General features: G+C 39.5%; 15 protein-coding genes and 4 long non-coding RNA genes across 30 annotated transcripts; 7 read left to right on the forward strand and 12 right to left on the reverse strand.

The window, feature by feature from the left end:
- Positions 1–231: 231 nt before the first annotated feature.
- LOC119728427 (CUB and sushi domain-containing protein 1-like) lies at positions 232–12,788 on the reverse strand. 4 transcript variants are annotated; one of them, XM_038200657.1, is made up of 6 exons: positions 12,432–12,788; positions 12,091–12,198; positions 11,368–11,480; positions 5,195–5,348; positions 4,877–4,957; positions 3,835–3,874 (listed from the first exon to the last, which is right to left on the reverse strand). In XM_038200657.1, the coding sequence occupies exons 1-4, from the start codon at positions 12,745–12,747 to the stop codon at positions 5,259–5,261; spliced, it is 627 nt and encodes a 208-aa protein (XP_038056585.1). In that variant the 5' UTR covers positions 12,748–12,788; the 3' UTR covers positions 3,835–3,874; positions 4,877–4,957; positions 5,195–5,258. The 4 variants fall into 4 exon arrangements, with proteins under 4 accessions (XP_038056587.1, XP_038056588.1, XP_038056584.1 ...); XM_038200659.1 differs by lacking the exons at positions 3,835–3,874; positions 4,877–4,957; positions 5,195–5,348 and adding exons at positions 232–379; positions 1,912–1,980; XM_038200660.1 differs by lacking the exons at positions 3,835–3,874; positions 4,877–4,957; positions 5,195–5,348 and adding exons at positions 817–959; positions 1,912–1,980.
- Positions 12,789–13,417: 629 nt separating this feature from the next.
- LOC119727958 (fibropellin-1-like) lies at positions 13,418–32,652 on the reverse strand. The gene is made up of 12 exons (XM_038200039.1): positions 32,643–32,652; positions 31,485–31,622; positions 31,013–31,135; positions 28,251–28,367; positions 27,662–27,781; positions 26,779–26,892; positions 25,767–25,895; positions 25,072–25,200; positions 20,185–20,298; positions 19,662–19,769; positions 14,322–14,560; positions 13,418–13,528 (listed from the first exon to the last, which is right to left on the reverse strand). The coding sequence occupies exons 1-11, from the start codon at positions 32,650–32,652 to the stop codon at positions 14,358–14,360; spliced, it is 1,305 nt and encodes a 434-aa protein (XP_038055967.1). The 3' UTR covers positions 13,418–13,528; positions 14,322–14,357.
- On the forward strand, positions 17,921–18,943 carry LOC119729093 (P-selectin-like). The gene has a single exon (XM_038201601.1). The coding sequence runs from the start codon at positions 18,039–18,041 to the stop codon at positions 18,846–18,848; it is 810 nt and encodes a 269-aa protein (XP_038057529.1). The 5' UTR covers positions 17,921–18,038; the 3' UTR covers positions 18,849–18,943.
- A 6,343-nt stretch (positions 32,653–38,995) lies between the features above and the next one.
- On the reverse strand, positions 38,996–40,669 carry LOC119727235. Its single transcript, XR_005270924.1, has 3 exons — positions 40,574–40,669; positions 39,848–39,997; positions 38,996–39,348 (listed from the first exon to the last, which is right to left on the reverse strand). It is a non-coding gene; the product is annotated as an uncharacterized LOC119727235 (long non-coding RNA).
- Positions 40,670–40,720: 51 nt separating this feature from the next.
- LOC119727236 lies at positions 40,721–42,644 on the reverse strand. The gene is made up of 3 exons (XR_005270925.1): positions 41,893–42,644; positions 41,331–41,408; positions 40,721–40,781 (listed from the first exon to the last, which is right to left on the reverse strand). It is a non-coding gene; the product is annotated as an uncharacterized LOC119727236 (long non-coding RNA).
- Positions 42,645–56,193: 13,549 nt separating this feature from the next.
- LOC119728771 (tigger transposable element-derived protein 6-like) lies at positions 56,194–57,253 on the forward strand. The gene has a single exon (XM_038201150.1). It carries the CDS (start codon positions 56,241–56,243, stop codon positions 56,952–56,954), a length of 714 nt encoding a protein of 237 aa, XP_038057078.1. The 5' UTR covers positions 56,194–56,240; the 3' UTR covers positions 56,955–57,253.
- Positions 57,254–76,790: 19,537 nt separating this feature from the next.
- LOC119728429 (cytochrome c oxidase subunit 5B, mitochondrial-like) lies at positions 76,791–80,234 on the forward strand. The gene is made up of 4 exons (XM_038200661.1): positions 76,791–76,951; positions 77,374–77,447; positions 77,843–77,942; positions 78,430–80,234. The coding sequence occupies exons 1-4, from the start codon at positions 76,861–76,863 to the stop codon at positions 78,534–78,536; spliced, it is 372 nt and encodes a 123-aa protein (XP_038056589.1). The 5' UTR covers positions 76,791–76,860; the 3' UTR covers positions 78,537–80,234.
- An 848-nt stretch (positions 80,235–81,082) lies between these two features.
- LOC119728577 (acyl-coenzyme A thioesterase 13-like) lies at positions 81,083–85,419 on the reverse strand. Its single transcript, XM_038200868.1, has 3 exons — positions 85,289–85,419; positions 83,256–83,437; positions 81,083–82,485 (listed from the first exon to the last, which is right to left on the reverse strand). The coding sequence occupies exons 1-3, from the start codon at positions 85,382–85,384 to the stop codon at positions 82,293–82,295; spliced, it is 471 nt and encodes a 156-aa protein (XP_038056796.1). The 5' UTR covers positions 85,385–85,419; the 3' UTR covers positions 81,083–82,292.
- A 368-nt stretch (positions 85,420–85,787) lies between these two features.
- Positions 85,788–89,739, reverse strand: LOC119728578 (acyl-coenzyme A thioesterase 13-like). Its single transcript, XM_038200869.1, has 3 exons — positions 89,555–89,739; positions 87,293–87,474; positions 85,788–86,381 (listed from the first exon to the last, which is right to left on the reverse strand). Exons 1-3 carry the CDS (start codon positions 89,642–89,644, stop codon positions 86,213–86,215), a joined length of 441 nt encoding a protein of 146 aa, XP_038056797.1. The 5' UTR covers positions 89,645–89,739; the 3' UTR covers positions 85,788–86,212.
- LOC119728579 lies at positions 87,907–88,058 on the forward strand. The gene is made up of 2 exons (XR_005271079.1): positions 87,907–87,944; positions 87,978–88,058. It is a non-coding gene; the product is annotated as an uncharacterized LOC119728579 (long non-coding RNA).
- Positions 89,740–91,932: 2,193 nt separating the features above from the next.
- On the reverse strand, positions 91,933–96,995 carry LOC119728431 (acyl-coenzyme A thioesterase 13-like). The gene is made up of 3 exons (XM_038200663.1): positions 96,835–96,995; positions 93,628–93,812; positions 91,933–92,393 (listed from the first exon to the last, which is right to left on the reverse strand). The coding sequence occupies exons 1-3, from the start codon at positions 96,919–96,921 to the stop codon at positions 92,189–92,191; spliced, it is 477 nt and encodes a 158-aa protein (XP_038056591.1). The 5' UTR covers positions 96,922–96,995; the 3' UTR covers positions 91,933–92,188.
- Positions 96,996–98,892: 1,897 nt separating this feature from the next.
- Positions 98,893–101,983, forward strand: LOC119728430 (lectin BRA-3-like). The gene is made up of 3 exons (XM_038200662.1): positions 98,893–99,058; positions 100,223–100,420; positions 101,241–101,983. The coding sequence occupies exons 1-3, from the start codon at positions 98,964–98,966 to the stop codon at positions 101,434–101,436; spliced, it is 489 nt and encodes a 162-aa protein (XP_038056590.1). The 5' UTR covers positions 98,893–98,963; the 3' UTR covers positions 101,437–101,983.
- A 37-nt stretch (positions 101,984–102,020) lies between these two features.
- On the reverse strand, positions 102,021–105,353 carry LOC119728432 (acyl-coenzyme A thioesterase 13-like). The gene is made up of 3 exons (XM_038200664.1): positions 105,234–105,353; positions 104,707–104,891; positions 102,021–103,851 (listed from the first exon to the last, which is right to left on the reverse strand). Exons 1-3 carry the CDS (start codon positions 105,321–105,323, stop codon positions 103,662–103,664), a joined length of 465 nt encoding a protein of 154 aa, XP_038056592.1. The 5' UTR covers positions 105,324–105,353; the 3' UTR covers positions 102,021–103,661.
- Positions 105,354–106,239: 886 nt separating this feature from the next.
- Positions 106,240–107,872, reverse strand: LOC119727959 (C-type lection lectoxin-Enh3-like). Its single transcript, XM_038200040.1, has 3 exons — positions 107,784–107,872; positions 107,064–107,264; positions 106,240–106,435 (listed from the first exon to the last, which is right to left on the reverse strand). Exons 1-3 carry the CDS (start codon positions 107,870–107,872, stop codon positions 106,240–106,242), a joined length of 486 nt encoding a protein of 161 aa, XP_038055968.1.
- Positions 107,873–112,171: 4,299 nt separating this feature from the next.
- On the forward strand, positions 112,172–113,331 carry LOC119728436 (lactose-binding lectin l-2-like). The gene is made up of 2 exons (XM_038200676.1): positions 112,172–112,528; positions 112,806–113,331. The coding sequence occupies exons 1-2, from the start codon at positions 112,225–112,227 to the stop codon at positions 112,991–112,993; spliced, it is 492 nt and encodes a 163-aa protein (XP_038056604.1). The 5' UTR covers positions 112,172–112,224; the 3' UTR covers positions 112,994–113,331.
- Positions 113,332–113,757: 426 nt separating this feature from the next.
- On the reverse strand, positions 113,758–204,132 carry LOC119728435 (otoferlin-like). 9 transcript variants are annotated; one of them, XM_038200667.1, is made up of 49 exons: positions 203,925–204,132; positions 194,847–194,905; positions 193,385–193,473; positions 191,154–191,253; positions 189,919–190,109; positions 189,620–189,741; positions 188,420–188,568; positions 187,319–187,450; positions 186,996–187,058; positions 186,627–186,711; positions 185,795–185,951; positions 184,840–185,026; positions 183,842–184,028; positions 182,893–183,110; positions 180,822–180,930; positions 179,715–179,986; positions 178,466–178,566; positions 177,729–177,816; positions 175,596–175,718; positions 174,093–174,185; positions 172,009–172,137; positions 170,182–170,334; positions 168,729–168,924; positions 167,850–167,974; positions 166,532–166,666; positions 165,656–165,673; positions 162,959–162,964; positions 161,673–161,834; positions 160,169–160,309; positions 159,386–159,547; positions 158,168–158,336; positions 156,608–157,020; positions 154,267–154,386; positions 153,467–153,578; positions 152,187–152,353; positions 149,772–149,783; positions 146,861–146,887; positions 146,225–146,356; positions 145,199–145,375; positions 143,692–143,783; positions 142,494–142,664; positions 142,225–142,385; positions 134,075–134,217; positions 133,283–133,470; positions 132,350–132,591; positions 131,210–131,388; positions 129,847–129,947; positions 117,326–117,520; positions 113,758–114,623 (listed from the first exon to the last, which is right to left on the reverse strand). In XM_038200667.1, exons 1-48 carry the CDS (start codon positions 204,001–204,003, stop codon positions 117,340–117,342), a joined length of 6,618 nt encoding a protein of 2,205 aa, XP_038056595.1. In that variant the 5' UTR covers positions 204,004–204,132; the 3' UTR covers positions 113,758–114,623; positions 117,326–117,339. The 9 variants fall into 9 exon arrangements, with proteins under 9 accessions (XP_038056595.1, XP_038056601.1, XP_038056594.1 ...); XM_038200673.1 differs by lacking the exons at positions 113,758–114,623; positions 117,326–117,520; positions 174,093–174,185 and adding exons at positions 118,874–120,136; positions 172,902–172,970; XM_038200666.1 differs by lacking the exons at positions 113,758–114,623; positions 117,326–117,520 and adding an exon at positions 118,874–120,136.
- Positions 204,133–205,713: 1,581 nt separating this feature from the next.
- Positions 205,714–211,206, forward strand: LOC119728437 (fatty acid hydroxylase domain-containing protein 2-like). The gene is made up of 7 exons (XM_038200677.1): positions 205,714–205,801; positions 206,686–206,770; positions 208,279–208,483; positions 208,678–208,799; positions 209,351–209,556; positions 210,160–210,432; positions 211,012–211,206. Exons 2-7 carry the CDS (start codon positions 206,714–206,716, stop codon positions 211,157–211,159), a joined length of 1,011 nt encoding a protein of 336 aa, XP_038056605.1. The 5' UTR covers positions 205,714–205,801; positions 206,686–206,713; the 3' UTR covers positions 211,160–211,206.
- Positions 211,207–216,242: 5,036 nt separating this feature from the next.
- On the reverse strand, positions 216,243–241,941 carry LOC119728438. Its single transcript, XM_038200678.1, has 10 exons — positions 241,687–241,941; positions 241,372–241,566; positions 225,752–225,934; positions 224,298–224,375; positions 221,772–221,876; positions 221,024–221,194; positions 220,722–220,805; positions 218,857–218,907; positions 217,120–217,167; positions 216,243–216,474 (listed from the first exon to the last, which is right to left on the reverse strand). Exons 1-10 carry the CDS (start codon positions 241,744–241,746, stop codon positions 216,331–216,333), a joined length of 1,119 nt encoding a protein of 372 aa, XP_038056606.1. The 5' UTR covers positions 241,747–241,941; the 3' UTR covers positions 216,243–216,330.
- On the reverse strand, positions 222,380–223,461 carry LOC119728439. Its single transcript, XR_005271057.1, has 2 exons — positions 223,263–223,461; positions 222,380–222,762 (listed from the first exon to the last, which is right to left on the reverse strand). It is a non-coding gene; the product is annotated as an uncharacterized LOC119728439 (long non-coding RNA).
- Positions 241,942–288,358: the final 46,417 nt, after the last annotated feature.

The raw sequence follows: 288,358 nt of genomic DNA on the forward strand, positions 1-288,358 counted from the left end.
AATTTTCGGACTACATGTAGGTATGAACCAAATAGGCTACTCCTCAATTCCAACTAGGATAACTGAGATTACAACTTGAAATAAAAAGGAATCGAACCTAAAAAGAAACAAGCATTAGGATCTGAACCAAAGACTTTTCAATTCATTCAAGGATAACTAAGGCTACACCTTGGAACAGAAGAGGAATTGAACCAAGGTCAAGCCCATACAGGACTCAAACTTGCTACTTACTTTATCATCAATGGTGTCAATCTTAGTCACCACAGCTCCGTCAATCAGTAGAGGTTGATCCATGTCTCAATGGTGTGCCTGGTCCACTACTTCATTACCACCCAAATAACTCCCCAACCAAGAGAACTGTTTGGTTGATTTTTATCAGCTGTTTGAGCAAAAATAACAGTAATCATAAGAAAATGAGACATTTTCTGTCTTTGTGCAGTTCGCTCTTGAAGGCATTATGTTCAAAAATTACCAAAATTCAAAAAGGTGTCATTACATTGAGAGAAGTCTGCTTAAGGTTGACAACATCATTTTTTAGAAATAAAAAAATCCTTGATTCTAATTTGATCGAAACAAAACAGGGGCCCTACACTATACACGATTGCCAAAATGATGATACTGATAGACGACATAAATCTGGGACTGCATGCACTGAGAATTAACATTCCCAATTGTGTTAGGAAAAATAACTCAGCAATTTTTCTTGACTCTCATTCATGTCCATAGACTTTATACACACACACCCACACACCCACACACTATCGAAGAAGTGGCATCAGCCATCAGGTTGCAACATTTGTTTCCAGTGAGGCAAACACTGACATTTCATTGTTAACTACTTGCATTGGGAGAGTTGGTTGACTTCCCCCTGCACCACCGTCATGACATTGGCTCAACCAACAACAGAAGATAATCAAGCCCACGTGAAGGTTTGCTGGCGATCGTGAATTGTAGACCCCCTGTTTTGTTTTTATCAAATAAGAGTCAAAATGTTTTTTATTGCGCAAAAATCACCTTTATCAAAAGCAGACGATCGCCAGTTTGCTAGACATGCCAGAAGTCAACCATGTCAACACGAGTCATCTAGATCTACATCTAGGCCCTACATGTACGCAGGTACTCAGCAAAGTCCACTTGATGTTAACGCTGAATATAAGTGATTGTCATGACTACGCCTGCGAACAGCCAAGTAATGTTGACAATGATAATGCAAGTGACTTTTTGAAATTATATCACCGCACCCACAGATTCTGTGTTTTTCAGTGGCCGAGAGTGTGCATCACATAGTATTTGCTATTTTCTGTCTACATGTACATGGCTAAAAGGACTATGGCACCTTCCATTTTAATACTGACTACATTGAGTGGCATAATCAAACTAGCCTCCTAGACCTGTTTTATAATGCCACTCGAAGCAGTCAATATGCAAGACTACAAATTATAAGCATAGCTTGTAAAGTACTCTGATAGTAAAACAGATCTAAGATGGTAGAATCAAGTTAAGGGGTTACGGGTAAAGTGCTTTCTGTCAATTTTTTTTTGATCATTTCATTTTTGCATATTTACCATAATAAATGAACTTGGATAAGTGTATTAAGTATAATCTATTGCAGTACCCTTTAAAATAACTTCCTGTGATATGGCACGTTTGGCTTAACCAGTTCACATCAGACAACGTGTTATACACGCAAGGTTTTGCGGTAATCGGAATGGATGATGGATAAACACGCAACAAGCGAGGCCCGAAATGTCTGTCAGTGGCCCGCTTGCAGCGAGCTACCCGTAGATGACAGCCTGAAGCCGTCTGGCATCCAGATTCATGAAAACAATCCCAAGTCTTGGTCTGGTCAATGTCAAAATAGTCCAGCACGAACTGGTTAAAACAATCTGCTGGGTCATATGAAATATTTACCTTTTAGACGTCATAGTTGGAAATGATGGCGTTGAACAGCGTGTACAAGGCATTCAACAAGTTAACAACCTGGAAAGTTAAGCGCAAGATGTAAAGGGTAACTCTGGTGACACTATTGGTTTGCAATTATTTTTGGTGCTACTGTAATTGGCGATTTGGCCCCTGTTGGATCCGGTTGAAATAAATAAATAAATAAATAATCTGAGTAGACAATTTGATCAAATTTGAGTGCATTTTACGTTTTGAACTTAAGCCACCTTTGAGAATATGATTGAAAAGTACTAGGCCCTACATGCCCTAGGTGCATGTATATCTAGGCTGATTATAAAGATTACGTGCACAAACAGTAGATTGTCCCTTTTTGACAACTTTTGAGAGCCCTAGTTGGAGAGACGCACTGCGTGAATGTACTGGTACGTGCCCTTTCGTGTAATTATGTCATCATGCCAATGTTTGTGTTGGACATTCCTCACTAAATATTTGCATAATTTATATAACTGTAGCAAAATGCTTCCGTCTTCAAGTTAAATTTATTATCATTGCACTTCCGGTTACACTGGAAGTAAAGGTCAAATGGAAAGTATTCACTTTCTTAGAGTTTAGGCACTCTCCTGAAGACGGTCAGAGCATACTGACCGGAACGTCGAGTTTATACCTCTGGTTCTTTTCAGAACCATTCTCTTAGTTGAGAAATTATTCGCACATGGTGTTTCCGCAAACCTTTCATTATTTAAAGGTCAAATGGTATGCGCCCTGGAACAAAATATATTGCCAGTGGCAATGTCTGAAACAACAAAAAATGAGAATACTACTCTGTTCCGTTATAAAGTTATAGCCTAATTAAAAGTAAGCTCTCAAATGTTCATGTTAACCCGCTTGTAATTTGATACCAGGTGATGTCATGATGACATCACAATTTCTTTTACATCTTCGGACCAGGGTTCAAATTCCATCTTGGTTTTATCGTCATCACGTGAACAGTTTGGAAAATATGTGGTTCGTTTTGATTTTGAGGCTTCTGTCTGTAATTTAAATTCACCCAACTTTGACCTTCCAGTAGACCCGGAAGTAAAGGCCAAGCGAGTTTACGAACGTTTAGGAGAAAACCCACGGAGAAATATTGCCCAGAAAAAAAAACCCAAAGAATAATTCTTACCATTTTAAAAAGGTGATCGGGTCATACCCGATCAAAAAGTCCCCAAAAAATTTCAATGTGATGAATTCCTGCTTTTGACAGATTTTCCACCTTTTTCTGTTTTAGTTTTATTGTGCTCAGCATAAAAATTGGGCAAGAAAGATCTTTTGCTGTTAATCCCTCAACCGTTTTAAAGTAAAGTATGATTTTCTCTTCAAATATAAAAAAGTCTTACTTTGCAGTACTTCGAGTCTGTTCCATCCCTGTGAAGCACCAGCAAGGTAGTGATCGATGTACAAGGGAGCTCTGGTCTGAGTCTGTTCCATCCCTGTGAAGCACCAGCAAGGCGGTGAAGTACTTAGTGTGGTCCTTCTCTTGGGCCGCATAGTGCTTCTCAAGAGAGCTCTGGTCTGAGTCCGTACCATCCCTGTGAAGTATCAGCAAGGTATACATGCAGTGATGTACTTGGTGCGGTCCTTCTCCAGGGCTGTATAGTGCTTCTCAAGGGAGCTCTGGTCTGAGTCTGTTCCATCCCTGTGAAGCACCAGCAAGGTAGTGATGTACTTGGTGCGGTCCTTCTCCTGGGCCGTATAGTGCTTCTCAAGGGAGCTCTGGTCTGAGTCTGTTCCATCCCTGTGAAGCATCAGCAAGGTAGTATTGTACTTGGTGCGGTCCTTCTCCTGGGCCGTACAGTGCTTCTCAAGAGAGCTCTGGTCTGAGTCTGTTCTAGCCGTGAGAAGCAGTCCTTCTCCTGGGCCTTATAGTGCTTCTATAGTGCTTCTCAAGAGAGCTCTCTGATGTGAAGTGAGCTGGTAGATCTGCCATCACCTGGTCAAGAAATTTGAATATTGTCAATTTGGGAAAAAATGTTTGATACTGATTGAGCGATTAACTTGTATTCATTATTAGCTATCCTGCAAATTCGAGTGGAACAAGGTAAAAAAAAAAATAGGTTAACCAGTTTGCATCGGATAACGTGTATACAAACAAAGATTTTGCGGTATTCGTAGCGGATGCCAGATGAACAAGAATGATAGCTGAGTCCTATAAATACAGATGTCAAATTGGTTCAGAGAACTCTTGGAGTTTTTAAGAATAAATTATTGTTTCACTGAAGAAGAAGTGTCTTTGCTCCCTTATTAGTCCCATCCTTGTAGATAGGATAGGATGCCTGGTTATATATCTTTGATACAAACGAATCCGGGAAATATAAATTTATAGTGACTTGGCATCATTACATCTTGCAAGGTGACAAAAGAAAGTCCTGAATAGCGCCCTCTACGCCACCTCACCCGGCCGCAGCATTACATGACAAAAACAATGAAAAAAGCCCATTGGTTTTACTTTAAACATGCCTTAGACCTTACTCCATATTTTTTATACAATTTCCTTAAAAAAAGTTAAAACATAAGTAGTAACTATCAAAGGTTATTAATATCACTCAATCTGAAAATAAAAAGAAAACAAAAATCCCCCACTTACATTATTGTCCATTCAGCCATAAAAAATCGTTGCGCGTCAATTTTGATCTGTTAAGTCAATTTCTTTTTTTCTTTAAAATTTTCTGTAGCTACAACAGTGCCCTTTAGTGCTGCACCACCTCAAATATTTAGCACTAAGGAGCACAAGGGCACCAAGGCAAATGATAAGGGAACCAAGTCAAATTATGTAACACCATATGAGAACTCAAACAAACAAAGCAGTACCACTTTGCTATTTTTTCCCAAGCTTGGATGGTACAGACAAAGAATATTTTCTTAAACGCATCACTGGTTTGAATACAATTTAATACCAAATTAGTGACTCTCAACAGTATAGTTATGAACTCACAGTCTGTTTGTTTGATGACGGAATTTTTGTTACAACTTCCACATGGTAGTAGATTAAAAGGCGACTACAAAATACTTCAGTCTTTGTTAAAAAAAAAAAAAATAGGTGACTTGATCAAAGTTAGTTATTGTACAAGTGTGATGAGGCCTAAACCTTTTTTTTCCTGAATCTTTTTCTTAAAGTTGCTAAATGAAAGCTGTAATCGCGAACAACAAATCTGTTGGTGAACACACAATTGTGTGTTAATTTGAATTTGTTGTTAGGTTTTTCAAATAGACCTACAAACGCTGTAGTATAATAGCTGATTATGCTTTTTACCTCTTTACAAAAAATTGCTGATCCAAATGCGTTGCAGATAATGTTGGGATAATATTCTGGTTGTTTACAAGTTTTGTTTGGGTGGCTTGATTTGGTCGATCTTGTAGCTTGGATCATGTCCCTCGAGCCAGTACGTCAGGCTTTCACCTTTGCCCTGAAATAAAAGAAAGAAAATAGATAAGAGATTGATTGAAACAGTTATCTCATGTTTCCTTTGAAATATGATGGACTTAAGAATTTGCAGCAGTGAAAATTGAAGGAAGGGTAGATCATTTGTCATTTGTGATTTTTTTTCCATTTAAAGCAACAAAAGTGCTCAAAATCTAAAGATGGGTGCTTAACAACTACCCCAAATGAAGTTAAAGATATGTGAATGCTGTGTTTTCAGAGGAAACAATATTCTAGGATCTCAATTTCTATTCAAAAGTTGCCGAGCCACGTTTGTTCTCATTCAGCTGATTGAAGCTTTGCAATGTTGCACACTAAACCGCTGAATGAGTCATGTCAACACTTGTGCACACCCATTCACAGATTAGTCCGATCACAAACCAACTACTAACACTATTTAGAAATGGCCTTCTTTTATTGTGTTCTTCACAATGACAGCATGTAATGCCAGAGAGAATAATTTCACAGGCAGTCCGACTAGCTGTACTAAGGGTTGTTTTTTATTTTTATTGTAATTTTTGTACTTGGGTATCGATCCTTTGCAGCTGGACTCTGATGTTCTCATAGAGCTATATTAAAGTACAATACTTGTGATGTACTTGTGACTAGACTTGTGATGTACTTGTGACTAGACTTGTGATGTACTTGTGACTAGACTTGTGAAATACTTGTGACTGGACTTGTGATGTACTTGTGACTAGACTTGTGATTTACTTGTGACTGGACTTGTGATATACTTGTGACTGGACTTGTGATTCACTTGTGACTGGACTTGTGATGTACTTGTGACTGGACTTGTGATGTACTTGCCACCAGACTTGTGATGAACTTGTGACTGGACTTGTGATATACTTGTGACTGGACTTGTGATTCACTTGTGACTGGACTTGTGATGTACTTGTGACTGGACTTGTGATGTACTTGCCGCCAGACTTGTGATGAACTTGTGACTGGACTTGTGATATACTTGTGACTGGACTTGTGATTTACTTGTGACTAAACTTGTGATGTACTTGGACTCGACTTGTGATGTACCTGTGACTGGACTTGTGATGTACCTGTGACTGGACTTGTGATGTACTTGTGACTATAGACTTGTAATATACTTGTGGCTGGACTTGTGATGTACTTGTGACTGGACTTGTGATGTACTTGTGACTGGACTTGTGATGTATTTGCCACCAGACTTGCGATGTACTTGTGAACAGACTAGTGATGTTCTTGTGACTGGGCTTATGATGCACTTGTGACTAAACTTGTGACGTTCTTGTGACTGGACTTGTGATGTACCTGTGACTGGACTTGTGATGTACCTGTGACTGGACTTGTGATGTACTTGTGACTAGACTTGTGATGTACCTGTGACTATAGACTTGTAATATACTTGTGGCTGGACTTGTGATGTACCTGTGACTACACTTGTGACGTACTTGTGACTAGACTTGTGATGTTCTTGTGACTGGACTTGTGATGTACCTGTGACTGGACTTGTGATGTACCTATGACTAGAGTTGTAATGTACTTGTGACTAGACTTGTAATATACTTGTGGCTGGACTTGTGATGTACTTGTGACTGGACTTGTGATGTACTTGTGACTGGACTTGTGATGTATTTGCCACCAGACTTGTGATGTACCTGTGACTATAGACTTGTAATATACTTGTGGCTGGACTTGTGATGTACCTGTGACTACACTTGTGACGTACTTGTGACTAGACTTGTGATGTTCTTGTGACTGGACTTGTGATGTACCTGTGACTGGACTTGTGATGTACTTGTGACTAGACTTGTGATGTACCTGTGACTATAGACTTGTAATATACTTGTGGCTGGACTTGTGATGTACCTGTGACTACACTTGTGACGTACTTGTGACTAGACTTGTGATGTTCTTGTGACTGGACTTGTGATGTACCTGTGACTGGACTTGTGATGTACCTATGACTAGAGTTGTAATGTACTTGTGACTAGACTTGTAATGTACTTGTGGCTGGACTTGTGATGTACTTGTGACTGGACTGGTGATGTACTTGTGACTGGGCTTATGATGCATGTGTGACTAGACTTTTGATGTACTTGTGACTAGACTTATGATGTACTTGTGAATGGACTTGTGATGTACTTGTGACTAGACTTGTGTTATACTTGTGACTGGACTTGTGACTGGATTTGTGACTGGACTTGTGACTGGACATGTGACTGGACTTGTAATGTACTTGTGACTGAAATTGTAATGTGCTTGTGACTAGACTAATGATGTACTTGTGACTGGACTTGTAATGTACTTGTGAAGTACCTTTGACTGGACTTGTGATGTGACTTGTGATGTACTTGTGGCAGCACCTTCTCGTTTTTGCTCTGCGAAAATTCCATTTTTTTGCGTGTTACGTCTCGTTTTGTCGTATTGTGCCTTTGTCATATGTTGTGAGATAATTAGTGAGTTTTTAAGACATTGCAATACAGCAAACTGTTGGAAGTTTTGGATGTGACTGTGTCGACATTTGAGCAAGTCACGTTGCACCACCATGATACGCTACACCGCACAACAGTTACTCAGCATTGGAACCATATGATGAAACAGACTGGAGCAGTAGGCAGATTACCAGCGAAAGTGTGGTCTACGCTGAAGTTGCATGGTCTATGCAATAAATATATCAAGCGGGGTACCAGGGCTGGAATTACTCGCCAACGCCCCATCAGAGTCGTGGTTAACTGTAGAAATATGCGGCCTCGAAAGCAACAGGCGGCTGTCTGCGTGAGTAACTTGGTGGCAATTAAAACCAATAAACTTAATATACCTACCCTGATGAATGCGAACGCCAGAACTTTGATTCCAAAACTTGATGAGTTAAGTGTAACACTAACTGAACATAAAGTCGATGTGTGTTGCATAACAGAATCATGGTGTCCTAACAGTGTTCCTGATAGCGTCCTGTTGTTAGATCACTATCACCCCCCCCCCCCCCCCAATAAGACATAACAGAGACCATACATCAGGTGGAGGGATTGTGTGCTATGTACATGCCAACATTCCATTCTCGGTGCTCAGGAATTTAGCTGAGGAGAACGTCGAGTCTGTCTGGCTTAAATTGCAGCCCCAACGTCTTCCGCGGCAGTTTAATGCCATTGTGTTTGGAGCTATTTATCAGCCCCATAACGTCAAAGACAAGCATAATCATATATATATGCTGGAGCACATATACACCTCGCTATAGACAGTGTTATGAGCTTGCACCCATCTGCGGGAATTATTTTAACAGGTGACTTTAACCGAATGCCAGATGCTATCCTCAAACGCAACTACAAATTGAAGCAAATCGTTAAAGGGGCAACACGAAACAATGCGCGCCTGGACCTGATATACACTAACATGAGTGATGTGTACTATGAACCAACAATTGAACCAGCGCTTGGTCTGTCTGATCATCAAGTGGTGGTTTGTCAATCCAAGCCGTCGTTTGCAATGCAACCTGCCAAAAAACATTCACGGGTTATTAGACGCTTTCTCCGACGTGCAAAAGCAGCATTCAAAGATGAGTTGCAGGAGGTGGACTGGACTCCATTGTACCAGTGTATCCCTTGCTCAGATAAATATGACCAGTTTGAAACAACCATCGTATCCCTTGTAGACCGGCACTTCCAGTGGAAGCAAGTCACCAGAGTAGAAAGTGAAAAACCTTGGGTCACAGATCGTTTTAGGGATTTGATAAAAAAGAGACAGCGTGCTTGGCACGGAGGACACCAGCCCCAGTATAGGTACTACAGAAACAAAGTGAACAGGTTGAGGAAGTCGATTCGGAAACAGTACTTTCAGGCAAAAGTTGATCTTCTGGACCTTAAACAAAGCAGAAATTGGTGGAACGAAGTAAATTCACTCAAAGGTGAGAAACACGACTATAACCATTGAAAAACCTTGTCGACAATGTTGCGCATGGTGATCAGGAAATTTGCTGAATTGGTGAATTCTTTCTTTGCATCCATCTCATCCGATCTAAGCACCAGAGTCTCACAGTGAAGATTTAATTCCTACCAAGTACGTCCTCACAAGTTCGGCGGTTGAGAAAGCACTGAAGTCGGTGAGAACACACAAGGCACCTGGTCCTGATCAGATTCCCAATTGGATCTTGAAAGATCACGCATCCATGTTGGCAAGACCCGTCTGCTCCATCTTTAATGCTTTGGTGGCCCAAGCAACTCTACCAAGCATCTGGAAGGCTGCTGATGTTATCGCCATCTCAAAAACAACTCCACCTGCCTCAGTAGAGAATGACTTGCGTCCAATCTCCCTAACCCCCGTGCTAGTGAAGATTCTTGAGGGATTCGTGTTTAAATGGCTATGGGAGCAGTACCAGCCGCAGTTAGATCCAGTCCAATTTGGTAACGTCCCGGGCTCATCAACTACTTGCGCTCTCATTGACCTGTTGCACAACTGGTACTCTGCCACAGATCAAGCCAAGAACATGGTGCGTGTCCTTTTCCTCGACTACAGCAAGGCATTTCATAGGATCAACCATGTGATTCTCATCGATAAACTGAAATCTCTTCATGTTGATCAAGTCATCGTCAACTGGGTTACAGAGTTTCTGCGACACAGAATGCAACGTGTTAAGATCGGCACCTGTAAATCGCAGTGGACTGTCATCAATGGTGGAGTCCCACAGGGAACAAAACTTGGGCCATTGCTTTTCATCATGATGATTGGAGATCTTCAACCCTCCCTGCCCACAGTCAAATATGCTGATGATACAACACTGTGTGAAATAGTAACATCGCCAGATGAATCCAAAATGCAGGAGTCGGTACAGGAGGTGATTGATTGGTCCTCACATAATGACATGCGGATTAATCCAAATAAAACTAAAGAAATGGTTATCAGTTTCCGTAAACATGTGCCGTTAATTCCAAGCATAAACATTGATGATCATAACATTGATCGTGTGAAACAAATGAAACTGTTAGGGTTGAACATCAGTGATGATTTACGATGGGAAACTCATGTTAATGCTGTGTATACGAAAGCTGCTCAGAGACTTTATTTGTTAGTGCAACTTCGTAGGGCAGGTCTTAACCAGCTGGACCTCTGCAAATACTATTTTGCTTGTATTAGATCCATACTTGATTATGCATGCCAGGTTTACCATAGCAGCTTAACTAAGGAACAGTCCAATTTGTTGGAATCCATTCAACGAAGAGCTTTGAGAATTATTATCCCTGGTAAGTCTTATGCAAAGGCAATGGAGCAGGTAGATATTCAAAGTCTATATGCCCGCGCAGGAAGTCACTGTGTGAGCAGTTATTCGCTGACATGTCAAATCCTAACCATAAGCTGAATCATTTGCTCGAAAAACACCAGCCTGTATCGTATGCATTAAGGAACCAAAGACAGTTCAGCCTGCCTTTCTGTAAAACGAACAGACTAAAGAATAGTTGCATTCCCTGGTGTCTTTATAATTTACAGTCCTAATTGTTAGTCACTTTTTAGCAATGTTAAGTTGATGCTGATGTTGATATTAATGACTATTTTAGGTTGAAGTGTTTTTATATCGTTTGAAGTTACCTGTGAATGCATGTGTGTCTAAATGATTTAAGTATGTATTATAACTGAAATGTTTTGTTTTTAAATTTAAATACTTGTCATGACCGGTGGAGCTCTGTTAGTCATGTTCTAGGTTTGTGAAAGTATGTTTCCAGTAACTTGGTTACTTTTAGGAGCTTTTAATGTTTATAATGTGCATTGCTATTTAAAAGGTTTAATATTTCAAACTCAAATGTAATTTAAATAGCTTTCAAAATGTTTTTAATCCAACCATTTTAGATGCTTTGGTTGCTAATAATAATAATAATAATAATAATGTACTTGTGACTGGACTTATGATGCACTTGTGACTAGACTTGTGATGTACTTGTGACTGGACTTGTGATGTACTTGTGACTGGACTTGTGATGTATTTGTGATTTATCAATCTTAAGTATCTCGGCCACAAGCAAAGACAATGATCTTACCTGAGTGAATACCGATGCGGAGTTTGAGTTTCTCATCTTGTCAGTTTGTGTGGCATGATCAACTATTAACGCCCTCCAGTAACCATTAGCGCAAACACACGTGTAGCCAGACCCTTGGGGGAAGCATATTATTGTTTTTCTAGTTATTGACTCGGTTACAAAGCTAGAGCTTGTAGGGACTCAAACACATTGCTGTGGTATGGCTGACTGTCATGTGAAGACACAACAGTTTCAAGGCATATAGGATCATTTGCATTTACCCCAAAGTAACCTACTGAATTATAACCAAAAAGCTGACGTGGATTAAAGATTGTACTGGTACTAAACACCCTGTGAAATTATTCCATCTGGCTCGCTGTCATTTAGAAGAAATCAACAAATGTAGGTGATTTCTAATGATCAGTCAAGTGACTGATCTCGGGATATAACTGAAGAGTACTTTTAATGAAATCATGTTTCTTGATTAAAGGTTGTGTATTTTTTTATGTTTTGCTTAAACTGTAATATCCACTGAGCTGAAACTTCAACCTGTTAGGTTTTAAAAACTCTTCTTTGGATTTTGAGTGGTGTTATTATTGGAAACGAACAAAATGCATGAAAAGCAAATGATCCTATTTGCCTTTAATGCATAACCAGAATAAACTAAGTCATGCATACTAGAAAAACAAAATTTGTCCCTTGGTTAAAAAAAATAAATACCATCTCAAATCTGGTGATATTTACCTGTTTTACAGCGAGGTCCGTAGTATCCTACAACACACATACAGGAATAACCACTGCCTGCTACTGAACATGCTCCATCATTGTAGCATGGGTTGGGAGAACACGGATCTGGTGAAACAAAAGGGACAAACAAAATCTGAAGTATTAGTACGGCCTCAATCAAAAATACGTTCAAGTTCTGAATAATAATCTAAGACATGGACAAACTGGGGAACCGTGAATATTGGGATGGGTAGCTCAGTTGGTAGAGCACTGGAATGGTTATCCGCAGGTCGCAGGTTCAAACCCCTCTCCAGTCAATTTCTTTCTTCAACTTTCTTCAAACAAAATGGACTACGTACCTTCTCCGCCACCAATCTCCATCAGCAAAACATCAAAACCTCCCAGCGTCACTTTCTCATTAGTCACAAACTGCATCGTCATTCCGTTGCCATCCGCCTCCACGTCCTCTGGGACCACGCCCCCAGAGTGGGCCAACACCCTCGCATCGGCGGTCGTGGTGTGTCCCTCGAAGATGCTCAAGACATCGTTGGGGGCTTCGGTGGAAAAGGTCAAGAAGTGGGCTCGGATGGTTGTGTTTGGGGCTGAGGTGATGGACCATGTTGTGATGAGGTTGTCTGGGTAGTTGGAGGGGTGGTAGGGGGACTTGAGAGACATGGTGCCCCCCGATGGAATGGTCACTTCACCACCCCACGTCGCTTCTGGTATCAAAAAAATAAACCGAAAATTGAAATAAGATTTAAGCTAACAACACAGTAACCACTTGATACTTTTGACATTTTCCAAGATTTGTCTCATTGTCCTCATAAAAGATTACTTTGCTGCTGTTACATCTCTTGTACCTCCAGCTTTCTCCCCACCATAGTTATCACCATATTCGTCACTATAGTTGGCATTGCTGACAGATTCTGTATCTTTCAACCTTGACTCTCTACCTCACCGTCTGTATCACCCTATTTGTCACTGCATACCTCTGTACCACTGGCATCAATGACCCGCAATGGATGGTGTACAAACAATGAAAGTTTATGAGTGCAATGGTAAGAATAATTTCATTCGATGACAGACAGAATGTTCCATTCCATGAGGTGAATTTGTTTATACAACGCTGCGCCACTGAGAGTGACTGTGTAATGGAACTTCTATTTTTGCTGTGCGGCCGGGCCGTGCACTAGGACAAATAATTCAATGTCATGTGATCAGCGTCCTACCAATCAGATGACAGGGATTTATTCAGGTGTTGTTTAACACGTCCTGTATCTGTTTCAACTTTCCCTCTGCCCAACTATGTAGTTTACCCTATTTGGCAATTGGTACCTACCTAATTCACGTGTGCCGCTGAATGCAGACAGACACTTGCAGAAAAACTCAAACATTTGTTGCTGGCACGTTCCACCGTTCTGACACGGATCGCTGCTACACAGATCCTCAATAATAGCTGTCAAACACAAACAAATATTTACAATTATACATCAGGTAGAATATTCACTGATGCAAAACTTCAAATGGTGCTTAATAAAAGTCCACTGTATATATTTTGTAATATTTCTAAAATAAGCTTATTGTGACATTTTGTTGCAAAAGAGAGAAGTTAGTGTTTGATAATTTGTGAGGTGTTCTGGCAAAATGAGACAGAACTGGGCAGAGGTTGAAATGAGGGTTTGCAGGTATTAGGAAAGAGAATAAAAAGCTCCTTACAATACTGTTATTTGCACTTCAAACGGACATTCTGTTGACAGTTTTTGAAATAGATATTTTATCTTCATCTTAGTTTTTGCTGTAACATTTCAACGAATTCATTTAAATATGTGATTAATTTCTAAACATGATCATTTTCGTTTTCTTGGAGCCAGCAATAAAGTGATGATGAGTAAACAAGGCATATACAGTGGCGCACCCAGGATTTGGTGGGGGGGGGGGCTCACAGTTTCTGTTTTTTTGAAATTAAATTTTTTCAAAAAATTTTGCCCAAAATTTTGGGCCGCAGAAACAAAATTGGTGTTTTTTTGTGTGGGAACTGACTATTTTGACGTTGGTGGCGCCACTTACACCTCTATTATACTACTCGAAAATAGGCCACATACATATCACCAAGGTCAAATCGAGGAACTAAAAAAAAAATTACCAGAAAAAAAAATGGGACAACCTCTGGGGGGGCTCAAGCCCCCCGAGCGCCTCCCCCCCCCCCCCCCATTGGGTGCGCCACTGGGCATATATCTTTTATGACAAACCTTCCAGATCGTTACAGTCGATCCAAAACCAGATGCTTAGGTTCTCCCGAAGGAATTCAGTTTCCTCCTGAGACTGTGGCATGACCAACACGCTTCCCATCTTGATGCACTCCTGTTTTGCCTCAGCCCATGGTAGATTCTCGCTGAGTTGCTTGTAGCATGTGTCACCCCACTGGCTCCAAGCAGGAGGACACGCCCCTCTAATGGAGGCCCCACACCTCTCATTACCACCAGTGCATCTGATCATAAGAAAAAGGCTTATCAAGCCACAGGTGTAACGTTTAGGCAACATCATTTAAACTGTTACCAGACTGGTTCCGAGTGTAGACCCATCCTCCCACACCCTCAATTGCCCCTAAGATGCCAATATCCCAATTAGTCAGCTGGCTTAGACCCAATTTTGGACAAGATCGTGACCGACTGGTCCAAAGCACCAAACTTGGCAGATATATTGTTATAGCCTAAGAGAAGATATTTAGAAGGGGTGATACCTGAACTTCTTTTGGGAAGGGTGCCTTATTTGCATAAATCGTTAATCCCTACCGTGTAATATATTTACTCCCATATTTGACTATTTTTTTTTTTTGAAAAGTATATTTTGGTGATTCCACTTACACATCCTTTCTTCAATAACATTTTCTAAAGCATTTTAGACTGACTGGATAATTATGAGGACACAGTAACGATCCAAAAGGCTTCTATTATACTCTAAAGTTGCGCACATTAACCTTGTCTCCAGATATCATCAAGTAATCTTGCCAAACTTTAGAATTGATGAGCTTCAAATTCACCAAGTTGCTTACTGGCACAGTTACTCGATTAAAACGTCAAATCATGTGAACAATGATAACATTGTGATATTTAGCCCAGAAAACAAAAACTGGGAACTTGATCAAGTCCCTCACGTTAGGCAGGCTTCGCCTAATGTTTAGCCCAATTTACGGACGCCTCATTTTTGTTTCTGTGGGCTAAATATCAAGATGATATTATTTTTCACATAATTTCCCATTTATTTTTGTTAGGGTAACTGTGTCTGTAGGTATCTTTGTGAATTTGAAGCTCATCAATACTGAGGTTTGGCAAGACTACTTGATGGTACTGTATGTGAGGGAAAAGGAAATGCGCGCAACTTTAGGGTATAATGGTAGCCATTTTGGAACTTTATTACGTCCTCATAATCTTTAAGTCTCAGATATGCTTTAGAAAATGTTATTTAAGTAAGGATATGTAAGTCGAATGCCCAAAATATACTTTTCAAAAAATAAAAAAATAAAGATCTACCCAAATATGGATATAAATATATTACACGGAAGGGATTAACGCTTTATGCAAATTAGGCACCCTATCCAAACGAATTTCAGTTGTCACCCCTTCTAATTATCTTCTCTAGGACCATAAGAATCTATCTGCCAAGTTTGGTGCTTTGGACCAGTCGGTCACGATTCCAACTGTATGCCACCTGACTAAATTGTCTTCACCGCTATGGTCATAGCCTCGTGGTATATATATTAAACGCTGCATCACAAAAAAGAATTTCGTACTCGGCGAGTATAATGCAGCTCATTTCTTAATAGCTTTTCCCGAGTTGCCTATTATTTCTGGCCTTCACAAGCGCCATCCATGCGTAGCTTAAATTTTCATCAAATTTGTATTTACCGTAGTTATCATGACAACGATCTGTGTACAGTTGCCAAAAAAAAAATAAATTAAACCAGGAGGTAGATGATTTATTGGCAAATTCTGTAATTGACTGCAGTCCTGTGGCTTCTATGAATAGAGTACGCAGCTTCACAAAACAGATTCTGTTTATCGTGTGGTTTTTTTTCTTTTAGGGCAGTGAGCATGTTTTCCGGAACGTAGTCGGTTGTTACCCTATGTGTTATTTTGTAAAGTTTGTTGAACATGAATTTTTAAGATTTTGTCCGCGATTTGGTGGGCAAATTGGCACTAGGTGGCGGAGTTTTGAGTTGGAGAATGTGGACTTATTGATTTGCCCGCGATTTGGGCTTCAAATTGGCTGTAGCTGGCGGAGTTTTTAATTAGTTCAAGAATGTGTTTTTATAATTTTGTCCGTGATTTTGGGGGACAAATTGGCACTAGCTGGCGGAGTTTTGATTTGAAGAACGGGTGGATTTCTAGATTTCTAGTTGGTAAAGTGTGCGGGTAAGATGCCCAAACAAAATAGTAAAACAGACGAACTTCAAATTCATTAAAACGGGTATTTCTTCCTATGCAAAGGGAATGTGTTGCTTTTATTCCAGAAACATTGACTTTCATTCGGATTGTATTTGTCGTGTGTGAAAGACTTTATTGTTTCGGTCAATTTTTTTTATATTAGTTGATGATTTCTCATGAAATTAAATTTCAAAATATAAAATATTATGAGAAATCACCTGGTATTTCTCGGGTTACTGCTAGATAATTTTTTCCCAATTGTTTTAATGCCCGAGTGTTTTATTTTTCAATGAACGTTGACTTTCATTCGGATTGTATTTTTCGGCGTAAACATCGTATCTCCCAAAGTTACAGCAGATTGACAATCTAGAAATGGATAAATAGCTCAAATTCCCCCAGACTATCAATGTGTATTCCAAGTAGGTCATGTTGCATTGCATTTCAATGAAGGATTTTAAAACAGTTGCCGAACTAAAGTTTTTCCATGCAGTACTCACTAGACGCCCCAGCATCGCATTCAATGTCAGACTTTTTATTTTCACTTTTCCATCCGTGGCGTTTTCTGAGCTGAAATTGCATCTATTTGGAAGGAATTATTACATTATAAGGCTATTCGTGAATTGTCTTTTGCACGGGACCAGCTTTTCCCATAAAAAAAAGAGGAATTGGAGGCAGATACGAACATGAAAAAAAGCTCCTCCATGCAGACATTTCTCGGCGGTTGTGCACTGTACCCCGACTTGTTTACGTGAAAAACGATACTGGCCTTCGGGACGCCCGTCTGTTACAACTGATAATGTAATAACCAACGGATAACGTATCAACAGCCGATAATGTCACATGTTATACATGCATGAGTAGGAATTTTGTCACCAACAAAACCGAGGGTTTGTGCCAATGATTACCAAAAAGACACAGAAGGCCATAGACAGGGATCCAATTAGTTAATAATTGGTGGGATAATAAAGTAGCAATTACGAGCAAAGTATGCAATTACTCCAAGGTTCCACTCTTTGTTAAGTAATTTGGTATGTGCTCGGCGAGGTGTTTATCATTTATAATAAAATGGTGGCTAATTCCTTTCGATGGGAAACTGTTTAACATTGCATTAGTGTAGACTTGATGACAAGTCGTTACATAGTACGGTGTTAAACAATGAAGACGTATTAAAGGGCCACTAAGTCCTGAAATCCCCGACAATTTCTTGTTATGAATTGTTTACTTATCCTATTTCATTGCAAACATCTGGTTGAAAGGAAACCAACCTTAAATGTTCTATCCAGCAAAACGTATTATTGAATTCAGTCGTCGTTTGTATTTGGTGTGGCTATGGCAACGATGATTACTGTAGCCATGGTAACGGACTGAAACACTGTTGACAAGTGCAACACGTTGCTCATATTGCTGTTCCATAGCGCGGAGTTGTCATTTCGAGCCAGCCAGTGATTCTCGCCGTTTCACAGCCAAGTCCGGTCGCAGAAATATTGACACTTTGTAAACTTGAGTGACTGAAAAGCGAACGTTTCGAATTGTCCGCTCATCATGGCGTTTATGTCCGGATTGTTTGCCATTGAGGTTGCCATTTTATCGATGAGGGCTCTCTCTGAGTCAGATTTCTGCCCCTCTCGATCCCCTGTCAAATCCTCTTGCCCGCCAGAGTGGCAATTGTGGGGGAGTGCGTGCTATCACCTCACTTCCTCAAAGTATAATTGGGATGATGCCAAGACAGCTTGCCAAGACGTGGGAGGCAAGATGGCCGCTCCTCGCTCGCTCGAGGAACTGAACTTCATGGCAGAACTGGCACGAAAGGTGGACAGTCAATACAGGGTCTGGATTGCTTGCAATGACAAAGAGGTTGAAGGAACTTGGGAGTGTGACGGTCAGGAAGGAGGCGAGCCCTTCTTGGTATGGGGTGATGGGCAACCAAATAGTTGGAGAGGCAATCAAGATTGTGCTCAAATAACCGCACATTATAATGACAGGATGGATGATACATACTGTTCGAAACTGTTCAGGGCTTTTTGTGTTCGCCATGCAGCTTGTGCTCATCTCTCAACCCAACCCCGTCAATACTGCGTCTCTACCGACACTCACGGCCGCATTCTCAACTCAACCTGCCTCCTCGACCACAGCATCCGGGAGTTTATCACCAAGGGCGTGGTCGACTGTGGCTCGGCCTGCGCCACGGAGCCCGGATGTCGCTCCTTCAACATCAAGAAAACCGAAGACGGGAAGAAAATATGCCAGCTGAATAACAGCACAAGCTCCGAAGATAAGGACAAGTTTCAGAAGACTGATTATTTCTGTACTATGTACGGAGAAGAAATGTGCTCTGGCTTGTCATTTCAATAATAGAACAATTTCAGAGATGCACTCTACGAACTTGTGAATTCGGATTTGGTCGCGAGACACTTGTCCTTAATATTTAAATCACGTGGCAACTATTTCATTTTCTTTCGTTCTGAAGAGAAACAAAAGCTTTGGATGTACTTTGAAGTAAAGAAGATGAATATTTTGCTCTTTTGCGAACAAGAAAAGGATTATATTAAAAACATTTTGAACTGATGAAAATCGTTTGATTTTTTTCACAGATTGCATAACAATTTGAAACGCTAATGCATTGTACATTCGCAAGTAGTGCTAGTTTTTGCAATGTTTGTATTTGTCAAAACAGCAACAAAAATATAAGATCGATTTTATCGCCAATTTAATATATCTTAAATTATTACCGTCGTCATTTTCTTCACTTACAAAAAAAGTAATTTGAAATCACTTACGTGTGTCATAAAACAGTCCTTTCAATTGTGGCTGCCCCTATGTTTTTAAATACTGAATTTCATCGGTTTTGGAGCGAATTAGAATTTCTCAAGTTGTTCGATATGTACAAATCACATTTTTTTCGAAAATTTCAAATCGTTGGCATGATAACATGAACACATTTACTTCATTAGATTTCACATTAGTTTGCGCTAAGAAGAATCTGCACCCTCCTGCTTTGTAAGAATCTACTTTTTTCGAATAAATTAATTATTGGTGTTGTAGGTAAAGGACAAATAACTCTCATCAATTCTTGATCTTTGTGATAGATTTATTGGTATTTTATAGCAACTTTTAATAAGCAACCCAACTTGATACAATGGAGCTTGAAAATATTGCAAAACGTACCGATTTCACAGAGGTCGCCAGTCCAGTCTGATGTACACTGGCAACGACGTTGGGTACCAGACAAAAAGCACAGGCCATTATTCATGCACAGGTTCTCATTACAAGGTGCTGGAAAAGGTGTAAGAAACATTTAGATTCATTTGAGCCAAAAGCAATTCTTTGCAATTTTGGACAGGAATTCTTATACAGATTTTCAATTTATTTGGATATTGTAAATAAAGCTAATCATCGAAAGAGTAAAGCATTTGCGACATTCTATAGACCTTTATCATGCTGCCACCATTTCAGTCATGTTCCCTGTATCCAATAACAGTACTGAATGATAATGCTTTTTTTGTGCAAAAAGGAACCAGACTATTTTTCCTTCCAGCCTCGCTCTGGTTACGGTGATTTGAACAAAATCTTGATGGCCGCAACATGATAATAGCCTAAAAACATTGCTTTGAGAATGTAATTCACTTGGAAATTAAAAGACGTTGTACTTCAGAAAGTTTAGGAATTAGCATCAAATTCAATTACTTACATGTCTCGCAGTTGAGACCTGACCAGTCTTCTTCACAGTTACACAGGTAGCTAGTGAACCGGTTAACACAGGTACCAGCGACGCCACAAGGGTTACTCAAACACGGATCAAGCTCTGTGATACGGACATAAAAAAGAGAATTGATGAAACAAATCTGCCATTTTGTACATTAGAAAAAATGACAATTTTTGAGTTTGAACAGGAACATCATAAATGCACACTGAGTGGAAATAAATGTTTGTGAAATAAAAAATTGAGATTGAGAATTCTATACAGTACAGCGCAATTGAAAGTTAACCCTGAAAGGGGAAACATTTTCACACTTTTTCCCCTCTCAAGAACTGAATATTCATTACACAAAATGTGAAAACTTATCCCCTTAGTGTGAAAAAAATTTCGCACCTTTTTCACAAAAGTGGGAAAAATTTTCACACCTTTTTCACACAAGTGGGAAAAATTTTCACACCTTTTTCACACAAGTGGGAAACATTTTCACACCTTTTTCACACAAGTGGGAAACATTTTCACACCTTTTTCACACATGTGGGGAATTTTTTTCACACCTTTTTCACAGTGGGAAACATTTTCACACCTTTTTCACATTGGGAAAAATTTTCACACCTTTTTCACACAAGTGGGAAACATTTTTCACACCTTTAAAAACTGAAATTACATGTGCATGGATATGTTCTCATGGTCCTCAAAATGCGTATCTCCCAGTATGGAAAACAGGGGATCGTCAATCTAAAACAGAAATATATTCTTTCGTTTGCTGAAATTCGAAGGAGATTGCTAGAGGAAGACGGCATAAAAATTTCAGGGCATCCATTTCTAGGTTTTGGCGAAAATATGAGGTAACTGGTCAATTCGAGTCTGGCTATGGTGGCGGTCGGTAACCAGCATTGAACGCAGAACAGCTAAATTTCTTGATTCCAAAATTGTTATTTTCCTTAATATGACGTGAAAGATACCAAAAGTTGTAAATCTGATGAAGAAACACTGATTTAGGAGGGGAAAAAATACAAGACTTTTTCTGTCTTTGTACAGCAGGGCTGCGGTGGCGTCCGTACGTGGACTTGTTTGCCGAACTTGAAAGTCGCGTCGTTGTACATTTTTATCTGTTGACGACTTATAATGGTGTTTAAACTTTAACTTTCAAAACTAGTGTCCAAACGCTGGCACTTAGCTGCCGCTTCAGCCATTTCTTCTTTGTGCTTTTTTTAAACTCTCTTGTTGGACGGCATGATGATGTATCGATATTACATGTACATGTATATCACTGACTGTTTGATGGTAAACGATATCTGAATTTGAAAATTTGAAATAGTGGGAACACTGCAGTGAAAATTTTTTTCACGACACGTGTATGATTAATCAGGGCTCGAATTTCATGAAAAAAAAACACTAGACAGCAGGTCTAGTAACCGAAAAATCTTACTGGACCTGAACTATTTTTACAAGACCTGTGTCATAAACAAGTTAAAAAAAAACCAACATTTTGCACTACATGTATTTGACAGGAAGACAAATTTACGAGTCGCCCGTTTTGTGTGTGCACTTGGCTAGTTCTTTGGAAAATTAGTCTAATTCTCTTGCAGGGGAACAGCAGTCCTTCATGTTAAGAAAATCCAGGAGAGCTATAAATGCTTTTTTTTCAAATCTTTGAGGAGAGCAAATGGATTAAAATCCATGGATAAACGACGGTAAACATTGTTTTTGTTTTGTTTTGAATATAAGGATTTATTCAAGGGGCTGCTATTATTATTAGCTTTTGCATAATATCCTCAAGTGGCTTAACTTCTTTCGTTTTTGTAACTGTAAGACAAGGTAAAATTTATAATAAAAAAAATATCTAAATGGAGATTAATAAAAGGTTTGAATCCTGCTACGCTTTCATTTTTCAATACAGTTGTCAGTTGGTTCATCAATTAATTAATCTTGGAAAATGGAGTAAATAAACGGCACATAAACATGATAAAGCAACTGAATACTTGTTTTCAGATCCATTAAAAATTATATGAAAATGTTCAGCCGGAACTGTTTCCATTGCACTACCAAAGCTATACAAAAAGGGCCTCAAAAAGTGTTAACGAAAATATCTGCCGTTGATAATCTTAAAAATAATGGAAAATGCAGGTCATTTATACCATGTGCACAATGCTAGTTAGGACGAGAAACTGGCTAACAATGTCAGAACTTCGCTTGGTACGAATGTGCGATGATGCACTGTGTGTTGTGGACCGGCAGTGGGCCGGCATTGAGCTTCGTTTATCGGTATGTGATTTCGGTGAAACTCGCTGCATCGTTTCACTTCATACACCAGTAGTATTTCCTCAAAATAGATTCACGAACACGGGAAATACATACACCGACAAGAGAGATCAAGTTCTGTGAGTATAAGCTTGCAAAGATCATCTTTCTCCAACGATGTTTTCTTGGCATTTTTACGATGTCTATTCCGCGCCCTCCGGCCTGCATGCAACTGTACTGCAGTGTACATGCACGTACCGCGCGCGACTACTGCATTGACTGGTTACCGCATTTCCATCTTGCCAGTGCGTGGTGCAGTGGGAACCAGTCACTGCTGCAATAGCACGTACAGGCCCCCGTGTTTTCATACATCAAGCAGCTCTGTATGTACGTACTGTATACGTGCAATACACCACGAGGTAGGTACCGGCAGCTACATGTACTTTCATCACATCAATTTCGTAACGTGTTTGCGTCCCCTTCCGCACAATTTTCGCACATTTTTCGCACATTGATTTTGTACTCACCAATTTTTCCCTCGGCTTTCACAATTTTTTTCAGACCGCGTTCGCAGTTTTTTTCGCAACTTGTTCGCAAAGTATTCGCACCGTTTTGGCAAAACATCCGCATTCGCAAATTTTTCGCACCGCATTCGCGCCGTTTTCGCACTGCATTCGCACATTTTCACTGCGAATTCGCAAGGGGTAAAAGTCACGCTCAAAATGCGAAATCATACTGCGAATGCGAATGCGAATTTTTTTTCACAAATTTTCCCATTCCATTTCGCAGTGTTAGGTTTCAATTGCACTGTACTGTACTTACTGATTTCACAGAACTTTCCTGCATACATGGGACTGGAAAATTGGCACACGAAGCCCCCGTTGGACGTTGACAAACACACAGCGCCATTTTGACATGGCGTGCTTACACAAGCAGTTTCTATGGAATCAAACAAAAAAAAATTGATTTAGAGGTCTGATTTGGAGATTTGATTTGAAGTGTTGATTTGGAGATGTGATTTGGAGATTTGAGTTGAGAAATCGAGTTGAAGATTAGAATAAACAATTTAAAATCATGTGATTTATTCCAAGGAGATTGTATCATTTGTTTGACATTTCTGGTAAAAGTTTTCTTCTTTTTGGTTTAATTTGATTTGTTCCTTGATATTTTGTTTAATCCAACTTAGTTGTTTATTTGTTTACATTTCATTTAACATTTTGATTGATTAATTTTGTTGTTTATTTGGTTTAACTGTTTAATTTAATTACATTTTCTTTTGAATTCTATTCCTTAGATTTTCAGTGTTTTCTTCTTAGTATTTTCGCTTGTTGGGGTGACGAACGGTTTTGCTGTAGTCTTTTATAGTGGGCGTCACAACCAGTCCAACACAAGTCAATCACAAGTCAATCAACGTCAATCACACATCAATCACAAGTCCATCACAAGTCCATCACAAGTCCATCACAAGTCCATCACAAGTCCATCACAAGTCCATCACAAGTCCATCACAAGTCCATCACAAGTCCATCACAAGTCCATCACAAGTCCATCACAAGTCCATTACAAGTCCATCACAAGTCAATCACAAGTCCATCACAAGTCCAGAAGCACATACACCACCAAACAAACATGGTATACAAAAATCGCTTGCAGACTGCTGTTCCCTTTTTGTAAGTGTGAGCTGTTTTAAAATTGATCAGCTGTACAGTACAAAATATCTATGCAAATACTTGCAGAGAGAAGAAAGACAATTTTCAGATGATTTTATGAATCTTTTTATAAAATTATTTTTCTGTTTCTTACCAATTTCACAATGGGCTCCGGCGTAACCATTAGCGCAAACACACGTGTAGCCAGGCCCTTGGGGGAAGCATACGCCTCCATTATGACAAGGGTCGCTCTGACATGGAATAACTGGCGCGACATCTGTACCAGAAAAATATAAATAAATAAAAACCAGAAAATGAGGTTTCGTAAGAAGAGAATGAAACAGGTATTTTGAATATTTATTGAAAGATTCACTGTAGATGCAATTTTTGAGTTTCACTTTAAAAAACTCTAAATAATTTTGTAAAATTGCTATTTTCTTGCAAAACAATAGTTTTTCACTTTCGAATGAGACATCGAACAAAAAAATGGTCCAAGTTAATATGAAATAACTACGTAACAAATTTCAAATTATTTACGGCCTGACAAGAATTCAGTCCTCCCAAAATTTTGAAAATTCATGATGAAGACGAACAAATTTGAACTTATTCAAGAGCTCAGATAGTACATCTTAAAAAAAAAAAAAAAAAAAGGAGTAGAAAGTCACAAATTTTAAGAATTTGGATTACAAGTTCATAAAATTATCTAAGAGTTAATTCTCCAATAATTAATAGTCTCTTACAAGTTTCACAGTTGGTACCAACGTAGTTGTCTGGACAATCGCAGAGATGGCCAGCACTGCCTTGTGGGTAACAGACTCCTCCATTCTGGCAGGGGGAGGGTTCACATGGATCTGGAGGGGTAGGTGCTGTTGAAAACAATAGATCAAGATTATCATAAATTATAAGTTCCTCCATTCAGTTTAAAATATAGAATTAACCAAACAATTTTGAAAACACAAAAGCCTGAAACAAATTATTACTTATTTACCGTTTTCACAATGAACTCCAGTGAAGTCATTCACACAGGAAGAAACGTAGCTCTCTCGAACGCTGCTACGGAAACAGACTCCCCCATTCTGGCACGGGGAACTGTCACAGGGATTTTGAAGGACAAGACCTATTGATTAAAAGAGGTAATGAAAGTGTTTTTAAGAACACTTCTTGCAAAAAAAGGATTGGTATTTTTTTAAATTTTACATCTCTGGAGGTATCAAAGATAGTGTGCTGATTTAACCCTAAAGGGGACGGGTTATTTTGACCATCTCATAGCCGCCCCCCCCCCCCCCCTTCAGATCTCTGCCATCAAAAGACGAAAAATTATGAAACTTTGTACATGCATAGAATAACTTAATATAGCCATACCCAAGAAATTTTATGACTATAGGTTTAAGGGTTTTGGAATTATGACTAATTATTTATTCATATGCACCAATGGTACTTCTGCTTTATGTACACTACAAAAAGTTTCGAAGCGCAGCAAGAAACGGTTGGAATTTTATGTTTTTGGTATCGAAAGATGTGCAAGTCTCGAGGCTAACAAGTCAGGAAGCTCTGGTGGGGAACTTTTTTTGCAAGGGTATTGCGGAAAAATATAAGGGGAGGGGGCGGATTCCATGCCCCCTCCCTCGCCCCTTGGCCCTTTCAGGGTTTGATAGGCAAAGTGTTTGAAGTTGTTTGACTTACTTATTTCGCAGTGCGTTCCAGCGTAATTCTGACTGCAGAAGCATCGGTACTCCCTGTTCAGATCGTACACCTGACAAAAACCATTGTTGTGGCACGGCTGGGTGAGACACGGGTCAGCTGGAATAGAAACTGCAAAGTAAACAACAACAAAATTTTATAAACAAAAAACAAATCAGCTACTGAGCTTCTAACCACAGAATGTTGCTTAGCAAGGTTATGTGATAAGCAAAAATCTGATGGGTACCTGTCAATGTCATAAAACCATCCTGATGGGTTTTAGTCAGTCAAACCACAGTCACATATTCACAGTTGGATCTACGAATATCCATTCACAAAGAATCAATCAACCATGATGAACCGTCGAGATATGTGGAGAAGTCGACTTTCTAAGAATGCACTTCGGTTTCAGGACGGATAGCTACGACTGTCCTAAGGTTTCTCTACCAATACACCACAGTTTGTCAAGAATATGGACAGATTGGTGAAGAATATCGACGGTATTACTAAGAATAATGACTTTAAAGCCACGGTTGTCTGCAATTGAGCCACGGACTACCAAGGTTCTCCTACGAATAAAGCATACATATTCGTAGTACAACCTAAGCAGAAGCATACCTGGACATATTCGTAGAACATTCGTAGCAAATTTGTAGAGATTTCTGCCATAAATGAACTACGAATCTCCAAGAAAATGTACGAATAGCCACGAAGAGCCAGGAATAACACTACAAATTAGTACAGTTGTCCTACAGATGTCCCACGGTTGCACTACGGATTGATTCTCATGACGATTCACCACGGAAGTTTGGAACAGTTTTAAACTTCTGTGGCCTCTCCACAAATACCCAAGAAAGATGACAGATAACCACGGAGGTATTAAGGATGAATAAAGTACTCCCACGGTTTATGATGAATTTTACCATAAAACCGTGGATATCCGTAGCTCCAAACAGTGAATGTGTGACGAGGGTTTAATAACGCATTTTGCTAAGGAAATATCGTTGAAGCTTACCAAATTGGCAGTTGTCACTGGAAAAACCTTGCAGGCAGCTACAGTGATAGGCACTGCCCAGGTTGAGGCATTCAGCTTGATTCAGGCAAGGGTTGCTGAAACACGGGTCTGAAACTGCAAGGAAAAGAAACAACTTCTGGGCTAATAACAGACTATTTCATTGGACAAGGGAAATATATCAGGGGTGCTGATTGGCTGCCCGAGAAAAAGGAATCATGCTGATTGGAGAATGTTGCAAGAAAAGGGTTAGATATCTACTAAACTGGCCAATAGAAACAAGTATAATTGGTTGGACCGGCTCTATTATCAGCTTGTTCCCAATTGTCAAAGACCTAGGCAATAGAGTAAAAGACAGATTTTGGATATGGCTAGTACTTTTAGACAAGAGATTTTGGACATGGCCAATTTAGCGTTAGACAAGAGATTTTGGACATGGCCAATTTGGCTTTAGACAAGAGATTTTGGATATGGCCAATAGCTTTAGACAAGAGCTTAATTTTGACAAGAGATTTTGGACATGGCTAATAGCTTTAGACAAGGGATTTTGGACATGGTCAATTTAGCTCTAGACAAGAGATTTTGGACATGGTCAATTTAGCTCTAGACAAGAGATTTTGGACATGGCCAATTTACCCTTTAGACAAGAGATTTTGGACATGACAAATAACTTTAGACAAAAGATGTTGTACATGGCCAGCTGGGTGGTCAAAACGTGTACCAAGAAGGTAAGGGTTCAAAGTAAAAATGTGGGGACTTTGATTGGTTGATAAAGAATGCTATTTTGCTTGTATGCGGAAGATGGTGATTGGTTGAGATAAAGGTTTAAAATTTCTGATTGGTGGAGCTAAAAGTACGTACTATCCTGATTGGTTGAGAGTTTTACCTGTTTGGCAGTTGGTGCCACCGTATCCTGCTGTACACTGACACACGTACTCAGTGACTGTGTTGGTTAGACAACGACCACCGTTCTGACATGGGTAACTGGAACAAGGGTTCACAACAGCTGAAAAAAAATTACATAATAATAATAATTATAATAATGTTGTGTTCAAATAAGCGCTTTATACCAAAGGTCTCAAAGCACTTCACAATTATTACCCCTGTTTATCAGGCCGTGAGACTATTTTGTGCAGCAGCTCGATATCAACACATTCTGGTCTCTACTCTCACAGGTACCCATTTATACTCCTGGGTGGAGAGAGGCAATTTTAGTAAAGTGTCTTGCCCAAGAGCACAAGCATTCGTGCAATCTGGTCTCTACTCTCACAGGTACCCATTTATACTCCTGGGTGGAGAGAGGCAATTGAAGTAAAGTGTCTTGCCAAAGGGCACAAGCACCATGTTCCCAAGTGTTTTGATCCACACTCCGCATTTCTCCGTTACTAAATAATATGAATACTTGTGATTTGACAATTCATTGCAAGAAAACTTTGGTTGAAGTTTGTGGATAAAATACTCTTGCTTGTACTTACCCGTTTCACAACGCAGTCCTTGCCAACCTAAGGGACAGTTACAAGCGTAATCACTGGTCGCTGGGAAACAGGTACCACCGTTGAGACAAGGGTTGCTACCACATGGGTTGGCAAGATCTGATAATAATAATAATAATAATGACAAAGGGATAATACAGTGCCATACTCCCTTTAAGGCATAGGCCTATCGGATCATTTGCAAAAATAAAAAACAAAACCGCCAAAAGATCATGAATATCGTGCCTAATGGAGTACCGAAGTGTGATGTCATTTAGAACCATAAAATGTAGTGCATGTTGGTTCTCAGGCTGAATCACGGGACACTAGGTCCTGGAACAGCCCAATTGGGCTACAAAACTTTGAACAAGACGTTTATCCACACAACTATCCTTTCAAAACTGGGCGTTTTTGTGTTATTCCTGTATTATGCATACATTTGTACGAGAACAAATTTCGGGGTCCACTTTTGCGACCCCATAAATTCGAGCTGTTTGGATACTAGTTGTGATTTCATTCGTAAATGTTCGCCTTTTGCGGACGTTGAAGAAACCACTTTTTTTTGCATTGGTGATTGGTCACCATGTGCTATAGCGCTGTTCCCGAGACACACAACGTGTATCGTACACTGAGAACGACACGAAAAATGTATTCGTGCTACGTCATGTCCGATGTAAACAAGCAGGGTTTCTTCGTCTTTTCTCGGGAGGGGTAAGACATTAGGTTGGTTTCCTTTCAACCAGATGTTTAACATGGACTAAGTAAACAATCCAAAACAAAACATTTTCGGGGATTTCAGGACCTAGTGCCCCTTTAATGTTTTTTACACACATTTTGTGTGCGTGACGTATTCACATTGGTACTCCATAGGGCTCGTTCAATGAAAGCCATCTTTGTAGGAGAACTGCAATCTCGTATTTTTCGCAATCTAGCACGCATTGCGCAGTGTTGAAAATGTTTCAAACAAGCGCGCTTTTTGCTCGAAATGTGTTCAAAATATGACGCAGCCGATGCGCGTTATGCAATTTGAAGCTCAAAATGCTGATACATGTGGATGGTCTGTAGGAAATGATGTCATTTGAACGAGACCTACGGTATTGTAGAAAAATATTAGCATCTTGCAAAATCGTTGCGCCTAATTTGCTGTCATTTTTGAAAAAAATAAACAAATAATTTCCTCACCATGGTTCGGACCAAACCATCGAAAAATGAAGATGCATGGTCACAACTTTCTCAAAAAAGTGTGATTTCCACTGAGCTGAAACTTCAACAGGTTGGGTTTTGAAATTCTTCTTTGGATTTTGAGCAGTGCTATTATTGGAAACAAATAAAATGCATAAAAAGCAAATGATCAAATATGCCTTTAAAATTATGCTCATGGCACTTCATGGTGATTAAAAAACTGAACCTTAAAGCTACAGTCCATCATTTGCAACTATCCAAAAAGTAACCGACGTGATTACCACTGAAAAACATACTTGGTTGAAAGATAGTAAGGGGACTAAACTCCCTGTGAAATTATTCTTTCTGGCGAGCTGTCATTTTGAAGAAATCAACGAAAGAAGGCCTTTCCAACTGCGTCTAAACGCACCGTTGAAAATTTTTGAAAAGTAGTTCATGCTTTTTATTCGGGGAAGTGCACGCAAGCGTGGTTGCTATAATTCGTCGGATCGGTGCGCGACATCGTGTAGCTGCTATCGGCTCAGTGAGAACGTGTCTCCGACGCTGAATGCAGGCCCAATTCATAACATAATTCAGCAAAAATTGATTTGAAATATACAGCATTCACTGAGCTGAAGCTTCATCAGGTTAGTTGTTCAGCACCCTTCTTTAGATTTTGAGCACTTTTTTTTTACTTCAAACAAACAAAATGCACAAATTACAAATGACGGATAGTACCTTTAAAACAAATAACAAGAACCCTAAGGCCCCAAAAAAGTCTTCAGTTTCTGGTGTGGAGGTTGCCCCAAAAGTGGTCAGCGACGCGGCTTTTTTTCCCAGCTAATGACTGCATATGGTGCCCAACTAAATTTAATGCAAAATGTATGGGAGCCAAGAGAGGCCACATAAAACTTATACTCGATTGTAACCCCATCTAAAACACGTTAAAATTGTGCAGCAGCAGGATTCCAGTCAAACCAGTGAGTTTGGCAGTTTTGAGACATCATCTTACATTGAATTTTTTTTTAAAAATTTTGCCAACGCGCATGGCTACGGCGACGCGAGCACATACCAAAAACTGGAGCCTTTTTTTGGGGGCTCAACAGTCCTGAATCCTCCAAGCCAATTTTGATATGAATTTGCACACCCGTAGGGAATAAAAAATGCAAAGTCAAGTAGCATGACATCATTTCCTACAGACCAGCCACGTGCATCGGCATTTTGAGCGTCAACTTGCATAATGCCCAATCGGCTGCATGGTATTTCGAATACATGTTAAGCAAGAAGCACGTGTTTGGAACATTTTCAACACTGCTCAATGCGTGCTTAATTGCGTAAAATACGCGTTTACAGTTCTCCTACAGGAATGGCCATTTTTGAGAGAGACCTATCATAAAGATATAAGACAAACAGGCGTCTATAAACTAGTTATTGATCTGTGGAGATGTAAATTGGCTGCAACATTCTTGCAGGAAAAGCAAGTGGGGGACAAAAAAGCTGAAATTCAAAACAAAAAAGCTGAAATCAGCTTTAAAAGCTGAGATTTCACACCCCTGATTTAAAAAGAAAAGAGGAAATTTGTAAACTTTGCAAGAAAAACTCACCAATTTGGCAGTTGTTGCCACTGTAGCCAGTGGGGCACGTGCAGATGTAAGCCTGGGTGTTGGTAATGACTGAACAGAATCCTCCGTTGATACAAGGGTTTGTCAGACACGGGGTGGCCAAATCTGGAGACACAAAAAATCACATGATACCGCTGTGACAGGCAGAATTCTGGACCCCAAAAAGAGGTGGAGGTTGTGCAATATTTGCAAAATGTGACCTTGCCTTCAAGTATGTTCTGGGCTCCAACACTCCTGCGATTGAATACCAGATAGGCAAATTTTATGATAATCACAGAAATAAAATCAACATCATCAATAATCCCTGTAATACCTTGGATGAAAATTCACTGAAAGGAATTGTAGACAAAACAGATAAACCTTGTATTATATGTGGTGATCTCAACAGTCATGACCCCCTGTTGGGGAGCGCGAAATTAGATCATAACAGTCAAATTATTGATGATTTTCTCACTGACACCAACATGGTTTGTATTAACTCCGGAGACGGTACAAGGGTCAACACCTCCGAAGCTACACTCTCCTCCATAGACGTTACCTTCGTTTCGCCAGGCATAGCTACAAAATGCAACTGGAGAGTTCTGGACGACACCTGGAGAAGCGACCACTGCCCCGTTATAGTCAAAGTAAATCAACCTATCCGTACAAATCCTATCAACTTCACCCCAAAGTGGTCTCTTAAAAAAGCCGAGTGGACAAAATTCGAAACTGCATGTAATTGATACATCACTGAGCCCAGCGAGTTAGACAACATAAAATGAAGCTTACGAAAATTTCCCTTATAAAACCCCTTCTCCTGGTGCAATGAGGAATGTAAACAAGCTATTGCAGATAAGAAGAAAGCCTTGGAAATTCTCAGAAAATTCCGTCTTCCCTTCAACCTCCTACTATATAAGAGGGCTTGTGCTATAGACAGAAAAACAATTAAAAGCGCTAAAAGAAAAGACTAGGAGAACTTTTGTTCTGAAATAAATCCTAAAATGAACACAAAACTCATCTGGAATAAGATTAAACGAATTGAAAAAACTCGGAACACAAATAGTTTCCCTGTCCTGAATCAGAACGATACAGATGCCATCACTGACAAAGATAAGGCTGAAGCTCTTGCTGACAGTTTTACTCAAGTTAGCAGTACAAACAATTACTACCCCTCCTCTTTTGCCATCAAAAAAAGATACTGAAAACCATTTCTCCGTCAATGATAACAACGACAGTGGTATTAACTAATTAATTAATAAAGAAAGGTTTGTGGAAACACCATGTGCCAATAATTTCTCAACTAAGAGAATGGTTTTGAAAAGAACCAGAGGTATAAACTCGACGTTCCGGTCAGTATGCTCTGACCGTCTTCAGGAGAGTGTTATTAACGAACCTTTCAATACAGAAGAATTAAACCTGGCGATCGACTCCTCTAAATGTACCACCCCTGGAAAGGACGGCATCAGTAATGCCGTAATAAAACACCTCCCCATGAAAAGCCGCGATTACCTGCTCACCACCTTCAACAGAAACTGGCAAACATCTCAATGCCCAAAACAATGGAAAGAAGCCATTCTCATCCCACTCTTTTTCCCACCTTAGAGCTAAGCCACAGAGACTTTTCACTCATTACCGAACCCCATGTGTAAAAGAAATGTTGTATTCCTACGCGCAGAAGCACACACAAAGTATATCGGAGCTACACAGTGACGTTAATGGTGCAAAGGGCACACGAGTGCTGTAGGCACCAGTCTAACTTACATCAACAACAAACCAATGTCCAAACTTACCGAATAGTTGGTACTTTGCAGTTGGTGCTGGCGTACAGTATGTGGAACATCTACTGGTATAGATGATTCCAATCCACGATTGACACACGTCCCGCCATTAACACACGGTACACTCAGACAAGGGTTACATGTAATTAGCTAGGTAAATAACAAATAATTCACAAGTTACTGACAAATTTACAGTCTACAGTATAGTCTTAATTACATTCATATTTTTCTTGACAATTTTCCCCCTTTTTTTCTGGTGTATGTCATATAAGGCCTACTAAAAAGGATGTTATTTGGGGTTGTTTTTTATGGGGCGCTGTTTGTCAAATAATTATTTAGCCAACTTTAGGCATGTTTTTTTTACCATGGTTTAGCTCAATTATTAGTGCATATGGCTACAGCTGAAAAAATTTCAAAGTGACTAACTTCGAATTCCAAGTCTGCGGTTCGGCCATTGCAATGATTTCCATTTAGAAAATACATGTCCCTAGCCTGCACATAAAGTAGAAACAAATGACAACACTTACGGCACAAGTGCCAAACAAAATGGAGGGACAAAAATCAGTCTCTCTTTTAAAATGTACTTTCACTTTAGCTTTGAGAATTAGATGTGCCTATCTCAGCATGGAGCTAGCTGCTCTCAGTAATCCAAACTTTTTTTCTATAGGGCTCCCGGTTTCGAATAGGCCTATACTTTTCGCTCAGCACATGCATGAACTCTCATTTCAAGGACCTTCCTGCTCTTGTTTACCTTGCCCCATATGTTATGTCGTAAACTGCTGGCCAGTGTGTATTCCCCCTGGCACTCTCCATTGTTGCTTGACACACCCTTCGGACTTGGAAGACATCTGGTTTACCACTTAAATTACACTGGGGTCGCAGGATGGCGCTATTTAAAAAGAGTTCATACTCGTGGGTTCTGTTCGAACAGAACCCACGATCGTGGGCCTTTAAAGTTTAAGCAGCGCTGCTAAATAATTATTCGACAAATTTAGCCAATTTAAAGCATGATGTACTTACCTTGGTTTTAGCTCAATTATACGTAATCTATAGATTTGTATTCAAAACTGTTGTTTTGTTTACAACCATTACGACATAATTTTCCACTTTTCTATGGTTTACAAATAAAAAACGACGTTGTTCCATGCATGTCATGCATGTGTTCAGAACTCGCGGCCATCCTGAAAATAGCGCCACCATGTGGCCTACATGTACTAGCAGTCGAGGGAACATAGCGCCACCATGTGGTCAAATAATAAGAACAGTCGAAACTAGGGGAACACATCATGCCCGGTCACAACATGAAACGCTATGGTTTTGTAAATAATACAACACGGTGCAGGTTGATCAATGCTCAATCAAAAAAAGGTTTAGGATCAGTTACTAAAAACATTAAGCAAGGAATGCTGGTGAAAGTCCAAAGGCTCTCACATGATATGACAACTGAAGTTTTACTTTCCCATCATATAAACTCCAGTTAGGCTACTGAACTCCCAATAAAAACTCTCCGAGTAAAGATTTTGGGTCGGGTTCTCCTGTAGTGACTCAGCCGATGTCACTCAAATGGATTATTAGCAGAGAAAATTAATGGTCGCCCCTAGATGTTATCTGTACTGCTACAGGCGACTATTAATATCGCCCCTAAGAATATTGTGCTGGAATCCGCCCCCATCATCAGTAACTCTACGGACGACTGTTAATGGTAGCCCCTAGATGTCATCTGTACCTACGGGCAACTATAATGGTCGCCCCTACAGGTACACATGTTGAATTGTCATCAGTATACTTCTAGTCACCCTATAGAGGTATGGGTGTTGGAATCGTCATCTGTAGCCCCCCCCCCCCCCCCCTACCTAAGTTTATACGACATCATGTATATCTTAGAATATCTTTAGTTCTTTATATGAAGCTTTGGTGGCGGTAGAATTCTCGCCTCGCCTGCCACGCGGGACCCTGGTTCGATTCCCGGCCGATGCATGATAATATATTTTGTTATTTTTTTTTAAATTCAGGTTTGGATCGGTTTTACATTCATGTTCTTTTTTCGTTTGATTTTTTTTATCTGAAAAAAAAATATCTATGGAACCATACAAGACTAAAGAGTTTCGACCAAATAATGACTTTAAATGTATTCATATTAATGATATTCAAATTGGCCGGGTGATTTTCAGATTGATTTCAACATAAAGCTTTTGAAGATATGGAAGGGGGGAATATTAACCAGGTTTTATAGTACATGCTATTACAAAGGGGGGGGGGGAATACGCAATTAAGTTGAACCACACAAACTCAGTCAAAACATTCTGAAATTTTAATAACTTAACAGCCAACGCTGTGTTGACATAGGAACTACATCATTTTTGTACATAAATATTTATAGAATTAAATAATTTATGGTAATTACGAATACATATAATTAGAAATATATTACAATATTTACAATACAGAAGTAAATAGACATAACTTGAGAACAGAATATGCAAATTACGCAAAATGTTCCCAGTTACTAGTCAATAACATGTACTTTATCCCTGTGCCATTTTATGAAATAGAGCGAGCAGAGTATTATTTTCCTTTTAATTCGGTCACATAAACGCACACTGTAGGTCATTACAAAATGTTAAAATCAAAGATTGACAACGGAGAAAGATTTTAATTAACAGCGATAGGAACGCTTAAAATGAATTTTACAAATGAAGATGTTTCTAGATTTTCCCGGGTTATTTTAAAACATGTTGCATCGGGGAATTACAAGGTCAGGGAACCAGTCTAGAAGGCTTGTACCTGTTCATAGATGTGTCGATTACAAACAAAATGCGAACTAACTAAATATGGTAAATTCGGGGCAGTTTTTTCCAACGCTTTTTTTCCAATTGCGTAAATTGATACAAAAATAGCACTTTCCCTAAAAATGTCAGCACAGCAGATGTCATGATGTTACAGGATTATTTTTTTCCCTAACAGTCCATTAAGGTATTTCATAATAATTTGGTATTTTTGTTTTTTGATGTTTACAAAATTGTATATTCCCTTTAAGCTGTTGCCGAATGGCAACATTCCGGATATAAAAAATCTGATACGAGCCACCTTATTAAAATATAGGCCTATGTGAAGGCAATTATTTATTAGCTGGTGTGTGCTTGAGCATTTTAAGTCTTATGGAATTGTTTGAATTTTTCTTTGAAAGGAAACGTGCAGTGGAAATTCAGCTCATCTTGTTTTCATGCACATTACTATGTGTTGCAACAATACATTCAAGATCTTAATACTCGTTTTTATTGGAAGTGACAAGAAAGTGATATTTTTTCCAATTATTAGCAAATCCTAGCTTTCATCAATACATGTAAGAGGGCGCTATTTTGCTTTTGTCACACGAGGTACGTCAAAAGTGCATATGAACACTACAAAGATTCGTCACTCAAAATTACCAACAAAAAAGTTTTGAAGAAATATTGGCCTATACCAAACAAGTTGTTTAATATGATAAACAAGTAAAAATTGGAACTTACTCCAAGAAAATGAAGACAATTTTTTATATTTGTACACAAAGCTATGGAAGACACTACTGTTCCGCCTTGAATGACATCAAACATTGGCTCATTAATATGGAAATTCTCGTTGGCAGAAAAAGTAAAATGTTGAAATGTCTCCCTTTTACAGCTACAAAGGATGTGGAAATTCATAGTTACATGGCAGGAAAGCTGTTTTAAATGTATTTAAGTCATGAAAAATCCTATGAAATGTTCCCTTTAACTGAATTTGGGATTGTCTAACCATAGAGAAAGGACACAGGAGTCAACTCTAGTACTTCAAAGTGTAGTAGGATCATCGCCGCGCTCGAAAGCAACAATAGAAAGCATCTGGCGGCCGCGCGTCCATCTTACTCAGTTGCTCCCTCAGCTAATTTCTAAAATAGATATCCGCGCTCACCAGAAGAAAGAGCTTGCATTGATATATGGATAGCACCATGGTAATAAGCATGCACAGTTGTCATACATCACCAAAAATGAATGTTTTTGAAAGTGTTTGTTTGGAGTTGGCTAATTAATGTGGTCAACATAACCGAATTTTCATGACGAACAAAATGCTCTTTAACCTTCAGCGAGAAAACTTCGGAAATTTCCCACAATATCATATTTCATAATTGCTGGTTTGCTACCTAAAATTTTCGAAAGACATGATAACTTATCAGGGGAAAAAAATCAATTCATCTTCAAATAACAAGAACATATAGCGCTTTCAAGGACCAACAACTACACATCGATTACTTGAATTTATAACTCACATCTAACAACTGCGCATTTGTTTAAACCTATCTTGCCGTAAATAGGTTTTTTTTCCTTCAAAAAACAGGAAACAACGTGACCTGACTTAGTATGCAGCATATAGGCACGGATCCTACTCACAAGGATAAACGACATGTTCTGAGCTCTAGTCCAAAATGCACTGAGCGGACTTGCTTATAAGTACGATTTTTTTTGCATGACATCTAAAACGGAAATATTCATAAAACTGTAAGCAAAACTACTCCTTATGTGAGATATAATTGTTTCAAAATTGTTAACAAATAAATACTTCACGACAGATGGTATTGTGCAGTTTTGGTCGTCATAATTATGAGGTTTTCCCGGGAAACGTCAAATTTCGAGGAGAACACCGAACCCAAATTTCGTTTGTAACAGACTTTCATTAAAATGTTTTTAAGAGATGTGGTCCCGAACCGATGAACAAAAGCTACATTTCATAGTTCATTTTAAAGTTTAAGATTTTGTGCTCGGCGTTAAAAACTCATCAATACCAGGTGAAAATTAGGCGGCAAATCCATGTCACTTCGTGAAAATTAATTCTTCATATTTCATGCGCGCGAACAGCAACCCATCCAGATAGGTCACTCCGAGAAACGCAAAACTTTAATTTCTCTGTGGCTGAGAGTGACCTATATGTCGTGTTCGCATGCGCGCGGACCACTTCGCCTATTTATCTTTAGCGATTAATAAGCTCTTAAAGTAAAACACTGCAATAGCTGAAGGAAGTGAGAAATCGATTCCCATACGGGGTGCATACAAACTTGTTGAATAATTTTATAATTGTTGAACAAATTCCTTGTAAAGGTGTATTTGTTTTACATTGCTTTTCATTCTTATCTTTTGAAACAAATCGAGAAACAAAATTCTTGGACAAAACAGTTGTTTAATTCTTGCAAACAAGACTCCATGGATGAGATTGTCAATTGAAAAAATGGCTGAAAGTTTACGAAATGTCTGAAAATGCTTAATCATTTATACTAGTTATCTTCCTTTCAAATAAAAAAGTCTGACTTCAGACAAAAATCTGAAATGCATCATACCTGCACGACTCATAAGTTCAATTACACTGAATTACAGAATAGATGTGCACGTGAACTCTCATAATTTTCAAATCTTTTTGTATTTTTTTTATTCTTCAAACTTTACTTACTCCTTATTTTAGGCTATTACTCCTCAAAAAGAGCAATTTTCTGCAGATACTTTGTATAAGCCTTGCTCCAAAAAATAATTACATATCTCAATGACATACATTTTTTAAAAACATCTGCTGTACATGTATTTTCATTACCAATGCTCAAAACTAAATATAAATAGGGTGTTTAGTTGCATTATACAGGGTGTATAATAAAAAATGCAAACAAAATTCAACAGAATACCAGACGTAGAATGTGTAACCAATAAAATAATATTTGTATGGTTTGAAAGATACACCTGTCCACTTACAAACGAGACGTAAAATGTCCAAATCTGATCATTTTTGACAGATTATGAGTAAATTTCCAATAGAGGTCAAATTGACCATGGGACCAAGTTTTCAATTTTAGGCATAAGGACAAAGGTATATAGCCTAATTAATTGCCTCTGTGTGGATATTTGCCTCGTCTACAGGAAAGTGTGTTTAGCAAGTAAACACAATTCTAAACACTTTCTCGTACATTTTGTAAACATGTTTACATGCTAAACTGCTCCTAATTGTTCATATGTAGTGATTCTGCATTTTCTTTGCAACTGATTACACACTTGTGAAGGGGTACAAGTCTGCTAGACTGATTCTCTGACCTTACAATTCCCAAAATTCTAAAATTGCTCCATTTCATCTTAAGTGGGGTCAGGGAACCAGACTACAAGACATGATTGGTTTTCTTGGTTTTTCCAGCATCTACAAGCCCAAAAGTGACACAAATCAGTTGAACAATATTTGCTATTACATACACTAATCCTCCAAATACATTTATATCTGAAAATTGCAGCAAAAGCAAATGTTGTACATTCCCTTTAAAACTAAGGGCTTTTTAATTACTTGAAACATTGTTAGCAATGAATTTCCTTTATTTGTTCTTTATTTCTGTTTATTTGTTTTTAGTTTTACTTCAAATTATAGGTGTATAAATAAACTTAGTGCAAGAGCTGAAAATACCAGAGTTATCTCTTTTCATGATAAGTCTGGCATGAGTGGAGGCTGTAGATCAAAGTTGCGAACAGTGACGGCTAGGAAACACTAGCTCGATTGTGGAGTTACCCTCGCATCAATAATCTGGGGAAATCCACACACAAAAAAAGAAAAGAAAAAATTTAATCCACATTTATCAGCTATTGTTTCCTCAGTAGTGACCCATATACATAATCAGGTCATGGCTTGTGTTGAGTTACTTTTTAAATTATCTTTGTTGTAAGGTTGATCGTTTTCCCCTTACATTCCAAGGCAGACTGTGGCAGGTGGTTCATGCATTCAGTAATCAATACCTTTTCCATTAAATTTAATTTAGACGCATTGGTGGAAAGGCATTTCTTTCGAAAGGCCTTATATTTCACAGGGAGTTTAGTTCCCCTACTATCTTTCAACCAAGATATGCTTTTCAACAATAATTACATCAGTTCCTTTTTGGATTGCTGCAAATGATGGACTGTAGCTTTAACACACAGCTACCAGTAGGTAAACACTGCTGTTAAACTGATCGATCATGAGAAAATAACCTGCACACTGTAAACATGGTAAACGAAAACATTACTTATTTTAGAAGTGGGCTCCTGACCTGATGGAATTGCGTGTACATTGATTTATTCACTCAGAATTCCACTAGTACTTTTCTCTGGAGCAGTAACAGTTGTCCTGGTTTCTGCTCGTGAATATAAGTGGGACGCCATCATAAGGTACCACAGCTTCTTCAGCTGCCAGGTCCAGGCTAGCAATGAAATCAATTTGAGGAAAATGTTACTAAAAGCATTTTAAATATTGTATATCGACAATCAAGTAAAAAAAATTAAAAGCAGGAGACAAAACTTTAATTTGCAAATCTACTGGTCATGGCACTTGAGTGTGTGATCCCTAGTCTTGGGGCTATAGACGCTGTTCTTGTTTGCTACGCCGATAACCCGCCACCGCGTAACCACGGCCACCGCGAGAGGGCGCTATCACGACCAACCAATATCACCCACGAACCTGTCAGAACAACGTCTAGGGTACTTGCTATTGGTTGTGTAATGCGCACGCATCTGCCTTGCCTAATGTATGTTCAAATCAATTGCATCTGCGGAGAATGACGTCCACCCTCGCAAGTTTCCATCGATACAATTCCAAAGTTCTGACTCCATGACTATGCTTGCACAGGGGTGCACTGTGCTTATATAGCATGTTTTGTTTCATTATTTACTTCCTCTGGGGGTGGGGTTGCATTTTTTTCAGACCAGTTTCATAGGGTGATCAGGGTTATGATGTCCAGGTATAAAACTCTTTCCGTCACCTTTACTAGGAAGCTTACCTCTGTAGCTGGACTAATCCCATCTGGGATGAAATAGGTCTTATCTTTATGAATGTTATATTTCATCCCAGCAGTCCTCTCGAAACAGTGCTTGATCTCCAGCGCGTGTGGTGTACTGTGTCCAACCCCTATTCGCATCGACTGCGTTCCATAATTCCGACTCCATGGTTGTGCATACACGCGGCGCACTGTGCTTATATAGCATGTTCTGTATCATTAAAAACACAAGCAAATTTGATTCAATCAGTCAGAATGTGACCAGGAAATGCCCCAAATTGCACTTCAGGGCAGTTTGATGCTAATTCAGACCAGGCGGTCACAATTTGGTAAAACAATATCAGATTTAATAAGCAACCTGACTAATCCAGTGTTGTCGGACTGGACGTCACAATTTTGAGGATGACCACAATGGCGATATCGATTGGTTAGTCTGGTTTGGGTTGATTGCATTCTCTTATTAATATTGAGGCAGAAACAAGGTTATTCTCAGAGACCCGTGAGCATTGGTAGGGTAAAAAAAAACACAAAATGTCAGAACGGCAAAGTTTACTTAAAATAAAACTTAGGCGATTTTTGCAGAATTACACCAAAAAAAAGGTATTTATGAATGGAAAAGCTATTGCTGTGCCGAATCAGGAAAGCTTCCAACCAGGAGTTACTATAATATCATGAAGTGGAAACGAGGTTGAAAAAAAGTAAGCCTTGGGGACAAGGTTGAAAGAGTACAATGCAATGTGATAGAACACCTTTTAATCACCTTGTTCTCGATGAATTGAATGACCTCCTTCATGATAATAGCGGCTGAACATCCCTTCTTCCCTGATTGGAGATCACCCTATGGACCAATCAATAAAAACACTAAGCGATTAGCAATCAAATCAACAAATCAACCATTTTCCTGGTTCAATGACGTAAAAATGCCCACATACGTATATTACATCGTAGTTTAATTTGAGGTTGAGAGTTTAAAAGTGCTTGCCCGGCCCTGTGATCGTCAAAACAATGGAATGTTTTTTTCTCAAAACAAATCTTCAATTTTTTGTTGTTGCTCAAAGTCCCTTCTCATGTCAAGTGTGGCGTCTGGAAACAATACCCAATCTCTCAGTCTGCTCTGTGTAATGGGCTTCGACGACGCCATTATTATTTTTGGGCAAGCTCCATACCAGGAACCGGAATCTTTTCTGTTTTTGTCCTGAAGTAAGTAGGGTTAAGTTCATGTAAAAACGTGGGTTCTTCTTTTTGAACCAGCCTGTATAGGTTTGAAGGAAAGGTTAATTCAATACAGTTTCACAACTTAATCATGATCCTAGTCATCTTACCGTGCAGTTGTGGGATTGTGCTCCGAGTTACTGGGAAATGGATTGCATATATCCATTTATGCATATCCTCTTTTCCCACTTTGGCAGCACACCCGTTTTGGAGACCTCCCGAATCTCCCTGCTAACTCTCCGTTGCTGAATGGGACAGCGTCGACATCCTGTATCAACCTTTTTTCCATAATGAGACAGATAAAAAAACTGGTTATTTACTCCCAAAAAGCCAAGATGAATACACAATGATAGTCAGGAGACAAAGATGTACCTAATATCTATTAATGACGAGGCCGGCCTTTTTGATAAATGTTGTAGGAGTTTAGGATTTTTTAAATGCAATTGCTTGATTGTCACTACTTTGAAAGAGTGTTCACAACGTAGGTAAAAGTATTAGGTTCCCACTTGCCTCTCTCCAACTAAAATGTATGGGTGGGGACCAATATAATTATGTTATATTGGAGGGAATGGGGAGGGGCAAGTAAGAGGGTTTCCATTCTCTTAATATAAGAATTATTTTTCACTGGATATTTGCACAAACATAAGTCAACATTATATTTTTAATAAATCATACTTCCATTTGTGTGAGTGAATATTAGACTTAGTTCTCGGTATCTTTGCATTTTGAGTTTATGCTGGTTTCGTCTTTTCTCATAGGGCGTCTTGTGGCGCACCTTATTTTTCTTCTTTTTCTCGGCTGTCATGCTGAAATGACACAGAATACTTGTTTTTACAACTTTCAACAACTGTAGTACACAATATCTTCAATGACAATTCACGCACACAACATGATTTATATTTAAACAAGTCAGGTGTGTTTACAAACACAAATGCCCCGCAACGGTGACAGTTCCCATGACATAACACCACTCTTTTAACATCAACTTACATGTACCTTGGTCACATGGAACATTCATTGACAGCATTAGTGTCTTCTGTAGGTTTTATATGAATTAATCCCTAATCCCTATAATCTCAGAATAAATACATGATTTCTATTGTTTTAGCCACTGTGAACTTGACCCTTAGGCCTTTTGGCCCCAAATGCAATAGGCTTCTTAGGATTGCCAAGAACAATCCACAAACCAAATTTGAAGTTCACATGTAAAGTATTTTTCAAGTTATCGCGCTGACAAGATTTCTATTGTTTTAGCCACTGTGAACTTGACCTTAGGCCTTTTGGCCCCAAATGCAAAAGGCTTCTTAGGATTGCCAAAAACAATCCACAAACCAAATTTGAAGTTCATATGTTAAGTATTTCTCAAGTTATCGCGCTGACAAGATTTCTATTGTTTTAGCCACTGTGAACTTGACCTTTGGCCTTTTGGCCCCAAATGCAAAAGGCTTCTTAGGATTACCAAGAACAATCCACAAACCAAATTTGAAGTTCATATGTTAAGTATTTCTCAAGTTATCGCGCTGACAAGATTTGTCCGGACACACACACACACCCACCCACCCACACACCCACCCATACTTGTTTCACATGACTAGTGTGGACTTTCCATTGCTTTCGTGTAGTTAAGAAAAACCAGTGAAAAAAACTCATTTTTCTCAAACTGTGAAAACTCTTTCAACCCAATTTTTTTTCTATGATTCCCTTTAGTGTTTCTCTTCATTCTGCTACAGATAAACCTAACCCAAAAATGCCTCTAAACCTGTTTTCCAGAAATGGGGAAACACTGTGTGGACGTGGGGTAAGTCCACACAACGTCGGTGCTACCTACATTATGTGGACGTCTTTTGTTCGGAAGTCCACACTGCGTATGTAAGACAAACTCACCCACACACCCACCCACACACCCACCCACACACCCACCCACGGAAGGACAAGGCGGAAACAGTATGCCCCTTCGGCTTCGCCGCGGGGCATAAAAAAAACACTTTTGAATTATAAATAATGGGCCTTTAAAATGGTTAGTTTGTTTTCTTCTCTTTTTTTGGCTTCTTTGGCCTCTTTCCCTTCTTTAGAGGCATAGTCATTGTGTTCTGACTGTTACGAGAAACAAGGAAATGACACAACATACTTGTTTTTACATAAGTCATGAATAATTCAGAATACTTCCATTTGTGTGAGCGAATAGATATGAAGAATAGTATACTTACTTCCCTATACCGCCACACGGCTAGTTTGTTTTCTCTTTTTTGTTTCGTAGGGCTTCCTCTTCCTCTTTCTCCTCTCCTTCCAAACTCCAGATGGAGACATTTTGCTGTTTCGTCCATGGTTATGCATGATGCCTGTACACAGGCAGATCCGTCAGATTTAGTAATCCGTCAGATTACTGGGAAGTTTACCTCTTCTAGCTGGATTAATCCCATCCATCCGATTCCACAGTTCTGACTCCATGGCTCAGTCCAGGCGATCTCTTTCACTCGGACCTACTAGGAAACAAAAAAGGCGAAAAGGCATGAAAATCTTGCATTAACGATTGTGCGTTTTGAGCCTGGCCGCCATGATCCCAAGCGAAAATGATATGAGCTGAAAATTGACCAAAATAAGTTTTGCTATTTGTTAATTTGGCCAATTTGCAGCATACATGTGACTTTCACGAGAGACCGAGGCAAAGGCTAATATGAACAATCATTTCATGCAAGGCTTTCATGCAAGGCGGCCAGAGTTTATTGTGTACGCTCACTTGTTTGAATTAATGCTGACTTTGTCAGGCGAAGGATAAATCTCAGTGACTGATATCTCATATGTTGTGTCCACAACAAAGACACTGTCTAAGACTGCAGACATCAGACAGAGGAAAAGATAATTTGGGGTCTTTGGGGAACATGTTTAATACGTAAATTTGATAAGCAGCATTTAAGGGAAAGGCTACTTTAACAAACTTCAGTTAAAAGTTTAGTTTGTTCTGGCCGGATATTCAGATCATGGTTCAGTCCTTCCCGAGTTGTGGTCATGGAACTTGGGTGTGTCCTCCCGCGAGTGATGGTCATTTACTTTGTCTTTCATCCACAAAATGAACTCAATGATGCATACCACTAGCATATATTCTAGGCGACTATTGAATAATACATATATGTTCATGTCCTACACCATTCACTGCGTGCTACATATGCATTTACATGTACAATGTCTCAACAAGATCAGTCCATACTTAACTCAGTATATTTGATAAACGGCAAGGGAAATGCATCTTTGCAAAGCCTAACAAACTTAGGCAAAACAAGCTATATTTGATTGGTTTGTCCAGTCGAACTCAACAGAATGTAAGGCCTTATTGTTTGTTTTAGGGAAAAAAAATAAACAAAATTGACTTTTTCTGCTGAGAATGTTTTCATGTCTACCATGTCTTCGGCTCGGGTCATTATCAGCCCCTAGCTGGTTTTAAACGTAGCCTACTTATTTAAAACTGGCCAATCACATATTTATTTCCCATTCATAAATACCTCAGACAGTTTAGCTATTCCTATTGGTCGAGAGCCCGTCACGTGGCCGGTATTAAACGGATGATAAAGACATGGCTAGCTGGTCTTAAACACTTTTCCAGTGTCACAATAAAATGTGGACTCCTAAAAATCCAGTGCCTCTTACCGTTTCATTGGTTGAACGTTCACAATCCTCACGTAGGCATGCGCAACACTACAAGCGAGTCAGAATTTTATAGTTCTAAATTCAAAACGCAACGCCCCAGGTGCGTTCTGCGTGACATCGCGCAGAACATGTTACGCGCGCGTCAATCTCCATAAAAGGGTTGTTTACATCTTACTCGCCAGCTGAACACTCCATTATTTTGCTAGAGGGATGTTTCAAAAAGCATGAAGTGAACTTGTTGAACAAAATCGGGATTTTTTGAACGAATTATTTGATATTTTTTTACAGATAAGGTATTTATGAATGGGAATAAATATGTGCTCGGTCGGTATTTATCACTCTGTTTAATACCGCTTAGAGTCTGGGTGCTGATAATTACCCTCGCCTCCGGCTCGGGTAATTATCAGCACCCAGACTCTAAGCGGTATTAAACAGAGTGATAAAAACCTCCGGAGCACACATTTATTCCCTTATTCATAAATACCTTTTTTGTGTAATTCAGCAAAAATCGCCAAAGACATTTTATTGATGATTTTATTTTTGTTGATGTGATCTTGCTAAATGTGTCCAGGCGACACACTTGACACAAAAAAGGGACTTTGAGCAGTACCTCTATTGAGAGGTATGCATGTTTGTGTGGTCATAAATCATCCAAAGAGAATCAACGTATAAAAAAATAAAATGAGGAAAGGAAAGGAAATAAAATTCAGTACACACAGAAAAGAGATATTTCACTCCAGCATATGGAGTGAGTCCTGCAAGGAGAGGTAAGCTACTTAAGTTCAACTTTTTCATAATAGCAAGCAGAAGCTATCGGCCAATGTCCGTGCCTGTACTTTTTCAAGATCATGGCTGCCTGTAGCTTGCAAGGATGGGTCTGCTGTATGTAAAGGAATAACTGCACCAATTCCAAGCGTAGCAGTTTGCTGAAAAGGGATCAGACCTTTGAAGATTTAAGATTGATGTATTTAACCATGATTTTTTATAGAAATGGAAAATTAATTGAAATTTAAATTTGAACAATAATTTTGCTTTTGGATTTGAGTGATTGCATCTGTTTATTAAATAGCTTAGTGAATCTGATGGCAAGAGTTACATACCTGGACATCGCTAACCCTGTTCACCCTATGAAACTGGTCTGAAAAAATGCAATCCCGCTCCACGAAGAAGTAATTAATGATACAGAACATGCTATATAAGCACAGTGCGCCGCGTGTACGCATAACCATGGAGTCGGAATTGTGGAACCCAGTAAATGATAATAGTGGATGGACACTGTACACCGGGGACGCACTGGAAATCAAGAACTGTTTCGAGAGGACTGCTGGGATGAAATATAACATTCATAAGGATAAGACCTATTTCATCCCAGATGGGATTAGTCCAGCTACAAGAGGTAAGCTTCCTATTAAAGCTGACGGAAAGAGTTTTATACCTGGACATCATAACCCTGATCACCCTATGAAACTGGTCTGAAATAAATGCAACCCCACCCCCAGAGGAAGTAGTTAATGATACAAAACATGCTATATAAGCACAGTGCACCCCTGTGCAAGCATAGTCATGGAGTCGGAACTTTGGAATTGTATCGATGGAAACTTGCGAGGGTGGACGTCATTCTCCGCAGATGCAATTGATTTGAAAAACGATTTTGAGAGGAGAACGGGAATCAAGTTTTATAGACACAAGGAAAAGGTGTATTTTACCCCAAATGGGGTTAGCCCAGCTACAAGAGGTAAGCTTCCTAGTAAATCCGACAGAAAGAGTTACATACCTGGACATCACTAACCCTGTTCACCCTATGAAAGTGGTCTGAAAAATTATTGTACAACTTTAATTTTGATGTTGTAATGTGAATTATGTGATGTGTGTATAACTAATTTCATGGAGTTTGATTGTTTGGAACTGTGGAAATGGTGAATGAATAGAAATTGAGTAGATTTGCAAATTAAAGTTTTGTCGTCTGCTTTTAATTTATTTTGCTTGATTCAGAAGTCAGAACTTTTGAATATGTCGATGCAAATAGATTGTAAGGGTGGACGTCTTTCACGACCGATGCTCTAGATATCAAAAAAGATTTCAAGAGAAGAGGTGGAATAAAATTTCATGTAGAGAAGGAAAAGATTTATTTTACCCCAGATGGGATTATAGTCCAGCTACTGTACAAGAGGTTGATGCAAATACACCATGCAGTCAGAATTATGGAACGCAGTCGATGCGAATAGGGGTTGGACAGAGTATACGAGCGACGCACTGGACATCTTGGACATATTGAGCTGCAATAAAATCTTATATACACAAAGAAAAGATGTATTTTACCCCAGATGGGATTAGCCCCGGTACTAGAGGTAAGCTTCCTAGTAAAACTGACGGAAAGAGTTCTATACCTGAACATCACTAACCCTGTTCACCGTATGAAACTGGTCTGAAAAATTTATAAGTTTATTTTTGATGTTGTTATGTGAATTATGCAATGTGTGTTGAATAATTTCATGTAGTTTGATTGAATGGAATTGTGGGGATAGTGAATGAATAGAAATTGAGTAGGGCTGTTGATGCCGGAATCAAGAAGGCTGATGTTGCGTATCAGTACGGGATTGTTTCAAGTACCCTGGCAACCATCCTGAAGAACCGAGAAAGCATCATGTCAAACTTGAGTCTTCAAAGTTTGAACCCTCATGAAAGAGATTTTGCACTGCTAATTATAAAGAAGTTGAGGAGGCCCTTTGGCAGGACACTCTATTGCGACGTTTGCTGTATCTCCTTGCTGTATCTCCGCCTGCTGTGTCTCACTTCGCTATCATCCTGTGTCAACCTTTTACCATAATGAGACATAAAAACAGAAGCAAACTTGAATAGTTTCAATAGGATCAGGAATTCCTGGATACAGTTGCTTGTTATATTTTGTAAGAATGTTCACAGCGCTGGTAATATTAGAAGGTTGCCCGCCATTCCCAATAGGGAGCAATCCATTTCCAAGTTTCTCTCGTATGTCTAAGCTGACAAGACCTTGTTGGTACCGACTCCACCTTCATCTTAATCTCTTTGCTCCTAGACTTTAAAAACTGGTTTCATTTTCTCCTTTACCGTGAAGTTGCGTTATATATCAGCGAAGTGGAAAAGGAGGGGTTGATGCCCACGCCCCCTCCGCACTTTTTTCGCCGCTCTTTAGTCTGATCTAAAATCGCTCTTAAAGTATATCTCTATTGATATCTAAAAGTGCTTAGCTATCAAACAAAACAGCTTTCATTCTTGTTCTGAACATTATGAAACATTTTGTGGCGTGTTTTGTACCAATGTTTATAATGCTTTCATCGGCCCAAATGTGTCCACATTTTTTGAATCTGAATCTTTAAGAGAAAACTGGCGGGGGGGGGGCAAGTAACTTTGGGGGAAATGCTCGGCCATGCCCCCCCCCCACCCCCCCCCCCCCCCCCCCCCCCCACCGTAGCGCCACCACTGGTTTGTTCACTCGGAAATCAGCACTTGATGTGCTTCTTGGATGTCGCGGATTCGGTGTCGGTTTTTGAAGTTATTGCGAATGATCTATCTAGTTTCCCGGAAAACTCAAACTGGGCTATGTTGCCGGGTTTAGTAAGTTCTATTACCTCTAGCTTGTTCCTTAGCTCCTTTAAGACAGTGTCATCTTGGGACTTCGAAATGTCCCTGAATTTCAAATCGAAATAACCTTTAAATTTCTCGAGCAGAGATGCGGGATCAAACTTGGTTTAATCTGATTTCGACTTAGGCACGTAAAGGTGGATATTGACAAGGCAAATAATGGGCAATCGTCAGTGACACTCGTGCGCAGCGACCTGAAGTGGCGGTAGACACGTGATGGCATGAGACTTCACACCTGAGTGATTAGGAATATCATCGGAGCATCTTTGGATTGTCACGAGAGTTGAGGGGTACTATGTTACACCTGAATGATTAGTACAATGATGCCATCTGAGAATCTTAGGAATGTCATGAGAGGCGTGAACTACCGTGTCGAACAAGGGACTATTGTTTGCCAAGGGGGGCGCTCTAGCCCGAGAGGTTTAAAGGAGCAAACTAGTCCCGCAGCCAACAAAACTGCAACACAAACATGCATCCTCTCAATAGAGGTACTAAAGACAAAAAGATACATCCCTTTAAGGGCGACCATAATTATTGCAACAATGTCGCGTCTTCCTATAGAGGTACTGATGACGACACAAACATGCATGCAACCCCGAGGAACCAATAACGATGCAGAGCATGCTATATAAGCAGAGTGAAGGTCAGCTGCACCCCACATAGTCAAACATGATGGAGAATTACAGAGCAATGGAGAACTACTGGCATGCAATTGGGAGCGATAGAGGGTGGGTGGGTACCATAAATGAAATATGGGAAGTAATAAGGGGGTTTGAAAGGCACACTGGGAATCAATTTCATATACATAAAACAAAAGTCTACTTCAATCCGGATGGGGTAAACGCCCACAGAAGAGGTAAGCTTCCTAGTCAATTTGACGGAAAGAATTCCATACCTGGACATCACTTTTCACCCTGTGCACAAAACCCTATGAGACTGGTCTGAAAAAAGTGTTTTCTCAGTAAATATTTCATTATTTTCCCTGCTAAATTTGACCTTTTTATAGGACGTTATCGTTTCTGGTGGCTGGTAGGTCACTGCAGGGATAAACTGTGATGTATGGAATGCTATATTTGCGTTTTGGGTCTACTGATGAGTTGCTGTTCTGTGAAGGATTTGTTCAGGGAAAATACCATAATGTCCACTTTCCTAAATTGGAACTAAGCGAACTCTGGAAAAGAAATGAAAAATTCGGGGCCCCTTCAGCAGGCCCCGAACCCCATGACGTAAATTTTGCACCCCTTTTTTCCGGGGATAATTGCTTTGTCACCCCCCCCACCCCCCCCCCCCCCCCCCCCCCGGCCAAAAAAAATGCGTTCTGGATCTGCCCTTGCTATTGAGACTTCAAACCTGGCTAGTGAAATACTGAGGACCTTGTCTTTGCCTCATGAAATTTGTGGAGGATTTCGTCAGCCAAAGAGTAAGTAAAGTTGGCCTGATTTCGTTTTGCATGGTTTTTAGTACTCAAGGCCCTGTCTGCATCTTTGCCCAGTGTTAATACGTCACATTTTCCTTGATTCCATTTCTAGCTCTCAGAAGCAGGATCAGGTTCAGCGATGTGGGCGACGTGGTGCCTCCTTCCCAGGTACCCTTCATCATTGCCAGCAGACGGCAATTCAACTGCCGTCTCGGCAGAAGGAGAGAGGTAAGATACTACACAGGGTGAGTAAAAAAAAACCCAAATGTTTGGACCATTGTTTTAGTGAAGTTCTCTGTAACACTTTCAAAATCTAGGATATGAAAGCCTTATTCATAAGCTTTCTTTTAGTACAAGAATCATTCAAATTACCCATGTACTTTTCAAGTTACAGAATATCAAACACAACCACCGTTTTAAAGTTCCGTCCACTCATCACAAAAAGGTTCAGCAAAATTAAAACAAATCACACAGTGATATGTTTGTGAATTGTTTTCGTTTTGCTGAAAGAACGAACACCTTTTTTTTGATCGGTGGAAAGAACTTTAAAACGGTGGTTACGTTTAAAATTCCGTAACTTGATAAGTACCCGAGTAGGAGAGGTAGGCTTCTTAGTTCAACTTTCTCCTAATAGCAAGCAGAAGCTATCGGCCAATGTCCGTGCCTGTACTTTTTCAAGATCATGGCTGCCTGTAGCTTGCAAGGATGGGTCTGCTGTATGTAAAGGAATAACTGCACCAATTCCAAGCGTAGCAGTTTGCTGAAAAGGGATCAGACCTTTGAAGATTGAATATTGATGTATTTAACCATAATTTTTTATAGAAATGGAAAATTAATTAAAATTTAAATTTAAGATTGAACAATTAGTTTACTTTTGGATTTGAGTGATTGCATCTGTTTATTAAATACCTTACTAGTAAATCTGATGGCAAGAGTTACATACCTGGACATCGCTAACCCTGTTCACCCTATGAAACTGGTCTGAAAAAATGCGCATAACCATGGAGTCGGAATTGTGGAACCCAGTAGATGCGAATAGGGGATGGACACTGTACACCGGGGATGCACTGGAGATCAAGAACTGTTTCGAGAGGAATGCTGGGATGAACTTTAACATTCATAAGGATAAGACCTATTTCATCCCAGATGGGATTAGCCCCGGTACTCGAGGTAAGCTTCCTATTAAAGCTGACGGCAAGAGTTACATACCTGGACATCATAACCCTGATCACCCTATGAAAGTGGTCTGAAAAATTATTGTACATGTATAATTTTGATGTTGTAATGTGAATTATGTGATGTGTGTATAACTCATTTCATGGAGTTTGATTGATTGGAATTGTGGAAATGGTGAATGAGTAGAAATTGAGTACATTTGCAAATTAAAGTTTTGTCTTTTGCTTTTAATTTATTTTGCTTGATTCAGAAGTCAGAACTTTTGAATATGTTGATGCAAATAGATTGTAAGGGTGGACGTCTTTCACGACCGATGCTCTAGATATCAAAAAAAGACTTCGAGAGAAGAGGTGGAATAAAATTTCATATAGAGAAGGAGAAGACTTATTTTACCCCAGATGGGATTAGTCCAGCTACCGTACAAGAGGTTGATGCAAATACACAATGCAGTCAGAATTATGGAACGCAGTCGATGCGAATAGGAGGTTGGACAAAGTAAACGAGCGACGCGCTGGACATCCAAAAAGATTTCGAGAGAAGAGCTGCAATAAAATCTTATATACACAAAGAAAAGACGTATTTTATCCCAGATGGGATTAGCCCCGGTACTAGAGGTAAGCTTCCTAGTAAAACTGACAGAAAGAGTTCTATACCTGGACATCACTAACCCTGTTCACCGTATGAAACTGGTCTGACAAATTTATAAGTTAAATTTTGATATTGTTATGTGAATTATGTAATGTGTGTATAAATAATTTCATGGAGTTTGATTGATTGGAATTGTGGAAATGGTGAATGAATAGAAATTGAGTAGGGCTGTTGATGCCGGACTCAAGAAGGCTGATGTTGCGCATCAGTACGGGATTGTTTCAAGTACCCTGGCAACCATCCTGAAGAACCGAGAAAGCATCATGTCAAACTTGAGTCCAAGCCCTTGGACGATGATTTGGATCTCGTGGGTATTCTTTACCCCATAGCACCGGGCGAGGTTGCTATTGCCCTGAGCAAGATGAAGAAGAGTGGAGCCGCTGGCCCCGATAGGATTCATTAAGGACGTTAACAGAGTCGACCCGAGCGATCTAGCTGCTCTGTTTAGCATCCTCATCCCAAAAGGAGGGGTAGACCCGTCGAATATCTCGAAATGGCGGCCGATCACTATAGGGTCCTACCTCCTGAGGTTGTACGCTCGTGTTCTCAATACTAGACTCACGGACGCTACTAATCTCAACCGTAGACAGAAAGCGTTCATCCCCCTCGATGGTTGTCTCGAGAATATCTCCATGCTCGAGCAGCTTATATCTAAGTACAGGCATGATAATAAATCGTACTACGTAATGCTCCTTGACTTATCGAAAGCTTTCGACTCGGTTCATCACAGCTCGATTACTAGATTCTTCAATAGGCACAATATTCCGGACCATTTTACTTCGGTCATCGACAACCTTTACTCGGATGTCAGTACTCGTATCACCTCCCACATTCACTCACACAAATAAAAGTATTCTGAATTATGCATGATTTATTAAAAAATATCATGTTGACTAATGTTTGTGGAAATATCCAGTGAAAAATAATTCTTATGTTAAGAGAATGGAAACCCTCTTACTTGCCCCTCCCCATTCCCTCCTAAATGGCATAATTATATTGGTCCCCACCTATATTTTTTAGTTAGAGAGAGGCCAGTGAGGAACCTAATACTTTTACCTACGTTGTGAACACTCTTTCAATGTAGTGACGATCGAGCAATTGCATTTAAAAAATCCTTAACTCCTACACCATTTAACAAAAAGGCCGGCCTCATAATTAATAGATATTAGGCCAAAAAAAAAATAAGTTGGTCTCTGGTCAGCGCGCGCGTCGATTTTAAGCATGCTCGTCGATCTTTTTTTTTTCCAAAATGTTCCGCGGTAGCTCGAACAGCGCCCTCTATTTCCGCACCTCCTAAATTTTTTTTTACCAAAGAACACCAAGGAATGGGAAATTGCACCAAGGCAAATGATCAAAAGCACCAAGGCAAATTATGGAGGACACCAATGTACATGAGGACACCAAAAAAGCAAAATAGTACCCCACCTTGTCTGTACAATCCAAGCTTGAAGAAAAAAAAAAAAGCCGCGTGGCCGCGTCCATTTCAGAACCTTGGTCTGACCAGAGACCGAATATTTTTTTTTTTGGCCTTAGGTACATCTTTGTCTCCTGACCCTATCGTTGTGTATTCATCTTGGCTTTTTGGGAATAAATAACTAGTTTTTTGGAAAAAAGGTTGATACAGGACGACAACGCTGTCCCATTCAACAACAGAGGGTTAGTAGGGAGATTCAGGAGGTCTCCAAAACAGGTGTGTTGCCAAAATGGGAGAAGAGGATATACATCCGATTTCCCAGTAACTCGGAGCACAATCCCACAGCTGCACAGTAAGATGGGTAGGATCATGATTAAGTCGTGAAACTGTATTGAATTAACCTTTCATTCAAACCTATACAGGGTGGTTCAAAAAGAAGAAACCCACGTTTTTACATGCATTTAAACCTACTTACTTCAGCCCCCTCCCCCCTCCAAGGCTCTGGTTCCTGGTATGGAACTTGCCCCAAAATAATAATGGCATCATGGACACCCATTACACAGAGCAGACTGAGAGGTTGGGTGTTGTTTCCAGATGACACACTTGACATGAAAAGGGACTTTGAGCAACAACAAAAAATTGAAGATTTGTTTTGAGAAAAAAACATTGCATTGTTTTGATGATCACAGGGTAAAAGGTTGACCCCAGAGCCTGAAGACGGGAAACAAGCCAGCGCCACGTCAGCCAGAACATCAAGGCAACAATGGCAAACGGGGTGCTCCCCAGATGGGAACGAGCAACGCGACGAGCACAATCATGGACACAGCATGCAGGTAGGGTCATGATTGAATCAAACAGGTCTGTTAAAGTTAGCATGGACTTGGCCCAAGATGCTAGTGATCAAAAGCGCCTTGGGAATTCTAAACGCTTTAGAAAATGTTAATCAAGTAAAGATATGTCAGTAGGATCCCAAAAGTAATATACCCAAATATGGAAACAAATATGTAAATACAGCAGACTAAAAGAATTTCAGGTGTCACCCCTTCATATCTTCTCTAGGGCCATAAGGATGGTGCTTCGGACCAGTCAGTCACAATCTTGTTGGACCAGACATCAATATTTTGAGTATGACCAATGGCAATATTGTTTGGACAGTCTGGTTTGGGTTGTTTGCATTCTCTTACTAATGTTGAGGCAGAAACAAGGTCATTCTACCATGGCCCGTCAACATGGGTAGGAAAAAACACAAAATGTTAGAACGACTGAGTTTTCTACAAAAAACGTTGGCAATTTTGGCAAGTGATTGGCCGGTTTTAAACAAGTAGGCTCATGGGCGTCGCGAGGGGGGGGGCAAGGGGGGGCACTTGCCCCCCCCCCCCTGGAAAAGCAAAAAAAAAAAAAAAAAAAAAAAAAAAAGGAAGAAAAATAAAAGAAAAAAAAAGAAAAGAAAAAGAGGCGCGAAGACAAAGTGGTGTAAATTTAATGAGTTGGGAGGGGGCAAAATGTCCCTGCCCCCCTCTAAAATTGATAAATCGAGAATGTGTTGAGAAATACAAGCATTTTTTGGCAAATTTTTTTTTTGCCCCCCTCTAGAAAAAATTCTGGCGACGCCCATGAGTAGGCTACGTTTGGAACTGGCCGGGGCTGATAATGGCCCAAGCCGAAGGCATGGTAGACATGAAAAACATTCTAAGCAGAAAAAGTAAATTTTGTTAATCATTTTTGTTTTCTTTCTAAAACCACAGGTGATTGAAAGGCGAGCTTCGCCGCGGCGGAGATCATTGCTAGATCTAATTTGTTAGCTACATCTTACCTCAGAGAAAGGACACAGGAGTCACACCTCATCTCCGCCTTTTTAGTAAAATATTCTCCAATGTCATGATATACAAATGGACGCGGAACACGCAAAATCTGAGACTTAGTGTACAAAAACTCCATAGGGTTGTCTAAGGGGCGTGGCTTACTTGCAAACGGCGATAGGTCAATTTTACGAATACTTGTCAACAAAGACCCCTGCGCGCGGCGGCTTTTAGATTTGCAGGGCTCTGCGCCCGATCTGGTGTCGAAGTCTGTCAAGCCAGCTATTTTTTTAAATATTTATGATCCTACGTTTTTTTTTTAATATTCATGATCCTACGTTGTTGGCCTTTATTATTGAATTCTGATATTAAAGTGAGAGCTACACGTTATAACCATGTAGTAAACATGGGTATGAAATAAACACATAATGTCAGAACGGCAAAGTTTTCTACAAAAAAGTTTGGCAATTTTTGCTGAATTATTCAAAAAAGGTATATGAATGAGAAATAAATATGCTTTGAACAAGTAGGCTCTCTTTAAAACTGGCGAGGGGCCGATAATGGCACAAGCCGAAGGTATGGTAGACATGAAAAACATTCGTAGCAGAAACATTTAATTTTGTTGATCATTTTTGTTACTGGAAGGCGGGCGTTGCCAAGACAAAGATCTTTGTTGGACTGAGGGACATCTTCAACGCCGATGAGACTGGCCTGTTTTATCGACTCACCCCCGATAAAACTATGGCTTTCAGGGGAGAGCAATGCCATGGCGGTAAGCAGAGCAAGGAGCGCATCACCGTCACGCTTTGTGCTAACATGGATGGCACAGAGAAGCTGAAACCCCTCCTCATCGGAAAATTCAAGAAACCTCGCTGCTTCAAGAACGTGATATATCTACCAGTCAGCTACCGTGCCAACCGCAAGGCGTGGATGGTACATGTATCTGATCTATTCACTGAGTGGGTTCGCCGTCTAGACAAGAAGTTCACCAGGCAGAAACGGAAAGTTCTTCTTTTCGTAGACAACTGCGCAGCGCATCCTAAAGTCCCCCACCTGAACTCCATCACTCTTCAGTTCCTGCCACCGAACACTACATCACAGCTCCAGCCTATGGACCAAGGTGTGATAATGAACATGAAGGTTCATTACCGTCGCAAGCTGCTACAGAGTCTTCTCAATGCCTACGACGCCGGGGAAACACCTCAGCCCATCAACGTCTTGCAGGCCATCAATATGGTTCACACAGCGTGGGGAGCCGTCAAGCAAGATTGTATCGCCAACTGCTTTCGTAAAGCAGGTTTCGAGCCAGTTCAAGCACCACAACCACAAGTTCAAGATCAAGACGAAGCCCAAGATCCAGCCCACACTCAAGACCAAGATCCAGCCCAAGACCAAGATCGCCCAGATAATATCTGGGAACGTCTGGCTCTCTTTTTAGCGAGGTTCCTGCTATAACGACAGTATTGTGAAAGTCCATCGGACCTCGTTATAACGGGAGTCGACTGTAACTTCAAATATCTTTAAGGTAATTTCCAGTTGATACCATTTCTTACCTAAACATTATTTATATTAATTATATTAATTATATTGTATTGAACAGAAATTATTATAGTTCTACAAAGAGAGGATTCGAGGGCGATACCTGAAGGGCCTAGAATGCCAAGAAGGCAGGAATAATATTTTATTGAACATTAATTAACCAGATTAAGCCCCTAGGTTTCCATAAAAAAAATAACAAAACTTATAGCGAAATTAGGCTAAAAGGTTGACCCCAGAGCCTGAAGACGGGAAACAAGCCAGCGCTGCGTGAGCACGGACATTAGGACAAACATTGGTGAAAGAGGTGCTCCCCACCCAGATGGGAACGTCGTTACTACATTTGTTTACCAAGCAACGATGAGCACAATCATGGACACAGCATGCAGGTAGGCTCATGATTGAGTCGAACAGGTCCATTAAAGTTAGCATGGGCTTGGCCCAAGATGCTAGTGATCAATAGCGCCTTGGGAATTCTAAATGCTTTAGAAAATGTTAATCAAGTAAAGATATGTCAGTAGGATCCCAACATTACACTTTAAAAAAAAAGTAATATATAAATATACCCAAATATGGAAACAAATAAGTAAATACAGCAGACATTTATGATATATGCAAATTAGGAAAAAGAATTTCAGGTGTCACCCCTTCATATCTTCTCTAGGACCATAAGGATGGTGCTTCGGACCAGTCGGTCACAATCTTGTAAAACATCGGGATCTAAGAAACTATAAATCATATGTCTGTTGGACCAGACATCAAAATTTTGAGTATGACCAATGGCAATATTGTTTGGACAGTCTGGTTTGGGTTGTTTGCATTCTCTTACTAATGTTGAGGCAGAAACAAGGTAATTCTACCGTGGCCTGTCAACATGGGTAGGAAAAAAACACAAAATGTCAGAACGACAAAGTTTTCTACAAAAAATGTTGGCAATTTTGGCAAGTGATTGGCCGGTCTTAAACAAGTAGGCTACGTTTGAAACCAGCCGGGGCCGATAATGACCCAAGTCGAAGGCATGGTAGACATGAAAAACATTCTAAGCAGAAAAAGTAAATTTGGTTAATCATTTTTTTTTCTTTCTAAAACCACAGGTGACTGAAAGGCGAGCTTCGCCGCGGCGGAGAAGATCATTGCTAGATATTTGTTAGATCATAGAACTATGGTTACATCTTACCTCAGAGAAAGGACACAGGAGTCACGACTCATCGCCGCCTTTTTAGTAAAACATTCTCCAATTTCATGATATACAAATGGACGCGGAACACGCAAAATCTGAGACTTAGTGTACAAAAACTGCATAGGGTGGACTAAGGGGCGTGGCTAACTCGCAAACGGCGATAGGTCAATTCTACGAATACTTGTCAACAAAGACCCCTGCGGGCGGCGGCTTTCAGATTTGCAGGGCTCTGCGCCCGATCTGGTGTTGAAGTCTGTCAAGCCAGCAATTTTTTTAAATATTTATGATCCTACTTTTTTTTTTAATATTCATGATCCTACGTTGTTGGCCTTTATTATTGAATTCTGATAAGTGAGAGCTACATGTTATAACCATGTAGTAAACATGGGTATGAAACAACCACAAAATGTCAGAACGGCAAAGTTTTCTACAAAAAAGTTTGGCAATTTTTGCTGAATTATTCAAAAAAGGTATATGAATGGGAAATAAATATGTGATTGGCTGGCTTTGAACAAGTAAGCTGAACAAGTTTAAAACTGGCGAGGGGCCGATAATGGCCCAAGCCGAAGGTATGGTAGACATGGAATACATTCTAAGCAGAAACATTTAATTTTGTTTATCATTTTTGTTACTGGAAGGCGGGCGTTGCCAAGACAAAGATCTTTGTTGGATCGTCTTTTGTCAGACAATCACAAATCTAGTTAAAGCAAATTCAAGCAATGAGTTCAAATGGGATGGTGGGTCTACATAGCAAAGACATGGGCTTTTCCCTTGCATTAAGCAGAAAAGTCCATCGCAGACAAAGAGTTATTTTTCACTTTTGATTTTTGGTTCTTAAACCGCAGGTGACTGGGCCTATGAAATGCATCCATAGCAATTTATCTGAAATTATAACTGATTTGGTGAGCCAGGGTATTGTTCAAACTCAGCTGGCTTATCTGGCAGCGACACAGAGTATTCCAGGGCAATACTTGAAGGGCCTAGAGGGTCAAAAAGACAGGAAATTTCTCCAGACTCAGTTAATACCCGAAATTCTGATAGACTTTACCAGCGTGCACAAACCAGCTCTGGGCCGATTCCTCATCTTAGAAGAACAGATACAATTATCAGATACTTCATGCAACACAATAAGAAGGCATTCATTTATTGTCCAACCAGTTGATACCAGTGTTGGTTAAGCTGCTTTATAGAAGAATGGAGCTGGTTTTTCAAGAATAGCCTTGACTAAGAACTTTGGTCTTTATCAATATGCCATACAGGGAAGATAGTGCTAATGCAAGATTTACATACCTGCCAAAGATCCAGGAAATGTGCTTTGGACTGAATGTATTAAAGTTAAAAATTTGCGTCTCACCCGCCATAATTCCTCTTTTTTCTTATTTTAGCAGCGTTTCGTGAAAGATGTTTACTACAGAGCTCTCGCTGTGCACGTTTTCTCAGTCTTTCCGCAGCCTATTTTAAAGCCAAGTTCATTAAGTTGTATTTATCTATTCCTCTTCTAGTATTTTTTCCACACTACCGGTAGTTGCATAATACTCTTTGAGTAAAGCGCAGTAGAATATTGTATTGAACAGAAAATATTATCAGGTAACACATATTCCAGGGTGATACCTGAAAGGCCTAGAAGGCCAAGAAGATGAGAAATTATATTTGATTGAACAGAAATTATTATAGTGTTACACAGAGATGATCCCAGGGCGATACCTGAAGGGCCTAGAGGGCCAAGAAGATAGGAATAGGAATTCTATTGTATTGTATTGAACAGAAATTATTATGGTGTAAAACAGAGAGTATTCCAGGGCAATACCTGAAGGGCCTAGAGGGCCAAGAAGAGTGGAATTATATTGTATTGAACAGATATTATTATGATGTTACACAGAGAGGATTGCAGGGCGATACCTGAAGGGCCTAGATGGCAAGGAAGGCAGGAATTGTATTGGGTTTTTTTAAACAGAAATTATTATGATGTAACACTGAGTGGATTCTGGGGTGATACCCGGAATTGTCAAAAAACACTGAGGCAATGCACTGACAGCATTATTGTTTCATCACACTTGTATAGTTATCAAGGGTCATAACAGTCTTGCTATGAGGAAATGTGCAATAGTGCATAGGTCTCATGAGGAAAATGTAAGGAGAAATAAGATAAATTGTTATCTTAAATGGTGGGCAAAAGCAGTATTTTTTCACACCAAAGATTTGCCAATGTGTTATGATCAAAAAGAGGATGGGATGCAAACAAAATCAGATGGTAGGAGGTTTACAAATAGCGTGTTTGATTCCTGCGCAGCGTTCGATTTTTTTTCTCGCGTGACTTTACGCGCTTACTTGAGTCTGGCCCAAGTAACCGACTCGCCGAGCCGGTTACTTGGGTAAGTATCCCATGAGGCCATGCTTAAACATGGCTGCCAATGTGAATTCGGCGATGCGCCAGCGGTAGGAAATTCCAAAAGGAAACTATACGTCCAGATAACTCTGGATGATGGACGTAAATTTGACACACAATTCAATAGATTTGACACAAGTGCGTATAAAGCTACATGGCTTCAGTTAAGTATGTCAACTTCATTTAAAACCAATCCACTTAAAAACGGGACAGCAGTATTTCTTTCTGTCTGTCTATTCCCCCATTATGTTCATTGTGATTGTGCATTATTGTTATTTGTTTCAGGCATGGTTATGCTAGCACAGTCCACCATGGCCTTCTCAAGTCACTTCACGCAAGTTGCGGGCGGGCGCTTATAGTGTCAAAGTTTAACTTTTCAGCTCTTGCACGAAACTTAACCCGAAACCGTTCGTTTATTTAGTTCAACCGCGCATGTCTGTCATCACGCGAGGAGTAGGTGCGAGTATGCTGGGGGAGCTAATTGAATGCACTATTTATGACGTCCGAAAGATGTCACGTACAATCAACTACTGAGCTCGTAGGGAAATTAAATGTAGAGAATAAGGCTGTGAAGCATTGCGATGAGATTCGAAGTCGATAATTTGACATTTTAAGGGTCAATTAGCGTAATGTAATCAAAGAGAATAGCAACCGTAAGCTGATTTGATGTTAAAGTGACATCACTTTGATTATTTGCAGAAATGCTACAATTGAATCATTTGATTGACATGACTGTTTAAGAGGAATGCAAAACTGTCATTTTTGCAGTTGTGCGACTACTTCAATTTGGTCTTTATCACATTCTATAATTTGTTTGGACAATTATCTATATGTAAGACATTATAACATTCTTATTACGCGTCATTTGTTTTGAAATTATAACTGAAACAACGTAATTAACCAGCAGAACTATAAGGCCTACATGAACATGTTCATGACGTCATCTATCATTTTCTTGTGATGCGCAACCACCAAATTAAAATATCAGTCACCTTTGTAAAGTGCAAGACATGGCACAGTTGTTCGTTTCTGAGCATGTGGAGGTCAGTTCCCAGTTTTAACCTTCGTGAGGTTGGGATATCATGGCTCAATTAAGTTGCTCTTAGTGTTGGCTAGGCTGGTGTTCCTTATTACGAGTGTGACACGAGGACACCAGACGGCTTATGTGGTCATTTATTTTTGGCAAGAAAACAGAAAGCTGTGCCTTGCGTCAATTGTTTTCTCAATGTCTAGGTGACCAGTGTGGATGTTGTTGAGAATACCATTGGGCATAGATTCTGGTATCAGGACTTGTCACCCTTTGAAGATGATGCTGCATTAGAGTCTGAGTTCTTGGGTCCTAGGTCACGAGGGAGATCTTTGATATAGTCTTGACAACCAGAGTAGATGACTCTTCGAAGCTCTGACAGTATTGGGTCCCTGTCATCTTGTGCTGCAGCATGTGGTGTCAGGCATGACCAAATTGGACAAGACCAATCTGTTGGACAGTAAGGTGGCCATCCGAGTGTATCTCAGTTACAGATTCATCAAGTGGTACAGCATCGAGCTTGGAGGGGTTGGGCAATCTGCCGAGTGCATCTGCAATCACCATAATACATGTAGTACAAAGTTTGTAGACATTGTCGAGGTCGTATCTTTGTAGCTTGATGTGTGAAGCTGCAAAGGGGGTGGTACACTGCGCCAGATTATGCCCAACGGTTTATTGTCGGTGAAAACGGTGAACTTGCAGCCAAACTTGTACGAAACTTCATGATGCCAAACAAGAGTACCAGATCTTCTCTTTCATTATTTGAGTGGTTGTTCATTGGGAGGATGGTCTCTTTCGGGCATGTGATGGCTTTACCTTCTGCTTCAAGGATGGTTTCTACCTGTGGGTCGTAGAACAGTTGGCAGGACGAAGGTGAGATGGAGTATTTAAGGGCTTTTCGAGGAAGATCTCTCAAGGGAGCAGCTTTGACTGGGCAATTTGGATTGCAGGGTGAGACAAAGTTGACAATGCTTAACAGTTGGCCATCCTCCTTGTCCTGTGGTGAGGACATGGAATGAATGTCTTCAGCCCGGTCTGGGTCTCTGGACGGAATACTGTCTGAGCAGATAGAACCAAAGAAGTGTACTTGCTTGACTTTGATTTCACATTTTGCGCTGTTGAATATATGAGACGATTCCAACACAGCGATTCCATCAGTGATTCCAACGCATCCGATCACCTGGCTTATGATGTGATCCATTTGGTTTTTAGAATATATCCTGGCTTACTGATAAGCTGAAGGCAAAGAAGCATTTGCGGCCAAATGGAGTTCTGAATGTTGTCAGCTCTTGAGCGAGACAGACAGACCAATTTCCTTTGGCTTCTTCTTTGGTGAAGACCTTTGACCTGATCTCTGCAAGAGTAGGCCAGAGGGGATCATTTGAGGACACACCCTTTTTGAGCAATTTTTTTTTAACAGTTATTGTGATCCAGCTGCTTGAAGTTTGCAGTTTACGTGAACGCTGACACCTTCATGGAGGCCAGTTCTGTGTGGGGCTTGAGTATCTGGCTTGAGGTGTAGGCGGTTGGGTGTCTTAAAGATGTCCCAGTTATCAAACTGCATTCGGTACCGGTTCTTCAGGTCTTGTTTTATGTATGTCTCTCATCGGAGTGTGTAGGGGCAGCCTTTTGGTTCTTGTGGGGATCCTGAAGGTGCATTACGCTGTGGGATCTGTGTGACAGTGTGGAACTGATGTGGATTGTCACCAAGTGCAGGGTACGGCTCCTGGTAGTCTAGTAGTAGGTGGTATAGCTGCACCTACCACATAGAACTTCTCACGTTGCCAGTCATTCTCCTTGTATATCTGCATATTAATGGCCGATGATTTCAGATCCAATGTATGCCTTCAGTCTGATCTGGATCGGGGAAGGTTGGTTTCTGCACTTGTCTCCATATGTTTGGCGCACCGTGCGAACTGTAAGGTATCTGTGCTGGCCCCATGTGTATCGGCATTACCAAGACAATCTGGACAGATCACATCCAGTGTGGTGAAGGCCTTGTCTTGCCCTCAGCGGTGCTCAGCTGTTGTGCACATTGTGTCCGATACCGATAAGGTAGGGGAGTTGAATTTACCAGGTGGCTCAACAACTGTGAATTGATCTCTAAACTAAAGTTAATCTTATTCCTCCTTGCAGCGCGCTAGGTCACTGTTTGTGGAACCACTGCGTTTATACGAAGCGCTGCGATTGCTAGCCTTTCTAAATGTGCTTGATGGCCATAGGCCTGTCTGCCCGATGGTTATTACATTGTTTCACTTATACCCAAAAATAAGTCTTTTCAAGTTTGGGCCTTCACCGCGTTATATAGGGCACTCTCCATGTCGGTGCTGACTACATCATGTAATCAGTCCAATTTGTGTGAAATATTTGAGTTTATTTTTGGTAATGTAGTTTACATCATAAGTCGTTTGTAGATATAGTCTTAGGACAAAAATTTACAACTGCATCGATTTCCTTGACCTCAGAAAATATTGCAAGGTCAAAATACGCTCCAATTACTTACTCTTAACTAACTCCGTATGTCTGCATAATAATTAGCTGATGAGGTTATAATAATGTTATACATTGCCCTAATTCCCATAATTCAATTATTTGCAACCTACTTTTTTTTTAATTTAAGGTATAGACATGCTTTGGTGAAAAAACGGTGCTTTTGTCCACCACATAACAATTTTTTTCACTAAGGTATATATGTACACGTACATGTATGTATGTATGTAAATGTACCTCACTATCTGTTGTCTGTTATGTAGAGATTGAGCATTGATAACACAGAACTTAGCTAAAGGTACATGTAAAGTTGCAATGTGGGGCTTGGAAAATGAGCCTGTTTCGTTGCTTGTGTCACCATGGAGTTTCAGTGAAATTAACTCACTGTATGCCACCACGACGACTTAGCAGGTGCAGTACCCCAATGCCACTGGATGGAATAGAAGATGTACCACAGCTATGTCTCATAGACAGTAACTCAGTACTGATGTACACATGCCAATTACACCTGACAGCAGGCTTCATCTGTTCAATGCAGCAAGATTTTGGCCGACAATGTCGGTAGTTAATTGGCAGGCCCCTGCAACCCTTTGTTGCTATGGCTGCACAAAGACAACAGAAGGAGCTTGTGTACTGGATGTAAGGAGAGACGGTTACTGTCTGGGATTCAAAACCAGGAGAGTCACAAGAAGGAGAATCATGCATTCACCGCATTGAAGGCAATGTGTGATGAAAAATCAGAGCTCCAAGATGAATGGCACACAATGAAAACAAAAACAAGAATAATTTGATGCCTGGAACAAAGTTGTTTGGAGGCAAGAGGACTCCGACAATTTTAGTTCAAAATCTTTCCGTATTAATCGGACGGGCACACTCGGTCCACACCAGATGTGGTCCGTCTCTATCATACTCACAGATTCTATATCTTGACAGGTAGAAAAGCTAGTTGCATGTAATTTGCTTGGTTTGTTTTTGAACTATAGAAAAACACCTGTCGTTTGCACTCAACTGCTGCAGAGACAGATACAAAAGGCTTTTAGGTACCCTTAGCCGGCCGCCCGGATACAACCTTCGCACACTGTTTACTTTTTTTGTACAACACAAGAAAGCACAGAGGAAGACTGCCAGTGACCGACTCATGGGATGACCACATGCAGTACCTCCAAGAACGCACAGCGTTGAGGGAGTTGTCGTCATCGTCAGCTGAGAAATCGTCACAACCAGCCGCTATCATTTTGAGTGAGGCAATGGAGTGGCATCATCTTGCTGTAAAGGGTCGCAAGAAGGACATGACAACAGGGTGATTTGTCTCCAAAACCACGGATGGCCTGTCCTTCATCAACTGGATGCTGAAGAATTGTCCTCACAACAGTACAGTTCTTTGTAGTTGTCAGAAGAAAATGGGTTCTGCACACCCAGTGGATAACCACATCAAGCGAACTCACACGTCTCGTCAAACTTTCACACTGTATTTAGTACAGTAGCCAGGTTTCCTGAAAACCATATCGGCTCTTTTCTTAGCCAACAAATCTTCCAAAAAGAGATTGATCATAGTAATGTTGTTCCCGATTTAATTCAAAGACCTTTATTTATTTTTTAAATACAAATAGCAAAACACCATGACGTTAACGTGAATCTGTTTCAGATTAAATTTCTTTATTAGTGACAAGCATGGTTTTGATTTTTGACAGCGGAGGCATTGTTGCTGCAAGGGATGGCGCTGGACATAGGCCTATTACAAAAGTTTCACTCACCAGCAAAAGTAGGTTTCAGTGTATTATCGATCAAGTGGTAAAGGTTTTTCCCCGGCAGTGGAGTATTCGCGAGAGTGTTAACGCCAATAGCTGGAAGCAATTAAAAAGCATGTCTTAGGTGTCCCAACGCAAGCAAATTTCCGAAATCATTTAATAAACCATTTCTGTCCACAGTATTACTATTTTTATATAGGTATCACATATTTTGTAAAGTGATATCGAGAAGTAAGAACTTGAACCTCTGTTTGAACCTTGAAAAGAGTCATTACATCGTGTTTTAAGACACGATTTTAATCTTACGTCAAATGAGTCATTTGATGACACCATGTGATGACACTCCTGCCAAATGCCGGGTTTTTTCGTATGAATGATGGACAACAATGTGCAGCACACTACAACTCTATACGTAGCTTCTGCCCTTATATTATTATTAAAGTACGTGCACCATAACTACTTGTAATACTTTTGTTTATTCCACATGCAAACTTTCTCTATGGTATCAATAAACTATGCACCTGTTAAGTCCAGTACCAGTGTAACCAGGTTGGTTTTTCGTTTTACCCGACAGGTTCCTTACTCCAGCATTCATTTCATGACTTTTGTACATGTAACTTCGTAGTTGTGTCATTTCACACGCATGACATGTGAGCAGCCATTGCGATCATGCTTTTTGCATAGCGCCCTCTCGCAGCCAACTAAACTTTTTTTTGCACACCGCGCGCCGCCTAGAATTTTGCTCAACTATGCAAAGGGAGTAGCTAGCAGGCGAGTTTAACATTCCTTGCGCTTTGTTCAAATTAGATAGCTGACATTCCGGGCGTTTTGGTTAGTTTTCTTGTAAGGCTAGCTGCGAAATAACTTTTATTTCGATCCAACACCTTGTTGCGTTCAGACCATCACTTTGCGAGCTCTTACACTCTCCACTTTTATCTGCAAATTTTGAGTGAGGCTCCCTGATAGCAGTAAAATATTTTCGTCTATTTTAACTGCTGATCTTCGATTTTGACATCGGACATGCAGAAGGCATGAACGTAGACCATCCCAAGTGATACTATCCTTGGAGTGACAGTTCACTAGCCTATTTTCCCTTTTTGACTGTCGTTTTATATACCCAACAAAGTTCCGTTTTATATACCCAACAAAGTTCCGTTCTACATACCCAAAGTTCCTACTATATTCTTTTTGTAAACACCTGATCATTTGTATATATTGTCTCGTATTTGTCTTGTAAATAAAATATTTTGATATTATTGACGAACAACAGAAAATTTCGCTCCGCCAAGTTATTTTTATAAGTGGAACCACTCGGTTGTAGGAGAGTGAACCATAGTAAAACAATTTATTTAGCTCTCCCCGGTTACACCTGTTTCATGAATGCAATAAGAATAATAAAAGTAAAATTGAAAAAAATAGCAAAAGCTGTTTTGCCATGTAACAGCTAATAAATTTTTCTGATGATTACTTGGAGTATTTCTTATTCCTATTACTAGCGCCATCATCATGCCTTCAATCACTGTTTCCTGGTTGACACCTGCAAGATATGCAGGAGCTGAAGAGGGTGTCTGCAGAAGCAGAATCAAGGCCAAGGGTGATTTGGTGATTGGGGAAATTGTACCAATCTCGTACAAATCGGGTGTTTATCGGGCGAAGATTATCAACTTGAATCGTGAGTACTTTGTTTTTTTCTTGAAGACAACTTTGATTACTAATTAATAGTATGTATATATGGCATATCGCCAGAAAATAATGCAGTTGAGAGAAACGTATGCTCTCAGAGCTGGAAGATTTCCGACAGGTTGGTGGCGTGTTTGGTGATACAAGGGGTCAGGTGGTATGCCACTTGGGGTGGGGTGTACATGTGGCCACGCGGGGTGAGGTGTGGGATATGGAAATTTCTTCAAAAAAAGAGTGTGCTTCATAATCTCCGTTTCCATTTGTGAGAACCGGTTGTTGAGTGTATTCAATTAGCGCCACCTAGAGACACCTAGCTAGCCTGACCCCTGACCTGGAGTATTCCTATGTCATGTAGCGGTAGCGCTTGGCAGTTTCATTAAACTGAGTGTTCTCTGAAGCCTGTCTCCGCCTGTCATGCCTGCATAGTCACGAAACATAGTGGCAGCAGATTTCGAACCGTGATCTGCTGATCCTGATTCTTCGTTTCAGTCCAGTTCTGGCGTCCCAGTAGCCTTGGAATCGTCTACGTTTCGACGCAGTGTGCATCAATGGCCGACCCGGATTCCACGGATCCCATCCCGACGGCGGTGCCTGCATCCGCTCCTAAACCCAGCGCTTCAGGTATTCGTCCACCTCAAGCTCTTTGAATTGAACAGAACACTGCTGAAAACTGGAAACTGTTCAGACAAAAGTGGTAGCTGTACACTACTTTGACTGATCTTACCAAGCAGCCAGATCAGTATCAGGTTGCACTGCTATTTGCACTCCCTTGGCGAGGATGCACTGCTGTGTACAATGGCTTTAAGTTTGATACACCAGAGAACGACCGAACAGTACAGGAGATACTGGAACACTTTGACATTGCCATTGAAGAGGTGAATGCCATTGGAGAGGTGAATGAAACCTATGAATGGCTCAAGTTCCACGGCCGAAACCAGCAAGACGGTGAAACTTTTGAAATGTACCTGGCTGCCCTTCGCAATCTCTTGAAGACTTGCAACTTCTGCCCGACCTGTAAGGACAGCATCTTGCGAGACAGGATTGTGCAAGGCATTAAGGAGTCTACTGTCCAGACTGCACTCCTTCAAGAGCGTCAGCTTACCCTGAGTAAGTGCACTGACCTTTGTATAAAAGCTGCTGAAAATGCCACACAACACCACCAATTCAGAATCATATTTATACTTCTCATTATCAATGCTGTATTGAAAACAATTACATGCATGCATTGACTTATTTACACATTTTAGTGTGTCGTTTTTCCATTAGGCCTACAAATTACAGGCGTTTTTTTTCTAAAGCCCGCCGCACACGTACGAGAACTATACATACTGAAAAAAGTCACAGGCCTATGCAGCCGTTTGCTGAGCACGTAGCTCACAATGCCCGTGTGTGATGAATTTTTGCAGAGTTTTCTGAGGAAAATATCTATCCTGTTTTATTTCTTTCCCCTTGCGAAAAGCTCACAGTGTGCAAATCTTTTAAAGTCTGCTGGCATTTGTCCTCATTTTGTTTTTAAAAATCACCCGACTGACAAACAAGAACATTGTGGTTTGTTAATCTTTTCAGTTCAGCACGTGGCGCAACTGTTGAGGGCACACCCCCTGAAGTTTCCCCACGTGCATGTAAAAAGGGAAATAAAAGGATCCCCATTCCTGCTTTCACGTACATGTAGGCCTGTAGTTATACAATGTACATGTAATTGTTTTTTTTTTCCATTCCTGTCGCAGGTACTCCAAAGGTTGGAAAGGCTGGGTGATTGGCGAGGCAGATGCAACGAAGGCGTTCCAGCCAGTTGATGGACGGCGTCGACCAAAACACAATCCACGATATTTATAAACGTTGTCTTTATATATAAGATCCATCGCGTTGTTATTGTTGTATCGAGTGTAAATTAAAAGCGATCTTTGGACAAAAATTGATTAACATTATTGATTGCGAAGTAGAAATGTACTGAGAAACGCGCATCAAACAGAAGGAAACTAGATTTCTTCCAAACCAATTACGTAGTGACATAAAACCCTGTATGCATGTTTAAAAAGTTAGTGACGTCATCATGACATCATCAGGTAACGCATTACAAGCGAATTAAGGACAGAACCACCTTTTTAATTGTTTTTTTTTCTTGCAGGTGAATCCAACAGATCCTATTGCGAATATAGCAGCAGGTCATGAAAGTGGTATACACTAGCGTATCTCTCAGATGCCACGCTTACTGTGGATACACTAACCCTAACTCCCACTCTGCCAAAATCCATCAATCACACTGCTTCCAGTGCATGCTTTGCTTTAGTCTCCAGGCCCAAGTCCATCATAATCCATCAACCTTTTTTTTTTTGTCAAACAAGACCTGCAGGACCCAGTCCCCCAAAATTCACCAAAATGGGGGATGGATTTTGATGGATTTTGATGGAGTTTGGGAGGATAGGGCTAATGGTGAGAGATACAAAACGTGTAAGGGAAGGTTATGGAACTAATGGCCCTACCTGGTTAATCCTTGGGTAGAGGAGACCGTTTGGTCAGCAGTCAGCACGAAGCTCCGATCATGACCCTTGACCTGACCAGGCTTGTAGACCATGTTGCAAAGCTGCGATGAGTTGGTCTTCAGCGCCTGCACGTTCGCCTCCAGACATAGTTTAGCGTCTTCAGTTGCCTCATCCTCTAGTTCTTCATCCGAGTCCTCGTTTCCTCGATATCAGTCTCCAGACTTTTCTTGGATTTCTCCACATCACGATCCTGATGATCATTGGAGGTGAGGCAAAATGAGGGAAATGAGAATAAGTCAAGTCAACTTAGTCATATCGCATATGATCAAACAGAGTTATTTTCTCTTCTTTTTTTCAGTGTCATTGTGACTAATGAATACTGCATGACTCCCACTGGGGAGTACATTTTACATACTGACAACTGTAGAAGTAGCCATGGCGATAAATTTTTAGTCAAATTTGCTAATGACGTTCTTTGATTTCACAGATAATAACCACGGTGATGCTCTTCAAGAATTGGTGGACAAACTATAATTCATATTACGAATTGAATGTACTCGAAACCAAGTTGGCAAAATATTGGACGAAATTTCATTTCAAGGAAATGTGTTATCTGGAGTGTTTGTCATTACAATAACTTTATTTACAACACAAATGGACAGAAAACGGCGTGTGGTGAGCAGTGTTTATGTAGCTGCAGTTTTCACCCTTTCTTGGGTAAAATTAACCCAGGCATTTTTTCAGTGAAGGTATGCTGCAATTTTTAAACCTAATTTCAATGAGCAAGAACTATTCCTCTTAATTTCAATAATTTCCAAACAGAAAGAAACAACTGATTTGAAGAATCTCTCTGACAATGAACAATGATTACAATAATCTCAATAATGTCACTGTTTTGAAAAGATCAACAAAAGACAGAGTTTAGATTTTTCTTCAAGTCTCATCAAGTTTCCATGGAAACCTCAGCCGACATGAACTCCACCTACCCTCTGGAGTGTCTCCTGTTGGGCATTGAGGCCCTCCACAATGACGTTGTTCTTGTGTTGGAGATCATTGATATCTGCCTCGTGTGAATACGGAGGTCTGTCAGTTCTGACTCGCATTTCTGAGCTCATGCTCAGCTGCAGTTGAGTCAATTCCTGATAAGATTAAAAAATGTTTAAAGTGTGAAAGATGTAGGTCAGAGTCTTTGGATAAGGGGAGGTGGGATGAGATGGCTGAGGGGATGGGGGAAAAGACATCCATGGATTGGAAGGGGGCATTACTTATGTGAATCTATCTGCATTTCATTTGTTTGTACTAGTTTTCACGGAGCCAAGAACGATAATTATGGATTAAAGGCTTCTGTCGAGACCCTTGCAAACTCTAGCAGCTCTACTTTAAAGAAGTCTACTTTATTGTGCCACCTTTGCATCAACTTGGCGTTAAAGGGAAGATACAACATTTGCAAACATCCAAAAACGAAATGATCAAATTATCACGAAATATCTTACTGGATTGTTAGGGAATGACAGTCCAAAGCATCCTGTAAAATCGTGGCTCCTGGTGTGCTGACATTTTCAAGAAAAATTGTATTTTTCCAGCACTGGTCGGCCGACCATTGTTGGAGAAAACTGGCTTTTTTTCAAAAAGTGCTCCTAGTTTTTCATATTTAGTTATTCCGCATTTTCTTTGCAATTGATTACACACCTGTGAAGGGGTACAAGCCTGCTAGACTGATTCTCTGACCGAACAATTTCCCAAAGTCTATAAATTGCTCAGTATCATCTTAAGTGGGATCAGGGAGCCAGAATACAAGAATATGGTTGGTTTTCTTAAATTTTCAAAAATCTACGAACCCAAAACATCAAGCAAGTCAGTTTAACAATATTTGCTATAACATACTAATCCTCCAAATCCATTTATTTCTGAAAATTGCAGTAAAAGCAAATGTTGTACATTCCCTTTAAACCTTTACTACTTTATTTACCGAACTCACTGGTGCACTGTTGTAATGTTTATCCAGCTTGCCTCTTATAATAATGAATACATGTATGTTCTGTTGCGCCTGCGTCGCTGGGCATGAAAACAAGGGATATGGGGATCAGATGCTCTAAATAACAAATTCTTCTTTGGGTCTGAATTCATAAAGATCCTGTAGAACAATAGTCAAAATTAGTTTCTGATTCATTATTTAGACTTGGGACATGAAAAGTTGGCATTTTGATGTAATAGTGGAAAATGGGTATACAAAGACTGCTGATCTCTCATATGGCGTCGCGTGGAGGGGGGGGAGCCAAAAAAAGAAGAAAAAGGGAGAAAATAGGAGAAAATAAGAGAGAAGGGAAAGGAAAAGAGGCGCAAAGTCACAACTGGTCATTTAATGGGTGGGGGGGGGGGGCGAAAGTCCTTGTTCACCCTCGAAATATCGAAATACGCTGGAAGAGTACAGGGATTTTTTAGGGGGGGGGGGAACGTGCTTTGCCCCCGCTAGAAAAAAATCCTGGCGACGCCCATAACTTCACTAGCTATGAACTTTCCCCACCTTTGAAAGTTCATTATCATGATAAGAATTCATATCGTAAAATTAAATATGGGTCGTGGGAAAAGTAGGTCTGAATACTACATCTTTAAATATCAATAAACAGGGTATACAAAGTCAATTGACCTCCCGAAAGTGACCGACAAATATGAAACATTTCTCACATCCAGTCATTGCATTCATTGCATAAAGAGCCAACATACGCAGTTTTATGCTCAGTCTCAAAGTACACAACTTTTTACGATATTTGACCTTAACAACTCTATCAGCCTATACCCACTGCCCCTAAGATTCAATTCAATCCTTAGCTTCAAACCGGAAAACTGATACATGTATTAATTTGCTAGCTCCTGCTACCTGTACTTCATCATTTTGGCCAAAAACCGACAAAATCCAGCAATGTTTGTTCTGCGCATATTACGCGTGTATGTCATGAGGTGTAGTAGTAGTTTGGGGGCAAACTGTGCAGCGGTTCTGTGGGAAATGTCTGCATTTTGATGGACGTTTTTGTACTTAATTACTTAGTGTTTTGTGCTGACAACAATTTTGCGGGGTTCTTAATCTATGCTACTTGGAGCCTCAGTCATAGTTCTAGGAGTAGGCTACACTCAGTAGAGCTACTGACTGTACTGCTAGTGCTACATCATTGTAACTAGCAAATAAGCGCTATCTTCCGTTATGCACCACATTACAAAGTTTCATCTTACCTTGTTTCAAATATCAACGTTAAAATGTTCATTCCCGGCACAATAAGAAATGTCTTGCGTGGACATTTGGCGTCGTAATGCACTGCAATTTGCCGCGCAGTTCATCAACCACTTGCACGTGGCGTGCATCCTGCATGCAGTGCAGTCACTTTACATTCATTATGAATGAGGCCCTCTCGTGACTGCATAAACTTGCCACCAGAGGGCCTCTTTCAACTTTCGCGGAACATTTTAACAGAAAAGTCCGTCGGCGCTATGCACTGTCCATTTCTATCATTTATACGAAATAATGTGAACGCTCATAGTCTAGCAAAAGCTAAAAAGTAAATAAGTTATGGTTTTGGCCTACAACCTCGGCAAACTTATAAGTTCAGTTTAATCTTTAGCGCTCAAAAATATCGTGGCGGGTTAAACTCACCAGACAAGTGCATCAGTGCGCGCCCCACTTTCAAATAAATTTACGGGCCTATAAGTTATCCTTTATCACACTCGGGGTACACTTCATATATGTATGGGATTCTCCGGAAAGAATTCCATACATGCACATGACTAGTTTTCCCTGCAGTGACCTTTTAGCCATCAAAAAGCGATAACATGTCCTAAAAAGTCAAGCAGGGAAAATATTCATCATTCACTGAGAAAACACTTAGAATTTCAAGTATCATTTCTGTTCCAGTTATAACCAGGTAAAAAAGGTCCGTTAAAATTTCCAAAAGTTTAGCACCGAAATTTAGGGGACCCTCTCTCTATGACATTTCTGCATGTTATTCTTAATGTCGCCCACTACTTTGGTAGGGTTAGCCTCCCCCCCCCCCCCCCCCCGATTTTCCCAGGCCAACAAAAGTGCCCTTCTCGCGGTTAATGTGTCCCCTCGAGATGAAAACAAAACTGCCCCTCAAATGCATATATGAAAGCATTATGATCGCACTTAAAAATGGTTTCCTTTCTTAAAATGCAAAAATACCTCTCGCGCATAAACAAGATTGTTAACCTTCTCGAGATGGAAAACTAAATAAGCACAAACACCCCTCTCGCAATAATAAAATGGTGCCCCTCACGAGATGGGAAATCGGCAATCAAAAACAATACTGCTCCTCTCGCGATAACTTGTCGAGATGGAACTGCCCCTTGAAAGCACAATGCCCCGTTTGCAAAATTAAACTGTGCCCCTCTCAAGATGGAAAACTGGCCTGTAAAAAAACCAGTAGTGCTCCTCACGCGAATAAAATGGTAACTGGACTGGCCATCAAAAGCAAGAGTGCTCCTCCAACGATAAAAAAATAGTCCCTTTTCATAGGCCTTACTAGTCAAATTCAAGGGCGGACCCAGAGCCGGCGGGCGTGCCGGAGGCCGAAGGGCTCTCTCAAGTGAAAAATTGTCTTATTCGAGAACAATACGAGCGGCTATATTGAGCCTCCGGAAAGATTTCCATACCTCTGACCATCAGTGACCTATCAACCACCAGAGAATGATATGTCCTAAAAAGACAAATTTTGTAGGGAATATATTTACAGAGAAAACACTGAAATTTTCAGACCAGTCTCATAGGGTTTGTGCACAGGGTGAAAATTGCCTAGCCAGATGGAATCTTTCAAAAAAATATCTTTAAGAAAAAAATCGTACTGGATTGATGGACAATGGACAATATGCTGGATTGATAGACAATTTTCTCCAACTATAGTAAATACTGAATGAAAATTCATTTTGAGTCAATCTAGATAAGATTAGACTGCTTGAGACAGCAAAAGTCACTTTGGAACAATTTTGCAACCTGACGCCACTTCCGTGATTGTGTACAAAGTCTATGGAGAGTCAACAAACATACCTAACAAAATTGGAAATGTTTCTCAGTCCCAGATTCATACGTCTTTTCATTTTTGCAATGAATGACCTTCATTGAGATGATATATGCAGAAAACAGTGACGTCAGGTTGCAACATTTTTTCCGCCACTTTTGAATGGAATACGTAAAAAATAGAGTTCTTATAAAACAACTTACCGACCACGAACTGTTCATGTCAAGCATGGGTGAAGAGCTACGAAATTGCGTATATACCGCCTGTGGCCACACCCAAAAGTCCGTGCGTGCGTACAGTATACAGGCAACTGGGACATCTGCCTGTCGCGTGGTGGTATTACAATGGCTACTAGAACTCAGGCCCAAAAGTCAAAGTATACTTACTGTTTCTGTGTTCTCCATCGTGTGGATTGAATGAGTGATATATGCCCTTAGGTTACGTAATAAACCTTTTTGGTAGTCAGCCAATACAAAAAGAAATGAAAGAAACACTAATGTGTGCACTCACGCAACAGGCTGTTTTGAACAATTATTCACAAAATAATGGTCGCACACTCGGGGCCGTTCAAAAGAAAAGGAAGGAATTCACTACGTCATCAGGTATGACCTGAAGGGGCGGATCTTGGAATTTTTGCAGGGCCTGGGGAGTTCATCAGCAAATCATTGCTGACTGATAGACAGGTTTTTTGGTCCGGACTTGGCATCCGTAAAATCAAATATGGGGGGGGGGGGCCTCGTATCATAATTTTAATGGGGGCACTGTTCAAATCCGATATGACGTCGTGTACTAATACCCCCTAACCAAGCTGGCCGCTGTCCGTATTTTGTGAAAAGGCTGACATTATGTTACCAGTTTATTTTCGGGGTGTCAGTGCGGGGGGGGGGGGGGGGGGGGGGGGGGGGGGGGGTCGCATTTTTTTAAAATGAATTTCTTTGCAAAAAAAGGGGTCAGAACTGCGGATAGGCACGACTAATCTGGGTCAAAAATAACTTTTTTTCTTATACCATTTTGACCCAGTAAAGTGTCATTTTGATATAGACTCAGGTCGGGGTCATTCTGACACAGGGGATTTTAGAGTGTATTGGATCATCCCCCCACTTCCCGGCACAGATTTGCGCCACGAATCATGGTTCAAGTCTAAGTCGGAACTTGAACCTTAAAGAAGCACAATTAGTAGGTACTCATTATGTAAATTAGGAACGAGTTACGGTTTGGTTGGCAGGAAAACTGGCACGTGTTTGCGCGGACTGAGGAAATTACTAAACACAAACAACTTGTTTAAAAGTAAAAATGAGATGACGTACAAATATCGAAGATAGCATACAATCGTTAGACGAATTTGAATGAATTTTTTAACTTTGACTGCAATATGACGAAATTGCTTCATCTATCGTAAGTTCGGCAATTGCAGACGACGAAATGGATATGTCTTTCGCGAAAAAGTATAAGGCCAGTAATCGCTATATGAAATTGTTTTGTAACGTCTCTCTGGGGGTGAGAGACATTACCAAGACGAAATTGAAGTAAACTGTTTATGAATTTGAATAAAAATAAATAATAATGTGCGGGAAAACTTATATTTAAAACCTACATTATTAACCACCACCTAGGGCGCCCTCTAGAAGTCAGGTCAACAGAGGTCATACCGGTTGGATAATTTTTCCATTCAAGCTCGTACCCAAAGTGGTGTACGCTCCCTCACAGTCCATTCGAATCTCATTGCGTGACGTCAGGCGCGTGGGTACGTGCGATAAATGAAGCATTTCCCTGGAGCACGTACGCACGGGCAGGAACACCGGCAAAAATGGCTTCTCTCAGAGTTGGAAAATCGGCAATTTTGATGGCAAGGAGGTGCTTGATCCGGCCAAATATCAGAACAATGGCAGCTGGAGGTGGTAAGCTTCCATACAAGACGAAAAGACCGAGTGTAAAATCATTTAACAGGATTTTTGCAAACATTTTTTTCTCCACCAGTTTCCACACAGTCATTCGCCATGCAATGTCCATTGTGAACATGATTGTCATTGACCTTGTGAAGTTTGAATTATTTCGATTTTAATTCTAAGCAACAACTCTATGTTTTGAGAATGGGGCCGGGAAATGCATTTTCAGGTTAGCTATTGTCTTGAACATCGGTTGAATATTTTAGATGCTCATTGTTTTGACAGTTTTAAAACAATGATCATGACTGACAATCACTGACAATGTGACATGACTGAAGTGAAGTCATGGAACTTGAAGTGAAGAAGTTGAACAATTTACGAACAATTTATGATCTTTTATTCTTAAATTTGTCTGTCCTCATTTCACTTTGTAGGAATTCCAGAGCACTCAGAGCACGTAACAGGCCTTGAAAAGAAAGAAATGGAAATGATAAAAGCTGGCAATCCGGTGAGTATTTCTGATACTAGTGATCGATACACATCAGTTTCAAAACATGAAGGACCACACAAGTTAAGAATGACGATATCCTAACAAATAAATGACTTAGCGATAAACATTTAATCTCCAATTATAACTAATATAAGATAATCAATTGCAATTTTATTCAGCTTTGAGATGTTTCATGCCCATCTGGAAATAAACATTTGCACAATTCTTTTTTGTTTATTTCAAAATGAAACAATGTCCTTCCGATGACTACATGCAGGACTCACATGCAACAGATGTTTATTCACTAGGAAATACTAACAGATCATTCACGGTTGAACTCAACAATTCCTTACATTCTTCAATGTGCTTTCTTTTTTGTAATTGGAGAAATGATCAATGATCTCTCTTGCCAGGATCCTTTTGAACTGCAAGTGAAGCGGGTGCCAGCCGGCACACAAGATAAACCGGTCGCTGTTAAGTCTGTCTTTGAGAAGCGAATTGTCGGATGCATTTGTAAGTTTTTGCTATCTTTTTTTTTATGAGCAAGATTTATATGAAGGCATTGTGTTTTTACACTCTCTGATATAGTCGAGTCTGTCACAAGTTCGTAACAAGTCCATTAATCCTAACCCTGCCAGAAACAGCACAGTGCATCAGTTGGAAAAAGCGGGCGACTCTTTGGTGCATTCAGCTATCAACACCAGTGTGTAGAAGTCAGTTTTGAAACAATGAGCTGATCCCTTCGAACAATGCCCCAGTTGTATCCTGCTGCATTCAGAGACCACAGACTCTGAGGAAGTTTGGCTTCGAGACTTTTAGACTGATGATCTTGCTACACTGGGCAAGCCTGTCACTTAGACAAGCGTTGCATGTTGCCGCATTTGTCAGGGTTTCTAGCCAACATACCCTGGGTCAGGTTTAACGTCCTCCGGTCGCAATTCAACTCACAAGCTATTCAAACGTGCTTTAACATGTTTTATTGTTCGTCCACTCTTTTCAGGTGAAGAAGAACAAACCTTCATTAACTGGATGTGGTTACATGCTGGGGAGGCCCAACGATGCGACTGTGGCCACTGGTTCCAACTACAGAAGACCGAGAGTATATAGCCAATAGCTGAATGTCGCCCCCTCTCGCCTTTCTGTGTTGTTTTGTAAAGAGATTTAATAGTGTGCATGAGTGGGGATATGAGGTGTAATACTTGAATACAATAGTTGTTGATATTTGACTGATTTGATTAGCTGTGGACCCCAGAGGGCGCTACACTTGAGATAAACTCACTTGCATCGCGAGCTAGCTGCAAAACAAAAAAACACGTTAGGCTGACAGTAAAACTCTTAAAGAGCAAAGCTAAATGCAACACAAATGTCACAATAATGTTGAATTTTGTATTTTCGGATCCTGCATATGTACTTTTTATACTGGTGGCAATTTCGGGACACTGCTGCTGTTACTGACACAGAGAAAATACAACAGTGCAAAAATTGTTATAGTTGTGCAACAAAGTTAGCATACAGTGAAGAATAAAAATTGAGCTACTTTCTTGTGTTTTGCAATATTGCACAGTTTGCACCCCATACTTTATTTCCATATGGAAAGCAAAAGTGTGATGTACAGAGTTCAGTTATCGGTCAGTGTTAAATTTTCACGTGTAGCGCCCAACAAGAAATTGAAGATATGGCAAAATACCAGATTAGGATGTGCTCTGAACAGTGTTCTCCCTGTGATTGGTGTAATGTATAACACAAGCAGATTTCAAGTTATATTATTGGTGCTCTGATTTCCATCTAAAACAAACTGGCAATCATTTCAGGCAAACAAATCACCATTTCCAGACCAAACAAATTAGAACATGATTAAATCACATTAGGTTTTGCCCTTCACCGACGTATAGAACACGATTGTTTCTTGGCACGTTCTTTGACCGTAGTACAGTTGCAGTTTCTGTTTGTCCATCATTCTGCGGTTAAATACAACACAGAAATAAATGCAGTTTATCAAAACCTTGTTTAATAAAATTCCAATTATTTTTAACTGAGACAATTAGTCACGCGAGAAAATGATGTTAATACTGTTTCAGAAGGTTCACATTTAGATTTCTTTACCGTTGTCTAATCAACCTTAGAATAACTTTGTGCTAATAAGTAAATGTTACTTTCCTGAGCTATGTTACCATTTTCTATAGTGAATGACGACACTTCATGTATGTACGTTCTGTGATTTACATTACTGAATACATGATTACCAGTATAAAGTTGCCCTTTGAGATAGTGCTGAGTCAGTTCGAATAATTGAATATTCGGTTATTTGACCATCCATTCGATCGAATATTTGGATATTCGGCACAGCATATGAGATGGACACAATTTCACCGCCAGAGGGCGACAGATTAACATACAATCATTTAATACTCAATATGGACATTCTGTAAGAAGTGAGTGGTAGTTGCTTTCTCATTAAATTATACATGTATACTGTAAAACTCATGTTAAGCACTTTCAATATTCATTTTTGTCTTTGTGATCCGTGTTGAAAATCCGTATAATTCATATACCATACTTGCATCTAGTTAATCAAATTTAGTTCATGAAATCTGATGAAAACTTCACTCCATCCATTTCTTGTTTTCCAGCGTGAAATATTAAATTGGTGTTTTGTGTACATTGAATAGTTACTCCCTTTTTAATCACTATTATATAGATATTTGGTCCATGCAACATAGCAGTGTGAACGTGTGTGCAAATATACTTACGTTGTGATTTAAAGATGTGGAATACTCTAATTACAATTAAAAGTATGAATTACAATTTTGCGTCTTTTGTCATATTTTAGCTTTCAATTTGAAGTCGCAAATTCCTGCAAATAGTTTTACCCTGCAAATATTTAAATTAAAAAAAAATGGACATGGTTCTAAACATATCCTATAAGCTTCTGTACTGATGACGTCACGCTTTGTATGGGCTCCGTGCGCCGATAAAGAGGGCGCCCTTTTACCTAGCAACGACGTCCAATGGGCGGGACATTTCGCTGATTGACGCGCACCGTTCCTTGTGTGTGACGCACGTACACCAGGGGATTTGTACTATGTACACGCAGAGGCTGCGCTTCGCGGCAAATGAATTGCAGTCAGGCAAGATGGCGTCGGTCAGTCACCCCCAACTGTACTCTCTTTGCCAGTGAGGGGGTACTTGTGAACGGAGCGGATACGTGTGTGCTTTCCTATGGTGCGCAGTGGACCGTGGGCCCCCACTGGCTCCATAGAAAAGTGCACTTGTAAACAAAGTGTGACGTCATTAGTACAGAGGCTTATTGCTTGTCAATACCTTGAGACCAAATCAACCAAATAAGTCTTTTTGAAATTATACAACACCTCCTTTCAAGGTCAAATTATCCCCCCCCCCCCCCACAAAATGAAAACACAAAAAATCAATCAAACACTTCATTTTCAAGCAATGATTAATTATTTAAAACATTTGCTGATATCAAAAGACCCTGAAACCCCAAACACTCCCCCCCCCAACCCCCCAACCCCCCCAACAACTGGGTCTTCGTTGCCCAGTTTCCCGCGTTTATCTGTAAGCATGGTAAGAGAGAAAAAAAAGAAACAATAAAAAGAAAACAATTGCTTTATTATAAATCACACTTAAAAAAAATATTTGACAGACTTCACATTTTTTATTTAAAATACCTGAAAGTGCTTCAATTTCAGAGAAATAATTGACCAATTTCAGTTTCATTCTTCAAAAGGTTTCATTCCAGCTGCTCAACAAACAAATCTATATTTAAATATGTGTATTTAAAAATATATTGAAATAGAGATATGGGAGAAAACACATGTACAAAAGGCGTTAACCTCAGCAGCACTAAAATGCCACTGTGAAAACTAGTTCTACTACAAAACTTCCCCTCTTTAAACCGAAGTAAATCCTGCTACAAAAACACACTGACATATGCTTTCCTTTCTGTTCAAATTATGAGAATAAAATTCAAAGTCTAACATCCCTGAGTCCATGTATAATCTTGACACTTCTGGCACTAACCATGATATGAATTTGTTCCCATCAGAAACTCTTAACTTTGACAGTTTTGCATGAGAGGATCTCGAGTTGGGTGTATTTGTAACTACCCTGTACACCATACTCAACTCTCAACTCAGTGAAGAAAAAATATGCAAAACAAACTCATATTACATTTGCCCAACAAAATTCTTTACAAAATAAATTCCCCGAGTATTTCCTGGAGTATTTTTAGCACCTCAGTTTCCTACAAACTTCAGCATCAGAGAGTGATGTTGAGTGTTTTAAGCATTGGTGAATGGCCAACATTTTGAATACATGGACTGATGAATTTGCAGAAGTCTGGAGGCATGACAGTTGACTGTAGAGACAATGTGCAGAAACAGAGACCAGTCCAGGTACCAGACACTACTTTCAATACACACGCAGTGCAATTGAACTACTATGTAGGTCGAGTCTGAAATTTCACCTGAAATTTGAGGTATACAGGTATACATGTACAAACATGTATGATGTCAATATGTTATTTACAATTTGTTCAAGCCTGATTTCAGGCAATTGGCCTATCACCGTTGGCAAGTTAGCCACGCCCCTTAGACAACACTATGGAATTTTACACACTAAGTTTTGCTTGTCTCAGATTTTGCGCGTTCCGCGTCCATTTGCATATCATGTAATTAGACAATATTTAACAAGCTGCGTTGACGCAATTCTACCGCGATAGGTCAATTGCTTGAAGACTTACATCTCTGCCCTACTAAAGCAATGTTGAACATGTTCCATGAACAAATCCATTTTTTTTGCATTGCACTTTGCATCTGAATTTTAGACCATCATTTACAGCATCAATCATTCTTTGATGTCGAAGAAGGACTCCGGCATGGTTATACCCTTTGCCAAAGAAATGATGTGACTCCCTGTAGCCAGGATTTCTCCGTTGGACTTGAAGAGGTCTGCCTTGGTGAACCCTAGACTCTTGCCGGCTTTGACGACGTTGACGTCCATTGTGATCTTTTCTCCCAAACTGGCTGATCGAAAGAAGCTGAAAAACAAAAGCATCTTTGTACTTAATAAAGGAATAGAGGAGGCAATACTCAATCTGTATAGAATAATTATTGTACATGAAATAGACCAGGGCGCAGATCCAGAGGGGGTTGATTTTACAGAGGCTAAGTGTCCGGAGAAAAAAACCTGTCTTTGTTTCAGCATACATTTGCTGATGAAATCTCCGCCCTTGCACAAATTCCAGGATCCGCCCCTGTAGACAGTGCTTGATTCCTGTTTTTCTCATTTCATTGTAAAAATTCAAGAATTACACTTCAGAGCTTTCAACACCCTCTTACAACAAAAGCACTTCAAAAGGAGACAAATTCAAGAGGCTTGTTTGGAATGGAGCATAAAGCTATAAATACATTCTACAAAACAGTCCTGAATCCTCCAATTTCAATACGATTTTGCATACCCCTAGGGAGTTGGGGTTAAAGCAATACTTTTTTCCAATACTAGAAACAAATGTCTCAATTTTTATAGGGGAGAAAATGGTTGAGATGGAGATTAACACAAATAAAGGTTTTACTACTGGAAAAGTGACAAATGAAAGGATCATACGAAAATTCAAGTATTTTTTTTGAAAAGTAGGCATGGTAGGGATAAGACATTTTGGGTCATCCCTTAGAGAGTACCCTTGTGTTATGTTAACATTTTTTTGTTGGAACTTTGTGGATGTTGTATAGATTGCACTGGTGAAGGCACTTTCTTTTGTTTTTAAACACTGTTCTTTCAGTTGAAAAATGGAACAAAAATGGGATGTACCTCATGTTGAGCTGCGCACTGACTCCAAATTGTCCAACTTCCTTGGCCAGAGTTGCCAACGTCAGAGTATCCACCATTGTGGTCATGCAACCTCCATGCATTATCTGCTGTGCGTTAACGTGTTCCTCCCCAACCGTCAGCTCGCAGCTGCACTGGTTTGGACCCATGGAGACAATTTTGACCTAATTTGGAGTCAACCAAGAAAAAGAGATCATGACTAAACAAATAAAAGGCATTCAGAAAACTGAAGGGCCTATGTAAGGGTTTGTCAGACATGTCAGAATGCCATTTCCACTTCAAAGCGAATTTTTTTTTGAAAATAGGTCTTAATTATGCAGAAAATCAAGATCTTAAATGTCGGGGTGTCGCTCAAGTGGAGCCTGTTATTCTTTCCAATGAGATTCAAGACCACTGCACTCGCAAAAGTCGCAGCTTTTACAATTTGTGTTTTTTCTTACGATGAACTGTTCAATGACATTTTTATTTATACAGTCAGTACTTTTCATTACGGGTTATCCTTACCTGTGGGACCCCTTTCCTATATAACTTAGGTTAAAAGACTCACCAAAACAGCTGAACAAACTGACACTCGAAAGTGACATTCTGATATTTCTTGACACATTTGAAGCTTGAACAGTTGGCAACGACACCTTCTTGATTATCAGCAGGTTTAATTTTGTGGAAAGAGGGCAGGGCTTTGATTTATGAGCGGTAAAAGACGACGATGACAAACAGAAAATATATTTAAAAAGCAAGATTCACATTCAAAGTCACATTTTCTTTGAAACTAATGAAAGTGCTTTCAAAATTAGCCTACAACTAATGAGTTTATCTGAAGAAAACAAGGTGACAAGACTGCTTTAGCCTGCAAAAGTCACTTCGGTACTGGACAGTCATCTGCAAAAGTCAGTTCTGAACACAACTCGTAAAAATAGAGGTGTCCTAAAGATTACAAATATATTATATAGGGGGCCTAAGGCTAAGTAATGATCGTTTACACATGACATCGGTCCTACTAGTACTAGTATAATGGAACGCCGTATTATCGCGGTACTTATCACGTTTCTCGTTCGGAATAGAGATTGCCCACTAACCCGTAAGAATTGTCCCGTCTTATGTGTAGTATAACTCTTCCTTTTTAAATTAATATAAAAAAATCTGACGGGTGGTGTGGTTTATTCCGTGTACGATGCCTGTGAAAATAGACATGCGCGGCGTGTGCGAACGGAGGTGGACTCCCTATTATCGCGGTATGCGGGAAGTGGTTTTTATAATGATCCCAACTTTTTTGTTCATAGTTTATCTTTGACCAAAACACCCCCTGAATAAAGTCTGATATTTTCTCTGTAACGTTCAAGTTGATTAAAGACAAATTTTCTGCAGGATGATTTCTTAAGACCCTGCCCTTCCCCCGAAAGGAGAACACAAATCCCTGAGGCAAGTCTACTGATCGGCGATTGAGGGCGCCATTCACTTTACACGGTGTGCCGTTTTATTTTCGCTAAGCGCGGTGCTTATTTTGATCCCGTAAAAGTTGTTTAGATTTCGCGCTGCAAATATCGTCGTTCGACTTCATTTTACATTTGCAGCTGAAGAATGGGAACCAGACAATGGAACTTTCATGGACAGAGCGCAATTAAAGATTTGTGTTAAAACATAAACGGTACCTTTTAGCAGACACGGTGAGGGAAAATTTTGCAAGTTTTGGAAAACGTTAATATTTATTAAAATCGTTAAAAGTCCCGAAAGACACAACATTTTTTAATCGTCCTTTTTATACAACTCGATAGAAAATCCTTGATGATTGGTGAACTGGATAAAAATCGCCACTTGAAGGAGTTTTGACACTGTAAAAAGAGAAATTTCCCATGCCGCGATAATAGGGATGCCGCGATAATTAATAGCATGAATAGGGAGTCCGACTATACTCGTTTTGACAACAGTATACATTCCAATGGTATATTTTCGAAGTTCAAGGCTAAGAAAAAATGAACGATCTAACCAGACTTTGACCTGTTAACTAATCTTCATACCTTCTCAAGAACTCTGTCGAAATTTCGTCCCGTGGTGACCATTTTCAAGATTTGCTTGAGCACTTCCACGGAAACTCCTCTCCCGGAGGCTGCCATGTTGAATCAATTTCTCTGATTGGCCAAGAGAGGGCGCCATTAGCAAGTTTCGAATCTTTTGTGTTGCAAAAAGTTTATGGACAAATTTTGCGCGATTGATCATCATGAGTTAGGACTCGTAATTGTGGCATTTGAAGGGGGAAAAAAAGGGGGGGGTGAAAAAATGGGTTAAAAAAATCACTGGGAGTTAAACTTTTATATTCTGGCCCCGGAACAGGGTTATTTTGGGCGTTGGGGTAAAGATCCACGCCAATTGTCAAAATATTGAAAAAACCATGAAGTGTTTTCATTTACAAAAAAGCATTCCGAATCAGAGAAAACAATTGTACCGTCTAAACTTTACTCTAAAACAATGAGTACTCAGTTTGCAGTAAGAAACAGTAACAACTGCATACCTCAACACTGTAATTTGTTAAGATAACCTGTTTATTTTAACACACATTTCAGTTATACCTGATCTCCAAAAGCAAACAAAAACAATATCCATATCAATGCACACTTTTACAATAAAACAAAATATATAACCTAGGTCACACCATTTGGTAAGAGTTAACACAATGTGTTTTCTAGAGTTGTGAAAACGGCAAGTATGTGCATCATAATGTGATCTTTAATCTATTCCTTATCTATTTTTTTTCAACAATTTGAACAAGTCAAATTCCCATTGGTACCATTCCCATTGAATACACTTTACCAAAATCTTTGCAGCACTAAAGAAGTATTTCATGCTCCAGCCTATGTTGAATGTATGTCTTAACTGCTGTTACTTTTAGAACTTGAGGAACAGAAAAACAAAAGTTCTTTGGATAAGCCCTGAACCATTCCAGCTCAGCTTTTGTCTTTATCGGAAGGCATTCCTGGGATTGGTCTACTCTTAACCAATGATATCATGTGACTTCCTGTAGCGATGATGTCACCGCTGGAGTTGAAAATGTCCGCCTTGGTGAACCCAAGAGTCTTGCCAGCTTTTTCTCCTATGTCAGCCGATCGGAAGAAGCTGAAAGTACAAGAGAATCCTTGTAAGATTAAACTGTAAAGCTTGGCTTGATTTTGCATGGGTCTTGAATGAGGTTGTTATTAAGCCGGAACTGTAGCATTGTTCCAACTTAATCCCAATTACACTATAGTATAGGATCGTCCCAACTATAAATGGGACTTCCCCAACTCTATAGGATTATCCAAACTATAAATGGGACTTCCTCAATTCTATAGGATTGTCCAAACTATAAATACTAAAATAGGACTTCCCCAACTATAGGATCGTCCAAACTATAAATGGGACTTCCCCCAACTATAGGATCGTCCCAACTATAAATGGGACTTCCCCAACTCTATAGGATCGTCCAAACTATAAATAGGACTTTCCCAACTATAGGATCGTCCCAACTATAAATGGGACTTCCCCTACTCTATAGGATCGTCCAAACTATAAATAGGACTTCCCCAACTATAGGATCGTCCCAACTATAACTGGGACTTTCCCCAACTATAGGATCGTCCAAACTATAAATAGGACTTCCCCAACTATAGGATCGTCCTAACTATAAATGGGACTTCCCCAACTCTAAAGGATTGTCCCAACTATAAATGGGACTTCCCCAACTCTATAGGATCGTCCCAACTACAAATGGGACTTCCCCTATTCTATAGGATCGTCCCAACTATAAATGTGACTTCCTGAACTCTATGGGATCATCCCAACTGTAAATGGGACTTCCCCAACTATAGGATCGTCCCAACTATCAATGGGACTTCCCGAACTATAGGATTGTCCCAACTATAAAATGGGACTTCCCTAAATATAGGATCTTCCAAACTATAGATGGGACTTTCCCAACTATATTTAGGACTATCCCTACTTATAGTTGGGGTCTTTTTTATAGTTGCGGCCTGACAGTTTTGATTTACCTCATGTTGAGTTGGACACTCACTCCGATTTTGCCGACCTCTCTGGCCAAGGTGGCTAGAGTCAGTGTGTCCACCATTGTCATCATGTAACCACCATGCAGTGTGCGCTGTCCATTAGCCTCTGGCTCCTCGACCAGAACCTCCCAGCTACATCGGCCGGGACTGGCCGCCACAAGATTGACCTAGTACAAAAGATTGGACACAAAATGCAGGAAGTGAAGGCAGACAAACCATTCACTAAACTAAGCTCAGTATTAAAAGCAGGACACTTTTTTTCCGCATCATCACGATAATTATCAGTAATTGCAAAAATATTGATAACTCTGGGACTGAGAAATATTTCCATTTTTGTTAGGAAATACTTGGAAAATGTTCTGGACTCTCCATAGACTTTGTACATGTTGTGCCCATTCTTGAAAATCACACATTCTCGAGAATGGGTATGCACATTCTTGAGAATGTGCAACTGGATCCTTGCTCAATCTTGGCAAAAAATAACTCTTCCAGATTGAGCGCAAATTCTTGAGAATGCGCGACAAGATAACGGTCTTGTCGATGCCGAGCACCGGCTGCGCTTGGCAAGTCTAGCTGAATCCTCGTTCACTGATTCTTAATAATTATACTGTTGCAACGCAAGGCGCTGAAAAGTAGAGTGGATATGAAAAGTATACGCGTATTGGGGGAGGGGACCGGGGGGAAAAATAAGAATAAATAAGAAAGAATTCAGATTTTTGGGATAATAAAAGAGGGGGGGGGGGGAGGGGGACGTAAGAATGAAGAATGTGAAGAATGAGAATGAATACTGCGACATCCCATAGTGCTAATGCTATTTCCCATTTAAATTGCCACCAATTTATTGTTCACACCCCACCATAACGTCGCAGAGCTGGATTCTATCTAGTCAAAAGAGCAATTTTGGCAGCTTCTGGACATCGTTTTTTTTTCGTGGCACGCATATGATACATACAGGGACTTGTACTTGTCTAGCCTAAACAAAGCACTTCCCAGACTAGTTCCCAGTCCTCCGTTATTACAAAACTTCCCATAAGTAGGCAGGAAAAAGCAATAACAGGTTTAATATGATTCAAATTATCGTAGTTTTACGAGTACAGAAGCATAGAACATTTTCTTTCCTCTTTATATGAATTGTTTCCCTTTTAACCGCTATACAATTCATTTAACATAATTATGTCGTGCAATGTTTGTTAAGATTGGGCAAAATTCATAAATTGTGCACGTGATATTCCCACCCAATCTTAAGAATGAGCGCTTATTCTTAAGAACGCGTGCTCGTTCTTAAGAATGGGCGCTCATTCTTAAGAATGCGCGCCCATTCTCGAGAATGCGTGATTTTCAAGAATGGGCACAACATACACAACTGCTGAAGTGGCGTCTGGATACTACATTCTTACAGGGAAAGAATGTACTATGTAGTGTCCAGACAGATGCCACTTCTGCGGCTAATTTGTGTACAAAGTCTATGGAGATTCATGAACATTTTAGTATTTCCTAACAAAATTGGAAATGTTTCTCAGTCCTAGATTCATGTCTTTTCAACATTTTTGCAATGAGTTTGAGTGACCTTTAATTAAAGTTTAACGCAGTGGCTATTGTTACGGCAGCCGTAACGCATTTCCCATTTTCTATCGTTACGGTAGACTGCAACTTTTATAAAAACATGAGAAGAAAATATAAAATTAGAAGAAAAAAAGTGAATTTGAACGTTATGAAATTCGGACTTTATTTCCCTTTTTAAAAAAATCCTCCAAAGTCTCAGGTTAGAAAAGGAAAAAAATTCGAGTGCAAAACTGACATGACCGAGATGCGAACCCGCAACCTCGCAGTGCAAAATCCTACCCTGTATCGACTGAGCTGTCGCACTGCTCGCTAAAACATGGGGAAACAAATAATTATATACCTGCGTGCGTATCAATAAAGTATCGTAGAGGGCGCCAAACAACGGCTGCCATAACAATAGCCACTTCGAAAGTTTAAATGTATTGAAATGGCATGTGAAGAAAACAAGCGGCGTCAGGATGCAGCATTCCTTAAAAAATCACAGACTGGTGGACCATAGCTCCAAGGATGGACCAAGGGCCCCAACCCAAGCAAAGCCGCATCAAATGATCAAGTTTCCCGCTGACCGCGTGACTTGACAACAGACACGCCCACCCCCAACAATTGCGTCTTTTGTGTCAAAATGACAAAAACAAATGTTATGCTGAATGCATGAAAATGGTAACCATATAATAGGCTTCATACCTTGCCCAGAACTCTGTCGAAATTTCGTCCCCCAGTGGCCAATTTCATGGCTTGTTTGAACAGTTGAAGAGCCGGTGTGGAGGCAGCCATGTTTTCAATTCCTATGCACGCCTAGAGAGGGCGCAATTGGCAATTTTGATTTTGCCGCGTCACGCGTCCTATATGAAGTGCCGAATGCTGCAATTTGTAAAAAAATATTTTTTTTACAATATGAATATATCAAGTATGTCACTGTAGTCAAGACTGTGCCATATTTTTTTTATGCACAGGGATATTTTTTACCTGATCAAGCACCTTTGATGAAAGTTTAATATTTATAATTTTTGTAATATATTTGATGTATAAGAAATATTCAAAAGTACATTTCGGCACAATTCTTGGGACAAAAGCATCTTTATCTTCATTGAATTCAGTCTTAAAGGGAATATAACATTTGCAAACATCGAAAAATAAAATTACCAAGTTTTTACGAAATACCTTACTAGGATGTTGGTAAATGACAGTCTAAAGCATCCTGTAAAATTATGGCACCTGGTGTGAAGTCATTTTCAAGAAAATGGTATTTTTGTATACATTTCCAGCGGTGGTCGGCCGACCACCGTTGGAAAACCTAACTATTTTTCAACTACTGCTCCAACTTTACACTTTTTTCAGTCCAAATTTTGTTTGCTATTGGTTACATGTTCATGAACGGGTGCAGGCCAGCTAGACTGGTTCCCTTACCTTACAATTTTCCGGCATCTATAAATTGATCCATTTTATCTTTAGTGGAGTCAAGGAACCAGACTACTTGAACGTTTTTGTTTTTCTTGGTTTTTCCAGCATTTTCGAACACGAAACTTCAAACATGTCATTGTAACAATATTTGATCTATTACACTAACCCCTCAAATAGTTCATTTCTGAAAATTACAGCAAAAGCCAATGATGTACATTCCCTTTAACCTTTGTCAAAAGAAATAAATTCTTAAATCCAATTTTTCAAGCAGAAGTCATTAATTCTTGATATCAATTTTTTTTAAAAATATTTTATTTCAATGCACCATCACCATAATGCACAATATGTCAAAGGACTAATAATACATGTACTGTACATATCTGAAAGTATATTACAATTATAAAACAACAAGCTGGTTTACCCGATCATAGATCGGGTAGGGCGTAGTGTTGGGGATGAAAATGTGGGGAGTTAAATGTAAATGGGGGATATAGTTGGTGAGACATGCAGTTAAAGAATATCAATTTCTGTGGTGTGATCTGAGGCAATTTCTGATCACTAAAACCAATTTGAGCAAAAGATCATCTGTGAAAGTTTTGAGTTTTGAGTGATTGAATCAGCTACATGTATTCTGAGCAATAGAATTATTATTGTAGGCTACAATATTTTTATTCGGGGAAGAAAAAGTGTGGGGGGGGGGGGAGACCAAACAATGTCCCCCCTCAAAATGTGGGGGTGTGTGTGTGGGGGGGGGGGGGGGGTTCCCCTGTCCCCCGTCAATTTACGCACATGATAATTATGTACCATGGCAACTGTCTGTAAATGTTGCCGTTGGTCTGTTAAATTAATGCATCGATCCTTCGTTGATCCCAGACAGGCCCTCGAAATTATAACGCAACACTGTGGCGGGCAGCGAACTCACAACGCTCAGCCTTGGTGGAAGCGAAGCATGGAGCTGTATTAACACACGATGGAAGCAACAGAGCACTATACACGTCACTCACATGCTTGTGCTTCAAATCATGCAAATAGCGAGCACCGTAGACCCAACCTCGTTTCCAGGGTGTGGAGCAGGCTGCAGTACGCGTTGCCATCGACAGTTTTGCATAGCCCGGATATACTACGCAGTGTAGACTTTCGATTGGTCAGACCGCGCAAGGCATACTTAATGTGTAGTCCTTCTGAGTATTCGTTGCACTCGGCGCAGGGGCGGCAAGCGAAGCATATGAAAGAATAGGGGCACTCGGTGGCCACGCACCATGGAGAAAAAATATTTTACCAAGGTCACCCCATATCACAATTTGGTGAACGCTTTGGCAGTACGGCTGAGTAGAACACGTAAACGAAACCCCTACGTTGACCTCGCTGACCTCGCACAGTCTAGACTCGCAGAAAAGCCAGCACAGGGGGCGGCCAGGCAGTCAACGTGAAAGCGCACACGACGGAAAATTCCTGTGCAAAATGCTGTCACGAAAAATAGACGAAAAGGATCGCCGGTCCGTACGGGAAAATCAGGACGACCCGAAGCGTCCGACCCGGCGGAAGACACCCTCCGTATTTTTCCACGGACGTGGAGCGATTTTGGCGCCGCGGGAGCCCGCGGTCTCGGATCCTTTCATGAGCAAACATCGTCTCGGAGGCCGAGTTAAACTCTCTCTTATATATATAGATAAGTTCATTCGGTGAACAAACCATAAACTATAAACACACACGTTTACAACTCTTCAAATGTTAATGCTTTGAGAGTTGTTTGAATTGTGCTGTTCCCCCATCTGGAGGGGTCTTCATTTTTACAAAATAACTTTAATAAGATTAATCAAAGTGAACATAAATGTTAAAACTTCTTTTCCTTCATGATTATTGTAATCCATGAATAACTGTCTTCATATCATAGTTGCACATTGAGAAGTCTTTTCTTCAACTTTCTTTCAATAAGCTTTTTAAGTCTACAAAGTCTTGAACTTTTTTGTTGCTGCCGATGAACATGGTCTGCTGCCCTTGTGCTATGATGTCTCCTTTTGCATTGAAGACATCGGCCTTTGTGAACGCCAGACTCTTACCCGCTTTGATAAGTTCGGCTTCCATGGCAACTTTCTCGCCAATCTTGGCAGCCTGCATAAAACTGGAAACAAAAGGGAATAAACTTTAAACTGACAAGTTTTGTTTATCTAGCAGAGTGATCCCATTTGCAATTTCTCAGGTTTGAATTGCAAATGCTAAAGGGAATATACATCATTTGCTTTTGCTTTAATTTTCAGAAATGGATGGAATTGGGGGTTGGAAATATATAGCAAATATAGTTACACTGACTTTTTTGAGGTTTGGGGTTCGAAAATGCTATAAAAACCAAGAAAAACAATCATTTTCCTGTAGTCTGGTTCCCTGACTCCATTTAAGAAGAAACAGAGCAGTTTACATACATTGGGGAATTTGTATGGCCAGGGGACCAGTCTAGCTGGCTTGTACCCGTTCATAGGTGTGTAATCGATTGCAAACAAGTGCGATGGTCAATTTGGGGCCAGTATTTGAAAAAAAAAGCCAGTTTTTTTCCAACGCTGGTCAGCCGACCAGCGTTGGAAATTGATACAAAAATACCACTTTTCTTGAAAATGACAGTATACCAGGTGCCATGATTTTACAGGATGCTAATTACACTGTCATTCACTAACAGTCCAGCAAGGTATTTCAAAATGATTTGGTAGTTTTTTTTTTGGATGTTTGCAAATGTTGTATTTTCCCTTTAACATCGCTAATGTTAATATCGCTATGTTAACATTATGGCCTTTGGTCCATTCCAAGCTACATGGACATACAGGACTATTTATGACTTGTGACTAGCTTCCCATGATCAAAGACAGACAAACTGGGAGAATGCCAACTTGAGGCTCGATAGCAGCTTAGTTGGTAGTGTGACGGTACATGTACAGTGTTTCGAGTGTCTGGTTCATACCCCACTCCACTCAATTGTGTCAACTCTAACCCTGCAAGAGGCAATACAGTGTATCACGTGGACAAATCTGTGGGACCTTGCTGCATCGAGCCAACAATACCAGGCATAAACGGCCAAGTCTGAAACAATGAGAGCCAGTCCCATTGAACAATGCCACAGTTGTATCCTGCTGCATTTGGTGACTACAGACTCTGAGGCAGTTTGGCCTTGAGACTTTTGGCCTGATGGATCTTGCTACACCGAGTAGGACTGTCACTTAGACAATTGTTGCATGTTGATGCGTTAAGCAGGCCTTCTACTTCTAGCATTGTCCAACCAAAATACCCTAGAGGGTTAGTGACTATAATCAAATTAAAAAACAATAGAAGTTGAATACAAAGAACTTCCATCTTCAAGTCCGCATTACCTCATGTTAAATTGCACACTAACTCCAAGTCGTCCATCGGTCCCTGTCAGTATAGACAAAGTAGTCATGTAATCGACTAGTGACATTGTGAAGCCACCGTGTAGCGTCCCCTGTCCATTCGCGTGTTCCTCCTCAACAGTCAGTTCACATCGACATCGCCCTGGACTGACTGAAACAAGATTGACCTAAAAAACATAAATTTACTTCGGGATTATTTGCCGTTTGACTTCTGGGAAACGTCTGGTAGGCAGAGCAGGTGGGGGGGGGGGGGGGGGGGGTTAAATAGTGTCAGAGTACTGCATTATTTTTGTATTATGAAAGTCATAGCTTAGTTATAGTTATAATTTAAAGGTCTACCTGCCTAACTGGTTATGTTAAAATTAAAAGTCATAAAAGTTAACTTTCTTAGTTTGACATGATTAAATTACATGAATAACAGGAATAATTTGTGTACATACACAGTGTGACGAAAAGAATGTTGCAGCCCGACGCCACTTTTTTCTTCATATGTCATCTCAATGAAGCCAGTCAGTGCCAGTCATTGCAAAAATGATGATAAGATATGAATCTGGGACTGACATAACTGAGAAAAATATCCAATCTTGTTAGGGAATACTTAGACAATTTTCTTGACTCATAGACTTTGCACACAAAATATTGTATGTGTTGTGCCCATTCTTGAAAATCACGCATTCTCGAGAATGGGTATGCACATTCTTGAGAATGTGCAACTGGATCCTTGCTCAATCTTGGCAAAAAATAACTCTTCCAGATTGAGCGCACATTCAGTCTTGTCGATGCCGAGCACCGGCTGCGCTTGGCTAGTCTAGCTGAATCCTCGTTCACTGATTCTTAATAATTATACTGTTGCAACGCAAGGCGCTGAAAAGTAGAGTGGATATGATAAGTATACGCGTATTGGGGGAGGGGACCGGGGGAAAAAATAAGAATAAAGAAGAAAGAATTCAGATTTTTGGGATAATAAAAGAGGGGGGGGGGGAACATAAGAATGAAGAATGTGAAGAATGAGAATGAATACTGCGACATCCCATAGTGCTAATGCTATTTCCCATTTAAATTGCCACCAATTTATTGTTTACACCCCACCATAACGTCGCAGAGCTGGATTCTATCTAGTCAAAAGAGCAATTTTGGCAGCTTCTGGACATCGTGGCACGCATATGATACATACAGGGACTTGTACTTGTCTAGCCTAAACAAAGCACTTCCCAGACTAGTTCCCAGTCCTCCGTTATTACAAAACTTCCCATAAGTTGGCAGGAAAAAGCAATAATAACAGGTTTAATATGATTCAAATTATCGTAGTTATACGAGTACAGAAGCATAGAACATTTTCTTTCCTCTTTATATGAATTGTTTCCCTTTTAACCGCTATACAATTCATTTAACATAATTATGTCGTGCAATGTTTGTTAAGATTGGGCAAAATTCATAAATTGTGCACGTGATATTCCCACCCAATCTTAAGAATGAGCGCTCATTCTTAAGAACGCGTGCTCGTTCTTAAGAATGGGCGCTCATTCTTAAGAATGCGCGCCCATTCTCGAGAATGCGTAATTTTCAAGAATGGGCACAACATATGCACTCAACAGTCAACTCTCCGACTCCATGGGCGTTTTCAAATCCCTGTTCTTGACAACACGCGTGTAACACGAGAACGTGTTCTCGAGCTGATTGTTACGAACGCGCAGGTGCGTGTCGCATCGATATAAAGCAATGCAAAATGGCCGACAATCGTCTGAATTTGTACTTAGGCCTATTCCAAATGAACGAGGACGACTGTTGCAAAACCGGACATGCGGGGATGAAATTGCAGACCTGCACTATAAATGGTATTCTTATTCCAATCATTAGGGTTTTAGCAAAAAAAAAACACACAAAACAAATTACGAATCTGCACAGTCCGCCATTTTGTTCAAGCTGCACCTCGCCGAACCCTCCATCAACCGGGGAGTGAAAAATTCGATCCGCGAACGCCCTCTTGGGTCTGTTCGTCACGTTCGAGACCGCCGTTCTCGTGTCGGGTTAACCCTAGCCCTGGTGGACTCCCTTTCCTCCCTACGTTACGGAGGGAGTCCTGAGTACACATGTGATCACAACCGAACGAAAACATTTCTTACCAATAATTTCCATATTTTTACCTTGTTGGAGAAGCTAATTTTACGTCGTAGTATTCTATGTGTCCTTATCTGTTAGTACGCTGGGTTCAGGAATTCCATATGCGATGCTGACTGACGTCAATCAGGAAAATAAACTCGAAAGCATCGTTAAACTTGTACGTGTTTAGTCTCTTTTCATCAGTTTCTCACCGCCGAGTCTATTCTAGTCGTACATCATGTACGGTCTGTGCAGCGTGTAGTCTGGTTCCCTAGACCGGACAATTATTCTCGACGCTCATATCACATCTGGTCCGAGGGACAGACTATGCCGCATGAATATGCAGTGCGCACGCGCGATTTGCTTAGTAACCACCCTCATACGCACGCGCACTTACTTGAAGGCGCGGTCGCTAATCCAATGACGGAGCGTGTTTTCGCGCCAGTTACCAGAAACACGTTTCGGCTTTGGTCATTGGTTGAGCGTTTTCGTGACATCGGTTGGCTGGAGTGACGTCACGGTTCCAACCAAAACTAAACAAATGAGGGCGCTAGCGTGCGTGCGCGCTTTCGGATCGTACGCACGTACATTTGTACATGTACATGTACATTGTACATTATGCATGACGAACGACTCTGGGAATAAACTGATGAAAAGAGACTACAAACACGTACAAGTTTAACGTTGCTTTTGAGTTTATTTTCCTGATTAACGTCAGTCAGCATCGCATATGGAATTCCTGAACCCAGTGGCCAATAGATAAGGATACATAGAGTATGACGGCGTGAAATAAGCTTCTATAACGAGGTAAAACATAACAAAACTCTGGTAAAAATGTTGGGATGGTTTCATGTAGAAAAGTCTTGTCCTGGACGTTAGTCGTATTGCAATGAAGACTTCGTCCAACCTGGGCTAGGTTAACCCGAGTGTTGTCAAGAACAGGGATTCGAAAACGCCCCATCAGTCCATCATTTGTCCATAGACTTTGTAATTGTATAGGCCTACAATTACAACCACAGAAGTGGCATCAGGATCCTGCATTCTTTCCCTACCCCCCCCCCCTCCTCGATAAGTGGTTTCTCATCTTACCTTCTGAAAAATCCGGTCAAAATTCTTTCCCTGCGTCAAAATTTTCCAGACTTGCTTGAAAATCGCTGCGCTACTGGAGGCTGCCATTTTGGGGCTTTAAAACCATGGCCAGTGGAGGGCGGTATTCCCCGACAAAGCACACCGTTTAAAGAAAAGTTTGCGAAGTGTAACCAAAAACGGCCCATTTTAAACTTCAAACCTCAGAGGCGTATCTGTCTCTCCTCTCTAGAACACGACTTGTCGATCATTAGTTTTGTCTTAGAAAGGCCAACTGACGAAAGAGCGTTGAGTTCAAGGTGACCGTAAGGCCCTGGCCAAATTCTGCTAAATGCACTTCAAAAATCTGTCATATTTATCGAAATGATCTGCCAAATTCCCCCGAATTACTCGAAATACACTACAAACGCTATAAATCACATGCAGATGTTGTAGTATTGCCTTAATTAAGGTTCAAATTACATTATAAACAATCTATAGCTCCATTAAGATGTTATGAAATGGCGTAAATTTCAGGCAAAATGCAGTTTCGTCACGACGAAAACCGGAATCTCAGCACCAACCTGCCCCATTATGCAAGGGTTTGTTTTAAGCGCTTGAAGCTTTTTTTAAAACAAATATACCTTTTTTTTTCAAATTTACTACGTTTTTTCTGTCAAATAACCATTTTTGCAGAATTCTGCCAGAAATCTGCTAAAAAATCCATTCTGTCAAATTTTCTGTCAAACTCGTTTTTCACTGACAAAAAAATCTGTAAAAGTTAGCCGAAAATCGAAAATTGGTCACCCTGGTTGAGTTTGACCTTTTTATAGCTCCAAACTTTGACGCACTAGCTGTCAACTTGCATGCACGACACTTCCAGTCGACAGCTGTATCATGATAACCAACTATTGTTGTTATCACAATGTTATCACTGTCTACAGCTTAAAATAAATAAAATAGCGAATTTTGACACGTATAGCCTTTGTAACAAATTTGACACGCGTGTCAATTTCCTGGCGTAAAACTAAGCATTCAGTACCAAGATACCGTTGATAAGCTTATCTCTAAAACTTGTTAAAAACTTTTGCCATTCAATTTCCGCCTCGACATCTGTGTGCAGGTAATGTTCCATACCAATGCACACTGTATGAAATTTTTTTTTATGTCAATTTAAAGTGTCAAAAGTTTAAAGTCTTGACACCAGGTCCACGCCGTATGGGGGCCTACTATAACTTGCATTGCGTAGAAAAAAGGGGCACAGATATAGGCCTATACAAACGTATATAAAAGTTAAAGCGCAATGATTTTATAACGTTTGATAATTATAGTTCCCGAGTCAATTACTGAATTACCGGTGTAGCATGAATTTAGGTTTTATGAAATACGGACTCATTGGTGGTATTGCGCATGCTTATGCATAGATAATTAGGAGAGGGACCGGTCACGTGAGAGGGTTTAACCAATAAAAGGAGGAAAGAGTCCGATTTTCATACGAGTCTGATTTTCATAATTATGATACGGGTACTGAATTACTGAAACCGTGTCAGCATTTTGTTTTTGGTTTTAAAGTTCCATATTCCCTTCCATTTTGCAATAGTACATATACCACTGAAAGGCAGCAGGGGCGTAGCTAGATCATTTTCAAGGGGTGGGGGTGTCGGACCAAATTTGCCGACAAGTTTGCGTACAAAACATCCGACAAGTAAACGAAAAAGAGGGTCCTCAAATTTACAAATTTGCCGACAGAAAAATCTATGGGAGGTGTGAAAAGTAAAATTTGCCGACAAACTTGCAACGAAATATTTGACAAGCCAAAAAAAAAACATTAAATTTTTTTAAATGGGGTCCTCAGATTTCAAAAGTTGCCGAGAACAGTAACCTACAAAAAAAGGCCTTTGTTTTTACAAATTTGCCGATAAAAATATCCTTCACTTTTCAATGGCAGCCGTCAAAATCAGGGGTAGACAGCCTGTTATCACATCTTTAATCTTTTTGACAAGTTTCACATGACATTCGGACAAAGAACTCCTGATTCTTGCAGTCGCTACGATGGCTATAAAAGACGACCAAACTGGCTCGAAAACCACAACTTCCAAGACCAGCACGATCTGAACATTTGTACAACTCTCCTGTTCTGCGAGACATACATCATGAAGACTCTACTTTTGGCGACTGTTCTGGCGACCATCGGCCAGTTGGCATTGACCGCGTGTCCGAGTTCAAGCGGAGGATCAGGAGCGCCATGGTAAATAAAAGAGAATAGTCAGTCAGTTTGAATTAAAAAAAACATGCTTCATGTTTAACCCTAACACCTGAAGCTACAAAATACTACCGAGTAGTAACCTGTAGTCTGCATTTCTTTCCATACAAATGTGCACAGCACATGCAGTATTATGTAGTATTTGGTCCTTGACCACAAACGAGCCCTATAGGCCAAGAGAGCCTTTAGGACGTTGGGGTTAAACGATCGATCAAGCAAATTTGATGTTATCCACATTGTGGTTCATTTATGTTATTCGCGCGCCGTAACCCTCAACGAATGTTCAAGTCATCTAAATTGTATAAAATCATCTTACTTTTTCACAGAAGCACAAGTAAAATAATGACTCAACGGGGTTTCGTTAATTGATGAAAACACACTTGTACGTGTTAGGACATAATTCTTCTACTTATCGACCATGAAAGCCAAAATCTCACTGAGACATACCAGACCTTTGTGAGCTTCACCTTTTTTCCAAAAAAAAAATGCTTCGCCTTCTTTCGCAGTCTTACTTTTGTTTGTATCTTGACTGATAAAAGTACCCCTTAATTCAGTGTGGACCTGAACCAAATGAGATGTTCCTGTTTTCAGGCCTCAGATGGGGTATCGATTATAACTTATTAGCAGGGTTCGACTTTAGCGGTAGCTAGCAAGCCAAATGCTATAGTCAAAACAGCGGCGGCGCGGGCTCGTCAAACTACATGTATTCCTAACTAGTCCGGCTGGCTAGTCAAAAATGATTGGGCTATGGCAAAGATGAAAGGACAGGAAGAAACAAATCATTAAATTCAGAGTTTAATCAAATCTGTATCAATTTGTGTCTAATATTGTATGAAGTGTGTAGGGTTTAATATATCAGATCAGTTTATCAAAAACACCGACAAGATTGCGTCAGGACACATGTATGCACATTGTTGTTTATGAGACACTCTATAAAAGACCAACACGATTATTACGAGGGCTAGTGAAAATACCCGCAGGCTACTATGTTTCAATAGCCCGGCTGGCTATAGTGAAAACAAAAGTTAAGGTCGAACCCTGTCTAGTCGATTTATAACACAGGTTCTTCACAATGTCCGAGAGAACCTTGTTGTTGACTGAACATAAAGACTGTCTTCGAGTGACACAGACTGTTGGTTTGACCCTCAGGCGTGAGGCAGGTGACGCTTGTTACCAAGCCGTCCTCATCCCATCGAAGTGGACTCTCGCACGGGACACTTGCGAGAAGCTTCACCCAGGTGCTCATCTGGCCACCGTGACTAGCGACATGGAAACCTGGCACATGTTCAACAGCTTCAGGGATGATGTAGACTTGACTGTCTGCAGGAGTTTCTTCCACTGGATCGGGTAAGTTATTTTTTTCGTTACAAAAAATAAAGTTTAATCTCACAAGGATTCCTTTGAGAAAATCGCTGCCCTGGCAGTCTCCTGAAAACGGATAGAGCATATACTGTTCAAAACGTCGAGTTACAAAACCGGTTCTGTTTAGAACATCACACAAACACAAAATATTGGAATGGATGCATGGTACTACAATAAACCTTACATCTTTCAACTTCGTAAGCGTCTGAAAGTATTAGTGTACCTCGACACATCAACATCGGGCCTCGTGATCTGTAGGCCTGTAATATTCGACTTCATTCCTTTATGGAGTTGGCCTACATGTAATGTGGCTTCTGTCGATGTAGCCCACTATTGGATGGATTCCGTGTAAAATTCATACTTGTAAACAAGTAGTGAAGTGCGGGCAATGTGGCCTAGTGATTAGGATTCGTGACTCATGATCAGAGGGTCATGGGTTCGAATCCAGCTGCTGGCCATTATGCTGTGTCCTTGGGCAAGCCACTTCACCCTACTTGCCTCTCTCCACCCAGGAGTATAAATGGGTAGCGGCATTAGCTGGGGAGTCACCTGCGATGGACTAGCATCCCATCCAGAGGGAATGGAAATATTCCTAGTCGTTTCATACTATTGAAACCGGGGATAAACGCCGGCCTGATTGGCCACATTGGCTCATGACAGACTTTACAATAGTGAAGAGTCGCAAATACATCACGAGAAGCCGCATTTGCAGCTAGAAATGCATGCTCCAAATACTGTGGCACTGGTTGAAACAAACTACTGAAACCCCATGTCCTAACGATCTAAATCTCTCACTTTTTTTCAGAGTGACTGACATTGGCCACGACGACGTATTCAAATTAATTGACGGAGGTGACTACGAGAACTGGTCGTCATTCGTGGAGCCTCTGCACAAGCCCAACCAGGAAGACTGCGGGGCCATTAGCCCACACACCGGCAGCTGGTACGGCGACCCGTGTGCCAACGAACACTGCTTCGTGTGCGAAGTAGCAGCCATCTAAGAGACCACACTCATGTTCCCGATTTCACTCTTTCTCCGTGATTTATCTTTAATTATTTGATCCAAAAAGTTACAGGACCTGATGCTTGCACACTAGCGCGATCTTTCTCAAAGGCAAATTTATATGAGATTAGAAGTAAACACGTTGGGGCACACAAGCATGAGTGGGTGAAGAAAAACAGAGATAGGATCGAAAGGATTCCAAGCAAACAAAGAATTCAAATCCAAATAAGAATTCCGTCCTATAAAACAATAATATCGGCATATACGCCTTTACACTTTACGCCGCAACGGGGTATCAAAGTGCTTTACAATTATTATTATCCCCGTTTCAATGGGAAAACACTCCTGAAACCTTCTCAACTCCACAGGGAGCATACACGGCCGGTTGTCAGGCATTTTGGCGCTCTTTCCCGTAATCAACCTCTCACAGTAAACAACACTGCCCTCACAGGTACCCATCTACTCCTATGTGGAGAGAAGCAATGAGTAACAACTGAAATGTTTTTCTATGTCATCCAGGGGTATTAAAAGGTACCTTTTTTTTTTTTTTTTATCAATAACGACCTCAAGATACTCGATACCTTTTGACATCCAAAGTGAGGTTTGGTTTAATTGGATACAGCAATGCTCTGGAATACCCGTAACTACAACATGCCAGGGATGTAACGATCTTACAAATTACAATGTATAACATCTGTGCAAAAAAAGTTTTACTGAAGAAAGACACTGTTTAGTTTCCGACCTGTAATAACCTGTTGATCAAGAATGATTATGTGAAGATCTATTTGTTGAAAAAGAAATAAATGAGAACAATATAAACGCATAGAAGTGGTGTTCTTGTAAATTTTTCCTTGTCTTTCCAGTCAATAATATACTCAGAGCAATGGGGAACCAACTCCTTAAGTCTTTAAAGTTGGCTGAAGACTTTGAAGAGTTCAGTACACGTAGACAAACCTTTTGCGACACTGAATTTATTTAATCCTTTAGAAGATGTAAAAGTTATGGCATTTATACAAAATGCTATTGAAACATACACGAAGGATCTATTCCAAAGGAAGCTATGGAATAAGACTTCAAACACAATTGTGCCTTTTTGGAAGTTAGGGTTAATACTTCAGGCCAGCTTGCCATTCTTATCTCCCAAATACATGTAAATCCAAAAATTAGGAAATTAAAGACCGGCAACTGTTCAGGAAGTAGCACCATAACTATAATTTGTCTTCATCGGGAGCCAACAAAGACTGCTACCATGTGGATGTAGTAGAACACTGTCTCAATACATTACATAGAATCAGGGATCGATAATAATGTGACTGTTTTGATGACCTCTGGCATCGGTCAACTTAATTTACATAAACACACACGAGCACTGCACTTTCTGCATAGATGCATATCTCAGAAATAAACCAATCAGACTATACGGAAAGAAATGTCATCCAGCACACCAAGGATGGTATAGACATCTTGAAGGGGTTACCTGCCCTTTATGAGGTAAGGTCTCCAATCCAACATTAAAGCTTCCTATCCCATTATCCAGCTGTCTGCCGTATGCACACACTCTTGTTTTACTATACTCCTGAGGACAATGCTTTGTGTTTTCCTTTGTCCCTGTGATATAACACTCTCCCATTGACCAAGCACACAAACCTACCACTGTGGACCGTTTTGAACAACAGACCCAACACCCGAGGATTGAAAGGATCTGTTGTTCTCCCTTTGTGTGTCTGTCCTCGGGGGTTATGTAGAACAAGTACACCTGCTCATGTATGTGTGAACTAGCCAATCAGAGTGCAGAAAAGGTAGGATCATCAACTGCACGGACTCCGTGCACAAGTGCCCCCTCAACGACAACAAAGGGAGAGTTCAGGAGATCACTAGGAGGGTCTTTTGAATGAATCACTGAAGCGCCTGACGCTTGTGCGAAGACAATACAGGTCTAAGCACATTCAGAATAAAATTAGTCTGGTACTGCAGGTTGTACACTCGCGAACCAGAATGCGCATCCGTTGTGTCCCCCCACTGGTGCTCTCGAAATGGTTACCACACTTGTTCATGCAGGAAGTCCTTAGCAATCGCAGGCAATTTCAGAAGCTTTGAGGGTGTGTTGGTTCTTTTGAAAGGCTCAGGTCTCCAGTCAACAAGTTCACGCCCAATCACGCTCTTCCACCATCACTCCATAATTATTAAGAAGCAATTTACGCACCTAACCCTTTCCAGATGAAATTATTCGTCCAGATCAATGAAGTCTTCGACAGTGTTCTTCCTGCCGACATGTTTGACGTGATTCCCCTGAGCAATGATGTCGCCGTTAGCATTGAAGAGGTTTGCCTTTGAGAATGCTAGACTCTTACCGGCTTTGATGACCTCCGCGTCCATAGTCAGCTGGTCTCCGATTCTTGCTGCTTTTAAGAAGCTGTCCGGCAAAAAACGAACGAAGAAAGATGGTTCTCAGATTATTTGGCTGTGAACTTGTTAAGAAAAAGTTATTTGCTCAGCAGTCAGGAGCGACCTCGTCCCCAGGGTTTCGAGCAGTACGCGCCCACCACTACCTGCTCTCTCACCCTGGTATTGGATCATTTGCATGTGCAGGATTTTTTAACACGTATGCAAATGAGGAATAGTCGGGTGCCTGTATGTGCATTACATTAGCGTTTTTTTGTATGCGGTGTCTGGGGTCAAAACATAGTCAATGCGTTGCAGCGCGAGCATGGCGTGAGTTACGAAAACACAATTTATTAAATTAAACTGTTACGATCTTATTGAGACAATATGCAGTATCACATTTCATATTAATATGAACAAATTGGAAAGGAAATGACTTATTTTCTAGAAGGCGTCGACGGATGATCTCGAAAACACGTACTGCACATTGTGAATAACACCACCAAGTACACGATAAAAATCCATTACTAGCCAATTGCGGTATCGAATCAGGATACAGGCAGAAAGTTTCCTGTCCAGGGCTTACTATTGGAAACGAGGATGGAAATAAAGTAAGCACTGGGGAGGAGGTTGACTCAGCAGCTTCCGGAAATGGGACCTTGTTTAGTAAACGCAGATACCACTGAATCGGACACAAGCAATCGAATCAGTAACAAGTCTATCACAACTCCATTGCAAGTTGGTTGGAACATAGTTAGTCAAAAACAAAAAGGATAGAAGCCCAAGTCACAGCTCACTTAAAAATTTAATAGCATATGTATAAAGGAGTACACTTAACAGACAGAATGGAGTGTTAAGAAATCATTGAAGATGTAAATTTACCTACCTCACACTTAGTTCCACACTGACTCCTGGCACCCCAGCTGGTGAGGATAGGACAGCTACCGTAGTCAGTGTGTCGACTAACGTGGAAACAAATCCTCCATGAAGCGAACCTCTTCGGTTCGCTTGCTCCTCTGCCACCGTCAACTCACAGCTGCATTGCCCGGGACTCGCTGATGTTATATTTACCTGAAAAATACACGATTATAAATATTCAATTCAACATGTTCAATTCATAATATATGATTAGGCCTATAATTATTGCCCGATTTATCTTGGCCAAAACCAGTGCTTGACTAAAAGCACTGTAGTCAAAAATTAATCTTACCACCTAAACAAGATCGCACCCAACCCCACCCCATTCAACTCCACCCTCCACTCCAGCCCCGTGACCCCCCCCCCCCCCCCCCATGCCCCCCCCCCCCCCCCGGCCGCTAGCGGTGGTCTTTTCCACGTACTTTGCCATTATCAACAATTAATTGGCACTATTGCCTCCTTGGATTTTGAACATATTACCAATGGTATTCTTACTTTACTGAGGACGTTTTCGAACCGTTTACCAGACACAATCATCTTCCACACTTGCCTAGCGGCTTGCGTTGACGCACTGGAGGCTGCCATCTTGAATCACATTATATTATGGAGGGCGCTATTTCAATCGCAAGATCGCCGATGCGGCGCAGACGTAATGTACGTTTTGCCAGTTTTCAATTTGGGGGATTCCTCCGCGAGTTGAATGTTTCAACATGCACTAAAGAATCACACAACTACTCAAATTATTTAAGTTTGAAGACTCATTTATTTAATAATTACGTATTTATTATGATTTATTTCAAGTAGTTTAGTGCGGCAAAAGCATCAATCTTCTTTTTAAGAAAACAAAGAAGATCTGCCGGCGACTCGGCAAGATTAAAACAGGCTTTAAATTTAACACTCGGTAATTGATTATAGGGGAAACGAGCATCCTACATTTAGGCTTACGACGAGAACTAGCGTTCAGAATGTACACGACTTAATTATGATCTAACCTTGATTTATCTAGCAATAAATCGGACATCCACAACTTGCAGTTATTTCGCGGCGGCATATACAAACTGCTGTAGTTTTGGAACACGTATACCGTCTAAGCCCATCAGACAATGTTTATAGCTGCAACATAACAACTAGAAACCACTCAGTAGCTTAGTCATTTCCAACCTCCATGGTCATTCTAACCACGCACGTTCCCCATAATCAACTTTTACAGTATTCTAACGTTGTAACATCTTCATCTTATGGAGTGCCAAACTTAACCCCAAGGTCACGTATGGATCAGTATCTGTAGAACTAGAAACATAGCATTAGCAATGGATCCAACACTTTGGATAATCGATATCATGATCAGTGGATAGGAACAATTATCAAGAAGTCTCCAAAAAAAAATTTGGTCTCTCTTTTGTTTTAATCACTCCACTTTCATCATTCAGTGATAAGACTAACCATAGATGAAATTAATTTTAAGATCGGCAACGGCCAGGCCTGCCCTGGAGATAGGCTACTAGATGGTGCCCACTTCACACACAAAGCAGTGTTGGAAGGAGCAGGGCTCCCCATACCAGCTGCCCCCGTGCGGATGCATGGCACCGCAGTCATCTTGATCCGGTTTGTGGTGGGGCTCGAACGGCTGGACCCAATTCTCGTAGGTGGCTCCATCGATTTGCGTGAAGATGTCGTCATGACCGATATCAGTGACTCTGAAAACAAATTCAGAAATTTGACGAGAGGATTGCATGCATCATAATACTGTGAAATCTCGATAAGCCAAACTCTGATAACTCAAAACCACAGCCCAACTCAATCCATTATTACAACCCTGCTTAATTCAAAACTCAGCTCAAGTCAAATTTTGAACCTGTTCCCTTGAGGTTTGACTTATAGAGATTTCACGTACTGTACTCCGAATGATCATGTTAGGGCCATCTTTATTTGTTCAAAGTTCCCATTCAAATCAACGTGACCAAAGAGAGGCTGGAAGGCAAAAAATAGTCTGGTTCCTTTTCGCACAAAATTATCATTCAGTATGGAAACACGGGAACATGACTTAAATGGTGGCAGCATGATAAAGGTCGGCAAAATACATAGAGCTAAATAGCTCTATGGCAAAATCAGATCTGGAGCAGTTTTTTGTGGAATTTGCGAATCCGGGGTGGGGGTGCGGTTGGCTAACAACCCCCCCTTTTTCCCCAGAAAAAAGGGGGCAAAAAAGGCCTCGATGATCGCATTGATGAACCCCTCCCCTTCCTCAGGCAAAATGGGGGCAAGGCCTTGATGAACGCAGTGCCTTGATGAATCACAAACTGATGTCAAAAAGGGACAACTTACCCAATCCAGTGGAACAAGCTGGGGCAGAGTGATAGGTCCACATCATGCCCCATGACGTTCCACAGTAGATCTGAGATCTCACTCCTGCTGGTCAGGGTGGCCAGGTGGGCACCAGGCAGCATTTTGGCACAGTGATCACGTGCTTCGGTCCAAGTGCTCGGGGTCAGCACGACTTGGTAACAGCTGCAACCCGACTCGCGCCTAGACAACGAAGGAGGAAAAACCCTTTTGTACCAAAAGTGAATCTACCATAGGTCGGACAGGACCTATGTGTATTTCCATGGGTAAACAAGGTTTCGTCTTAATAACATGAAAATATGACTTCAAAATCATTCCAAAACTACCAAGCATTTTATAGGGTCAATTTGTGTTATTAACTGAAAGTCATTCATTTATATAACCCATGTGTTTTGGTCTGGGTTACAGACTGCATACGACAGTCTACGGTGAATGCATTATTAGTCTTCGAGAGCTATATATTGCGAACAAATTTCTGATGAACCAAACGGTCAGTATTGTGCTGTTTATTCGATAAATACTGGAAGTGAGTCACACATACCAGCCTAAATCTGATGATGCATACGACTTGAAACTCTTCACATTAGCGAGTCTTTGCTCGTTTCCCCTTTAAATTGACATTTTCTTGGCTTACTTTAATAATTAAGCTAGCTTGATATGAATTACATGTAGTTTCTGTGGTGAAGATCCCTGCTATCTTACCATGGTCTATCCCCATCAGATTCCGGACACGCGGCGAACGCCAGCTGGCAAATGGTCGCCACAACCATCGTCAGAAGTAAAGCCTTCATGATTAATCTTTTTAGCTTCTCGCAAAACGATGCGATTGGTTCCCTTCGATCCAGGAAATGGTGCTTCACTAGAGAAGATCTGAGGCCTTTTATGCAGTTTGACTTGCGTGGTTTGACAGTTTTTATCTCAGTGACTATCAGAGTGCTGTCTGGAGCTAGAGTTATCTCAACTGTTAGAATGTTCCGAATATAGTCAGCCTGTCATTTCAGATAGAAAGTTGAACACTTCTTGTTTTGCCTCTAACAAAGTTTCATATGAGGTGCTTTTGAAAGTTTAATCTTTCCAACTGCACGATGAATTATCAGTGAACGGATAAAATGTACTAACTATCTATAGTCAATCTGACATTTAAATGGATTTGACAGATCACAATTATCTTATTCGACGCGGGAAATGGCGTTTCAGAAACACCATTTTAAACGGTTTTTTTTTACGCACGAAAGTGTTATCATTTTGACAGTCAGGATGAAGCATCTTCCATTCATTGTCATGAGATGATTAACATCAGCAAATAAAGAATGGTCATATGCTTTCGGTCCCACAGATCCAAATCTATTGAGGCTGCTGTGTAGAGTTCAATCGACCAAACTGAAAATATATAGGGGGAAACTCAAAACTCCACTAAAGTGAGATTAACAGTCCATTTCATATTTTTAAACTGCATTTAGTTTTTCTTAAATTCGTACAATAAGATCACTTTGTAATCAAGGCTTTCAACTTTCATCGGGAACTGGACTGTCGCCAAATTAAAGAGTTGTCAGATGCACCATTATTCTCAGAGATCCATTTGGGTCTGCAGGAATTATTCAGGTTACACAAGGCTATTTAGAAACAGAGTTAGAGTGTGAACGTTTGGGTTCAAAACTTGCTATAATAAGATTTGGGAAACTGCAATAAGTTAAGAGAAGGACTATACATTGAAATTAGTATACAATTTAATAAAAACAAAAATCATCTCCTGTCGAATCGCAGCACTCGGACTCAATCACCGTCGGACTAGAGGCATCTGTGGTGACGCGCGTTGGATCTGGACCATCCGTGGCAGCACGCCATCTGAGTACGGTTCTGACTGAATGCAGGGCGAACAAAGTGCGACTGCGCCAACTTGTACGCTGCCTTGGAGTAGTGGTAAAGACGCAAGGCGAACTCCCGAGTTCAGGCGTGGCGTGGCGTGTCTTCCGCAGGACGTCACGTCTTAGAAGCTCCAGCTTCAGTCTGGATATTCCAGACCCATCAGGACGTCTTTCGGCTCTTTCTCTTCCAGATGTTTGATCTTTTCCTTCAGAGCTGCCAGCCTTCTGACAAGACGCTGGTTTTTCAGCCTCAAATAGTTTGCCTCCTTCTTCGTTTTCTTCCTGTCATTCTTTAACTTCGTCACTTTTTGTAGGCCGGCTTGTAGGTCTGTAGTTGGCGAAAGAGCATCCACACTAGAAGTGGCGTACGTGTGATCGTGCTGACATGAAAACGCAGCGTAATTCTCCGGACGCTTGACAGCATCTTGCAGCTTCAGGCCTTCATTTTGATCTGATCGGAACGGGAACTTCTCGGCAGAGAAAACAGACACCGTCACTGTAGTTTTCTGCCGTAACCAGAGGAAAGGGAGGACATCCCTCCCAAGGCATCAGCATAATGACAAGGTGGATACATCGGCGGATGAGTTACGGCAACACACGGCAAGAAGCCGGTGATCTTTTCTGGCATATCCTAAATACATGTAGAAAAATGGATAAAAACACTAACACCAACTTAAACACTAACAACACCCAGCCTAAATTTTTAAAATCGATTTTATTACCTAACGATCAGATCAAACAACATTATTCACCTGATAACTCAGTCTCCTTCTACAGCTTCCATCATCCAAAAACCGCAGCATGTTTGACTACCGAAACTTACAGGCCAAGGCCTAAATGTAAAATGTTTCTAAAACCTCTTGTACTTGCTGCAGCTAGCTAGCGCTCTTGTAGCCTTGACCAAGGCTATCGGCTGCGCACACCGCGCGCGCAGCAACACAATGTTGTACTATACCGTTAGCCCCAACGACCCTTGCGTGTGCTTTGTGTGCATGTACGTACACCCCACACTCACTTCCGCAAACAGCCGTACAGTAAGTCGAGGCGGAAGATACTGTACGGCTGTTTGCGGAAGTGTGTGTAGGGCGTACGTTCTTGCACACAAAGCACACGCAAGGGTCGTTGAGGCTAATGGTATAGTACAACTAGTGATTGTGTCGCGGCGCGCGCGATGTGCGGTAGCGGGAACAAGCTCGTATGGGAACAAGCTGATAGCCTTGGTCAAGGCTAGCGCTCTTGTGGTCGTCACCGTTGATGGTCGTCACATGCACACAACATGTGTATTTAAATAACGCGCGTCATATAGGGCGCCGTTGCGCGTCTGACTAGCTCCGCAGACGTATCTAACCTTAACGCGCGCGTCAAAACGCACCTGGTCCAAGGGCGGATCCAGGGGGGGGCCCAAAGGGAGTCATGGCCCCCCCCAAAAAAACGAAACCATTTTTTTGTTTTTTATGTAACATCGCAATAAAGGCAGCGCAGGCAATGAGTACACCACCATCTTTTCCTCAAAAAAAAACATTCAAAAGTGGTCAGAAGATCGCACCACAGAGCATCTAGAATCCAAAAATTTTTCGGTGCCCTTAAGCGGGCCCCGAACCCCACGCCATAATTTTTTTGACCCACTTTTTGGGGGACCCCCCCCCCTAAAATCTGGATCCGCCCTTGACCTGGTCTCGCGTTGTGCGAGTCTGAACGCAGGTTTAGGTCATTTGACAAAACTCGGACGTTCAACGGCTTCGGCTTGAATTTACATCAAGAACAGTAATGTTCAAACCATTGATCTCCATATATACATGGATAATGGAGGTTCAAATCCATTGAAAGTAGTAGGCCTAATTTAACTTTTTACCTCAAGCTAGAACGATATGATGTTCAGTATACCAGCGATTTGACCCCATACTGAGCCCGTTCGCATGACCAAAGGCTTTGAAAATAATTATGGAACCACGGTATGGAGTCGAAGTCGAAGACGACGTCGATACTACCCTAATTAAATTGACCCCATTGCGTAAAATCATGGGACAAATGACCTAAATTTCGTCAACACGGTCAAGGTGGCAAGAAAAAACAAATTACTGCTGACAGCACAAAAGATAACGAACTTACTGCTGTGGGAAAACGACGCATTCAAATTTCAAAACCACATGTGCGCTCTTATCTGTAGCACATGGCTATTTTAAGGGACAACACAACTCGGCTCTAGCTAATGTCAAACATGTAACGAAGATAACAAGCACATGGTATATCATACACAGATAACTATAATTACCTACCGACATCAGGTGGGGAAAAAAAAATTGTTCACATATTTTGGATGATGTAACGCAACCAATGGCAAATGCCATGTTACAGGCGCTTTTATGAAGGGAATTTAGGACGACTTGAATTATATCTCACTGATACACCACTCGAGTGCTTTACGAATCTCCACCCCAAAACACGAAAAACAGTGCAACTCCTCGCATAACATGCGAACCTCAAGATATAATTATAGTCCAAATAGGCTTCTGTCCACATCATCATTTGCATACATTACTAAACTTAAAATAAAGCATCTGTATTTTACACACTTTATTGTGCAAAATTATAATACATGTCTTCATCAACCACTGAGGGAACTACACCATTATTTAACATTAGGATACAGCAAAAATGAATTCACTCAGACACATTTCAATTCAAAAAGACAAAATGTAGAGGGAAAACAGTTCGATGCCTTTCAGTTTATGTAGACATCGACCACCTAGGTTAAATCTTTTATTTTATTTTCCAGAAAAGTGCCTCGCAAGAAATGTCAAGTTCACTGTTTTTATGGAGATAGTTGGTATCGTTGTATTATCTATGAAAAGGAAAGATGCATAATATAGATGGCTTCTTTGGAAAATGTACTTGAAATCTATAATTTTCTTTGAAGTTTACTATCGATTCTGAATTTATTAAATGGCCCTCCTTGACTTGAAAATGACAATAACCACACACATAACGATCACAATGTCACTTGTCCGATCGACTCCCCTTCGTTTAACAATGTCTTGATCATTTAAAACCAATCACCGAGCAGTGGGTACCATGGAAATGAGAAGCCAATGTACCCTGGATTGATTTTTCATCCCAGGAACCCGCGACTTGAACACGCTTGGCCTCCATCGTAATTCACTGGAGGATTGAGTGATCTTCATCCGAGCAGGCGACTTCAGACCTGATCAAGCCGGTTACTAGCTCTCATCAAAACAGGTTCTGGTACTTGTTGTCTACACCAGAACATAGTGTACGACATGATGGTGTCTATGAAATGCTCTGCATGCTTGCTACTGATTGTGTTCACAGTGATTCAAAGCGGTGCCGGTGAGGGGACATGTGTGGCGTCCATCGGAGGGGCGTGTCCTCCAACCTGGATCCAGTGGGGGGCAAGGTGCTACAAAGTCACCACGAGCCAGTCTCATACCTGGCACGAGGCGAAGCAGGCTTGCCTGGCAATGAGAGGGGTGATGGTCGTCCCCCACTCTGACGAGGAGACGGAGTTTCTCGAGGATCTGCAACCGCAAATTTGGATTAACTGTAACGATCTTGAAACTGAAGGTAGGCCTATGCATCCGAGAATTCCAACAAATAATTTATACAATAACAGTTCATTTAGTTGTAATTTCAGAAACACATGTACATGTATATTGAAATACGTTGTACAGGTATATGGTAAACTTTAGGTTGAATTATTCAAATGATTGTACACAGTAAACCAAAAGACAAAATTCATCGAATTGTGGACATAAACATTAACAAGTGTAATTTTGCATTACAAGTTTCCCCTTGCAACTTAAATCTGTTTTAATGTCATGTTTTTCTGTTTTTTTCAAAGGCGTTTGGGTGTGCCAAGAGGGGACAACCAAAGTAGACTACAGGAATTGGGATTCGAGGGAGCCTAATAAAAAAGGAGATGAACACTGCGCCGTGATCAAGAGATGCGGTGAGTGGACGGATGTACCGTGCACCGAGCAGTACCCGACAGTGTGTACCCGGCCGATATCACCTGCGTTACACCTGTAGGCGGACTACTAATTAACAAGACAAGTCTGTTGAAGCAGAAAGTTCTAGTCAATTGATTCAGAATAGCTATTCACTAGAAGTCTTTTCAGGCACTTGGTCTACACAATGGACTGGTTTTACCAAATTGATGTTATGGGTAATCCTATACAATAGCACTGCCCGGTTCTCTTCACCAATCTACAAGCAGTCTAAGTCACGTGACAGTCAGTCAGTCAGTGAGTCAGAAAGAAACGAAGAGGACACGATGCTGGCCCACTGGGAACAAGCAAGGACACTGTTATGTTAGCAAAATGGGTTTTTGAAAAATATCCCATTTTGTTTGACATCACCTATTGTGACTCTTTAATCGCATTTCCCGCCTTTTTCATTGCTGGCTATACTAGGCACGGCAAACTATGGTTGCCGCGTCAAATGTAAACATACTGTCTCTTTTATAAACATTTTTCTTTGAGACATTACGTGGGTTTCCTTAACCAAACCTTTAAAATGTAAAAAAACATGATACACTAAGTTTTGGTGATCTCCAGAGAAACCTGTGCCAATACTATTATTTTCCTTCGGATCAGAAGATACATAACTCGGCAATTTTATCTTTCAAAGAACATGTCATTCGATACTTTTTTCTTTCTCTCATGCAATACCGACTAAAAATTACATGTTCAGAAGAAATAAAACTAATTCAAAGCGATCAAAACTTTTTCCAATTGCAAACAAAACATTTGTTAGCAATTACAAATCAACAAAAGAAAAAAATAGGACACGGATTTTCAATATTTTGTTTTTATTATTATTCTACAATATGCAAAAATACACTATTGTTTCACTCTATTATAATCCACCACGCTATACTTTGGCAACCTTGTTACAGCAACATCTGATAGTTAGTGTTAAAGTGAATTCATCCATACGCATTTCTTATGTCCCTATCAAAGTATTTACTTAGTGTCACCTCATTTTTCCGTCATTAAGTGTTAACCAAAACTCTATATATTTATAAAATCTTAGAGGTTAATTATATAGCCTTAGGCAATTAGCATGATAGATATACACCATGAATAAATTAGCAAGACCAATATATACATTTACTTATCCAATCCCTATACATTCCAAACATTCGTGACGCAAATTACGCAATGAATTACACAATCTGTAAATCTAACCAACATATGTATTTATCTGAAATTCCCATAAAAGGGTACCAAAATACGTCACTGGAAATTTCTGCACCCAAAATGGTGTGTTATACAGAATACAGAATTGTGATATTGCTTTGGTTGTTATTCGACATCATGTTCTTTGTTCACATTTGTGCTTGGTATAGGATGTACAAAAATTACACAAATCACACAAATAACGTGGTTGCTGTAAGTATACAACTCATGTTCGTGTTTAATGAAGACATTAAATAGTACTTCTGTGTAATATTTACAAGAGAAATTACAACCAGCCTTTATACTTGTCTCCTTAATCGTCTACAAAGACAAGAAATAACAGTGAAGAATCGTTAATTTTTACGTAAAAGATAGCTTATATTTGTGAGTGTATCTTATCATGATAATTATTATGCAGTAATCAGCATACTATATAAAGAAAACACATTTCGACGCTGAGAAAAAAATCCAAACGCAGGCTGCAAGGTGAAAAAGAAGACATAATTTGGATCAGGCGGATGACAAGGAAGTCAAGGATGTGGCTCTGAAGCATAAAGAATCAATCATGCAAGGTGACATGTACATGTACAGACCATGGACCATACAAAATGCCAAGGGTATCAAGAATGGAAAAGCTCTTCAAAGTATAGAGAGAAATGATAGGGTCACTGTAGACTGGTGCCATGAATACTGGTATTGAAGAACATGATCATGGCTCATTTATAAATCACGTACATCAACATCAGAAATAAAAAGATCAAAAACAAATCGGTGATCTGAAATTATTGATCTCCTTTTCAGCCAGCCCAATAATAAGGCCCATATAATGTGAAGAGTATACGAGGATATCTTAAGACTTTCTCTGGATTCTTCGAAAGGACCACAGAATGAAATTGTTGAAATCTAAAAATAACTGGGGGTATACTTAATGAGATGAAAGAACTGCTGTTAAACACGGCAAAGTGAATCCACGGCTTAGTGATGAGCTTCTGGTAAAGGCCAGAAAAAATGTACACAATACGGTTGAACAGATAACAGCAAAAACATGAATAATGGATTAATGATGATGCCATCTTGTTGAAAGTGTTACGTCACGACATGAAGATGATGATGACTCGGCAATCTGTAAAACACAACCTGTGAAATATCAGAGTTAATAGTTAGTCACACACTGTAACCTGTACCTAGAGACTTACTTTCTTTTGGCACAAGTACTTTTTTTTATAACAAATTGTCATTTCAGTCCTACGCCTTAGGCTTTCGAATGAGGAATAACACAGCTTTTCAAAACCTTTCTCTTGATGTGTACAATAATTGAGGATTCACATTCGACTCAAAACTTGCGTTGGTGTGTTCAAAGTAATTTTGTAGGATCAGGTTACGATATAATGAGTTTTATTATTTTGCTGTGAAAAAAGAGGAAGAAATGTTATTGTTAAAGCATGCAGGCAGGTTGTGGGAAAAACCTACACATAACTAATGGACAACTTGCAGCCTTTTTGACGGTTCAAAGATATGATCTGTAAACCCATCAATACTCAACAATGCATCTACTTGACTTGATCCAAGACTTGTGCATAAATCCAATGATAAAACTCATGAAACTTGACAATTATCTACATTTTTTGCACTTTTTTCTTGCATTATTTCAGTATACCTTTGATCTCATGGACAACAGTTCACCATTTTTTTTTTAAATAAATGTTCATTGGATGTAGTTTTAAATTGCCCAATATTGCATATTATTTCACAACCAGTGACGCAATTTGAGAAAATTGCACAAGAAATCAAAACGGTTCACAATTGTGCCACTTGGTTCGAAGAATTCTTTACATTTTCTTTAGCTCATGTGAAAAAGAAACTTGCACATCTAAGTTTCTCAGTATTTGACTGAAAGTTTGAAGCAATTCATAGAACTTTACTATCATTCTCACTGTCGGCCGCATACATTCGAATGTCCTCTCATGAAGGTGTTTACTGTTATCCAAATGATTTATAAAACATCCCTTTCCGTCTCGTTTCATCTACATTTAGGCTACCAGCTTCGGTCCAAAAATTGGGCCACCGGTATCAAATGATCGAAAAGCGCAGTGTTCATAGTGATATTTGGCAAGGTATACACATCTAGAATTGGAAAATGTGTGATAGCTTTGTGAGCGGTGGCAGTTTTTTTGGTGTTATCACTTTTAATTTATTTTTCAAAATGGCCGTCAATATGCTTGAACCGGATTAATTATGTGTGGTAACAACATGTTTTGACTTCCATTTTTTTTTTTTTAAAGTGACAGCACCCAAAAAGCTGCCGCCACTGCAATGCTATCAGATGTTTTCCAACTACTGGGGTGCATACCTTGCCAAACATCACAATGAGCATTATTCCCCTTGTTTTATACCGACCAAACACCCAGGCTGATGGCCGAATTGTCAAACAGCCAAGATCTTTTTCACAGTGTATCCAGGAACGGAATACAGCATTAGGGCTAGGAATAAAACAAAGACAGTGACGCAGAGACATTTCAGAATCCCAGCTCGGAATTTGGTCCACATGATGTAAGGCACTGTCATCATCGGGTTGAGGAACCACATGAAAGTACTGTAGGCACGCCTGGGGTGAAAGGTTGGGGTTAAAGGTTAGAGTGCAAGGGTTAATGCATATGCAACATGGTTAATTTGCATAATGTGTATTAGCTTTATTTATTTGGTAGCAATTTGCACAATTTGTTAGCAATGCAGTGTTTATATGCAAATCTGTTTGACAGCATTTTGAGAATACATTTTCACTAGCATAAAAAAAAGGAATTCTGTGAAAAGCTTATATGCCAAATTGGGAAGAATTGCATATATAGACTTCACTCATTTTTCTCTGCAGTGACCTATCAGCCATCAAAGGGAATAACGTCCTAAAAATCAAATTTAACAGGGAAAATATTGAAGCATTTACTAAAAAAAAAACACTTTGAATTTTTCAGACCAGTCTCATAGGGTTTGCATGTGCACATACAAGGTATCAAGTGATGTCCAGGTATGGTAACTCGTTTCGTGAAAATTATTCAACAATCATTAAAAATCCAAAACTGTGTGAGAAAATGCAGATTGAATTCTCAAACACACTCAAGCAATGAGTTCAATGCAATCAGCACAGTCACAACACACAAATTTGCAACAAATTTTTGACACTGACTTTGTTGCCTTCTTTTAAACGCCAAAGATGGCTTTGACGGTGTAGCCGGGCATTGCGTACAGCAACAGTGCAATGAAAAACACCATTAGGCCCACTATGAGTCCCTTGAGGAGACACCACTTGTAGTTCCTCAAGATGGTCATGTACATCCCCTTCAAGGGGTTCATAAACCAGGAGATTGATCCTTCGGGTCGACTGAGCAAAGCAGCGTGCAAAATGGGTAAAGGGTTTGAAAGTTAGAAAGTTTGTATTGACTTGTCATGACTAGTGATGTATTTGTCATGACTTGTGATTGACTTGTCATGACTTGTGATTGACTTGTGATGGCTTGTCATGACTTGTGATTGACTTGTGATTTATGTCACTAGTCCACCACTAGTCATGACAAGCCAATCACAAGTCATGACAAGTCAGTCACAAGTCATGACAAGTCAATCACAAGTCAGTCACAAGTCATCACAAGTCAATCACAATTCATTTACTGGATGCCACAATATAATGTCATTCATTTTTCCAGTCCGTCGTTTTAACTGCACTTTTCAGCATGGAAAACAAATTAGCTTCATATTTTGTTAATCCACCAAATAACCATAAACAAAAGTATTACATCTTCACTTAAAAGGCAACATTCATTCATTCAATGCAAGTACTGTTAATTAGCTGCTCCCCTGCAAAACCTGCTGAAGAAGGGAACAAAAATGTTATCTGGTTAAAATCGTAAGCAGTTAGTTGCCACTGCTACCTTGCAAAAATAATTGTTAGAGCTGCAACTTGAGGAAATTAATGGTTAAGACAATTAATTGGGAGCATTCACTAAACAGGTCATTCTTACTATGATGCCTCCCAGGAATTCTTTTGTTCGGAAGAAGTGAGTACCTCTTCAAAATAAAGTAATTATTTCTTAAAGTTGAGAGATCAGGTTCCATTTGACCATCTTTGGGTGGTTAAATCTGATCAAGTTGCCAAGCGAGTTTGTATTTATAACCTTTTCTTCTGTTATGTAGAACTCATTGTTCATGTGAAATACCAGATTCGACAACCATGGAATGTTTCATGCAATAGTCACATCAATGTAGTTGGCCAACTGAACAGTTTTAAATTCTACTTTCATGTCTTTAAAACTTATCCTCATGTTGGTGCATAATAATTTATCAACTTTACTTGTGAGTGACCAACATGCTCAGTGGCAAAGTATACTTGTCACATTGAAAACTGAAGGGGAAAAAAAAAAGCAGTTTCTTGAAAATTCACGGTCTACCTAAGAAAGGAAGTGACCATACTATGAGTTGAAATTTCGATCACTATATCAAAAATAGATATCTAAGAAATGGAAGACTTTTGCTGAAATTTAGTCAGATGTTCTTACATGTCCACCATTGGAAGGGCTATTTACATGAAAAAAAATAATGTTACAGAATTCAATTACAAAATATTCAATTATGTGTGCATTTTTCCCGTTAATCATCAGTTATTTACCAAAATATATACAGAGTACGTTGCCTTTCAATCTAGTAAGTATATCAAATTACTCAATGCCCAACGTTATCATTTCAAATATTAGATGTGTTCGATTTAATTTCAGGTATGATTGAAATGTTAATACTATTTACTCTATTACTGTTATACATGTATTTACTACAAAATAAGCAAAATTATGTTATACAATGCAAGTATACTACAAAATGTCTATAATTCTCGAAATGGATCGAAGCGAAACTGTTTGCTTATTCTGTTTGACACTAGAATTTAAAAGTTTCTATCAGCATTACCATTTATTTAACTTTTGTGAGAACATTTCAAACACGTTTCTTTCTTGTGCACTCACTATGAGTATGATTCACCCATATTGCAATTAATACTGTATCTTTAGTAATCAAAACAATTTAAACAAAACAACTGTTACGTTTACTCCAAAAACAAAAAGAAAAGAATAAACAAAAAGAAGACATGAATATGACAATCTGTCCTTTGTTAGATTGCTGGACAGAAGAAATACGAGTCTGAAGAATAACGGCAAATAAGCGTGCAATTTGCAGTGAACACAATTTCAAATTCACAGCACAAGTACTTTCTGTGATGTCAAATTCTCATTTGTGTTCGCTTTTATGCAACAAATAACGAACAAGCCTTCAGTAGCAACTTACTTTAGTTCATGACTTCTCCTCTCTTCTAGGGTTTGTGCCTTTTATAAACAAATCCTCACTACCTTGATTAAGCAATTCTCTGCAACAGCCTTACTTAAAAGGTAATGAACACCATTTGCAATAATAAAATGCATTTTCGCTGATTCAACAATCGAGAATGCAATAAATCTGAGGCAACTTATTAAAAAACTAACCCGTCGAAATTTCAGCTCAGAAAACTCTGAAAATGCATCTTCATTTTTCTCAACTCAAGGCACAGTTTTCTGTTGAAAGCGCGATGGTATAGTCCCAACAATCACAAGGAAATGATAATTCCTCTTTTTTGAAAAAAATGACAGCACACTAGGTGCACTGATTTCACAGATGCTTGATCCAATAGTTAACTTACTATCAAGTAGGATATTTCATGATATTTCGACAGTTTCATTTTTTAATGTTTGCAAATGGCGTTCAATACCTTCAAGACTGAATTGGCATGAGAATTGCTTAGGCTCCTATGATCTTCTTGACGACGTATCCCGGCGAAGCGTAAATGAAGAGCCCGATAAACGCCACAATGAGGGTAACGAAGAAGAGTTTGATCAAGATCCACTTGAGACGGTTGCAGATCATGTACTTGAGGGCGTTCAGGGGGTTAAAGAACCAGATGAAGGAGGTATCGGGACGGCTACAGTGGAAGAAATGATGAGGAAGACACAGAGATGATATGAAGATGAAAAACAATGACATACAACAAAAGATTGAACATGTGTGATTTCAGGGCCAAACAACGGTAGATTTGACAAAGTACAATGGTAACACACTGTGTGATAACTGATTCTTTGTTCAAACATATTAGTATTGTTAGTACAACTATATTTTACACATAGTAGTAAATTAAGTTGTAATGATGTATTTTATTTAAACAGCATTAAGTGGAGTTAGTACATCATGCATATTATTATTTAAACAGTTAGACAAGTTAAACAGACAAGTTAATATTAGTCTTTTCACCGGACAGGGCTAAAATGCCCTTGCACTACTAATGCTTCCTAAACAGAATGTTCAATACCTCCAAACACATTCTCGTACATACTTCAATTTGAGTTACATTCTTTGATTAAGTTGGTATTTTTCTTTTGGTTGTTAGTGTTGCACACTGATCTATGATCATAAGCCTGGCGTAAACCGTTCCGATGTTACCGGTTCACTGGATCACCGGTGACCCCATCACCGGCATGTGTTTTCACCATTGCAGTTAGACCACAACGTTTCTCGCACACATGCCTGATTCCGTCCCATGCTTAGTCACATGACGATCAGTCACATGATGACCATAGTCACATGACGACAAAATGACAGCCGTCAGTATTAAATCATTTGACTTCCTTTGTGAATCTGATTGCTGAACATAAATATCGCGTCCTGTGAACCGGGAATGCTGCCTCATCTTTGAGCTGACATCAGATCCGGTAAAATCGGATGCTAAAAAAATCCAACATGTTTGATTTCGATGGTTGTCTGGTGTACGTACGGTCAGATCGGTCCAAATTCTCAGCGCATCCCTCTGTATAATGGCCCGATGATCCTGTGAACTGGTAATATCGAAAAGGTGTGCGCCGGGCTTTATATGTTTGGCACACTATTAATTAGTGGAATTAGTAAACCTTATTATAACCCAACCTTCCAAAATCCTGCAAAATCCACAAGGTTTTAGAGAGTGTGGCAGAATTTTCGGGCCAAGGAGGAACCAGCCACTTGGACTTTAATGCACTTATTGTACTTCTATTCAAATGCAAAGGACGTGTCATGGGTTCCTGCTTAGTGGTGGATGTTGGAGTTTTGAGGAAGGCCCCTAGCAATAAAATTAAGTTAGAGTGTTGTAGTTGAGACCTCTCTCAGACCTTTCAAGACCTGTTATCAATTATTGAACTTTTCAGAGACAAGAATGTAAAAGCCTATAAAAGTGCTCCCTTACTTTTCCATGTGTTTCTGCCTGATTAACACAGCTGCCCACCACTTATAGCCAATAGATTGTAATTACTTGATGAAGAGCTACGGATATTTGAGTTGGCATTCATTGCGAGGTAAACTTTGTTGTTGATTTTTCAGAGACATCTCAGCTAGACCTTTCTAAGACTTGGTCAAGACTTTTAGAACAAGTGCCCCAATGTAATGGTCATTTGAAATTATACGTACTTAAATATTAAAAGCAAAAAAAAATAAAAGAGGGTAAATATTAATATATGGATATCCAAAGTGATATGAATATTGAAGTCAAAGCAAAAAAAAAAATTTGTTCATTTCAGCGGGACTCAATCAGATCTGATGTCCAGTTTTTGAGCATTTGTGTGAGGTCTCAGAAAAGGTCTCAACTACATCACAGATTAGTCCAAGGTAGAGTTGAGCCTAAGCTCCCATGATCTTCTTGACGGTGTAACCAGGAGCAGCGTAGATGAAGAGCACGATCAGCGCTACGAGGAGGGAGACTATGAGGAGTTTGATGAGAAGCCACTTGAGACGTGTACAGATCACGTAGCGGATGGACTTCCAAGGACTCAGGAACCAGATGAAGGAGGTGTCTGGACGACTGTTAGGGGAAATGGTTGGTGAGGGGTGGGGAGAAACGAAACAGGGAGATACAAGCAGAGACAGACAGACACAGAAATACAGTCATAGAGATGGGTGTTTCATGAGGAGGGGTGGGAAGTTAAAGGATACAAACCAAAAGGCAATGTAGAGACAGACAGACACAGATACAGTCAGAGATGGGTTGATGATAAGGGTGGGGTAAGGAGACAAGACACAGTGACACAACCACAGACAGACAGATAAAGACACACAGTCATAGAGATCAGAATGGTTGGGAACCAAACAAATAAAGTAGACAAAACAGCACATACACAGACCAACATAGACGGACAGTTATAAAAAAAAACAGTCAGAGAGATGAGAATTGTCGGCGGAACAAACAAACAAACAAACAAACAAACAAAAGATACATCACATTCGACCATTGGACAGACAAGTGAAATAAGACAGACAAACATGCAGAGAGGCAATACGTGACATAAAGACAAACCAACAAATAATGACAGATAACATGAAAGAAATTACATCAAGGAGGATATCAATTACAAGGTATCATCAGGAAAAAGATTAGAAAAGTACAAAGGGAAGATTAGTGGTGTAAGTAATTGGTGAGATGAAGGGAAACCAAAACAAAAATGGAAATTAGTCCACGGCAAAACCAACGATTGGCAAATCAATAAACCAAAGTTATAAGACTATTCCAGTGCAAAATTGTTCATGCCAATGGTTAATGGGAAAACACAGGTTATTAATAGTTTGAAGAAAAAAGGACAAGATAGAAAAGGGTGTGAAAAGGAAAGGTAATGAAGGATTGCAAAAAAGTTTGAAAATCAATGTTTTTTTAAGGGGGACAGGAAGTGGAACCAGGTTTCTGGTAAATCAGACTGAATACGTTTTTGCACAAAGTGATAACTGGAATAGTCTTTCTGATTAGTCAGTGCATATTAGTAACCGGTTGATTAATGTTGATGGAGTATTAGTGATTAATGTTAAATACTTGATTAATGTTAAACACTGCATTAACATCAATCAGAAATCACACAACAAAAACTGGATTATTAAATTTAAATTTGTTGCAATGCCAAAAAAAGTACTTTTTGGGAGCATGTGTTGGAAACTCTGGTTTTCAAGGGATCATACCCAAAATGAAAACTGTAAGATCAGGGATGGCTTTTAGCCATGTGTACCATTCATTGATTCTTGTCCATTTGCAGGATTCTTTACTGCAATTGCTTCTCATTTTTTCTACTCCATTGTCTTATGCAACATAATTCCATTTTTCGTTATTCTTTTCTATGATCACAATTCACACTTCTGATGAAAATCTGAAGTACATAAAATAATATCATTGCTATAACAGTGAAATGGCATTGATATATCATGACTATATGAGTGAGTTAAACATGATCAACAAATAAAAAGACAACAAATATGATGAACAATCTGAAAGAAAAGGAAACTCCACAGCAAAAATGAAATGAAAATCATACACACAATACTCATGTCCATATAACCATGCACACTGACAAATGCAACACAGTGAAACATGAGAAAAAGAGAAACAATTTTATTAAAATGTCATGAAATGTGAAAGAAAACATCTGGAAAGATTGTGCTGTCAAGTGAAGAAATATACGTAAGGAACATTCATGAAAAAGAAAAATATAGGATACAACTATCATGCCTCAACTCATGCAGTATGAAATGGTGCTATATGATGTACAAGCACTCAAAGTCTGATGAAGTACCATTCAATAACTACTCTAACTGTAATAAAGTACCATGTCGTAGGTGATTGTTCATGCACATTATACAGTTTATTTCTTTTCAAATCTTTGGAAAGACGCTACACGTACAATATTAATTTACAAGTTGATCATTAATGGCTAAATTGCACTATTGCATAATTGCTATATAAATCTATAAAACGAGTACTACGAAGGATTTAGGCTGATATAATGTACAAATAAACTTAACTCAATTGATATTTACACAAATCCAAATTGCACATTTTTTTTCCCAGACAAAAATCATATATGAAAAAGCAACGAAAGCTGGATCACTTTGGTGTGCTTTCACGTGTTAAGAATATTGTGTTTTTTTCTCTGTGAGGGATCATCTTTGAATAAAACCAGTCCATTTGGCATGGACTATTTGACTTTCAGGAGTGGTGAGTACAAATAGGTACCTAGCAGCCGGGTAATAGATATATCTATCCCATGCTTCGTCCCTGAAACAAACATGACTATATAATAGGTCAGTACTAACTATATTCTTCTTCTTGCCAGAACGTGCTGTAAGACAATGAACACATACCTACCTTGAAATTCAAACTGCTGTACTTACATTTTTTTCAAATGATATGGAACCGATGAAGAAAGTTTGTTCTACTTTCTTTGTCTTTTAAGAATTTGTTTAAAAAGTGTAAACCAAAAAGGTCCAACCATTTTGCAAAAATGGAGAGTTTTTAAATTATATTAATTTCCAAAACATATGATATAGAATGAATATACTTTTCATAGACATTATTACATGTATGTTCCCAATTTATCTTAACTTAATGATTTTTTTTTACAAATGCATTTCTATCAACTTTTATGTAAGAAATTAAAAGCATTAATATGTATTGGTTTATTTATTTGATTATAGTATATTTATTCTGTATTTACAAATAACACTACCTATACAATTAAAATAGACTGTGAAAAAAATGTGTATGGAAGACTTAGATTTAACTATGGATAAACAGCGCATTACTATTTCACCGACCAACTGTGTTGCATATTTAAAATCTTTTCTACTTATTGTTGCAAAGTTGTTAAAAGTATTAGTAATGGTTAGTTGCAGTGGAAGAACATGGTGTTGACTGAGTAAGCCATTTGCGAGTTAAAATCTGGAACGCTGACTTAATCCAATGCTTTGCGCGTTTTAACTTTGCATTCTCTCGACCAAAGAGACCTGTTACTATATAACGTGATTCGGGGCAAGCCTTATGCTAGCAACCCCCAGCTCCGGCACGGTCTGGTGTCTTTGTTTTGTTAGTTTGTGTCATTCTCACCCATTGTGGACAATGTATTGGTGCTGAGCGTCTCTTACCTAACTATGCAAGAGCTTGCCCCGAATCATGTGATTAGCAACAATGTCTTTGGTCTGGATAATTCAAATTTAAGATGTGCCAAGCATTCTGAGCAAGTCAGTGTACCAAATGTTTTTCAAATGTAAATACCAAAGGGTATAGGTTACTCGCAAATGGCTTATTGGCTGATGCCACTTTATCAAAGCAAAGAGGGAACATTTGCATACTTACAATCACCTAAAAGTACAATAAATATGGCTAGCAGAAATTTTTGCGAATGTTGCATAGCAGAATTCTTAAAGATCTACATTGAATATCTTACAATTAAAGAATCTCTGGCCACTGGTACAAGTGTCTAAGAAATCCTTTATAGGAAAGTTATAAAGGAGATTGATGTTGTGTCAATCATCTTCTTCATTTGAATTAGGGCAGGTTCTAACCGTGTGCAAACGCGAATGCAAAACATAAACCACAAAATTCACATGTAATTTTTAAGTTGAAGACAGAAATTGACTGGAGAGGGGTTTGAACCTGTGACCTCCGGATTACCGTTCCGGTGCTCTACCCACTGAGCTATCTAGTACTACGTTGGTGGTTCCCCATTTTATCAATGTCTTTGTTCAAGGGGCGCTGGTCAGAAGCCATAAACCCATTATGCCATGTAGCCAGGGATCACGCCCAAAGTCACGATGTTAGCAACATTAGCAAAGCTGCAAACCTGGGAAATAGCAAACGGGGATCACTCAGAGAGCATATGGCTTTTTATTACACATCTTTAAACAAACCAAAAAGGAAAACCGACTAGGTTGAAATGTGTCCAAATGTTGCAAACTTGCAGTGTGAATACTGGGGCGAGTTCGCGCAACAATTATTGTTAACCAAAGTTTGACCAAGTTAGCCCGAACTCTGTCTAGTCGATGATGGTTGGACTACGTTAGTCGACTATTTGGAACCAGCCTACTGGGCCTGGTCGCATCGCTGGTTATCAATAGCCTCGCTTCATTACTTAAGTGCAGAGGGAACCATTGACAAGAGATTAAACGTAGCGAGTTGTACTACCCGCAGGTGGGCCTCTGAGATATCTTCCGATTCATTCAACAGGTAAAAAAAACGTAAACAATCCAAACATACTCGTGACCGCCATATGTTGACAATGGTTTGACTAGAGTCGTCCGCACTTTACCGTAACAGCGCATGCGCAATGTTTGATGCCAACTAACCATTGGTTGACTAATGGTTGCAGCGCAAACTTGCCACTGGCTGATGTCACAAATTGTCATTGGCACTAAGTTTGAACCGGCCCTAAACAGATAACGGAAGATAGCATATCCGATCAACTCTACACCCCAAAGACTTTCTTGACGGTGAACTGCGGCACGTTATAGAAGAACAGAATGAGGAAGATGATAAACAGAACCACCATCAGGATTTTGAGTATGGTCCACTTGAAGCGGGTCCAGATTATATATCGGAGTGCCTTCAGGGGGTTCAGGAACCAGACATAGGAGGTGTCGGGTCGGCTGGTTGGAGAAGGAAAAGGGGAGGAAGGGTAGGATTGAAGGATTAGCTGGTAAGCGTTAGTGTTAATGAAAAAGGTAAATCAGACAGTTAAAGGATTAACCAGGTAATAAGCGGATAATAACTTGGTTTAAGGTAAGGCCAAGTGAAAAATAACCAGTTTCTCATCACTGCCTGCCTCCTTTTTTATCCCTTTTTAAAAAAAATCATATCTTTGCAATATTTTTTGTCTCAGCTTTATGTGTTTTCAGCAAAATCTGCTAGAAAGGGCGACAGCTCCTTTGGACACAAAATTAGTAAAAGGGTCCAGAAAATCTGCCATCTTGAAAAAAAAAAATAACCAAACAAACAAACACTGCCTCCTCAATTTTGTCCCAAAAGCCCAAAGAGAAACTAGTTATTTCTAGACTTGGCCTAATAAAGGGTTAAGCATTAAAGTTGCCTGTTTCTTTAATTAGAACAAGGCCTTAAAAGTAACTGCGTAGAAGATTTGTGAGTTAAGCAAAAATTGGCTGAGAATCATTCAAGCAATGCTGCATTGCCATTTCATAAATTAATTTCATCTGGTAAGCAAATTTGACTTTTATCAATGTTGCTCAAAATCAAATTGACTAGTAGGTTCACAACATCCCGACAAGTGCACCCACAAGGCACCCACTTGTATGCCAAACTATTCATAGCTTGAGCCCATTGGTACCCAATGCATGCCCATCCTCCAGGCACCAAGTTGGCATGAAAAGACAGCAATGCATATCAATGACACCCATGAGCTCACCCACCCAGCACCCATTAGGCACCCACTTGTATATGTATGCTATGCATAGATTTAGCCCATTGGTACCCAATGCACGCCCATCCTTCAGGCACCCATCACAACCTTGACATGCAAAGACAGCAATGCTTATCAATGACACCCATCTATGAGCTCACCCGCCCAGCACCCATTAGGCACCCACTTATATATGTATGCTATGCACAGCTTGAGCCCATTGGTACCCAGTGATAACCCAACACCCACCTGATCCAAACCATGCAACCCACCACCACTCATGCATTGAAGAGTTTCTTGACGGTGTACCCAGGCACCGAATAGATGAACAGCACTAGGAGGGCTATCACGCAGGCTAGAACGAAGAGCTTGATGAAGAGGTGACGATAGTGGTGCCACAGGGCGTACTTGATAGCCTTGAAGGGGTGCATTAACCACAGGAAGGAGGAATCTGGGCGCCTGTTTTTTTATGGTCATGGGCGTGGTGGGTGTAATGCCCAATTCAACGGTTGATATGGGCGTTCAGGCATTTTAACATGTGTTGTAAATGGCGCACAAAACAAGTGAGTTTCGTGATTTAATATGCGATTTATGAGGTACGGGGTACCATTGCATTATGGGAATGGCACAGTGCATTTTTTTAAAATAGGGATGTCGGTATGGGGGAGTTTTTGAGAGGGGATTGGTATAAGAGAGTGATAAATGTGAAAGGGGGGGGAGGGAGGATGGAATTAATTTTCGAAATGGGCAAGATGGTTGTGTACGTTGATTTCATTAGTTGAAAAGGGGGGATATTAAATGGTTAAAAAAGGAGAATATTTGGTTGAAAGAGGGTGAGATTGAGTGAAGTGTGCCAGTGGGTTTTGGGATAAGGATGGAATTTAGTGGGGTAAGTAAAAGAATATTGCCCAGAATGGCAAAAAAGTGATATGACCATTTGGAATGTTAATTTTGTATTTCAGTGAGTAGTTTTTGTGATAAAAAAACCAAGAAGTCAAGTTGAACAAATTGAGACAATGACAAGCAACAGAAGGCAAATTTGTGAATAAAATTATCACAATGCACATTAAACAAGGAGTAGTATCATTTTGAGTACAACCCATGCAACACAGTAGTCATTCCAAGCAAGTGCACGTATTGATACCATTTTCAGACACAAAATCATTTGCAAATTTCACCAAATTGTTTTTAAATTATTTGTTGGATTTATATTCATTTGTTTAACACAGTAGAGGATCGTAATAATTTTGCATGTTTTTAAAATAAATCGTACATTTAATTGTGATTTTAACAAAATGAGACATATACATGTATGTTATGACATGTATGCAATTTATACAAAAATTATGACAAATATCATAATTTTCGCATAAAAAATGACGGGCGATGTGAATGAACAAGGAGAAGAAAAAAAACGACACAGATTTGTGAATGTCTCATAGTTGTTTTCTTCTTTTTATAAAGACTTTTGTTTTTCCTGAAGTAATAGGACTGAAAATTACTGAATTACTGGAGAAAATATGAAATTATATAAAAATAGTGATCAACGCTTAAAGGTAGAATGGACCATTTGTCACTTGTGGATTTCTTTTGTTTGAAGCAACAAAAGTGCTCAAAATGTAAAGACGGGTGCTTAACAAACTTGATAAAGTTTTAGAGAATGCTGTATATTTCAAATAACACAATATTCTGGATCTCTATTTTAGTTCAAGTTGCCGAGTCATATTTTGAATTGCGCCCTCTCGTGACATAATCCCAAAATCAGCATTCGGGACATGATTCTCATTCAGCCGATTGCAGCTACGCAATGACACGCACTGAACCAACGAATAAATAGCAACAGCAACTGCGCAATGCTTGCACCCATTCACATATTCGCTTAATTACAAACCGTCTTCGAAAGCAAATTTCCAAAGATGTGTCACTTGACACATCTTTGGAAATGACCTGTTATTGATTTCTTTAAATGACAGCATGCCAGAAGGAATAATTTTACAGGGAGTTATTTAGTGTCATTACTATCTTTAAACAAAGTAAGCTTTTCCACAATAATTTAGTCACTTTTTGGAGAGCTGCAAATGGTCAACCCTACCTTTAATTTCAGCTCTGCAGATGTACATACAAATTCTTCTTTACAAAAATCCAGATTGTAATTCCTACAAATTTGCGTAAAAAAACATAAAAAATAATGCACGGCTGCTGATGCGTCATCACTTCTTGTTGTGCTCCGTGCCGAAAGTTGTCACTAACCTGTAAAAGTCACCTGTATGTAAAATCTTACCTGCTCAAAAGCATGCAAGTGTCTGCGTTATCCCGCCAAGTTCTTCATTTTCTTTCAAGGTGGTTCTATCACTGTCCATTTCCTGTTGTCCAGCTGTAATCTGATACCTATCAGAGTTTGCATTGATATTAATAAAAGACAAATAAATTCAATTGTACATACTTTGGTTTCTCCAGAGGGTCGGGCTCATCGCGGGCGTAGCCGGCTGGGTTCTTCTCGGCTTCTTCTTCAGTCAGCAGCGTGATCTCTGCCTCTACCTTACCCTGGGAAATTGATCAAATGGATTATGACGTGTTTTGTCAAATCAAAAAGCTTCTGGACAAAGCTTGAAATGGAGATATGATGGGAAAACGGCGTAGGGTTGAACATTTTTGTAAATTTGTGAGGCATTCTGGCAAAATGAGACAGAACTGGGCAGACATCGAAATGAGGGTTTGCAGGTATAAGGGGGGGGGGGGGGAGAGAATAAAACTCTCCTTACCATACTGTTTGTTGCACTTCAATCGGACATTCTGTTTACAAGTTATGGCCGTTTAAAATTTGCATTTATCCACGTGTCTAAAATAAAATACTGAGAAAAAGGCCTTTTAAATTTGAAGTTCTGTATAGTCATGCAAATGAAAGATGCCTATTGGTTTTCCTTAAAAACACTTTTATTTCACTATTTTTATACTATTTCTTCAAACTATGTGTAGTAGGCACATCAAAGGTTACAAATATCAATAAATCTAAAAATTGAAAAAAAATCACCCCCATTCAGTTTTTAGCATATTTTTCACTGTGGCCTGTGCCACGTTTAGTCTGATTTTGCCAAAACGCCTTACATTTGTGATCCTAAAAAATCTTCAATATAGATAAGTTTCAGATTACAATTTGCATCTGAAGGTCATTTTGTGGACAATTTGCAGAGGTGTATATGTTCAAGACATGTATTTCACCAAAACCTTTCAAAGGGAATTGCTGTTTTCCGAGAATCAGTAATTGAAAATGTGTCATTCTATAAATTTAGGGTCCAAAGTGTGACATATTTCCTGTCCCTGTTACCTTGGTACTTTGTAATTTGCCATTCAAGTATCATTAAGAATGACTTCAAATGATGTTTATTTGTTGGGTAGGTCGTTTGCTATTCGTAATCACTCTTGGAGGATGACTGCATTAACCCTAGTGAGTGATTTACTAGGAACCTTCGTCACTCTTGCAAAAATCCAATCCATGGTAAACTCAACACCCAAACTGTTGGACTCTGATTATGGTGGTACGCCTGACCCAATGTAAAGCATAATCAGTTTACTAGTGCAGTACTCACTCCAACAGATTCCAACAAAACATTTGGATTCTGAAGGGTTTGGGTGGTTATTAAGAATGCATCAGAATTATAAAATCATAGATGTCAGATTTAACAGCGACAGGAAAAAAGTTTTACACATGGAAAGTACAGTAATTTCAATAGAAAGAATGATTCAATGAAGATGATGTGAATCAAAATCTACAAAATCTAAAAAATCAGAATCTTTAGCCAGCCTACCGTCAGTTCTTCCTCCTCCAGTTGTGATTTGGCAATGAATGGCCACCATCCCTTGATGCGTTTCATCTTGAAGATGTTGACCTGGGGTACGGTACCGTCTGTCCTGAGAAGGTCTGGGCTGCACTTCTTGGCCGTCTTGGCACCCCGGGGGAACCGGTTCAGGTTCAACGCCACGGAGCCTAACGGGGAAAAAGAACAAGGTTTATGGACTGTGGGGTGTGTTGGCTAGTGGTTAGGTTTGTGACTCATGATCAGAGGGTCAGGGGTTCGATTCATGCTGCTGGCTACATGTTGTGTTCTTGGGCAAGCCACTTCACCTCAACGTCTCTCTCTTCACCCACGAGTACAAGTTGTTACAAGCAGAAAGTCGTGATTACTGATAAAATGGTTCAGGGTTCGAATCTTGCAACTGGCATTATGTTGTGTCCTTGGGCAAGCCACTTCACCTCAACTTGCCTCTCTCCACCCATGAGTACAAGTTGTTACAAGCAGGAGTTGTGATTCATGATAAAGTGGTTCAGGGTTCGAATCCTGCAACTGGCATTATGTTGTGTCCTTGGGCAAGCCACTTCACCTCAACTTGCTTCTCTCCACCCAGGAGTATAAATGGGTACCAGCAGGAGTTGTGACTCTTGATAACATGGTTCACGGTTCAAATCCAGCAACTGGCATTATGTTTATGTCCTTGGGCAAGCCACTTCACCTCAACTTGCTTCTCTCCATCCAGGAGTATAAATGGGTACCAGTATGAGTTGCGACTCATGATAACATGGTTCACGGTTCAAATCCTGCAACTGGCATTATGTTGTGTCCTTGGGCAAACCACTTTACCTCAACTTGCCTCTCTCCACCCAGGAGTATAAATGAGTACCGGCATTAGCTGGGGAGTAACCATGGGAATACAAACATTGTCAGTCTGCTTGGAATAATGTTGTGCCCTTAGGCAAGTGTCTTTACCCCATTTTCTCTCCCCACCCAGGAGTACATGTATAAATGGGTACCGGCACTAGCTGGGGAGTAATCTGCGATGGACTGGCATCCCGTCCAGGGGGAATAGAAATATTCTTAGTTGTTTCATGCCAAGGAAACCGGACATAAATGCCGGCCTAATGAACCATAATTAAATAGTGACAGACTTACCCAGGAAGTCGTCTGCCGAGAAGTGGTCAGCATCCCACACCTGCATGTTGAGTCTTGGTGGCACTTTATACTCCGTCTCATCCAGGGAGAAGGTGGACTCCTTCTTCCTGATCACCATCTTCTCCTCGGCCGAGAGGTACTCAAACGGGAAGAGGAAACGCCAGTTGAAATTCCCCTCGCCGGTCAGTGAGCGGTAATGGACATCTGTGGATTGGCAGTCCGTCTGATTACCAACCAACCAACTGAAAGATACAAAATGTAGCCCAATTGCACCTGTAATACATTGTATAAACTTGTATTACATTGTATAAACTTGTATTACATTGTATTAAATTGTATCACAATTACACTGTATCACATTGACATTGTATTTACATTAAGTTGGGTAACATATCCAGAGTACATGATTAATGTACTTTCTAATGAAATTTCACTGTCTAATACCATGCCATGGCATGTGAAGTCCATCACAATGCTTGTCACAAGTAATCACAAGTCCAGTCACAGTCCAGTTGCAAGCGAATCATAGTCATAAGTCCAGTCACAAGTAACAAGGGTTTAAATTAAAGGAAGAGTACATCATTTTGTCATTTGTGTATTTTGTTTGTTTGAAGCAAAAAAAGTGCTCAAAAATCTAAAGAAGAGTGCTGAACAACTAACCTGATGAAAATTTAGCTCAGTGAATGCTGTACATTCAAAGAAAAAACAATCTTCTAGGATCTCGGTTTCAATTCAAAAGTTGCCGAGTCATGTTTGAATTGCACCCGCAATCAGCATCCGGGATATGTTCTTATTCAGCCGATTGCAGCTACGCGATGTCATGTGCAGAACTGACGAATAATAGCAACTACGTGCTTGTGTGCGTCGTGTCAACGCTTGTGCGCACCCATTCTCGAATTAAAAACGAGCTTTTAACCGACACTCTCTCCTTACCCTTTGACAAAGATGTCGCTACTCTTCTCTCCCGTGAAGAAGGCATCGTCCTCAAGGACCACATCATCTGTGTTCCAGATGATGACTCGGAGCTCATACTTCTTGGGTTTGCGGGGTGAGATGTCGACCGGAGCCCCTGGCATGGGCATGTCCATGGGGAACATGTCCACCCACATCTCTACACGACCCTGAAATAAAAAATAAAAATAATATGATGTTGATAATAACAATCGCAGTGCTTATATCTCGCTTTCTGTCGTTTCAACAATTTCAAAGCACTTTACAATTATTACCTCGTTCATGAGACCACACGTCAGCCGGTATCAGCGCTCAATCGGTCCTCGACCCTCACAGGTACCCATTTATATTTTCTGGGTGGAAAAGGCAATTGCAGTGAAGTGTCTTGCCCAAGGGCACAAACACCATGTTCCTGGCAGGGATCGAACTCATGCAACATCCGGTGTGAGTCAAACACTCTAACCACTGGACCATGGTGTTTTATTGCTCTTTATACCAGTCTCAAAACACTTCACTATTATTTTTTCTGCAGCAGCTCAAGATCAGCACAATCTGGTCTCTACCCTCACAGGTGCCTTCCAATCTTCTCAACTTTCCCACAGAAACCCTCCCCTGCCGTGTCTATGACAGTGTGTGTTTCCTGCTCAATATCCGGTTTGTCTTGGTTATAGAGGGACCTGGTCTCAATGTGTTCGGGACCAACTGACATCCAATTTTCTCACTGAACTCTCCCCCACCGTCTATATGATAGTGTCTGTCACCCTGTGTCTTTACCTGTTCAATGCCTGGTTTGTCTGGGTGATAGATTGACCTTGTCTCGATGTGTTCTGGCACCAGTCGACATCCAACCTTCTCGATTTTATCAAAATGTTTCAAGGCCTCCAAGGCAACGTGTTCATCGGTAGGCTTCTTCACACCTAAAAACGAAATAAACAGAACATCAGAGACAAACCCAGTGTTTTTTTTTTTTACAATAGTCTCTTGCGCAGTCCAATGAGATAATCAAAAAAAGAATACTGCGTACTAAACAGATTCCCACGAGACAAACAAAACTGTTTACAAATCTCTCATCCCGATCACAACAAAAACATTAAAAGTAACTCAATTAAAACAAGGTGACATATTGGGCAAAACTGAAAAATATTGAGTTTCTCAAAACTTTCTTAACTCTAATTAATTACTGCTCATAAAAATATACAAACTTTGGGTAGAAAGTTAGCATAACGTGATAAAGAAATGAATAAAGAAATGAAGCATAAATTGGTACACTGAGTGCGAGGACAAATCATAGCAATGACATTAAGCAGCAAGTACATACAGTAGAACTAGGCGCCACTATAACGAACACAATTGGGACCGTAATAATGTTTGTAAGGCCAAAAAAAATTAAAAATAAGTCGGTCTCTGGTCAGCGCGCGCGTCGATTTTAATCATGCGCGTCAATCTTTTTTTTTAACAGAATGTTCCGCAGTAGCTCCAACAGCGCCCTCTATTGCCGCACCTCCTCAATTTTTGTTTAACAAAGAGCACCAAGGCAAATGATCGAGAGCACCAAGGCAAATTATGGAGGGCACCAATGTACATGAGGACACCAAAAAAAGCAAAATAGTACCCCACCTTGTCTGTACAATCCAAGCTTGAAGAAAAAAAACAAAAACAAAAAAAAACAAAAAAAAAAAAGCCGCGTCCCCGCGTCAATTCCGGAACTTTGGTCTGACCAGAGACTGAATATTTTTCTTTTTTTTGGCCTTATAGTGGTCATTCATTATAGTGATTGTGCATGATAATAGAATTAAATATTACATGTATTTTTGGAGCCAAAGGGAAGTTCTTTATAGCCAAATGTTTGTTAGAAGGTGCTCGTTGTTACGGCGTTTTACTGTATAACAAATAATTGATTAAAAAAAAAAGCTTTCAAAATGTTGTGATTGTAGGCAGAGTGTCAGCAGCACATATTGGCTTGAGAGTTGTACCATCAGAGTGTCGGGCTGCATAGGGGAATTCTTCTTGGTTCTTGGTTGGTTCATCTCCTAAATACTCCGCGTGGGAGTTACAGGAGACTAGAAACACCGGGGCAAACCCCTTCTCTTAGCGATAAGTGTCACTAGGTTCTTTTACGTGCATTGGATTACACAACACACGGGACCTATACGGCTTTACGTCCCACCTCCGGACGAAGCAATAAATGGTTAAGTGCCTTGCTGAAGGGCACAAGTGTCCACCCGGCGGGCTCGAACCCACGCCACTGTTGCCTCTGAAACACCAGAGCATGAGTCCGGTGTTCTTAACCGCTAGGCTATGACTGTAGAATGTAGTAGATACATAAACAAGCGTAGCTTAAGTAGAGGCCTGTTATCTTGAAGACGGTCTCTGATATAGTCTAGTCCAAGTCTTTGCAGGCTCTTATGAGCAGCTGATGTCATACATGGAACATGCAGTCAAGGGAACACAGGGTCGGTGAGAGTTTTACAACGAGGAGAGTGTGCAACAAATGCTGCTGCACTGTTCTGCACGGGCTAAGCTTATATTTTTTTAACTTGGAAGACATTACAAGCTGAGTGGCAGAAATCCAGTCAACATTGTATTACTTCTTCATTCCCTGAATCCATTAAAATATTAAGCGCTTGAAAAGTTTGGGGCAATCGATAAACAGGTTGGGCGGTTTGGACAGTAAAGAAACTAATGTATTTCACATCAAATGTTTATTTGTGCAAATTACAGTCAGTTAAATGTATTTTTCATTTTTCCCTATTACCATTAGCCACTTGTAGACTTAACTTACCACCTGAATATGTTGAAGCTTTTACACCTTTGGTACCATAAGCACAATCATAGGCCTGCACTTCTGGTTAGCAGATGTGAAACACAAGAGATTATACACACGAAACCTTTTCGAGATATGACTGACAATGAAGCTGTTTTGGGTTTATTTTGTAGAGGAGTTTTAAAAATATCAATTTTGACACCATGCGAGTAGTTAGTTTGAAACTCCTGATGATGCAAAAACTGATGCCAGCAAAGGTAGCTTAAACCTTACAATGAATTTACAACGTCGTGCTCGAGTCTTATGGAGATAAAAAATATTAGATAGACCTCAATAGATTCTGGTTTTAAACAGGGAAACTTTGTATCTAATTTTTTTATTGGCTGGACTCTGGAGTTAATTGTTGCGAGTGACTGCACCAGTAAAACTCCGTTGCTCCTGAAGGTTTCAAACAAACTTTTCAAGTTCTTAATTCAAATCTTCAAAACAATTGTTCCAAAAGGGGTGCACCCCTTCTCCACGTACCGACTTTTTATGGTGGATGCAACAGTGTTTGTCACTCTTATTATCATGAGTTATATTTTTTTTTCTTGCAGCAGTGTGCATGTGCCAGAGGTAGAAGTAACAGACTTATATCTTGATGAACCATTTTGTTAAATGTTCAACCGAGTTGCTTGAACTGGAGACGTTCAGACTTGAGACTTTTCACAAAGTTGGGAAATATGGACTCAGCCTCAGCTCCTCCCTGCTTAAGTACAATCGACAGTTTGCAAACTTGATTCAAGTGACACAAACTGAAAGACTTAATACCTGGTTAGTTAAATTCATACTGACATGCCTACTGTGCAGTTGTGACGACCGTATTCCTTCTCTGCATTCACTTCCACTTTGACAATCCAGAAAATGTGCCTTACAATTCAAAGAAGTCTCAACCAAGTGTCCATTAGCAAGACAATTTGTGACAATCTTCCAAAAGAAACCACACACCACCATTCCAGAGTGGGTAGGTGTCCGTTCCAACACAAAACCTGCAAGCTGTGGTCTGGCTTCATTCTTGTGCTCAGAGAGAGGTATTTTAATGTTCCAGTGTCCATGTGCCGTAGTGATTGCGTGACCAGTTGTCTTACCTGACGTTGGCGAAGGCTTAGATATTTTGGTGCCATCACTAGCACCTAGACCCACCTGCGTGGCTATAGTTTTGCAGATGTAAAATAAAGTCATGTTAACCCCTTAGAACTAATTGTATAACATTGTATTTCATTGCATTTATTCCCTGATAAAAACCATACAGTGCTCAGGCATGCAACTGTACATTCACAAAAAAAGAGGAAATTCCAAAATTCAGAAGACTTTGTGCAGTGTTTTCCAATTTTGAATGACAGAAATGGGAATAAAAAAAGAGGAAATCAGCTGATCCGAGGAAAAGTTGCATGCCTGAGTGCTAGGGTAGTTTGCAGCAGTTTAGGCAGTAACAGAAAAATTTTGAAATGTAGATGCTCTGTGGTGCATTTTAAAGCCCCCTGGCATGCCTGGGCCAACTATTGGTCGAAAATGTTTTGCAATTTATGCATGTTTTTAAGTTAACTTTTCCTTCATATTGGCTTGAAACTGCCTAAATGGCCAACTTGTATAAGAAAACTGGGAAATTCGACCACGTTTTCCATATTTTAACTCCTTACTGCAGATGATACACATCGTCATCGCGTGTCCCGGCTTCTGATCGAGTCGCCGGGGCAAACCCCTTCTCTAAGCGATAAGTGTCACTGGGTTCTTTTACGTGCATTGGATTACACAACACACGGGACCTACGGCTTTACGTCCCACCTCCGGACGAAGCAATAATGGTTAAGTGCCTTGCTGAAGGGCACAAGTGTCCACCAGGCGGGCTCGAACCCACGCCACTGTTGCCTCTGAAACACCAGAGCATGAGTCCGGTGTTCTTAACCGCTAGGCTATGACTGTAGAATGTAGTAGATACATAAACAAGCGTAGCTTAAGTAGAGGCCTGTAATCTTGAAGACGGTCTCCGATGTAGTCTAGTCCAAGTCTTTGCAGGCTCTTATGAGCAGCTGATGTCATACATAGAACATGCAGCCAAGGGATTGCAGGGTCGGTGAGAGTTTTACAACGAGGAGAGTGTGCAACAAACGGTGCTGCACTGTTCTGCACTGGCTAAGCTTATATTTTTTAAACTTGGAAGACCTTACAAGATGAGTGGCAGAAATCCAGTCAACATTGTATTACTTATTCATTCCCTGAATCCATTAAACATTAAGCGTTTGAAAGGTTTGGGGCAATCGCTAAACAGGTTGCCGTTTGGACAGTAAAGGAATTAATGTGTTTCACATCAAATGTTTATTTGTGCAAATTACAGTCAGTTAAATGTATTTTTCATTTTTCCCTATTACCATTAGCCACTTGTAGACTTAACTTACCACCTGAATATGTTGAAGCTTTTACACCTTTGGTACCGTAAGCACAATCATAGGCCTGCACTTCTGCTTAGCAGATGTGAAACACAAGGGATTATACAACTGAAACCTTTTCGAGATATGACTGACCATGAAGCTGTTTTGGGTTTATTTTGTAGAGGAGTTTTAAAAATATCACTTTTGACACCATGCGAGTAGTTAGTTTAAAACTCCTGATGATGCAAAAACTGATGCCAGCAAAGGTAGCTTAAACCTTAAAATGAATTTACAACGTCGTGCTCGAGTCTTATGGAGATAAAAAATATTAGGTAGACCTCAACAAATTCTGGTTTTAGACAGGGAAACTTTATATCTAATTTTTTTATTGGCTGGACTCTGGAGTTAATTGTTGCGAGTGACTGCACCAGTAAAACTCAGTTGTTCCTGAAGGTTTCAAACAAACTTTTCAAGTTCGTAATTCAAATCTTTAAAACATTTGTTCCAAAAGGGGTGCACTCCTCCTCCACGTACCGACTTTTTATGGTGGATGCAACAGTGTTTGTCACTCTTATTATCATGAGTTATATTTTTTTTCTTACAGCAGTGTGCATGTGCCAGAGGTAGAAGTAACAGACTTAAATCTTGATGAACCATTTTGTTAAATTTTCAACCGAGTTGCTTAAACTGAAGACGTTCATAGATTGAGACTTTTCACAAAGTTGGAAAATATTGACTCAGCCTCAGCTCCTTCAAAAGTACAATTGACAGTTTGCATATCAAGTGACACAAACTGAAAGACTTAATACCTGGTGAGCAAACTTCACACTGACATGCGTACTGTGCAATTGTGACGATCATATTCCTTCTCTGCATTCACTTCCACTTTGACAATCCAGAAAATGTGCCTTACAATTCAAAGAAGTCTCAACCAAGTGTCCATTAGTAGGACAATTTGTGACAATCTTCCAAAAGAAACCACACACCACCATTCCAGATTGGATAGGTGTCCGTTCCAACACAAAACCTGCAAGCTGTGGTCTGGCTTCATTCTTGTGCTCAGAGAGAGGTATTTTAATGTGCCCTAGTGATTTCGTGACCAGTTGTCTTACCTGACGTTGGCGAAGGCTTAGACATTTGGGTGCCATTACTAGCACCTAAACCCGCCTGCGTGGCTATAGTTTTGCAGATGTAAAATAAAGTCATGTTAACCCCTTAGAACTAATTGTATTACATTGTATTTCATTGCATTTATTCCCTGATAAAAACCATACAGTGTTAGGGTAGTTTACAGCAGTTTAGGCAGTAGCAGGCAAGGCGGTCTGGGGTGGTACAGAAATTAATGGGTTAACTTCATTGTGTAATATTTAACTTTTCTCTCACATCCGTACCTACCGTAAAAAAACCTTTCACTTGAAACTCCATGTCAAGAACAATTCAAACTGTACAAAATGATTATTTTTTTCCCCTATCAACTTAAAATAAACTCACTTATATGACCTAAGAGATGTTCTCTACAACCATCAAGCGAACCAACAACAAAAACCAGCCACACATACAAGCAGGAAAAACAACACTTTCACATAAAGAGAGATATTCACTCCCAGAAACAAAGCAACTGTTCCAAGAATGTTTTGACACCTCCATCTTGCCCAGAAAGCTATGAAATTGAGTTCAGGTCATTTTTATATACTACCGACCAAGCTTCTTTAAAGAGACATCAGTTCTCTGCAACCATCAAACGAACCAACAACAGAAATCAGCAACACATACAAGCAGGAAAAACAACACTTTCACATAAAGAGAGATCTTCACTGCTAGAAATAGGCAACTGTTCCAAGAGTTTTTTGACACCTCCATCTTGCCCAGAAAGCTATGAAATTGAGTTCAGGTCATTTTTATATACTACCTACCAAGCTTCTTAATAACACTGTCATGCTTAGAAAGTACAGATGCGACTAGGCAAGGAAAAGAACACAAATAAAAAGTTTAAAATGCCAGAGGTACTTAGCACATGTTACAAACAGTCATGCACAACAACTTTAAGTTGACTCCAAAGATTGATAACAGAATCGTTCAACTCTGTTCACCATTTTTTAAGGCTCCAACAATCTAAACAGATCATTGTAAATCTTCCCATTGTTTCCATGCTACATTGCCCCCTCAAAAAAGTATGCTTGAACAATCCTTGGTACACGCCGCACAGAGAATGCAGTTCAGGGTTTGACTAGTTTAACAAATGAACTGTTTATTAGAAATGAACTTCGTATTTTCTTCTTAAATTTTCGGAATATTTTTCTCTGCTTCTAGAGTCACTTGCATGAGTAACATAGAAAGGAAGGGAGGGGTACCACAGGTCAAAGGTGAAGACAAACTTCAGCCAGCCATTTAGCAGCAGGAATTCAATTCACAGGGATGCCAAAGTGAGGATCATTGTCTTACCTTTAGAATCTAAGAGTTTACAGGCAGCAAATGCATAATCATTACAAAAGTATTAATTACAATGAATATCAAGCGTGAAAGAATGTCCCTTTGTAATTTGAAAATAAAATCAGTTCTTTAAAAGCCAAAAGACCGCTTACTCAGAAACCTCACAGATAAGAAAAAATACATTTTCAAAGACAGATGAAGAAAATCGCAGACCACTACATCAGGGTCAGAGATAAGTAGTTGGCGGTGTCCTTAAATATGTCTTTGGGTATGTCATCACAAGTCATCACAAGTCATCACAAGTCATCACATGTCATCACAAGTCATCACAAGTCAGTCACAAGTCAGTCACAAGTCATCAAAAGTCAGTCACAAGTCATCACAAGTCATCACAAGTCATCACAAGTCATCACAAGTCATCACAAGTCACCACAAGTCATCACAAGTCAATCACAAGTATAGAGCTATATTAAATTACTAGAGGGCTAACTCCTCATTCTTGCACGCGGAGACGCTTTGAAGCCATCCTGGGCGCAGACATTTTGAATTCATGTGAGTATTTGTGGAACATAATAAAATCACACAGAACAGATTTCAGATAACGTACACTAAATGCAACGCGCAAGTACAACATACGCGAACAACGTAAGTGCGTTTTCTGCGAGGATGACGGATTAAAAAAAGTCACGGCAAAAATAATCTACAGCGCCTATGCAGACGCATTTGCGTTGTGCAGCGCGGAGCAAACTAAAACGCTCATTTTAAATGCGCATTTCGGTTTTGGGTGTTTCGGCTTTTGATAATGCAAATAAATGCAGATATGCAAATAGCTGTACAAAAGGCGATGAAGTTGGGTTTTCCAAAGGTTTGCACACAAACATGGATTCGCCCGGCAAAGTTCATTTGTACAGCGAGTTAGTGCTCCAGTAATTTAATATAGCTGTACAATCACAAGTCATCAGAAAACCACCACAAGTTTATTGCAAGTCCATCACAAATCCAACACAAGTCATCAATATACACATAGTCCCAATGAATTGTGACAAAAGTATTCTGTCATTAGTCATCCCCTGCAACTTGTGTTGGACTTGTGACCGGACTTGTGATGGACTTGTGACAACATTGGTGATATACTTGTGACCAGACTTATGATGTACTTATGATCATACTTGTGATGCTTGTGACTGGACATGTGATGTACTTGTGACTAGACTTATGATGTGCTTGCAACTGGATTTATGACATATTATGATCCATCACAAGTGCCACGACTACTGAGAAACTGGCATGAGGCAAAGAAAGAAAGTTAACAGTGTTCTTACCACTCTCATCTTCAATGAAGCATTCTGAGGTCGTGAACTCCTGATTGCCTACCACCACTCTACCCTTGCTATAATGAGGTCCGTCTAGTTTGAGTTGTCGGCACCGCTGGGCCAGGACTTGGGTGGGTTTCTCTGGATCTCGCCAGTTGTTGTATCCATAGCTATGAGGTATACAAAAATAGGAGTTAACACATTGTATTACATTGTATGGCATTGTATTACTTTGTATTACATTGTCTTCGTTCTCTTATAAATCCATCAAATCTTACATGGCGAATTCCTTGCTGATGCCGCATGTTGCGCGATGTCTGCTGTGGTAGCGATTCTCCAAATCGATAACCGTCTCCCCGATCAGGTCGTCGGAGCCAATCAAGTCCCAGTCATAGACTTGCACTGTCAGCTTGGACTCCAGGGGGAAAGTCACTTCAAACTCAGCACACCTGAAACACATGGAGAATGCCAAATACATGAACCACTTTCAGCAGCAAGTTTGAGCAAGTCTATGGTTAACAATCTAGCTTGACTATCTCAGCACAAACATATTACAGTGAAATATTGATAAGTCAAACCCAAGGGAACAGGTTCAAAATTTGACTTAAGCAGAGTTTTGAGCTAAGCAGGGTTGTATATCATTGTTATACTACTGGAGGCAACGGATTCTTTGTTTGACTTAACAGTTGTTTTGAGTTATCAGAGTTTGACTTATCGAGATTTCACTGTAGTTGATTAGAGTCAAATTTGCCAGTTCCTTTTTATTGGGGGGGGGGGGGAGACAAGCTTTCTGAGGCTGACCTCATATCACTGGTTACAATAGATTCGTGCATCATAATGTAAAGCAGGGAGCCAGTTAGGACCAAGAAGTCGTGATGACCTTTTGACCACCATTTGACTAGAGACATTTAAATGTTGTCGTTAGTGTGCAGGCATAAGTTATGTCACAAATCAACCATTAGTCAATCAAAGGTCTTGAATGAATTTGCCCTTGGCTGCCCTTGTCTATGACTAAGTCCTATACTCGACCTGTGGTGTTACAATGGTAAAAATCAAAGCCATAGCAAGAAAAAACTTGGTTTTGACATGGCCATTTTGACATGCGCATGACATGGCTTTGACATGGTTTTGACATGGCCATTTTAACATGTGCATGACATGGCTTTGACATGGTTTTGACATGGCCATTTTGACATGTGCATGACATGGCTTTGACATGGTTTTGACATGGCCATTTTGACATGCGCATGACATGGCTTTGACATGGTTTTGACATGGCCATTTTGACATGCGCATGACATGGCTTTGACATGGTTTTGACATGGCCATTTTGACATGCGCATGACATGGCTTTGACAAGGCCATTTTGACATGCGCATGACATGGCTTTGACATGGTTTTGACATGGCCATTTTGACATGCGCATGAAGGTTGCACAGTCGCTACATCATTTCCACAATCTCTTTCTTCACTTACTTGCCAAAGACAGGGTTCAGGTTCTTGGAGATGTAGTTTTCCTTGTCGTTCATTTTGTGCTTGCCGATCTGAACGACGACGTAGGGATCAGCCTAATGGACACAACAAAACAACAGAACCATTCAAATAAATGACACAATGACAACATCAGAATATCTCTATGTACTAAATTCTTCAGAAAGTGCTAAAAAAAAAGCCCATCCACCATTTTGGAATTTCAACTTGGTATGCAACAATATTTCACTATTTTCTCTTTAGGATAATAATCTGCAGTATAAGGCATGCAAAAGAACAAAGATACCAACAAAATTTGAGCTAAATTGTTAAGTAATTGTTAAGTAAATAATTAGACATGCACCATGTTTAGGCATATTTTCTCAAACTCCTATTATTTTATGAACAGGCTGGGGCCAATTTTACGGCACTGCTAAGCACAAAAATTTGCTTAGAACCAAAAAAGTATGGCTTATAAAAGCAGGTTACCAGCTAAAACTCCATGTGATGTCTATTGCTCGTTACTAGTATGCAGCTGTTGTTTGCTTAGCATGAAATTTACAGTGGGTTTTGGCTGGCAACCTGCATTTGTAAGCCAGACTTTTTTTGTGCTAAGCAAATTTTTGTGCTTAGCAACGCCGTGAAATTGGCCCCCAGATTCTACAGCCTCTTTTCACTACGGCTCTACAAAACAAAAAGGAAGAGGATGGTGCAAAGTTTCAAAATGTCAGTCTATACATGTACATGAATAGAAAGGTCAGATTGTAAGCTTTCATTTGATATATAAAACACATCTGCAAAAGTTTGCATTTAGAAGTTATGACAAAATATTGGAGTAGATGTTTTCAAATGGGAATGACATTTAGAGAAAAAGCAGAACAAAGCATGAAATAATTAGCACAAACACATGATTTTTACATCTTCATTGAACAAAATCAAGCTTTCTGAACAGGAATATTGAGACAGTACATATTCAAGAAACAAATCTCTAAAAATAAATATTTAAAAATGGGCATTTTGACAATTTTTTACCCTTTCAACATAGAACAGTCTATTATGTGTTTAGCCATAGTACGACTAAAACTACCTTTTCGCAGTGTGGGTCACATTTATCCTTTGCACTTTTACAAAAGTAAAAATTGGTAAATCTTTGGTAAATCTTTGATGAAATGCAAAAAAAAAAAAAGGTAAAGAGGACGAACCTGTGTTAACAGGAATGGAGTGCCCATCTCTCTTTCGAAGCGATTGGGCCAGACTCATATGCTGCTGTGGGGGATCACCACACCTCCTCCACAGTGAGTCTGTTACCTTCCCAGCATTGAATCATGCCGGTACCCATTTAACACCTGGGTTGAGAGGAGTAACTGAGGTAAAGCGCCTTACTCAAGGACACAACACGCATGGCCACGGTGGGGCTCAACCCACAACCTCACGATCATGAATCCTGTGCTCCACCGCTGGACCACACGTGCCCACAATGAAATGCCAAACAGGAAAATGTCTTCATCTTTACCTTTCCATTGACATCCGTCGGGTGTAGATCCATGGCCTTGATGATGTACACCCGTACCATAACCCCCTTGGGTTCACTGCTCGGTAGACCCTGGAGGAACCCTGAATTACTATCGATCCGGACTCCTACGTCATCCCACTCACTAGGAAGAGGCCACTTGTACAGCTTCAGGGCCCCCTAGTCAAAAAAAACAAAACAGATGCATTTTTCAAACCTATGCATCCATCAATGTTGGTACATGTACTTATATTATTATTAACCCCGCCCATTGGTCCAACGAAACATTCCAAAGACAATCTCGGCATCCTGGGGAGTATGGGCTCGTGCGGGAAATAAAAGGGGCGCATTTTTTTTACCACTTTTGAGAGCCCTGTTGGCAAGACACACAGCGTGAGTGTACTATACTGTACTGGTTTGCGCGCAAAATACGCACAGCTTCCAAAATGTGCCAAAGCTATTAGCCACAGCATCTTCGCGTGTGCGTCAGGCGTCATTGGCATGGGAATACATTTTAATTTAACTTGCGATGGTCTCCCAGACTGATCCCGTCCCCAATAACTTTGGATCATTAGAAACACGCAGTGGATGAACCCGGAACCAGTCTGGGTCTCCCCCAACTCTCCTTTTCTGGCTGTTGAAGGAGTACTTGTGCACAGAGCCCATACAGCTCGATGCTGCCATTTTGATACAAACTAGCTAAAGTCAATCACAATAACCATCTCTGCCCTCACAGGTACCCATTTATTCCTGGGTGGGGAGAAGCAATGAGTGACAAAGTGCCTTGCCCAAGGGCACACGCACCACAACCCCAGACAGGACTTGAACCCACAACCTGCAGAATTGCGTGTAGATCTTAAGTTCAATGCTCCGGATCACAAGGCCATGGCACTCCATCAGAGTGATGGTTCCAAATAGTCGACTAGAGAAGTCCAACGTACCATTCTTCGCTCAAGAAAAAATTAGTTGATAAATAGTTTGCACCAGCATTTGGATCTTGCTGGCAATAGACACAGCCGTAGCCCTTACCTTAAACTTGCCCACCAGTCGACTGTCCCCATCATCGTCCCCTGTGTTTTTGCCGCGGTAGAGGTCAAAGGTGTGCAGCCATTCCTTGAAGCCATGAAAATCATGCACGTTCTCTAGTTCCGTCAGGAAGATCTACAAGTACGGATTTCCAGAAAATATCCAGGATATTTAGGTCAGTTTTGTTCCTGAACCTAGTCAAGGGAGTCGGGTTGGCGTAGCGGTTCTTTCCTCGCCTTCCACCGCTGTGACCCGGGTTCGAATCCCGCCTGGGCCAAGTGGATTGGGTTTTCGGTGCATGCCTGATTCTTTGGGTTTTCCCCAGAATTTTCTTCTAGGGTTTTTCTCCCACATCTAACACTGTAATTTCTTCTCATTTTCTCTTCTTTCTACAGGTTTCTTCAGGCTTGAGAGCTACAGTGCCTAGGGCGCTTTTAAGGAATCCTTGGTTTCATTACCAGAAATAAATAAATAAATAATAATAAGTTTATGTCAATTAGGAATCAAACTACAAGTAACGTCAAAGGTTTCTGGCGATGAAAAGTGACAACGGAATGCCTTTCAGTGATCTTGAATGATCAGAGTTGTTTAAACAATTTTCCAATCGTATTATCAGAATCCAACAAACTTTCCACCTACCTGAAACGTCACGCAGTCAATGTTATCCTGTAAAAGAGCAAATGTAAGCCATAAAAAGGAGGCATGAGTAAGATAATAGATGTAAAAAAACATACAGTCCTTTTTTTTTTAAATTCAAACAATTCAGTCAATTGTTACAACTGACCTTTTAACAAGTATTCAAGATTTTGAAATTATTTTTTTTAAACAGTTGGAAGAATCACGTGTACTTATCAGACAAAAACTTAAACAGGCATGTTATGTTGTACAATCGATCTGGGCAATTAAACTGTTCAGTTAAAAACTCTTTGTGCATTTTGGGCACATTCCGTGACAGACTCTTTTCAAAGTGGGTTGTGTATGTGAACAGTTAATAGTGATTACAATAACAATACGCAGGTGAACTCCAAGCATGTTGTGGCATAGTGCAGGGAAAAAATTCTGCTGGTGCTACAGTCATGTGTCTATAAATTTAGAAGATTATACTATGTAAATTACCATGTCCATCTTGTCAGATTTTCATTTTAAAGGTAGAGTATATCATTTCTGCATTATGTTCATTTGAAGCAACAAATGTGCTCAAAATCTGAAGAAGGATGCTTAACAACTAACCTGATGAAATTTTAGCTCAGTAAATGCTGTATATTATGAGAAAAAAGTATTCGCAATATCTCATCGCTTTCTGAATTTAAAGTTGCCCTGAAGACCTATTTGTTTCAGACCACTCAGAATATTCTTGTTTAGTTAAATTTAATTGTTTTGTTATTTCTGATTTGATATAATTTTTGTTTGCGCCATGAGCGTCATTAATGTCGGATATTGGCGCGATATAAGTTTCTGTTATTATTATTATTATAATTATTATTTTAGGATCTCCATTTCAATTCAAAAATTGCTGAGTCTTGTTATAATGAATTAGAATCCAGGACACGTTCTAATTCAGCCGATTGCAGCTATGCGATGACACGCACTGAATCCACTGATTAGAGCAACCGCGGGCATGTGTGCGTCATGTCAACGCTTGAGCGCACCCATTCACGGCTTCGCCGAATTAAAAATGAAGAACTAACGGAAAATTCTTTGGAAATGATGTTCTTTTATCGTTTTCTTAAAAAACGACAGCAGCATGCCAGAAAAAATAATTTCTCAGGGAATTTAGTGCCATTACTATCTTTCAACCAAGTATGCAACAATGATTTGATCTGTTTCTTTTTGGATAGCTGCAAATGATATTAACTAATGACAGTCTCCTGACGATGACAAGAGCAGGCTAGTCGCAGCGCCGAGACCAAACTTATCTCACCCCGCCTGAGTAACGATAATTATGAGAAGTCCCACCGCCTTCCAGCCTACTTAGCAAAAGTAGATAATAAGCAGGGCAAATTCTTTTTGAACTAAGCAAGACTGTTCTTATCAGAACTAAATCTACTAAGCAACAAAACTTATTACCACATGGTGTTACCACAAAACGAAACTATATGCAAATAATATACTCTAACTTTAAATTTTGCGTTTATCTAAAACTTACTTCATAAAAACTTGAAAAAAAAAAATTTGGTTGAAATTGTCCCTTGATTGATTTTCATGATCTCAATGATTTAAACTGATTGTGACCAAAAAAACCTTCGCCAGGATGTTCGTTGCTATCCACTTAATTCATTTCGGCCGGAAAACAGAATAAAAAACCCAATGATTTGGCCAAATTTGTCCATCCTTGAAAACGCTGATGAATTGTGCAATTTTAAACTAAACCATTGTGAACTTTTTTACGCTTGCAAAGCACTTGCTGCAAAAACAGTAGGTGTGCATGAAGTGGCTTGAGTGAAGCGCAGTGGTAAATGCTTGCTAGAGGGTGCAAATGCATCCAAATTTCACAGGAAACCCGATTTCAGTCTTATACTGCAATGGCCTAGATCCCTGGAACAAGAAAACTAAAACCTTCTAATGTGGGCCAACATCCCAGCAAACATTTGTCTTCACAACCAAATAAACGAACAAGTTTTATTTGAATAGATTTTTCCCGATCTATTTCTTTGTTCAATGTGATACTGAAGTTCTATTTGAAAATGTCACTCCTGGAATTTTACATGCAGAATACTTGGCCTATTTTGCTGGCCTCAAAAAAAATTTACATCAAACCGCAAACAATTTCTTTATCACACAACCAAAACTACTACAACTAAGACAATATACAGTGAGCGAGTTTGATAACACAATTTGTATGAGAAACTGCCAGGCATTCTTATTTGTATCGGAAAAACAATATTTTGGGGGGAAATTTGTGAATTTTTTGGACAGCAAGAAGCTAAAATTACCTGATGTTTTTGTGAATAAATAATAATTTTAAGGACCCCGATGGAATTAAGCCGTCTTATAAACAGCTTTTCGGGTTATCCTTGGCTTTGTATTTACATGAAATACGTTCGTTTTTTTATACCATTGTATGTTTGTTTGTTTTTGTCAAAATAAATAAATAAAAATAAATAAAAGGGAAATCGCTATCTGATACATGTATAGGCTCCGTGCCCGAACACGAGAGGGCGCTTTTTTATCACTTTTGAGAGCCCCTTGGATGGGACACACATGTGCGCATACTTGTTCGCTGGTGGATAGCGCGAAATAAACACAACATATTGTATTCTGAATATGCACAAAGATATGGCGTCTTCGCCTAAGCATCAGGCGTCGCCAGCAATGCGTTGGAATGCCTATCACAGTGGTCTCCCCCAACTCTCCCTTCCTAAACACTTGTGGGGGTACTTGTGCACGGAGCCCATACACGACACTCAGTGACGACAATTGATTGATTACAAAAACATGAATTCTAAGACAGCACCTTGCATGTATACAAATGCACAGCATTCTCATTCCAGTGTAGCAAAGCAAACTAGAAGCACGCAGTGCATGCTGCTGATCATTGTCAAACTCTTACCTTGTCCTCCTCCTGGATTTAGAATGGCAAATGATTTACAGAACAAAATGAGGGGAAAAACAAAACAAAAACAGGCATGCAGGGAGAATTAAGATGAGCGGCTCTTAAACACGGCAAAATGTCAAAATGAAAAAGCATGGTAAAACTGCCACGGTTTGAAACCACAAAATGATAATAAAAGCTGGAACTGAAATTAATTTTTTTTGAAGGATAAATTAGAACAAATCTGAAATATTGACAAAGTTGTATATTCCGCTGTAAGAAATTGAAGCAATACGCTGATGTATTTATGAACACTGTATACTCAGTGTTGTCCAAGACATGCAAGAACAATTCATAAACTGCCTCGTGTGGGACTCGAACCACGACCACTTACTAGTGCAAACGTCTTATCACTCGACCACTGAACTTGCTGGCGTCAGCTGGCCAGTTCGAGTCTGATGAAACAGCAGGTACTGCAACTAAATTTAGTGTCAAAAGGATTTGCGCCAGGAAATGTAAGCAGGAGGTCGTGGGTTCGAATCCAACCTGAGTCAACTTGTGAATACAGTCCAACCCTGATAAGAAGAGTTCTGTTAATACAAGATCCTGCTTTTAACAAACAAAACTGTAGGTCCAAGTCTTTGTTCTTTGTTTTCCAGTTCTGTTAATACAAGGTACCTGTTATAAGGTAATTTATTGTAAAGCCCCAAGGACCTTGTTATAAAGGTGTTCGACTGTATTTCTCTTGCAAGCCATCTGACAACACTGATATACAGGGTTTATAAATACGTCAAAGGGCAAAACCAAATATGAAAATGTTTAGAATGGTTACAACCTAAGTTTCAAAATGGCATAAATGAATGAATGTTAATTCAAATGATTTTCCAGCGCAAATGAACAACCCCTTTCACCAAAACGTTCAAAAGCTATTATTTCAAAGCTAGCAAAGACAACAGTCTTTACTCATGTTGAAGTTTGGAGGAGATAAAATAAGTTTTGCATGTAATGCAACTTAAGCCATGGGCCAAAACCTGTTACGTGCAGTTTCGGCTTAACTTTTTAGTGGTAACTTAATTTCTCAGTTCGTCACCGTTTTCACGAAGAGCCACATATGTCAAAAATTACAATTTTTTCGATTTTCAATATGTTGCTTTAAAACAATGTACTTAACCATTTTGACATGTTTCTGTAGGCAAAACATCATTAATTTCCAAGTTACATTAATGTTGCAAGGGGCAAAAATCTCGATAAATGAATTTTGCGTTTTCACGAAGAGCCACATTCATTTTGGCCCTTTGAACGCGTACAAAACCCATTGCACGGAAATACGTAAAAGTAGGTCAAATGAGATTTGCGTTTTCACGAAGAGCCACATATCTTTGTTACATTTTCAGCTGCGCGCGCGTACTCACGCGCGCCTATGGAAATACACGTTGAACAGAAAGGGCCAAGATGTCGGAAACCTGAATTTGCGTTTTCACGAAGAGCCACATATCTTTACTAATTAATTTTCACTAATTAACTGCTGAATTAAGTCTTATTACTGGGTTCATGTAAAAATTCAGCTCACACAGAATAGTGTGATGGTTTCCTTGCTTCACAAAGTTGTTGCAAAGTGGTATTTTTTGCAGTTTTAAAATATGAGAAACTTCTTTAGCGATTATCTCGAAAACACTTTTTTTTCAAAATCGACATATGTGGCTCTTCGTGAAAACGGTGACGAGTTATAACTAGTTTGGAACATGTAATTGATATTTTACAATGTGCACTCCACATCGTTTGCACAAATTAGAATCAAAGGGGACTGGTTCCCCAATGTAACTGTACCACATGAGAGCGATCGCGATGCATCGCTGCCATTCGTACCAGTCTTACTTCCATGGGTGTGTGTGCTTTCCTGCATTAACCCCTGGCCGTGGGGAATACGTAAACGGTGAGGCTGACTGGCTATTTAGAGCGTACTGCGCGCGCATTTCCTACACGTCAAGTAACTAAAAAATTTTTTTTTAAACTGCACGTTAAATAAAGACTTATATTATTCATGCCAACTTCCTATTTATCTGTTGTGTCAAATTTGAAAGCATTTGAACATAAAACATAGAAGTTATGGAAGCATACTATTTTTGACAAAAAAATGGCAAATAATGAGAGAAAATGTTGTCATAACATTAATGTGCAATTTAGGCCAATGTGAACAACCAGATTCAGATTCAGCACTTATATGGAATTAGTAAAGTTGACCTTATTGCAAGCTGACACCAAAAAGTTTAAGACGAACCTCAACGTCTAGACCTGATACAGATTTTAGCCCATGGCATAACTGCTAATGAATGTTAAAATGCCTGCACCATTATGCTGCGAATACAGCCGACATACTTTGAAAGAAAAACATGGACCAATTGAAGGCTTGAAAAGTCTGTAATTAGTACTCACGTCAAACATGTTGGCCATGAGGCTTATTTCATCGTCGTCTTTCTTGCGCAGTTTATTCAGTCCTCCTTTAAATTTACTCATCTTACTGGGGCCGCTCTTCTCCTCCTTGGGTTTCTCTTTCTTCTTGTCTTTCTCTTTCTTTTTCGGGTCTCCTCCAGGAGGAACATCTGTGTAAGAAAAGTAAAGATTAATAGTGGATGTTTTTGTATAAGTTAAAAGGTAAAGTCTGTCACGAGCCAATATGGCCCATCAGGCCGGCGTTTATTTCAGGTTTCAGTGGCATGAAACGACTGAGAACATTTCTATTCCCCCTGGACGGGATGCTAGTCCATCACAGGTTACTCCCCAGCTAATGCCGGCACCCATTTATACTCCTGAGGGGAGAGAGGCAAGTGGGGGAGAAGTGGCTTGCCCAAGAACACAACAAGAAATAGTATGAAACACAAAAAAGAGCATTTTATAACAGTAAGGTAGTAATAAAGTCTGTCACGAGCTAATGTGGCCCATCAGGCCGGCATTTGTCTTTGTTTCCTTAGCATGAAACGACTGAGAATAATTTCTATTCCCCCTGGATGGGATGCCAGTCCATCGCAGGTAACTCCCCAGCTAATGCCGGTACCCATTTATACTCCTGGGTGGAGAGAGGCAAGTAGGGGAAAAGTGGCTTGCCCAAGGACACAATATATGGCCAGCAGCTGGATTCGAACCCCTGACCCTCTGATTATGAGTCTCAAACCCTTACCACAAGGCCGCATTCCCTACTTATGTTTTTGTATACACTTTATTATTGAAGAGAACATGAGTATATAAGGTGGTTTGTGATAGCAAATTATGCTATACGTGTGAAATTCAGGATTTAGACTGGGGGCCTCACTATAAAATGTGGATGCTTAGATGAGCTGACGTGTCAAAGGTCAAAAGGACAATGACTTACTGACTGTTTTCAGCGGAATATTGAGCTATATTCAGAATGTTCAGAGGCAAGCCATGAGCCCAGTTACCCGGTAGGCTGATAGCTTAGTGGCTCAGATCTGCACAGTGATTTTTAAATGAGGTTCGGGAGACAAGACCAAGATGGCTGCAATATTAACTATGAATAATACTAAAAAATAGTCAGGTCCCTCTCAACTTTGGGTTCATGTCATTGGAATATCTATCAGTACCGTACTGAATCCTCAAAATTTACACAAAAAGTAGCTCTACCAATCTACAATGTGAAGTGTGAATTTTCTTTATTTATAATATTGTTTTTCCTAAAGGAATTCTGCTAATTGACGAACCTGCTTCTGCAGGTTCATCCATCTGCTCGGCTCTGTTCTCTTCATGTTCCTCCTCCATGTCTGGATTGACCTCCGTGGCTCCCTGGTTGCGAGCTTCCAACTCATTCAGCTCCTAAACACAAATCAGTAAATGAGGACTTTTCATCGAGAATTGCATTGGTACCCAGCATCCGTGAACCAGGGACAGTGGAACGTCGTCAAGTCATCATAAGGCAATTTGAGTTTTTAACGCTTCAGCATTAGTCTTACAGTGAACGACATTGTACTTATTCCTTGACAAGTACATAAAACCATGCTGGGGCAATTTGGGGCGGTTTAAGGAATAACAGGCGGGGCAGTTTGGGGCGGTACATGGACTATTAAACAGAACACTTCTAGCACGGAATTCCAAAGCTGCCTCCAGTATTTCATACAATTTATCAGACTCATCATTAAATTTGGCAAAACCTTCCTACTGTTTTATCAGTCAAAGACATTCAGAAATTCAATGCGCTTCCCGTAACGCACACACAGGCTAGTCACCAACAGTCACATCACATTTCTTGTTGACACTGTGACTGGTCATCAACAGACAACAGCAGGCAACTGGTAGGCACAGCTGGCTTATCAATCACCTACAGTCAAAGCATAGCTGTATCAAGTTACATAAACAGTCACAGCCAGTCAATCCTACTTCATGTACCGGTAGGCTTTGAGCTCTTAACTGTTGAAAACAGTCAATTGATTTTGACTGCTGGGATGGCTTTGTTGAGTTTGTTAGCCAGAGAGGGATGGGCCTTCTATTTGAAGAGTCTACTGACCTTTTCTAGTTCTAGTTTGGATTGGAAGTATCTAGACCACCAGTCCAATGTGCTCTCATCTGGTTCTTCAGGTTTGTCAGTCTGTATGCCCTCTACAGGAGGCCCACCTGTAGCTTCACCCTAGAGGGACACATATTCCACAAAAATGAATCAATATGGGCAGTCCCATCCTAACAGAGACTTAGATTTTCTTCTGAACTTTGTCATCACTTTATGTCAGAGTTGAGGTTGAGTCAATCACAAGTCTAATCAATCACAAGTGTGGTCACAGTAGGTACCAGAAAGTTCATTTTTGCGGTGCCAGTAACAAGTTTTCAAATGGTTTCATCTGGGATGAACACAACCTATAAGTTTAAAAATTGCATTTTTCCAACTGACGTAACTTGAAACAAGGTGGGGCCATAAATAAGCGTTTGATTTTTATTTTAAAAGAGCAGTAAGTTGGGAAAAAACATAATTGTGCTCCAAAAAACAGTATTGTTGACTAATAATTTTAAACAGAATATTTAGTGTTCTGCATTTTCATTTTGAGAAATGAGAGTTGGGTTGAAAAGAACATCTAAAGATATTGGACAGAACCTGAATGTCAACATTTCATCACTTTCCACCAAGATGTATCTAAAAAGTCTTCCCTACGCGACATTTTCTTCGTGTTATTAGTTAATTCCAGAGGTTCATTAATACCATTAAAGGTACATGAAGCATAAAAACACATTCGAAAGACCATAAAAAACTCACTTATGTTCCTACCTACCTGAATTGACAATTTTAGGGTGTTATGGAAAACACAGGGTTTTTTGGGCCATAGTAACTTTTATTCTGGTTATCAAATATTTTTTTCTGCTCCAGAGTCTCTTTTAACTTACCCAGGTAGATGTCTGTTTACCAAGGAGTACGTGGGACACATTGTGCAGAAGACAAAGCGGAGGAAGTCAAGGTGGTGAGGATCAAGTCAAGGTGGTGAGGAGTCAAGGTGGTGAGTTGAAGAAGGAATAAAAATGTGCAGACAGAAACCACACACCACAGTCAGAGAAACAGTTTAAATCATATAGTTGTTGCCACAAAGAAATACACTGTATAATGCAGAATATCATTCAACAAAAATGATCATTCACCAATATACTTTTATAAGGGAATAAATGTGTGCTCAGGAGGTTTTACTCACTCTATTTAAGACCGCTTGGAGTATGGGTGCTGATAATTACCCGAGCCGAAGGCGAGGGTAATTATCAGCAGCCAGACTCCAAGCGGTCTTAAACAGAATGATTAATATCGACCAAGTACATACTTATTCCCAATCATAAATACCTTTTCGGTAAGAAAAAATCAAAACTTTTTGGTAAAAAAAACTCGGCTTTGTTCAACAAGTTTTTTGAAACACCCCTCTAGTTAAATAATGGAGTGTCCAGCTGGCGAGTACGATGTTAGCAACTCCTTTTGTGGAGATTGGCGCACGCGTATTGCGCGTACTTTGGAGGTCACGCAGAATGCACCTGGGGCGTTGCATTGTGAATTTAGGACTATAAAATTTTGACTCACTGGTAGTATTGCGCATGCCTACGTGAGGATTGTGAACGTTTAACCAATAAAACGGTAAGAGGCACTGGATTTTTAGGAGTCCAAATTTCATGTGACACAGGAAAAGTGTTAAAGACCAGCTAGCCATGTCTTTATCATCCGTTTAAGACCGGCCACGTGACTGGCTCTCAACCAATAGGAATGGGTAAACTGTATTTACGAATAGGATATAAGAGAAAACTAGAAGTTTGAATAAATTAATACTACATAGGTCCTTGTAACTGACATGGGATTAGAACATGGGTCCTGGCGACCGTCACCGGATATTTATTTATTTTGTGAAAACAAGTGCCCAAAGAAAAACCTCATACCAGATTCACCTCATCAGATCAACAAAATAGACACTGTGACGGGAATTGGAGTGTAAGATGTATGAAAACATCATTCTTTCGATTCTCAGATATTTTTTGCCGTCATATATTTGTTATCTCATGATCATTCGTCAGATTATTTTAAAATCTTTGGTGCTCAAATGTACAAGTGTTAAATAATTAACCAAATAAAGACTGTAAAAAAAAAAGTTAGACTTTAAAATCAATACTTTTCTAACACGCCAACATAAAGTAAAATGTGAGAATGTTATTCAAAGTGCTATGTTTAATAGGGGATCCCACTAAAAGAAAAAAACTGAAAATTTAACACCATACTTTCACAAGATAAGGAAATATCAAAACAAACAAAACTCGTGCATACCGGTTAGGATAGGAAAAAGGTTAAGATTTAAATGATTTTTTTGTTGGATTTCCTGACTGGCTTTTCATACCTTTGGCTGCCCATCCGGTCCCAGTTCCACTTTCTCTCCCCCCTCCGGCGGTTTGGTCTCATCCGGTTTGCTGCCATCTGCTGGCATATCTATCACAGTCTGGCCAGGCTGTGGGGCTGTACCATTCCCCCCTGCAGGGGGTTCCACATTGATGATGATGTCCTCACCCACGACTGAGCCTGCCTTGGAGCCAGCCTTGGAGCCTGCTCTGGACTGGGCTCTGGACGGGGCTCTGGACGGGACTCTAGAGGGCGCCCTTGATGGAACTCTGGATCCCGGTTTGCCGTTCTGACCGCCGTTACCCATCAGTGCCAAGCCGTTCCCGTTCAGTTTCAGGCCGGGCAATAACGTTGATCCCAACATCGATCCTGCCTGAGGCTCTGGTTTCTTCCCAAAGTCCATGACGGCAATCACTGAAATTGAAAAGTAAATTCACAGTAACTTGCTGATACTGCCATATGTGGCCTCGTGGTCTGGAGCATTGAATTGGTGGTCTGCAGGTAATTCTGCAGGTTATGGGTTCGAGTCCAGCCTGGGGTTATGGTGCGTGTGTCCTTGGGCAAGGCACTTTGTCACTCATTGCTTCCACCCAGGAGAAAATGGGTACCTGCGAGGGCAGAGACTTAAGCTGCTTTGTGCTGAAATGGTGGCATCGAGCTGCATGTATACTCCCAGGGAGCTGATATTGTATTCAATGTTTCATGGGCCTAATGAGCAGGGTAATATTGATGTAGCGCCTTGAGCACCAATCCTGGTGGATATGCACACTTTATAAATACACATTATAGTATGTTTGTCGTCAAATGGTTCATGTGAGAACAGTAGAGGGCGCAATTCAAACTTAACACACAACCGAGTTTGACACACTAATGCGCTGCTTATAATTGGCACGAAGCTATGGACATACAAAGTTTAAAGTCAAGAGTTTGGGTCCTATTTTTTCAATAAGCCATTTGCGTGTAACCTATACCCTTTGGGATTTACATTTGAAAAACGTCTGGTACAATGACTTGCTCAGAATGCTTGGCACATTTTAACTGTGAATTCTCCAGACCAAAGACACTGTTGCTAATCACATGATTCGGGGCAAGCTCTTGCATAGTTACGTAAGAGACGCTCAGCACCAATACATCGTTCACAATGGGTGAGAATGGCACAAAGACACCAGACCATGCCGGAGCTGGGGGTTGCTAGCATAAGGCTTGCCCCGAATCACGTGATATAGTAACAGTCTCTTTGGTCGGGAGAATGCTAGGTTAAAACGTGCAAAGCATTGTATTAAGTCAGTGTTCCAGATTTTATTCAAATTTAACACGCCAATGGCTTCCAATGCCATCCTGCATATTCCAGTACGCGCATGCTGGACATTTGCCAAAGACATCAATCAGGGCTGTGATTGGTCAAATCATCAGTGGGCGGAGCTTAAAGTATCAATTACAATCACAATTTACCTGCAGTGGACATATTGCTCTGAATATTGACTTCCCACTAGGAGGGTATTAATGTGATACTTATAATTGGCATGGATCTATGGACATACCAAGTTTTAAGTCAACTCACCTGCAGAGGGCAGGGTATGTGACTGAGACTCTAGCTTCTTGGGGTCCATCTTGTAGCTAGCCAGGTTACTGACGGTGTGCGTCCCGACCAGACTGAAGCGTCCAAATTGTCGGCAGTCAACGACGCGGATGGTCAAGGGAGGGCAGTAATGCTCATTCTCTGGTAAATCCTAAGAAAGATAAAAGAATCACTTTTAAAGTTTTCTTATCTAAGAAAATCATCAAATATATATTAATCTGACGATGACAGTTGTAAACCATTCACGAAGTGACATCTTGTTTTCTTTTCTCCAAAGCTTAGAGGTAATTGCCAGTACGTACTCTAATGAGTTCTGGGACCGATTCCACAAAACCTGTCTATACTCTTAGGACTTCAGACGAGTTCCCGTTCTAAGATTGATTCTTGGCTAAGACACGTCCTAAGACTGATTTCACTCAATCCATCTTAAGCAAGATGCATCAAACTACCAATTTGATGGCTGTTTCATGTTTGTTTTTACCACTTGACAAAACAGTCGTTGAAATGAAACGCGCACTTTCGCCAGAAAGATTACTATACTTAATAAATTTCACATGCAAGGTAGTTCTACACAAAATCCAATAGAGTCGTTCTAGCTCCCCGTTTCATTACTCTATTGTAAAAGTCGACTAGGTGTTTGCATATAATTACATTTTGTAAATATGCTATTTTTATTGAAACTATTCACATATCAAAAGTCTTTTCAAATAGTTTTCTTCAAATGTTTTCTTTGTCTTTAATGACACTAGTTTCAGAACAATATACAAATTAACAAAGACACTAATAAGATAAGACGTCCCTCAGACCAATGTTAAATGAAGACGAGTTCAGCCACATTGCTCAGGAAGTTAAAGACGTCTTGAAGGCATCTTAGGTTTGGTGAATTCGATCCTGGGATGAGTCACGATTTAAGACTTTCCCTTCCTAAGATGCGTCTTGGCATTTCTTGAAATCGGCCCCAGGTTCTTAATCTATGGGCTCCGTGCACAAGTACCCCCTCAACGGTAAGAAAGGGAGAGTTGGGGGAGACCACTGGGAGAGACATTTGAATGCATTGCTGACGACGCCTGACGCTCACGCAAAGACGCTATGGCTTTATGTACGTTCAGAACTGAACAAGTCGTGCGTACTTCGCTTGAGCTGCGAGAACCAGTGCGTGGTAAATAGCGCCCTCTTGTTGGCGCATTGAGCCATACTCACCACTTCCATGAAGCGGACGTTGTCTGGGAAGTTTGGGTTTCTTCCAGCGTTGTAGATGATCGCCGAGTTGAGTGTCAGTCCACCGCACTGGATGTCACACCGCGGCTTGTCTACAGTCATCAGCTGAAGACGTTTCATCTCACGTACGCCCCAGAACAGGACCTGTAGCATAAAAACCAATAAATATCATCACTGAAATTCACCTATGGACTAATTCGTCAAACAAAATTAGAACGCACATATTCTTAAAGACGAGGTGTGCGCATTTTGGTAATCCTATTGGTCGAAACAGCCGGAATGCGTGTGTACTTCCTGAGCACAACTCGCGCAAGCCTAGTTCCACCTCAGAAAATGGCTGTACTTAACATCTTGTGAAATTATTCCATCTGGCTTGCTGTCATTTAAGAAGAAATCATGAAATGTACATGATTTCCAACGATCAGTCAATGGACTGATTTTTGAAAATAAAGAGTGCTACTCACAAAATCGTGTTTCATGATTTCAGTTTTGCATGTTTTTCACTGTTTTCTCAAAAAGTGTAATCCGCTAAGCTGAACCTCCAACAGGTTTAGTTTGGAGCATTTTTATTTGGATTTTGAGTGGTGTTATCATTGGAAACAAACAAAATGCATGAAAAGCAAATGATCCTATATGCCTTTAATATCGGCTCTGCAATCCAGGTTTATTTTATAAAAATTTAATCATGTCTATACCGAAATATTAGAATCATTCATGTGCTTGATTAAGACCCAGGAAATGTATCTTTGAAGTTCTAAAACCTACCTCAATCCTATATTTGCACATCTTGGGCCTGATCTCCAAAGGCAGCTCGATCTTAGGCGGTAGTTTGTCCTTGCTCTTAGGGTCGATGGGTGGAATCTCAATCTTGATGACGTCAGAGGGGATTCCCCCAGTAGGTGTCAACTGAAAAAGAGGTACAAAGCAGTTCAGTTGATGAGAATGAATCTCATCCTGTATATCACTTCAAAGTTGGTCTGAATTACTTGTGGAGTGCCGTGGTCCAATGGTTACGGTGTTCAACTCAAGTGTGATGGTACGTGGGCTAGAATCCTGTCCATGGTACATGTGTTCTTGGGCAAGACACTTCATATCAATTCCTTTTCGCTCCTTTTCAATGCACAACACACAACCGCTCAAACATCCCCCATTGGAACGATACATGGAATCAGCGCGGCATTTTCAGTTTTTATGTCATAACTAACAAACGCGGTAAAAGTTTTCGTCCTTGATCGAGTATTATGAAGACTTTATAATATGCTTCCAGTTAATGTGATTTATATTAGAAAAGAAGCCGATTAAACGTCATTTTTGGGATAAACTTCACAGCTCTCCCCAGTTTTTGGTTCAAATGTGTGTAAAGTCGCTTTTTCGCTTAGTTTATGCTGCACTGACCATCTTCAACTCGCCATAATTTCCGCTAGCGCCCTCCTTCGACTTTCTTAATCGCACAGTAGACTTGGTGATTCATAAGCTAACTATCAATGTAAAATTCATCATGATTGGGCAATGTTAACCCCCGTCCAAAATGAGACACAGAATATCCATCCAATAAAGTAAGCTCTTTGATCCATGGACAACTATACACAATGCAATGGGCCACATACACACACGTGTGTGGTCAGACAGGGGACATTGTGTTTACACAATGCTCAAGGCCAAAGATTAAGCGATAAGAGTGCAGGCATAGCAGTTTTAAGAGGAGCGTTTTTACTATGGAAGGAATTGATATGTACTACCATATTGCCTCTCTTCACCCATGAGTACAAATGTGTTCCTTGTGAGAATACAGACCAGAATGCCCTGATGCCAAGCTGCTGCAAGGAAATGGTTTCATGGCCTGATGATCAGGGGTAATAATTGTGAAGCACCTGAGACGTTGGTATAAATCACTGCATAATCACCACATGACTATTATTAACAGAAACAGCAGCAACTACAGAACAAGTCAGGGAGTCAGGCAATGGTTCTTTCCTCGCCTTCCACCGCTGTGACCCGGGTTCGATTCCTGCCTGGGCCAATATGTGGATTGGGTTTTCAGTCCCTACCTGATTCCGTGGGTTTTCCCCAGAATATCTTCTGGGGTTTTCCTCCCACCTCTAAAATTGTAACTTCTTCTCATTGTCTTCTCTCCACAGGTTTCTTCAGGCTTGCGAGCTACAGTGCCTAGGGCGCTTTTGAGAAATCCTTGGTTTCATTACCAGAAATAGTTAGCAATAATAATATTAGTCACAGCAATAATAAAAAAATTCTGTACCACAATAATTACCTGGATCATTTCAATAGCTGCCAGCATTTCTCCAGCTGTAGCCTGGCCACGGTAGATGCTATGCCACTGTAGTAGTGGTGGGAACATGGGTTTAGTGTACGGATCATCCAGGCACTTGACGTAAGGATGAACCAAAGAACGACCGATAAACTCTGCACCTCCCTGTAAACGTCAGAAACAAAAATCTCAAAATTATTTCCACTCATGATGATCTTTAATTCTATGTGAACCGTTAAAACAGTGCTGCGTTTGTTTCTAGATGGTGTAAATTGAGGACATACACGTGCAACATCATCAGTGAATCGAGGAAAGGAACCAAATCGAGGACGACCTCGATTAGAAAACTTGTACAAAATTAAAGTACCGGTACAAACAAAGGAAGAGGAACAAAAGAAAATTCTCAATTTACAATATAGACAAATGTGTGTGAACGTACCAAGCCTAGTAAAGCTGGACCCAGAGTGCACAGAATTTTATTCAATTGATATTAAGAATGGCTTTTCACTGGAATCCTTTTCATTAATCTTGTCTACACAATGGGCTGGCTTTAGCCTGTTTGTTGGCTTATGGGGTGATCCTATACAATAGCACTACTCGGCTAAAAGGTCAGCCAGTCAGTGAGATTGGTGCAAACAGAACACTACGCTGGCTCTCTAGGACCGGCACAAATCAATTCAAAACCACAGGTTGCTGTACAGCCTGTCTCAAAAAAAATGGTACAATCAGAAAAAAAATTGGTTGAATATGAAATTTCAAAATAAGTCATTCTTACTTGGCATAATATTAAAGAACAAAGACTGGGCTTTCCAATAGTGTTTGTTTGATCTCATTTGCTTTTCTCAATTCAGAGATATAATCAATTCAGTGTGATACACCAAAATCGATTTTGTGCCACTTTTATGCATGGGCAGAGTTGGTTCGAGTACTGTGCCATGCTGTCTTGAAGCTCACAAAAGATTGCAACTTGGCAAAAGAAACAAACTCGATTTTTGTGTTCCGCAGTAAACTGGAGTTATCTCTGGATTGACAAAAGCAAATGAGATGAAACAAAAAGTATTGCAAAGCCTGGTCTTTTTTTTTTAACGTGATGCTCAAAACGACTTACTTATGTTGAAATTAAATATTGAAAAAAAAAAATCGGTTTCGATTGTACCATTTTTTTTAAGACAGGCTGTATAGTGAGAAAAATCAGGGGGATTCACTACAAATGAAACAGGATAAAAAGCATGATGTCAAACACTCATCACATCAAATTTTACAAATTGCAAAAGAGAAACGATCGTTACCTGGATCTGAATTCCATGGAAAGACATTTAATAAGTGAAGAAAATATGTCAAGTTAATCAAAAACATATGCCTTATTATTTACATGTACTTTTTTGAAATTCCTTATTAATTTTTAATTTCAAATTTATTGCAAATTAGGGAATGGCTCAGAGACATTCATTAACATATCTTGGCAACTCCTTAAAAACTTGTGAAACATTTTTTTTTTAATTTTTTTTTTTTACATCTCTATGGGAATTAGCCTTTACTGGCTATATGAAGACTTTGCAGCTGGAAAAACTTATTAAACTCAACAATTGTGATGCGATCAAGCTAAATGAGTCAGGAACTTTCATTTGGAGATCCAGGCCAAAATAGGGCCACTTCATCACATCTCTTGGTGTTCCGACTTCCGTAATTTTTTTAACTATGATGGTACCCGCATGCGATTTTCACAGCAGTAATGCTGAGATTGTGCTCTTTTCAAATCTGTAAAAAAGAAATTGACCAGGGTCGACAAACGACTCATTTAGCTTGATCGCATCACAATTTTACAACTAGGACATTTTTAGTTTTAATATCCAACCAATAATATCTGGTCTTTACTATATAATGACTTCATTTGATCTCAAATGTTCAATGGTACTTCGTTCTGCTTTAATAATCACAATATTTCACAAAAATAGTAAACATGTGCATGGTTTTGTGCCATCTTGTTCCTCATTCTCCAAATACAAAAAAGTTGTGATCTGATATACTGTGCTTTGTGTATGTAATGATGTGTGTGCTCGTCTCAGTAGGTTTGAGTGTCCACACCAGTGTTGTAGGACTCGAGTCCAGGACTCAGACTCGAGTCAGACTCGAATCACATTTCTCGTGACTCGGACTCGACTTGAGTCACGTTGGAAAATGACTCGGACTCAGACTCGACTATGATGACTCGGACTCGAGCTTGCTGCCCTCGTGACTCGAGTCACGCACTTTCATCGAAAGAAAAAAACATAGCGTTACGTATTTGTGCGACAGACGTAGCATTCTTTTTACTCCATAGACAAAACAAGGCGCCGCGGAAAATCGTATCCAGGGGCTGCGCACGCACGCATCGTGCCTGCACGACAAGCATCGGGGCCCGGGGTCATGTTAAAAAGTGTCCGGTACCAAAGAGTATCATGTGAACAACTAAAACCAAGTGACTCGGACTCGGACTCGAGGCTTGTCACTTGAGACTCGGACTCGAGGCTTGTGACTTGAGACTCGAGACTCGGACTCGAGGCTTGTGACTCGAGACTCGGACTTGAGGCTCGTGACTCGAGACTCAGACTCGGACTCGAGGTTCGTGACTTGAGACTCGGACTCGAGGCTCGTGACTCGAGACTCAGACTCGGACTCGAGGCTCGTGACTCGAGACTCAGACTCGGACTCGAGGCTCGTGACTCGAGACTCAGACTCGGACTCGAGGCTCGTGACTCGAGACTCAGACTCGGACTCGAGGCTCGAGGCTCGTGACTCGAGGCTCGTGACTCGAGACTCAGACTCAGACTCGAGGCTCATGACTTGAGACTTGGACTCGAGGCTCGTGACTCGAGACTCAGACTCGGACACGAGGCTCGTGACTCGGACTTGAGGCTCGTGACTTGAGACTCAGACTCGGACTCGAGGCTCGTGACTCGAGACTCGGACTTGAGGCTCGTGACTTGAGACTCAGACTCGGACTCGAGGCTCGTGACTCGAGACTCGTACTCGACGTTGGTGACTCGACTACAACACTGGTCCACACCCATAAAATAGATGACGCAATGATAACCGTAGAGTTATGTCGTGCAAAGGCCCTGTTGCATTACATGCAATAAAAGCAATACCCATACCAAAAAAGTTATGCTCAACACTAAATTTACTTTCCATTTTGAATTTTCTGAAATTGATTCTGCTAATTTTTTCCCCCAGCATATAAAGTTGGAACAAGCAATGGGACGTTTAAGCCATGCTGCAGGTTTTGTGGTTTTTAGAAAAAAAACAGGGAAAACTTTAAGCAGTAAATGGACTTTTGCTTGAAGGAAAAGTTGCAATTCTTCCCAAGAAAAAGTTTCTTCCAAAAGTATTTTTTAAAGGCATACTGACTTCTAGAAACCGTAGGTTAAATGGAAGCATTGAAGACCATGAATTTCTGCCTTAGCTTCAGAACATTTATGCAAGGATAAAAACAATTTAATTTGCAAAAGATTTGGCAAAACTTGGGGAGTTAGGTTGGCATAGCGGTACTTTCCTTGCCTTCTATCGCTGTGAATCCCGCTTGGGCCAATATGTGGATTGGGTTTTCAGTCCCTGCCTGATTCCGTGGGTTTTCCCCAGAATATTCTTCTGGGCTTTTCCTCCCACCTCTAAAACTGGAATTGTTTCTCATTGTCTTCTCTCCACAGGTTTCTTCAGGCTTGCGGGCTACAATGCCTCGGGCGCTTTTGAGGAATCCTTGGTTTCATTACCAGAAATGATTAATAAAAAAATGATATATTTAAGTCCTCAGATAAGAATGCCGAAGAAAAGTTTCAAGAAACATGCAGGGAAAAAAATCCACAAATAGATAAAGCATTTTCATCCCATTCCCTTCTAAAAAAAGAAAGAAATAATGGCAGTCAACAATGAAACCAGTTTGAAGTGCTTCAAGCCAGTTCCCGCTCGATAAAACTGGTTCCAGCAAACCAATTTAGTTAGGCTCCTACCTTTTTCATTGGGTTCAGCTATCAGATTACCAAGGAAAGAATGTTAGCGATGAAAGCAACAGTGTTAAAGATTACATTTTAGAAAAGACTTTTAAGATCCAGTGAAAATGATGTTCTACGGATGCACTTTCTTTTAGCAATCAAAACAGATTCGATAATCAGTCCAATGCAAGGTCAAAATGCAGTGATCTACTCCGAGAAAAAAACCCAAACAAAATAAGAAAAAGGTTGAAAACTATCAAACAATATGTTGCTGATAATATGAACTTTTTGTCAACAAACGTTGAAACATGGCTCAGTCCAAAGTTTTGGGGATTTTAAATATACTTTAATTGATTATGTTAGCACTTCCTTAATAACATTTGCACATATTTTGCTGATATTTTTGTATCCCAATCTTCAGATCTTAATGTGCCTAACTCATAAACTGTTCTCAATTTTTGTGTGTTTTTTCTTCTAGAAACTCAAAAGCCAAGCTTATGTCAAACATTGTGTAACTCATTTCCTTGTTATGGTCTGATCTCCTGTTGTTTTTCATTGTATTGTGCTGTTTAATGTACTCTTGTAATAAGTCACTTGTCCTTGTTCTTTTACGTTTAACAAATTTAATGTTATAATGTAACTATAATACGGGGGATATAGGAAATGGGATAGGGGAGGAATAAAAGCCCTTGGCTTCTCTTGACCCCTATGCTGACGTTTCTGTAGATCCATCTTAAATAAGTTAATCCAAATTTAATTTATGACTTGTTTTTCCTTGCACATTAATTTTACTAATTAGGTTTACATCCATTGTTAATGTCAGTATGAATACCCCCCCCCCAAAAAAAATTGAAATATGAAGTAAACATAAAGTGTTTTAGGTTTTGTGCTTACCCCGATGTCGATGTCGAAGATTTCCACACAGATGAACGGTGGATTCTTCTTCAAGTCCTTGTGTTTTCCGTAGATGGTCACCTGGTCAAAGATCAGGACTTCATTCCACGTTGGACTCAGCGTTTCTTCAATCACCTAGGAAAATGAAATATGACAGAGCCAATAAAAGGTTTAGTCCATCATTTGTAATTTGTGCATTTTGTTCGTTTGAAGCAACGAAACTGCTCAAAATCTAAAGAAGGGTGCTGAACAACTGACCTGATGAAGTTTCAGCTCAGTTTCAGCTGTATATTCTGAGAAAAACAGCATTCTAGGATCTCAATTTCAAATCAAAAGTTGCTGAATCATGTTTTGAATTGGGTCTAAACTAATTTCAGTGTCCGAGACACGTTCTCACTGAACCGATTGCAGCTACGCGATGTCGCGCACCGATCCGACGAATTATAGCAACCACGGGCGCGTGTGCGTTGTGTCCACGCTTGCCTGCGCTTCGCCGAATAAAAAAAAATTTCAAAAAACGGAAATTTCCAACGGTGCTTCTTAAGACGCACTGTTGGAAAGGCCTTCTTTCGTTGATTACTTCAAAATGACAGCTTGCCAGAAAGAATAATTTCACAGGGAGTTTAGTCCCCTTACTATCTTTCAACCAAGTATGTTTCTCAACAATAATTACGCCAATTACTTTTTGGATAGCTGCAAATGATGGACTCTGGCTTTGACCATGATATCTAATTATAATTCAGAGAAATGATCCCAAACTCCTAGTCTGTAATCTCCTTGACCATTACTAGATGAAAAATGTATAAGATTTGAAAAATAAATTTTCAGGTTTTTTCACTAAGCTCTTGACCCTAATCTTCCTCAATCCTCCAAAGTCTTCTGTATTGTTTTGGAGGATTTTGTAGGATTGAGGATGAATGCAACATACAATTTTGGAGGATTGAGGGCACCTGGACATTCAGTATCAGTTGATTTTGGAGGATTGAGGCTAAATAGTGTTTGAAGAGGAGGATTTTGTAGGATTGAGGATGAATGCATTTTGAGAGGCAGGGCTGTTGGATGATTTTGAAGGATTGAGGCAGTGGGTATCCTTCATTTCAAAATAAGTGAAACAATTTTGAGGATTTGAGATGGTTCCTAGCAAAACGGTCCTAAGGGATTAGGGTTAAAACACAAACAAAATTTATCTGACAGTATTTGAAATAGAAACAGGATTGAAAGGATGCGCTGTGACATTCAAGAAAATATGCGGGTTCATCATTTGGGCAGAGTAAATTTTGACTAAGACCGACAAAAATATTCCAGGGGAGTGGCTCACCCTGGTGGATCGGCTCTCACTGCCGAAGATGACCCTAGCAAAGGGGTCGGAGAGACCTGAGGAATCCGAGCCAATCAGGCTACGGGCCTGGTAGATGTGACATCGCAACATGAAGTGAGTCTTGTCTGCAAAGAAATCGGGGAAAATGGAGACGATAATTGAAATTGCTCAATCCGTTCAAAGAATATCACCATTTAAACGCAATGACCCTAAAACCAGTTTCGTTTAAAAAAAGCAATTTATTGTGTATTGTGAATACTTGTCTGTCAACAACTGTACTACACAATATCTTTATTATTACAACCCTGGATAGGCATACAATATGATTTAAAAAAACATTTTTTTTTAAAAGACGGACCTTCAAAAGGACTTTGTTGAATATTTTTAACATTTAAACTGAGGTTTAGGCTGGTGATGTTTGAAGACAATTGTGACGACGATTCTTGAAATCACATTTTTGGACGAAAGAGGTTTTAGGGTCATTGTGTTTAAATGGTTATATTCTTTGAACAGATTGAGTAATTTTTTCATCTCAACGTAGCTTAGGAAATTGGCTTTCTAGTCCTTATTACTTTTGGTGCTACACATTTTTTTAAATATGAAATATAGTTTGTGGGGTTCGGGCTCTGCTCTTTTTTACTCACCCTGTAGAAATATGGAAAAACAGGCAATGTTAAAATGATTGTCACACTAAAAATTCTAACACTAGGGATTAGATTGTGGATTTAAAAAATGGTCTGAAAATGGGATTGAATGGTCTGAAAGATGTATTTCTCTCTACACTGACGTCTTTCTCTCAGATTCAAAACTTCTGATTACAGTCTGAAAATCTCATGCTTGTAATACAACATTTTTTAAATGAAATGACAATTGGTTTACCTTTGTACGTGATGAATGGTGGTGGGGTACCAGCCATCTTGATCGCTTGTTTGAGTTCCTTGGTGGCCTGGTAACCGGCCGGGAGTCCTTTCAGCATTTCTTTCTTGTGTTTGACTAAGCCGAACCACATGTAGACGTCCAGCTTGGCTTGAATCGTCCAGCCACTTACTCCCTGGACACCCTTCTTGCCAGGTAACTGTGGTCAACGGCCAAACGAAAAGATTTCAATGGACTTTTAATCCAAACAATTTTTCAATAAAAGTTTTTTAACCCTTACCACCCTGAATCCATCAAAATCCATACCCGTTTTGGAGTATTTCGGCGGATTCAGGATACCATATTGAAAACAGGGGGATTTGATGGATTCAGGATTGTAAGCCCAGCGGTACTGCAGGATTTTGATGGATTCAGGATACCTCCATACTGTCACCAACACCAACATTGTTGTGCATGACACAATAGGTGGATTTTGATGGATTCAGGATACTTTCTAGTAAAAGTACTCAAGGGGTTAGGATTAAAGTTGAACAAAATAATTGACTTGAGCAGGGTTTGAACCTGCGACCTCCGGATTGCCGTTCCGGTTCTTTACCAACTAGAGCCAAGTTCACGCAAGGACTATAGTTGACCAATGGTTAACTAACGTTTGCCCGAACTCTGTCTAGTCAAGGGTGGTTGACTACGCTAGTCGACTATTTGGAACCAGCCTACTGGGGTTGGTTGCTTCGCTGGTAACCAATAGCCGCGCGCATTCATAACGCTAGCAGAGAGCCAGGATCCAGAAGTTTTGCGATGACATTTTGACCAGCGTTTGACTAGAGACGTTCGCACGTTGCTATCAGTGCGCAGGGTAAGGTATGTCACAAATCAACCACTAGTCGACTAATGGTACTTGGTCGAACTTGGCCCTAGCTATCCTGCCTGCGGGTGGCATGATATATATATCCAGCCCTATGTTGGTGGTTCCTCATTTTGTCAATGTAAAGGGCGTTAGTCAGAAGCCATAAACCATTTCATGTTATGTAGCCGGGATCACGCCCAAAGTCAAAATGCTAGCAACGTGAGCAATACTGCAAACCTGGAAAATACCAAACAGGGATCACTCAGAGATTCCTAATAAGCAGAATCCCGTAGCCTTCTTCAAGAACATCAAGCCTCAAGGCCATTCACACAAGTCTCTCCCAGTGGTCTCCCCCAACTTTCTCTTCGCAACCGTTGAGGGGGTACCCCGGTAGTTGTACACAGAGTCCAAATCACATTTAACTCTAAGTTACAAAATTGTAATTTTTGACAAACCATGAATAGCACAACCTAGGATCAGATGTGATGTCATTTCGCATTGAAGAGCGCCCCCTTATGTTGACTGATGTCCAGTCCCACCAATTAACTGCTCAACTCATTGATAAAAATCTGGACTGTTAGTACGACCTGCTCCAGTTTGTCCACATCTTACCTTCAGGAACAATGTCTGCATTTCACCGCACTGTTCTCCTCGCTCCTCTTCCAGCGCTGAGTGCAGCAGCTTACGAGCTGGGATGCGGGTGTAAGCAATGCGCTTACCGTTACTGACCATCCAGATGATGACATCAGGGATGCTATGCTGAGGCTACAAGACAAGGCAAAAATGGTGAAAAAATAATTTTAAAAAATGTGTGTTTAGGCCAAAAAAAAAGGCTCCGGTTTCTGGTATGGAGCTTGCCCAAAAAGTGGTGCGGCGACGCAGCTTTTTTTTTTTTTTTTTAACCCGTTTTTTTTGCTTCAATTGTCGGCTGATGACTGCAAATGGTGCCCGACTAAACTTAGCGCAAATATATGTGAGTCCAGAGAGGCCACATAAAGCTTATTCTTGATCATAACCCCATGTAACAAAACGTTAAAATTGTGCAGCAGCAGGATTCCAATCAAACCAGTGAGTTTGGCGGTTTTGAGACATCATCTTTTATTGAAAAAAAACCTTTTTCATTTTGCCGACGCGCATGGCTACGGCGACGCGCGCGCATACCAGAAACCGGAGACTTTTTTTTTTGGCCTTATAGTTTCTGAAAATAACATATTTGAACACTGTCAGTGTGTTTGTATCTTGGGTAGTTTATCAACTTTTCATTGATATCATGTTCTTCAGTACCACTGACTGCAAAACAGAAAATACATTTTATCTCTGGTCAAACAAAGGTTTAAACAGCAACAAGAACATGCTATGCATTATAATGCAGATGGCTATTGGTAACCAGTGATGCAACGGACCTTGTTGGCTGTTGCTGCAAAGTATAGTGAGTTGACTAACATCAGTTCAAGCAAAGATAGTTAAATAACAAAAGTTCCACTGCATAACACCCCTCCAATCTTTCAGTCTCCTGACAACGGACAGATCGAGTTTACTGTCTGAAACATTTAGTCCCCCCCCCGGTTCTTTTTACAACCTCACAAAAGAGATTCGTCTTGTGGTGCTACCTTACACTTGATCTAATTCATAGTTCTCTAATAGATGCTTATCCGGAAAAATTGGCAATCCAGGACCATTCAGAGGCAAGGCAATACAAACAATAATTCATAAGATTACAGAGAATAAGACTATGCAGGTCTGATGCTCTTAAAGGGAAAATACAACATTTGCAAAAATAAAAAAATAAAACTACCAAATCATTTTGAAATACCTTGCTGGACTGTTAGTGAATGACAGTGTAAAGCGCATCCTGTAAAATCATGGCACCTGGTATACTGTCATTTTCAAGAAAAGTGCCATTTTTGTACCAATTTCCAACGCTATCGGCCGATCAGCGTTGGAAAAAACTGGCTTTTTTTCAAATACTGGCCCCATTTGACCATCGCACTTGTTTGCAATCGATTACACACACTATATGAACGGGTACAAGCCAGCTAGACTGGTTCCCTGACCTTACAATTCCCCAATGTATGTAAACTGCTCTGTTTCTTCTTCAATGGAGTCAGGGAACCAGACTACAGGAAAATGATTGTTTTTCTTGGTTTTTATAGCATTTTCGAACCCAAAACCTCAAAAAAGTCAGTGTTACTATATTTGCTATATATTTCCAACCCCCCAATTCCATCCATTTCTGAAAATTACAGCAAAAGCAAATGATGTATATTCCCTTTAAACCAATATGGTCAAAGGGGTCCAGGTAGTCCATTTTTGGGGGACCAAGGCAAGACTTTATAAGCAAGTCTACTTTACAAGTGACAGTAAGTCAGTCAGTCAGTCAGTGAGGTAGGCGCAACCACCCTACAGAAAAAAGTCAGAAAAATCAGACGAATTGCCAACCTCGTCTGCAAGGAATCTGATGCGATGCAGGAACATCTTAGCGGCCTTGACTTTCTCCTTCAAGGCTCTAGGACTCAGCTCCTTCCTGGGCATGACGTTGAGTCGCTTGGCTTGCTTCGCTATCTCCTCCTGTGAAGGTGACAAAAGTTTGGACGACATATGATTACAAAATTGCCACTATGACGCAAATCCTACATTACCAGCATGGACAAATTTAATTAACTCGATTAACAAAAACAATGGACAAAAAAGTGGGAACTGCCAACATACGGCTGGAAAGCTCAGTTGGCAGAGCACTGGAACGGCAATCTGGAGGTCACAGGTTCAAACCCCGCTCCACTCAATTTCTTTTTAAAATCGTCTTAGCTGGAATGCTAGCTCTATATTATTATTGGTCACAGAAGACTGTGCCTTATGATAACTGTGAAAGTTTAAGTTCAGCACACAAAACTCATCTATAGATCCATTTGTGGCACTGGAAAACAGTTTTCCTGTTATACAAAAAAATGCTAACTTCTGAATGGTTTTACAATGTTGGGACATATTTTGATTAACTTACGTCAATCTAATTGCATACATGTACTTACCTGAAAATAAAAACCTAGCAACATTATTAAAGCAATTATACACATTTATACTCTAAACAAGTGAAGCTTTTTAAAATAGAATAATACTTATTTAATCCAATAAGAATATTTTTAAAATAACCCCAGCCAATGAAATATCGTAGCAACACCGTTTAACCGCAACAAACAATGCACCGATGTGCTACCAATGTCTTCACATATGCATGACGATCATGAGATCACCATGTGTCAGCCATATGTGATAGCCATGTGACAGCCACATGACGAACATGTGATGCCCATGTGATGAAGAGTGTTTTAACATGCCTCAGCGTTCATCTCTGCCAGGGATGCTGTTTCCTCATCTTCATCCAATTCCACCACCATTTCCAAAGCCTTGCGAATCAGCGGGTGAGAAGCGAAGCAAATGGGTAAAAAAGTATGTAAGCCAAAAAAAAAAAAGTGCGGGAAACGGGTGCGGTAAATTGTGTGAAGGTGCATCACTCGATTTGTAATGGCTAAAACAATCCGGATAACGGCAATAAAGACCAACATGAACCAGTTCGCATCAGATGATGTGTATACACGCTAAGGTTTTGCAGTATTCAGAACGGATGACGGATAAACACGCAACGCGCAAGGCCTGAAATATCTGTTAGCGACCCGCTCACAGCGAGGGAGGCCGGAAATATCAGGGTGTGCTACCTGCACATGACGGCCTAAACCCGTCTGGCATCGAGGTATGTGAAAAAAATCCTGCGCCTCGGTCCGGTCAGTGTCAAAGTAATTCTCGTGCAAACTGGTTAATATTAGATTCACACTGTGTTTGAACAATCACAAACTTCACAGCAAGTACTGTAGTCAAGTGAGAACATAAAGTTTGTCTGGAGTCAATAAAGTTCATCAAGCCAAAGTTTCTCTCTGGTTTCTTTGGTATGAAACGACTGAGAATATTTCTATTCCCCCTGGATGGGATGCCAGTCCATCGCAGGTTACTCCCCAGCTAATGACAGTCCTGTTTCTACTCCTGGGTGGAGAGGGGCAAGTTGGAGTAAAGTAGCTTGCCCAAGGACACAGCACATTGCCAGCGGCAGATTTGACCCCCTGACCCTCTGATCACGAGCCACAAACCCTAACCACACTCTCCCAAACACATACTCCTGGGTAGAGAGAGGCAAGTTGGGGTAAAGTGGCTTGCCTAAGGATACAACATTTTGCCAGCAGCTGGATTCGAACCCCTGACCCTCTGATCACGAGTTACAAACCCTAATTACACTCTCCCAAACACATTGTGGTAGTTGATGCTCAACGATTAGACTACAAATTAGGGCCTTCTACTTCATTCTTTGCAAGATTTTGAATTGTTGTGCTCCCATTCGCCTGAGGTCCTTACTGATTGAACAGAGTGCACATGTAAATGGTTCTGTGCAGTGAACAAGCAATATGCTTCCAATATTCTACCACCCGTTCACACGTTGTGAACAGTGATGAAAAAAAAACATATCTGGCGTCAATTACCTCCAGGACTTTCAAGCCAGCTCGGCTCATTTTTCTGTTGCGCAATTTAATGCGTCTGCGTCGCCCCTTGTGCGACGGCTTTATCAACGACGGCTTTATCAACACACGAACAGCAATGTAGCATTAAAACATTAAGGGTTAGACATAGTTAGAAAAGTGTTCAGTTGATATCATCATCACTCGGTGAAAAGTGTGGCCAGTTCAATAAAAACACAAAGACTTAAAAACTTTCAATGAACTGGTGGCCAACACATTCACGTCTTAAAAAGATTTTTTTTTACAATTTACAGCCGGACTTTTAAGATCATTTGCAGTGCAACATTTAGCCAAGATGTTAAATATTTTGCATTACTTTCGTAATTTTTTTCAAAATGTTTTTGCAGGCAAATTTATGCAGTATGTAAGTTTATAGTAATGTAAAGATTGGTTCACACTTCATGCGAATGTGAATACGATGCAAATTTGACGTCACAAAGCATTCGCTGCGAAATTCGCCCGAGAAATGTGTTCAACTTTTGTGAATTCGCAGCGCGATAACCCGCAATGACGTCACAAATTCGCGTTCACGTTCGCTTTCACGCCGAGTATGAATACTTGGATATCTGCAAGCATTTTTTCCCCAAAACCCTTTCAATGAAAGCTCTTAAACAACAACACTTGTTAAAAAAGCAACACAACTTTGTGTCTCATCACAGCTAGGTTCAAAAGCTGAAGCTTTTTCAAGCGGGGAAAACAAACATCAATTTAATCACGCAAGCACATCAAATGTAAGTAACAAATGCTTGACATTGTAACCACAGCATCTGCAAACAAGTGCTCGAATCTGTGAATACAATGTATTGGACATACTCTCTCAATACAATCACGACACAAAATGTATACATTACATAAACCATTGTTTCATACACAACATTTTATGCATCACACAACAGACATAGGTGACAACAGAATGATGTTTTGATTAGAAAACATGTTCTTCAAAACATGCCTTTGAAGCAATTTATAAAACTTTGATAATTAGTAAAACTAATTTTTGCTTTGCTATTTTTTCATATAAATGGGCAAAAATTCGTAACATCTTCGCAGTGAATAGTTAAAAAAATGTCCTCAGTTTTTTTAATTTTGTGGACAAACACTTGCTCAAAGAATTAAGTGTCACTGGAAAAAAGTTTAAAAAGCAGGACAAGGTGGCCAAAATCACACAAAAATAGCGGGCTGTAGCACAAAAACTGTTGGTCTGAGAGGGCTAAAACTAGCTTTTTCAGCCAAAATTACCCAATAAACCAAAAATGAACCAATTTGAAGGGGTGGGGTTTAACCCATTGGGTGATCTGACATACGACCCTGATTTTAATGTTCCGGTAAATTTGTTCCATTTTTCTATGATCTGGTCAATAAAAGCAAGCATGATGGCACACCGTAAATTATAAATCATTTTTTTTTTAAACAAACAGACAAACAAGTGTATGGACAACATGCGACAATCCCTCCCCCACTCTGTACCTCTGAGGCCCCGCCCTTGCCCTTACGAGGGGAGGGGCTAGGGGGTGCTTTCTGCTGTGTGGGGGTGTCGGCCGCCTGGCTCAATGTTGCCAGTAACTCCTGTACGCGTGTGCTAAGTTGGGTCTAGGAGCAAGTTATGTCATGATTAGCAACAGTATAACTACACTCGACTATCTAAAAGTACTGTGCAAGTGCCAAAAGAATCTGGCTTCTACTGAAAAGGAAGGAATTAAAACTAAAATACAGGGCGAGTAAAAAAAGAAAACCCAAATGTCAGGACCAATTTTGCAATGAAGTTCTGCATGTACCACTTTCAAAATCTAGGATATGAAAGCCCAATTAATAGGCTTTCTTTTAGTACAAGAATGATTCAAATCACTCATGCACTTTTCAAGTTACGGAATTTTGAACACAAACACCGTTTTAAAGTTCTGTCCACGGATCACAAAGGCCAAAAAAAATAAGTCTCCGGTTTCTGGTATGGAGCTTGCCCAAAAAGTGGTGCGGCGACGCGGCTTTTTTTTTTTTACCTGATTTTTTTGCCTCAAAATGTAGGCTGATGACTGCAAATGGTCCCCGACTAGACTTAGTGCAAATATATGGGAGTCCAGAGAGGCCACATAAAGCTTATTCTCGATCATAACCCCATCTAAAAACACGTTAAAATTGTGCAGCAGCAGGATTCCAGTCAAACCAGTGAGTTTGGCGGTTTTGAGACATCATCTTTCATTGAAAAAAAATTTTTCATTTTGAAGACGCGCATGGCTGCGGCGACGCGCGCGCATACCAGAAACCGGAGACTTTTTTTTTTGGCCAAAAGAGGCAAATGTTCTTTCAGCAAAACGAAAACAATTCATTTACATGTCTATGTGAACTCTTTTTGTTTTGCTGAAAGAACACATCTTTTTTGTGGTCTGTGGACAGAATTTTCAAATGGTGTTTGTGTTTAAAATTCCGTAACTTGCAAAGTACATGAGTGATTTGAATTATTCTTGTACTAAACATAAGCTTATTGATTGGGCTTTCATGTCCTGTATTTTGGAAGTGCTACATGCAGAACTTCATTGAAAAAATGGTCCTGACATTTTGGTTTCCTTTTTTTTACTAGATGGAAAAGTGGAAGAAGATGCATAGATGCTTAAAGATTACACACACTTTTGATTTTGATTAAAATTGAAAAGGTTAAAAAGAAAGATAATGGATCAAAATATGCTACTAAACTACAACAGCTAAAGAAAGGCTTTTTCGGGATAAAGTCAAGATCATAAAATCAGTTCAAATATTTGGCAAGAGAAATACAATGTAATCAGTTTTCAAAATAATTGAAAAAAAAATACATTCTAACAATTTTAGGCAGATCTTGAGAAGTGCATTATCAATTTCATCAGATTTCGCAAAGTACTGTACAGTGGAACGCCGCTATAACAAATATCGCGCTATCCACAGAAATTTTTCGTCATAGCGATCGTTCGGTATAGCGATTTTAAGCTGCTGGTGCTCCGGTACTCACTTTTCAATAAATAGCGCCCTTCAGAACATCACCCTGCACGCCCTGGTAGTTACTGAAAGACGACTTTGAACATGTGCCGACTATTAAATTATGTAATAACACAGTTTTGAGCTTACTAACTCCAGCAACGGGTGGCGTTTCCCTTCTATTCCTTGGGGAAATACATGCAATAGCCACTTGTCGCTCTTCTGTTGACATTTTGCAACAAAAACGTTCGGTACATTTTGTACACGAAAATTGGGAGCCAAGGATGATGTTCGGTATAGCCGAATGTTCGGCATAGCGGTATTCGGTATAGCGACGTTCCACTGTATATTTCTACATGGTTATAATACATAGAATGGAAACCCTTTTTCTTTTTCTCTGAAGTATAATCAGTTCTTAATTGTGGAATACTTGTCTACAGTACGTTGATCGCAAGTTCTAAGTTTTCCATATAATAGATAGATACATAGAATGGAAACCCTTTTTCTTTTTCTCTCAAGTATAAGCAGTTCTTAATTGTGGAATACTTGTCTACAGTACGTTGGTCGTAAGTTCTAAGTTCTCATCTTAAATACACTGGACCTCTTAAATTTGACAGCTAAGAAGGATATTCCTCTCAGGTAGATGAAAGTACGTACCATTTCTCTCAGGATCCACTTGTGTCTTTCTTTGTCCAGTTTGGTTTTCCCGGCTGTGCCTGCCCCCTTGGTAACTTTTGCATAATTCCTAAAATTGAAAAAATAATAATACATGTATTAACGGTGAACAGGCAAAACAATCTTACAAGACATTGGATTCTGTGTGTGAATGTATCCTTAAAAAAAATTAAATGTAGTGTACTTAAGCACTATTTCAGTCACGATAGTAGTCTCCGTATCAACTGTTGTTGAAAGGGGCCCTCTCTGTAACCAAAGTCTGATATATCTGAGCGATGCAAATTTTATGCGACCCTACGAGCCAGCCAATCGGAGTCAGCTTCAGAAATTGTGACGTCGTTTCGATCAGAAATGTGGACTAAGCTATTGATTGGTCAATTTGGATGTCATGATTTTGTAATACAACATGTTACGGAAGACCCGATAGAAGGCGCCCGCTGAATGGTCAGAATCTCAAGGTCAAGATGCAGTCTTATTTTGCATAATTAATTGCCGAATCTGCTCACATATCATAGACCCTTGCTATGCAGGGGGATTTTACATAACCTACAACGCTAGGTGCATTCCAGAAACACAAACTTGCCACAGATTGGTATTTCGCCGTTAAAGAGTCGGCTCAGCAGTTATTTTACAGTTCAGAATTTAATTGTTTTTTTTTTTAGAACGGATTCCAGAAAATTATTTGTAAATCCCAAATTCTGTAGGGGTATGGTCCTTACCCTAATCCATAATTGAAATCTCGCAGCGCTGCTTTCAGCATCTTCCCCGGGTTGCCTTTCTCTTTGGCGATCTTCTCCAAAACCTCGGCCAAGGAGTCATCCTGAGATGGAATAAGTGGAAAATTATGACAAAGTTATCCAGATTGGGGCTTTATACACAAAAGAGAAACTGTGACATGCAGAGTCATGTAAAACTTGTTTCAGACTTGCGTTCAAGAATCGTACGATCATGAAAGGTTCAAAATCTGATACAGTATAAGGAGCAGCTACACTGAAAGAACAGTTGAATCAAAGAAAATAAAATTAATAACCTTTACATAACTGAAACCGAAGTTTGAGTCAACCTGACTTATTCCTTAAGGCCTGTTCATACTAAAGTGCGAATGTGAACGCGAATTTGTGATCACGTCAAATTTTTCGAGCTGCTAATTCCAACAAGTTTACCTCATTTCAACTTTGGCGAATTTCACAGTCGACCTGACTTGTTCCGTAAGGCCTTTTGATACTAAAGTGCGATCGTGAACGCAAATTTGTGACCCGTCAAGTTTTCGCGCCGCCAAGTAAAAAAAATGGAGCTCATTTCAAGTGAATGTTTCATTGCGCCAAATTTGCTTCGCATTTTTGCGCATGTATGTACCAGCTTAACACTTGTTTGATTACATTTCAATTTGCATATTTCGCAGTGAATGTTTCCTGATGCCAAACTTGCTTCCCCTTCAAATTCACGTAAAGTATGATTCGGCTTAAAACTTTTTGGTTTGGCGCAACGCTGGAACACTAGTCTGAACAAAGGAAGTCTAACATTTGAAGAACAAAAATGCACAAATGTAACATTTCTTCTTTGTCTTCAGAGTATCTGGGTTTTTTTTTAAAAAGAATTTATGGTTCCATGACCAGAAACCATTAACAATAACAAGATGAAACATATGCAAAGTCTATGGGATTTGAGATAGAAGAACAAGAAGAAGAAGTAAAAACAAAATCAGAACAAACACAAAAGCTTTACCACAAATTGCTAAAAATGTCAACTAGTCAGCTCGACCGAAGAGACTCAGTTAAGGAAAAGAACGTGCATACTCGGTGACTTAGCCAGTCAATTAATCAGTCGGGAAGTCAGGCAGGGAGTCGGGGGGGGGGGGGGGGGGGAGTCAGTCGGGGAGTCAGTCAGTCCCTCAGTCAATCAGTGACTCTGTTAGTGAGGGGACAGTAAGCTGGCTCTTGGATCCAGCAAAAATGAGAGGATTCTCACCAGTTTCTCGGCAATCTTGAGCAGGATGTTCTGGTTGTACAGCCGGCGTCGATGCTCCTCTGTATTGAACTTGAGGTAGACGCAGGGTTTGTTCTCCCCCAGGGGGAGGTAGTAGTAGGTCTTGTCGCTACTCAGGGGCTGGATAGGGGGCACGGTGGACAGGCTTTGCTCCGGCTCCTCCGTGGAGGGTAAGAGCTGTTGCTCCTCTTCGTCGGAATCCACGGCTACCCTGGCGTGGAGGTTGCGACCATCCAGCTGGTTGCCATAGTTACCTGAAATATAGAATTCATCATATGAACTAATACTAATTTGACAAAAATGGGTTTCACAGCTATGTGTACTTGTTCTACATAACCTCCGAGGACTAACACACAAAGGGAGAACAGATCCTTTTAAGTCCTCGGGAGTTGCGTCTTTTGTTGGAAACGGTCCTCTGTAGTAAGTTTGTGTGCTTAGTCTATGGGAGAGTGTTATATTACAGTGACAAAGGGAAACGCAAAGCATTGTCCACGGGAGTATAGTAAAACAAGAGTGTGTGGTGATTACAGTGTTTGACACGTGAAAGCTTGAGGGTTTAACCCCGACGGGCAATGTGTTGCTTGTGTTCTTGGGCAAGATACTTTACTACAATTGCCTCTCTCTATGAGGGAAGAGACCAGATTGTACTGTTCGTCCACTTGAATAGTTTGTAGCTTGAATGTTTAATGTGTGACTAACTTGTTAGTGCCTATTAGGACTTGAGTACTTTAGTACACTTCCGGCATCTCTCACAAACTTCAAAGGTGCTAAAATATTTCAGCCCATAAAAACATTCTCGCAAGTGGTTTAAACCAGGGCCCAATTTCTTGGCTCTGCTGTATTCCTGCTTACTGTAGCAGAAAATTGTGTGCTTACGGTAAGCATATTTCTCGGATTAGCGAGGAATTTTGGCTTATGCGCATGCGTAAATCTCGTCACTAAGGATTCTGTGCTTACAGGATTAGCACAGAATTTTTCTGCTAGCGCGGTTAGCACAAAATGGTGATCATAAGCACAAAACCGTGTAGAATGTTTCTTGTTAGCTTACAGAGACACTGGCTAAAAGTTCAATTTGAATGCTGTTCTTACCGATTGAGAACTCAAAAGTGACTGGCTTGTCAGCGGCCGATTTGTCAATCATGTTGGCCTCGAAGATCGTAGCGAAGAAGAAGAAATCATCCTTCCTGCCTGCTGCACCCTGAAATACAAAAAATACATTTATAATTATTTAACCTGTACATCAGAAAGATCTAGGACTAATTTCACGAAGATGAAACTATTATTTATATGGTGAAGGGTTTCAACAGAAATCTGAAAACCAAATTCCATGACTTTTCCTGGACTTTCCAGGACTAAAATATGACAATTTCCAAGACATTAACGCCATTTCAATCACAAAAAAAATTTGAATCACTTGTAATATCAGTCCTGCTCTATGGCTGTGAGACATGGACAATCAATGAAAGTGATAATAAGAGGCTGGATACATTCCAATTCAAATGTCTAAGGAGAATACTAAAAGTCAGATGGCCATATGTCATATTCAATGATGACATACTTAAGAAGACTAACATGAAACGGATCAGTGATGACGTCAAAGAAAGGTGGTGGAAATGGATTGGCCATGTGCTAAGGATGGATGAAAACTGCCACTGCATGACGGCTTGTCATGGGTACCAGAAGGCAGAAGGGTTCCCTAAGACAACATGGAGGCGAACTGTGGAGAAGGAGAAATCACTGGGGTGGACATCCTGGAGCAAAGCTAAACCAATCGCCAAAGACAGGGTGCACTGGAGAGAGATCATTGCAGCCTTATGGACCACTGGGCCCGAAGAGGATAGGTAAGGTAAGGTAGGTTAACGCCATTTTGCAGAAAAAAAGTTGTTTGGTATTATGATACTGATGAACCGCTGATGTTAAGCTAACTATTTGTAAGCTTTTGAAAATAAGTTTTAATTTTGTTTTAAAATAAATTTTAATGGCCTCCTCCCTTCCTTACAGCCATCCTTAATGCGCCCATCAAAAATAACCCTCACATGATCTTGATTTCCAGGACTTTTCCATGATTTTTTTAATTTTTTCCAATTTTCCATGACTTTCCAGGACAACTTTTTTCCAGGGCTTTCCATGATTTTGTCCATGACCGTGGGAACCCTGATGGTGGTATGAGTGGCGTAGTACGTGAAGTGCTCGCCTCTCATCAATGTGGCCCAGGTTCGATTCCCGGCTCGGACCATATGTGAGTAGAGTTGTTTGTTGATTCTCTCCTGTGCCATGAGGGTTTTTCTCCGGTTTTCCTCCCTCCGCACAAATCAACACTTTCGATCTGGCTGTGCTCCGTGGTAAGGCAAGGTATGGCGGCTGCCAAAGGCTCCTTTCAGTGTTGTAGTACTCGTACTCGGTACTCGTACTCGAGTACTACTCAAATATTGTTTTGTCGTACTCGAATATTGTTTTGTCGTACTGGTACTCGTACTCGAATGTCAAAGTCCTTGTACTTGAAATGACAGTACCCTTACTCAAGTAGCAAAGTACTCATGCTCGTCATGTTCAAATTGTACTCGATCATCAAAGAACTCGTACTCGAATAGCAGTACTCGGGGGGAAAAAATGGTATAGCTTGACTTACCACGGCCTTATTTCATCGATACTTTCAGTTTTAAATGGTTAATTGGCTTGTGGAGAAACCGAAATTTCCTGATTTTCCTCTGTGCCCGTCCGGACAAACACATTTAACAGCTAGCCGTGAGTGGGTCTGTATATCGGTCTGACTGGGCCTGGGCCAATTACTTAAAATGAACCATTTGCTGTATGGCAGTATTCGGAAATACATGTACAAGTACTTGTATTTGTACTCGGAAGTACAAGTACTTGTACTAGTACTCGTAAACCTAAGTTCTTGGCAGTACTCGGTACTCGGAAAAAGTAATTGACTACAACACTGCTCCTTTACATGCCTTGGCTCGACAAGGCTGTAGCTGCGTCCTTGCCAATTGAACTTCAGCTGCAAGTAAGGACAATTCGCCAACCCCCTCCCCAAAAGTTTATTTTATGATATTATTTCAAGCTCAATGTTGCAGATAGTATGTTGTTCCTGTCATTTTGAGACTGTAGAAATCCCGAGTTTCCCGCCCGTCATATTTTTGGAAGCAGTTCTTACCTCTGAGATGGGCAGCGTGGGCTCCACGTCCACCCTAATGCCACCAGATTCCAGCGATCCGTCTTGGACTTCTGTCTTGAGGGACATCAGGAGCTTGCCGCGGTACATGCAACCCTCTCCAAAACCCTCGTTGAGCTTACGTGTCTTGTCTACTGTGTTGTATTCACGTTTGGAGCCGTATAGGTTGACCCAGCTGGGCCCGAATGTTGGCAGAAATCCTAGAATGAACAAAAAACAGTTCCAATACAATCACTTTTAATGACTAGGGATTGACTTGCCATCAGCTTGCGATCAACTTGTGATTGACTTGTTAATGACCTTTGATTGACTTCTGATCACCTTACTATTGACTTGTGATCGACTTCAGATATACTTGGGATTGATTTACGATCAACTTGTGATTGACTTGTGATCAACTTACGATTGACTTGCGCTCGGCTTCAGATATGATTGCGATTGACTTGTAATGGACTTGCGATTGTCTAGTGACTGAATTGGGGTTGACTTTCGCTTGGCTTGCGATGGATTTGCATTCGGCTTGTGATGGACTTGTGAATGACTAGTGATTTACTTGTGATTGACTTGTGATTGACTTGTGATTGACTTGTGATTGACTTATGATTGACTTGTGATTGACTTGAGATTGATTTGTGTTGGACTTGTAACTAACTTGCGATTGACTTGTGATTGACTTATGATTGACTTGTGGTTGACTTGTGAATGACTTGCGATTGACTTTCGTTGACTTGTGATTGACTTGCGATTGACTAGCGATTGACTTGTGATTGACTTGCGATGGACTAATTGAGATGGACTTGTGATCGACTTGTGATCGACTTGCAATCAGATTGCAATAGACTTGTGATCAGCTTGCGACCAACTTTCGATAGACTTACGATAGACTTGCAAAAGATTTCTAACACTTCTGCAGACTACTTTCTTGCCTTACCCTCATTGCCTTCGTAGGAGATCTTGGTCATATCGATGAAGTGGGTCCCGACGATGTCATCCACCACCGAGTCTTTGTCACGGAGCTGGACGATCATGCGGCTGCAGAGCGGGGGAAACATCTCGCTGAAGACAATCTGCTCGTTCCATTTGGGCTCATAGCAGTGCTTCTTGACCGACGTTTTACCCTACGACCAGACGCATCCAAAGAACAAAAGAATGAATTCAGTTCAGTCAGGAAAATGACGTCCCGCTTTCTTTAAAAGCTTGCTGGCCTCTTGTTCCACCTGGCTCCCATAAGAAAGCGCAGGTGTAAACAGAGTGTGTTATTCAACAAAAAACCTGAAAACATTTAACCCTTTCCTTACCACGGGCGACTTTTGTGGACAAGAAAACCCCCCCTGCTGGTTCCCATGGGCGACTTAAGTCGACCAGGAAACCACACACAGAACACCCTCAACACAGATTATTTACTACTTTTCAGAAAGGCAGCATGTTGATATGTTTGGCCGCCCATACATCAACTATATACCAGCTAGAAGAGTATTTTCGGATCGTTCTAATGGTGTAGTTTATTCATAGTGTTACCATTACAAAAAAATTAGAAAAGTGCTTCAGAAATATCCACCCACAATTGAGGTATGGAGTGCCATTTGGTCATGTGGTGAAATGGCTTGCAGTTTGATAAATGGGACCAAATGAAGAAAAAGGCATAACTTTCTTATATTTGCACGTATGGACTTCATTCCTACATCACATAAAAGAGTAAGGTTCAAGGAACAAACTTTACACACAACACCTATGATTTAAATCACTCCTTGGTAGTGAAAATCTGGGTTGAAAAAAGTGAGTTTTGGACTTGTGGTCGTTTGTTTCACGCTCTAGTGATTTCCGCATGACTGAGCAAACAATTTGGTCATGGGGAGAGCCAGGTCAATAAACAATGTGGTAATGAAAGGGTTAATACAAATTTCACGACGTAATGGAAAACTCATTTACCGCTTGTCCGCCGAAACCAACTTTGACATACGGATCCACAAGGTCGTTGAAGGCTCCTGTGAACGCTTTCTTGACATTCGCCAGGAGACCAGAGTTCATGATGGGGAGACCCTCAGCTTTGAAGATGCGGACTGTATAGGTGGCTCTCTGCCGGACTCGCGGGATGTTATCTGGCAGGAGAAGGTTCCTGAAATGAACAAGATAAGATTAGGCTTGCTGAGATGAGTAGGATCTGAAAGGCTCAGTTTAGGAAATTTAATACTCAGTCTGTCGGTCAGTCAGGCGGTCTTGCAGGCAGGCAGTGACTCGGTCAGTCAGAGGAAATAAGGCTGGGCTTTTCAGTCCAGCAAAATGCCCTTAATTCTCCAGGGGTGAAATCAGGGGGAAATGAAACATCCATCCAATCATCGGCAAGCGTTTTGTTTTGGTCATCGAAGGCCACAGAGCAAGTTGGGTCTAAGATAAAACCTCAGAAATTCCACATTTTAAAAGGAAGTCTTTAAAAAGCCTGAAAAATGAGGAAAAATCCCGACAAAATATCTTCAAATCAGAAAAAAAATCCTGACAAAAATATCGTAAAATCAGGAGAAATCCTGGCAAAAATTCCTGAAATCAGGAGAAATCCTGGCAAAAATTCCTGAAATCGGGAGAAATCCTGGCAAATATTTCTGCAATCAGGAATGATCCTGGCAAAAAAATCTGAAATCAAGAAAAATCCTGGCAACAAATTCCTAAAATCAAGAAAAATCCAGGCAAAAAATTCCAGAAATCAGGAGAAATCTTTTCAAAAAATTCCTGACATAAGGAGAAATCTTGGCAAAAATTCGTGAGATAAAAAAAAAAACCAACAAATATCACCCCTGATTCTCGGATGCTTTCATTTCACAGTCCTCAAATCACCTTGCACGATGTATATTCATATTCGGCCATTCTTTGGAATTTATACACTACTTACGCCTCCACGTCGTCATCTTTCTCCGACGCTTTCTTGGGCGGTTTGACGCTGTCTCCTTTAGCCAGGCAGTTGATGTCTACCTTCAGGTAACCTTTGACCCCTCCATTGATGTCCTGCAGGTCCGTCAGTATGGCCCACTTGCGGTAAAAGCCATGGTCTATACACACAACAGAAAATAAATTACGAGAACAGTCTTATAGGATAATTTTTGTTCTACAGTGCATCCCAAAATACCTGCGTGGCTCTAGCGTTGGCGCGGAAACACATACCGCCATAATTTTTATACCATTTTAAAGCTTGGAATCTTAACTTTATCCCTGGTGAGTATTGGTTTGATATTTAAAAGATATTTAAATAATTCATGTTCAAATAAAGGCATGTAGAAAACAAACTCAACCGATTTCAAGGAAAATTGATGATGCGTACACGCAAACTCGAGTCAACAAGCTAGTAACAGAAAATTTGATTTAAATTAAAAACACATTGAACTTGAAATGAAGAACAGTATTGTGTATTTAAGGTGTAATCTTATGTGGATCGAGAAGAAAGGGAAACACAGAAAGTAAAAGGCAAGAGATTATCATATCATGTACATGATGAAGCATTTCCACATTAGAACAAATGCGCATGATTGATTTTCCTTGGAATTGGTTGACATGCCTCTTATACAGAGATCAGAGCCTGTACCACCCCCAACCGCCTGAGATCTTATGGTTTTACAGATTCAATCAATGAATAAATACAATTAATACAATTTAGTAAAGATGTAAGTTCCCATGAGAGAACTGTCAATGATTTTCTTTAAGGAATTTCATTGATGAGAAATTCTTACCTTGTGCACGGTAAACGGTTCCGACATCAAACTTGAACGAGCCAATCACAGTGCCCGATCTTAGCAAGTTGCGAGAATGCATCGCCTGTGAAATTTAAGAAAATGCTACGTCAGTGGTTTTCTTAAAACATTCAACTATAATAAAACCATTTTGACATAAAAAATTGTGTTTCCTATTAAATTGAAAAGAAAATAGGGTAAATAAAATATGTTAACAATCTTTTAAATCTCTAAAATCTTTTTAAAATTTTGAATTTTTGAAAGCTAGATATGAAAAATGATGCAGTAATTGACATTAAAAAATGGCTTAAATTTCGTGTTGTTTTCATGGTTTGCAATCTTTTTGTAACATTTTGCTAATGGACTTACAGAAAGTTTGATGATCTTGTCAAAAACCATCTGACGAGGATCATGGAAGTCAAACACAAACAGCTACAGAAAAAAGAAGAGAGAAACATCAATTAATTAACCAGATCCACAAAAGTATTCTTCAAAGTCATGTGTCATTATTTTTCAGCTGTACCTTCTGAAAAAGCTCTTGTTTTCGTTAAATGGGATTGATGATATAAGTTCAGTCAGGATACAAAAACCAGGCTAGTAAAAAACAGCAGTGCCAGGTCACAAGTAATAGTCAGTCTGCTCAGTCAGTCAGTCACTACAGCTGGCCCTCTACATGACCAGCACAAACCTACCTCATTATAGAATGGGCAGTTGGTGGACTGTTTGACGCTGGTGTATTTCTTCTTATCTCCGACTTCAATGCAGATGACGGGATCGATGTCCAAACCAGCCAGCTGTCGAGCCTCATGTATGGTCACAGATATCTGAAATCACCACAAAATTGTAACAAAATTCATCAAAATACATTAATCAGACTAATTCGGTGAACAAAATTAGACTACATTTTTTGAGATAGAAGCACGTCCATGCGCATACCACATGCGTTTTAAAGACGAGGTGCGTTTTTAAAGAAGGGTTATCTGCATATACCGAATTCTCGAATATTCTATCATCAACTGAATTTTCGAATAGCTTTTGCCATTTTGAAAAAAAATTTAAAAATTTGCACATACAAACACGACTGTGATGTTATTTTATAGTAAAGTCGTTTTACTGTCAAGTGGCACAGTTTTGTCAATGGTAATTTTTCGTTTTGTCATTGGCTGTACATCGTTTATATCCTTTTAACAGGTTAAAGCCCTTGATAATTATAAAATGCTTACTGCAAAACACTCTAGCGCCCCATATCGATCACCGCACATAAATTTGAACAGGCGCACTCTTCGTGCAGATTTGTACTGGCACAGCACGCAGTTACAGCTAGCAGTTTCGAATATCCAAATACTCAGTCAAATGCAGTTTTGAGTAATCAAATACTAAATTATTAGAACATGGACAGCCCTACTAGTAAGCAAGTTTGTGAAATGCTTGTAATACAAGCATTACACAAACTTGCTTAATACTAGTTAAACATATGTCGATGTCGAACAAAACATAAACATGAAGTACCTTATTCTTGCTGTGTTTAAACAGTGTCAAAACTGATGTGTGGATGTGGGAGTTGGAATTCAGAAATGAATAGTTTATATAGAATGAATATATAGACCATAATCATGTTGCGGCCATTTCAACTTTTTCCCATTCAAATCAACGTAACCAAAGCGAGGCTGGAAGGAAAGAAAGTCTGGTTCCTTTTTGCACAAAAACATTGTCACTCAGTAATGTGATTGGATACAGGGAACATGACTGAAATGGTGGCAGCATGATAAAGGTCTATTACAAGCGACACTGACCTGATAGTCCTGTGATTTGAACGATGCCTCCAATCCCATCATAGGACGGACTTTCCTCAAGGCTGGTATATGGTCATCGTCATCTTCATCACTTTTTCCTGACGTTTCCGATGCGGCTTCGTCGTCTTTGATACCGAGGAGCCCAGAGGCTATGAAAATAGCAGGAAAATACAATTTTTGTAAAACGAACAATTTCGAGCACCGTGGTGTAATGGTCACAGTGTCTGACTCATGTGTGATAGTATATGGGTTTAAAACCCTGCAAGGGTATACGGTATTGTGTTCTTAGGCAAGACACTTTACTACAATTGCTTCTCTCCACACGAGAGTACATATGGGTTCCTGTGAGGGTAGAGACAATTGCACTGATGTTTGTGTTCTTCGGCAAGAAACTTTACTATAACTGCCTCTCTCCGTCCAAGAGGATAAATGGGTACTTGTGAGATTGGAGACCAGATTGCAATGATGCTTGTGTTCTTTGGCAAGACACTTTACTACAATTGCCTCTCTCCGTCCAAGAGGATAAATGTGTACTTGTGAGATTAGAGACCAGATTGCACTGATGCTTGTGTTCTTCGGCAAGACACTTTACTACAATTGCCTCTCTCCGTCCAAGAGGATAAATGGATACTTGTGAGATTGGAGACCAGTTTGCAATGATGCTTGTGTTCTTGGGCAAGACACTTTACTACAATTGCTTCGCTTCACCCAAGAGTATAAATGGGTACCTGGGAGGGTAGAGACCAGATTGCACTGATGCTTGTGTTCTTGGGCAAGACACTTTACTACAATTGCCTCTCTCCACCCAGGAGTATAAATGGGTACCTGTGAGGGTAGAGACCAGACTGCGCTGATGCTTGTGTTTTCGGGCAAGACACTTTACTACAATTGCCTCTCTCCGTCCAAGAGGATAAATGGGTACTTGTGAGATTGGAGACCAGATTGCAATGATGCTTGTGTTCTTGGGCAAGTCACTTTACTACAATTGCTTCGCTTCACCCAAGAGTATAAATGGGTACCTGGGAGGGTAGAGACCAGAATGCGCTGATCTGAAACTGCTATTGAAAACACTTTCTTTAGAAATAGGATTCTGCCCCCTCCCTTTGAAATAAAAACAAACAAACAACCAACCACCCCATCAACCCAACAGACAACCAAACAAACAAAACATGAAAGAAGTGCGAGTTATTTTGACGTTACCTCCATCCAGGAAGTCCATGCCAAACTGTGGGTTGTCCATACCAAGAAGATTCCCAAAATTATTCTTCTTTTTCTTTTTCCCGTGTCGAAACTTCATGACACTGCCTATCACACTCTTGGAGCTATAAGAAACAAAAGCAAAAATAAAATGGACAAAAATTGAAATTATACTTCAAGATAAAAAAAAAAGTCTATGGTGACTGATTTTAGTTGGTTTGTATGGTGGTTATCAATACATAATGAATTGCTACATTAAAAAAAAATTTGCATCAATTTTTTGGTTAATCTGGTACCAATACCTCTTAGTTGTTGCAATAGTATTGAGACTAGTCTGGGAGCCAAACTGGCGGCCGCCACGGTAGTCGATATCATCGTCATCAAACAGCAGATTCTGCTGGGAGCGCGAGCGTTTCTGGCTGAAGTTCTCCAGCATCCAATCCCCAGCCGTGCCGTCTGGGGGCTGGTAATGAATCTCAAAGTTGATGGTGATCTGTAGAAAGGTAAACACAGAACCAATGGAATTTTATTCAGTTAGACTCAAGCACATTTGCAACAGCGTAACCAGTGGTATGTGCTTTTGGGTAGTACTGGAACCCAGTACCTTATGGAGGTAAAACACAGTACCTGTAAAAGAACCCCAACCCAAAATTCAAATCCCGGAAGTTGTCTGAAAGGTTTATAGCTTTACGGTGTAAACTGCAACTTTCTCGAGCGTCATCTGTCACGTACGCGTTGTTATACACATAAACGTGAAATCTACCTTGGTTTTCCATGTAGCCTGGTTTTCATTTTGAAAATTCCCCACAAATGACCTTCAAAATCTTTCTTTTTCATTGTCTGAGATGTGACTAAGTAATTTGCAAAGTTGGTTATGGGTACCCGATCCCATAATGTGGAGCCAGTTCTTGACATCAGCGGTCGGGTATCCGATTTCGATGCACACCCCAAAGCATATACATCTCAATATATAAAGTTGGAAAAGATCAGGATTAGTGTTAATACCAACATTTAGTGTGTGCATCTATTTTCAGACTGAAATAGAAATACAAAGAATGATAAATATCCATTACCAACTTTTACTTGGATAAGTGTCATGCCTGAAATAAAACAAATTTTGAAGTCTAAACAATGGAAATAATTTTGTTTCCAACACAATAAACTTTAAAGGCTGGTTTTTAATTAATGTGAAGTACATGCAAATTTGTTAATCCTTGCTGAAATTGGCCAGTGCAACAACTTGCTGTTACATCACAAATGTTTGTCTCTGCTTTTACATAGAGCTTTAACCAGCCTATGGGCTCCGTGCACAAGTACCCCCTCAACGGTAAGAAAGGGAGAGTTGGGGGAGACCACTGGGAGAGACATTCCAACGCATTTCTGATGACGCCTGACGCTCACTTGAAGACTTTACGGTTTGAAGTTGGTGCACATTCAGAATTAAAACAGTCATGCGTACTTCGTGCTTCATGCGGGTGAGCAAATACGTGCACTATTGTTTGCGAATGGGAGTGGCAATTGTTAGCACGTGACCTACCCCTGTTGCAGTGTTGTTAGCATCTAGGAGCGGCTCCGAGATACTGATGTGTGGCTCATGGGCCAGTTGCTGTAAAATCATCTTGAAACTCCCAAACAATCTGAAGAGAGTAACGGAATAAAGAAAACTAGCATAAGTGAATCAACTTCAATAGGGATATTTCAAAATGTATGTCTACAAATACGGCAATTTCAGTGGTGTTAACCAGTTTGCGTCGGAGGACATGATAACATGCACTGGCTGTTTTTTGTACACAGCTAGGCACTGGTTAAAACGTCAAGATTGCCGAAAGGGGGTTCGAGAAAAGGGATGCAATCCAGCTAAAGGCTCGATCCACCTCGCGTTTACACTTGCGGTTAAGCAGACTTCGATCCTCCTTGCTGGATCGGATCCCCCTTCGATCCCCCTTGCAGGATCTAGTGTAAACGCGGTGAAAGTCGGTGAAGTCTGTGGAGGCGGACCGTGCGTTGATCTTAAATTGGCCGTTGTGCACGGCCTACTGTTGTACAATTTCTGCTCCAGTACACACCCCAGAGTTTGAAACATGGGGTTTTGGCAAGAAATATCGTACAAATACTGTTGAAATGACTCTAGCGAATCAGTAGAAAAATTATCCCGGCGCGAAGCGGTCAAACAGGTATCGCAAAAGTACATCAGTGCAGATGGTTTTATGGAACTTCCAAAACAATTTAGTATTGAAGTATTCATTAAAACACAAAAACACAAATCGTCTTACTTTTTTCTAGAAAATAACTATTTTCTATAAAAAAAGTTGATAGTCATAAAATTTGAATCAATAGACTAAAAAACTCTTGGGTTCCACGAAAATTTGGAGAAAAGCCAAAGAAAACTATTTTTCGAAAAAAAAACCCAACATTTGGCAGGATCTGGGAACTCCCTACACCCATGCACTCTTGAACTACATTTCCGCAAGCAAAGCTGAAGGGACATTATTCCACCAACTCACAAACCTTCAGAACCAACTACAATGCCTCGACTGTATTTTCCGGAACAAAGAACTTTATTATCAAAGCTCAGGTGCAAGGCACTTTGCTGCCCTTTGTAATGCAAATTTGGTTAAAATTTCTCAAAATTTGATGTGGGTGTTGAACAAATGCATATTAATGCATCTCTTGTACATGTTGTTTATATTTCAGAATGTCCATACTAAATATTTCACCTTCTACATGTACAAAGTGGTAAAAAAAAAAGGTTACACTTTTTTTCGAGGCAGAATTTTCAAAATCGGGGAGACACGTTGAAATCGTTTAAATATATTCTTAAACTTCAAGATCTTGTTGGTATATGGTGAAAACGGCTTTGAAAATAAAGCTGAAGTTAAGAAACAGCAACCATTTACAGACAAATGTGAACGGCTCCACAAAAAAGGCTATTAAAGTTGCGCTGTGCTTTATTGTGTATTACACAGGGTGAACATTTCGCCAAAATGTGATCTTCTTTTTTTGCATTGAATGACATCTTTGATACCTACAGTTTCAGGTTACATTCACAGAAATGTTGATTTTGATGAAGGAAGTGGAAAAAAACAACCATTTTGAGTGCATCGTTCTGTTGTTCTACAACAAAGCCAGCTATTTCAAAGCCTGTTTTCTCAGTTGTGTAATTTGAACTCCAAGGAAGTAATTAATATACAAATACATCATATCTCCAGAACGGGAGGGGCTATGGAGCTCTATTATATACCAAATTAAAGCTTACATTGTGGGCTTTCCAACCATGTATAGAACTCAATTTCACTTTTTTGTGACATAATACCCTTTTTTGTGGAGCCTGTCACAAATGGTCAAAAACTAGTTGTTTGGCCTTTGCAGTTCTTTGTGCACGCAGCGCTATTGTGTTGACCATATCTCATAGATTTCTCATGTGGATAAAGTGGTTTTTAACTATCTTTCTTTAAAACCACCGCCATTTTTTAACTAAGGATTTATTATTAGTGCAGTATGCACCATATACCACAAAATGCTGTAGTTATGCAATGCTGTAGGAATACTTGAAAACAACTTTAACTTGTCTCCCCAATTCCCAGAAATTCCCAGAAAATTTGTTTTGGACCACTCTGTAGTTCAAACTGGTGTATTGGCCACTGGAACATGAAGTTTTGGAGAGTGCACATTGGAAAACATGTTTAGAGAGCTACTGCTAGGAGATTGTGTCACAAAAAAAATATTTATTTTGAACAGATAGTTGCTCTGGTATGGAATTGGACTCACTTGTTGTTGAGGATCTTATTGAAGTTGTAGACTCCAACTTCAATAGCCTCATGGTCTTCAATGGCGCTGCCGAGCTGCCATTCAAAACCCTGACGTAGAAACAAAGCAAAAAAGGAGATAAAACAGAAGAAAAATTAAAGTTGTAAACTAAGCACAGTAAATGCATTTGATTATGAAAGAATATCTAGCGACCAACTAGTTTCGTAGGGAAAAGTAAAACTGATGTAACAGGCATATTCTAAAATTATATTTCTCATTTTAAACAGATTAAACAGAAGCACAAATTTATTGACGTAAATAAGCATAGTAAATGCAGTTGATTATGAAAGAATAAATAGCCACCAACTGCCAGGTATTAAATTATAAAAAAAGGTAACAGGCATGTTTTGAAATGATATTTCTTACGAGCCCCTCTTTGTAAAATGATCAATTTGCTTTAAGTGACTAAATTATTGTACTAGGAACACAAAAATAGAATTTTATGAAAGCGCGCAACAGTGCAAAACTTTGCGTGGACATGAAGAAAACGTTACTCTTGAATGTCTCAACCTTTCCAATATTAATTATTTTTTCTTTCTTTCATAAAATATGTATTGTAACAAAATAATTAAATTCAACTCAGCATCTACAAGTAACAATAAATTCCCAGTTGACGTATGCACATGTTTTTCCTGTCATTATTATGACAGGTACCAGCAGAAATTCAGAGCAATTGTGTGGGTTTTTCCATGCATACGTAAACGTGTATAAATCATGCGTGACCATCACGTATAACACTACTCCATAGGTTTTGACAGTTATGTGGTTTAAGCCACCAGCCTGTGCAAAAGCTATGGGAAAGGAAAAGGGTTGGTTTCTGGCAGTGTTTGATAGTTCTATCAGCAGTTAATGAATATTTCCTTTCACCTTTGAAGGAATACTTGTAACTATTTTCCCATTACAGCCAATAAACTTCAATTTCAATTTCAAATTGTCTTTTTTTCATTTATGATAATCCTATATTCTCTTTCAAACACAAAACAATTTTGAAAAATATCTTTTCCATCTTCACCAGGTATCACATTTTGTAACTAAAATCAACAGAAGGGAACACAGTTTTCTCCACACAACATTTTCACAACATCTCTCTATAGACTAATTCGGCAAACAAAATTAGAAGCCATTTTTGACGTGGCACCACACCTGTGCGCATGTCGCATGCGTTCTTAAAGACAAGGGGTGCTCGCATTTGGTGACCTACGGTACATGTATTGGTCAAAGGAGACCAGAGTGTGTGTGTACTACCGCAGTGCGACTCACGTGAGCTAGTGCCACCACAGAAAACGGCTGTCGCCAAATTAGTCTATAAACTAAATTCACTTTGCTTAACATATTTTGTATCTCATTAATTGAATATGCTGAATACTGCACCAAAAGGGCATACATTTGTTAACTAATCCACTAAATATTTGAATATACTCACCTCTTCCCATATAACTTCATCCCCATGATTCTCAATAACAGCAGTGGTCTGATTTACTCCTGTCAGAAAAAAAAAATACATGCAAATCAAAGATTGAGACAATTTAACTGCTCAATTTGGAAGTTCAAAGTTAATGCTGTAATTTTCTATTAAAAAGATTCACAGGAAGCTAACAAATTTAATATCCGGACAAATCCTTTGTACTGTACGTAAAGCATCTTAAAACGTTCTCTTGGGCATTCTCAAAACCTCGATCCTTCTTTAAATTACATTCAGATTCCAAAAGCATGGATTCATTCAAATTTCCATACTCGTATGAAGCTGTCCAATAAAGCATCAGCACAAACGTGTTTTGTAGCCCAGGGTTTGGGTTTTGGCAAACTTATTTTTATTTTTGCTTATTTTTTTAGAGCATTTCTGTTTGTTGTTGTTGAGACAAGTCTATCACTGAGACTGTAGCACACTTTCAATGTTTTTGTACCTGCCATCAAAAACTTGATTAATTAATATAAAAAAGCCAATAAGAGTTGTAATGAGCGATCAAATTGTTTGTTCAGTAAACACAATTATATTTCTTTCAAAACAAATAGAATAGTAATGGGTTCATGGATCCATCAAGCCAAACTAAGCATTCAATTATTTCTAAATATTAGTCACACGGGAGGATGAAATTATGGTGATCTGACATTTGTAAATTACCATGCCCGTCCACACAACTTTACACAGTAAATGTACCGTAATTTTCGGAATATAAGCCGCGCGGCGTATAAGCCGCAGCACGCAAAAATCTGCAAATTAAGATTTGAAGTCGGCGTATAAGCCGCACCGGCGTATAAGCCGCACCAACCGCAGCAGTTCAATTTTGTAAGGCCTCCAAATTCTAGTCAAAATGCTCTGAACCAGTTCCATTTGCACTACGAAAGCTATAAAAGGGCCACAAATGTTATGTCAAATCATTTACAGTCGATTACTCTTACAAACAAATATGGAAATTGATGATAAGAAATAAAAAACGGGAATTGCTGCCGGCTGGCTAGTCAGTGAGCCTGTGCCGGCGAATGACATTATTTTCCCCCAGCACTTGAGAGAGTATGCAACCCACCATGTGTTGTCTGACTGGAGCGCTACAAATCCTGCTTTGTGGCAACAGCCCCTGAGTTGTTTTGTCCTAAAGGATAAACAAGTCCGTTTTTACAGCAAAACTTATCAAATTGTTGTGATTACTAACAAGTAGTAACGTCAAAACTTCAAGTTTGGATGTAACTTTCTTCGAAAACAATCAACACGATGCTGAGATTTTTATGGACGAATCCATTAATTTTGTAGGGGTGGTTTCACCCCTGTTTTGAGTTTTACATTGTTTTTTGAATACATTTCAAGAAAAAAAAATATATTGTGACGTTGAACAACTGATTATCAAATAAAGATATGTTTCAAACTCCATAAAAAGTATTAGTTGTCTTTTTCCTTTTTTTAAACTGGGGAAATATTGGTAATTATTGTTCCCAAGAAAGTGCACCCCTTTATTACCACAAATGGTGTGGTCCATGGGAATCCCTGCAGCATGCATGCAGCATACATGTAGGCAGCATCACGTACGGCCGGTTGTCGATGTCCAAGGGACAGCTTTCACTAGCCATACTTTTTACCGCTCGGTACCTTTCTGTGGGATGTGCTTTCGGTTTGTTAATGACTTTCTTAATTGATAATTATTTCAGCAACACATCTCTTCTTGTACCAGTACATTAAATACACATGTAAATGTCATTTTTATTCTTCAAGTCTCGGCGTATAAGCCGCCCTGTGTATAAGCCGCAGTAAACATTTTCATGGGCAAATTCAACGTATAAGCCGCGGCTTATATTCCGAAAATTACGGTAGTCTACGTGCTTGGGACGACCCAAAATTGATTGAACTTGGTCTTTTTTTTGTCTGAACACTTCTTGCGTCAAATTTCACACTCTTCAAACCGACATATATCGCACATTAATTTAAGAAAAATATTAATTAATGGTACTAAACTAACAAAGAACAATTAAAAACAAAATAATATATAAGTATCTTATCATTCAATGTTAATATAGCCGCTTTTATTTAATAATATAAAACAATGTAATATAGCCTTTAGCCGTGGGTTGTAACTGATATACTGTAGCCGGTTTTATTACCAATATTTGTTTTGTTATTGACACATAAGTACAAACACTGGGTATGGGAAGCAGCTTATTACATGTATCATTTACTGTAATTTTCGTTAACAGATGGTCACAACCAGTTTCAAGGCTGGCAGGCTTTTGTTGATATTTGCATGGAATTTCTCATGCATGGTCAAACCTGACGCAACTAAATAGCTATGTGCGTTATTATTTTGCATACTGATTAAGTACTGTCGACGTTTGTTTGTTTTACGATTGGAATAATTAAAAAACATTATTAATTGTAAAGACAAAATGATGTGAGACTTGTACCATTTCTGGAGGCTTGTTTGTTAATATTGACGGCCACGTTTTGAATTGCACAAAAAAACATTATTCATCATAGAAACTGTACAACTATTAAGAACATCTGTGTGAATAACATGTATCTTTCTTGAATAATTGGAAAATTCATTCTACAATTTTCAAAAATTTGTATCCAAATATTTAATTTATGGGAAAGTTTTTAACCCTAACTCCCTACTGTCTTTTACTAAGTACTGGACCAAGTCTGCCAAATATGGCTTAAATACGACAATAGCAGTACAGGAGGCTAGGCAAAATCAATCGGATACCCCTAGCACTGCTTCAGGTCTCCAGGCCCAAGTCCATCATACTCCTTCAATATTTATAGTCAAACCAGGCCTGCAGGACCAAGTCCCCCAAAATCCACTAAAATGGGGTGGGGGATTTTGATGGAGTTGACAAGGTTAAGGCAAAAAAAAAAAAAAAACAGTTCTGCTTCTGGTTTCCCTACCTACCCTATTTTGACAGCCCCTACCCTAATTTTTTTTGTGGAAAAAATGTAAAAACAAAACACCAAAAACATCAATTTCTACCTTTTAACATCATCAAAAAAATTTGCTCAAAAAAAAAATTCCCTACCTACAGTATCTACCCTATTTTTGAATGCCATGTAATCGGAAGCAGAAGTATTTTTGGGGGGGCCTAATGAATTGATGTATTAAACAAAAAACTTCTTAAACAATTTGTGGAAATTTGTTATTTTATTCACTTAAGTGCATTTCAACAACAAAAAATAAAACAAGAATTAAATACATTTACACTGTAAATGCAAACTTTTTTTTTCTTCTTTTTATTAAAAAGAAAACAAAAACATGCGCTGCTCATATCAGGCTTCTATCCTGTGTGTACTTGGGCACTGGTTTAATAGGGTATATCAATAAAGGTATGTGGAATGTTTGCTTAATATGCAGATAAGCAATGTTTGCTCAGTCGTTGGGTGTTGATCTCCAAATAGTGAACTGCTGATAAGACACCATTTGGGTGATATCGGGGAAGTTATTGGCGTTTATTTCGCCATGATTTGCTCTTTAGGTATTCAATACGACAGTGGCACACCTGTTTTGGAATTCCACACCGCAGAAAAAAAGTTGGTTGACAAAATTCTCGTTAATTATTAAAATTGTAATAACTGAGGTTGAAAATTTAGAAATTCTTTTTAACTTGAACTCAACTCTCTGGCTGTGATGTATGTATAGGTTTTTAAAAGTATAAATTTATAACTCATAAATATGTACATTATGCACTGCTGTGTTCATATTAAGTTTTCTCTGATTATGTACTGCACGTACTTAACATCTGTTGCAACAGCATAAATGTAGCGTAATTGACCTTAACATTTCTGCTTTGTGAAGATTTATAATATGAATATATACATGTATCACCAAAACGCAAGGCTGAGGCCAGTCAATGGTGCAGGCTACAAACTAGGAAAACAGGAAAAAGATAGAAGTAAAAGTATCATAAGATATCTGCTCTCATTTTGTTTGAATTGTGAAAGATTATTGGTAGAAGGGAAGCAAAATTCAGGTAGGGAGTTCTAAAGAGAGGCAGTACGTGAATATGATGCTATTGATGGGGAAAAATGACAAATTACTGGCAGTACTAGCCTTAGGAACTACAATACTGAATGGCTTAATTATTGAGTTAATTATTAAGTTATCATTTGTTAAGGTAACAAATTAATAGGGTTGTCCCAAATATATCGAATATTCGATCATCATCCGAATATTTGAATAGTTAGCTTTTTAACAGTTTGAATATTCGGGGAAAGAAAAACTACCCATGTACATGTACACACACGATTGTGATGTTATTTTAATCATAAAGTTGTGTCGCTTTATTATAAGATGCCACTTTTTGGACGACCGTAACCTTTTTGATGACAGCAGTTCATTGTTCTCATCCTTTTAGCATGTTAAAGCCTTTGACAGTTACAAGTACTGCAAAACACTCAATAAGACCATAATATTCATCGCTAACTGCACACAAAAACTGGGGCGCATTGCGTGCAACTTGTCATCCGCTTGGCACACAGTAAACTTGATTGGCTAGGTTCTAAAATTCAGTCAAACACAGTTTCAAGTAATTGCATACTTAATTATTCGAAAGTGGACAGTCCAACTAATTGAACAAAACACAGGATTCCCGAAGAAATGTTGACATAAAATTCCATGACTTTTGTAGGACTTTCCTCGTCCGAAAATTTGGGACTCTCAATACTGTGTATGAGAGTCAGGCCTTCAGGCATTGAAAACATGAAATACAAGAATATAGCCTGGCACCTGAAACAACCAGTCCAACACCGCTTTAGTACTACATCAATCAACTGTGCTAAAAGAAACATAGCATGAACCGGGAACTAGTCTCTGTTTACTACATATTTATCCATAGTCAGCCACCAGACTACTTATGACACTGAATGAGGAGGTCAGTTTTTTCAAATAGTTGGACCATGGTTGGAAATGTATCAGTCTAGTAGTTAACCTCATTTTGAAATCACTTGACTTCCCTCTCATGTGCAAAATATTGAAGAAATGTCTCCTTTAAAAATTGAATTGAGTCTGTAAACTTGGTTGGTGAAATACTGAGGACCTTTTCTTTGCCTAATGGAATTTTTGGAGAAATTGGCTGCCTGAAAAGTGAGTAAACTTGGCCTGATTTAGTTGTACACATTTCAGAGAACTCCAGGTCCCAAACTGGGCTTTCCCCAAGACAAATTTTAAGATTTCCAAGACTTCAATCCGATGCTGTTTTGGCATCTTAAGAGCCTCTTGCTCTGGAGGTAAAGACATCCTTTCAGTCTTCAGCCTTCCAGTTTGGCACAATGAACACCACAACAGCATTACAATGGTGCATTGAACCAGCAACAAGTATTATAGAACACACAGCATAAAGAGGAAGTCTAGTAAACTGGAATGCAAACTGGAATACTGCCCAAGCCAAATAAATTACACAATGGGTTGTGCAGGACTCTATGACTTTTTACTTGGAACATCAACTTTCCATGATCCTTATAAAACAACAAACTTCCATAACTTTTCCATGGCTTTCCATGACAGCTTTGAATTCCAAGATATTCCAAGAATTTGTCCATGACCCTAGGAAGCCTAAAACACTACATGACCATACAACATAAAGGAATGAAAAAGTTCAGATTTTGTAAACCTAACCCACTAGTAGTTTCTCAGGACTACCCTGCTAAATCCAACAGAGTCCAACCGGACTTTCCTGCTCTATGCCTTATTTTCAGTTGTCTGGTGAATCCAACGGAGTCCAACTTGGCATTATAATACGGTTCAGTTGCCTGCTGAATCCATCATTTTGCATCAGGAATGTACATGTAGGCCTACCTAGCTAGGGGTTTACTGCTCAATCCAACAGGCTCCATCGGGTATATGATATAGTTGGATCCTATTGGATTCAGCAGGTTTAGGGCTGGGTGGGAAAAAAGGGTGACATCGAATCATCCATGTGTTTCACGATAATTTATTAGGCAGATTTCTTGACCATTCAAACGATACAAGAAGTACCAGTACCATTACAATGCGATGGAATGAAAAATTTCACTCCGGTAAATTGTTCTTCACAAAAACTATTAAACTTGAAAATCAATATGTTTTGGAAGAGCATACAGGCAAAGTCCAGCCTTTATAACATAAATGCCAAAAAAGGAATACTGTTGAATTCTTTAGGGACTAAATAAGAGGTGAATTATTGAGGATTTAAGGAAGTTTCAAGCAAAGACACTAGAATTTAGCATTAGGTCTTGGTTTTTCTGTTAGAACCCCGAATTTAAAGTGGTTAACTGCTGCATGCAAATGGCTCCAGATTAAAATCCAAATATAGCGGGAAGCGTAACAATCCACAAACAAAAGCAGGAACTCCAAGAAGGCCAAACGTCAATACCCTGGGAGTGGGGAGGGACTACACCTGCGTGCATGTAACTGTCTTTTATTGATTTGGCAGAGGAATTAGATGTTAGCCTACAAGTTGCTGCAGGATTTCAAGATCAGGAAATCAATACTTTGATCAATACTTTCTTTTGGGCTGTGGTGTGAAGGAGCAGAAAGTAAACATTGAAGATGAACTGAGAATCATGTTGAATTATGCAAGGTCAAGCATGCAAAAATGTTTTTAAACTATATAATTACTGAAATTTAAAGGTAAGGCTAAACATGTGTTAAAGAGCTTGTAGAAGCCAAAACTGTTCAAAGCGAATCTAGCACACACGCATTCAAAGCAACTTTTGAGAGATAAAAAGTCTGACTGGAATGACAACTAGCTCCATTCTTGAGGAAAAAAAATGTTGTACCTCGATTATTAAACTACAGTCCATCATTTGCAGCTATCTGAAAAGTAACTGACGTAATTATTGTTGAAAACCATACTTGGTTGAAAGATAGTAAGGGACTAAACTCCCTGTGAAGTTTCTGGCAAGCTGTCATTTTGAAGAAATCAACGAAAGAAGGCCTTTCCAACGGTGCGTCTTAAGACGCACCGTTGAAATTTCCGTTAGTAGTTCGTTTTTTTATTCGGCATAGCGTGCGCAAGCATTGGCACGATGCACACGCGGTTGCTATAATTTGTCGGATCGGTGCACGACATCGCATAGCTGCAGTCAGCTAAGTAAGAACGTGTCTCGGACGCTGAATTCAGGCCCACTTCAAACTTGATTCAGCAACTTTTGTTTTGAAAACGAGATCCAAGAATGCTGAAGCTTCATCAGGTTAGTTGTTAAGCACCCTTCTTTAGATTTTGTGCACTTTTGTTGCTTCAAACGAACAAAATGCACAAATTACAAATGATGGACTATACCTTAAATTCATGCAATGATTAAGTTTTAAATTAAATTGAAGCTATAAGTTTTCAAGGCAAAACACGGAAAGAATTCATTATCCAGATGCCACTTCAGTGGTTGTGCAACGTCAATGGAGAGTCAAGACCATTTTCAAAGTATTTTTAACAAAATTACAAATGTTTCTCAGTCTTAGATCCATGTCATTTTCAACATTTTGCAATGACTGACCTTCACTGAGCTTATTACGCAAAAAAAGTGGCGTCTGGATGCAACATACTTTCTCAAAAGATACTTATCAGGACAAGTACATAATTATTAAATTATTTTTGCAAGCATACCCAAACAGCTAGGGCAAATTCCAGTCAAGGCTCTTCAAAACTCAGTGAAATTAATAAAAACGTCTGTGTACCAGTACAATGTACAATGTTTACTTAATCTCTGGTTCTTTGTTAATTATTAGAAAAATGCATTTGACACCTTGTAAGTGTATCAGTCCAGCCTCATACTGAAAAGCAATTAAGTTTATGGAATGTCGTTGACCATTATTGCAAGCCTACCTGCACATTTTATTTGCAAATATGCAAATGATTCAGGCCACACAATGAAACTTCTACGAAATAATAAACTGACATATGTAATTCAGCTGCGCAGTAGAAACAAAATTCGATATGAAAAACCATTGAACCATGCTGTGTTTATTTTACACATTGACACTTTGCAATATTGTCGTTACAGCTGTCGGAAAAGCATATGAAACGACACGTACGTTGAAATTAGCTGAAAGTTAAGCCAAATTAAGAACTATTTACTTTTCATCAACACAACTGCAGTCGTAACGTACTGTTCAAGTGTATGTTAGCGTGGTTTTAATAAATAAAACATTTTATTTTTAGTCCCCCCCACCCAAAAAAAAACACTGCAGTATCGCGCTGCCTTATTTTGTTATATGTTTGGGGGAAAAATAGGGGCCGGCCATCAATAGTTGTGAGAAGTTTGTATTTTTAATACAATTCTAGGAATTAATATGGTATTCTTGGCCAACTCAGTGGTGTTTTTGTACAACTAGGAAAGTGGGTATTTAATATGTATTTTCTAACAAATGTGTGGAAGTTTCTGTGTCCAAAATGCATTTTTTTTCGCAATAATTTATTTCCAAACACTAATCATCACTGGGATTAAATAATTTATATAATTCTGCCAAACTTTTATCAACCCCCCCCCCCCCACCCCAAAGAAAAAATCAAAAAAGAAAAGATTCCCATATCTGGCCATCACTTGTCACCCTGTGCACAAACAGTATGATAATGGTCTGAAAGTGTCTAAGTGTTTTCTTAGTAAATACTTCAATATTTTTCCAGCTAAGTTTTTGACTTTTTAGGACATATCATCACTTTTTGATTAGTGATGGCCAGATATTGGATTCTTAAAAAAAAATGTGTTCAGTTGTTCATTTATCACTATCCGCACTTTGTCGTCTTTCATTCATTTATTGTCAACTTTTAACCACTGCAAGAAAACAACTTACGAGCAGAGAAACCCACTTTTAACATAACATAAAACAGGATTACATGGTCTGAGGTACAATAAGTCATGAAACATCTAAATGAAAATGTCGGTATTTATCACTATAGCGAAAGACTGCACCGACGTACACAACAACCGTATAACCACAGCAAACATCGTGTCGCCTTCAATGCACGGCCCACCGGACACGACGGAAATACTTGTCAAAATCATTTCCTGACTCCTCAAAACCCAACAACTTTTGCAACCACTTACCTCGAAAAGAAATCTTGGCAACCCGTTCTGCCCTTGCCCGAAATCCCTGGGCACTTTTGAGCTGAAAGTGTAGCGACATTCCTGCAAGATTTCAGCCTCAATTCCGGCCGGAAAGTAGTTGAGGAAAAGTTTCCGAGAGCACGTCAGCCGGCCATTTTAACTGCGTCAATGGTCTGTGTTGTGTGTACAAAACACGCATACCCATGTACAATCGACCTGCAAATAAAAGCAGACGACACTTGTTGCGTGTGTACTGAAGCGTGAAACATAAATTGTATACATGATACATGGCCAGCTTTACATAACACAAATTTCGAGGTTAAACTCGGTGCTGACATAAATAATGTCTTTTAAAATGGCTGTTTATGGCTAAAGTTTAATCCAAATCGGAATTTATTGTCATCCGTTATCGGATCTTATACACTTTATATTTCGATACAATGTTAATCGATCAAATCGAGAGAGTTATTGCCATCATGAAATCGTTGCAATTCCATTCTAATAAAAACTTCAAAGAGTACATTATAGACGCTTTTTTTTAAAATACAATTTGACACATTTGACGCAGAAGAATACGAAGACAGAGAAAGAAACTGAACAGCAATAATCTTTTTGGGCGCCTCAGATCGAGTCAATCACTAAATAAATTTGAACAGCGCTTTAATTGTTTTTTTGTTCAGTGCACCGTACCACCTGCTGAACGCGATTATAAAAGTGAGGGCGCTCTTCAGTTCCACCGGTACGGATTTTCTTGTGTTATTTACGCCGATCACGTTTACATCTTTTGGCCCACGTCACCCTTCTGGAAAATTGTATTGTTTGTTTGTGTACAAAATGCCATTTTTTTCTGCGGCAAGTTTCGTGTAAAAAAAATTCTAGCTTCGACGGTTCTTTTTTTTCACGAATATTTTAAGAGGGCGGACATTGTTTTTTTTCTCTCCTCGCCCCGCCCCTCCTCCGGTTGTGGAAATAATGGAAATTTACATATCTCCCCTCCTATTGGTTAAATCTTGGACACCTCTTGAATAATTAATTATTCATGAACTTTCTCTTGCAGTGAGAAAAGTGAAGTCAGGATACCGTATACGGCGTGCAAATGGATGGAAAGTAGAATCAATTTTCTTTTTATAATGTTTTATTCATTATTTTGTTTTGTTTATACATTGTAGCCACTAGGCTTAAAGTTAGACTTAAGACAGAACGGCAATGGCAAAGTGTTAAAAATAGTGCTTAGCTTTTTAAAGACGTTTTACGTTTTTCACATGTTTAGTCTGAGACAAGTTTAGGATTTTGCACAGTATGATATAGCCTGATAGTGCCATTTAATAATAACTTATGAAAAAAAGTCAAATACATATTTTAATGTTCGCATTCGTAAACAGATCATAATGAAAGTGTGAAAAACTGTGCATTCAGCCTGTCATTTGACTTCAACCAATTACTTCATTTTTATATACTTTTATAATGTATACTTGATGGTACTAATTGGCTTTCGTACGTGCCTAAACGTGTCAGGGAGATTCGTAAATCTAAATGTCGTGGATTCAAACAAGTGGATATCTTGAAAAAAGGTGGGTTGTTTTCCCAAAACTTGCCACGCGTCTCTTGAAAAAAAAATGAATTGACTCTCTTTAATATGTTTAATTATTGGCTCAGTACGCTATATGTGACAAGTGTACATAATAGTTGCCTTGTGTAAGTCGAGTTTAAGACAGCCCTTTAATACTTTTGTGTTCAACACTTTTGTGTTCAACACTTTTGTTTAGCGACCTCGGCTAGTCGGCCTTGTTAAATTATTTGCGTGGAATTCGTCATACCACGAAGTCATCATAGTACGAAGACCGGACAAGCATTAATGTTTTGTCATCGTCTTGCAGGTAATGCTATTTGATTTATTTCCGTATTTCTTATGTAACTTTACTTTAATAACTTTAGTTTAGATATGCCATTTTCAAGATATATATATCATTACTTTGTTTGATGTAACCGGAACAAATGCAGATGCGCCCAAGTATATTTTCCCTTCGATCGTCTTACAGAAATTGAATAAAATCAGAAAGCAAATTTCCGTTTCCTCAATATAATTGCCCGTTTTAAAACAACTCGTCACATTTGGCCGGGTCACAAGTCGATCAAAGGTTGTAACAGAATCGTTTCCAAATTTCTTATCATTTTGTCACATGCTAACCGGCTACCGTGTACCACGAAGGCAGGGTGACCGTTTTAGCCGATATTCGGCTAACTTTGACAGAATTTTTGTTAAAAAAACGAGTTTGACAGAAAATTTGACAGAATGGATTTTTTTTGGGCAGATTTCTGGCAGAATTCTGCAAAAAATGGTTATTTGACAGAAAAAACAGCAAATTTGAACAAAAAAGTGTACATTTGTTTAAAAAAGCTTCAATCCTTGCAAACAAACCCTTGCATAATGGACAGGTTGGCTGGTCTAGGTGCTGAGGTTCACTGGGAAACGGACTTGATCGTCCGCGTTTTGCCCAATATTTACCAATAATTTCACAACATCTAGACTAGATTGTTTTTGTAATTTGAATCTTAGTTAAGGCAATACTTCCAATCTGCATGTGATGTTTTTATAGTATATTTCGAGTAATTCTGGGGAATTTGGCAGATTTTTTGATAAATCTGACAGATTTTTGATGTGCATTTAGCAGAATTTGGCTCTGACCTTACTGCACGAAGGCTACACTGTACAAAGTGCATAGTTCAGTAGACACAATTCTTTTCCTTTCGTCTTTTCTAGTTAGCGACTCGAGTGTTTTGTTGTCAAAATGGCTACCCACAAAACTGCTGATGCGTACCCGGCTACGGGGATGGAAGTAAACAAGGTATATAGTCTTTATTCAGTCTTTCAGAGATCAAAATAATACATAGGCCTATGCAAGGCCCAATGCGTAATGATTCAATTTGTGCTTCATTTTCAGTTCGAGTACTAGGCCTAAATGCCTATGTGGAATTATGGTCATGCGTATTATATTTAGCGGAAGGTAAAATTAGCGTAGTAAATGTGAGTCATAAGTGACGAAGCTTTGTTGTATACAGGCAAGAATAAGTAAAGCAGGATAATCCCGGCCCAGACCTAGATCGGGCCTGGGCAAAATGCATTTCGCGCATGAGCCTTGGAGCCAGCCTAGAGAGAAGCCTGTACCATACAGGCGCAATTTAGCGAAGAATCTGCGCCGCAGCTGATATTTTTGTTTTACCACCAACGCTTTTTGCAAAAAGGGAATTCATTAAATTCGTGTTCATGTACCCTTAACGAGACATGTAAGTTACACCTTCAGGGGAGATACCGGGCGCGTATTCTTTTCCTAGGAGGGTTAGGGGCAATGTCATGAATAATTCAGTTTTTCCTTTGAATCATTGCAAGACTTAGGTTCTCGTTCTATTTTCCCCTTAATTTAAAATTATCTCAGTGATAAATTTGGAGAAGAAAAATAGCTGATGAAAATGATCAGCGACGACGTGGATTCGAACCAGGGATCTTTGTAAGCTCATCTCGCTATCCACTAGGCTACTGTGTGGTAGCTCGACGACAACCGTTCTTTAAAATGCTTTAATGTATTGTAACAAGTTGAGTAACTAGCAACAATGCTGTTGATGTCATTGTCCGTTCTCATAATTTTCCCATCGAAACTACTGAATTATTCATGACATTGCCCCTAACCCTCCTAGGACTAAAAATTACGCATACCGGGCATTAGGGAGACATTTCAATGTCACAGCTCCTATTGAGCGGCAAAATAGGCTAGCCTCGATTGCTCGTGGTCCAAAACATAAATACAATCCAACACCTTTATAACAAGGTCCTTTGGACTTTACAAAAAAAAACCCGGAACAATTGGGGTTAGGGCCATTAAAGTTGGGGGGGGGGGGAAATTGTGCGTAACCATGTGGGAATGTCTCCCAGTCCCAAGGTACCATTTCCCGTAATAATAATAACTATAATAACCTTCGCCCACAATAACACACAGCTATAGCTATATACAGATTAAAAAAACTAGCGGCTCAGTGATGCGACAACTTGAAACCGTTAACATCGCAACCTGTCTCGCACCATAATTGTACCAGATCGATAGCCGTTTTCCATCTAATTTGCATAAGTTAGGCACAAGACAATATTAAGAGTGAAAATCACTCAAATTTTGGACTGAAATACTGAAAAAGATTACGTTAACACCTGTGAAAACTCGAATGAGAACTCGATCTCATTGCTTGCCAATGATTACTCTAATTAGTGAGTTTTCCGACACTCGAGCAGAGTTAATTTTAACGATAAAGGAAGTTCCCAAAATTCAAGGCAAAATATTATTTTTTTTTCCTTTCGATCTCTCAGGCTCCCGAGAGAGGCAGCATGGCCGGTAGCATCCGAATGCTGGTTGTCATAACAACCAGCATTCTGGTGGTTGTAATTGCCGCCAAAAACTCTCTGACGTGGCTCCTGGACCAGTTTCTCTTGGCGAGTGGATGCTTTTGGACCAGACAGTACGAGGTCATCTACAACCTGTTTGGCGGGAACGAGTTCTTAATCCTTTCATTAGGTTTGAATTTTTCTTTTTGTTTACCATCAACTAGAACGCCCTGTCATTCATACATATTCATAGTGTCCATGGCTTCCACTTACATGCATATTCATAGTGTCCGGCTTTGAGATTGACCAATCAGAAGATGGGAAACCAGAATAGGAAACGTTGATGAGTATAACACTGACAAGTTTTTATTTATACCACGACAGGGACCTTGCTGGTGTCAACTGTGGTGTACTGGACACTCGCCTCCGGATGCTTGTTTGTCGATGCAACAGGGAAGCCATCTTGGATTCACAAATACAAGATACAGCAGGACAAGAACATACCGGTAACAATGATTCTTGCCTTATTTTCACCGATCCAGTAATCACCAATTGATTCGTACATTGAATGTGGATGATTACCATGAATGAACCGATTCATGAAACCCCGCCCTAATGATGTTTTCACCAATCACAGCCTGGCTTAATATCGCCTGCGTGCCAACTCCAACACGCGCATGCGTACACGTGCGCGCGTACGACGCGCGCAACTGGTGGGCGCGATGTCAACTTGGAGCTGACGAGCATACGTGCTGGTTTCCCCACGTACGAGCTCAGTGGGCAGGGCTTATGATCGGCCTTTTACATTGGTTGTTTGGTTGACAGTGGTACATTCGTACTTTTGTAGTTATGAACGTTTCTCTATGCACATTTTGGAGGGACTACTTTGTTTTTACTCAGATCTCACACAAACCAAGCAATGTCTTCACACTGTGTTCGCCATAATCTCCCAAAAAGGCAAAAATGGGTTAATATCATACCACTGAGTGGGACAAACACCAATATTAAAGAACCTAAAGGTAGAATAATTAAACCGCCTGTGATTTTGGGTAAACAGGTGGATCCTGCACTGCTCCGGCAGGCTGTGACCGGGACCCTCTTCAATCAGTTCGCAGTGGGTCTCCCGTTCCTCCTGGTGTGTGCCTGGCTGAGTAGAATGCGCGGATGCAGCGCTTCTACACGCTTGCCTGAATTCCACTCCGTGTTGCTGGAGATGTTGGTGTTTCTGGCGGTGGAGGAGATTGGTTTCTACTATTTACATCGGTAAAAGAGAACATGCTTTCTTTTCTTCATTGAAAAAAAATCCTTGGGAACATTCAATTACAAATGTCATGAGTACATAAGCTTTACCATCCCTTAGCCTACACATCATATCAAGACTATTCTTTTGTTGTTTACAAACATGAAATGTATTCCTTAAAAGACAAATGTACTGAAACTTGGTGCACTTGTAAAAACATCGATGGTTATACTCAATTTGTAGTTTGACTAGCATTATTAATTATATCGTCATTAGATTCACGTTTATCTTGACATTTAAGCGTAACATTTTACGGCACCCATTTCGTTTGATTCTACACTTTCGAGAACGGTAAACGTCCAAAGTTCTGTTGAAAAACTCATTTAGGCTTGGCACGAACAAAATGGTGGTGATATATAAAACAAATGCACATGTGTCAGATGTGCACAAGCAGGCTCTTTCAGTAATGCAACCATACTGCATTTTTATGACTGAAGATTTGCGTGACTTCCATTTTTCAAAGTCACATTGGCAACGCAACCCACACTTCAAAAAGTGTGGTGTTAAAATTTACACCAGTTTTTGCAGTGCCTAATCTCTTTTTGAACATCTGCCCTATTTTTCAGGTTGTTTCATCACAGTTTCTTCTACAAGCGATTCCACAAGCGCCACCATGAGTACACAGCGCCGTTCGCCGTGTCCAACTTCGACGTGCACTGGTTGGAGCACGCGGTGGCGAACCTAGCACCCATGGCCGCCGGTCCGCTGATTGCGGGCTCTCATGTGGCCACTACCTGGTTCTGGCTGACTATTGGTACGTTCTCTAGCCTCCTGGCCCACTCTGGGTATCACCTGCCATTCCTACCGTCGACCGAGGCTCATGACTTTCACCATCTCAAGTAAGTAATTGTTACTTCTAATTTCTGGTAATGAAACCAAGGATTCCTCAAAAATGCCCTAGGCACTGTAGCACACAAGCCTGAAGAAACCTGTCATCATCATCAGAAGACACTGAGAACAACGTACAGTTTTAGAGGTGGGAGGAAAACCCCAAAAGAATATTCTGGGGAAACCCACAGAATCAGGTAGGGACTGAAAGCCAATCCACATGTGGACCAGGGCAGGAATTGAACCCGGGCCGTAGAGGTGAAAGGCGAGGAAATTAACCTTGCCAACCAGTGAAGCTATTTTTTTTTAGAAGTCTATACACCAAAATTAGTTGGTCTCGCTCCGAAATCTGATTTAATAAAAAATTAGATCTTCAAAAGAATTGTGTTCCAATTCTTAGCGGATGATTTCGATGATCTATGCTTGACATCAGGATTAGGACATACATTTCTTCATTTAAAATTATTTGGATAATTTCTACTATTTGTAATAAGAGTGACTATTGAAATAAAATCAAGCCATTCACACATGTACAATTAACAGAGTTTAAGTTTGGAGTTGATTTCAATGTCAGAGAATTTCTGTTTCAGATTCGTGAATAATTTCGGAGCCTTGGGCATTCTGGATCGCCTACACGGCACGGACGCCATCTTCAGACAGTCACAGAACTTCCAACGTGACGTGTTGCTGACTGGATTCACTCCAGCTTCTGAACTGGGTACAGCCAAAGGCAACTAACTTGGAACAAGTTGAACAGTGTAAAATTATGGAAGAGGAGGTACTGCACAGCGTAGCCTTGACCAAGGCTATCAGCTTGTTCCCATATGAGCTTGTTCCCGCTACCGCACACGGTGCGCCCAGCAACACAATGTTGTACTACACCGTTAGCCCCAACGACCCTTGCGTGTGCTTTGTGTGCATGTACGTACGCCCCACACTCACTTCCGCAAACAGCCGTACAGTAAGTCGAGGCAGAAGATAGCCTTGACGCAACCGTGTATGCTGAATATGATAATTAGTTCGCGCTATGGTAAATAGTCTTCTCTCATTGGATAACGGCTGACAAAAATATGAATATTTATTAAATTGCATAATACGACCAAAGGTTTATAAACCAGACGGCCTGTGGTAACAATAATTATTGTAAAACACCCCTTTAAAATCTTAAATAATAGTAGAATAATATTTTTAAAGTTACACATAGTTTGGGTCGAAAATGAAATGAAAAGGATGAAAAATTTGACCTTCAAAAAACGGCAAACGGTACAAAACCGCACGCCGGCAAAAACGATGTCACCATGCACAGAGGCCACCGTGACGTTGGGGCCGTCCACTGTAGGCACCGGCCCGGCTGGCGCCATGCAGTGAGACACGCTGCGCTTTCACGTTCAGCGGCCAAAAAAGCGCTCACACTATTGAGTATGTATCTACCGCTGACTTTTTTTTGGGGGGGGGGGTATCTCTCCTTCAGAAAACTTATTCTGTAAGACTGATTTTAACTTGTATGAACAACTTATAAGTTATATGTCGTATGTACGACTAATATATCGACAGGGTACGACATATTTCGACAGGGTACGACTAATATCATCGACAGGTTACGACATATATGTCGACAGGGTATGACATATCAAACATATGACATAATGTCGACAGGTGCCGGTACGACATATATGTCGTGCATAAGTCGAGTCGACAGGGTACGATATATGTCGCATACGACAAAGTCGTATATATAAGTACGACTTAATATCTCTTGTGTTCAAAATATGAATTGTAACTCGTATGTTCGACTTGTTTGTCGATTATGTCGTACATACAACATATCTTGTGAGAACGACTTGTATCTCGTGCGATTTACATCTACGACTTACATGTCGTATGTATGTCGTAGGTACGACATACGATTCATACGTACGCGTTAAAATACATGTGTCGTACGTATGAGATGTACATGAATGGATGAATGTTGCACATGGTACGAATTCAGGGAGAGTTTTTTTTTCACCATGTACCTGACAGTTTCGTATATTTCCATCTCAAAGTCAATAGCTCGTTTCTTGCACTTAATTCATACGGGTGCTTATTGATACGAGTTAACCTGCATTCGATTAAATGGGTACGATTTGACCTGGGTCCGAGTTGACCTGTTCCCTACATTCGCTGTCAGAATAGCACGGGCAGGTAGCGGCGTGATAATGTACGCTGTTGCACCGACAAAACGTCGGCGGACTGTCTTGAACTGTCCAATTCGCAATACATTGGAAATATATCATTTTGAACAATTGTTCACTCATATAGCGGCATATTTTATTTGTTTGTAATAAAACTGGAGAAATGGTTTAAAATGGGACCAGTAATTTGCGGGTCATGAATATGTATATCGCGGGTCAAAGTTTACGGGCTTTGATTGGATATCGTGTAATATATGCACATCAGACATTTTCGGCCGATTTCGGTCGAAACTATAAAGAAACACATAAGAATTCGCCACGGTTGCGTCAAGGCTATCTTCCGCCTCGACTTGCTGTACGTACGGCTGTTTGCGGAAGTGTGTGTGGGGCGTACGTACATGCACACAAAGCACACGCAAGGGTCGTTGAGGCTAACGGTATAGTACAACTAGTGATTGTGTCGCGGCGCGCGCGGTGTGCGGTAGCGGGAACAAGTTCGTATGGGAACAGCTGATAGCCTTGGTCAAGGCTATGCACAGCGAGGAGTCGTAAAAAAAAGAAATTATACTTAGCTTTGAACCCAATGCAGAAGTTGCGCGTGCCGAGTTTTCACAAATTGATCGTCCTTCTGTTTGTCAATTTTTTTCATTGTTAAATGTACAGTGGAATTCACGTAACAAAGTGCAACCTCGTTCCCATGGATACGATGCCGCACCATGTTGGTTCCCATCATGCCTTGCGTGATCTTAACCTTATTGGTTAAGAATTGGTTAGTGAAGGAATGCGCACGCGCCCATGGGGTCGAGGCTGAACGAAGTGAGATGGGTCGCCTGCCAGATTTCACCTCCAAGTTTGATTTCAACAGCGCATACGTGCATATAAATATAAACTGTAGTATTATTAGGGTAAAACAAAAGAATCCGCTATGTATAGTAAAGTTAGTGCGAAATCGTATTAGTTATCAACGAAATTAACCGGTAAAGATCTTCTAGAAATACTAATGAAGTTTTCAAAAGAGTTTGAAAACACATTTCTGCCTTCTTTTTGACCGCATAAAATATTGCAGAATGCGGAAAGGAAGACCGATTCTCCACACACTTTATGCTTTTATTTAACTGATTTAAATATGAGCAAGATTGTAATTCATCTCGTAGTTAAAAAATAAAGCCGACGCCGTTAACTTCCGATTTGCATGTTGTCAGTTTGTCTTGAGAGTTTAGTAGCTGTTGTGTTTTTTTTTTTGGGGGGGGGAGGGGGGTTAGTTAAAATGAAGGTTCCAACGCTGAAAAAAAAATAGGTTCAATTCAAAATTAGGTCTAATTACAGAGAAATCCTGAATAAATAAGACACCAAAGGTTCTCTACTTTGCAATGGAGTGGTTGGACTTTTTTCTTTTTATGGCGATGGGCTTTAGACTACCTTTATAAGGATTGTAATCTTTTGTGGAAGTGTAAAATACCCAAAAATTCATTTGATAAAATTTCCCAGAAAAGGTAAGTGAATTTTATCAAGTTCTAATTTGATCTGTGTCTTGAACACCATTGTACCTAGGGGAGTTAAATTTTCTCAGTTTTGGAAATTATGGTATTTGTCTGTCGTGTGTTTTTTTTGGTATCGTCAAAGATCTAAGATTCCAGCGGCTTCATTTGTAGACCTTGTAAATCATTGCATAAATAATATACAAAGATTATCAAATTGTTTTTAAACTAAAACTCTGGCCGCTAAGCAAATTTTGTCATGACTACAAAGCAAAACAAAAGTGAACAACTTTTTTGCTGAATGAATTTCATAACATTATTTATTTCACTGCATACTCAGGTGTGGTGTCTAAGGATTCGGCGACTGTACAATTTGATTCCACTAATTTAAAAAACAAATTTTGAAACATGCTAGCCGACAACATATAGAAAGCAGCAAGCAATACTGCAGTAGAAAAAACAACTAAGAAATAACTACGAAAAGCTCAGAAAAATAAGAAAAACGTATAATAAAAAAACTACGAAAAGCTTAGAAAAACTACGAATTAAACTTATAATAAACACTACGAAAGCTTAAAAAAACTACGAATTAAATTTGCAATAAGAAAAATTCTAAAGGCTTAGAAAATGACGAATTAAACTTATAGTAAAAAAACTACGAAAAACTACCTGGCAGGCATGAACCCCCAATTATGGGACAAGCCTGTCTTTAGCCTGTAAAACAGATGAAGCGATTTATCATTCACCATAATTCTTTATCAATGTCCAATATTTCCATTTAACCAGCCAAAAAACTATAATAAGGTGTACATGTACATACATTTTAAATTTACTAGCAAGCAATATCGAACAGTAACATTTCTAATTTAGATACTAATTAGAGAGGAAACAATGTTTTAAACATGTATTTATACAAGAAGTTTAGGGAGATTGCATACCTTTATAAGCCATTCGCCTGACGTTGGTCATCCATTGTTTCGTCCTTTATACAGAGCTGTTGTACATGTACTTTTAGCAAACCGAGCCACACTCAACTGGCGACCACATTACAAGCAAATTCGGAACAGAAGTAGAGCAGGGACCCAACGCAAGAAGGAATGACGATGTTCATTCCTTAGCAGGGCCTTTTATACTTATTTTACGGTTGAGTGTGACTGGCACAAATAAAAGAATGTCCCTTTAACAAAGAACATGCCTCCACTGCTGCCAGTTGTTACAATGAATCAATTTGGCGATGAACGCTAACATTTCTACTGGTTACATTTAGTATAATGTCATCCAATTTAAACCAAAAATTATTCAGTTAAAGAATATAAGTTTTAGAGGAAATAAATCTATGAAGAACAAAATGAAAACACTGCGATGACTCTAATGATTACTGATCGCCCGTCGTTTTGATCATTATACACTATAACTGTATTTTAATGATTTTTGGAAGTGAGGAAGTAGAATCTAAATAATATAAGTTTGTTTACTGCTCTGCAAGAATACGAGCGGTCATGCTTTTCCAGATGCATGATGGGATACATCCATTAGTTTTCCATTAGCTTTTTTTTGTTAACACTTTGAAAGCAACAAACAGCTGTACTATAGTGGAAATTGAATTTGTGTCCTAACTTCTAACTTAAATTTGAGTCTTTCAATGATAATAAAGATCTTAAATCTAAAAATCTATCTAAAATCTATCTTAAATCTAAACATCGCTAGGGAAGTTTTACATGCACTGATTATAAGATTAACAATCAACTATCCTTCCTTTTAAAAAAAAACCCAACTAACTCTGAATGCCCAGTACAGGATACTGCGCTGACTGTGATAGACTGTCTATAGTGCCCAATGCGTGTACCAGAAATTATTCTGCTCTTAATATCTTCGAGGAGTACAAATCATGTTAAGTAGACAAACTATTTACAAGAAATCCGGTTGTCAGGGATATTTCCAAGTCGTCAACGTGAAATGAGAATCAACAGCACGAAGCTATTATAGTGAATATATCATGGGCAAAATAAAAACCGTTTATACACAAAATTGTCACAGTATTTGGGTTTGGCTTGTGACCAGAACGGGTCATGACTGACTTTGATGGTATCAAATTAAAAGGGAGAAACAAGGCCTTATCTATTGAGCGATGTGTCATGTGAAAAGGAATATGATTGATTGTCTTTTTATTAAAACATCTTTTTGACAGTTTGTGTTTACATGCAAAATACAACTGTGTTACAAGTAATCGCAAGACGATTCGACAGTAACTGTAGTCTTAATCACTTTCGCTACTGGAATGTGACTTCCTCGAGCTTGTGCCGGGCTTCAAAAATGGTTGCCCTGTTTCGGTTTCGGGTTCGGGTGCGTTGGCCATGGCTACATCACCAGCACCAGGAACAGGCTCATCTATTTCCTGATCCTATAGTAAAAAGAATACAATTAGACACATGGTTAAATACACGACTACAGAATTGGTACGATGGACCTGGTTTTGTATGCACAAAGTTCATTCACGACTGTGTGTCACGTTTTTTGTAAAAGGCCAAAGGAGTGATCTGTTATACGGTACCCTGTGGAGCCATAAGGAACAACAGACTGTGTACGTCTCCACAGGGCAGTTCCTATTGGAAAATACGTCTCCAGAAGGTTACTACGAAATGTATGTATTCACTCAAAAACTAGGAATTTCTAAGGTGTGTTGATCCGTCGCAAATTGAAGCATTTTATGCATATCAAGTCCGAATTTCAGCTCAATATTCCTCCATGGTTAAATGGAAAAACATGGACCCTTCAGGCATATAATATCCCGCTATCTAATGATTCATCTACGTTTATAGAAACCATAAAACTAGGAGGTAAACTGAAGAATAAATCGAAATCTTCATACTGCGAAATCTTTAGTATATTGTGCTAATTAAGGCTTTTTCTGCTTACTTAATTATAATACGGTAAAGCATGGTTTGGATGACTTTCAGTCGACACGAAATATGCGGCCCTGTTTATGTGTCACTATGCAGCTACAACATGACACGAAAAGTAAAAACTAAAGAGGAATGATGCATACCTGATTTTCTGGTTCACTATGTACACGGAGTGCGAAACGGCCCTCATACTGTAGTAAAGAAAGCAAAGAAATTAATTAATGACTAAAGGTCTATGTCTTTTCGATGAACAGAACGTAAGGGTCCTCCGCGTTATCATTATTTTAGGAGTTCCTGCTTTAGTGTGGAGGTGTAGTCATGCAAATGATCAAGCTCATGTACCAACAAACTTCAAAGTGCATATTTTGTCAGATCTGTTGGTACAACAAATGTACAAAGTTATCTGTTTTAAAATGAGGTCAAGACATCAGCGTGACGTCATTTAGATTTGTTTTTACTCGTAACATTATTTATTTACACCAAGTTTTATGATGATCAGGCCTACCTTTATAATGTGGTAAAAAAATCATAGGTTAATGACGTCATAGTGACGTCACAAGTTTGTACTTTTTTGCGCTAACAGCTATGACCTAACAAACCTATTTTAAAAAAAATCGAATTAAGCATACAGCTGCCTTTCCATATGCGCGTTTGAAGTCCGTTTTTTTGTCCGTTGCGTATTGATGCCCATACAACAAACAAAAACGGACTGAAAACGCGCGTATGGAAAATAGTGAGATTTGGCGATACTCTTAAAACTATATATAAAAATCGCATGATCACGTCATCATGAAGTTATTTTAATTTTCGTCTATGACGCATCCTTGTCTATGATTATACAACGTTTTAATCCAATCAAATGTAGTTCTCTGTATATGCGACCTAATCCACCTTTAAAATGGCGTCACATGAAACTTGATGACGTCACATGACGTCACTTGTAAATGCACACATGTACAATGAGGTCTTAGTTTGTGTTAAGTTTGTCTGAACATGTAGAATGGAATCTTTAAAATTCAAATTCTCATTAAAATGACGTCATCATGACGTCACTTCGGTTTTCGATTAAAAAAATAACATTAACTGACTACCCACCAAGTTTAATGACATTCCGACATGTGTTTGAAAAAAATTAGCATTTTTGATGTCATATCATGATGTCACACACGTCTTGTCAAGGTTTTGTGAAAATATCTATGGCCTTACAAACCTATTAAAGAAAGAGTTTTGAACTTAGCCTATCCCGTTCGTGAGACGTATACTTCAAAATGTCAAAAATGCATGATGACGTCATTATGACGTCACCTCAATTTTCATCTTCATCCCGTAATGTGTACATGTACATATATTTTAACCCGATCGGCCTGGTAGTTCTGTAGATATAGGCCATTGAAAAATTGACCTTTAAGATGGTCACACGTGGACTATGCCTGTGCTTACTTTGAATGATGTACGACAAAGCTGAATGTTAAGACTTGAATAGATTGTATTAATTTGTTGCTTTTTGGGGTGTTTTGATTTTGTTTAATATTTGTTTCTTGATATTTCGTTTAATTCATACCAAGTTGAGTGTTTATTTGTTTACTTTTCAATTTACATTTTAATTGATTTTTTTTCTTGTTTATTTGGTTTAATTGTATAACTGAATTAAAATTTCCTTCCAATTATTCCCTAGTTTTCCCAGTATTTTCTTCAGATTTGTATTGCTTGTTAGGGTGACAAACGGCCCAAAACGTTACTTCCGGAGCAGCCTTTTGTTGCGCGCGTTATACCTACTACCTTTTCTTAAAGAAATGTGAAAGTTTGCATTTCGAAAGAATCTAAATATGAGAAAATACGTCTCACTCAGTTAATAAGGCCTTGGTGAAATTGGTGTATACCTTTTTTGGTTGGCGCTTTCGTAAGAGCAGTAGCCTCAAATAGCCGTCATACTGTAGCAAAGAAAGCAAAGAAATTGACATTCCTTATTAACGGGACCCTACTCATACAGACTTGAACTACATGTATAGTAGGCGGTATAGAGGAGACTTCATTGAGACAAAATGAATGAGGGTACTGGCAAGGGTGGGTCTGGGGGACCAACAGGGGCCATGCCCCCCCCCCAAAGAAAACACAACCATTTTTTTGTTAAAAGTGATGTCGCAATATTATAAAGGCAGGCACTGCGTTCACCACCATCTTTTCCTCAAACACATTTGGTTAAAGGGAATGTGCAACATTTGCTTTTGCTGCACTTTTTCGGGAAAATATTGATTTGGAGGATTAATATGTTATAGCAAATATTCAGTGTTCAACTGACTTGCTTCGCGTTTTGGGTTCAGAGGTGCTGGAAAATCCAAGAAAACCAGCCATGTTCTTGTAGTCTGGTTACCTAACCCCACTTAAAATAAAATGAAGCAATTTATAGACTTGGGGAATTGTAAGGTCAGAGAATCAGTTTAGCAGGCTTGTACCCTATCACAGGTGTGTAATAAATCGCAAAGAAAATGCGCAATAACCAAATATGCCTTTTCATTGAATGTTTTAACGTGTATACTGTATGTTTATATATTTAATGTTCTGTATTGTAGGTATTTGAAAATTTATGTGCAAAACGAGAAGGAGAATTTCATGCTGAATTGAATTAAAGTGAAAAATAAGGAGCAGGTTTTGAAAAAGCCAGTTTTCTCCAACGCGGGTCGGCCGACCGGCGAAAATACAAGTTTTCTTGAAAATGTCAGCACAGCAGGAGCCACGATTTTACAGGATGCTTTAGACTACCACTAGTCCCTTTCAATCCAGTAAGGTATTTCGTGGTATAATTTGATCATTTCGTTTTTGATGTTTGCAAATGTTGTATCTTCCCTTTAAAGTGGTCAGAAATTGCCTCAGATCGCACCACAAAGCAAGTAGCATCCAAAAAAATTCAAGGCCCTTAAGCGGGCCCCGAATTTTTCTGTCGCACTCGTTTTTTAACAAAAAGTCAGTCAAAGTTAGCCGAAAATTGGCTAAAACGGTCACTATGCCCATTCTATCCGGGTATATTCATCTGTTTCCATGCCACGCGTGGATCACAGCATTGCAAGTGAAGGCTTTCTTTAGACTAGCCGTTTTGATGACACTGATGCTTATATGCGTCATAGGCGTAGCCAGCGGGAGGGGGGGGGGGAGGGGTATACCCCCCAATATTTTGTAAAGACTGCCTTTTTTCCATTCAAATGCCCTTTTTTCAACGGGCTTACCCCGAAATAATTTGTAAAGAGTGCCTTTTTTTTTACGAAGTGTCCTTTTTTCTGAACAAGTGCCCTTTTCAAAAAAGAAGTGGTGCCCCTTTTTTTCTGGCATCTGCCGTTTTGGGTGTCTTGTTCAGAATTTCCCACATGTATCGCCCTAAAAAGCACCATATATTGGCCCTATGTGTGCATAATTGTCGGTTTTGAACAGCGCCCCCATCGACAGATGGTACCAGTCCCCCACCCCCCCCCTCCTTTTTTTATTTTACGGAGGCCAAGTGTCCAGAGAAAAAAACCTGTCTACATTTCACAACGGATGTGCAAGTGCCCTTTTCAACAAAATATACAAACAACTGTGTTTTATTGACTTTGGGACAGCGCCACTGTAGATTTTCACTACAAGTAATTATATCCATTGCTTTTCGTCATGGATCGAGAGTCTCCACAGGAGTTTAAATTGACTTGCTCTAATGCTTTTTTTGTAAGGATTTCCAAACATCAAGTGCAATGCGGTTCATTATTTGGTCACTTACCAAACCAGCCCAAGCGGTACATATAGGCAGAAATAGCATTCTATAATGATACTCGTACATCGCCACCAGTGCGTCATTACATCCCTGCACGGTAAAGAAACCAAAGTAACGATAGTTTAACGTTTTTAAAAGTTACAAACTTCTCATAAAAATATTTTAAACAATCCCCCCAAATTGGTGTGCGTTTGACTTTTGAGACTGCTTGACCGTGTCAATACACTCGTCACAGAGCAACGAATTTAACGACATTTTCTCTAATTAAATCCACGTCCGATTTTCACGAACAAAGTTAGCTTAATTACCTTAATATAAATTTTGCTTATGTTAATTTTATCAGCAGAAGTAGCATTCACACAGCCGTCATCCAGTAGTTTGAAACAGGTCACGGGCAGTACTCGGCCACCGTACATTGGTGAGCTAGCGAAGTAACTGTTGAAGTAGTCAGCATAGCCTGTAGCACCGCAACACTTTTCCTGCATGAAAATATCACATGATTATGAGCATCAAAGTTCACAGTTGTTGGCCGCGAATAATGTGAAAGCATTCTACTCTTTTTTTTGAAATCCGATGTTCAAGGACAAGTGATTAACCCCAACATATCAGCGCCTTGCTAATGGCGGTTGGGTCAATCGAACTCATGTCGCAGCTTTACATGGATTTACGCTACTGACGTATTGAGCGTAGAATATAGTCGTCAACCTGCTTGTTTAGAAATGATTTTTTTAAATTTCCTTTTCAAATAAGATGTTATTTCATAACTTCATAATGAATAGACAATTAAGTACGTAACTTAATTGATAAACAAAACATAAAAGTAAATGACAAAGTTAAATAACAAAGATAAATGAAAAGCAAGAAAGTTATGAGGAATATGTTAGAAGTCCTGCAAGAACTTATGAAACACTCTCTTCCCCCCTCCATCCCAAGAGAGAAATTCCCAAGTGTTCTCGTTACGCCCAACTACCACATTCCAACCTAAGATGTTCCATTAACTAAATAAAACAAGAATGTATAAAGCAATGTAAAAACCAATTCATTTCCATAACTCACATTTATCTGGAGTCTATTAATTGCATCAGTGTCAGCGGCATAGCCTGGCATCCCATAGAGCTCAGTCACATGATCGTACAGTATAGGCTCTACCGTGCCTTTTATCTTCGGGAAAAGAGGGAGATTTGAAATAAAATCAAAAATGCTATATCCGCGAATTAACACTGGACCAAATATGAATGGTAAAATTGGACATCTAAAACGACTTTCTGATCTGGTTTAATAATGTTACGATACTAGTAAAATGGGTCCCGAAAAAAATTAATCGAAGTTCGCAAATTCATTCTCAAATTACTTTAGAATGCAGGGGGAGCATCGTATATGAATTCCTCAAAGTCAATTTCGACACTTAAGAAGCTTCAACAAATGCTGTGCATCTGCCCATAGGGTTACGTGTGTGCCCTTATCTCACGCAAGGTCTGTGAGGTGTTCGTTCATCCATGAAGAAGGGCAATGAGCTGATGGAATATCCCACTTTCAAAGCAGGGGTGGGGGACTAGGCTGCATAAGAGGAAGTGGTTGTTGAACATAAACAATTGGCGACACAAGTACTGATGTGGTGACTTCATTTATTACTAAAAAAAACAATTGATCTACGGGTGTACATATATTCCTGTTTTATTTTATTTCACACACGTCAAACAAGGCGTATGGATAAAAGACAATTATAATATACAATAAAAAACATCAAAATACACAATACAATTACAATGGCTATCAGGAACAACTAACATACGTACATGTACATTCATATACATGATTTTTAACATAAAATAGTTCGAATTTGGTGGCAAAAGTAAGCTCTGGCAATGAGATAAATGTGGCTAAAGATATGGCAGCTCTGACTTCCTCTGATTGGGCGGTCTATTGTCTCAAATCAGTCCACAGCTTTTGCTGTTGGCCACGTCTTCTCCGCGACAGCTTTGATGGGCTCACCTCTGTCAAGGGCACAATAGTCTATCTTTTTCTTCGTCCTTAACTCCATCGGATTCTAATAAAGAAAGAAAGGAATTAAAAAACATTTATATTTTATTTTTCCTTTTCTAAACATAGAAAATGCATACGGGGTCTTCAGCTTGTTAGGCCATCACATGAACATAACAGTAAATGGCGTTCCTTTTTGAGTTGATACCTCCAACCAAGTTCAACTAGGCTGCCAAACATTACAGAAATATCTACATGAATAATAGTAAGTCATTAAAACGTGTGCAATTAGTGCACACCATTGTTCACCCACGTACAAACACTGTCTAATCACACCTAAACAAAAGTGGACTTGGCCAGAAATCACAGCGTGCCTTGCTCAAGCCACGCATGGCGTGCCGAGAAAGCTGCTTCCATCGCATAAGAAGCCAACTTTTACATCACAGTTACAATGTCTTCTGATAAAGTATCTTCATATTTTTTTAGATGCAGAGAATCTTTATACTGTAAGCTTGCATATCATATAGTTTTTAGAGTCCCTGAGGAATTGTAAAGGGGAGAACTTACCGGAGAGAAACAGCAAGTTGGCAGCACAACGATGGGAGTAGGTCGATTATCATCTGTTGATCGTACACGTTCCAATGCAGTTTCAAACAACGCTTTTGATTAGCGCAAAAACTTTAGGCTGAAATGGACGGGCTTTAACATTGGCCAATCAACTTCATTTTTACATCAGCTTTGGACAAACTCATGCTGTTTATTTTATAGCTCGAAAGAAATCGGTAGAGGGCGTCCAGAGTTGTGAGTTCATATGAGCCGCTTTGTGGGACAGGATTCTTCGTGAACATCGTTTTTCCATTGTAAAATTGGAGATACCGACTGTTTGTACTTGAAAAATGACGGATCTTTAAAGTAATTAAAAAAATAATCTAAAAATATCATTAAATAGAGGAATAATGAACTTTCAATTTGCCGAAAGAACAAACTTGAAAGCATCGAGGGTTCAAAAGTTATGTTCTCAAAAAGGAAAAAAATCGTGCTTTTTTTGGAGGTTTTCTGGAGGATTTCCGCTTTGCACAAAATGCAGCGGAAGCCTGTCGCTTAGGTTGCGCTAAGAAATTCATATCGGCGGGCCAGGTACGGCGAGATTTCAACATTTTCCGGGGGATACCCCGGACCCCATAGCAACCCGGACGCCTTCACCAACCACCCCTCCCCTCTTATAAATACCCCCCCCCCGGCCCCTCGCCGTTTCTGGAAGTTCAAAAAATATAAGCAGAGAAATGTTATACCAGACAATTGCGGACCCAACATTTATAGAAAGGAGGCGAAAATCGGACATACAAGCGGGGCACAAAAATGTGCTCATTGTCAAAATGTCCGTCTTTGAAGAGACTAAACAGCAGAGGAAACAGGAGAAAAGATCAGATGTACCTCCTAAAAAAAACCTGTGAAAAATACGGGGGCGCGCCGGCTGCGCCCCCCCCCCTCCCCCACCCTGCACCCGACATTACTTCATTTGAATTTATTTTAGTAATTGGTCGGGTTTTATTCGGCATTAATCGAACCGAATAACTGCGACAGCCTTTTGCACTGACTTACATTGTTTCCAAAGATGATGTGGAATCCAAGGAAACCGCCCGCCGCCAAACACACTGAGATGATGAGACAAGAAATGTACTAAAATAGAAATAAATAATAACAAATATCAGAATTTATAAAAAATATCAGGGACAACAAACCAGTTGGTTATTCTAGTATAATACAATGTATTGGGTTTTTTTTCTATTAGAATAATACAAATCTTAATTATACTGCACCTTAAATTAAAATAATAATAATAATAAAATAAAATTGAGAATTGATCTTGACGATGTTTTGAGAAAAACAATTAATGTGTCGTTCTTTGTGTGATGTAAGTATGTAAACGAGTGGGGAAAAAAACACTCCAAAAGAATTGTCTTCCACATGGCTCCTTGAAAAAGTAAGAAGTTTCCCTCTTTTAGAGTGGTTTTCCACTATGCACCACAATAAAAAAAAAACATTCCAAAAGATGAAAACTCACAAGAGTGAGGCTCTGCTCTTTCAAAGAGCCATGTGGTGGACACCTCTTTTCGAGTGGCTTTTCACATTTAAAGAGTATGCGTGTTAATGAAAATATTGTGCCCTAACCCTTTTGTCCTGGGTCTATGTGCCACGATTACCGGTGTTTACCCGGTCACACACGCGCACCGATTGCGCTTTCTAGTGTAGATATATCCGAGCACTTTACAAGGCTGTCAAGAATGCACTTAATTCAATGTGCTACTGTTCAGATAATCACTGGCCAGTTGCGTTGCACAATGGCGTACGTGCACAATGGTTTAATTGAAGCCTCTTGTGTGTGAAGTGATCGCGTGCTCGAAAATTGTACACAATGAAGGGGAAAAAACACCTTTTTGGCGTATTGTACACAGAACCGTCTAAGCAAGTCTTGTAAACAGGTTATGTTATGGCTTTATACAATGATCTTATTATGAACAGTTGGAAGTTTTCTGTTCCTGATCTTAGTACAGGGGATTGATGGTTTTATCTTTGACAAAGGACTAGACAATAGCCGAAAAATCAAACGCGTGGCGGAGGTGAATCGTTTTACAAGTTGGCCATTATATTTGAGGGGCAATTTGTTCGAAACTTGCACTTGTTATTCTCGTATAATGACGCCAGTCCCTGACAGCCTCCGAAGCGCGGTAGAGGTATCAACAAGACGTCCCAAGGTCGAAGACTGGGTTTGAGGATCTCATTGATAGCTATAACATAGCGCATTACGAGCTTGTCATGAACTGGCTGTATTATAGGAGAATAAATCCCAAACCCAGTCTTGGATCAAGGTTGCCCCCCTCCGCTATGCCCACGTCGGTTATCTCTGATGTTGTTGTACGTATTTCACTTTGTTGGAAAATGTTCGGTTCCTTGAAAAGCTTATAGCCTACATCACAGGCGAGGATGAACATACCCGCCACGACTATTATGATCACTAAGTGACGTTTCAAACGTAAAAGGTAAATCAGACCCACCACTTTCTTGACAGCAGATCTGTGATTTTCGATGGGGCTGCTTTTCTCCAAGAGATTCGTCAACAGAACGACACATTCATTCAGGATAGTGCAAACATAGATGGCCATCTGTAGGGCCTCCAACCCTTCGAAGAGGTGTGGGTAAGGTAATTTGTCGTTTATGGCGAGGATCATGCTCATCGTCTGTGAGTCGAAAATAAGATGAAAGAACAAGGAAGGAGTAAAACAGTACCTGGTGTGCGGATAGTGCACCTTAATATAAAAGCAGGGGGCAGGTTATTCCTGGCTGTGGCGTTCCTATGCTGAAAGTTCGGAGAAAGCAAAAGGAGCTTTGTATTGTTTGCGAATTTGACCAATCCCAAGGTGCCCCCCAAAAAGGAAGCCTCCCTAAACAATTTAACACCTCGTGCAAATCATGGGTATCCACTCCGTTCACAAGTACCCCCTCACCGGCAAAGGAAGAAACAGTTGGGGGTGACGGGACCGACGCCATCTTGCCTGACTCCAGTTCATTTGCCGCGAAGCGCGGCCACTGCGTGTACATAATAAAAATCCCCTGGGGTACGTGCGTCGCACACAAGGAACGGTGCACGTCAACCAGCGAAATTGTTAGTAAAAGGGCGTCCTCTTTCGTCGGCGCACGGAGCCCTATCCTGGGCAATCTGCCAAATTTAACTTATTTGACCCTATATCTCTCTGTTTGAAATGGCTTACGTGCATGCTCTCCTTTATTACCTGAGCTCTGGCAGAAGATTCTACATGTCACTTGGTGGTCGGGCGGTCGGATGGTTTGTCTGCCTGTCCGTCTCCGAAAATTCACCAAAAGTATGGTGTTCCATATGTGCCATGGGCGTCGCATTTTTCAGCTCTGGCATGAATCATTTTGATCGATTTCATACAAGACTTTCATGAAAGACGACCAAAGCTTGTTGTGCACTCGCTACAACTTGTGTTACTTTTTGTGGTTTATTTTGATACAGGATAAATGCTCTGCCGCATCTACTTTTTGTATACACCAGAAACATTACAAGAACCCGTTTCAAACTGGTGGTCCAATGTCGCGCCGACCAAAAGTAGTCCTCAAATTGTCGGTTTTAATAATGAAAAGTCCGAACGTGAACTGAATCAGAAACAGCCAAATTTATATGCAATAGGTCTACTGATTGTTGCAGTCGTTGCATCTTCAGAGTCTCAGACGTGGCGTTCTAGTCAAGTAGTCCGTGCATTGGAAGTTCGAAAGTATGAAACCGAAGTCTTCAGGTCGACTTTTTGGTATTACTCGACTCTGGAACGCAAAGTTTAAGTTTATCAAAACGTGAAACACTGATAGTCAATTAAATGTGATGGCGAAAATTACCTGCTTTTGCAAGCAAACGATGTTCTGCGCCAATGCATGTGTTTATGTATATTATTACAGCGGATTTGTTTGTACTCACCGCAACAGCAGCATGGCTACTTAAGGCGAGGCCTGTTAAGAAGCCCATTGTATTTCATGCAGTCCGTTAGCACAGTGTGTGGTAGATCTCTGTTCGAATCTGTGCGATAGTATCAGTAAAACTGGTATATACGTGCTTTTCAAAATTTCAATTTTCTTATATGAACGAAGTATGGCCTAAATGCATATAACTTAGCGCACTCCAGTTCAGTCAACAATGTAATAATTACATGTATAACACATGTTTTCATGACTAGGAACCTAGAATATAAACAAAGGCTAAAATAAAGTAAATCGTGAATTTATTTCAAGCAAACGTCAAACGTGAATTAAAAGTTTCTGCTTCAGAAATAAAAAACAATTTAAAAATGAACGTGGGCAAGAATTAATGCAAACATCCTATACGGTATCTGCCAATAAAACAAGCATCATTCACGGATTTCACAATTATCAAGTTCTACCCTGTTCATTGGTTTTTTTTTCAGTTTGAAAGGTATAGGCCTATACAGTAAAGTATGGAGTCAAATTGAAACAAGACAGGGTGAGTCAAAAAAAGCAAAACCCTAAGCCAAAGAAACATAAATTAGGCCAATTTAATAAATTACTTTTCGATGAAAAAAATTGCTCAGTCAGTTCAAGTTATATCACCATTAAACGAAATGACACACAAATCAGCTTCGTCCAAAGATGCGATTTCAAGAATTGTCGTTACAATTGTCTTCTAACGTCACCACCAATAAAAACTGAGTTCAATAATAAAACAATACTCACCAAACTACAAGGTCTTAAAAAAAGGGGGGGAGGATTTTATTAATCCTATTGTTAGCCAAAGCAGGTTATGTTATTGTGTACTACAGTTGTCGAACAAGTATTCTTTGTCATTTTATTTGTTGTTTTAAACACCCAGAACACACAATATTTTTTTTTACAAAACTGATTATAGGGTCATTTCGCCAAGCTCAATTCTCAATGTGAATTTCGAAAAGCCACCACTAGATTTCATTGAAGGTCCAGAATAATTCAAAGTTTTAGCATACTGATTCGTGCTAAATTTTTGAAATTCGTCTTTGAGTTTCGCTTGTTTGACTCACCCTGTAAAGTCGAAAGAAATCAGTATCCAACCGAAATATATATTATATATTGGGGAGGGGGGTGCAACCCCCTCCCTCCCCCACTGGAAATTTGTTAGTCCTTTAAGTGACCATGGTTAACGAGCTTAACAGAAATTGGGCGCACCCACTATAGCTCCTTACCCAAGCGGCGTACCCAGGATTCTCACCACATGTGGCGAGTGGGGGATGTTATAGTGCACTATAACATCCCCCACTCGCCACATGTGGTGAGAATCCATGTGGCGAGTGGGGGATGTTATAGTGCCCTATAACATCCCCCACTCGCCACATGTGGTGAGAATCCTGGGTACGCCGCCTTACCCAAGCGGCGTACCCAGGATTTTCACCACATGTGGCGAGTGGGGGATGTTATAGTGCCCAAGCGGCGTACCCAGGATTTTCACCACATGCGGAGAGTGGGGGATGTTATAGTGCACTATAACATCCCCCACTCGCCACATGTGGTGAGAATCCTGGGTACGCCGCTTGGGTAAGGTGCTATATGTACAAATGTCATTTCATCGTTAGACTACATAATATTTACGCCTAAACAAAATGCGAATTTTGAAGCGACAAAAGTTTTTAAATGTTGCAGTCATGGCAATAACTTGTACACGTTATGGAGAAAATCATCCATTATAACTTACCAAATAGACACCAGAGTGTAATGTTGAGCCTTGATTCATTAAAATCAATACAAAATGTTTCCAATCACTAGTTTGTAGAGCAAAGAAGTCGACGACGCTGAGCCGTCCAGTATAATCTACCCGTTAAACTCTGATCACGCGGCAATTTTATGCAATTCGACGGTAATATATAGAAAGAATTCCATCACGTGATGCTGCAAAGGGAATTTCCGAAAGGGGAGTGTCCATCACGTGGTGGCTCGCCCTTTGTATTTCGAACACTATTAAAAGGTTGAAGCTGCGTTCCCCTTGCTCTTCAAGAAACACGATTTTTTGTCTATTATGTGATACATTTACAACTTGTATGCTATATTCCCCTTCCTCCCACATTTTTGGACGTTTGTAACCCTATAACAAAAAAGGGTTTTTTGTTTGTTTGGGGGCACAAACAGATCGGCCTTACGATCAGATTGGTTCCCAGTACGTGTATTATCGATACTGATTGTGGGATGGGAACCAGTCTATACCTAGCGGAAACGGTTCGTTCAATCCACTGCTTTGAATTGTGGTCGGAACTTCAAACTGGGAATAGTGAGTCAAAGGTCAGAACAATGTAAAGAGCTGCAGCGCATTTTATTTCAAATTTCAAATTCGCGGCAAGAAAGTAATTCAGGTAAATCTTCCGTGTGTTACAGGCGCGAAGGCTACAACACAGAATAAACCCTTTTTTCGGTTTAAATGCATCTTATCACGATATGTGGCGTAGTCAGGAATTTTTCAGTGGGGGGGGGGGGGGGGGGGGGGGGGGCGCTGGGGGGGTCTGAAACATTTCATGGGGGGCATCATGTAGATCAATGATAATTTTTTTAAAAACTCAAAATCTCAGTGGGGGGGGGGGGGGGGACTGGGGGGAAACAAGGTTTCATGGGGGGTATCGCCCCCCCCCCCCCCCACCGTGGCTACGCCACTGCATGTGACAGAGGGAAACCCCCCCCCCCTTTTGTGCTGGTCATTGTGTTACCAGATCTCAGGAATTCTTTGAGATATCTGGGGGCGGGGTGCTTGGTAGCAATAGTCTTGGGTGTGCATGTATAGAACATTATCATGTTGCGGCCATCATGATTTTCCCATTCAAATCAACGTAACGAAGCGAGGCTGGTAGAACAATTAGTCTGGTTCCTTTTTGCACAAAAACATTATCATTCAGTACCATTAGTGGATACAGGGAACATGACTAAAATGCAGCATGACAAAGGTCTATATGGTATAGGGAGATGGGGGGGGGGGGGAGTACTCCTCTGTCGCATAACGTGCTGGGTATATTCAAGCGTACATGTGTCGTCCATGATATCCGAGCAGATTATGCAAAACAACGCTTTTTGATTCTGTCCATTCAATGGGCGCCTTCAATCGGGTCTTGATCTTCGGTAACTCGTTTTATGAATTACAAACATGGGCAAGACAGATCCGAGGATTGTCGAGAAGCGAACCGATTCCTTAACGTATTAGTGTATAGTCTCGGTGTTATGGGCTAAATACATCAGTATGTACACTGCAAAAACTGTATTGCTAATTTAACAACATTCGGTATCTATTGTCGATTCGGTATCTATTGTCGATTCGGTATCTATTGTCGATTCGGTATCTATTGTCGATTCGGTATCTATTGTCGATTATTGTCGATTTTCAAAGGGCATTTTTTACTCTTTGCCAGTAATTCATTTACACCAATCTTTGTCCAAGCAAAGACCCTAATTCAAACAACATTGTGTAATGATGACGTCATGATAACGTCATCCGGTGTTTTTTTATGGGCAATTAAATTGTGACACTTTTAATATTTAAAAATGCATAAGAAATCAACCGTACGCGTCTGCAGCATTCTGTTGCCGTCATGTGGTAGAATAGGTTAAGGTCTTTATTTCATTTGGTGTGCGTGAAATCAGGTGACCCTTGCTTCCGGTCGAAAAGGCCAAACCGGAAGTGGCTTATTATTTAAAAGTGGTAATAGATATAAACTTGCTTTTAACGGTGTTAGTCTCTTGGCTGATAGTATTTTTCAAATCATCTACCGATGACGTCATGCAATCTTCGAGCGCCCTCTAGCGACAGGTTGAAAATTTTCAAAAATGTATTTTGAATAGATGTCTGTGGCGAAGTTTGTCGGAATCGCCTAAATATTGGCGTATATGATGAACTTGACCCCCTTAGAACGTGTGAGAAGTTTTAGGCGTATGACGTCATCAGACCAGAGGTTATAATGAAAAGACCTTTTTTCCTTTGAAAATTCTTGGAAAATCAACCATGGCAGTTTTTATATTAGTTTTTACTTTAATTGTCTATTTAAGGGTAGGTCTAAAACGTTTCAAAGCTTCGAGGCAATAAGCGAACTCGAACATGCCTTGCGCACGCTTAAAACTTTAGGTTGACAATGCACAGGACGTCTACAATGTACATGTACATGCACGTACGTTGTACATACGCACATACATCGTATGTCAGTCAGCCAGCAGCGCTAGCGCACGTGTTGCTAAGGTCAAATCCTGACAAAGGTGACCGTTTTAGCCGATTTTCGGCTAACTTTGACAAAACTTGCACAGGACGTCAACAATGTACATGTACATGCACGTACGTTGTACATACGCGTACGTTGTACATACGCACATACATCGTATGTCAGTCAGCCTGCAGCGCACGTGTTGCTAAGGTCAAATCCTGTCCACAGTGACCGTTTTAGCCGATTTTCGGCTAACTTTGACAGATTTTACGTTCATGCATGCGCATAGACAGGGACGTATTATATCACTCTTGGCATTAATCTTTGTCAGACATCATTGAAAGCTGGCATAAGCATAGTCCCTATAGCCAAGATGTGTCCCGAAGAGTGACGTCATGGTGACGTCATCAAGTGATTTATTATGGATTTATAAATAAATAAATTTTTCTCACAAACTTTGTACACAGCTTTCTCCACAAGTCTTTCCCTATACAACACTGATATATCTTACTGAGTAGTTCTGAACTTCGGCCGAGAATTACTATGAGAAGGAAAAAGAAATCGTATGTTCTTACGCCTGTCATTTGATTGAAAATATTCCCAAGAGTTAGAATAGCAAGTAATATTTTATAAAAATGTTTCAGTTCAAAGGCAATTCACGTATTTAAAGGTGCAGTTTTTCTAAAGTGGGATTTTTAACCAATTGACTTTGTACACGTTTTCAAGCCACTATTTTCATAACTTGGCGATCTGGAATCGTCATCAAAGTTACAGCCAAGGAAGACCCTCATACAAAAATTATGCCAAGACTATGACATCATGATGACGTCATCATCAAGTGATTTATTATGGATTCATGAATAATTAATTTTTCTCATAAACTCTGTACACAGCTTTCTCCACAAGTCTTTTCCTTACAACACTGATATATCTTACTGAGTAGTTCTGAACTTTGGCCGAAAATTACAATAAGAAGGAAAAAGAAATGGTATTTTTTACGTTTGCCATTTGATTGAAAATATTCCCAAGAGTCAGAATATCAAGTAATATTTTGTAAAAATGTTTCAGTTTAAAGGCAAATCACATATTTAAAGGTGCAGTTTTTCTGCTGTGGGATTTTTAACCCATTGACTTTGTACAAGTTTTCAAGCCACCATTTTTATAACTTGGCGATCTGCAATCGTCATCAAACTTACAGCCAAGGAAGACCCTCATACAAAAATTATGCCAAGACTAGGACGTCACGATGACGTCATCACCTAATTTTTTATTGATTTTTGAACATTTACGTGCATATTGTGAAGTCTTATATCTACAGAAATGTAAGTCCGATTGGGTTGAAACTTGGTATGTGGCTATACCAGGATGTGTTATAGATTAAAAATGAGGTGACGTCATGATGACGTTATCCTGAGACTTTATATGAATATTTGACTTTTTTGACCTTTTAGCCATATCGCCCGAACGCAACATGCAAAATGCAAAATTCTTTTTTCCATTTGGTCTGTTAGGTAATAGGTATTCGCACAAAACTTGAAAAATGTGTGATGCCATCAAAATGCGATTTTTCAAAACTCATCTATGGAAAGGTCCAATTGTCAAGAAACTTGTTGGGTAGGTAGATAATTGGACTAGTATGCAAAGTCCGAAGTGACGTCACGATGACGTTATCAAATTTTATGTTCATGCATATATTCAGGGATATTATTGATTAAAAAAATCATAATGCGGAAAAGCCCTGTGTTCTGTTGCAAACAGACATAGACCTCTAGTTTTTTTCTTTTTATTAAAAAGAAAACAAAAACATGCACTTCTCATATCAGGCGTCTATCCTGTGTGTACTTGTGCACTGGATTAATAGTGTATGTCAATAAAGGTATGTTGAATGTTTGCTTAATATGCAAATAAGCTATGTTTGCTCAGTCGTATCTCCAAATAGTAAAATGCTGATAAGACACCATTTGGGTGATATCAGGGAAGTTATTGGCGTTTATTTTGCCATGATTTGCTCTTTATGGCATTCAATTGTACAGTGGCACACCTGTTTTGGAATTCCAGACTGCAGAAAAAGACCTGGTTGACAAAACCTTCGTTAATTATTAAAATTGTAATAACTGAGTTTGAAAATTTTGAAATTCTTTTTAACTTGAACTCAACTCTCTGACTGTGATGTATGTACATGTATAGGTTTTTAAAAGTATAAATTTTGTAAGTCATAAATATGTGCATTACGCACTACTGTGTTCATACTAAGTTTTCTCTGATTATGTACTGCACGTACTTAACATCTGTTGCAACAGCATAAATGTAGCGTAATTGACCTTAACATTTCTGCTTTGTGAAGATTTATAATATTATGAGTATACATGTGTATCACCCAAAACGCGAGGCTGAGGCCAGTCAATGGTGCTGGCTACAAACTAGGAAATCTGGAAAAAGATAGAAGTGAAAGTATCATAAGATATCTCCTCTCATTTTGTTTGAATAGTGAAAGATTATTGGTAGAATGGAAGCAAAATTCAGGTAGGGAGTTCTAAAGAGAGGCAGTACGTGAATATGATGCTATTAGATGGGGAAAAAATGACAAATTACTGGCAGTACTAGTCTTATAAACTACATTATTGAATGGATTAATTATTGAGTTAATTATTAAGTTATCATTTGTTTACAAATGCATAAGGTTGTCCCAAATACATCGAATATTCGATTGAGGGGGGGGGGGGGCTGGAACATTTCATGGGGGGCGTCATGTAGATCAATGATAATTTTTTTAGAAACTCAAAATCTCAGTGGGGGGGGGGGGGGGGGGACTGGGGGCGATAAGGTTTCATGGGGGGTATCCCCCCCCCCCACCTCACCGTGGCTACGCCATTGTATGTGACAGAGGGACCCCCCCCCTCTTTTGTGTTGGTCATTGTGTTACCAGATCTTAGGAATTTTTTGAGATATCTGGGGGCGGGGTGCTTGGTAGCAATAGTCTTGGGTGTGCATGTATAGAACATTATCATGTTGCGGCCATCATGATTTTCCCATTCAAATCAACGTAACAAAGCGAGGCTGGTAGAACAATTAGTCTGGTTCCTTTTTGCACAAAAACATTATCATTCAGTACCATTAGTGGATACAGGGAACATGACTAAAATGCAGCATGACAAAGGTCTATATGGTATAGGGAGATGGGAGGGGGGAGTACTCCTCTGTCGCATATCGTGCTGGGTATATTCAAGCGTACGTGTGTCGTCCATGATATCCGAGCAGATTATGCAAAACAACGCTTTTTGATTCTGTCCATTCAATGGGCGCCAGAGTGTCCTATATAGATACCAATGGTAAGAACTTAACACTGCAGTTTTTGCAGTGTATAATACAAGCATGTTATTCAACACGAAATTCACGAATTGTGTGTGGTTGTGTGTACGTGTATATGTAATTGTAGGTTCATGTCACACTTCCCCAATTCTGCAATAATTTCATCAAAGATATCAAGCATCCTGAAGTAAACATAAAAAAGAGGGGAAACTCTAGACGACGCTGCAGTAACTGAAACACAGAGAAATGTAACTTTTGCACTCGCCTTGGCCTAAATTAATAAAACCACATGATGCTTATGATTTGTAGGGGAAGGTTAGCCTCCTATAGGTCACTGGGTGAAAAAGATACTGTCGGTGTTGAAAATAAAATATGGAAAATCCCTGTTCAATTATTTAAAGCCGAAGTGGGAATTTCCGACGGATACTTTTAGCGTTATCAAACCGACCCTCGTCTGAACCACTTATAGTTGTTATGTGCATATCTACGGACTTTGCACGATGTTAACATTATATGCTATGTCCCCGAAACAAGTTCAAGAACTCAACCATCCATCCATACTGAACATTTTCAAATGCGGAATTTGAGCACTTCCAGTATAAAATGGTCAAAATGATCTTTTACCCAGCTTTCTATTGATATACATTACCTCACCATCGGCTCAGGCCATTATCCGCGTCCTATTGCCCCTAGCCGGTTTAAATGTACTTGTTTAAAAAAAAAAGCTAAGCACATATTTATTATATATAACAAAACCACGCAGTTTATGTCAGACTGCGGTACACTCTTTTCAGTGTGTTAAATTTGAATTTATAGTGCAAAATATTCCAACAAGTGCAAGCAAATGCAATTAAAAGTGAGCTAAATCGTTGCTCCGGAAAGATGGTAATATTTCATTTGACAAAATTAGCAACTTCGAGGCTCATGCTGTCCACCGGTATGTGTATAATGCATTATTAGCAAAAATGATGTCGTGTGTAAACTAAGGAGAATAATGAATATTGCTTAATTCATACACTAAAGAGTTAGGACCAATTTCGTCTGTAATCGGTATTTAAGTTGTTCACTTTTGGGCCAAATTAATTTCATTGCATACTACATGTACATGCAGAATAATGCGTCAAATTTCAAATTACCAACTCTGTGCAACTCCATGTCAATTAGTTTTTGAGATTGGCTTGAAAATAAAGTTGGAGTGCACAATAAGCTCTGGTCGTCTTGCATGAATGTCTCTAACGTTGACCGGAGATTGTGCGTGGAAGCCCGGGCCGCCGCAGCCACATGCCCTCGAGGCCTTCCACGCGAAAATCACGCTGCGCTATTAATCCGTTCCAAAAAATTGACCAAAATTAGCCCCTAACAGCTACCCCATAAAATATTGCGTGCTTTTTTCACGCGGTATTTTTTATCGCGCTGTAGCACGTGACTATAACACAAGGGCGGATCCAGAATACAATTTTTTGGGGGGCCCAAAAAAAATTTTGGTCCCCCCAAAAAGTGGGTCAAAAAAATTACGGCGTGGGGTTCGGGGCCCGCTTAAGGGCCCCGAATTTTTTTTGGATTCTAGATGCTCTGTGGTGCGATCTGAGGCAATTTCTGACCACTTTAACCAATGGTTTTTTGAGGAAAAGATGGTGGTGTACTCATTGCCTGCCTTTATTGCGATGTCACATAAAAAAAAAAAAAATGGTTTCGTTTTGGGGGGGGGCCATGGCCCCCTTTGGCCCCCCCCCTGGATCCGCCCTTGCTATAACACATTACTGCACATAATTATCTTGCCTCAATTTACAACATTTTTTTTCATAAACAACTTTACTGTAACCAACAATTTCTGATAAGTATTTAATTAATGTATTTGTTTGCTTTGTTTTTAATTAAAATTTTATGATTTTATCAAAAACATCTTCATGGATTTTATAGACAGACAGACAAACCAACTGACCGACCAACCAGGAAGTGACATATAGAAGCTCCTTCCAGAGCTTAAAATGGTCGGGACTCAAGGGCGGATCCAGAACACAATTTTTTTTTGGGGGGGGGGGGAAATTTTTGTTAAAATTTCCCCCAAAAGTTGAATCAAAATTTTCTGGCGTGGGGTCAAAGCGGGCTCCAGATTTTTTTTTTTTTGGATTCTAGATGCTCAGTGGTGCGATTTGCGGCAATTTCTGACCAATTTAATCAATTATTCTTAGCAAAAGATGGTGGTGTACGCAATGGCTGCCTTTTTTGCGACGTCACTTAAAAACAAAATTGGTTGTTTTTTTCGGGGGGGGGGGGGCTTGGCCTCTTTCCCCACTTGATCTGCCGTTGTTGGAACAAGTATGGACTATCCAAAACTGATAATTTTATCTGTGATAGTTGCAGTAATGATCGCAATGGGGTTTTCCACTTGATCAAAATGATGTCCTTATCTTTATCACGTTATGAACCTTAGACGACGGCGGACCTTAAGACGTACCTGGGAACTCTATTAGTATTGAAGGTACATGTACCATGTTGAGTGCCATCTCAACCGGGGGAGTTCTTATCTAAAATCCATTGATAACTAGCTTTGTGACATTTGTTAAAGTCTACTTCTATTAACTTATTTTGGAACACTTGTTTACTTTTGGTTGGCTATACTTTAATGATTGTATACTTTGGCAGCGATCCAGCATAGAGGAGTTAATTGTTTCTTTTTAGGGGAGGGTTAGTTGTGGGCCTGAACATGTTTCAGTTGTATTTGTTGTGCACGTACCATGTACTAACGGTAGACTCGACCAATTGCAATGGTTCAAATTATTTCCTAACTTCGTTTTGTTTTGTTCTACCAGTGGTGTAAATGTTGTTGAGCTGTTAAGAAGACATTGTTGCAGCTAAGCAATTAACAGGATATGAAAAAGCTGCACAAATGAGAAATAAATCCACGACTTTTCATACGCAAACTTTATCTTATCTGCTCGACGAACGAAATTCGTCTTGTTTGCAGCATTTATTGTGTGTATCAAACGTTATCCGATAATGTCGGAATAAAACATCTAATGGCTCCTTTAGACGTTTTATTTCTTATCAAATTTCGAATAGCTTATCACCCGATTAGAATAAAATATGGGGTTAACAAATAAATCAAGTTGTCGAATAGAATCATAATTGTAATATGTACTTGTACATGATCGTATTTATTTTTACTTGTACGACGAGCATTCTTGGCGTTATGATTAGGTTATAAATGTATACAATTATATTTATTTAACTGTTTCAATGAAGAGTGGACTTCACCCATACTGAGTGTTTAAAACCCTGCGCAGAGTGACGTACCGCTACCCTTTGGGCCCCAGGTAGCGTAATTTTTATTCCTAGGAGGGTTAGGGGCAATGTCATCAATAATTCATGTTTATCCATGAGAACGGACAATGACATCAACAGCATTGTTGTTAGTTACTCAACTAGTTACAATACATTAAAGCATTTTAAAGAACGGTTGTCGTCGAGCTACCACACAGTAGCCTAGTGGATAGCGAGATGAGCTTATGGATACAAAGATCCCTGGTTCGAATCCACGTCGTCGCTGCTCATTTTCATCAGCTATTTTTCTTCTCCAAATTTGAGATAGTTTTAAATTAAGGGGAATATAGAACGAGAACCTAAGTCTTGCAATGATTCAAAGGAAAAACTGAATTATTCATGACATTGCCCCTAACCCTCCTAGGAAAAAAAATTACGCCCCCAGGTAACCGAATTTTTTGAAAAAAAAATATTGAGCACCAATAATGTTCACTTCCTATCTAATCCTCATTCAACCCTTGCCAAATCAGCTGGTTCAATGAACTTTGCAGCCAGGGCTACACCCAGGCCGTGTCAACAAACTTTCGACCAGGCCTCCTGCCAAGTCTCTGCCACGTGGCTTTTTGTTGTATTGCTATGAATAGGGTCTTGCGTAGTGCAGGAAAGTAGTTGTTGTAAAGTTTTTTTTGTAAACGCTGCGCAGGGTTTTAATTAAAAAAGTAATCATACTTTAAATGGTTAATATGGCAAGACTATGTTTACCAGCAAGAAGCAAGCTAATGCTACGTGCTTTTTGATGATACCTTGGTTGACCTTCCAGGGTTACATATCATTGAGCACCATTGTCTTGAAAATGCAGTGCAAAATTGGGGTTGGTTCACTATTAATGTCGAACAGAATAGTACAGTGAACCGGAGGACATTCGAGAAAAAAATTGATCAAGACTTATGTTCTTGTTGAATCACTGAATTTTATTCACGAGTAAAACATTGTCCCGCATGAGGTTTTGATTTGCCCTCATTCCCGCACTGAAGCCAGTTAGGCTACGACAATCCTACATGTTGCGCGGTGGAGTGCTGAACACTTATGTGCTTCAAACGACCCAGCAAAAGAAGCAGACCTCAATGGTTATTATGCGCACTTCCCAAACTTTTTACAAATACTCACAACTATCCAATGTGTTTGATACACACATCACATGAAAACTTATTTCGCTATCCTTCATTTTCTGTGCAACTTTTTGGGGATTAACCAATTCCTCTTTTGGAGAAAATTCCGTACAAAGATGGCCACCCTTAAAAGTAGTCCTGACACCCATCGCCATTTTGAAAATGAACGCCTACGCTCCGTTGCAAAATAGAGCAATTTTAGGGCCTAATTTCATCCTAATTTCACAATAATGCGAGCTTGCATTCCTCTGCACTGCTTCCATTTTTTTTTACAAGTTCATGCATGGCCCTCAAAATGTTCAAATATCGGATAATTTGAGGGCATGCATATCGTGATTTTGCCGGCGTAGGCAATTTCGGGTCTTTTTACTGACCTGCACCCATCGGGGTGGTTCAAAGCAAACTCTTGTTCGTAAAAGAGTTCTCACAGGCGATTTTGAACAGCAATGAGACGGTGTGCTGGTGCGCCATCTTGAGCCCACCACGGATAATCGGGAGATTCCATTTTCCTGGCGATAAAAGTGGAAACTGTTTTACTCGTGAGCAAATACTGGGGCTGATCAGACCCGGTACCCACTTTGTTAATTGAATGACTACGCCTAGTTTACGAAACATGGTCATGAATCACAAGTTTACAAAACTCTAATAAAGGACGATTCCAAGTGTACAAAACATATATAAAAAAATGAATGTAGGCCTACATGTAGTTTGCAAAACACTAATAATGATTAAAGTCTACAAATAAAACCCCGTGAAATAAGTTTACATCTGTCGGACAGCAATCACAGCCATACTCGAATTAGTATTAGAACAACCGTTTATGTAAATCATGCGAGATAAAAACGAATTGTATCAACAAAATGATGTGATGTTGTAGCGCGTTTTCGGGGCTCCATTTTGTTTAATAAAGGACAGACCAAATACAAGGCAATATGATTTGAGTCTTGAGCATGGGGTTTCATAGTCTATGTAATAGACCACGGCCGCTGCCGTAGTCTATTACGCTGCAACAGATTTGCTGATTATTAGGCAAGTAGTTGAGTGGGAAGAAGGGGTTACCGTGCACCCTCGAAAATCAACTTCTAATTGACGTCTCTAGATCAGAAAAAATGCGTAGAAAACGATTTGCTATGTTAAAAAATTAAAAAGAGTCCCACGTATTGTTTTAATGAAAACTAGTGCCGCCATTACCGAAAAAAATCAATTTTTCACTATATCTTAGCCAAAATTGCAGATAACTGAACGAATTAGGTATCTAAACCCATGTTTTCAAGGTGTAGTATAGTGTTATTCCAGAGTGTGTAAATCGAATACGTCCTGGTTCAGGCAAATTCATCTCAGGTGACGATGGGTGTTTCTCTTTTGTGGTCTTTTATGATTTGTTTTTATTGTTATTAATTTTGACATCGACATTATGTACATCGGGTACACATAATAACATTGCTCATAGCAAAGTACTCATAGTATTGTATTGTATTCGCAGCAGAGTACCCGTGTTTGTACACACGGAAATGTTACAGATAACTTCAGGCATAACGGATTTTACACAATCATATGCATTAACATAGGTCATCGATAATCCTTAAAGTATAATCTGAGCCAGAAGCCCGAAGACTAAAACTATGACTATGAGTATATCCGGTGAAAACAGCAATTTTATCCAATAATTCAATTAAAAAAAAAACACAAAGGGATAATGCATAACATTGACTGTACACAGTACCTGGCTTGCAAATGGTTTTGCCACGAAGATGCACGTATTTGTCACAATTGGATCAAACCACTCGTATACACCATCCTCTCACACACTTAGGCCACGCCCACAAATTCGAAAGGGGGCTGGACACATTACACTAGGGGGCGCTCTTCAGGATATAGGCGTATATCAATATATATACTCGAACTTACATCAAAACGGCGCATTTTTATAGCTTTTGTACTTTGTCCACCTTTCAGTACTATTGAATACATTTTGGTTGTTGGGATGTTCTGAAATTACTCAAAATCAACATTTTTTTCCTTCTCATCACGAAGGGGGGGGGATTCAATAGTCCACCCCTGGTCAAGAAGTGGCGGATATATACCCCCACCCCCTTGATTTACGCCCCCTGCATTGCATGAACCCTTTAACGTGTACAAGCTCTCAGCACCTCTGTATTAAACAGACTCAATATTGCTACTATAACTTGCACAAGTACAAAGACTTACCGGCATATCTTCGGTATCGTTGTTGGTATCGCTGTGAAGGCAGAACTGGAAACACTCCAACACATGTACCAACAGAAATAAACGTTCGTTGGTGATCACAACTTTGACGTAGATCAACCGAAAATCTGTTACTAGCCATGGAAAGAGGGTTACGTACGGCATGGTTCTGTTGTGCACGGCTGTGATGGCAAAAACCTGCTCGTTGGAAAAGTGCACAAAAAGCATGGGAGGAAGAAAGAAAAAAACAGTATTAAGTACTGCTGGTGCAAAGCCCTATACATGCAACGTGTAGTGGTTTTTTTAGCAAATACTCACCATGCCACAGACGTGTATAACGATGGCAAAGAATTTATCGCGCAGCCCTTTGCGGTTCATTTTGACTCGCTCTGTCTGGAAATTCCTGTATTGACAAAGACCAATAGAATATATTGCTTATGCTGGGGTCACACATTCCCGGTTTTTAAGCCGACTCGCCGCGACTATCAATTCTTGAGTAAATCGGGGATGATTCTTGGCTGCCTCGCGATGGTTTATTTTTATTCGATTTGATTTGATTTGATTTCCGTGCTGCGCTTTCTGATACAAAAATGAAGCAGACAATTCAAAAGAAGTGAGTGAATTCAAACATTTCAAGGAAAATTCAAATAAATTAAATAAATAAAACAAAATGTGTAAACTAAAGAAAGCACGGAGGCATTTTCTTGAAGCGAAAGCTTGTACAGAAATGCTTTGTACAGAAATGCTTATTTTTTTTCTCGTGCGCACGACATAATATCTCGTGCGCACGACATTATATCTCGTGCGCATGACATAATATCTCGTGCGCACAAGATACTATGTCGTGCGCACGAGAAAAAAAAATAATTTTGGATGTCACTTTAGGGGCTCCGTAACTTCATAAAACTCCGTAACTCTGTAAAATATATCTCATAAAAACGAACTTGGACAAAATGTATCTCATAAAAACGAACTTTGCGAAATATATAACTCATAAAAACGAACTTTGCGAAATATATAACTCATAAAAACGAACTTGGACAAATATATAACTCATAAAAACAAACTTTGCGAAATATATAACTCATAAAAACGAACTTTGCGAAATATATAACTCATTAAAACGAACTTTGCGAAATATATAACTCATAAAAACGAACTTTGCGAAATATATAACTCATAAAAACGAACTTGCGAAATATATAACTCATAAAAACGAACTTTGCGAAATATATAACTCATAAAAACGAACTTTGCGAAATATATAACTCATAAAAACGAACTTGCGAAATATATTACTCATAAAAACGAACTTTGCGAAATATATAACTCATAAAAACGAACTTTGCGAAATAAAAAACTCATAAAAACGAACTTGGACAAATATATTACTCATAAAAACGAACTTGGACAAATATATAACTCATAAAAACGAACTTTGCGAAATATATAACTCATAAAAACGAACTTTGCGAAATATATAACTCATAAAAACGAACTTTGCGAAATATATAACTCATAAAAACGAACTTTGCGAAATATATAACTCATAAAAACGAACTTGGACAAATATATAACTCATAAAAACGAACTGTGCGAAATATATAACTCATAAAAACGAACTTTGCGAAATATATACTTGATGGCACTACAGGGCTTTCGTATGAAATAAATGCTTTGGTGAATAACTCTTAACAGTGGGTGAACGTTTAAGAGTATCCAGATTTTTGATTCCCTATTGGTTTTGGTTAAATATTCGTATTACCACATAAACAGAGCCAGGATTTTATTGAGCGACACGTCAACATTTTTTTCAGAAACTCCAAAAAAGTCCCATACTTTCCCATACATATTTTCGTTGATGAATCAGTCTAAAGAAACTTAATTAGGCCTATGTATATTTATATTTATCTTATTTCTTTCTGGTAATGAAACCAAAGATTTTTCCCCTATGCACTGTGGCTCGACAGCCTGAAAAATATGCATTACACATGTTACACTATTTTATCCCAAAGTTTTATTTGTGCATACAAAGAAACCAATTATGCCATGGACAGTATAATTTATTAGGATTTTAAAGGCTTTTCTTAAGAAAAAAAACACCAGAAAGCCTGGAGAAATTGAGAGAAAATTACCCAAATGTTTGGATCCCTGTACATTTTCTATGGACCGCTTACGCTTCTTGCCTCACGGCCCTCATTTGCATACAAAAGGTGAAAATGTCTTTAAGCATAACACAATACTATCAGTATTTATTATGATTTATTTATTGGCATACAAACACAAAATCACCAACAGCAGCAGCTGAAAAGGGTCACTTTGCAAAATATAGTTACACATAGAAATTGAATTACACATGCGTCCCTAAAATGTGATAAAGTTAAAATGTTTGAATAAAAAAAATAGAAGAGTAAAACTTGCTGGGTAAAGCAAACAAATTAGACAGTTACAGTAAAATTAAAAGAAACAAATGAAACTAGTTATACATGCACTGTTCAAAGCAGCCCTATGTGCCCAAATGGGATTTTTCATGGCGGCAATATTGCCGACGTTCGTGCGAAATCCAACCCCCCCCCCCAACACAAAAAAATGTGGGTTTTTGCCCCCCCCCCCCCCCCCCCCCCCCCCGGCTGGATACGCCACTGCAGGTGTTTTCGCTGGGCAACATCCAGGAAGGATGATCTGCTACCCAGCCGACTGGAGGGAGAGACTACACAATCAAATGCAACAACACCACGTGCATTTCAGTATATAATATTCCAAGAAAACGACAAGTGAGTTAGTCCGTGAACCCGGCCCAGGCTCCAGATCGGAATTGCTGGGGTAAATCGCAAGCTAGCTCACCGATTAACTGTGTTTTCCTCGATCTGGAGAGGTAGTTATTTTACAAAGCTACAAAAAAATATGGAAGTTCCTGTCATTGCAACATAATTTTGGCCTGTCCTCTTGTTCACTTAAATTGAACTACAAAAATATGCTACTGCCAAGGGCGGATCCAGAACCCTTTTTGGGGGGGAGGGGGCAAATATGAAATTTGGTCCCCCAAAAAGTAGGTCCAAAAAATACGACGTGGGGTTCGGGGCCCGCTTAAGGGCCCCGAAAAAAAATGGATACTAGATGTTGTGTGGTGCGATCTGAGGCAATTTCTCACCACTTTAACCTTTATCTGCGATGTCACACTACATGTATTGTTAAAAGTGTAGATTATTTTCACGAATCTACAGTTTACTGTACATTCGTAACGAATCTACAATCTGCAAACAATTCCATGTATAATACAGTCCACTTTATAATGAAAATAGAGCTTTTAATGGTCCTAAAAAATGTTCGAATCTTGTTTTTTTCCGGAAAAATTTGACGTTTTTCCCCGATTTTAATGAAAAGCCTACTATTTTTTTGTAAAATATTTTCTTTACAAAAAATGTTCTTTGGATTTTTAATTCGCTGCGCTGACTTTTTTTATTTAATGTGTAGAAGTGATCAAAGATTTTTAACCTTAAGTGCAATGTAAAATGTCCTTCTTTAATTTATTTGTAGTTCTTTGTATTTTGTGTTTTTGACTTAAAATGCTTATTTTTTATTTATTATCTATATTTTATGCTAGAATGTTAAACTAATTTGTATTTGCTTTGTCTTTGACTTTACTTTATAATAAAATCATTTAGTGGATATCCCTCGGTTACAGTTGATGGTTACATTCTATAGTCTTATAAACCCATTTAAATTTAGCTTAATTAATGATTGTTTCGTCTGTGATTGAATTACTGGACTGTGCAAAAAAAAGACCATTATCAAAATGACAATCATAAAGAGCATAAACAAATAACTAAAGAAATCAAATAAAACTTACCCAATCAATACATCTCAGAGTATGGTCCAAAGTAATGTTTTTTTCCAAAGAAAATTATTTCCTGTGGTGAGTGAGATGGTCATAATTCCGATGTGTACTCCATGTGGTTTTCGATTGGCAATGACACATGGTTCTACAAAGTCAAAGAGCTCTTTGTACAAATGAGTTGCTTGCCAACTTTTTCTTGTGGTTGGTGTCAAAACTCCTCAGATCAATCCCGTAAAAGACAGCATGAAAGTATTCTTCCAGTATAATTCCGTAACTGTAACATACAAGCACTAACTCCACTGCATTTGAGAGTGAGGGAAGATAAGTGTGTTTGCACTAAAATGTGTGGGTGTGAATGTGTGTGACTTACCATGAGGTCAAATGTAGTGTGTAATTGATGAATGGAAGAAAATATGTGCACCCATCCGAAGGGTTAAAAATACCGGTTTGTTATTATGCACACGCAGGGCCAGGCAAAGTTCAATAGGTTGTTGGAATCTCCCTTATTCACAAAACTGGTAAACCAGGGATCTTATTTGCATAACCTATTGTTGTTTTAAAAAATAGGTTTAGTCGGAGAATAAACTCGTAGAGCACGAATCTACAGTTCCTCGTCCATTCACCTTAACTTAACCAATTCATTTTTATGAAAAGATGTACGCAGCGTCTGCTTTAATTGCGACGCCACTTATTCATTTACTTATTTTTTTTTTTTGGGGGGGGGGGGGGCCATGGGCCCCATTGCCCCCCCCCCCCCCCCCCCCCCCCCGCCGGATCTTTCCTTGACTACAGTATGTACGGTTATCACGCATACTGGCATTTGTAAAACAAACCATAGAATATTTAAATGTCACTACCTGTGGGGATTTCACATGACCGACATTGACCATTAAGGTATTTGAATTTTCTATATTTCATTTAATCAGTAAGATTTGATTTGAAAACAATGTTGAGCACTTTTCAAGAGGGATCTATTCCATATCGTGTTAACAACGTACAAAACTTGTCTCGTTCAAGGCTCAATTAGGTCTTTAATACTTTATTTTATATAAAAATGTACTCACTGCTCATTAAGGCGTGCAGGAAATAGCAGCATAATATACACAAAGCTTCGAACAAATCACACATTTTAAACCAATTAAAACACGTATTCCAAGCTTGGCACCAAAATACGTAAATCGTTATAAAGCAACTAGTATAATATATATGTAGGCTTACAAAAATAATGAGCATTTACAAAGCATTTCCATCATTCCTATACTTCAATTCGCCAGTTTTCAAGTAAGTTTTGGTAACTGTGCTTATAAAGCATTTTGTCATGTAGTATTAATATTGGTTTTGGTGAAAATAACAGTAAAGTACTCAGTCAGTATTTTCATGAAATCGTTAGGTAAAAATCGTGCTCTATAGGTTGTTTTGCTTTCGAGAATATTCTTCCAAGGTCGTAGTGGTTGCCAATAAAACTGTACATTCATTTGAACGTGATATGTTTTTCATCAAATATGTACTGTCATAATAAAAATGTAAAATATTTCAGGAAGCGCGGCTCCAATAAGGAGTTAGGATTCGGTTTTTTGTTTATAAACTACGCAATGAACACACTGGCAATGGTTACAGCAAATGATGATGATCCTATCACCCCGTATAGGCTTACGTCCTAATGTTATAAACAACCTAAGTGTTTTTTTTTTTTACATGAAATTCATTTTTAAAAGCAATAGTTCTTCGCACTGTAATTCATTCAAATTTCAGTATTTGAAAGAACTCTCTTTAAATACAAGTTTCCTTAAAGCAAGAGCATAGGCCTGGAGGTGTGGGGGTGGGGATGATGTATTATTTATAGAACCAGCAGGATTCCGCTGCCCCTCCCCTTCTTCCATTTTTGTGCTGGTCAACCCCCAATTTATTTAAAAAGGAGGACAACAAACGAGGACACCCAATCCATACTTAAAGTTATATTTATGAATAGTGCAACCCGTCAGAAACACCACATTAAATGTCCACTCTCTAAAATGTAAGAGAAAAAACTCGAATTTGTCTAACATATGCTCTTTAAAAAAAATTGGAAGTTATTTCATTTTTTCGAGTGATTTTTGTTTTTACCGTGGGCCCGTGAAAAACCACACTTTACTCTGAAAGAGTGAAAAACCAATCGAAATGACTTGTCTCAAACATGACTGTTCAATAGAGTGTTTTTTCACTCTTCCAGTATGCCGACTTTATAGGCTCTACTTCCGCAATGTTTCAGGATTTGTTCACAATTGTTATTCTTTTCAGCGATAATCATGTACATGCCTTTGAAAGTTACACTTATACTATCACAATCCAACCTTAACTATCATGCCAAGAAGGTACAGCAACCAAAATGTTGAAATGATAGGCGGGACGGGGAGATTGAAAATTGGTCTTCCAAGAAGGACTATCCTGGACCAACCTGTAGTAAAGAAATTTAGACAGGAAAATAATTAACGAGAAATGTGCTGCAACGATAGGGCATTGCATCAAAAATACAGCTGTCAAGGGAAAAGGCAGAGATAAGGTTCCATCTGGACCCCATCGCGTATATAATCTAGATAACTTAATGACAGTACTGTGCAAACGATGTTCACGTGGGTTCCCGGTACCTTCATTTTCATTCTGACTTTCATTATAGGGAGGAAACCACTCGATACCATTCCCACACAAACAAAATGAACACGACTTTTTCCTTCATTTTCCGGGAATGTTTTTAACGCCTTGCAACTATCGTGCCGATAAAAGTTCGGCACGGCATGTAGAACGCGCCAAAATAAAGTTAAATGGACTGTTTACGATTCTAGTTTTGAAAAAGAAAATTACAACGGACGGTATGCGAATATTTCAATAAGGCTCCTACGTACCCGGTTTTTATGCGCTTCACATATCCTAAAAATCCCCATGATGAAGTCCAACTGTAGCAAAGAAAGACAACAAAAATGAAGTAAAATCATTTACGAGTATAGGGCCTAAGCAATCAACGATGGAACGACCCGTTATTGGGACCCGCTTCATTCAGAAGGTACGGGGTGGTTTGGCAGTCCGCATAGTTACGGAAAAGCTTTTGTTTTTATTTCTGATTGTTTATTTTTCCTCCGTGTTTTTCTTCTGTTTTTCTTATGCAAATTTCCATAGACATGTTGTCCTTTTTTTTCTGAAAGACATCTTCGACACAAAACACTCAGCCTAACACTCTTTTTTATAGCCCTATATACCGGTACCTAGTAAGCCCGTTACGAATTGAAATTTCCAAACTCAGACATTTTACTTAAGCACTTAATTTTAATTTAAAAACTTTTAAATGCCAATGGTTGCAATGAATTAATTTAAAGAAATCAACAATTTGAATTATGTTAATGCCAACTGCGCTTTCGTTTTTCACTTACCACACCGATGATTACACTATTGAAAAACTGAGGAACAATACGAAAATATCGTGCGTACACTTCATCCAATGCCTCCAAACACCCCTGAGTGAAAAAATAGGCATACCGATGATACTCGATTAATACTCGATTTTTAAGACTCATTAAAAAATATCCGCAAATGTTCGTCTAATTAACAATCTCCTTACACAAATAAAAGTGCATAATTATAAACGAATAGGCCTATAGCCCTTTTACATTTCTTATTTATGCAGAATTAAACAAAAATACTTGCAAGTTTACAAAGTAACGGTTACAAAAAAAAGGAACAGTCAAAAGACAAAACAAAACAAATGACCAAAAATATAGCAACGCAAAACAATAAACAGAAAGCAAGACCCTTACACACACTCCTACTCAGACAGCACGCAAAAGAAAGAAAAACCAATGAAACTCAAACTTCCTTTAAAAAATACTGCAAGTGAGACTTGCAAAATCCCCCTGGCATGCTGACAGTGTGTTATAAAGTCAGTGTCCCTAACCAAAACGGAGGATATCTATTGTTTTAGCAATAGTGACCTTTACACACCCCTATACCAGACAGCACGCAAAAGAAAGAAAAAAACCTTAAAACTCAAACTTCCTTTAAAAAAAGCAATAGGCTTCCTTTAAAAAAAAAGCAATAGGCTTCTTAAGGCTACCAAGAACAACCCACAAACCAAATTTCAAGTTCCTAAGTAAAGTATTTCTCGAGTTATCGCGTTGACAAGATTTCTTTTGGTTTAGCAAAAGTGACCTTGACCTTTGCCCTGTCGGCTTCAAAATCAATAGGCTGGTTAAAACTATCAAGAACAATCTACAAACCAAATTTCAAGTTCCTAAGTAAAGTATTTCTCAATTTATCTTGCTGACTAGAGTTAACCTAACCAAAACGTAACACGCAATTATTCTGGAATTTGTATCCTTGTCAAGGTGGAGTCATTCTTTGTTCTCGTGTACTAAAAATGTCGAGTTTGAAAGTTTACTTTCAATTTGCTCCTATTTTAACTAGAATTAATTTACTGGGCTTAAAAACGGGCTGAATACTCACTATACATAAAATACTTCAATTTGCGACCGATCAACGGACCTTGGAAATTCCTAGTTTTTGAGTAAAATCCATATATCTATCTACATTACTAGCACGTTTGTTTATGGTATAAATCGAGGACTTTATTTTGTTCCTCTTCCCTTTTCCTTTATTTGTACTTTGTTTTGTACACGTTTCCTAACCAAGGTGTCCTCGATTCGGTTTTTGTCCTCGATTTATCGACAGTGTTGCACGTGTTCTGTGTGTCCTCAATTTACACCGCACAGACACACACAGAAGGAACACGCTATCGCAATATCCCCTTCCGGCTTACAACCAGGGGGACGATAGGCCCCGCCCGACAGACTAAAGACAGACGAACGCCCCAACAAAAGATATCCCAACAAACAAGCAAACACAAATCTCAAGGAAAAATATACGAAAAAAACTAAAAACAGACAAACAGCGAGACTGCACAACCCAACAACAAGCAACCCATAAACAAACACAAATCCCAAACAAGGAAAAAAACACAAACAAAACAGGCAATCCCTCCATACAGACAAAAAGACTGAAGACAGACTGACACCCAGACAAAGGGACAGCAAACAAACGAGCAACCCATCAAACCATGCAGCCAACACAAATCCTAAACACGAGAAAACAAACAAAAGCAATTAAAAGGATGGGTTTTAAATGCTTGGCCGTAATGTCTGAGATCGTGAGTAACATATCATGGTCACACACTAGAGGAGGGGGAACACACTACTACTGACCAATGATGGTCTGTTGGTCAAGAACCACAAAGCTGAACCACCTCGTTCAGAAGATTAGTTAATTTACCAACAAAGCACCTGCCATGCTTGCTTTTAAGTGTTTCAAAAGGTTGCTTGCAATTGAAAAATGTCAATGCCAGGTGTTTTACCCAGCATCTGCATTAAAACAAATCAATGTAGTCGTGGAGTGGGTTAGTTAAGAATGTACTTTTTCAAGGATATGTATTTTGAATGGGATGGTTTTTACTAAGCCTCTGCTTCATCTCTGTCTTCAACTTCACCCTATTTTATTATATCCCGTGACTTTGGACATTCCGGCTAGGCCTAAATATGAGTCGATGTTTTGCAGCAGGAGCATGATATTAAACAAAAGATGAGACTTTTTGGTCTGAAAGTTAAAGGCCAAACAAAAAGTTCGTAGGTTAGGAACGGAAACAGGGCCGAAATCAAGGGTCCTGCGCCCGTTTGGGTCATATTGTATTTTTAGCCATGGCGGCTAACTGGGTAACATTTAGAAAGAATAGTCAAACGGTTTACTTGTCCATACATAACCTATAGTAACGCATTAATGAAAAGCAACATGGGCTACGTTACCTTATCATAAATTTTTCTTTTGTCAATGTTATGACCTGTGGCATTCATGCCTTCCTCTGGAATCCTGTAACAAGTCAAGGGCACAACTCGGCCACCATAAATCGGCAAGTTGGCGTAGGTGCTGTTGTAGTAATCAGCATAGTTATATACACCGCAACATTCTTCCTGTGTGGTAACACAAAGAGATGTCAGGCATGCACAGATACAGACTCACAGTAAATTTGTGTTGCAGAAATAGGACAGCCCCTTCAGATTTAGTAGCGCGGTTCATTACGTAACTTTTACTTTTATGCTAATTAAGAAGCGCCATCACAGACATATTTTTTTTTTAATATTTCGCGCGCTTCATCTTTATCTTTGTGTTGTGGAGACTCAGTAAAATGTGTATTTCCATCTCTTCGTCTTCACAGGTAATGACAAATTTCGTTCTCTTTTAATAACTTCATTGTATTTTATTATGTTTACCTTATAAATACATCCATCGTGTGTAGATTTATCTTTTCATTATTGTGATATTCGGTAAGATTTATTCCCTTAATCGTGATTGAAATTAATGACTTAATCATTGTCAAACATTATCCTTCAGTGATTCTTAGATATCATTGGGCTTTTTTGCTCACACGAACGCCTAGTTTAATATAGGGTCGAGACTAGCATTCAGTTCTTAATTACCATATACATGTACATGTTATTGCTTAAAGTATTTTGAGCAATTGCCAAACCACAAAGCCAAGATGGCGACCCTAACACTCAGGTGCGGTTCTACTTTCCATAAAAAATCGCAGTAGTAATGTTAGGTGACGTCACATGCGATTTTTCTCACCCCCCCCCCCACAAAAAAATAGTAGTGAGAAGGGGGCATTTGTACACTACATGTATTAGGTAGGCCTATAATATAGTCAGCATGATTGTAACTTTTTATAAGCGCTCCCCATTGAAAATGTGGTAGGAGTCCCCTCCCCCTATTGATTTTTGAACGCTTAAGTGTCTTGAGAACATTCCAGCACGCCTCCCTGCAAACATTTCTGGATCCACCCCTGCTAGCGCCACCCCCCCCCCTAAAATATAACCTCTAGAACCGCGCCTGCTAATACCTTTTGTGAGAAGTTGAGAGATGTTTAAGCATTTGTGAACAGTAATAATTCTTTCCGAATATAGTTATTATACTTCTGATCTATACTGTAATATATTTGTCGTGTTAACCGGGATGTAACTGTAATATTGTCGTGTTGTGAACGCTCCGTCTCCACAGAACTCGAGAAATCAGCGTCACAGATATTTATTGACAAAAGTTCACAGTGTCACACATACATTTATTAAACACACATAAACGGCTAACTTTGATTGTTTTTGTCCAAATCAAGTCATTAGTTTTTTTTTTCTTTTTTCCTTTTTTAGCTGTTTCGGTGTACACACCGAAACAGCTTTTGTTTTCGTTAAGATTTTAGGTTTTCTTTTCTTTTTTTTAACTAAACAGCTCTTGTTTTCGTTAAGATTTTTTTTTCTTTTTTGGATTTTCCGCAATCTGCGTAAAAGCCTTTGATTTTGTTGTCATTTTTTTTTAGCTGTTCCGGTGAACACACCAAAACAGCTCTTGTTTTCGTTCAGATTTTTGTTCTTTTTATTTGTTTGGCTTTTCTGCAAACTGCGGAAAAGCCTTTGTTTTTGTTCTAATTTTTTTAAAACTGTTTCGGTGTACACACCGAAACAGCTCTTGTTTTCGTTCAGATTTTTAGCTGTTTCGGTGACACACCGAAACAGCTCTTGTTTTCGTTAAGATTTTTTTTTGTTTGGAAGGTTCGGTGACACACCGAAACAGCTCTTGTTTTCGTTAAGATTTTTTGGCTTTTCCGCATACTGCGGAAAAGCCTTTGTTTTTGTTCTCATTTTTTTTTCTTTCTTCTTCTCTTTATTCCCTGGCAAATCCCATAGACATTGTACACGTTTCTTCCGTCCCTCACTTTTGCCATTCATCTTTGTCATACATCGTTCAAAGTCAGCATAGGCTTAGTCCTTATAGCAGAAATGTGCCCCGAAGAGTGACGTAATGGTGACGTCACCAAGTGATTTATTATGGATTTATGAATAATTAATTTTTCCCATAGACTTTGTACACAGATATTAATTTTTCCCCCGATTTTCAAAGGGCATTTTCTACTCTTTGCTAGTAATTCATTTAAACCACTGTTTGTCCAAGCAAAGACCCTAATTCAAAGAACATTGTGTGATGATGACGTGTGATGACGTCATCCAGTGTTTATTTAAAGGCAATTAAATGTTTGACACTTATTGATATTTAAAAATGCATAAGAAATCAACCGTACGCATCCGCAGCATTCTGTTGCTGGCAAGTGATAGAGTAGGTTTGGGTCTTTATTTCATTCAGTGTGCGTGCAATCACGTGACCCTTGCTTCCGGTCGAAAAAGGCCAAAGCCGGAAGTAGCTTATTATTTAAAAGTGGTAATAGATATGAACTTGCTTTTAACGGTGTTAGTCTCTTGGATAATAGTATTCTTCAAACCATCTACCGCTGACGTCATGCAATCTTCGAGCGCCCTCTAGTGACAGGTTGAAAATTTGGAAAAATGTATTTTGAATAGATGTCTGTGGCGAAGTTTGTCGGAATCGCCTAAATATTGGTGTACTTGATGATCATGACCCACTTAAGACGTGTGCAAAGTTTTAGGGGTATGACGTCATCAGACCGGAAGTTCCGTTGAAAAGACCTTTCTTTTTTCAAAAATTGCCATAAAATCAATTCGTACAGATATAATCTTGAATTCCCCATTAAATGATAGTGTAAAAATTTGCCTCAACAGTGCCAAGTTCCCAGCTTGTAACATTGTTCACACAGTTGACGCGGCGTCGGCAAAAAATACCCTTGCGCAAGTTGTGGCAGAGAGCTTTAAAACATGCACACAGGACTTCCACATGTATAGCACATAAATGTACACGTGGCTTTGAAACGTCGTACAATGTACATTACGTCCCTTCATTCTCGCCCGAAGAGGGTAGTACATAACTTTAACGGTTGTACGAGCGCACAGGCATTGACTTCGTGCACGTCTTTTCTGGCCTCCACTTTTGGCATTAATCTTTGTCATACATTATTCAAAGTCAGCATACGCATAGTCCCTATAGCAAAGATGTGTCCTGAAGAGTGACGTCATAAAGTGATTTATTATGGATTTATGAATAATTAATTTTTCCCATAGACTTTGTACACAGCTTTCTCCACAAGTTTTTTCCTGTACAACACTGATATATCTCTTCTTAACAGAACAAAACAAGTCAGGTGTGTTTACAAACACAAATGCCCCGCAACCGTGACTGTTTCCATGACATAACACCACTCTAACATCAACTTACATGTACCTGGGTCAAATGAAACGTTCATTGACAGCATTAGTGTCTTCTGTAGGTTTTATATGAATTAATCCCTAATCCCTATGATCTCAGAATAAATACAATATTTCTATTGTTTTAGCCACTGTGACCTTGACCCTTGACCTTTCGACCCCCAATGCGATAGGCTCCTTAGGATTGCCAAGGACAATCCACAAACCAAATTTGAAGTTCATATGTAAAGTATATCTCAATTTATCGCGCTGACAAAATTTCTATTGTTTCAGCCACTGTGACCTTGACCCTTGACCTTTCGCCCCAAATGCAAAAGGCTTCTTAGGATTACCAAGGACAATCCACAAACCAAATTTGAAGTTCATATGTTAAGTATTTCTCAAGTTATCGTGCTGACAAAATTTCTATTGTTTCAGCCACTGTGACCTTGACCCTTGACCTTTCGGCCCCAAATGCAAAAGGCTTCTTGGGATTACCAAGGAAAATCCACAAACCAAATTTGAAGTTCATATGTTAAGTTATCGCGCTGACAAGATTTGTCCAGACACCCACACCCACACACCCACCCACCCACCCACCCACCCACACACCCACGGAAGGACAAGGCGGAAACAGTATGCCCCTTCGGCTTCGCCGCGGGGCATAAAAACTACTTAGCAAAGTTGATAATAAGCAGGACAAGTTCTTTTCAGAACTAACATCTTCTAAGCAGTAGTTTTTACCACATGGTGTTACCGCAAACCGAAACGATACTGATATATCTCACTGAGTAGTTCTGAACTTCGGCCGAGAATTACTTTGAGAAGGAAAGAGAAATCGTATGTTTTACGCTCTTCCATTTGATTGAAAATATTCCCAAGAGTCAGAATATCAAGTTATATTTTATAAAAATGTTTCAGTTTAAATGCAAATCACGTATTTAAAGGTGCAGTCTTTCTGCAGTGGGATTTTTAGCCCATTGACTTTGTACACGTTTTCAAGCCACCATTTTTATAATTTGGCGATCTGGAATCGTCATCAAAGTTACAGCCAAGGAAGACCCTCATACAAAAATTAATCATGCCAAGACAATGACGTCATGATGACGTCATCACCTATTTTTTTATAAATTTTTGAAAATAATTTTTTTTCCCATAGGTTTTGTACACGTTTTTACAACATTGTGAAACCAGAGCCGAAGCAGCTGAATCAGACATTTGATTCAAACATTGCACATGCCAATCGCTTTAAATTCTGAAGTACAAGTCTGATTGGATGAAAACTTGATAGGCACTCATACTGAGTTGTGTTATAGATGAATTTTCAAGTAATGTTATCATGAAATGTCATGTGCCATCCCTTAAAGGGGCATTTTTTCTATTATAGGCCTATATCTACAGAACTATATATGTTTCATTTGGTTGTAACTTGACATGTACGTACTATATACTGTTATAGATGACATTTGTAGTGACTTCACTTATTGTTCATTACGTGCACACAGTATTTCAAATATCCGAAACAGCTTGTGTTTGTCCACAAACACATTTCTAGTTTTCAGACTTTTTCTCCATAGGTTTAGCACACGTTTTTTCCACAAGTTCACTTTGACACTTTTTAAAATCCGATCACTATCAGACCTAATACATATTTAGACCACTTCCCATAGATGGTCCTAGAAGAAATTCGTGATCGTGACGTCATCAGGTGTCAGGTTACGTCACATTAAAGATGCATTTCCCCATATGTTTTGTACACGTTTTGAAACACTCCACTTCGGCACCTTCGTAAATCCGATCGACTTTAGACTTGATACAAACTGAGACCAACACCCACAGATGGTACTAGAAGAAATTTGTGATCTTGACGTCTTCAGGTGTTAAGTTACGTCAAATTAAAGATGCATTTTTTCCCATAGGTTTTGTACACGTTTTAAAACACTCCACTTTGGGCACTTTCGTAATTCTGATCGACTTCAGACATGGTACTTACTAATATCACCACAAACAGATGGATCTAGAAAAAAATCATGATCGTGACGTCATCAGGTGTCAGGTTACATCACATTAAAGATGCATTTTTCTCCCATAGGTTTTATACACGCTTTAAAACACTCCAGTTTGGCACCTTCGTAAATCCGATCCACCTTAGACTTGAAACATACTTAGAACACTACCCACAGATGGTCCTATAAAAAAATCGTGATCATGACATAGTCAGATGTCAGGTTACGTCACATTAAAGATGCATTTTGTCCCATAGGCTTTGTGCACGTTTTATAGCACACTGATTTGGTACTTTTGTAAATCTGATCAATTTAGACTTGGTACACACTTAGACTACCACCCACAGATGGTCTTAGAAGAAAGTTGTGATTGTGACGACATGAGGTGTCAGATTACGTCACATTAAAGATGCATTTTCCCCCATATGTTTTGTGCACGTTTTTCTTCAAACCATACACTTTTGCACTTCTAAATATCTGATTGACTTTACATTTGTCAGACACTAAGACCAGCAGCCGAAGATGGTATCCAATGAATTCGAAACGATGACGTCATTATGTGTCACGTGATGTGATATTAAATGTGCATTTTTTTTTCAAATGGCTTTTACTTCGGAAACTTGTACAAGTCCGACACGGTTAAAACTTGGTATGCACATTCACAGGGATGTGTTATAGATGGAAATTGAAGTGACGTCATCATCAAATGTCAAGTGACGTCCCTCTTTAAAGGGGCATTTTGTTCTTTTATAGGCCTATATCGACCGAACTTTAATGTCCGATTTGGTTGTAACTTGACATGTGCAGTTTTAGATAACATTTGTGGTGACGTAACTAATTGTTCATCACGTGCACAGAGTTTTTCAAATATCCGAAACAGCTTGTGTTTGTCCACAAACACATTTCTAGTTTCCATTTCTTTCGTCCAATATTCACGATTTCTCCATATCTTGAAAATTATTATAAACGTTTAGTGTGTATAGTCCGTGTATAGTCCAATGATCGCGGGATCATTGTAGAAATGGCTTTCGTGAACCAACCCCCCCCCCCCAAAAAAAAAAATCACACGCAGGAATGGATAGTAATCCAATGGCATTTCAACTGAGACGTATATATATATATATAAAAAACAGACTGTTATAGATCCATTGTTTGTTCGATCGTTGTCACAGTGATCAGCAGCTATATTTGCTCCCTTCCAACAGCATGAATTCATGCTTGCAAGTCTAGCCGAGAGTGTTGGTACTTTAAAAGCCGCCATAAAAAGGTCGAACTTGTGACGACAAAGACCAGTCGGTGTCTTTTCATGATCTAGTTACGCCTGAGCTACGACCGCAGGGAACATATCAGTCGCCGACTTTTCTTGCGACCTGAGGGTAACTGCGACGATATTAATATTATTATATTGGCTACACAATGAAATAAGATGATCCGGATGATTGCACGACGTCGCAACTTCGCAAAGGTCGACTGCGATTGATTCCCCCTATAGCCTGTCAGGAACACGTTCCGTCGCGGTGCATAAGTTGAAATTATTTACTCTTGACATTGTTGATTGTTTTGTTGAGCGTCAAATGCACTGATGCCTAACGTCTTAATAATCGTCGCAGTTACCCTCAGGTCGCAAGGAAAAATAATCGCCGACAGTCGTAGCTCAGGCGCGCCGTCGCAGCCTAATCCTGAAAAGTCATCAGTCGTCGACTGATCTGTGTCGTCGCATGTCGATGATCTGCTTCATCTCTCTCTCCTATCCACCCGTGACCCATTATCAAGTTTTTAGAACTCACGTGTATCTGGAGATCGTTTATGGTCTCAGTAATATATAAACGATTAGGCAGTCCATAGAGCTTCGTTACCTCCTTGTACAGTTCGACATCAATCTTGTCCTGTATCTTTTGGGGAAATATAAAGAAAAAACTAGACATTCTTATCACAGGCCTATTTCATCGATGACGTTGCACGTTGTTATAGATTATGTTTTTTCCGCCCCTAACTAATGTCTTCAAAACGTGACGCGACGGAAATATGCCGGTTTTTTTTCTGGTCAATACTGCATTTTGGGTGACCGGGTACCACCCGGTCACCGTTTTAAAAATAATGATCCGAATTGTTTTGACTTCGTTATCAATCTTTAGTGTTTAAGTTCTTGTTCGTATTTTGGGGTGATTGGGTACGTTTTGAAATCGTAAAATGTTTCTTTCTTCTTTTTGTCTGGACGATAATGCTCCGCGACGTTTCTTCTAAACGGTATACATGAAATAAACATGAAACTTTGAAGAATGCTCAACCCTGATCCCGAGGTACGTACATGTAACGTCGACGTCATAATTAATTGCAAGCGATTTTACGGTGACCGAATTACTTGTATGTCACTTATAACTCTTTTAAACGAAATGATCTGTCAAAAGAAGTATCAAACAGTATGATATATGAAACAAGTGATTTTTTTATTGGATCGAAACATTTTAAAAGCTTTTAATGACAAAGCTAACCGGAAACTGAGCCGAGCTTTGAAAAAGAGCCGCCGTGTTTATTGTAAGCCCGGTGGCGGCAGTCTGACCTGCAAATATAGACGTAGGGGCAATCGGGGAAGTGTCAGGTCAGGGAACCAGACTAGGCGGAGCGGGGAGCCCATGTCATAGCAAAGTACTCGTATCCATATTTGTATTAAGATTACCTTGTATTCGTACAATTGTGGGAACGTTCCCGTGCTGGTCGCGGAAATGTAACTGACAACATTAGGCCTATACGGAGTTGTACATAATGATTATCATCTACTTACCTCATTAATGTAGCTAATAGCAAAACCGAATATCGTTCCCTGCACCGCTGCCTCGAGTAACAGGGCAGTGAGTATCTTTGGTGAAAACAGCAAATGCAAAAATTTAATCACATAAACCACAAAGGGATAATGCATAACATTGACTGCACACAAACTTAACTGAAGATAACTTAAAATTTAACATCGGAATAAACTATATAGCTTTTGATTGCAAGTTAAAAATGTAATCACCAAAAACGGTCTATTATCCCTTATCTCCACATCAAGAATCGAACACACTCATGTACGTTTTGATGAATAGGGAAAGTACGCACAACTGAAGTACAGTCAGTTTAGGAAAGTCATGTTCCACACAATTTCGGCGCTGATGCTTTCATTTCCTTAAACAAAATCATTCTCGTTTTTTCGTCTTTTTTGGCTGTATCGGCATTCGGCCGAAACAGCCTTTGTTTTCGTTAATTTTTTTTTTTTAGCTGCTTTGTTTTCGTTAAGGTTTTTTATAAACAGCCTTTGTTTTAGTTAAGGTTTTATATTAATTTTTAAGCTGTTTCGGTGTACACACCGACACAGCTCTTGTTTTCGTTAAGATTTTTTTCTTTTTTTTCTTTTAAGCTGTTTCGGTGTACACACAGATGGTCCTAGAAGAAATTTGTGACCGTGTCCAGTTACGTCACATTAAAGATGCATTTTTCCCCAAACGTTTTGTACACGTTAAAAAAACACTCCACCTTGGCACCTTCGTAAATCTGATCGATCTGATCGATTTCAGACATGGTACATACTTAGACCTCCACTCAGAGATGGTCCTAGAGGAAATTCGTGATCTTGACGTCATCAGGTGTCGGGTTACGTCACATTAAAGATGCATTTTCCCCATATGTTTTGTACACGTTAATAACACTCCAGTTTGGCATCTTCGTAAATCCGGTCGACGTTAGACTTGGTACACACTTAGACCACCACCCACAGATGGTCCTAGACAAAATTCGTGATCGTGACGTCATCAGGTGTCAGGTTACGTTACATTAAAGAATATTCAAGTGACGTCATCATCAAACGTCATGTGACGTCCCTTAGGCCCAAAAAAAAAGTCTCCGGTTTCTGGTATACGCGTGCGTCGCCGTAGCCATGCGCGTCGGCAAAATGAAAAAGTTTTTTTTTCAATACAAGATGATGTTTCAAAACCGCCAAACTCACTGGTTTGACTGGAATTCTGCTGCTGCACAATTTTAACGTGTTTTTAGATGGGGTTATGATCGAGAATAAGATTTATGTGGCCTCTCTGGACTCCCATATATTTGCACTAAGTTTAGTCGGGCACCATTTGCAGTCATCAGCAGACATTTGAAGCCCCCCCCCCCCCAAAAAAAAAAAAACAGGTAAAAAAAAAAAAAAGCCGCGTCGCCGCACCACTTTTGGGGCAAGCTCCATACCAGAAACCGGGGACTTTTTTTTGCCTTAAAGGGGTATTTTGTTCTTCATAAGCCTATATTTACAGATCAACCGGTATGTATGTTTGATTCGGTTGTAACTTGACATGTACGTATAATATGTGATGTTACAGATGACATTTTTAGTGACATCACTGATTGTTCATCACGTGCACAGAGTATTTCAAATATCCGAAACAGCTTGTGTTTGTCCACAAACACATTTCTAGTTTTTTCCCTCCTTTTTCAGACTGTTTCTCCATAGGTTTTGCACACATTTCTTCCACCAGTCCACTATGGCACTTTTTTGAATCCGATTGATTTCAGACTGGGTACATACTTAGAACACCACCCACAGATGGTCCCAAAAGAAATTCGTGATCATGACGTCATCAGGTGTTGGGTTACGTTACATTAAAAAGATGCATTTTCCCCTTATGTTTTGTACACGTTTTAAAACACTCAACTTTGGCATCTTTGTAAATCCAATCGACCTCAGACTTGATACATACTTAGACCACCACCCACAGATAGTCTTAGAAGAAATTCGTGATCGTGACGTCATCAGGTGTCGGATTACGTCACATTAAAGATGCATTTTTCCCCATATGTTTTGTGCACGTTTTTCTTCAAACCGTACACTTTTGCACTTCTATATGTCTGATTGACTTTACATTTGTCAGACACTAGTAAGACCAGTAGTAAGTGATGCCCCTTAAAAGGGGTATTTTATTCTCGGTAGGCCTACATCTACGTAAAGGATAATGTTCGATTAGGTTGTAACATGTACATGTACGTATTAAAATGTGCTGTTATAGATGACATTTAAAGTGACGTCACTGTTTGTTCATCACGTGCACAGAGTATTTCAAATATCCAAAACAGCTTGTGTTTGTCCACAAACACATTTCTAGTTTTATTTCTAGGTTTTACACACGTTTCTTCCACCAGTCCTACATTAAAGATGCATTTTTCTCCCATAGGTTTTATACACGTTTTAAATCACTCCAGTTTGGCACCTTCGTAAATCCGATCGACCTTAGACTTGAAACATACTTAGAACACCAACCACAGATGGTCCTAGAAAAAAATCGTAATCATGACATTATCAGGTGTCAGGTTACCTCACATTAAAGATGCATTTTGTCCCATAGGCTTTGTACACGTTTTATAGCACAATACTTTGGTACTTTTGTAAATCTGATCAATGCTAGACTTGACACACACTTAGACTACCACCCACAGATGGTCTTAGAAGACATTCAAACAATACACTTTTTTACTTTCCTTTGTCTGATTGACTTTAGACTTGGCATACACTAAGACCAACAGCCGAAGATGGTCCCCGATGATGTGTTACAGATGGAAATTGAAGCGACGTCATCATGACGTCATCACATTTCATGTGACGTCACATTGAAGGGGCATTTTCTTATATCTACAGAACCGTAGGTCTGATTGGATTGTTACTTGATATGTACCCATACCTGGGTGTGTTACAGATGAAAATTGAAGTGATGGCATCATCAAATGTCATGTGACGTCCATTAAAAAGGGGACTTTTCTATTAAAGGCCTATATCTACAGAACTATATGCTCGATTTGGTTTTAACTAAATGTACGTGTAATGTGCTGTTACAGATTGCATTTGTAGCGACGTCACTAATTGTACATCACGTGCACAGAGTACTTCAAATATCCGACACAGCTTGTGTTTGTCCACAAACACATTTCTGTTTTTGGCTTTTTCGCCATCAGCGAAAAAGCCTTTGTTTTTGTTCTGATTTTTTTTTCTTACTTCTTAGCTGTTTCGGTGACACACCGAAACAGCTCTTGTTTTCGTTAAGATTTTTTTTTTCTTTTTAGCTGTTTCGGTGACACACCGAAACAGCTCTTGTTTTCGTTAAGATTTTTTTAGCTGTTTCGGTGACTCACCGAAACAGCTATTGTTTTCGTTAAGATTTTTTTTTTTCTTTTTTTTTTTTCTTTTTAGCTGTTTCGGTTACACACCGAAACAGCTCTTGTTTTCGTTAAGATTTTTTTTTTTCTTTTCTTTTTTTTCTTTTTTTCTCCTTTTTCAGACTTTTTCTCCATAGGTTTAACACACGTTTCTTCCACCAGTCCACTTTGCCACTTTTTCAAATCCGATTGATTTCAGACTTGATACATACTTAGACCACCACCCACAGATGGTCCTAGAAGAAATTCGTGACCGTGACGTCATCAGGTGTCGGGTTACGTAACATTAAAGATGCATTTTTCCCCATATGTTTTGTACACGTTTTAAAACACTCCACTTTGGCCTCTTCGTAAATCCGATCGACCTCAGACTTGATACATACTTAGACCACCACCGACAGATGGTCCTAGAAGAAATTTGTGATCGTGACGTCATCAGGTGTTGGGTTACGTCACATTAAAGATGCATTTTTCCCCATAGAGTTTGTACACGTTTTAAAACACTCCACTTTGGCACTTTTGTAAATCCGATCGACCTCAGACTTGATACATACTTAGACCACCACCCACAGATGGTCCTAGAGGAAATTTGTGATCGTGACGTCATCAGGTGTTGGGTTACGTCACATTAAAGATGCATTTTTCCCCAAAGGGTTTGTACACGTTTTAAAACATTCTACTTTGTCACTTTTGTAAATCCGATCCACGTTAGACTTGGTACACACTTAGACTACCACCCACAGATGGTCCTAGAAGAAATTCGTGATCGTGACATCATCAGGTGTAAGGTTACTTCACATTAAAGATGCATTTTTCCCCGTAGGTTTTGTACACGTTTTTCTTCAAATCATACTTTGGCACTATATGTCTGATTGACTTTTCACTTGGCAGATGACATTCGAAGTGAATTTATCAAGTGTTCATCATGTGCACAGAGTATTTTAAATATCCGAAACAGCTTGTGTTTGTCCACAAACACATTTCTAGTTTTTTTTTTTTTTTCTCCTTTTTCAGACTTTTTCTCCATAGGTTTAACACACGTTTCTTCCACCAGTCCACTTTGCCACTTTTTCACATCCGATTGATTTCAGACTTGATACATACTCAGACCACCACCCACAGATGGTCCTAGAAGAAATTCGTGACCGTGACGTCATCAGGTGTCGGGTTACGTCACATTAAAGATGCATTTTTCCCCATATGTTTTGTAAACGTTTTAAAACACTCCACTTTGGCCTCTTCGTAAATCCGATCGACCTCAGACTTGATACATACTTAGACCATCACCCACAGATGGTCCTAGAAGAAATTCGTGATCGTGACGTCATCTGGTGTTGGGTTACGTCACATTAAAGACGCATTTTTATCCATAGGGTTTGTACACGTTATAAAACACTCCACTTTGGCACTTCTGTAAATCCGATCGACGTCAGACTTGGTACACACTTAGATTACCACCCACAGATGGTCCTAGAAGAAATTTGTGATCGTGACATCATCAGGTGTTGGATTACGTCACATTAAAGATGCATTTTCCCCATAGGGTTTGTACACGTTTTAAAACATTCTACTTTGGCACTTTCGTAAATCTGATCGACGTTAGACTTGGTACACACTTAGACTACCACCTACAGATGGTCCTAGAAGAAATTCGTGATCGTGACATCATCAGGTGTAAGGTTACTTCACATTAAAGATGCATTTTTCCCCATAGGGTTAAGGTTTGTACACGTTTTTCTTCAAATCATACTTTGGCACTATATGTCTGATTGACTTTTCACTTGGCAGATGACATTCGAAGTGACTTCATCAAGTGTTCATCACGTGCACAGAGTATTTCAAATATCCGAAACAGCTTGTGTTTGTCCACAAACACATTTCTAGTTTTTCTTTTTTTTTCTTCTCCTTTTTCAGACTTTTTCTCCATAGGTTTAACACACGTTTCTTCCACCAGTCCACTTTGCCACTTTTTCAAATCCGATTGATTTCAGACTTGATACATACTTAGACCACCACCCACAGATGGTCCTAAAAGAAATTCGTGACTGTGACGTCATCAGGTGTCGGGTTACGTCACATTAAAGATGCATTTTTCCCCATTTGTTTTGTACACGTTTTAAAACACTCCACTTTGGCCTCTTCGTAAATCCGATCGACCTCAGACTTGATACATACTTAGACTACCACCCACAGATGGTCCTAGAAGAAATTTGTGATCGTGACGTCATCTGGTGTTGGGTTACGCCACATTAAAGGGGCATTTTTCCCCATAGGGTTTGTACACGTTATAAAACACTCCACTTTGGCACTTTTGTAAATCCGATCGACGTCAGACTTGGTACACACTTAGACTACCACCCACAGATGGTCCTAGAAGAAATTTGTGATTGTGACGCCATCTGGTGTTGGGTTACGTCATATTAAAGATGCATTTTTTCCCCATAGGATTTGTACACGTTTTAAAACATTCTACTTAGGCACTTTTGTAAATCCGATCGACGTTAGACTTAGTACACACTTAGACTACCACCTACAGATGGTTCTAGAAGAAATTCGTGATCGTGACATCATCAGGTGGTAAGGTTACTTCACATTAAAGATGCATTTTTCCCCGTAGGTTTTGTACACTTTTTCTTCAAATCATACCTTGGCACTTTATGTCTGATTGAATATTCACTTGGCAGATGACATTCGAAGTGACTTCATCAAGTGTTCATCACGTGCACAGAGTATTTCAAATATCCGAAACAGCTTGTGTTTGTCCACAAACACATTTCTAGTTTGTTTTTTTTCTCCTTTTTCAGAGTTTTTCTCCATAGGTTTAACACACGTTTCTTCAGCCAGTCCACTTTGCCACTTTTTTTAACTCCGATCGACCTCAGACTTGATACATACTTAGACCACCACCCACAGATGGTCCTAGAAGAAATTTGTGATTGTGACGTCATCAGGTGTCAGGTTACGTCACATTAAAGATGCATTTTTCCCCATATGTTTTGTACACGTTTTAAAACACTCCAGTTTGGCATCTTCGTAAATCCGATCGACTTTAAACTTAATTCATACTTAGACCACCACCCACAGATGGTCCTAGACAAAATTCGTGACCGTGACGTCATCAGGTGTAAGGTTACGTCACATTAAAGATGCATTTTTCCCCATAGGGTTTGTACATGTTTTAAAACGCTCCATTCCGGCACTTTCGTAAATCCGATCGACGTTACACTTGGTACACACTTAGACCATCACCCACAGATGGTCCTAGAAGAAATTCGTGATCGTGACGTCATCAGGTGTCACCTTACTTCACATTAAAGATGCACATTTTCCCCATATGTTTTGTTCACGTTTTAAAACACTCCACCTTGGCACCTTAATAAATGCGATCGACCTCAGACTTAAAACATACTTAGACCACCACCCACAGATGGTCCAAGAAGAAATGTGTGATCGTGACGTCATCAGGTGTTAGGTTACGTCACATTAAAGATGCATTTTTTCCCATAGGTTTTGTACACGTTTAAAAACACTCCACTTTGGGCACTTTCGTAAATCTGATCGACTTTAGACTTGGTAAATACTAAGATCACCACAAATAGAATGACCTAGGAGAAATTCATGATCATGACGTCATCAGGTGTCAGGTTACATCACATTAAAGATGCATTTTTCTCCCATAGGTTTTATACACGTTTTAAAACACTCCAGTTTGGCACCTTCGTAAATCCGATCGACCTTAAACTTGAAACATACTTAGAACACCAACCACAGATGGTGCTAGAACAAAATCGTGATCATGACATTATCAGGTGTCAGGTTTCGTCACATTAAAGATGCATTTTGTCCCATAGGCTTTGTACACGTTTAATAGCACAATACTTTGGTACTTTTGTAAATCTGATCAATGTTAGACTTGGTACACACTTAGACTACAACCCACAGATGGTCTTAGAAGAAGTTCGTGATCGTGACGTCATGAGGTGTCAGGTTACGTAACATTAAAGGTGCATGTTTCCCCATTGGTTTTGTACACGTTTTTCTTCAAACCATACACTTTTGCACTTCTATATGTCTGATTGACTTTACATTTGTCAGACACTAGTAAGACTAATAGCTAGTGATGCCCCTTAAAGGGGCATTTTATTCTCTGTAGGCCTATATCTACAGAACTATAAAGTTCGATTAGGTTCTAACATGTACATGTACGTATTATAATGTGATGTTATAGATGACATTTATAGTGACGTCACTGATTGTTTATCACGTGCACAGAGTATTTCAAATATCCGAAACAGCTTGTGTTTGTCCACAAACACATTTCTAGTTCTTCTTGTTCTTCTATCCCAAATCCCATTGACTTTGCACATGTTTCATTCTGGACCCCACTTTTGACCCTGAACATACTTCAATCTTAATGAAACTTGGCACAGAGTCAGAACTCACAGTGAACTCGTGCATGGAAAAGTGACGTCATCATGACGTCATCATGGGCCACGTGACGTCATCTGAAATTCGCAAACTCTAGGACCCTATATCTAAAGAACTATAAGTCGGATTTGGTTGAAACTCGGTATGTTGGTAGACCGGGATGTGTTATAGATAAAAATTGAGGTGACGTCATCATGACGTCATCGTGTGATTTTATATCGATTTTTGACGTTTTGGACCTTGAAGCCATATCTCACGAATGCAATATGCTAAATTCAAAATGTTGTATTAGGTTTGTTAAGCAATAGGTATATGCACAACATTTTGAAAAATGTGTGACGTCATGATGACGTCATCAAAAATGCGATTTTGTAAAACACATATAAGGGAATGTTTGATCGTACTGAAACTTGGTGGGTGGGTAGATAATTGTACCAGTGCACAAAATATGAAATGACGTCACGATTACGTCATCGACAGATTTTTAACGATTTTTTAAATATTTACAATTTTATTCTGATTAAGAAATTTAACACTTTTATTCATCCAAGTCGCTTTAAACTTGGTACAAGCTAAATCCACAAAAGAATAATGAGCACCGCCAAGTATTGTTATAATGACGTCATCATGGGTCACCTGACGTCATCTTAAAAGTTCATAATTCAAAGCCCAATATCTACAGCACGGTAAGTCAACAATCAACAATCAACTATCAATAATCATCAACCGACATCAGCATCAACAATCAACAATCAACAATAAAAATCAACAATTAACAATTAACATCAACAATCATCAACAATCAACATCAATAACCAACATCGACAATCAACATCAAGAAACATCATCAATAATCGACATAAATAATCAACATCAACAATCAACGTTAACAATCATCAACATCATCAACATCAAAGATCAATATCAAAAATTAACATCAACATTCAACAACAACATCAACATTCAACAACAACATCATCAACATCAACAATTAACATCAACATCAAAAATCAGAATCAACTTATCATCAATCAACATCAACATCAACAATCAACAATCAAAATCAACAATTAACAATTAACATTAACAATCATCAACAATTAACATCAATAACCAACATAAACAATCATCATCAGAATCATCATCAACAATCGACATCAACAATCAACGTCAACAATCAACATCAACAATCAACATCAACATCAACATCAACAATCAACAATCAACATCAACAATCAACAACAACAATCAACAATGCGAAAAAGCCCTATGTTCTGTTGATTGAACAGACATAAACCTCTAGTTTTCTATTTTAGCTGTTTCGGTGTACACACCTAAACAGCTCTTGTTTTTGTTAAGATTTTTTTTGGCTTTTCCGCAAAAAAGCGGAAAAGCCTTTCTTTTTGTTCTCATTTTTGGCTTTTTCGCAATTCTTGCGAAAAAAGCCTTTCTTTTTGTTCTGATTTTTGGCTTTTCCGCATTGTTGCGGAAAAGCCTTTCTTTTTGTTCTGATTTTTTTTCTTTCTTCTTCTCCTTCTTCTTCTTCTTTTTCTTCTTCTTCCTCCTCTTCTTCTTTTTTCCCCAAAACCCCATAGACTTTGTACACGTTTATTCTACACGCCACTTTTGCCCTTAAACTTTGTTGCATATCGTTCAAACTTTGCATAGACATAGTCCATACAGAATAGATGTGTGCGGACGAGCGACGTCATGATGACGTCATCATGGGTCACGTGACGTCATCATTAATATACATATTACAAAGTCCTATATCTACAGAACTGTCTGTCCGATTGAGTTGAAACTCGGTATGTAGGTAGATCGGGATGTGTTATAGACGAAAATTGAGGTTACGTCATCATGACGTCATCGTGTGATTTTATATAGATTTTTGAATTTTTGGACCTTTAAGCCATATCTCACTAACGCAATATGATAAATTCAAAATTCTTTTGTATAAGGTTCGCTGGGCAATAGATAAATGCACAAAATTTAGTGAAATGTGTGACGTCATAATGACGACATCCTGAGATTTTATATGAATATTTATTTGTTTGGACCTTTTAGCCATATCTCCCGAACGCAACATGCAAAATGCAAAATTCTTTTGACAGATTTTATGTTCATGAATATTCAGGGCATATTATTGATTAACAAAAACATAATGCGGAAAAGCCCTATGTTCTGTTGCAAACAGACATAGACCTGTAGTTTTTCTTTCTTCCTCTTCCTCTTCTTCTTCCACTTCTTTTTTGCACAAAATCCCATAGACTTTGTACACGTTTTTTCAACACGCCACTTTTGGCCTTAAAACAATTCCGATTTTCTTCAAACCTCGCACATACTTAGAACATCACCTGCAGATGTGTGCCGAATCATTACGTCATGCTGACGTCATCACGCGATTTATTATATAATTTTGAATATTTAATTTTTCCCATAGACTTTGTACACAGAAATTTTAAAAAAAATGTCGATTTTCAAAGTGCATTTTCGACTCTTTGCCAGTAATTCATTTACACCACTCTTTGTCCAAGCAAAGACCCTAATTCAAACAACATTGTGTAATGATGAAGTCATGATGACGTCATCCGGTGTTTATTTATAGGCAATTAAATTGTGACACTTTTAATATTTAAAAATGCATAAGAAATCAACCGTACGCGTCCGCAGCATTCTGTTGTCGGCAAGTGGTAGATTAGGTTGAGGTCTATATTTCATTCAGTGTGCGTGAATTCACATGACCCTTGCTTCCGGTCGAAAAAGGCCAAAACCGGAAGTGGCTTATTATTTAAAAGTGGTAATAGATATGAACTTGCTTTTAACTGTGTTAGTCTCTTGGCTGATAGTGTTCTTCAAATCATCTACCGATGACGTCATGCAATCTTCGAGCGCCCTCTTGCGACAGGTTGAAAATGTTAAAAAATGTATTTTGAATAGATGTGTGTCTCGAAGTTTGTCGGAATCGCCTAAATATTGGTGTATATGATGACCTTGACCCACTTAAGACGTGTGCGAAGTTTTAGGTGAATGACGTCATCAGACCGGAAGTTATAATAAAAAGACCCTTTTTCATTTGAAAATTCCTGAAAAATCAACCATGGCAGTTTTTATATTTGTTTTTACTTTAATTGTTGATTGGAGAGTAGGTCTAAAAAATTTCAAAGTTTCGAGGCGATAAGCGAACTCGAACATACCCTGCGCACGCTTAAAACTTCACGTTGACAATACCTCTGCTTCAAAACATGCACAGGACAGGACGTCCACTGTACATGACATGCACGTACGTTGTACATAAGCACATACATCGTATGTCAGTCAGCCTGCAGCGCACGTGTTGTTGAGGTCAAATCCTGTCCACAGTGTCCATTTTAGCCGATTTTCGGCTAACTTTGACAGATTTTATGTTCATGCATGCGCATAGACAGGGACGTATTATAGCACTTTTGGCATTCATCTTTGTCAGATATCATTGAAAGTTGGCATAAGCATAGTCCCTATAGCGAAGATGTGTCCCAAAGAGTGACGTCATGGTGACGTCATCAAGTGATTTATTATGGATTTATGAATAATTAATTTTTCTCATAGACTTTGTACACAGCTTTCTCCACAAGTCTTTCCCTATACAACACTGATATATCTACTGAGTAGTTCTGAACTTCGGCTGAGAATTACTTTAAGAAGGAAAAAGAAATCGTATTTTTTTACGCCTGTCATTTGATTGAAAATATTCCCAAGAGTTAGAATAGCAAGTAATATTTGATAAAAATGTTTCAGTTTAAAGGAAAATCACGCATTTAAAGGTGCAGTTGTTCTGCTGTGGGATTTTTAACCTGTTGACTTTGTAAACGTTTTCAAGCCACCGTTTTCATAACTTGGCGATCTGGAATCGTCATCAAAGTTACAGCCAAGGAAGACCCTCATACAAAAATTATGCCAAGACTTTGACATCATGATGATGTCATCATCAAGTGATTTATTATGGATTCATGAATAATTAATTTTTCTCATAGACTTTGTACACAGCTTTCTCCACAAGTCTTTTCCTATACAACACTGATATATCTTACTGAGTAGTTCTGAACTTCGGCCGAGAATTACTATGAGAAGGAAAAAGAAATCGTATTTTTTTTTTACGTTTGCCATTTGATTGAAAATATTCCCAAGAGTCAGAATATCAAGTAATACTTTATAAAAAAAATTCAGTTTAAAGGCAAATCACGTATTTAAAGGTGCAGTTTTTCTGCTGTGGGATTTTTAACCCATCGACTTTGTACACGTTTTCAAGCCACCATTTTTATAACTTGGCGATCTGGAATCGTCATCAAAGTTACAGCCAAGGAAGACCCTCATACAAAAATTATGCCAAGACTTTGACGTCACGATGACGTCATCACCTAATTTTTTTATTGATTTTTGAAAATTTACGTACATATTGTGAAGTCTTATATCTACAGAAATATAAGTCCGATCGGGTTGAAACTTAGTATGTGGCTATACCAGGATGTGTTATAGATTAAAAATGAGGTGACGTCATGATGACGTCATCCTGAGATTTTATATGAATATTAATTTTTTTGGACCTTTTAGCCATATCTCCCGAACGCAACATGCAAAATGCAAAATTCTTTTTTGCATGTGTTCTGTTATGTAATAGTTATTTGCACAAAACTTGAAAAAGGTGTGACGTCATCATGACGTCATTAAAATGCGATTTTTCAAATCTCATACAAGGAAAGGTCCAATTGTCATGAAACTTGGTGGGTAGGTAGTTAATCATACTAGTATGCAAAGTTCGAAGTGACGTCATGATGACGTCATCAAAACATTTAAAAATATTTGTTGATTTTCAAAGTGCGTTTTCGACTCTTTGCCAGTAATTTATTTAGATCACTCTTTGTCCAAGCAAAGACCTTGTACACACGCACATACATCGTATTGCCGAGGTCAAATCATGTTAACAGTGACCGTTTTAGCTGATTTTTGGCTAACTTTGACAGATGTTATGTTCATGCATATTCAGGGCATATTATTGATTAAAAAAAATCATAATGCGGAAAAGACCTATGTTCTGTTGGAAACAGACATAGACCTCTAGTTTTTCCTTCTCCTTTTTCAGACTTTTTCTCCATAGGTTAAACACACGTTTCTTCCACCAGACCACTTTGCCATTTTTTTTTAATCCGATTGATTTCAGACTTAGACACACTTAGACCACCACCCACAGATGGTCCTAGAAGAAATTTGTGATGGTGACGTCATCAGGTGTCAGGTTACGTCACATTAAAGATTCATTTTTCCCCATAAGTTTTGTACACGTTTTAAAACACTCCAGTTTGGCATCTTCGTAAATCCGATCGACTTTACACTTAATTCATACTTAGACCACCACCCACAGTTGGTCCTAGACGAAATTTGTGATCGTGACGTCATCAAGTGTCAGGTTACGTCACATTAAAAATGCATTTTTCCCCATCTATTAAGATAAAATTGTTTGATCATCTTGATTTACAAGACTTGTTTTGTGATTTATAAAATGAAGAGTTGTTTTTGTGTGTGGCCAATGTGACTGGAAATTGAATTTGGAAGTAGTAGGTAACTGGTCGACGTTACACTTAGTAGACACTTAGACCATCACCCACAGATGGTCCTAGAAGAAATTCGTGATCGTGAAGTCATCAGGTGTCACGTTACTTTACATTAAAGATGCACATTTTCCCCTCTGGTTTTGTACATGTTTTAAAACGTTCCACTTTGGCACTTTCGTAAATTCGATCAACTTTATACTTGGTACACAATTAGACTATCACCCACAGATGGTCTGAGAAGAAAGTCCTCATCGTGGCGTCATGAGGTGTCAGGTAACATCACATTAAAGATGCATTGTTTCCCTATTGGTTTGTACACATTTTTCTTCAAACTGATACACTTTTTCACTTCTATACATGTATATCTGATTGACTTGACACTTGTCAGACACTAGTAAGACCAGCAGCCTAAGGTGGTCCCCAGTGAGTTCGTAACGATGATGTCATCATGTGTCACGTGACGTGACATTAAATGGGCATTTCTTCGAAATCGCAATAACTTCGAAAGTACAAGTCCGATTGGATAAAAACTTGGTATGCACATTCACAGGGATGGTTTATAGATGAAAACTGAAGTGACGTCATCATTAAATGTCATATGACGTCCCTTAAAGGGGCATTTTATTCTTTTATAGGCCTATATCTACAGAACTATAATGTTCGATTTGGATTTACTTGACATGTACGTATTATAATGTGCTGTTATATAGATGACATTTACAGTGACGTCACTGACTGTTCGTCACGTGCACAGAGTATTTCAAATACCCGAAACAGCTTGTGTTTGTCCACAAACACATTTCTAGTTATATTTGTTTTTACTTTAGTTGTCGATTTAAGGGTAGGTCTAAAACATTTCAAAGTTTCGAGGCAATAAGCGAACTCGAACATACCCTTCGCACGCTTAAAATTTCAGGTTGACAATACCTCTGCTTTAAAACATGCACAGGACGTCCACAATGTACATGTACATGTACGTACGTTGTACATACGCACATACATCGTATGTCAGTCAGCCTGCAGCGCACATGTGGCTGAGGTCAAATCCTGTCCACAGAGACCGTTTTAGCCAATTTTCGGCTAACTTTGACAGATTTTATGTTCATTCATACGCATAGTCAGGGAGGTATTATTGATAAAAAAAAATCATAATACGGAAAAGCCCAGTGTTCTGTTGCAAACAGACATATATCTTTAGTTTTTTTTTGTCCTTTTTCAGATTTTTTCTCCATATAGGTTTAGCACACGTTTTTTCTACCAGTCCACTTTGGTACTTTCGTAAATCCGATTGACTTCAGACTTGGTACATACTTAGACCATCTCCCACAGATGGTCCTAGAAGAAATTCGTGATCGTGACGTCATCAGGTGTCGGGTTACGTCACGTTAAAGATGCATTTCTCCCATAGGGATTGTACACGTTTTAAAACACTCCACTTCAGTGATGTAGTGCCTTGATGCTGGGCCTTGGCCTTAAGGCTGCCTTAAGGCTGGATTTTAGGGCCTTGGCCTTGGCCTCGAGGCTTGAGGGCTTAAGCCTTGGCCTTGGCCTTGGCCTTGAGGATTCAGGGCCTTGCAATTTTGAGTCAAGGCTCTTCAAGGCCCATAGATTTTTGCATTTTCTAGATAAATCTGTTCGAAATTGTGCTGTTACCATTTTAATCATATTACCATGGAGGAGGGAAGCACCCTGTAGATTTGTGTGTTGGGCACACTTCCACTTTTATAGCATCACATGTTGTTACCATTGTAGTAGATTTGCTGCAAAAATATTCCATACACTTGTGGGGCTAATGAGATGATCACTTTAATTGCATATAACTATGGAATAGATCTGATTGGTTGTATATGTCTCCCTGATAAGTGCTAAAGATTTGCATGTATCCATGTTGGGCCAGCAAATAAAAATTTCCCAAATCAGTTTCTTGGATCCCCCTTTTGTTACACTTGGGAGAATTGTGTGTCAATATAGAAGTAAATCATTATTTTGTTTAGTTAAACCATATTGAAGACCTGAACTTATACTTTAATAGATACAGTGCAGTCATAAAACGGTGTAGGCCTATGCGAGCATGTTGATTGCAATTAAAGAAATGTTGTTCTTCGTAACGAGCAATTCGTGATGATAAGGGCGGATCCAGGGGGCCAAAAGGGGCCATCCCAAAAAAAAACCGAAACCATTTTTGTTTTTATGTGACGTCGTAATAAAGGCAGGCAATGAGTACACCACCATCTTTTCCTCAAAAAACATCGGTTAAAATGGTCAGAAATTGCCTCAAATCGCACCACAGAGCATCTCGAATCCAACAATTTTCAGGGCCCTGGGGTCCTTATTCACAAAGCACCCGTAAATGCTTGCGGGCGCGCAACTTCCCCACAACCCTCACTTAAGCACTTGCGCGTTATTCACGAAGCCCCCTTAAATCTGCGTGTGCCCGTAAACCACCCTTAAATTTGCGGGACCTTCAGACGTCCCGCAAGCACACCACAACTTGCGTGGATCATCTCGATTGTCACAATGGCGGCACTCTTGGCATGTATTTTGGATCTACGAACTGAATCGACGTGCCGGTTCATCTTCCGTGACCGGATGAACCAACTATAGGATGAGTTAAAAAGAAAGTGACCGAATTTGAAAAATGTGTTCAAAATATTTGGCGCGTTCCATTTTCATGGGCGTAAATCGATGGGAGACAAGTCCTCCCCCCAGTTTTTTTTTGTTTTTAGTGGCGGATATCATATCGTTGCCCCCCCCCCCCCACCCCCCCACACACACTTTTCTATCCCCGAATAAAAATTGTAGCCTACATAATGATTCTATAGTAGCTGATTCAATGACTCCAAACTCAAAAAATGATGTTTAAAAGATTATCTTTGCTCACAAAAGTGGTTTGAGTGCTCAGAAATTGCCTCAGATCGCACCACAGAGCAAGCATCTAGAATCCAAAAAATTTCGGGGCCCGCTCCATGCCGTAATAGGTATGTCCTCCACTTTTGGGAAGCGACTGCCGCCCTTTTTTTATGGGACGAAGTACATCTTATGGGATTTTAAGTGTGAACATTTCACTCAAATTGCACAGTCTAATCCTAAGTTATGTCTATTTCAATAAAACGATCACAAACTTGTTTACCACTCATCACGTGATGCAAACTGAACACCCATTGAGTACAATGAAACGTGGACTTTCCCACCTCCACTGAATGAAGAGCATGGGAAAGGATACAAAAATCCCATCAATATTTTTTTTTAAAAAGAGCTAACTTGTTTCTTATATATTGAAAGCACACATTCTGACAGTGGTTTCCGTCTTGAGTTCAATTATTAAAGAGAACCTGCAAAAAAATTTGTATTACTTAAATAGATAAAAAACAGCTTTCTTGCCATGTTACTTTGACTTTCAACCTTCTTTTGTAGTAGTCAAAGGGAGAAATTTCAACATTTTAATTTTTATGCTATTGAACAGTTCGATATTCATGAGCCAAAGCGTGATGTCATTCAAAGCAGAACAAAAGTGTCTCTACAGCTTTGTGTACAAATATATATCAAACTTTTCTTTATTTTCTTGCAAAGTTCCACTTTTTACTTGCTTATCATGTTAAACAGCTTGTTTGGACACTAGCAGTCGAGTCGCCACTAGTTTTTTCGAAGCTTTTTTGTGGGTAACTTTGAAGGAGTTATGTTTGTACTGTTCATATGCACTTTTGACAAGGAGTTCCTTGTGCGACAAAAGCAAAATAGCGCCCATAATAGGTTTTCCCGGCCAATTTCCTAAAATGTTCATTCACTTCTGAAAATCGGTCATTCATTTTCGTCTGAATTTGAATGCACGTCTTTAATCCCATTTCAATTCAACGAAAGTTCAATCGTTTTCATTGTCCGTGCATTCGGTTTTGAGAAACAGACGGCCAATTACGTTACCTGTGCATTCATTTACGCAAGCATACCTTTTCGCGCAGAGTTCTGGAATACAATTTCGTGAATGACTTAAACATTCAAACATTAGCAGATTGCATCACATAACATTAAACTAAAAGTGAAATAAAATGACTAATTTTTGAAATCGCCCTCTAAAAGCGAAAAGGAAGTCTTGTAAACGAATCTGAATGAGCATAAACGAAATTGATTGAATGGAAATGAAATCGAATGCTCTGATAGCGGAAATGCATGAAACGCGTGTTCAGAGCGATTCTCAAATTCAGACGAAAATGAATGACCGATTTTCGGAAGTGAATGAACATTTCAGGAAATTGGCTGGGAAAATCTATATATAGGCTACCATAAACAGAGCCCCCTAACGTCATCTGGTGTGTCAAGCCTCCCCCCCCCCCCTTTCGCCCCCGAATTTCCACAAGTGGAGGATTTGGGGTCATATCCACCCCCAATCTTCGACACGGATGTACCCCATGGCCCAAGGATGACCAAACACTAAATACTGAATTTACATGTTAACTATAAACTTCATCCCCCCCCCAAAAAAAAGGAGAAATGCAACTGACTTCCCTTTTTGACTCCCTGCAATTACAATGAAAATCACGAAAACACAAATTCAATGGAAAGCCTTGTCCCGAGATATAGGCCTAATTAAAGAGACAATTTTATTTACATTGATTTCGGCAATAACATCAAGTTTGATTGACACAACTGTAAAATAATTATTATTTTATATTTAAAAAAAACAGAAAAAACTTAAAACGAACACGTGTGAATACTTTTAATCACAATCGATATAGAGAAAAGTGCAGCACTCAGAGCAAACTGCAACACTTGGTATATTAAATAATTTTCCCTCAGAAGGACCATCAAAATACATGTATTAGCGCATAGCCAGCACTTCTCCAATTCATTAATTGTTTAGTCTTTGCAATTTGCAATCTTTCTCCTTTTTTACACAAATTTTCATAATTCAACAAGTATATTTGCAATGTGTGTTTCTATCATAAAATAATGTCGGTCTTGTGTTTCCATCACACATCTCTAAAAAATAAATCCTACTATTCAGGCCACCTTGGTAACATGCACTGCGTTTATATATAAACATGTATGTTTACCATAAACACCTGCGTGTTACTAAGGTAGTGTGAATAGGCCTAAGCCTACACAAGTTCAACCCTGCACGTCGTCCTTTCTTCTCGTAACCATAACTGTAAACCATTTCACAAAATTGTTTGTCTGGAGTTTCTGAATCTTTAATAGCCTATACAACATTTATTTTTAGCTGCACCACCCGGATCGTGAATCAAGTGCTGTCAAACCAAAAGGACATGAGTCATTCGCATTATTGTTAAACCTAAACTGCGAGGGGAATTTCAGGCGACGACTTTCTTTGATCTCATTTGCAATTGGTTAGGCCAAAAAAAAAAGTCTCCGGTTTCTGGTATGCGCGCGCGTCGCTGTAGCCATGCGCGTCGGCAAAATGCAAAAGGTTTTTTTTCAATGAAAGATGATGTCTCAAAACCGCCAAACTCACTGGTTTGACTGGAATCCTGCTGCTGCACATTTTTAACGTGTTTTTAGATGAGTTATGGTCGAGAATAAGCTTTATGTGGCCTCTCTGGACTCCCAATCCCATATAGGCCTAGGCCTATTTGTACTAAGTTTAGTCGGGCACCATTTGCAGTCATCAGCCGACATTTGAAGCAAAAAAGTCGGGTAAAAAAAAAAAAAAGCCGCGTCGCCGCACGACTTTTTGGGCAAGCTCCATACCAGAAACCGGAAACTTTTTTTTTGGGGGGGGGGCTTACATGCGATTGTATTGATGAAAGGATTTGCTAACAATTGAAAAACTACCACTTTCTTGTCACTTCCAACGAAAACAAGTATTACGATCTTGTATGTATTGTTGCGACACATAATAATGTGCAAGAGAACAAGATGAGCTGAATTTCCACTGCATGTTTCCTTTAAAGTCTTGTTGGCATTTTAAAGTTTGTCTGTAATATGATTCTCACTAAACTCAATAGCTTCCAATGACATTCAAGGACAGCTATAAAAATGGGCTACGTTTGTAACACATGCATAACTTCTGAAAGCATTGATAAATTTTTGTGATTCATTTTTTTTCTTTAAATGAGTGGAAGAACATGCTCTTAAAGACATGCTTGATTGGTGTTGATTGTTTGCTCAGAAAACAAAGAAAAGTTAATCTTTAATCGACTCTACGAGCAAGAACTCTGAAATGGGATAAAATGTCTTGGCATGTGTTTTTTTTATGTTCAACCAATTAGTTGCGGGTGCCCGCAACATGCGGGTCCACTAAGGGAACTCTAAGGGTGCTTCGTGAATACCACTTAACGCAAGTCTTACGTGCCCTTAACATCCACTTACGGGTCCCCGCAACGCAAACATTTACGGGTGCTTTGTGAATAAGCACCCAGGTGGCCCTTAAGCGGGCCCGGAAGCCCAAGCCGTAATTTTTTGACCCCCTTTTTTTTTGGGGGGGGGGCCAACATTTCTTTGCCCCCCCCCAAAAAAAAATGTGTTCTGGATCCGCCCTTGCGTGATAATGTGTCACTCATGTGACTATAATTAGTTCTATATCAGTGGTCATTACATAAAACAGGGTCTTGGCCTTGGCCTTGGCCTTGAGGGTTAAGCCTTGGCCTAGGCCTCGAGGCTTGGGGGTCAAAGCCTTGGCCTTGGCCTTGGTCTTGAGGGTCAAAGCCTTGGCCTTGGCCTTGAGGGTCAAAGCCTTTGCTCCAACACTGCTCCACTTTGGCACCTTCGTAAGTCTGATCGACTTCAGTCTTGGTACATACTTAGACCACCTCCCACAGATGGTCCTAGAAGAAATTCGTGATCGTGACGTCATCAGGTGTCGGGTTATGTCACGTTAAAGATGTTTTTTCCATAGGGTTTGTACACGTTTTAAAACACTCCACTTTGGCACCTTCGTAAGTCCGATCGACTTCAGTCTTGGTACATACTTAGATTACCACCCATAGATGGTCCTAGAAGAAATTCGTGATCGTGACGTCATCAGGTGTCGGGTTACGTCACATTTAAGATGCATTTTTCCCCATATGTTTTGTACACGTTTTTCTTCAAACCATACACTTTGGCACTTTCATATGATTGATTGACTTTAGACTTTGCCCAAATTAAGACCAGCAGTCGGAGATGGTCCCCGATGATGTGTTACAGATGCAAATTGAAGTAACGTCATCATGACGTCATCACATTTCATGTGACGTCACAATAAAAGGGCATTTTCTAAGGCCTATATTTACAGAACCATAGGTCTGATTGGATTGTTTCTTGATATGTACCCATACCTGGATGTGTTACAGATGAAAATTCAAGTGATGGCATCATCAAATGTCATGTGACATCCATCAAAGGGGCACTTTTCTATTAAAGGCCTATATCTATATATGCTCGATTTGGTTGTAACTTCATATGTTCGTATAATGTGCTGTTATAGATGACATTTGTAGTGACGTCACTAATTAATCATCACGTGCACAGAGTATTTCAAATATCGGAAACAGCTTGTGTTTGTCCACAAACACATTTCTAGTTTCCTTCTGTTTTTTTGCTAATCCACGCAAGTGCTGGACATGGATTTGACTAATACACCTGTCACACTATTGTATCTGTTGTCATCACATTCCATTCATGCCCACTCCACCCAAAAGTACCCAATTCCAGTTATTCAGGTATGCAACTAAATTCCCCTAGTATGTAACTAGTTAGCAAGGTTCTTAGTAAGGTTTCATGAATAACAATTTAGTTGTCAACTCCATAAAGGCGTAGTTGGCTGCTAATTTAAATTTAGTAAGGTTTCATGAATATGGCACCAGTACTTTAATAGATACTAATCGAAAGTATAAAATAAGTTTTAAAAAGAGGTGAAAATTGTTGTCAAATGTGGATTTCCTTCTTTTTTTTTTGGACCACCCTATGACCAGCGTTTCTGCTGCATGTTTTTCAATTAGGCAGTTTTTCCTCTAACAAGTATAATGCGCTCCATGCTTACATATGTATGTACATGCTCTCCATTGCTACCAAATTAACAAGCACAAAATAAGACTTACCATCACATCAAAACATCTAGTACAGTAGCAGCCTTTGTCGCTGACGCACTTCATAAACTCAAGGGCATGCGATATCACAATAAGAATTTCGGTGACGACAACGCCGATAACAAACGTTTGCCAATAATCCTCCAACCATTGAAAGAGGCTTGAGTACGGTACAGGGTTGTTGTCTATCGCATTCATGAAGTTTACAACCTTGTTGTGGAGAAGGTGCAGACAAAGTAGGGAGGAAAAAGGGGGGGAGAGAAAAATTAATGCAGTGGTACTGATGCTGTAATGCAAAGGTGTTTTTTTTTTCTTCACGAATTATGAGACGTCATCCTAAAAGTGCATATATTAAAGTCCTATAGGCCTATCTGCCGAGAACAAACATACTTCTGTTTTTATATATATCTATTTTCTTAAGCAAAACGTACTCACCATATTAGCGAAGTGAAGAACAAAGACAAAGAATTTAGCAAGAGCAACAAATCCATCCATTTTGACTTGCTTTACTATCAGACGATTCCTGCATGTATTGAAAATGACCGATAAAACATTATGCTTTCAACACCTCACTGTACCGCTACACAAACCGACGGAGGGACGGACCAGCGGACAGACAACACAAATATAACTCCAATTAAACTCTGTCGATATGCGCTGATAATATCGACATGGAAAACTTTGGCAGCAATTCTTCATATTTGATGAATTGTTCGGTATGGTGTTCTGGAAGTTGCATGTTCTAACCCCGCTCTAGTCATTGTCTTTGTTGAAACTTATACATGTAATTAAATACAATGAAAAACGTGGTACGGAATGTTCTACCTATGCGATCTTAATTAAGACTATTTTGACAATACCGTTTGCCAGTGAGCAAAAAGGCCCCAAATAAGCAAGTTCAAACGTGTACTTACACCAGACGATTGTCAAATGCGTATATCCGAGTTGGAGCGACTTTCAGAAGGCTTACGATTACACAAATTTGAACTTGAGCTGACTGAATACACTGTAGGCCTATAAAAAGAAGTTGACTTTTGGACGCGCAAGCTGGTTTTATTGAGTGGTCGGGCACAACCCGACCACTGTCTAGAATTGTTCCGATTAATCTTTCTTTCTTTGAGTGGTCGGGCACAACCCGACCACTCTTTGGATCTGTTACGATTAATCTTTCTTTCTTTCTTTCTTTCTTTCTTTCTTTCTTTCTTTCTTTTTTTTTCCGGACAATACTTCTCCGCGGGTTTTCTCTTAAACGGTATATGGTATGAACTTGTAACTTTCAATATATATCGACCCTCATCCGAAGTGGTGCATATTACTCTGACGTCATGATTACGTCATCAGGTGTCAAATTACAAGTGATTTTATCTGAAAAAGTGACCAATTACTTTCACCTATAACTCTTGAACTAAACATTCAATGATGTTTGTATTCTGTAATCAGATAGACCATTAAACGCTTAACAGTTTTTGTCGTGTACGTGAACTCGCTTGACCTTTACTTCCGGGTCTACCGGAAGGTCAAAGTTAGGTGATTTCAAAATGAAGACGTCAGCCTGACATCAAAACAAAGCAACATTTTTTCCGAACGGTTCACGGTATGATCACAAAACCTTGTGTGAACTTGTACCATGTTACGAAGATGTTAAAAATATTGTTACGTCATCATGACGTCATCGGGTATCAAATTACAAGTGATTTAAGGGCAAATTTGGACAAAATAGTTTGCGTTATATCTTTTGAACTAAATAGAGTATCGTGTTCGTTTTTCCGTGAGGCTGTAGACTATGCCGTGAGAAACATTTCATGTTACTGGATGCAAAACCGCTTGACCTTTACTTCCGGTGTTACCGGAAGTGCAATAAAAACTGAATATAACTCAAAAGTGGAAGCATTTTACTACAGACACATATATTATGTAAGTGTTTAGTGAGGAATGCAAGACGCAAAAAAACAGTGTGATGACGTCAACATCCGAAAGGGCGCCCCCTATCGGCACATATAATAGAGTTTCCCTTCTTTAATTTTAAAACCATCCGTCCAAATTTTACCAAATCACCCCTTGATATTCTCTGATTAACCACAGATAACTTGGCAAGGTTTCAAATTCATGACATCATCAAACCGGAAGTTACTTTAAGGAGAATTTGAAAAGGATCATAGTTTTAATTTAATTCTATCATTTGATCCCGAAGTCCAAATAATGATATCCATTACAATGTTCACCTTTGGATCTCTAATGCTGCGACGTCATCAAACCGGAAGTTAGGTGTTATTAATACGTCATCAAACCGGAAGTTAGGTATTATTAATACAAAGCATTATATTTCCCATATTTTCATACGTTATTTTAACTTTACAATGAAAAATGATCCTCTCCGAACTTTATCAGTATTCACTAACCGTTTTTGACTGATGACGTAATCAAACCAGAAATAACTTTTTTTTGTGCACATAGAATGTTTACTGAATTTATCACACCGTTAAAGATATCTTTTTGAAACATTGATTGTACTTGAAGGGATTTAATATCCTGATCCTTCTTTCGTGATCCTTTTTTAACTGGGCAGTGTATAATGAAAAGGCTGTCCGCCCGACCACTCTGCGTTTGTAACTCAACAAACGCGAAACTCTAGTTCTTTCTTTCTTTTTTTTTCCGGACAATACTTCTCCGCGGGTTTACTCCTAAACCGTTCAAGATATAAACTTGTAACTTCGAACACATATCGACCCTGATCCCGAGTAGTGCATATTGTCCTGACGTCATGATGACGTCATCAGGTATCAAATTACAAGCAATTTAGTGTTTCTATTTTCTAATCATTACAAATCGATATAAAATCAACCGTGAGAGACCGGAGCTTGTTTTTAGCGGCAGTCAATAGAATAATACTGGGTCTTCAATTTACTTCATGGGTGTCAAATCATACGACCCTTACTTCCGGTCGAAACCGGTCGAACCCGGAAGTGCCTTGTAATTTAAAATGGTAAAAGATATGAACGTGCTTTCAACGATGTTAGTCTTCGGGAAGAAAGTACTTTTCGAAACTGTAACCAATGACGTCATGAAATATTAGAGCGCCCTCTAGCGGCAGGTTGAAAAATGTCCAAAATGCATTTTGAATAGATGTCTGTGGCGAAGTTTGCTGTAATCTTTTGAAAATTGGTATATATAATGACCTTCATGCAAACAACACATGTGTGAAGTTTGAAGCCGATGACGTCATCAGACCGGAAGTTACAACGAAAAGACTTGTTATTCTTCAAAAATCGCTAAAAAATCAATCGTGAGAGATATAATCTTAAATTGTCCATTAAATGATAGATTAAACATTGGCGTCAATTGTGCCAGGCGCATGGCTTGTCAAATTGTTCACACACGTGACCCGCCGCCGAAAAAAAATACCCTAACGGTAGTCCGTCGCTCAAAAATTCAATGAAAGCGTAGAGCTGGGTGAGCGTGAGTACACTGCATGTACAGGACATTGTACATGTACATGCATTCAGTGCAGATCCATTATTTCATCATCGTCATGCTTGTCGGAACGGAGCCAAACACGTGGCGCGTAGTCTTGTGCTCAAGACGCTTGGTCTTCTTGGAATGCTAAGATTGTGCCAGAACAATGATGGCATGATAACGTTATCAGGTGTCACGTGACAAGCAATTAAACTTTGATATTTGTTATCTTTAAAAATCTATATAAAATCAATAATGAGATCTGTCGTCTTGCTGTTGACGGCAAGTGATAGAGTAAATTAAGGTCTTTATTTTTGAACGTGTACGTAAAATCACATGACCTTTGCTTCCGGTCGAAACCGGCAGTGGCTTATTATTGGCTTATTATTTGAAAGTGGAAATAGATATGAACTTGCGTTCAACGGTGTTAGTCTCTGGCCAGACAATATTCTTCAAAACTTGTACCGGTGACGTCATGAAATTCTCGGCCGCCCTCTAGCGGCAGGTTTAAGAATGTCCAAAATGCATTTTGAATAGATGTCTGTGGCGAAGTGTTTTGTAATCGCCTGAAAACTGGTATATATAATGACCTTCATGCAAACAACACGTGTGAAGTTTGAAGTTGATGACGTCATCAGACCGGAAGTTACAACGAAAAGACCTTCTATTCTTCAAAAATAAATCAATCCTGAGAGATATAATCGTGAATTGTCCATTGAATGATAGCTTAACATTGGCGTCAATTGTTCCAGGTTCGTGGCTTGTCTAATTGTAAACACACGTGACCCGCCGCCGACAAAAATACCCTTATAGTAGTCCGTCGCTCAAAAAATCAATGAAAGCATAGCGCGTCGCCGTTCGGCCACGGCATAGGCCGGGCGCGCACGCCCGCTGAACGTGGCCTGGCTTTTCGTTTGCTTTTCGCGGGCGTGCATGTACATGTACATTTACATGTCCAGTTATTAGTACGTAGACTCTGAGAAAATCTGCAGAGGAGAAGTACTGTTGTCACTCGTGTACGACTAAAATAGATCGTTGCGCGCGTCTTCGGACTTGAAAAAAGGGCAAGACAGAAAAGCGCGCATGCGCAGTTAATGTGTCATAACCGGGGTTAAGCTTGTACACTGCATTCACACTGTGATTCGGAAAGTAGAATGTGTGCACTTAGGCTGTTCGTGGAGCGTCCTGGCAAGGCACCTCTTACGAACTCTGAGCGGCGATTTGGCGAATATAAATGTTTGTTTCTGTTTAAAAATTTACCTTCGGATAGTAACTATTATTTCGGGGTTTTTTTCAGGCAAAAGGTATTGGGAGTTCATGCTGAAAACAGCTTACCATTTAAAATGGCTCCAGTTATGATTGGACACATGAATACATGCAAATCAATGAACATGCATCCTCTCCGAATAACATCAGTATTCACTACCCATATTCACTTTTTTCTAGTTAAAAAAAATAAATACATACTGACATTGATCACTACCTAAAAGAAACATTTTGAAACAAAATGATTAGTTTTATCAGACAGTTAAAATTTCGTTATCCTTGGTACATGTTCTTACATAAAAAAATATTCATAACTTAACTGGACAGTGTTTCATAAAATAGTTGTCTACCCGACCACTCTGCGTTTGTAACAACAAACGCGAACCTCTAGTTTATTTATTATTTTTTTTTGCAGTCTTATTTAAACAGGGTAGCCTTCTCGGTTAAAAAAACTGCTTTCCTTGAGGGCCCTGTACACAAATGAAAAATAAAAATTAAAACTATAAACCAATTAATTAAGTAATATTTGAAATAAAAAAAATACAGTTATTAAAATGTAAACATAAATTAATGTTAATTGTTTAAGAGAATATATAAAGTAATAAAAAGCAATACAAAAGATAACAGCATGTTAAATTTATAACTTATATGCATTAAAAAAAATTATGAGCTGCCCCCATAGACAGGAGACCGCCAGCTCATAGTTACCGTCACGTGCTCGTGCTTCTATTGTGTTGGTTGCTATGCCTCTTTGCTATGCCACACTTTTATTTCGTTTGATTGGCCTACTTCTCCTGCACAAGCATGCGCCACGATTAACGCAGCTGCACTCAACAAGTAAGCGTACTTATTTGAATTAGGTTGACCTCACGGATAGGTCAATCTTCCCAAATAAGAATTTAAAATAAGCAAAGCTTTGTGAAGTTCACGTGACTTACATGTATTTGCCATACGTGAACTTTGCTCTCTTTATGGTCCTTACATACTGCACCCGACACGCTTGTAGGGTCACGTCCATCGGCTGTACGTTGTTTAGTCAAGATTGGCTAGACTTGAAATCAATTCTGTCTTTAGCCGGGTGTAGTTGGCAATGCCGTCCCCGGATATACGTGTATCGTGCGATTTGGCACTAACATGCGAGGACGCATGTAATCTGTTCTCGGCTTTCTGCACAACGAATGGCAATCGCCACCAGATTTGGATGGAGCAATCCGAATGGTTAAAAATCAGGAGAATGTGAATAGTCATCTAAACCGTATTCACGGGGCCCGTACGGGGATATTCAATTATTGTGTAAATTGTGTACACGAAATTATTTCGTGCGCACGAATAAAAAACAAATGCCCCTTTTAAATTTGGAGCTCCGTAAAATATTTTTAGTTTATTTTATATCATATCATCATACAGTATCCTTGTAAAAGTGTCACTCCTAATTACTTACAGAATACAAAGAAGTCTATATAACAAGCAATAATCAATTTGATTGAAAGAAATCTGTTGATGTGCAGAGAGTTTGGAACTTTTCTATTTCTAAAATCTAAATATTATAGGCGCGCAAGTGCCTAAACATTTGTTCACTAGTTCAGACTATTTACATTCGGGGTTTTTGACTAAAAGTTTTAATGATCGCTCTGTGGGGTACCCAACTCGTTAATAAGTGACCAAATGTATTCAGCACTTTCACGTTGTTTTGACGACGGACCTTGGACGGGGGAGATTTATTCATGACAACCTTTAAGTTTCACGGTACAATGTTGACTTCCAATCTTCACCCGAAGTGATCTTAGCGATTCTTATCCGGATTTCACGTATTTCGATTGTATTTGATACGATAGCTTTGTTACATTTATTTATTTCATTTCAATTTATATGCGACTTTAGAAAACCTGTTTGTGAGATGTGCTTTTAATGGCTGTGTACTCTGGCACCGATCCAGCAGGAGCTTGTTTGTGTTTTGGGAGAGTTAGTTGTGGGATGATCTACTCTTGTATGAAAATGTTTCAGGTTTTGTTTTGTACACGGAACTTCTGACCCATATCAAGGTTCAAAGTATATTCTAACTTCGTAATGTTGGCCTTGTACAGTGCAAAATATGTGTAGTTGTTAAGAAGTAATTGCAGCTTAGCAATAACAATGATATGAAAAAGCTACCGAAAGAGTTTTTCCTCCCAGCTCTTACCCTGTAATTTCTTCTCATTGTCTTCTCATTCTCTACGCGTTTCGAGCTACAGTGCCTAGGGTGCTTTAGAAGAATCCATGGCTCCATTATCAGAACTAAATACTAATAATGATATGAAAAATATTAGTTTATGGCTTTTGCTATGTAAACTTGATCTTATCTGTTCGATAAACTTTGTCTTCGATACAAAGTTGTCTTTAACATGTGCACATTGCATGCACTGACATGCCGCACAAAATTCTATATACATTTGCTAGTCCTAGAGAACGCCAACCTATTCATTTTTTGCCGGGCTGAGACTGACTGACTGACCCTTCACAAAAAAAGTTGTATAGTATTAGAAGGACACCTCATACAGTTTTATATTTTAAAGTCGCCGCTTTGCTAGATCTTTAATTTTTTAGAAGTGTCTATAGAAATTGGTTTCCTATGTAGAATTCCATAGACTTCTACGACACAATTTTCTTAATGGATGTATTGCCTAATAAAATTCGCAAAGGCTTAATATGTATGCACTCTGAGATTGCCACTCAAGTTCTGTGCAAGTGGATGAGACTGCTTACAAGTTTAAGCTACCAGTTGACAGCTACTGCGCCGGTTTACAATCGTAAGACTCTTAACTCGGCGTACTTTCAAACAAAAACATATATGCTCAAAAGTCTGTGAAAGTCTACTGATTAAATAATTGTCAAATATGACTGACTGACTTTCATGTGTAAATTGGACTGGTTACTTATCTTACTGACTGTCACTTGTGACTAAACCAGCAGACAATTCCAGTTAAGTTTCATTTAAAGTTCCAGTACAATTTGCAATGAAACTCAATGGGACACCAACAGCACTGGGACCTTGAATGCTGAAAAAAATGAAAACGAAATCAGG

This window comes from Patiria miniata, unplaced genomic scaffold (genome assembly GCF_015706575.1).
Source record: "Patiria miniata isolate m_02_andy unplaced genomic scaffold, ASM1570657v1 HiC_scaffold_20, whole genome shotgun sequence".
Lineage (NCBI taxonomy): Eukaryota > Metazoa > Echinodermata > Asteroidea > Valvatida > Asterinidae > Patiria > Patiria miniata.

Coding starts and splice junctions, on each gene's coding strand:
- LOC119729093 (XM_038201601.1), top strand. CDS start 18,039: ATGGCGTTTATGTCCGGATTGTTTGCCATTGAGGTTGCCATTTTATCG.
- LOC119728578 (XM_038200869.1), bottom strand. CDS start 89,644: ATGGCTGCCTCCACACCGGCTCTTCAACTGTTCAAACAAGCCATGAAA. Junction 87,475..89,554: donor TCGACAGAGTTCTGGGCAAG/GTATGAAGCCTA, acceptor CTTTTGTACTAG/GTCAATCTTGTGGCGGCCAG. Junction 86,382..87,292: donor AGTGTCCAACTCAACATGAG/GTAAATCAAAAC, acceptor TTGTACTTTCAG/CTTCTTCCGATCGGCTGACA.
- LOC119728432 (XM_038200664.1), bottom strand. CDS start 105,323: ATGGCAGCCTCCAGTGCGTCAACGCAAGCCGCTAGGCAAGTGTGGAAG. Junction 104,892..105,233: donor TCGAAAACGTCCTCAGTAAA/GTAAGAATACCA, acceptor TGTATTTTTCAG/GTAAATATAACATCAGCGAG. Junction 103,852..104,706: donor AGTGTGGAACTAAGTGTGAG/GTAGGTAAATTT, acceptor TTTGCCGGACAG/CTTCTTAAAAGCAGCAAGAA.
- LOC119728431 (XM_038200663.1), bottom strand. CDS start 96,921: ATGGCAGCCTCCAGTAGCGCAGCGATTTTCAAGCAAGTCTGGAAAATT. Junction 93,813..96,834: donor TTGACCGGATTTTTCAGAAG/GTAAGATGAGAA, acceptor TATGTTTTTTAG/GTCAATCTTGTTTCAGTCAG. Junction 92,394..93,627: donor AGTGTGCAATTTAACATGAG/GTAATGCGGACT, acceptor TTTTGTTTCCAG/TTTTATGCAGGCTGCCAAGA.
- LOC119727958 (XM_038200039.1), bottom strand. Junction 25,201..25,766: donor TGGAACGCACTGCGAAATAA/GTAAGTCAAACA, acceptor TTTAATCAATAG/GTCTTGTCCTTCAAAATCCC. Junction 19,770..20,184: donor AGGTCTCAACTGCGAGACAT/GTAAGTAATTGA, acceptor CACCTTTTCCAG/CACCTTGTAATGAGAACCTG.
- LOC119728577 (XM_038200868.1), bottom strand. CDS start 85,384: ATGGCAGCCTCCGGGAGAGGAGTTTCCGTGGAAGTGCTCAAGCAAATC. Junction 83,438..85,288: donor TCGACAGAGTTCTTGAGAAG/GTATGAAGATTA, acceptor ACTCCAAATTAG/GTCAAAATTGTCTCCATGGG. Junction 82,486..83,255: donor AGTGCGCAGCTCAACATGAG/GTACATCCCATT, acceptor TTTGTTTTTCAG/CTTCTTTCGATCAGCCAGTT.
- LOC119728436 (XM_038200676.1), top strand. CDS start 112,225: ATGATGGTGTCTATGAAATGCTCTGCATGCTTGCTACTGATTGTGTTC. Junction 112,529..112,805: donor TAACGATCTTGAAACTGAAG/GTAGGCCTATGC, acceptor TTTTTTTCAAAG/GCGTTTGGGTGTGCCAAGAG.
- LOC119728438 (XM_038200678.1), bottom strand. CDS start 241,746: ATGAACCGCAAAGGGCTGCGCGATAAATTCTTTGCCATCGTTATACAC. Junction 221,877..224,297: donor ACATCATCTTTGGAAACAAT/GTAAGTCAGTGC, acceptor CTTTTCCCGAAG/ATAAAAGGCACGGTAGAGCC. Junction 221,195..221,771: donor TTAATAGACTCCAGATAAAT/GTGAGTTATGGA, acceptor ATTTTCATGCAG/GAAAAGTGTTGCGGTGCTAC.
- LOC119728771 (XM_038201150.1), top strand. CDS start 56,241: ATGGCTTTCAGGGGAGAGCAATGCCATGGCGGTAAGCAGAGCAAGGAG.
- LOC119728429 (XM_038200661.1), top strand. CDS start 76,861: ATGGCTTCTCTCAGAGTTGGAAAATCGGCAATTTTGATGGCAAGGAGG. Junction 76,952..77,373: donor AACAATGGCAGCTGGAGGTG/GTAAGCTTCCAT, acceptor TTCACTTTGTAG/GAATTCCAGAGCACTCAGAG. Junction 77,943..78,429: donor GCGAATTGTCGGATGCATTT/GTAAGTTTTTGC, acceptor CACTCTTTTCAG/GTGAAGAAGAACAAACCTTC.
- LOC119727959 (XM_038200040.1), bottom strand. CDS start 107,872: ATGAAGGCTTTACTTCTGACGATGGTTGTGGCGACCATTTGCCAGCTG. Junction 107,265..107,783: donor TCTGATGGGGATAGACCATG/GTAAGATAGCAG, acceptor TTCGTTGTCTAG/GCGCGAGTCGGGTTGCAGCT. Junction 106,436..107,063: donor AGCTTGTTCCACTGGATTGG/GTAAGTTGTCCC, acceptor ATTTGTTTTCAG/AGTCACTGATATCGGTCATG.
- LOC119728437 (XM_038200677.1), top strand. CDS start 206,714: ATGGCTACCCACAAAACTGCTGATGCGTACCCGGCTACGGGGATGGAA. Junction 206,771..208,278: donor CGGGGATGGAAGTAAACAAG/GTATATAGTCTT, acceptor TCGATCTCTCAG/GCTCCCGAGAGAGGCAGCAT. Junction 209,557..210,159: donor GGTTTCTACTATTTACATCG/GTAAAAGAGAAC, acceptor CCTATTTTTCAG/GTTGTTTCATCACAGTTTCT.
- LOC119728427 (XM_038200656.1), bottom strand. CDS start 12,747: ATGTCTCTCAAGTCCCCCTACCACCCCTCCAACTACCCAGACAACCTC. Junction 11,481..12,090: donor CGGACCTCGCTGTAAAACAG/GTAAATATCACC, acceptor GCTTCCCCCAAG/GGTCTGGCTACACGTGTGTT. Junction 5,349..11,367: donor CCGCATCGGTATTCACTCAG/GTAAGATCATTG, acceptor CTTTTATTTCAG/GGCAAAGGTGAAAGCCTGAC.
- LOC119728435 (XM_038200667.1), bottom strand. CDS start 204,003: ATGTCGCTACACTTTCAGCTCAAAAGTGCCCAGGGATTTCGGGCAAGG. Junction 191,254..193,384: donor AATAAGATCCTCAACAACAA/GTGAGTCCAATT, acceptor TACTCTCTTCAG/ATTGTTTGGGAGTTTCAAGA. Junction 174,186..175,595: donor GCAAGGGCGGGGCCTCAGAG/GTACAGAGTGGG, acceptor GTGTTGATAAAG/CCGTCGTTGATAAAGCCGTC.
- LOC119728430 (XM_038200662.1), top strand. CDS start 98,964: ATGAAGACTCTACTTTTGGCGACTGTTCTGGCGACCATCGGCCAGTTG. Junction 99,059..100,222: donor GGAGGATCAGGAGCGCCATG/GTAAATAAAAGA, acceptor TTTGACCCTCAG/GCGTGAGGCAGGTGACGCTT. Junction 100,421..101,240: donor AGTTTCTTCCACTGGATCGG/GTAAGTTATTTT, acceptor ACTTTTTTTCAG/AGTGACTGACATTGGCCACG.